The sequence below is a fragment of the Triplophysa rosa genome, linkage group LG15 (genome assembly GCF_024868665.1).
Source record: "Triplophysa rosa linkage group LG15, Trosa_1v2, whole genome shotgun sequence".
Taxonomy (NCBI): Eukaryota; Metazoa; Chordata; class Actinopteri; order Cypriniformes; family Nemacheilidae; genus Triplophysa; species Triplophysa rosa.
In genome coordinates, this window is record NC_079904.1 from 3,329,331 (window position 1) to 3,532,121 (window position 202,791).

Genomic DNA, 202,791 nt, shown 5'->3' on the forward strand with positions numbered 1-202,791 from the left:
TTATGTGATTTTAATGAGGTGTTAATGATCAGTCTAAATGCTGTGAACATATAAATGCCAAATTATATTTGGGTTACTATCAAATTGTAAGGTATAAGTTCAGTACATCCTTCCATGCATCCAACTTTACACTTCATATTGCTGCTGATTCAAGGTTTGCACAGAATATCTAGATGATCTGTTCGAGCTTGCTGAGTGAAAACTGTATCCCACAATGCAATGTGCTGAATGAGTGATCAATATTTTTAGTTTTTCTGCTTAAAAAGAATTTTGTCAATGATAAAAATTTCACTTGCATATGCAGGCTCCAAGTAGACATAAATGACAAAAAGCCTCAAAACTCTAATTTTGGTTTCATGAAGTCTTTAAGCATTTCAATTTTCACATATATAAAATATATTCAAATATAAACTGTATCTTTTTGCGGACGGGCATTATGCAATAATGACTCAATCATCAAGACATTTGTTCTTTGCTTTTTAATGACAACAATGTTCTCAAAAAAAAAACAAAGATTTTTATGTTATACGAAGAGAGAGGGAAAGTGAGACAGTCCGCTTGACTGGACCGAGGCTTGACCCGAAGTGCCATTCAGAGTGCAGTCTGGAGGATGTTCGGCTGTAGGTGTTTTCAGCATGATGTTGAGATGAAGTGAGACGCATTTCCTAAACAGAAAGAAAATAATAAATATCAATTGAAACTTATTTCTATTTTATGGCTACCAAAACTACAAGAATAATAAGTTAGTTGACCGTGACGTCATGTAACAAACCTTAAAACATTGATGTTTTTGTCCAAGATGCGTTGCAGAACCACTTTTGTCCAAGATGCATTTCAATATCACTCCTGCAAGGCTGCAACACACAAAACATCTCCAGACCAACACAGGACACCTGTGGATTATGAAATAACATCATTTATTTCACTCTACACAACTCATAGAAAAAAAATACATTTAAAGTATTTAAAACATCTGCGTATGGAGCTTTAACAAGATTTGTTAGAACTTACAAGATGTTGTTTTGGGTAAGGCACAAGATCTCTCTTCGGGACGCTGCCAGACGGAGCAATTTTACAAGTACAGACTTGCTGTGAGAACTGCAACATTGTCAAATAACATGGGTGTCAAACTCGGTTCCTGGAGGGCTGCGGTCCTGCAGAGTTTAGCCTCAACACTGCCTGGAAGTTTCTTTGTCCTGAAGACTTGCAGGCAAACTCTGCAGGACAGAAGCCATCCATCCGATTTAGACACTCCTGTTTTAGAGCCTTCAATGACAGTCAGATCACAAGATGGGGGTGTGGGGACTATGGCGGTGTAGGAAGTCTAATTAAAATTATTCAAAAATCAATAACTAATTATTTATATTTTCATTTATTTGTACTTTTTTGTATTTTTTTATTGATTTTTTATTTATTTAATATTTTTATTGCCATTTTTTCTTTTTAATTACAATTTAGAAAAGACTCATCAATTTTTACAACCCGGCCATATTCTTGTAATCCACATTTGGATGTGGAAACCCCTCTAAATAGCCCAATCAGTTTTCCACTTTTTGAAGAAAAAACAGGACCTCCACTGTCCCCTTTAATCCCTACTACAGAAATCAGTAATTCATTTTCGAGCATGTCTTTTACGCCGGGATGGTGCTTCATAATTTTGCCCTTCTTTTTTTCGAAGGTACCTTTAGTGTTCAGAGAAAAAAAATAAATGCTGTCGTTTATGTAAATTCGATTTGTTGTTGTTTTTATATTTTCAAATTGTAGAGGATCCACAGAACCTTGCAACTTAAGTATAGCCAAATCCTGGTTTTGATTTGTTTCTGCACAATGAACCAAATACATGAGACAATTTTCATATTGCGGAAACATTACAAGTATACTACAATCATCAAGATTCTCAATGACATGTTTTACGGTCACTACAAATCCAGATCTATAATAATAACCAAGCCCACTTTTTAGTATTTTTTGTTCCTTGTGAGACCAAATTATTATAACACACGTAAAATGCCATTTCAATCTAATATTGTCATGTAGTATAATTTGTTCGTCTTTAATGCATTTTGGACCGGGATTAGATTTTAACTCTTTTACAACATGCCCGAAAAACGTTTCATTTCCAAAATGCCAAATGAATTTATCAATAAACAATCCTGTAACGCCTATTCTGTGTTTAACTGAAATAGATGAATGATTGTCAATGGATTTATTAAATGGTCTGTGATTTCTCACACTTATGCAAGTCATACATGTAAAATAGTCCATTTTCTGAATCTGATGCAAATCATAGAAAACACAAAGGATTAACATCATTAGTAAATATTGCAGCACTACCAAATTTTGAAGCTTTGTTTTGAGAGGTTTTACTTTAGTGAATATTTGGTATGTAAATCATATTGTTAATAGTAATACTAATACAAATTAATTTAAAATACAATAAATAAATATAAAGCCATACCTTTTAATGTTTCAGTTTAGTCTGCGCGACAAAGCACACCTGGAAACCCAAGGCTTTTATAGGTGCTATAGAAGGTGTGGTGTGAGGGAGGAGGTACTGTTCTAGAGAAATGAAACCTTAAAATATACGCTTCCCAAAAATAAAATTGGCCTGCATGTAAGTTTCTGTACACATTCCTGCTTAAATACTGGAACAGTTTCATCACACATCTATGTCAATTTATTTGTACTGACTGGACAAATTTCATTACGGACTATGAAAGATGTGCAATTTTCATTTTATATTATTTTAGTTCTCATACATTTGAAAGATTCTGTTTGTGGTTTGTGGTATGACAACTATACAGTACAGTACACACTGATAATGTAACAAAGACCCCTCACATCAGAAACAGGTTTATGTTTCGGTTTAATGAATTTATGAAGCCACCTGTCTTTTTTGTTTTGTGTGGTATTGTTAGGTGATAACTGTCAGAAGGGATGGGGGTGGGTTTTTTGTGGTGTGAGGAGATGCTCTTATTGTAAAAAGAAACCTTGAATGCTTTCCAATTACAAGAAAAGATAAACAAAGTTCTCTGCCTTCAAAGTATGAAAACATGGTGGAGTGTCTGTTCGTGTCTGTCCACATCCCTGTAGTTTCATCAACTTATGTACTGACTGAAGAAGTTTCAACATAGAGCATTAAAGCCATGTTTAGGTTTTACATTCAAATAGATAGTATTGCCCCTACAAGATCACTACAAAGATGTAATGGGTGTAAAATATTTCAGACTTCACTTTCTGCCTGCCTTATTTATTTTGTTTTGTTCTCATGTAAACAAATTCTTCACAGTTTATCTGATAAAAGCAGGTTATAGCTATGAGGACAACAAATTCGTATGGAGTCTGCATATGATCTCAAGTACAAAACAAACAGCTATATTATTAAAAAACTTTTTTAATTGAAATCGTGATCATAGGAATCAACGTGTCCAGATGAAAATCACATTCCGCCACGTCTAATCTAACCAAGCCACTAATGCTGTGAAAGGCGTAGTCATCTGTCACAAGTCCCACAAACTGCACAACCGGTTATGCAGAGAAAATGCAGAAGTACTTTAAGAACAGGTTTGACAAGATAAAACAAAAGCATTTCAAATAAAACAGTCGAGAATTATTAATCTGTTTATCTGTTTTGTTCATCTCTATCAGTGGGTTTAGTACTAAAACAGATCATAAACAGACAAAATGCACATGTTTAAATGTTTAACTTTACGTTTATGAGTCAGTCCTTGTATTGTACAGGCAGGTTTAGACAAACATTAACCTGCTAATCTAAATACACACATCCAACATGTGGGATTTATTAATATTTGTCACATGCATGTGAAATTTTACATGTGGCTGATTCTATAATTCAACATACAATTTGCATTTTAAAAACTGTCAGACATTACCCCCTTCACTAAACAAGATTTTTTACAATGATTTTACAGCAGTGATCCACCAGATGGAGACAAAGTTTAGAGATTCTTTTAAAAAACAAAGGTAATTTGAAGCAGGAGTCTTTTGACATATTTTGTGCTTATAAAACAAAAACATCTTTAAAAAGCAAAGCTATTGTATGTTTTTATGCATGGATGATAATATTAATATACACTATTAGTTTTTGTTGAATCTAGAATCTTGCTGTCCTGTTTCTCCAGTACAAGTAAAACATGTTAAAACTTTAACAACCCTTCTTAAACTTTAAATTAGATCATAGCAGTGTCAGTTATATGAAAGACATCAGCAATTGTCATGCTTTCATTTTAACATAAAGAGCACACTGGAATTACCACACATTTTCCGTCAGATATAAATATATTAATAGTCTTGTCCTGATTCAGCTGTTAAGACATTTAGGTAACCATGTCAACCATGCAGTCTAAATCTTCAGTTGTAAATGCATCCCTGATCAAATAATGTTTTACATAAAGGCAATGATGTCCTATTCATTCAAGTGTCAAGGTGTTAAAGTCATTGAAGCCACAGATATAAGTGGATAAGAGAATCTTAAAGGCCTTCTGAAAACGAGGATAGAAAAACCCATAGATTAAAGGATTACAAGTTGAATTGAAATAGCCAAACCAAACCAAAGCATCAAAAACATCCACCGGGGTGGCAAAATTAAGGAAAGGATCGACAGCCGTGGCAGTAAAAAAAGGCAGCCAGCAGACATAAAACACCCCCATCACAATGGCAAGAGTTTTAGCTGCTTTTCTTTCTCTCTGTGCTGAGCTTTGACTCTTCAACACCCCTGCAGTCCCCACCGTGACACTTTCAGAAATAACTCGTGCGTGTTTTCTCGCCACGTGGAAGATTTTCATATACAGAGAGGTCATAATTGTGCCAGGAAGAAAGAAGGTGAGAAGTGAACAAATGAGACCCCACTGTTTGTTAAAAAACAGAACACAGCTTCCCACACAGTACACTTGCATGATAAACGTTTCCAAACCAACCTTGTTGATCCCTGAAAACACAATGCTGAAGCTGTACATAAATGAAAAGAGCCATGTGAAGATGGTAAATACAGTCACGGTGTTGTTTGTGATTCTCATTGTGTATCTTAGAGGGTCACAGATGGCCCAGTATCTGTCAATAGATATTAAACTGAGATGGATTAAGGAAGAGATACTGAAAGTCATGTCCAAACTAGAATGCACTTTACAAACAACATCTCCCAGAAACCAACAGCCCTGGACAGACCGCACCATGCTGTAGGGCATGACCAGAGAGCCCAGCAGACAGTCGCTGGCAGCCAGAGAACGAACGATCAGATGAGTCGGAGACTGAAGCTGTTTGAAGTGAGAGATGGAGATGATGATCAGCAGATTCCCCAAAACTGTGGTGAGGATCATGAGCAACATGAAAGCGTACATTGCCACTTTAACTGCAGTGAGACGATGAGCTCTAGGACACGAGTCTGGCAGGAGCGGATAACAGAGGAGAATATTCTCAGCGTAAATCTCACTCTCATTCGGAGACATCGTGTGCCGCTGCGCCGAATCAAAACGCTTTGTAAACGTAGAGAGAAAAGTCTTGACAGAACTTTGAAGAGAACCAAGCACAGTACATCAAGTATATATATAAAAACAATGTGAGCATTTATACCACATTCACACTATGAAAATACATGAATGGGTTTTGCGCGGCACATTTGGACATATATTTGCTCATGTTTGCAGAAAGGTAACGCCCTGACTCTCATAAACACATTTGAATATGTAAATTCTTGTAAAACGGATGCTATGTAACTGTGGGGTTCGTTTCTAAAATAAATGACATTGTTACTCTGTGGAATTGTAATTTAATGATGCAAAGTGCGCTTCTCGGGATTTCCGGATGCGTGCAATTCGTTTAGTCCGTGCGCCCTCTGTAAATAAGAGCGAGCTGAAAAACTGCTGAGAAAGATATTCTAAAAAAAACAACACTCTCTTTTACAATATTAAATATTATTCAGATATTCTATAATATTCGTTTGTGTGTGGATACATTTTAAGAGTGGCCTGCTTTTGAAATAGATAATGAATATGTGTTCAACGCTCAGTTTTACGCATTAAGAGTGATGTCCGATTTTGGAAAATTAATGCCGTTAATACCGTTTTTCGAATATATAATTAAAGATGTAGTACCTATTAAAAATATGCACGTGTCTAGCTGCGTTTGGAGTATAAACTAAAGCTCAGACATGAGAAAATAATTTAGGGAGGCTTGGCAAAAAATACGCACGACACATATGCGAAAGATTATTGAGTCAAGAGCCTGAAGAATGATTGCTGAACGAGTTGATCAACAAAATAACTACTTTGAGGCCAATATAGGCCTATTTCCCTTTAGTCTTTTGTATAGCCTATTGGTATATTGTACATTGTCAGTAAGTTTGGTCATTTTGCACGGTTTATTTGATCTGAGGTGAAAATGAATAAATGTTGTACAAATGTACCCACTCTTGTAAATAATGTTTGACCATTCTATTCCCAACACCTTATGTGGTGAAGGTGTTTTTGATACTGGCTCTTTCTGAAGAGGGACCTCGTTTCAAACTTGGCCTGCATGTGAACCGTCCTAAATAGGCTACCTGTGGAAAATGGCGTCTAAACCAGCCTGAGCAGCTTTGTCTCGTAAGAATTACGGTGGTCTCCCATAGGCCAAGCCCGTGATCAGCTGGTCCAGTGAATTAAACTGAATAAAGATTTTTATGAAAATTAGAACAATTATTCATAAGCAAAATTTTAGAAAAAAGGACACAAACATGAATGTGCATACAAAATAAAAGTTGACAAGTAATATAGAAATGTTTCACTTTTAAACACAAATTAAGTCTAGCATTTATATTTAATTATAAATTAATATTTTGTAATTGTTTGATCTGTCAGCACATTTACAAATGTCACTCATTCACACACATAGCTCATGATGCAATGTCTCTGTCGTTTATCACACACATACAGCAGCCCTCAGGAGCCTTATTATAATTTCACACTTTTAATGACTCAAGGGTGATCACTCTTGACTTATTCAGGCCTAGTTGTGAAGTCCCCACCGGGTCAGCTGTCACATCTCAGATAAAAAAAAAATGTAGTATGTAGTTTTGAGTCTTTCTAAAAAATCTTTAGTCACTCAAAATTCACATTTGACTATTTATTATAATAAAAAATCAGACACTTGTAATTCACTTGTAAACAAAAAATTGTCTTTTCTCCTGAAAACTTTTGTATTTTCCATATTTTGGGGTTTAAACGTCTTCTATATAACAGAAACAGTGCTAAGGTTAGGACTTTAACAGACAACACAACAAAACCATTTGCCATACATTTCGAAACTAAAACTGTCTGAAACTTCCAATTCAAAATGTTGTTTAACCTCTGCTGTTTATAATAATACAGTAGTTTATCTTACATATCTGATGTGCATATCAAGCCTCTTTGGTACATTATGACTGTTTAAAATATTTGACAAGTTTACAATATAGCCAATGAGCACAAATAAATCAATGAATAAAAACGATCATAAACTAGCATGTGTACTAGCATACTTAACTTGAAATCAAAGCAAATGATGAACTTAATTCTAAACAATTAAACATTAAAGAGTAAATATTTTGTTATTTTTAAGGTCCTACTTTGGTTTATGGAGTGTCCAACAACAAATTTACGTACATACAGTGAGGGAAATAAGTATTTGATCCCCTGCTGATTTTGTAAGTTTGCCTACTTACAAACAAATGAAGGGTCTATAATTTTTATGGTGGGTTTATTTTAACTGATAGACACAGAATATTTAAAAAAATCAGGGGAAAAAAATGTTATATAAAGGTTATAAATTGATTTGCATTTCAGTCAGTGAAATAAGTATTTGATCCCCTACCAACTAGCAAGAATTCTGGCTCCACAGATTGGTTATGTGCCTATATGGACCACAGATTAGTCCTGTCACTTTAAGAAAGTACTCCTAAATCAGTTTGTTATGTATATAAAAGATGCCTGCCAACAGAATCTGTATCTTCCAGTTCAACCTCTCCAACACCATGGTCCAGACCAAATAGGTTTTAAAGGATGTCAGCGACAAGATTGGAGACCTGCACAAACCTTGAATAGGCTACAGACAGAAGCTTGGTGAGAAGGAGACAACTGTTGGTGTGATTATTTGGAAATAGAAGATATACAAAATAACTATCAAATGCCCTTGTTCTGGAGCTCCCTGCAATATTTCCCCAATGGGGTAAAGATGATCATGAGAAATGTTAAAGATCAGCCCAGAACTACACGGAAGAAGCCTGTTAATGATTTCAAGACAGTTGGGAACACAGTTAGCAAGCAAAACATTGGTAACACATTGGTAACACGCTATGCCACAGTAGACTGAAATCCTGAAGCACCCGCAAGGTCCTCCTGCCCAAGAAGGCCCGCCTGGCTCGTCTTAAGTTTGACAATGAACATAAAAATGATTCAGAAAAGGCTTTGGCGAAAGTGCTGGCACTGCTGTGAGACCAAAATGGACTCCTGTGTTTGGAGGGAGAGAAATGCTGACTATGAGCCCAAGAACATCATGTCTACAGAGAAGCACAGTGTTGGAAACATTCTGCTTTAGGGCTTTTTCTCTGCTACAGGTATACAGGATGACTTCACCGCATTGAGGGGCTGAGGGACGGGCCCATGTACCGTAAAATCTTGGACGAGAACCTCCTCCCCTTAACTAGGTCACTGAAGATGGGTCATGGATGAGCCTTTAACATGACAAAGACGCAAAACATATTGCCAAGACAACCAAATAGTGGCTTAAGGAGAAGCACATTAAATGTCCTAGCCAGTCTCTAGACCCTAGTCCTATAGAACCTCTGTGAAGGAGGCTAAAACTCCAATTTGCTGAGCGACAGCCAAGAAACCTTAAAGATTGACAGAGGAGTGGACTAAATGTATCCGGACACATGTGCAAACCTGGTGACCAACTATCAGAAATGTCTGACCTCTGTGCTTGCCAACAAGGGTTTCTCCACAAAGTACAAAGTTATGTTTTGCTTGGGGATCAAATACTTATTTCACTGACTGAAATGCAAATCAATTTATAACCTTTATATAACATTTTTTGTCTCAACCTCTAAGAAGACATGTCAGTGAAAAAACTAGAAACAGTCGATTCGTGAGGAGAGCAATCGCATTTATTTTCTTAAATCAAATAAGACTGAACACCTCAAAATTGCAACAATCATGCCGACACCATAACCTACTGTACGTCTATTATAAACACCAAGTCTCATTTAAGCTCAACTGCTCATAAGTAAACCACCCCTCTAAAAAGGTCTCTTCAATAATACGGATAAATAAAGTATGTTAAGTAGAATTAAGTCAAAGCTTTTTGCAGACAATGCTGGTTTGGGCCTCATGGCCAGCTGCATATGTCCTCATTTCACATACACTGTTAGCCCTTACCTGCCATTTCTACAGTAATATATTGGCAACACTGTTGCCTGCTAGTTACTGTAGGTGTTTTACAGTAAACTACTGCAATGCTGTTTGAAGATACATTTAAAAAATCTATTAACGCACTTAAGTCACACAGTCTTAGATGAACACGTGTAAATAACAGATGAACCACAATAAATCTGTCAAGATTTCACCAGAGGAGATTAAACACAAACATCAATAACTCTTCACATATTACAGACACCACTTTCACTTTATTTCTTTCTGAATTTCTGTCATCTGTGTTTTAAGTCACCATTATGGCGATCAGTGTTTGCTTTGGTTGGACTCTTTGACTTTCTTGTAGCTTTAAAATGTACACTTATACAATAACACTGAAAGGGACTTTACAGGAACCGCAACTTTATGTTTGCTTAGTAACTGAAGATACATCTGAAAGAATTCAATCATTAAATAATAATAATATAGCATTTAAGATTTATTAAGATATGTTTGGTAAAGTGATTACATGTTATAATGGAAAGATCTCTGTCAGAAAATCTTTCTTTGCAATTGAGACACAGTTAGACACTTGACATACAAACCTCATCAATGGTGACAAACAATCATGAATGAGTTTTGTACTATGTACCCAGCATGCATTGCAGCATGAAGCTGTTCAGTTGATTGTCACCATTGTTGAGATTCATATGTGGATTGTTCATTTCTCTGTGTCCGACTCATTCTATAGGTTAATATTTTGTCTATATAGTGTGAGAGCACTTTTGAAAATTGAAATACTATACATTCTTTTTACTGGTGTACATCACTTCATGGCAATAGTCCCACCATATGGTCAAATTTTGAGAAAACATGTTTAGAGCACATTTAGGAAGAGTTAGTTTTTAAAATAAGAGCTATAGATGTGTGACCTACAGTAACTAGCTGGCAACAGTGTTGCCAATATATTACTGTAGAAATAGCGGGTAAGGGCTAACCGTGTGTAAACCGCCAGCGATTGACATCTACCTGATACTGCACTCATATTCACATAAAGAAGACATGTTGACAAGTTTTTGTAAGTTAGAGCAAAATCCACAAGATTGTAGTACCTTCAATGCCCTGTAAATGGCAATATTAATTATAAGATAGGTGACATGCAAAATGTAATGTGTAACTGCATTAGTCATTACAAATGTAGTGGAGTAAAGAGTACATATACTTGTTCAAAAATGTAGTTAAGTAGAGAGTAAAAGTTGCTAATATCTTTAATACTCAGTACAACTACAAAGTAGCCAAAAAGATACTTAAGTAAAGTAACTAAGTACATTTACTCCAATACTTTACACCACTGTATTTCACTGACTGAAATGCAAATCAATTTATAACCTTTATATAACATTTTTTTCCCCTGATTTTTTCAAATATTCTGTGTCTATCAGTTAAAATAAACCCACCATAAAAATTATAGACCCTTCATTTGTTTGTAAGTAGGCAAACTTACAAAATCAGCAGGGGATCAAATACTTATTTCCCTCACTGTACATGGGGTAAAACACTTCCATTTCCTAATAATAGGCAGTTATTGTTACCTTACTTCTTGACTCTCAAATGATTCGTTGGGCGATTCATCTGTCTAAACCCCTCCTTTCTGTCAGCCTGCTCTGATCTGATTGGTCAGATGGTCTAGTCTGTTGTGATTGGTCTACCGCGTGCAGTGTCGCAAATGGAACGTAGGCAGGCATTACACGGAGTGACCCAAATCTGACCCGGAACTGAAATTAAAACGACAGACGACTCGTTCGCGTGATTCAGGGTCGACTCCTTTTTTCCCAAGCCAATAACTTTGTTATTCACTCACTTTATACTTTACAACCTGGCAGACTGCTTATTCACGCACAGCAACATTACACACGGCATGCAATATCATTTTAAGGACATTGTAATAGTTACTCCTTATAGATTATCAGCTACACAATGTTTATTTATGCATTGGTTATCACTTATTCTGGAGAAATTACATTCATTCTAATGTCAGACTGATTGAAGTCACAGTTAGGTATGAAATTTACAAAACTGTAAATAATTACGGTCTACTCAACAAGCAACACAAGTGGGTGTTAAGGGCCCTGCGGTCACCAGGAGGCCCATGCCATGGGTTAAGACCATTTTACACAGTCTATGGTTAAAACAGTAACATTTAATAAAATTCTGTCATCGTTTATTCACCCTCATGTCACTCAAAACCTGTATAAGACACTTTCATTTGTGGAACACGTAAGAAGATATTTTGAGAAATTACTCTTTTGTGTTCATGCATTAGAAGTCAATGGGGACCAGTGTTGTTTGGTTAACATTCTTCAAAATATCTTCTTTTGTGTTCTGCAGAAGAAAAAAACTCATACAGGTTTGGAATGGCATGCAGATGAATATATGATGATGGAATAGTAGTCATCAGAATAGTGGATACTGTAAATAACAATACTGTAATAGTGGTGAACATTAGACGTAAATCTGTAATGTTGATCCATGTTGTCACGAATAAAAGCTGTTGTCTTTGCTTTTCATTCTCTTCTATGTCACGTTTTGGAATCACTTTAGTAACCAGGTGTTGTGAAACATAATGTAAACTGATGCACACATGTGACTACTGTGTTTTTATATTTCTGGATTGAAATCAATGTGAACGTTTCATTTTACAGGCAATACAAGTCATGTTTTATTTGGTTTCAAACAGATTCATTTGAACACAGTACAAACACATCTCTCGCACAATGGTTTTAGCTTATGAAAACTAGTTAGCTAATTTTTTCTCTCCTTTATTAAAGAAACAGTTCACACAAAAATAAAAAAATCATAATTTGTCATTATTTTGTTTCAAACCTGTGTGATTTAAAACCTGCATTTATTTTTTTAAAGACATTCTGAACAATGCCGTTTTGGACCCCACTGGTTTTCATCATAGACAAAAATAAAGTTATTTTTTAAACATCTTTGCGTTCCACTGAAAAGCGAAAGCATACAGGTTTGAAACTACAAATGGGTGAGTTAATGATAACAGATTTTTTTTAAAGGGGTTAAGTAGGTTTGTCTAACATTAGTATTCTAAATGCAATGACATATACAGTACCACATCATTAATATATGAGCATATGAAAAGTGTTAATTTATTCAAATGTCAGGGTGTGTGCGTGACTAAAGCCAGAGATATAAGTGGATATGAGAATCTTAAAGGCCTTCTGAAAGCGAGGATAGAAAAATCCATAGATTATAGGATTACATGTTGAATTCAAATAGCCAAACCAAACCAAAGCATCAAAAACATCCGGTGGAGTTACAAAATTGATGAAAGGATCGACGGCAGTGGCAATAAAGAACGGCAGCCAGCAGAGAAAGAAAACGCCCATCACAAGAGCCAGAGTTTTAGCTGCTTTTCTTTCTCTCTGTGCGGAGCTTTGAGTCTGAACACCTGCCGTGCCCACACACACCTTCTCTGACAAAACCTTTGCGTGCTTTTTCACAACATTGAATATGCTGATGTACAGACAGCTCATTATAGTTCCCGGAATAAGAAACACCAAAATGACACAGGTTAAGCCCCATTCTTTGTTAAAAAGCAGAACACAGCCACCAGAACAAGATATCTGCAATATAAGAGCTTCCAAACCAACTGCATTCACCCCTGAAAACACAATGCTGAAGCTGTACGTAAATGAAAAGAGCCACGTTAGGGCGATGAATACAGCCACGGTGTTGTTTGTGACTCTCATTTTGTATCTCAAAGGGTCACAGATGGCCCAGTATCTGTCAATAGATATTAAGCTGAGATGCAGTAAAGAAGAGATGCTAAAAGTCATGTCTAAACTAGAATGCACCTTACAAAAAATATTTCCCAAAAACCAGCAGCCCTCGACAGACCGCACCATGCTGTAGGGCATGACCAGAGAGCCCAGCAGACAGTCGCAAGCGGCCAATGACTGAACGATCAGATGAGTCGGAGACTGAAGCTGTTTGAAGTGAGAGATGGAGATGATGATCAGCAGATTCCCCAAAACTGTGGTGAGGATCATGAGCAACATGAAAGCGTACATTGCCACTTTAACTGCAGTGAGACGATGAGCTCTAGGACACGAGTCTGGCAGGAGCGGATAACAGAGGACAATATTCTCATTAGTCTCATTTGATGTCATCACGTCTGCCCGAAGCTCTGACTGAAATGCAGACTTAAAAAACGTTGTGAACATAAAAGGGCACAGAAATGTGAACTGAATTATTTCATGAATTATAAAATGATGAAGACCAACATCAAAAGAGAGATGAATATACAAACAGTACATGACCATTCAATACAACATTTCAAATGGACTCGTCTCTGTAGCTACGTCTCTTTATATTCTCTCTGATTTAAGGTACCTCCCACTTAAATGGAACCCGTGGTTACAAAATATCTCTCTTGGTATTGTATTCATTTTCTTTCTGCTAATTTTACTTTTATTTTCAAATTTATCCAAAGATTTTTTTCCTTGCTAAGATCTTCCTTTTCTCTATATTCTCCACATTCACAAAATCTAAGATGACACACGAGTTGCCAGGCTGTGATGTTGTATGGGGCATCTTACTGTCCAACATGATGCCTGTTTTCAGTGGTAATAATGTTTTTGCAAAGTTATTATTCAAAGTTTTGTGTTATTCAATCATTTAAATGTGTAATGTATGGAACACGTGATAAAAAATAATTGTATACTGTATAACAACAAAAACGAATGAAAAATTAGGATTCCATGGACTTTTGTAATTGGCTTCTCCTTTTTAAATATATAAACTAATGTTGCATCAATGAATTACTCATAAAAGCCACAGAAAATTGTTACATAATCCATGATGTATTGTTGGGTTTACTCTACTTCCAGGTTTTACATAATAGCAAATACATGATGTGTTTTCCACGTGTGCCTGAAGGCAGCATAGAACCGGCTGAATGCACGCTGCCATGTCTTAGTTAAAGAGCACTGCGTGAAAGCACAGTCTTGCATATTTCTTAACGTGGACTGCTGCGCAAAACGCTGGTTAATAAAGTTTCAAAATTTAAATCTGTAAAGTGCCAACTCATCATGAAAATCACAACACACCATGTCTGGGAGACAGTTACTCGCACATAGTACAAAAACATCTCTATATATCAGCTTTCCATTGATGTATAGTTTGTTAGGACAGGACAATATTTGACCGAGAACTATTTGAAAACGTGGAATTTGAGGGTGCAAAAAATTTAAATCTTAAGAAAATTGCCTTTAAAGTTGTCTATCAGAGGCGCTGTAGCAGGCCGTTGTTAAGAAAAAGGTTTGTTTTAACGCTCTCTATTGGCTTACCGCTGTAATGATGTTGTGGAGAGCAGATGAACCCGAAAGCAGAAATTCTAAGCTTTACATAGATACCAAACTTGAGTGGGTAATTCTCAAAGAGCGTGCAGCAAAGTTTGTAGGCGTGTTTCTGGCCATTTTTTGTTCGCGATTTTGCTGCATCCACTCACAAAAATAAAGTTTTGATATATTTGATATATTGAATCAATTTGGATTGGACCAAATTGTCCATGTAACATTGGATTACGTCACTGTTGGATTACGTCACTTCCTGTTTGCTGAGAGTGCGTGGTTTGAGCCGGAGCTCTTTCAAACTTATTCTTAATACATCGTTTATTCTTGTTATATCTTAAGACATTTAAATGGGGAATCATCAAATCTAACGGATTACCTCAGGGATCGGTTTTAGGACCTTTGCTATTCTCCACATTCTGCCCTAGGAAACAGTATTAGAAAACATGGAATTAGCTTCCACTGTTATGCAGATGATACTCAGCTATATATCTCATCAAGACCAGATGATTCCTTACAGCTGTCCAAATTGGCAGAGTGCATCGAAGATATAAAACATTAGATGACTTGTAATTTCCTTCTAATAAATTCTAATAAAACAGAAATATTACTTATCGGACCAAAGACACGTGAGCAGAATATTTCGGATTATAACCTGCAAATTGAAGGCTGCACTGTTTCTCCAGCAAATACAGTTAAAGACCTCAGCGTTATATTAGACAGCAACCTGTCATTTAAAAATCACATCTCAAATGTCACAAAAACAGCCTTCTTCCACCTTAGAAATGTTGCCAAATTACGAAATATTTTATGTGTGGCTGACGCAGAGAAGCTTATTCATGCATTTGTGACCTCAAGACTTGACCACTGTAATGCACTGCTTAGTGGTTGTCCTGCAGCATCAATAAACAAACTACAGTTAGTTCAGAATGCAGCTGCCAGAGTTCTAACCAGGTCCAGAAAATACCATCACATAACCCCAATGTTATCAACCCTTCACTGGTTACCCATTAAGTATCGTATTGACTTTAAAGTTCTTTTAATCACTTATAAAGCCTTAAACGGTTTAGCCCCTACACTGTAAAAAATATTCCGTAAATTTTACGGTAAAAAACCGGCAGCTGTGGTTGCCAGAACTTTACCGTAAAAAGTACGGTTGCAACGTTATTGGTTTTACGGGATTGCACCCACTGTACCGTATATTTTACAGTTAATAATTTTCTTTTTTACGGTTCATAACTGTCTAATTTACTTGTTTATGCTGTTATAAAAACAGTTTATACCTGTCAAATTCCAGGATTTACATTGTATTAATTACGGTTCATAACCATCTTTTTTACAGTTCAGCACTTTCTAATTTAAAGGTTTACATTGTATTAATTACGGTTCATAACCATCTTTTTTACAGTTCAGCACTGTCTAATTTAAAGGTTTATGTTGTAATAATTACAGTTAAACTCTATAATTATTTGCTAAACATTCAGATTTAACCTTTAAGAAACTATTAAAATTACTGTTAAACTAATTGATAAATATCTTACATTTGCAAACCTAAATCAAATCATCAAAACCCATCAAAATCTATAAAAGACAAAGACATCAGTGAGGTCCCAAGTATCTTTAATAAAGACTGGCAGGCATTTAAGACAAAATATTAGTGCATTTTTCTGTTCTCGTGTTTCAACTGGTATACAGTGGTTTAATTAAAATCGTTCAGTCCAGTCTACATTTAAAGTGATGCTTCACCCAAAAATGAAAATTCTGTCATCATTTACTCACTCTCTTGTCATGTCAAACCTGTACTGTATATATTTCTTTGTTCTGCTAAACACAAAGGAATATATTTGTAAGAATGTCATTTACCAAACAGATCTCATCCCCCATTGACTCCCATAGTATTTTTTTTCCCTACTATGGCAGTAAATGAGGGATAAGATCTGTTTGGTTACTGACATTCTTATAAATAGCTTCCTTTTTGTTTAACCGAACAAAAAATGTATACAGGTTTGGAAGAACCTGAGAGTGAGGAAATGACAGAATTTTCACTTTGGGGAGAACTATCCCTTTAAAGTGATACTTCATGCTTAAAATCAAAATTTCCCCATGTTTTACTTACCCTCACGGCATCCTAAGTGAATGTGACTTTCTTCTTGAAGAATAATGCAATCAAAGTAATAATACCACGTATTCTTTGACTTCCAAGCGGCAGAATGTGAGTGAATGGGGGGGATTTTTTGAAGCTCCAAAAAGTGCATCCATCGATGAAAGAAGAACGGCTCGACACGGCTCCGTGGTCTTAACAAAGGTCTTCTGAAGCGAATCAATGCGTTTGTTTAAGAGAAATATGCATATTGACAACGCTATTAAGGATAATGTCTAACAGCCGCTGCAGGCGAAAGAGAGGCTTGTTTTTCCGTTAAATGATGGCGACGAAAGCTCCCGCCCAGAAGAGGCGGTGTTTATATTGGCGAAAAATGCTGTTCGTCACAGGAACTTACTTAGGGTGAAGACTCTGCGTCATTTGCCGGAGAAACAAGCCTCTCGCTCGCCTGCAGCGGATGTTGGACATTATCCTTTATAGCGTTGTCAATATGTATATTTCTCTTAAACAAACGCATGGATTCGCTTCAGAAGACCTTTGTTAAGACCACGGAGCCGTGTCGAGCCGCTCTTTGATCAATGGATGCACTTTTTGGAGATTTAAAAAATTGCCCCCCATTCACTCCCATTCTACTGCTTGGAAGTAAAAGGATACGTGGTATTATTACTCTGACTCCATTATTCCTCAAGAAAAAAGTTACATTCACTTAGGATGCCTTGAGGGTAAGTAAAACATGGGGAAAATTTGATTCAAGCCTGAAATAACCCTTTAAGAGATTAAAACTTGGAAACAGTCTGTAGGCCACCTTTACAAAGTCTCTCACCCCGAGTATAAACTTGGAAACAGTCTGCAGACCACCTTTACAAAGTCTCTCGCCATTCATGATCAGAAAGGTCAGCGATTAGGGTGAAGACTGGGAGTAGCTTTTTGTTTTTCTTTTCCACCTCCTTTATTCCCTTTCTCCGGATTGAGGATGAAAAAAACACCTTGAAAAGAAAAAAAAAACATTTATAAGTCTGTAAATGAAGCTACACCGTAATGAATCTCCCCTCCTAAGTCTCTTTACATACCTTTGCAGGAATTCAAGCACTGACGCCAGTTCAGTAGGGTAGTTAATTTTGGAGCAGTAATAACTGCAGAACATTAGGCAAACAGCAGAGATGAAAGAAGTGATGTCATCATTCACAATCTTGCGGTCCACAGCTAGCATGAATCGGACAGCAGCATAGCAGGAGGGTCCTGTAGATACATTTCAATGCAATATACATAAATTTATGAACGTAAGATTATTGTGTATTTACATATACAGTATGGCAAGAATATTATACAAATTGCAGTTTATTTAGTACTGCCCTGAAATAACCATTTCACAAAATAGATTTTAGAAATAATAGAAATAAACCAGTTCTAAAGTTTAGATTTGTGTAAACCGAGTTATTAATCTGTGTTGTGGAATATATGTAAAAACATATATTATGTGGAACAGTTTGTTCTGTGCAGAACTAATTAAAAATTGCAATTTGTATGATTTGTATCTTATTTCTTAAATTGATAGTTCACCAAAAATTAAAATTGTCTCAGCATTTACCCTGTATGACTTTCTTCTGCAGAACACAATTTTGAAGAATGTTGTTAACTGGCCCCCATTGACTTGTGTTGGTTTCGTGTCCATACAATAGAAATGAATGGGTGCCACTGCTGTTCGGTTACCAGCAATTTTTTTAAATATCTTCTTTTGTGTTCTAGTTTAAAATGATAAGAGGGTGAGTAAATGATGACAGAATTTTCATTTGTGGGTGAACTATCACTTTAATCCCTATCATTTTGCATACTCTGCAAGGGGCATGTAAACTTATAAACTCAACTTTATAGTTAAACATTTAATCATTAAAGCTTTAGGGTTCTACTGTATATTAACAAAACTTTCACTTACCACACACAATAATGCAAGGCGTCACAGGCAGGTTTTCTAACTCCACATCCTTTGCCAGGCTTGTCTCTTCTACATAATGGAGGAGCTCCTCTTTCTCATCAAAACAGGAGAGAGGTAGAAGAATCATGCCTTTCACATCCTCTGAGCAACCATTTCTGTACTCTCAAAACTTCTAGTTTTGTGACAGCAAGGGCATGTGGAGTAGCAACACGTGAATCTATTTTGTTTACGGTAAAAATGCACACTTGAACACGCACCGTGGTTTAAGGTGAAGTTTGTTATGTAAAACATGCTACCTAAGGATTTGCACTGATATCACACAGAACTGACAGCTAAACATTTAAACTACGTGAACAAATACACACTCTACTACGGTTTCAAACACATAAATTATATTTCACAAACTGGGCAGGACATCTAGAGCTTGCGAGTTTTACTACATCCGCTGCCAGGCATGTTTAAACAGTGTAGCCTACATGCTAACTTACTCGTATTTAAAACGATGCACTGCTTGATTCTATTTAGCAAAAGTACTTAACAAACATATATTTTACAGAATATTTCCACGGATCAAGAGCTCTCACGCTTTAGGACTTGCAAGTCTGCCTACATGCGCTGGCTAGTTAAATATGTTTATGCCCCATGAAAACAGTGTACATTCTACTCGTGTTTAAAATCACACACTGCTAAAACCGTTAAATCCAACTTACCAATATGCCCAATGCAATATATATATATATATATATATTCCACTGATTTGTAGTTCAGCTCCGACAGTGCTTCATCAGAATCGTCACTGTTGAAACGCGGGAACGCAAACTTTACGTTACTGTGTGCTCCGCGCCAATGAGTATTCAACCAATCACATCCTTTGTTCACGAAGCCACGACGCAACGTATATCTTGATTGGATGATGCTTAACGGTTATGTTTTAAATGCTTGTTGAGTTGATTGCTTTACCATAAAATACATTCTTGAGTTCAGAGACAAAAAATTTGTTTCACACAATCTAAAAATGTAAAAGCACTGCTAATTACATAAAAACAATATTTAAATTATCAAAAGTGACAAATGTCAAGGTGAAATTTTTTGGGGGGTTTAGGCAGACAATTTAAGCTAAACAATGTATAGAAGTCATTATATTACAACTTTACACAGAAAAAGATGATTTTATAACACATATTAAAACTGGTTTAAGTGCACACTGCACAGGGGAGTCAGATATGTTTATGTAGCCTATTTGTAATAAGAATATTTTTAAGACGTTCTTTTTTTACGGCAAATAATACAGTGTACTGTAATGTTTTACTCCAATAAACCGTATTTTCATATGTTTTTACCTGTTAAATGTACGGTCTTACTCCGTAAAACTAATTACAGATTTCCACTGTAAATTCTACGGGTTTCGCATGTTTTATGAAATACGGTTTTATACTGTAGCATTTATACGGTATTTTACTGTTAAATCTACTGACATTTTTTACAGTGTACCTACATAACAGAGCTTCTACCACACTACAACCCATCACGCTCTATAAGATCTCAAAACTCCAGACTTTTGATGACACCTAGATGACACTAAATCCACCAAAGGGGGCGGAGCTTTCTCATAGCACCTAAACTCTGGAATAGCCTTCCCGGTACTATTCGAGGGTCAGACACACTCTCCCAATTTAAATCTAGATTAAAGACACATCTTTTCAGCCAAGCATTCACTTAATGCAAAATGTGCTAAATAAACCACCGGGAGACTGCATTTATTAGATATTATTTACTAGAATAATCTTGCTTGTTCTATAAACACCATGCACTGTGCTGTGTTTTACCTTTTTTGTGTTTTTCAGTTTTTCTAATTTTCTCCTGTAAAGCTGCTTTGGAACAATGCACATTGTGAAAAGCGCTATATAAATAAAATTGAATTGAATATTTACAGTAGGAACTTTACAAAATATCTTCATGGAACATGATCTTTATTTAATATCAATTATTTTGACCCATGTTGGCTATTGCTACAAATATACCCGTGCTAAGAATTTTGTGGTCCGGGGTCACATTTAGAATCTGCAACTCTAGAGATCCGTGTAGGTATACAATTATATTTGGCTTCCACATATTTAAATTATGACGCTAATAAATGACAGTTTTCCATTTTTTGGGGTGGGATCAGTGAAAGGGTAAGGGGCAGGGTAAGTAACAATCCAAACAAAAAATCTGTATCTTATCCTATAATAATTCCTGTGTTTTTATAGAATGAGTATTAATCTAATAAAACTGGACCTACACATAAAAAAAGTAACGAAAAAAAGTCATATTTATATAAAAAATGACAGGTTTAAATAGTGATAACTGAATTGATGAGATATCAAAAATCCGTATACTGAAAATGATTTAAAGTCAAATCTGCTTGCCTTATTCTTCTGGACATATACAAACACATCTCAGCAATTTTTTATTAAACAGTCAACTTGTATTAAAAACAGTCAAACTTTCTTTCCCCCATGAAAGGGACATGAAAAAAAAAACTCTTCAACCCCCCCAAAAATGTCACAATTTGTTACTTAAATTACACTAAATGCAAAGTTGCCCAGATAAATGCTTAGCCCAACATAAAATGTTGTAATGGTGTTAAAATAACACATTTTAACAGTGACATGCTAAATTATTTATACAAGAACTAGCAGATAAAACATTTTCATTTAGAGCATACAAACTAAAAACAAATATAAAGCTGATCATATTTATTCTAAGACTGAGCCTGAATCTTCGAAGCCCCAAATAAAAGTGATAATCAAACTCTTAAAAGCTTTCTGAAAACAGGGATAGAACAAACCATAGATCAAAGGGTTACAGGTGGCATTAAAATATGCAAACCAAATCAAAGCTTCAAAAACATCAGCTGGAGTTATAAAATTGAGAAACGGGTCGACAACAGTGCCGGTAAAAAAAGGCAACCAACAGAGATAAAACACTCCCATCACAATAGCAAGAGTTTTAGCAGCTTTTCTTTCTCTATGTACAGAGTTTTGACTCTTCAAACCCCCTGTCACTCTTTCTGACATAACTCTTGCGTGTTTTCTCGCCACGTGGAAGATTTTCATATACAGAGAGCTCATGATTGTGCCGGGAAGAAAGAACGTGAGAAGTGAACAAATGAGACCCCAATCTTTATTAAAAAACAGAACACAGCTTCCCACACAGTACACTTGCATGATAAATGTTTCCAAACCAACGGCATTTACCCCTGAAAACACAATGCTGAAGCTGTACATAAATGAAAAGAACCAAGTGAAGATGATAAATAAAGTCACAGTGATGTTTGTGATACTCATTATGTATCTTAGAGGGTCACAGATGGCCCAGTATCTGTCAATAGATATTAAACTGAGATGAATTAAGGAAGATATACAGAAAGTCATGTCCAAACTAGAATGCACTTTACAAACAACATCTCCCAGAAACCAGCAGCCCTGGACAGATCGCACCATGCTGTAGGGCATGACCAGAGAGCCCAGCAGACAGTCGCTGGCAGCCAGAGAACGAACGATCAGATGAGTCGGAGACTGAAGCTGTTTGAAGTGAGAGATGGAGATGATGATCATCAGATTCCCCAAAACTGTGGTGAGGATCATGAGCAACATGAAAGCATACATTGCCACTTTAACTACAGTGAGACGATGAGCTCTAGGACACGAGTCTGGCAGGAGCGGATAACAGAGGAGAATATTCTCATTAGTCTCATTTGATGTCATCACGTCGCTGGTAAATGTAAAAGACCACACAAATATTGACCAAATTGTGAACAGAATTATTTTAAAAATGGTCAAATTATGAAAATTAATATCAAAATAAAAGCAAATATACAAACCGTACATGCCCATACAATATTACATCATAAATGGACTCGTCTCTGTAGCCACGCCTCTATATGTACCCTCAGATTTGAGGTGCCTCCCATTTGTAACCAATGGTTACAAAAATATCTGATCGCTGATCTGTCATATTTAATATATTCAAATTTTTCTCTTTTCATATTTTTATAATTTAGTATTTTCAGAATCGGAAAGAGCTTTATTGCCAAGTATGTTTGCACGTACTATAAAAATATTAATATTTTCATCACACATATATTTATACACGAATAAACTAGCATTTATTAAATATTTCGTTTATTTAAAGCATATCATCTTTATAGAATTTAAATATATGAATAATATTTATTCAAAGATCAAGCTGTCTGAATACTTGAAGCCACAGATAAAAGTGGATATAAGAATCTTAAAGGCCTTCTGGAAACAAGGATAGAAAAACCCATAAATCAAGGGATTACAGGTGGCATTAAAATATGCAAACCAAAACAAAGCATCATAAACATCAGCTGGAGTTATAAAATTGAGAAAAGGGTCGAGAACGGCAACAGTAAAATAAGGCAGCCAGCTTGAGCTCTAGGATACGAGTTTGACAGGAGCAGATATCAGAGGAGAAAATTCTCATCATAAGTGATGAGAATTTTTTCTCATTCCCTTGTGATTGTAAAAAGGCAGACAATTATATCAAAAGCATAAAAATTAACATTTTAGAAATATAGTTAAGGCCAACAGCCAAAGAAACATGTACAGTACATGCCCATTCAATCTAATGATTTGTACATACAGTATATAGTGTCAAATCTCCCCCACTCCCCCCTCTCCTATGCATAACTAATGGTTGCACAAACAAGAGAAAAGAATAAAAAATGCATACTTCATCTGTCTCCTGAATTAAAGGTAAATGGTTGAATAAGGCCTGGTGGATAGTGCATACATCATAAATATTTAGTCTCCATGACAACAGTACTTAAGAAAAAACAAAGTAACAAGAAGGTTGTTGATTAAAGTCAAAACTTATTGGACGGTTTCCCGGACAAGGCTTGAGACTAGTCCTAGACTAAAATAAATGTTAGAGCTGTCTAAACTGAAAACAGTTAGCAGTGACATATCTTAAAATACATCATTGCCTGTGTATTGTCTCAAAATGCACAAAAGTCATGTTTGTAAAAACGACTTAAATGTCCTAATTTAACTAAGGCCTAGTCCTGGTTTACGCTAATCCCTGTCCGGGAAACCACCCCAATATATATTAACAAGTTGCGCCACTGCCATTACACTGACTGGAGATGAATGCTCAATATGGCCGATCTAGCAAAGAAAAACCCGCCTATCAATAAAAATATCCAATTGTCAATCGATAAAGACTGACGATTCTTTGGGGCGGGGCTGTTGTGAGGCGCTTGCCAGTCTGTGCACATGTGCAGTAGCTAAAGCGACCTCGAAAAGGTGATTTTTAGCGCAATTTAAAGTCCACGTGAACTGGAAGTTGTGATTATTTTTACTTCCGTATTTTGACGCATTTCCGAGTGAAATAGAATTTCTAATGTAATGTATGATCAAATAGTGGGCATTAACGGATGCTCCGCCCAAGCCATCTAACATACGTCATTTAAGATGGATAGTCATAACAGGAAGGAAGTGCATTTTTAGACTTTAACTAAAGATTATGAGGGCACACAAATTTTACAAAGAGAATGACCCACATTGATAAACTATTTACAACAAACGCTGCAATATTTCATGAAAAAAATAGGCATTGTCATTTTTTGTTTCACTGGGACTTAAACTTAGCAAACCAAAGTTATAGTACTGTCAATTTCAGGTTTAATCATTGATCGGAAATATGCTGTTTTGATTGTGCTAATGTGCCAGACTGATCAACATACACGGACCGGAAGTTAACTTCGGGCAAGGCGCATGTGTCCGATGCCGTCTACAGTATATATATATAATCCAATCAAATCTTCCCTGGAAGTGTTGGGCATGCATGTGTCATATGTGTAGGCGGTGTTTTATTGGTGCATTTACACGACACAGGTTTCAACTAAAGATAAACAAGTTATTTATGCATTTTCCCCGTTCAATACATGAGAAAAGCATTTTGGGGGCCAAAAATGCAAATATTTGTTTTCATAAACAATAAAAATATCGTCTCCTTAAACTACAAAAGGGTACATTTGTAACAACATAATGCGTATGTGTTACATGTACAACCAAAACATCAATGCTGTATTACACAAAAAAAGGTTTTCAAAGATCTGCGGAACAGGGGATTAATTAACACTGTTGTTGCAATCTGCCGTATAGATGGATTTTGTCTGGAATGGTCTAAAACGTCTTGTTTTTTTATACAATATTTTGCCTGTTCTGTTCACTGTATTATGTGTGTACGGACAAGCAGAAAAATAGGATTATAAAAACCTTTATTGTCAGGTACAAAATAAAACCTTTATTGTTGTATTCATTCAAATGTCACAGTGTTTGAGTCACTGATGCCGCAGGTATAAGAGAAAACAAGAATCTTGAAGGCCTTCTGAAAGCGAGAGTAGAAGTAACCATAAATCAGAGGATTACATGTAGAATTAAAATAGGCAAACCAAATCAGAGCCTCAAAAACATCTGCTGGCGTGACAAAATTGAGAACAGTCAACAACAGTGGCCATAAAAATAGGCAGCCAGCAGAGCAAAAACACCCCCATCACAATGGCAAGAGTTTTAGCAGCTTTTCTTTCTCTCTGTGCTGAGCTTTGACTCTTCAACACCCCTGTAGTCCCCACCGTGACTCCTTCAGCAATAACTCTCGCATGTTTTTCTGCGACATAAAAAATCCTGATATACAAAGAGCTCATGATAGTACCGGGAAGAACTCTACAAGTGTTCTACAACACAACTGTACTCAATTGTACAACACAACACAAAATTGTATAACATTGATATTCTACCGATCAATAGCTGTAAGTCAAACACAAATGAGTAATGGTGAAATATTTGTGTCTTACACCCGTGAGACTTGTTATTAGTTCTCAATTTTACAGCAGTGACTCTCACAGGAATCTGACCAATCAAAGGTGTTAATATCAGCGCTCACTCTCGTAGTACTTTTGGGCCCCAAGTGCATTATTTCATGACACTCATTGGCTGTTTCTTCTCAAATTAGTATCACAATCAACTTGTTTACTCAATGTGCCAAACAGAGATTAACTTTACATCATTTGGGAGATTTGACAGCCCTAACAAACTTTGTGCCAAACTTCAACCAACAATGCAGAGAACAATATAGAAAGAATTTCTAGTGCATTATAAAAATAAATAAATGAAAGTAACAAAAACTAAAACAAGATTTACCATAGGCACTTCAAGACAACTTTGCTTAGTCAGTGAGCACAGCAGTGAAAGTCTGGGTTTGGTGAAACCTCTGTATCAAAATGTATGACAATTTAATTGGGTGTAAAGATTCAGGTAAATATCTCATAATAATATGACTACGGTATACAATGCAAAGCATCCAGCATCTGGTAAGCATCACCGACAAGGTTGTGAAGATGCAAAGAGTAATAATAAAGCTATATAGTTTACTCTAAAATAAAATGTATTTCATTATTTATTCACCCTCATGTCATTCAAATCCTGTGTGACTTTATTTTTCTTGAGAAATGTGAAGAGTTTAGTGTCCATAAAAGGGAAGTCAATGGGGGCCAATGTGGTTTGGTTACCAACATCCTCCAGAATATCTTTTATTTGTGTTCTGCAGAAGAAAGAAAGTCATAAATTATGAAAAATGATATATAAATTTAGTAGCCACTGTACTATGTACAGTATGTTTCCGATGTCCCCAAACTAATTAAACAGCGTATATTATTGAATTTGACCAATTTAGAAATGACTGCAAACTGCAAATGTTCATGACAACAGAATACCTGTGCAGAACTTTGTAAACACGAGAACTTGTGAAAACATCATTATAAAGCAGGAGTTGATCTTAAATCTGAAATGAAGACTAACACATACTAAATTAACAGAAAACTGAAGTGTGAATGCACAAATTGGGCCTGAAATGAAAATAAAGGCCTGAGGCTGATGGGGTTCTTATTATGTCTGCCACTGGATAGAAAGAAGCTCAAAAGCCATTCATTTACTGTGTCAGGTCATCTTGAATTCGAACATCCAAATGGAGCTCGTATCAATTCCAATTCTAATTCCACTGTCTTCAACACAAACATTTACATTATGCTACGAAGACCCAACAAAACATTTAAAACACCACAAAACATATCAACATCAACATACAGTAACATGCATACTCCATTCCAAACTAAAGCCATATTTAAATAAAGTTTAGTCAGTTCAGACTCACTTTAGAAATGTTTATTTTATTTAACATTTACATTACATAATAGTGCCCTCATACACACAACCTACAGTACAAACACACTCCTCTGTAATGATGTAATGTGTTTTTGTCACGACCCTTGAGACCTCTTACAGTACCTCATGAAGTGCATCTTAGACTTGTGAAAATCACAATTCCCTGTTTTAACACCATCAGTCATTAAAACAAACACAACAAAGGCTCCTTCAGAATAAATAATCCATCAGGTGCAGCGTGACATCAGACTGTTTACCTATAATTCCCTCCTGACATTTAAGACTGGTGTATGATGAGATGCCATTCATCCAGACCTTTGACCCTTGTAGATAAAAAACAATATATCCTGCATGCCAAGTTAGTATAAACTCATTTAAGTGATTTTTAAATGTCTTCAGATTTCTTGCAAAGTAGGAAATCATTTTTTTTTTAGCCAATCTCCATCATAACTGACCTACTTATATATACAGCTGTTCTCTACTACTGTTCTTCTGGAATATCTTTCCAGTTACTACGATTCTCACAGCCTTCCTGAACCAAGAATACAGAAATGCATAAATAAATGGATTAAACGTGGAATTGGCATAGCCAAACCAAACAAGAGCATCAATCAGCATCGGAGGGATGGTGTACCCGATAAAAGGATTCATGATGTTAAAAAGAAAAAACGGGGTCCAGCAAATAAGAAAAACCCCAACCACGATAGCGATGGTTATCGTAGCCTTATACGTTTTGTGTTGTACGTCTCCCAACGGATAATCTCTCCTCAACTGATTTAACAGACGACTAATGGATCTCGCTTGGTTCAAAGCAACCGCGTAGATTCTTGAATATATTCCAGTTATGATCAGGCCGGGAACGAAGAAAGAAACCATTGAGGAGACCACCGCCGAACCACGTCCGAAGAAAACGTGACACCCTCCCACGCATTTCACGTGTGCATCATAGAAGCCCCTGCTGCCCTTGAGATTGAGTTCGCCAAAGATCATCGTGGAGGCAAATACGACAGGGACCAGCCAGCTGAAGGCTATCATGAAAAGCACCGTCGAAAATCCGATGCGGGTGCGGTACGTCAACGGCCGGCACACGGCGAAGTAACGCTCGGTCGACACGCACACGAGGTGGAAAATGGAAGCCGTGCTGAGCGTGATGTCACAGCATGTGTGTATCTTACAGACGATGTCACCGAAGTACCAACAACCCTGCATGGAACGGACGGCACTCAACGGCATGACAAACAGTCCGAGAAGAAAGTCGCAAACTGCGAGAGATAGAATGAGCTGGTTTGTTGGCGTGTGGAGTTGCTTGAAATGTCCGATGGAGATAATGACCAGTAGATTCCCAACAACAGTTATGAAAGTGGTCAACATCATGGTGATAAACATCGGAACGTAGACGTCAGAGGGTCGGTCGTATCTCTCACAGGATCCATTCAAAGTGTCATAACAGAGATCCATTTTAGTGTGGTTGGAGAGGTCTCGATAATCCATTTAGTTCCACGCTGATGAACGCCCACCATCAGATAAATCGGGTATTTGAATCAGACACGAAGTTTCAGAGAATGTTGTATGGGCTGGTTTTAGTCAATAAAAGGTTTGTTTTTAAAAACATTAATATCATCTCTACAGTATAAACAGAAGCATTCCATAAAGGCACTACGTCCAAAAGTAGAATTTTTCTCCCTAGGGTGTTTCCTCTGTCCTTTCCTGAATTGTCCTTTTAAGGAATTCGGATAGGAGGAGAAACTATAAATATAAGTCCCAAAGCAACAATAACAATGTTTCTCATTTAACAGTAAGGCTAATTCAGCAGACCACACCACAGAGTCTCAGGTAAAAATGAATAAATCCGACCAACTGCTATCAGTGAATGAAAGGATATCGATTTATTCCGCCTGCTTTAAACAAACCCAAAGAGCAAAGTTCCATCTATAGAATATCTATCCGTTTATCCAAATGAGACACGTAAAACAGGGAACAATGCAACTCATTTGTGTGCTTCTGAATTGCTCATCATGTGGCAAACCACAGAAAACAAACCAATAATATCACGGATGTCCTCCACCGCCTCGACGAAAACATGCAATTATGAACACATGCCCAATATTGACAAATATAGAGCAGATAAGAAATTCAAAAGCACAGGAACAATTGACTGGAAGCGTATGCTGTGTAGAGAACAGCATCAATTATTTGATTTTGATTTGCAGGATGAAAAAGAAGAGGAAATTATTTTATAGATAGCACGGTTTGAAAATGCGTCATAAGCCCTTTTTATCAGCCAACTGTAGAAGTTTAAAGCTGAATGAAGAGAATCATACTGTGACTAAACTGTGTAAACATTCTGATGATTATAGTCATTATGAGAAGTTCTGTTTAACTCGGAAATTTTGAATTTTCATCCACTTACTTGGAAAAGTGCAAAATGCTACTCAAAGTCGAATGTCCACCTTAAAAACAAGCACAGAAAAACAACTCAGATTTTACAAAGATGTGGAAGCTGAAAAGATGTACACAGTAAAGCAATGATGTTTAATAAGATTCTACATTAAGCGGAAACCCAACATCGTATAGTAAAATAGGAAGCAAAATGTCATAAAATCAATAATGCAATCCATAACTTTTGCCTCTCTAGCGCCATCTCTGTTTGAAACATAAAATTGCGCTTTACTTTCAGTACCGATCATTATGCGCATTGATATTTACACATTTCCTGCATAATTCAACCTGGCAGCTCAAGTTATAAATCATCATTACACACTTACCATTGTGAATCGTGGTAAGGAGCCCATTTTTAAACAAAGATTTATTATTTTTAACCCCCAAAAAGTTGAAGGTGGCAAAAAATCATACAAATAAAAATTGTTGTGCACATCCAAACCTCTAATTGGGCCAGATTTACCACAGAACACAGAACAAACACTGGACCAAATGTTATAGAGAGACGACGTATTTTTGTATGCAAAAACGAGTAAGCATTTTAGTACTTTCGGTTCCATTGGGTTTTTTGAACGTGTTTTTGTAAATCGGTTGAAATAAGATTTGTGGTTGACAAAACCTCTACGTTTTATGGCGGCGGTAAGGCGGTTTGTAACAAGTTGCTAAAAGAGACTCCATCCTTTGGTGGGGACGTTAGACATTATAATGCATATAAATCTCACAAATAATGCAACATGGGCACAAATCTCTAAAAACGTGGATGGGGATTCATTCACGGAGAAATTACTTACCAGGGAACACGATTTTTAATAAAGTTTGAAAAAGTTGGTGGAGGCTTGATGGTGGTGACATTGATATCGAGCGACCATAGTGTAGTCAAAGCCTAATGTTACCTTTTTCCCTCCAACGATTGTATTTAGGTTTCAAGAGTAACAAGTGTTTAATTTGTAAAGATTATTTTGAAAGACAATACATACATGCACAAACACTGATACCTCAATGATTATCTGTTAAGACTCAAATCATTTCAATGGCATTTGCACTGCTGATGTAATATACCTGACGGGTCACGCAAACTGTAAATACCATGTGACTAACCACAGGAAAAAAAGTGACGACATAGCTGATTGGCTGATGTCACCTACATACATAGATACAGCAATAAGGGGGAAGAGAGAGAAAAGATACTGTAAGTCCATTTTATGCTTTTAAGAACCCTCCAAAAAAAAGCCACTGACATCCAATTTCAAAAAAGTGATTTATATGTGAATTTACCTGCATGGGTTAACAGGGTCAGGAAAACCAGTGGTTTATTCTTGAACATCTCTAGAGGCAAATGGCAACCAAGAATGCCTTGTGGTCACATGACAACAAGAGGTCCTGTTTGATTGGTTCACAGACACGTACATTCCCAGTGAAAGCATTCAAATGGATAGAAAATGCAGATGTTTCAACACATGGCACAGGACATAGGAAGTTTGTCTGTGGTAAGATGTGAAACATAGCATACAATATAATATGATATAATGTTAATAAAATGTACTGTGCAATGTTAAAATTTAGCAAAGACTAACAGTTTTACAAGATATTCTGTATGTTAAATATGTGATGACATTTAGTTAATTCTCCCTGATAAAATGTTTTGTTAAACTGCAAAAACAATACATACATTTATATATATTTGACAAGAATCAGACTTGTTTTTTGTTGTTCAAGTCTCAATCTTACAATACTATGTTAGATTTATGCGCAAAACAAGACAAGACTTTTTATCTTAGGTTTTGCAGTGTTGGCCATATGCAATAGGAAAGGTGGGAACGAAAATGTTGTAATTCATATTGTTTTCTCATGCTAGGTTTTTACCGGCCTGCACAATGAACCTGAGTCACCCGTGGACACCAGTGGAGTCTGTCAGCCTCTGTTATGAATCTGTGAACGGCTCCTGTGTAAAGACTGTTTACCCCCCTGTCTTGAGAGCCCCACTCTACCTCATCTTCGCCATAACCATCATTCTGATCGTGTTCGGCAACCTGCTGGTCATCTGCACCATCGTCAGTTTCCAGCAGCTACACACCCCTACCAACTACCTGATCGTCTCCATGGCCGTAGCAGACCTTCTCCTGGGCAGCTTTGTCATGCCCCCCAGCATGGTGAGGTCTTTAGAAACATGCTGGTACTTTGGAGACTTCTTCTGCAAATTTCACTCCAGCACCGATTTTACTCTGTGTAACGCCGCTGTAATGCATCTCACGTTCATCTCGATCGATCGATACTACGCCGTGTGTCAGCCGCTCCAGTACCACAGCAAAATGACCACGCGTGTGAGCGTCGCCATGATCCTGGTGAGCTGGGGCTTCTCTGCTCTTTTTGGCTTTGGCATCACGTTCTCAGAGCTGAAAATCGAACAAACAACAACCGAGGAGGTGCACGCTAGTTGCAAGGGAGGGTGTTTAGCGTTGCACGGAAGAGAAATCGGAGTGACATATTCACTTGTTTTCTACTTCTTCCCTATGTTTGTAATTGTCAGCATTTATGGCAAGATTTTCGTTATAGCCCTGAAACATGCTCGTGCCATAAATAACTACCCCACAGGCTCATCGGTTAATACAAAGGATCTGAAGGCCACTAAGACGCTTGCCATTGTCATTGGAGTTTATATGTGCTGTTGGACACCTTATTTCATGTGTAACATCATAGATCCTGCGGTTGGCCATTCCATACCAGCACTGTTATATGAGGTGCTAATGTGGGTGGCTTATTTAAACGCTGTGTTTAACCCCATGATTTATGCTTTATTTTACAGTTGGTTCAGAGAAAAATCAAAACTCCTATATAAAAAACTATACAAGTTGTGCAAATAGGCCTATTAATGTAATCTAGATGTTGTGCTAGATGATATACTTAAGGGTATATTGTCATTTCCTCCTTCACTGTAAATATTTTTTGATGACTTTTGATTATTTGTTCTTAGAAAATTGTATTATCATAAAAACATAGGTAAAGCAGTTTTATGGTTACATTGAATGTTTCAGTTAGCAAAAACTGAAAAAAAAGGCACATCAGTGTTTCATATATTATACTGTTTTTTTCTGTTTGCAGTACATTCTGTGTTATGCATATTTAACATGCAGTTCAGTTATTCGGCCCCTGTTATTAAACTGGTCAAATGTGTCACTTATCTGTTTTATTTATAATTTACTTTGTAATGTCCATGTTGCAATTTCCATTTTTCCTCATTTTAAAACATCTTGAGCATTAACATTCTGTATGTCCTTGTATCAACGATACAAGACAGATATTTATAACCTTAACGTTTCCTAAAAAAATCATACCAAGTACTTATTTAAAAGATTCCTTATTGCTCAAAATGAAGGCAAAAAAGTAAGCTAGCAGCATTGTTTATACATACAGTACATACATATATATAATGATATCATGCTGGTATTAAAATCAATATAATAGAAATGCTTGGTGGCCTCTCTAGCTACTGTCTGTCTTAAGAACAGCATTTCCCAGAATGCACTCTTATCAGAGCTGCTGCCTCAGGAGCAGTGCATGACTTCAAAACATCTAATAAAAACATCTGAGACCAGCTGTAAAGGTATCCAAACATTTTCCTTTATATCAAAGAGACTATTAACACCCTAGTAAATTTTCTGGACCAGGATATAAAGTCACAACATGCAAAATCAATAACATCATAAGTCACATAATTCTAATAAAAGCCAATATCAAACGTTTCAAAATCGACTCACAATTATATCCATATATAAATCCTGATAAAAACTGATACACAATAACGTTTGGGTGTTTTAGATCCAAGTGTGCTAGTTTAGAGAAATACTGATTTAGGCCTGATTTATGTTTACGCCTAAACTTGCGCGCTCTCGACTTGGATTGACTGCTGTTTGTGGAGCTCAGGGCGTCGAACGTAAGCTTTTTTTAGTGAAGGTGAGCGAGCCTTTTAAATTAATTTCTATCAAAGACAGAAAGCGTACTCACCATAGGTGTGCTCGACTTCATGCGTAGTTGCGAGACTTATCGGCGCTCACGGAAAGATTTTAAACGGAGCTGACAAGTCGGCACACTGTGCTTCCCGTAGTGACTTTTGCGCGGTATTTGTTTGCTTTATCGCGGATGAAGTGGATTCATATAATGTTTGTCAGGTAAACGCGCGTTTGATTTGAAATGTAGCCACCCGCGAAACTGATTTTATTCAATTAACCGTGTTTGTATGTGCAGGAAGAACGTTCAAGATACACTCATCGTACTTACAGCAATGGCGCCGCCATATTGGACCAGGCACGACAAGTAAAATGGAGCTGCGGGTTTTCTGGATAAAAAGCGCTATAACGTTTCATCGATTTCGATGGTTTACAATCTATGTTTAGTACAAAAACGGTTTGTTTAATTTCGTTAGACGTTATTGGCATAGGTAATTGTGAAAACTCAGACTTGTCAATCGTGGGTTTATTTTTATGATTAATAATTGTGGTTATTAAATGAACACATACACTATTGTATGTATATATTTTTTGTTTATAGGACCATTTTTCCATTTTGCAAGGCCAGCCAGGGTATTTATGATAAGGATTAGCCTACAACACTATGACTTATCATATATTTATATTAATATTATTAAAAATATGATAGCATATTGCACACTGACTTTCAAACGTAACACTTTCAAACAGTGTCTGTAGCTTAACAAACATACTTATAAATGTATACCTTAAATGCACCGTGTTTTGCTAAGTAAGTTAGAAATTATTCGAAACATAAACATGGCAGGTGGACTTTTTATTTCTGTGTTGTGAAGACAAAAAGTAGAAAAGTAAACAAAGTTGCCTGGAAATTTTTACATCAGTATTGTTTTTGAGGAATTAGTCTGAAATATTCTTCCAGATAGAATGACTCTTAAAGCATGTCTGAACCAGCTGTAAAAGAAAGCATATACTATAGGGTTACATGTGGAATTGTAGTACCCGACCCAAAGGAACAAATCAAACAACAGTGGTGGGACAGAGTATCCAATGAAGGGATCAATAATATTACAAAGGAAAAAGGGAATCCAGAAGGTCAGAAACACACCCATGATGATCGCTAAAGTCTTAGTGGCCTTTCCTTCTTTTTTAAATTGACTGTTAGTGCTCTGGATGGCCTGCACTTGCCTTTGAGCTACGTGTAATATTTTCATGTACATGCTGAGCATGACAAATGCGGGAATGTAAAAGCAAATCAATGACATTATTGTAGCTACTTCTTTACTTTGAAACAGCATGCATCTTCCATCACAGTCAATATTCTCATAGTACAACTCTTCAATGCCAAGAATATTAAGCTCCAGAAATATCATGCCGAAGCCCAAAGCAGCCGAAACAGTCCAGCATATTATAATCATGACCAGAGTAGCAAGTGAAGTCATTTTACTGTGATATTGTAGAGGATGACATATGGCATAATATCTGTCTAAAGCAATAATACAGAGATTGAGAATTGAAGCAGTGCACAGTGTCACATCGAGACTGCTGTGTATTTTACAGATCAGATCTCCCAGATACCAGCAGGTCTCGATCGAGCGCAGCATGCTGGGCGGCATCACCACTCCTCCTACAAGCAGATCGGCTACAGCCAGAGACAGGATGAGGTAGTTGGTTGGTGTGTGAAGCTGTTTAAAGTGAATGACCGTAATGATCACCAACAGGTTTCCTATGATGGTGACAATTGAGCACAAACTGAAAAGAACGTAGAGCAATATTCGGGTTTCCGGGAGGTAGACAAGCTTCTGGCAAGAGCTGTTACTGAACTCAAAACAAAGAAAAGGCTTTTCCGAGAGTCCATTGTGGCTGATGTTGATTTTGATGTCCATTTACAGAATTCAGAGGAGATGTCCTGTTTGGAACAAGGTTTTGCATGAAGTTAATTGTAGAGTTTAACAAACACAATCCAGTTTCGTCATCTCTGAGTTTACTTGTTAAAGGTTTGGTGGGTTTGAATACAGCATGTATTCTGGAGTACATGAAGTATCAATAAGTAAAATAGAATGTACCATAAAACATGTTATGCTTTTTTAAATCACATTGTTGTCCATGTATTGTGAGGCAAATATGATATTAAATCTACATTTAATATATATATAATAACCTATTCAAAATATTTTCATTTACATGGACATTTTCCAGCAGTTTATGTATATCCCTGTCTCTCATACGCTCTTACCTTTCCCTCCACAAAGCAGTGAAGTTTATGGAGTAAAGAGCCCACATTTATAGCCCAATAGTTTCACAGCAACCATGGTAACCTCCTTAATCGTATTAATAATATTTGTTTTAATGCCATCACAGATTAGAATAAACCATCCAAGTTTAAGGTGTATATTACCAAAAACACACAACTTTAGACTTATTAGACTTTAGACTTATATTTTAGACGTATTTTTTGGATTAAAAATATTTGGCAAAAAGGCAAACTACAAGCTTTCAGGGAATATTGCTTTTATCGGAACATACTAAAATACATATCAAAGAACAAGCTTACAGCGCAGGTACTACAGTTTCACCCGTTATTGATATTTTGTTAATCCTCTATTGTAGTAATATTTCATAGTCATTCTCCATGGTCTTGATTTAATAAGCTTTCTATGCATGTCGTATATAATTTTTTGCCAAGCCTCCTTAAATTCTTAAAGCTTTTAAAAGCTTAAATTAATGTAATTAAATAATGTTTTTTAATGTGTATGTGTAGTCTGTGGGTGCAACAGTACTTTGGGTTGTGGATATGTGTAATTCATTTTGTATTGGCATATCATTGAGTTTAAAAAAATCTTAGTTCAGCAAATATGATAAAAAGAGGCAATTTGTGCCAATGGCAAAGTTATTTTTTTCTTATTTAGTTTTTTAAAGTGTATACTTGAGAGATTATATGCAAAAACAGATAACTCTGTGTTTACATTTTTTTTAATCATGTTTTTTATTGTGCATTTCAAGTAATAACAACTAAAAAAAAAAGCTAACAAAGCTAACGAAGACTATAAAACCTAATAAAAACACGATAACACAATAAAAACCATGTGATGTATGGAGTTATCTGCCTTTGCAAATGAACTCTTCACTTCTTTTCGAAAGAAATAGATATTTAGCACCGAAAATAAACATCATTAAAATTTAATTAATAAGGATCCTTATGCGGGAAAAAAAGAACCCAGACACAACACTGGTTTATTCAGAGGGGCTTTGAATAAAATACACAGCACTTATTTATACAGGCATAAAACAGTTTCTTAAAACAAAGTTTACTTTTGCTCTTTATACAAAGAAGACTTAGCTGGGAAAGCAGCAGAAATAAAATACACGATTGGTAAAATAGTTTAAAAGTATGTCAAATGAAGCCAACGATGCACCCAAGACAGTCATAAGTCAAAACCAAATATCCGTGTCATCATTACAACAGTATTGTTCTTGTCGAATCATTCTGAAATACTTGTTTGGATAGAATGATTCTGAATGCTTGTCTGAACCAGCTGTAAAAGAAAGCATATACTATAGGGTTACATGTGGAATTGTAGTACCCGACCCAAAGGAACAAATCAAACAACAGTGGTGGGACAGAGTATCCAATGAAGGGATCAATAATATTACAAAGGAAAAAGGGAATCCAGAAGGTCAGAAACACACCCATGATGATCGCTAAAGTCTTAGTGGCCTTTCCTTCTTTTTTTAGTTGACTGTTAGTGCTCTGGATGGCCTGCACTTGCCTTTGAGCTACGTGTAATATTTTCAGGTACACGCAAAGCATAAGAAACGCAGGAATGTAAAAACAGATCAATGAGAATACAGACGCACCAGCTTTACTCTGAAATACTATACAGGCTCCATCACAGTCAATATTCTCATAGTAAAAATGTTCGATGCCGCGAATATTAAGCTCCAGAAATATCATGCCGAATCCCAAAGCAGCCGAAACAGTCCAGCAAATTATAATCATGACCAGAGTAGCAAGTGAAGTCATTTTACTGTGATATTGTAGAGGATGACATATGGCATAATATCTGTCTAAAGCAATAATACAGAGATTGAGAATTGAAGCAGTGCACAGTGTCACATCGAGACTGCTGTGTATTTTACAGATCAGATCTCCCAGATACCAGCAGGTCTCGATCGAGCGCAGCATGCTGGGCGGCATCACCACTCCTCCTACAAGCAGATCGGCTACAGCCAGAGACAGGATGAGGTAGTTGGTTGGTGTGTGAAGCTGTTTAAAGTGAATGACCGTAATGATCACCAACAGGTTTCCTATGATGGTGACAATTGAGCACAAACTAAAAAGAACGTAGAGCAATATTCGGGTTTCCAGGGGGTAGACAAGTTTCTGGCAAGAGCTGTTACTGAACTCAAAACAAAGAAAAGGCTTTTCCGAAAGTCCATGACTGATGTTGATTTTGATGTCCATTTAAAATGTGTTGCTCTGTAATACAAGAGAGAAAGCGTGTTTTGATAATGCCTACAAATAAAGTTCTTTGACATTAATGAAACAGAGCATTGTCTCTAAAAAATCAACAACAGAGTCACTAGTTAAGTTTTTACAAATATCTTATAAAATAAAAAGATACATTTCAGTTAATGCCTGCTTATTTTACCGTTACCGTCTCACCTCTTCTCTTCTTAAAATGGTAAAGACGCACTCTAGAGCTGAGAGCTCAATTTTATAGATGGTAAACCCCCAGTAGAACCTCCCTTTCTTTAACCTGTCAGGTGGCCTTTTCTATCTGATGGACAAAGGCTGTCAAAAAAACGAAATGTTTTTGACATATTGTTGATTCTTTAGATCTGATAAACATTCTCTGATAAAAATCATTTCATTCTTTGAAACGACAATGTAAATTTAGATTTTGTTTGTTAAATACTTTTGTAAAAATACATTTGCCAAATTGGTTGAAATAAATTATTTATTTATTAAATACTTGTGAATAATGTCTAGAATGTATTGTCAAAATGGATTAATGGAATTTGAATACATTTATTTGACTGCTGCATTGCTCAACTGTGCCACAAAAACCCCTCTTGATGACTGTTTTTCTAGTCCTCATGTTCACACTGGCAGTGATTTTATTGGCGCCCTTTGTTTAGTCATGAGTCGGCGATAAGCGAGCGTGATTATGGGTCCGGTGTGGATAAGCCTTTAGGCTGCACAACTACACATTTTTTCATTGTCAAACATACAGGCAAAACGGAACCAAATTAAGGCCGCAATATTTTTGGTACTATAAGTGGGGTGTGAGCTTCACTTTCGTCTCTGTCTTTGCTGATTATTTCATAACATTGCGTAACTCTTCTTTGTTGAGTTTCAGGTCATTCACACAGCATGTCTTTAGTGATCTGTTGTCAATGTCATGCAAGATCAGTGAGTGCGTTTATATGCACAAAATAAACGGATATCTATCAAAAATCAGCTTATAAAAGAAAACCTGTTTTCACGTGTTTACATCAATAAACCAGCTACGCGGAAAAACGCATTTACATGGAAGCTTGAGACTTGCCAGGTTTCTCGCGTGTAGTTGCGTCACCATCGATCCGTCTAGTAATTAAATGCTAATTAATTATTAATTGCTAATTATTAATAAAAATGCTTTGGGAAATCGGTCAGAAGCTGTATTTTTATATCCCTTCTCATGTCCGCAGTACCCTGCAGGCTACAACAATAGTTTTTCATTTAGCCGTTTCTACATCAACTGCATGATTCGAGAGCAGACTTTTTTGCATTATTTTATACTGTTACTTCCGTTTGAGACTTTTACTAATACGCTGTCAGACATTCACACATAAACAAAACTGGGGCGTTTACATGCAGTGCGAAATCGGGGTAATGGGCAAAAAACTACCTGGGGACTGTCTGCAGATACATCCATGCTGCGCAGTAAAACATATGACGCTACAGCCTGTGTGCGTTTGGTTACTTTCTTGCCTTTAAGTCACGGCAATGTGAAGCAAAGCACAAAGACTTTTTAAAATGGATGGAATGAGGCAGTGATGCTGCTGCGGGTAACGCAAAACTATAACATTTCCAAAGCGGAAGTGAAACTATCCTCGCGCTCCGCTGTCAAACAATAACTGCGAGTAAGTAAATATTCCGTCTCCTAAAATGCAATCTAAAGTATGCACGAACTAACATTCCGCTATCATACTGGAAAGCAGTCAAAACATTAAGAGCACTTCTTGTTATTAAACTGTTTACTTTTGTAAGAAACTACGAAAAATAAGTAGTACAGTACAGTATGTCTAGCAGTTGTGAAGTTGGCACATGTCTTACAGTTTTTTTCAACTGCTTACACACAAAATGTTTACTTGTCACACAATTTCTGAAACCTGACACTCAAACACCAGAACCACACACCAAATCGGCAAAACCATACACTAATTCTCGACCTTTGACTCAGTTTTCAGTTTAACAAAACACTTTTTGCAGAACACAACACACAATTCTCTATGTAACACACAAAGATCTTACAGGAAGTATATTGATTTCCTTTTTCAAACACAACCAATCAAAATGCCACACTAATTCCTCAGTGCCTCACACTAACTCCTCACATGTGCAAACACTCTTTGCTTTATTTAACACCAACCAATCATGACTTTAGAAGAGGCCCATAAATAGGCCAAGGGTCAAGTTATAGGTTTTGAACAATGGATGCAAAAAATGTAGACAGAGTAAGGGGAGTTGGAGGGAGAGCCAGACGACGAGGCAGAGGTGGAATTAGAGGACGAGTCGGAAGAAGAGGAGGAAGACGAGGAACAAGAAGTGTGGTCTGGAATGAGATCAGGGCTACAGTCATTGATCATGTGATAAACCACGGTTTACTGTAACAACAAGAGAGGCTGTACAGAGAGTCCAGCCCAATTTGAGTCGATTTACAATGGCAGGTATAATTTGAACCTTTAGAAATGAGAACAGGTATGTAACAATCTACTGTTATGTACACATGATCTAATGTACACAAACAGTAGGCTATAATACATATACAGTATTTTACAGTAGTACCCTTGCATTCATTTACTACGGTGCACTGCATTGGTCACAGTCTGGTGAGGTATCACACTGTATACAGCAGTACAGCCAACTGTAAGAAGACATTCTGACCTTTTTGTATAAAATAGTATATTATGTTACAGTTTATGGCACACACTCACACTGTTCCTGAATCTTCTACAGAGTGGAAAGGCGAAGGTTTCATGATGGGCGAGGTCACTGAAGAGCAAGAGACGGCTATCGTGAATTTGGTTTTGGCCAATAATGCTTTTAGAATTCGTGAAATATACGCAACCATATGCTTACTGTAATGATGCCACAATTTTTGCGAACATAAATGCTGTGAGTCCCTCAACAATACATTGTGTCCTCCAGAATTTTTTTTTCCGTACCGTGTACAGTAATACTGTATTCACAACCAGCAAAAACATAAATAAACACAAGAAATAAAAAGTTTGGCTTTTGTTTTTACAGTGAATTTTAAACATCTCTCTGCCAATTTCTTTCAATCTTGTACAGAAATGTATAGAGGAGCTCATGAACTAAGAGCTTTAGGTTTTGAATAACTGTGTGTACATGATATATCCCAAAATATAACATTACGGTAAAAGTGTTTGCAACAGAAGACAAATGTTTGCTTTTGAAATGTGTTTGTGATATTTTTAATGTAGTGCTTCATTTTGAAAGAGATGTGAGGCATTTTGCATTTTGTGTGTGCAATTCTTGGATTTGTGTGTAAAGTTTTGAAAAAAAGAGGCAGCTTTTTGAAAATGTGTGTAAGCAGTTGAAAAAAACTGTAAGAAGCATAATTTATTTTTAGACTTATTTATTGACCAGTTGTGGTCTGTGCAATAAATAGTAAAAGTTCTGAACTATTCTATTGTGTTTTATTGTTCCAGTATAGTAATGATAATATTTACAATATTTACAATAATAATATATTGATATATAAAATATTGAATTTAATAGGTGTTTCTTACATTGACCCACAGCAACAATAAAACAGTGTAGATTAGTGATCAAAGTTTTATACAAATAATTTATTCTATTTAGTTTCCATTTCATTCATTTAACATATTTAATATTGGGGGCATCCAAGTTATTTGACATATTTGAACAATTTTTAAAAGGTAATGCAATAGTTACATTCCCTCGTAACTAGTTACAGTGTTAAAAGTGTTACAGAACATTAGAGCGTCTCAGTATACACTAAAATAGCTTGAGAAAATGATGTCCGTTCATATCAGTTTCTGTGACAAAAACAGGCTGAACCAAATTCTGTTAGCATTGAACATGTTTTCATTTCAGTCAGAAACATACAAACATAACATCGATAACCATAACATTTATTCCGTTTGGGCATCCAGTTATTCTGATATTATACATGTATACAGATGTACAAGGAATTCTGTCATTCCTAGGTATCTTTTACCATCAAGTCTAACCGTGAAGAATTAGCTTGGAATATTTTGGCCAAAAGAATGATTCTTAGAGCTTTTCTAAACCACCTATAGAAGAAGGCGTAGACAAAAGGATTACACAGAGAATTCAGATATCCAATCCACAAAAAAACATCAAATAAGGCCAGCGGTATTGTGTGGTTAAGCAACGGATTTATTAGGTTGCAGAAAAAAAAGGGCGAAATACTCACAAAAAATACCCCCATGATGATAGCCAGCGTTTTTGTGGCCTTCACCTCAGATTTGTTTACAGATGTGTTGGTTTTCTGGCTAACGTGTGTTGAATGCTGTATAGATTTGAATTGCTTACGTGCAATAGTGAGAATTTTTGCATATGTGCTAACAGCAATTATGGTGGGAAGGCCAAAAGCGATAAAGGAGGAGACCGTGCTGGCGGCGGCCGTTTGAAAGATAACACACGCTCCCTTACAAGCTACGTTATCAGAATAATACTCCTTGGCGCCCAGAATGTTAAGTTCTAGAAATATCATAGCGAACCCGACAAAGGCTGCCAAACCCCAGCTTAAAACAATCATAAGCGTGATAACAGGAGGTGTGATTTTGTTAAGGTACTGAAGGGGGTGACATACAGCATAATATCGATCTATAGAGATGAAGGATATGTGTAACAGAGATGTGATGCATAACATAAAGTCAGCACTGCTGTGTATTTTACAAAACAGATCCCCCAGGTACCAGCAGGTCTCGACAGATCGTATCATGCTGGGGGGCATCACGAACCCCCCGATTAGCAGATCGGCCACGGCAAGAGACAGGATTAAATAGTTGGTTGGAGTGTGTAGCTGTTTGAAATGAATGATGGCGATGATGACCAGGAGGTTACCACATACTGTTGTGAGCGCTATGGCGCTGAAGAACAAATAGAGCAAAATCTGAATCTCGGAGGGGTAGACAAACTTCTCACACGAGTTGTTGAATGATTCAAAGCAGAGGGCAGGCCCAGGTTCAGTTCTGTTCGTTCGGTATAGGGCTGTCTGGAAATGGAAAATGGTCTGTTCCAGAAAAATAATATGAGTAGATTACATATGAGCACAGAACATTATTTCATAGCTGTTTTACCATAAAAACCTTATTCACCTTTTACTAGAACTCTTAATTGTACCGTCACTCCACACTGAGGTCAGAGGAGCAGGAAGCACTCGTTTATATGTGCTACCCCTTCAGCATTGCGTCAGTACTACAACCATATCCCTACTTTGTCAACACTGGTTCTAACTTTTCTCTTGAGACCCTCTTGAGAACTTTCTTTCTTCTGCAAAACACAAAAGAAGATATTTTGAAATATATCAATTGGGCACTTTGTTGTTTGTGAAAAGACATTTTTGAAAATATCTTTTTTGTGTTCTGCAGAAGAAAGTCATACAGGTTTGGAATGACATGTGGGTAAGTAAATGATGAAAGAACCATCCCTTTAATAGACAGTTTCAGAGGCAACATAAACAAACGTTGCCCAAACATAACATCCGGAAGACCTCCGCAAAGAATCTATAACTTGGGCCGTGTTCACACTTGACTTCTTTTTTGACAAGAAAAAGTTGCAATGGTGCTTTTTTAGTTCAGAAAAATGCTTGCAGCGTTGTGGTTACAAATAGCGGCCGGCAATGTTCAAAGATAGCATTTGTGCAGGAAGGCAGGCTTCATAGGCAGTGTAACGGAAGTCTATTTGAATTATAAACAGAGAGCGTCTTTGCAATAACCAATCACATATTTAAAAACTACAATACTAATTTCTCGCTAGAAATGCAATCAGAAGTTATTGAAAGTGAAAATGAAACTTACATTTATACAGTGGTGTAAAGTATTGGAGTAAATGTACTTAGTTACTTTACTTAAGTATCTTTTTGGCTACTTTGTAGTTGTACTGAGTATTAAAGATATTAGCAACTTTTACTCTCTACTTAACTACATTTTTGAACAAGTATATGTACTCTTTACTCCACTACATTTGTAATGACTAATGCAATTACACATTACATTTTGCATGACACCTATCTTATAATTAATATTGCCATTCACAGGGCAATGAAGGTACTACAATCTTGTGGATTTTGCTCTAACTTACAAAAACTTGTCAACATGGCTTCTTTATATGAATATGAGTGCAGTATCAGGTAGATGTCAATCGCTGGCGGTTTACACACGGTTAGCCCTTACCCGCTATTTCTACAGTAATATATTGGCAACACTGTTGCCAGCTAGTTACTGTAGGTCACACATCTACAAAAGCTCTTATTTTTAAAACTAACTCTTCCTAAATGTGCTCTAAACATGTTTGCTCAAAATTTGACCATGTGGTGGGACTATTGCCATGAAGTGATGTAAACCAGTAAAAAGAATGTATAGTATTTCAATTTTCAAAAGTGCTCTCACACTATATAGACAAAATATTAACCTATAGAATGAGTCGGACACAGAGAAATGAACAATCCACATATGAATCTCAACAATGGTGACAATCAACTGAACAGCTTCATGCTGCAATGCATGCTGGGTACATAGTACAAAACTCATTCATGATTGTTTGTCACCATTGATGAGGTTTGTATGTCAAGTGTCTAACTGTGTCTCAATTGCAAAGAAAGATTTTCTGACAGAGATCTTTCCATTATAACATGTAATCACTTTACCAAACATATCTTAATAAATCTTAAATGCTATATTATTATTATTTAATGATTGAATTCTTTCAGATGTATCTTCAGTTACTAAGCAAACATAAAGTTGCGGTTCCTGTAAAGTCCCTTTCAGTGTTATTGTATAAGTGTACATTTTAAAGCTACAAGAAAGTCAAAGAGTCCAACCAAAGCAAACACTGATCGCCATAATGGTGACTTAAAACATAATTGAACCACTATGAACTAGAGTTAAATCTCAATAAGATCTTACACAGATGACAGAAATAAAGTGAAAGTGGTGTCTGTAATATGTGAAGATGTTATTGATGTTTGTGTTTAATTCTCCTCTGGTGAAATCTTGACAGATTTATTGTGTTCATCTGTTATTTACACTTGTTCATCTAAGACTGTGTGACTTAAGTGCGTTAATAGATTCTTTAATAATGTATCTTCAAACAGCCATTGCAGTAGTTTACTGTAAAACACCTACAGTAACTAGCAGGCAACAGTGTTGCCAATATATTACTGTAGAAATGGCAGGTAAGGGCTAACAGTGTATGTGAAATGAGGACATGACTGCAGCTGGCGATGAGGCCCAAACCAGCATGTCCAGTGCAAAAAGGCTTTGACTTTTTAATTCTACTTAACATTACTTTATTTATCTGTTATATTGAAGAGACCTTTTTGAAGGACTTTGGCTTACTTATGAGCACTTGAGCTTAAATGAGACTTAGGGTGTTTGTAATGACGTAGGTTATGGTGTCGACCATGATTTGTTGCAATTTTGAGGTGTTCAGTCTTATTATGATTTAAGAAAATAAATGCGATTGCTCACCTCACAAATCAACTGTTTCTAGTTTTTCACTGAAGTGTCTCTTAAGTGTTGAGGACTAGTGCTGCTTTGAGCCTACATTCAGTATGAGTAAAATACTCAAGTACTGTTAAAATCAGATACTCAAAGACTTTTACTCAAGTCGTTTTGGAATTGGTGACTTGTAACTTGTAATGGAGTAATTTTCACTGCAAGGTATCTGTACTTTTACTTAAGTATGGTTTTCAGGTACTCTTTACACCTCTGCATTTATACAAAACTATGCTGCAACGGGCGTTTCGGCCGCCATTTTTTTTCTGAGCTTGAGCCTTCTCGACCAATCACGTTCCTCGCATGTTGTAATGGAAACGACAGGTCATTGGTTAGCTGTGAAAAAAGTGCTTGACGTAGGGTGTTTTTTTTCAGAAAAGTTCAACTTTTTTCAAGACGCTCTGAGCTGCAGAAAAAGACGCTGGTGCTGGCGTTTAAAAAAGCGCTCAGGACTTTTTTGAAAACACGGTTTACTCCATAGGATTATAATGTAAAACAGACTCTAGTAGCTTCAAAAAAGAAGTCAAGTGTGAACATGGCCTTAAGTAGTTTTAATTTAATTTAATATCATTAACATATAATATAATATTATTATAAATTAAATATCAGTATAAGTTTTAGATAAAATAAATTGTTATATTATAACCAAACACGGGCTGGAATTAACTTCGGGCTAGGCCCATGCTTCTTATGAAACCGTCTAAAGAATGCATTTTTGTATTTATATTATATTAAGTAATTTTATTCTTATGAATGGTTTTATGTTTAACTGTGAAACAAGACAAATCGAGGTCGGACTATAGGGGAACAAGTATTGAATGATACAAGAAACGTGCATCTGTCTAGCATTGAAATTCATTAAGTTCTTATGGTTTTATTTCTTGACACAAAACTGTTTTACAGTAGATCATTGTTAAAGGCCTTTTCCTTTGAATGGTCTGTCTTTTGTATTAATTCATATTATTAATGATAAATTGCAATATGAAATCGTGGAAATATTCTTTGGGCCTTTCCAGAGCAACTATGACATAATACCTTTTTTTGCAAAATGTATGGAAATTATATCAAGTGTTTGGTGTTATTGTCTCTTTGCAAGCAAAGGGACTAATTAAACGTGTTTTGCAAGACGTTCTGACATTTATAGATGCATTCACACCTGTCCTCATTAAACTGTGAAGGACTCACACTTCACACTTTTGATTGATCCCTGCAGGAGAACAAACAGAGAGCATCTGGAGTTGCATCACTGCGATTGTGCTAATAAGATGCATTAAACAAACAAATGTGTTGTTAACTGACAGCAGTATGTCAACATGTCACCTGCAGTGTTTAAACAATCACTTTTACCATTACTTCATACAAAATTGAGAAAACTATAATACAGTGTATATTTTTTACATAAAAGGGTAAGGGGTTAGTGATATGCAAACATTACATGCGTTCCTCACACAATGCCTCAGTACGGTTTCCAGTAAGGTTTCCAAACGGTTCTGTCAGGCTGCACGGTTTCATAAAGAACCTTTTAACATCCACAGAAGGTTTCTATTGCACAAAAGGTTCTTTGTTGTGAAAAAATTTGACTTTGGTCTTCCAGTACAATCTAATTGGCTTTTTAAGTCATTTTAACTTACTTTATAGTGTACAGTGGTTTCCTGGAGTCTTCTCTTAAAAATAAAAGTTCATAGCAATGCCATAGAACAGTGGTTCTCAAACTTTTCAGATCAAGTACAAACTTTAATAAAAATGAGTTGTTCCAAGTACCACCTAATGACCACCATAGAAAATCACATGAATAAACATATAATAGGAGAGCTGTGAATCTTTATCTTTACACCTCGTCCTCCAATTCTAACGTATTATAATAAAAACACCTTTTTATTTACCAGCTGTTTTCAAACTAAAGGACATGTTTTTTCATGTTTTTCAAGTTAGTCAGCAATAGTGGACACAAAACACTTTTCTGTAGTGCACAGTAAACAGGGCTCTGTAAATGACTTTTATGAGGGATTTATTTACTTTGTGGGGACTTGCAGAAAGACTACAAATTTATATTAAAGACAAACAATGTGGAAAGAATATTTAACACATTAGATAAATAAATATAAGTATACTTAAACATCAAGAGAACACCTGTATATAACAAACAGAGACTTACACTTTACTGCATCGCAACTCGCGCTTCATTGATTTAACCTCGAGTAGATGCAGACGCGTGTTGATTAGCACTTTACAGCAATAACAACAGCTTTAAACAGCAGTTCAAGTGCAGAAATACAAAAGAAACTTCATTTACACGCAGCTCGTCGGAAGAGAGAGAGTGAGGGACTCGCAAGCGCCTGTCTGCTCGCGCTCTGTATTTGAGCTGCCAGTCACGCGCCTGAGTTACATAGACCAATGATAAATAAACAATAATTCAACTATTTTAAAATTGCACATAGGCTGATATGTATTCCATATTTATCAATCATGTATTAAACATTTGAAATTGTATTTAAAACACGAAATGTAAATTAATATATAGAGTTTTCTGTCGTGTCATGTACCACCGGGGTCTCTTCAAGTACCACTAGTGGTATGCGTACCACAGTTTGAGAACCACTGCCATAGAACAACCATTTTTGGTTCTCTGAAGAACCCTTTAGTTCTTCAAAGAACCATTTCTTACCTTCTTTATCTGAAGAACCCTTTATCACTACAAAAAACCTTATGTGCACATTCTGCAAAAGAAAGTTCTTCTTCAAGAGTTCAGTATACGTTACTCAAATAATTTTGCTTCAAAACTCGCTAAATTCCACACTGGTCTGAAAAATCTGATATCGCTTAAAGTAAATGATGAGAAATGCTCATTTAAGCGTCGTCTGGACTTAGAGGGTTTTGCATCTGAACTCTTCAATTGTTTTTTTGTGGCATCGTGAAGTGCCTCCATTTTTAAGAGTGCGTGTGAAAAGGGCCGACTCACTTCCTTGATATATATTCTGTAGAAGTAGAAGAACCTTTTTGTCTAAATGGTTCCAGAAAGAACCTTTAACATCCAAATAACCTTTTTGTTTTACAAACGGTTCTTTGTTGCGAAAAAAAAGGTTCTTCAGATAATAAAAAGTTTAGAAAGTGATGGTTCTGAATGGACTGAATGGTTTGTGGAACCAAACATGGTTCTTCTATGGCATCGCTGTGAAGAACCTTTCAGCACCTTTATATTTATGGTTGGCTGTGACATTGCTAGGGTGCTTTAGTGTCAAAAGCAAAACATTTTTATTACAAAAATCTTTTTTTCTAATAGTAACAAAGAATTCATTGTTCAGTTTTGGTCTAAGATAACACGGTTTAACATTTGCAATGCTAAAAACATTTATCAAGATTTTTGAGCAATTGCTCAGCTGGAAAGTTGCGATATTCCAGTTTGCATCATTTTAATGTGTAATTAATAAGGGCTTGGTTGTTATTGGCTACTTTGCCATGTGGGTGGGGTCGGACAAGACGATGAAGAGAATTTAAGGGCCTGTTGATGTTAGTGTCACATAGTTGATGTCACTTGTCACCGCATTTATTTATTTAATTATTTTGAGAATAAGAAACAACATTCAGAATGGATTTAACACTGCAAGAATATGATTCCACACAGTTTTGTTTTCCTGCACTGAACAATTCTTGCATGAAAGGCACACACAGCGTAGTCACACAGACAGTGTTGTATCTCATTTTGTTGTCAGCGATGATTGTGACCATTCTAGGAAACTCAGTGGTCATCATCTCAATAGCGCACTTCAGACAGCTCCAAACACCCACCAACATACTGGTGATGTCTCTGGCTCTGGCGGATCTGCTGCTGGGAGTGATGGTCATGCCGTTGAGTATCGTTCGCTCTGTGACTGGCTGCTGGTATTATGGAGATGCCGTCTGTCTGCTCCACTCCAGTTTTGACTTGTTTCTCACATCTGTGTCTATTCTTCATCTTGTTTGTATTGCTATTGATAGATATCAGGCCGTGTGTCATCCGCTTCAGTACCCCACACGAGTCACTATACCTGTTGCTTGGGTCATGGTGCTGTTGAGCTGGTGTATGATTGCTTTGTATTCTTACGGTCTACTCTACTCAAAAGCTAATGTGGAAGGAATGGATGAATTTCTCAAATCCAGATACTGTGTGGGAAGTTGTAGTTTGTATTTCAATGAATTGTGGTCAGCTTTAGACACATTAATAACTTTCTTCTTGCCCTGTTCCGTCATGATTGGACTGTATGTGAGGATTTTTGTAGTTGCCCAAAAGCATTTAAAAGAAATTGGTGATTCAAACCTGCAGGAACATGAGAGTAGGTTAAAGGGTTCTCGACGATCTGAGCGCAAAGCAGCAAAAACTCTCGGTGTTGTCGTGGGAGCTTTTATCCTTTGCTGGTTGCCATTTTTTGTTAACTCTTTGATTGACCCCTACATTAACTTTTCCACCCCACCTGTGCTCTTTGAAACATTTCTCTGGCTTGGTTACTTGAATTCAACCCTAAATCCCTTGATATATGGGCTTTTTTATCCTTGGTTCAGAAAAACCCTTTATCTTATTGTAACACTGCGGATATTTGAACCCAACTCTTCTGATATCACTGTTTTCTCTGTTTGATTAAGATGATTTCACTACTGGATGTGTGCAGCATTTTTGTTTTGAACACACTGAACAACATGGTTTATTTATTGTTGACATATTTTTTTAATAAAGTGCACAAATCACATAACCACAGAAAACTGTGAAAACCTTGTTATCCTACATATATTTTCCACATGCACATAAATGAAAATACTGCATATAAAGTAGCAAAACATTTTCTTTCCCATAGATTTAGATTTATGTGTTTCTTTATCAATCTTTTTCTTTATCGATCAAAGGGGAAACAAAAATGTTAAATCTGCAAAAAAAGTCCAGCCAGCCACAGCAAAGTAAATAAAAAGAAATGTCCTCTCACATTCAACTGGTTTTATTTTCAGAAAATGTCTTAACTTTATTGTTTTTATCATGTACTTTTCTATGAGGTCTATGTCATGTTTATGCAGATGAGCATTATATTCTGATGTTTTTGATGTTACCAACCATAAATTATAAATCAGAATCATTACTGTGAAACAACAGTAACATATTTTTTGTGTGTGAGAGCATTCAGGACTATAATTAAGTTCTTAAATGAAGAAACTGACATAAAAATGTTAACCACAAATTCATAACAGCATTTAAGATTAGGTCTTTAAATAAACAAATTGACAAATGTACATTCCGCCTAGCGCTAATGCTAAGGAAGCACTCTGTGAGCTGTACGGGAATATCAGTGAACTGTAGAACACACACCCAGATGGACTATTCATTGTCGCTGGAGATTTCAATCATGCATATCTCAAGTCAGTGCTCCCTAAATTTCATCAGTATGTGGACTTTGCAACAAGAGGGGAAAGCACACTGGATCTCATTTAGACAAACATTCCCGGCGCGTACCGTGCAGAGCCCCGCCCCCACCTCGGCTACTTGGACCACATATCTGTTATGCTAATTCCGGCATACAGACCACTCATCAGACGATCGAAACCAGTTCTGAAGCAGATGAAAACCTGGCCAGCAGAAGCAATCTCTGCTCTTCAGGACTGTTGTGAGACAACTGACTGGGACATGTTTAGGGAGGATGCAACTGACGGCAACTAAACCAACTTGGAGGAGTACACGGCATCAGTGACCAGCTACATCAGCAAGTGCATCGATGATGTCACTGCCTCCAAGACCATCACCACATGCCCCAACCAGAAACCGTGGATGACTGCAGAGGTGCGCACGCTTCTAAAGACTCATGACTCTGCCATCAGAGCAGGGGACAAGGTGGTCCTAAAAGCAGCAAGGGCCAAACTGTCATGGGCCATCAAAGAGGCAAAGTGCGCACACGCCCAGAAAATCCATAATCACTTCATGGACAGCGGAGACACACGCCGCATGTGGCAGGGCATCCAAGCCATCTCCAACTACAGGACATCATCACCTGTGTCAGTGATGGCTCCCTTCCCGATGCACTGAACAGCTTTTATGCTCTGTTTGATACGCAGAACGAAGTGACACCAAGAAAAACCATCCCCCTTCCAAGCGACCAGGTGCTGTGCCTTACCACGGCTGATGTGAGGATAGCTCTACTCAAAGTTAACCCACGGAAAGCTGCTGGACCAGACAACATTCCTGGCAGGGTGCTCAGAGGATGTGCTGACCAACTGGCAGATGTTCTTACTGACATCTTCAAAATGTCTCTGAGCAGTGCCGTCGTTCCCATCTGCTGTAAGGCCACCACCATCGTCCCAATGCTGAAGAAGTTTGCTGTGTCCTGCCTCAATGATTACCGCCCCATTGAACTCACACCCATCATCATGAAGTGCTTCGAGAGGCTCATCATGAGGCACATCAAGACCATGCTGACCCCCTCACTGGACCCGCTGCAGTTCACGTATCGCCCAAAAGACTCCACCGACAATGCCATATCCACCACACTCCATCTGGCCCTCACTCATCTGGACAATAAAAGCACTTACATCTGAATGCTGTTCATAGATTTCAGTTCAGCATTCAACACCATCATCCCTCAGCACCTGAATGAGAAGCTGAACCTGTTGGGCCTGAACACCTCCCTTCTGTAACTTTATCCTGGACTTCCTGACTGAGAGACCTCAGTCAGTCCGGATCAGAAACAACACCTCCAGCACCACCACAATGAGCACTGGAGCCCCACAGGGCTGTGTAATGGACTGGTGTAGTGTGAACAACCTGTCTCTGAACATTGACAAAACTAAAGAGATGGTTGTTGACTTCAGGAAGACAAAGAGTGATCACTCTCCGCTGTACATGAACGGCTCCTCAGTGGAGATCGTAAAGAGCACCAAATTCCTTGGTGGCCTCCTGGCGGAGAACCTCACCTGGTCCCTCAACACTAGCTCCATCACCAAGAAAGCCCAGCAGCGTCTCTTCTTCCTTTGAGAAGGTTGAGAAAAGCCCACTTCCCTCACTCCCTCCCCCCCATCCTGACCACGTTCTACAGTGGGACTATTGATAGCATCCTGAGCATCTGCATCACTGTCTGGTTTGGGAACTATGCCGGATCAGACCACAAGACCCTACAACGGACAGTGAGGACAGCTGAGAAGATCATCGGGGTCTCTCTACCCTCTATCGTGGACATATACACCACACGCTGCATCCGTAAAGCTACTAGCATCTTAGCTGACCCCACTCACCCCTCTCACGCACTTTTCACCCTTCTGCCTTCTGGAAAAAGGTACCCGAGCATTTGTGCCCTCAGCTCCAGACTGTGCAACAGCTTCTTTCCACAAGCCATTCAACTCCTAAATTAAAAGACTCAGGACTAACATATACACTTTAACACCCTGTTTGCACATTTGCACCAATAACTGCCCTACTTGCATATTTTTGCACCAACACTGCTGCTAGTTCTTCATTGAACGTTGTGTACAGTATGATTACATGGACAATGTTTAACTACTTGTTTGCACTCTGATGTTGAACGCTGTGTACTGTGGTTTATTCGTGTCACGTTTTTGCACTAAATGTCTGTTTATGTAGTCTGTGTGTTTATGTCTTAAGTATGTATAGCACCTTGGTCCTGGGGGAACGTTGTTTCATTTCACTGTGTACTGCACTGTATATTGTTGAAATGACAATAAAAGCCACTTGAACTATGAACCATTCATATTAACTTCATCCACTCTGATGCTGACTCTTCACAACAGGGGGACTTGAAGTGATACAAAGAATTATTCCTGTTGTTAGCTTTGCTGAATCCTGTAAGCTGGAAAAATATGTAACATCCACTGGGTAATTGAGAATACAATAAGCCTCATTGATATAGTTTACCAGTCAAAACTCTGTGATTCAGTCAACCCCATTTTATCCCAAACCTGTATGACACAAGACACCAAAAGATGTCTCAGTCATTTTTCACTTTCATTTCATCCTTCTTTCCATACAATTGAAGGAAATGTTGACTGTGGTTATCAATCTACTTATCGTAGAAGAATGAGGATCATAGAATGAGGAACGAAGTCATACAGTTTGGAACAACTGGTCAAATAAGACATGAAATAAGACAAGACATGAATTATTGCCCATATATTCCACTTGTTTGTTTATGCCTTTCAGTTACAATTGGATTGAAATGTGCCCTTATGTTTGTTACATGCTAAATTATTTCTTAAAATAATAATAATAAAAAAGTAATAATAATGCATTATCCTGAATGCAAACATTATTTTGCATTATGTTAAAGGTTCTTTATGGAACCGTTTAGACAAAAAAGGTTCTTCTATGGCATCGTAAAGCACCTTTATTTTTAAGAATGTAGATCTGGATTATTTTAGATATCCATGGAGATAGATATCCGAAGATATCTGGATATCAAAAGATAAGCGGCGTTTGCACGAGACGTCGTGTCAGCTCCATTTTGTTTTGGAGCATCTCGATACTTTCTGATCCATTTAGTTCACGGTGCGTTGCGCTGCCTGTGCTTGGTTGTTTGGCAAGTTGCGATGCATTGCCTCAATACGGTCTTGAATTGTTTAGACAGTAGGAAAGTATAGCTGCTCCCTGCTTTAGTGCACTGTAGTGGGTGTTGAATTTTAGAGATATCGGTCTACCTTATTCAAGTAGATAGGAAGATAGCTAGAAACAGTTGTTTATAATAATTCTACTGGTGCTGTGAGATAAAAATTGCATAACTTTCATTATCACTGTCATCATTACAGTTTAATCAAATAGGCACTTTAGATGCTTTATATCTAAATCATTAAGAATTATTGAGCCAAACTAGACAATAATGTCATATTAATCCGTATGTTTTCAACTCTTAATTTGGAATGAGGGCTTGACTGTTATTGGCTGCTTCTCTATGTGGGAGGGTCACAGAAGACAATGAAGAATATTTAAGTTCAGCTTGGTCACTGTTAACATCCTCACCAGGAAGACAAACTACGACAGCTTTTTATAGATTCTTGTTTTTGAAACCGAGAAAAAGAAAACGCAATAGGCAGAATGGATTTATCACAAGAATATGATTTTTGTTTTACTGCAATGAACAATTCTTGCATTAAAGGCACATACAGCATATTCACACAGACAGTGTTGAATCTCCTATTGCTGTCAGCGATGATTGTGACCATTCTAGGAAACTCAGTGGTCATCATCTCAATAGCGCACTTCAGACAGCTCCAAACACCCACCAACATACTGGTGATGTCTCTGGCTCTGGCGGATCTGCTGCTGGGAGTGATGGTCATGCCGTTTAGTATCATTCGCTCTGTGACTGGCTGCTGGTATTATGGAGATGCCGTCTGTCTGCTCCACTCAAGTTTTGACTTGTTTCTCACATCTGTGTCTATTTTTCATCTCATTTTTATAGCTATTGATAGATATCAGGCCGTGTGTCATCCGCTTCAGTACCCCACACGAGTCACTATACCTGTTGCTTGGGTCATGGTGCTGTTGAGCTGGAGTTTGGCTGCATTGTATTCTTACGGCCTTGTGTACTCAAAGGCTAATGTGGAAGGAATGGAAGTTGAATCTATAGACTGTATAGGAAGTTGCAGTCTCCATTTCAATGCATTGTGGTCAGTTTTAGACACAATATTTACTTTCTTTGTGCCTTGTTCTGTCATGATCGGACTGTATGCAAGGATTTTTGTTGTGGCTAAAAGGCATGTAAGAAACATTGGTGACCAGCATGAACATGAGAACAAGTTTAAGAGTTCTCGAAGATCTGAGCGCAAAGCAGCAAAAACTCTCGGTATTGTCGTGGGTGCTTTTATCCTTTGCTGGTTGCCATTTTTTCTAAACTCAATGTTGGACCCCTACATTAACTTTTCCACTCCATTTGAGCTCTTTGATGCATTTGGCTGGTTAGGCTACTTTAATTCTACAATAAACCCCATCATATATGGACTTTTCTATCCATGGTTTAGAAAAACACTTTATCTTATTGTAACACTGCGAATATTTGAACCTAACTCTTCTGATACAATTGTTTTCACTGTTTGACTTCGTATGGTTTTGATCCTTATTTATCTTTTTTATTTAAAAAAAAATAAGTCTAACCTCTATCACATGCTGTACCTATTCTGCTTTTATAACTGTACAGACTCTCTTATGTTGTGATCTTTGTTGTGAAGCATCTATTTCACATCACACATTAATTTAGTAAATACTTTGCGTATCTTCACATACATAAAATTAAAATCTGCATAGAGCAAAGTATTTTTTCTAAATTTAGGTTCTACCACATGCAAACTGAAACTGTTCTGCTTTTTTAACTGTACAGACTCTTTTATGTTGCGAAATGAATAAGGGAAATTGTTGATTTCAAAAGAAAAAGAAAGCAGGGAGTATAAATGTACTGTTACGTAGAGTTTTATTTTACATACAGTTATATAATGGTTTTTTTTTTATATTTAGCAAATGTTTCCCTATCGAAGTATTTTCTAAATAAAGTGCACAAATCACATAACCACAGTGAAAATCTTGGTAATTTATATAGCACTTTTCACAATTTTTTGTTTTGTTTTACACAAAATAAGGCAGTGGTCATGAAATAAATTCTACGTTGGATTGTCAACCCACTGATGTTTACCTATTTACAAAATTATGATGTTTGAAGTACGAACACGATATCGTTAAAAAAATGTTAATAAAATGCATATATTGTCAGTACTAGAAAAAAGTTTCAATAAACCTGAAAAATAGAATATATGTGTTAATTTAATTTAAATGCAGAATTAAAGTTAAATGTAGGATTTTTATGAGGTATAAAACCCAAGAAGCAATGTCAGCAATCTCCCAGTGAGCAAGCCAGAGGCAACAGTCACAAGGAACCAAAACTCCGCTGGTGTATAAGGCCACATTTACACGATAAAAGTTTATTTTTAGCGTTTTTAAAAAGTTCAACCTGATCTCACAGGAATTCGTAACTATTTTAAGAGGTGGCTAATTCGTATGAATATATACGTTGTAAATCGTACAAAGCGTACGATTACTAGAAAAAAGCTAAACTGACGCCCCACCCCTACCCCTAAACCTAAATTCACTGGCGCAAAAGCAAATCGTACAAAAAAATGTACAAATGAGATTGAATTCATGCGAAATCTCGTAAAATAGTTACGTACGTTTTTGCCGTGAGATGTTGGAAAAGTTTCATGTACATACGACTGCATTGTCAGAACGATCTGCATTTACATGGATTTGGGAAAATGAATAAAAATGCTGCAGCATGCCAGGCCAGTGGATGGCGATGTTACTTTGAAAGTGTCCGTGTCCACCGAAGCTTTTTTTTCTTGCCGATCTGCTGGTGGTAGCTCCGCGTTTAAAAAAAAATTACAGCAGATGCCGTTTTTTTCCCACGCTCAGTGCCGGCACCTGACATTTTTCACACTCGCTGTATTATAGTAACAAAAGCGTATTGGTTAAAAGCTGGAGCCGGGGTTTCAGCCGCTTAAAATTGCTTTTGTGTATCTGGAGCCTAAACAAACAAGACTTCTCTGCACGCACACACAATTTTAAGCCAAAGGTGCTTTTTAAAACCTCTTGTTAAAGTATATGTGTGTTTAAAGTCTGGCGGATGTAAATAATGTGTCTCCACTGGTCTTAGTGCTGCAGTAAATATTCAGATTAGGGTTAAATATAAGTATTACGAGTTTTGCTCTTGTAACAGAGACTCAAATGGGATAATGTGACTTTTTATACCTCCCTGCAGCAGGCTTATACTGTAGCAGGTTCGGATCCCGGCCTGTGGCCTTCTCATGTCTCCTGTTGCACCCCTTTCATCCCATAACTTCCTCTAGCTCTCAATAAAAAAAAGCTATAAAAAGTCCAAAAGAATTACTGAGCTGAACCAGACAATAATGTAATATTAATCTGTATTCTTTTAATTTTTAATGAGGGCTTGACTGTTATTTGTTGCTTCACCATGTGGGAGTGTCAAAGGAGACCATGAAGAGTATTTAAGTGCTTGTTCAGTCACTGTTAACGTTTGTTTTACATTTTACTCACCAAGTAGTCAAACTAAGATAGCGTTTAATAGATTCTCATTTCTGAAACTGAGAAATGAAAACATTCAGAATGGATTTATCACTGCAAGAATATGATTCCACACAATTTTGTTTTCCTGCACTGAACAATTCTTGCATAAAAAACACAAACAGCATAATCACACAGACAATGTTGTATCTCATTTTGTTGTCAGCGATGATTGTGACCATTCTAGGAAACTCAGTGGTCATCATCTCAATAGCGCACTTCAGACAGCTCCAAACACCCACCAACATACTGGTGATGTCTCTGGCTCTGGCGGATCTGCTGCTGGGAGTGATGGTCATACCGTTCAGTATGGTTCGCTCTGTCGATGGCTGCTGGTATTATGGAGAAGCCATCTGTTTGTTTCACTCCAGTTTTGACTTGTTTCTCACATCTGTGTCTATTTTTCATCTCATTTTTATTGCTATTGATAGATATCAGGCCGTGTGTCATCCGCTTCAGTACCCTACACGAGTCACTATACCTGTTGCTTGGGTCATGGTGCTGTTAAGCTGGAGTTTGGCTGCTTTGTATTCTTTCGGCCTTGTGTACTCAAAAGCCAATGTGGAAGGAATGGATGAATATTTTGCATCGATAGACTGTATAGGAACTTGCAATCTCTATTTCAATGCATTGTGGTCAGTTTTAGACACATTATTTACTTTCTTTGTGCCTTGTTCTGTCATGATCGGACTGTACGCCAGGATTTTTTTTGTGGCTAGAAAGCATGCAAGAAACATTGGTGACCAGCATGAACATGAGAACACGTTTAAGACTTCTCGAAAGTCTGAGCGCAAAGCAGCAAAAACCCTCGGTATTGTCGTGGGTGCTTTTATTCTTTGCTGGTTGCCATATTTTATCAACTCTATGATGGACCCTTACCTGAACTTTTCCACTCCATTTGAGCTCTTTGATACATTTAGCTGGTTAGGCTACTTTAATTCTACCATAAACCCCATTATATATGGACTTTTCTATCCATGGTTTAGAAAAACACTTTATCTTATTGTAACACTGCGAATATTTGAACCTAACTCCTCTGATATTAGTGTTTTCACTATTTGACTTTATATGATGATCTTGATCTGTTTTTTTAGTTTAACCTTAATCACATGTGACTCTGTGACTCTCTTATCTTGTGATCTTTCTTGAGAAGCACCTATTTGACTATTGACTATTTGATCTCAATGTGCAGCATTTTACTGTGTGTTTTTTATTTTTGCATTTAGCAGATTGTGTCATATACATAAAGATCTTTCACATGCGTAAGATGTAAAAACGGCATACAGCAATGTATTTTTTTCTAAATATCACATGCTGTAGCTATTCTGTTCTTTTTACTGTACATACTCTCCTAAGTTATGATCTGAATAAGGTACAAATTGTTGGTTTACAAAAAGGCGATGTTCAACACCATATCAGCAAACATACTTAAAGAATGCAATTATTGTCATGACTGGAAATGACAAGAAACCTGAAAATTTTGCAATGATAACATAACATGCAAATAGAATGTATGTGTTGAAGTTTAATGCAGAATGAAAGTGAAATGTATGTTTCTGAAGTGTAAAACCAGAGAAGCATTGTCAGCAGTCTCCCAGTGAGCAACCAGAGGCAAGGAACCAAAACTCCATTAGTGTATAAAATGTGGTGGAAAAAATATAGTAAGAAACCAGATTCAATGGGGAGGGCCAGCTCTCCTTTGGCACATTAACATAACACTGCTGCGACAAGAGAGATTATCAATACTGCTTATAAGCTTTAAGATTCTACAGAAGCAGCCGGGCAGATCAGAAGAAAAGAGGGGGGAAAAGATCATCAAGTCTGTCCCATATTATTCTTAGAGGTTTTGGTTGACCAAGATCGTGGCTGCAGTCATCATCAGGTGGCGAACATCTGGCTGAACTGGAGCTGCACATGTGTATTTCCACATACACTATTAAAATACTACATACACACATTTTTTTCTTGTAGATTAGGCTCAAATAAGTATTAAGAGTGTTTTTCTCAAATGGTATAATGTGATTTCTCATGCCTCCCTGTAGAAGGCCTATGGCATGTTAATGCAGATGAGCATTTTTATTCTGATATTTTTTAGAGTCAGTAGAATATTTTTATTATCACTGTCATCTTTACAGTTCAGTCAAATTCAGATGCTTTAAATAAATGATTAAGGCCTGGTTTCACAGACACGGTTTAGCTTAAGCCAGGACTATGCCTTAGTTGAATTAAGGTATTTATGTTGCTTTTATAAAAATGCCTTAGAAGAATACATTACTGTATCTTGAGACAAAACAATGGCGCTGATACAGTATATTTTCAGTTATATTCAGTTAAGACAGGTAGTACTGCCATTGCAATGGTTTAGCTAAATGATATTTCCTGAATTCCTCTGCAGTTAGTTTCATCTTAAACGTCTCAAATCATTCGTCCGGAGACAAAAAATCAGTCACAGCAAACAGCGCATCCTAATGCGCTTACGTTGTGCGTGTATGCTTACCTAAACTCCACGGAATCCACTGCAGATCTCAGCAGAATTACATGGATTTTAGCGCTTGTCATTGACAAGTTATAACATTACACACACAACGTGAGAGCATAACTAGTTTGCTGTGACAGATTTTCAGCCTTAGGACGAATGATTTGAGACGTTTAAAATGAAACTAACCCCAGTGTTCGCCCCTGTTCATTAGCAAAACAAACAGCTTGCCACAGGCTAAACATATTAACGCACATAATGTATTAACATTCATACAGCTAAACTCCAAGTGTCCATCTGCACTTACATACAGTAAGTTTAACACTGGCTTTGAATGTTCTATTTAGCCTGTGACTGACTTAGCTCCCTTCGCTATCGTATGCTAACGTTATCCTCCTATATATACGGCACATGTACGTCAATTCAGACTGTTGATAAATATCTCTTACATCGGCAGTTTTGTCTCGTTCAGTCGGTCTCGATCCCTCTTGAGGAACAACTTTGAAGCTAATCATGCTTGTACTGTCCCAGGTTGAAAAAGCAGTCCGGTTTGAAGTGATTCGCGCAAACAAGCAGGTTTTTACTTATGGTTTCTGATGGATTTCCACTAAAAATAAAATAAATCCACTCCTGTCTCTTCCTAGGTTTGGACTCTGTGCAGCGACTACATTGCATGTTGTCCACAAACTTTAGCCATGGCGTCATGTACACCGCTGTCGCTTGTGAAAACAACAATGGCGGAGCGCGGTGGGTGGAACTGTGTAGATTAAGGGGCGGTAACATCATAATAAAATCCGCTTTGGACGTCACAATCAGAGCGAAATCTGAACGGCTCGGTTTCTCACATGCTTGCAGGGAAAGGCACACCAAAACAAACTTACTGGGTTCTTATTTTTCACATTTTCTGGGTTGCAAGATGCACCAGGGACCCGATTATAGCACTCAAACACAGAAAAAGTGGGGTTTTCATCTGATGTCTCCTTTAAGCCTTGTCTGTGAAACCAGGCCTAAGAGTTATTGAGCTGTTGGGGCCGGTGGTCCAGTGGACTGTGTGCCGACATATTGTAGCATCGGGCGACCCAGGTTCGGATCCCGGCCTGTGGCCTTTTCATGTCTCCTGTTCCCCACCTTTCATCCCATAACTTCCTCTAGCTCTCAATCTCCGCCATCCAATAAAAAAAAGCTATAAAAAGTCCAAAAGAATTACTGAGCTGAACCAGACAATAATGTAATATTAATCTGTATTCTTTTAATTTTTAATGAGGGCTTGACTGTTATTTGTTGCTTCACCATGTGGGAGTGTCAAAGGAGACCATGAAGAGTATGTAAGTGCTTGTTCAGTCACTGTTAACGTTTGTTTTACATTTTACTCACCAAGTAGTCAAACTAAGATAGCTTTTAATAGATTCTCATTTCTGAAACTGAGAAAAAGAAAACACAACAAGCAGGATGGATTTATCACAGCAAGAATATGATTCCACACAGTTTTGTTTTCCTGCACTGAACAATTCTTGCATTAAATACACATACAGCATATTCTCACAGACAGTGATTTATATCATATTGCTGTCAGCGATGATTTTGACCATTCTAGGAAACTCAGTGGTCATCATCTCAATAGCGCACTTCAGACAGCTCCAAACACCCACCAATATACTGGTGATGTCTCTGGCTCTGGCGGATCTTTTGGTGGGAGTGATGTTTATGCCGTTGAGTATCGTTCGCTCTGTGACTGGCTGCTGGTATTATGGTGAAGCCATCTGTTTGTTTCACTCCAGTTTTGACTTGTTTCTCACGTCTGTGTCTATTTTTCATCTCATTTTTATTGCTATTGATAGATATCAGGCCGTGTGTCATCCGCTTCAGTACCCCACACGAGTCACTATACCTGTTGCTTGGGTCATGGTGCTGTTAAGCTGGAGCTTGGCTGCTTTTTATTCTTTCGGCCTCGTGTACTCAAAAGCCAACGAGGAAGGAATGGATGAATATTTTGCATCAATAGAATGTATAGGAAGTTGCAGTCTCTATTTCAATGCATTGTGGTCAGCTTTAGACACATTATTTACTTTCTTTGTGCCTTGTTCTGTCATGATCGGACTGTACTCGAGGATTTTTGTAGTTGCTAAAAAGCATGCAAGAAACATTGGGGATGGAAACCAGCCTGAACATGAGAACACGTTTAAGACTTCTCGGCGATCTGAGCGCAAAGCAGCAAAAACCCTCGGTGTGGTTGTGGGTGCTTTTATCCTTTGCTGGTTGCCATATTTTACATGCGCCTTGATTGACCCCTACCTGAACTTTTCCACTCCATTGGAACTCTTTGATGTATTTGACTCGATAGGATACATGAATTCTACCATAAACCCCATCATATATGGACTTTTCTATCCGTGGTTCAGAAAAACTCTTTATATTATTTTAACACTGCGAATATTTGAACCTAACTCCTCTGATATCAGTGTTTTCACTATTTGACCTAATTTCATTCTGATGTGATCTCAGTGTGCAGCATTTTATTGAGTGTTTGTTGTTTTTGCACTTAGCAAATTGTGTCACATGCATAAAGATCTTTCACTATGTAAAATGAAAAAACTGCATACATGTATTTTTTCTAAATGTAGATTTTGTCACATGCTGAAACTATTCTGCTTTTATAACTGTACACATACACTCTGATGTTGTGACCTTTGTTGTGCCGCATCTGTTTTTACTGTATGTATGTGTGTCATGGAACTGTAACCAAATTCACTCATTTTACTTTACATAATTCATAAGGCATAAGTCAACATAAATGAATAAGCACCCATTACTGTCTTACATCACCCCCTGGGCACTTATTATAGTAAATTACATCTATTTCTAAGATGTAAGAGCGTGTGACAGGGGCGGACTGACCAGTTGAACATTCTGTCAAAGTCCAGAGCGGCTGTCCCACCGACCGGCCGGCCATCTGGAGTATCAGAAATTTTCCCGGTGGGCCGCTAATGTATGGGGCCGTAATGGACGCACGGGACAGGTATACATACGCGAAGACATATATGTATACATGTAACGCAATGACACATCAATCGTTTCATCAACAGAAATGGTGGAGGGCTGATGCAATTGAACTCGCATCCCCCCCGTCGACAAAAGAGGTGAAGGTCCGATGTGGACCGAAAACTCCAGGGCCATTTTTGCTTCCCATCCGCCCCTGGCATGTGAAAATGGGTTAATTTGTACATAAAATATACATTGCTTTCCAAATTATGAAATCCAATTCTGTCTGAGCCGATGGCCTTGCGGGCTGGGCTTTGACATATGTGCCACGGTTGCTCGTCAGGCAACCTGAGTTAGAGTCCCAGTTTGTGTTCCTTTTCTGTCCCCTACTGTACCTTACTGTATAATTAAAGGCAAAAAGCCCAAAAGTAAATCTTCAAAAAATCTACTGATCTGACAGCTCAGTTTAAAACACATTAATAATAAAGGACTAGGAGAAACTGGTCTTAGCCAGGAGGGCTGTGTCCAACCATTTGATTCACCTCCCATCAGAAGAACAACAAAGATCAAGGTTTTTCCTGGCTCAAAATGAGGCGGAGGTGGTGCCATCCTGATCTTGTAGACACACACACACACACGTAGACCTACCGTACCTTTAAGTGGCTTAACCAAAGTGACTTTGAGTTTGACATATTAAAAGTTCTAATAAAGATAAAAAATTACAATTATTAAGTTATATAAAACACTACTTTTATTCAACCAAACAGAATTTTTTTTAATCAAATAAAGCTTTTTTTATCATTTTCAACTAACTTTTCAGCCCACAATAGCCAACTGAATTAACCAGTCTTACTAAATGAGCAAAGCTCATTCACATCGTGCATTCTCTGTGGTTCACTTTAAATGATTCAAGGATCTCTTATATTCGCTAGTGACTGAAAAGTTCAATAGTTTAAATGAATCGGTTCAAATGAGTCATTCGTGTGCGAGTCGTTCTGAACGCAATGTGTGTTCATACTGGCGAACACGCTGTGTAAAGTATACGCTGATTCAACGATCCAGCTGCACAGCTAAAGACATTACAATGGTGTACGTCATGTTAATTCAATAGATTTCAAGAAATTAAACGTAGTTGGATGCAACACAAACAGCCGTGAAACACAGGCTGGCTCTTGTTCTGCAACTCTTTTTAGCGCCTCAGTGTGCCGATAACGAAACAGTGCCTACACTGTGGTGTAATGTCGCAACTGCAGTTACAAATGACAGTCTGTCAAATGCACGCAGCATTTCTTGTGAAGACTCACAACATATTTTGGCGAGAGCCTGAGGCGGCGCGACATTTGACGGAGGCGGCCACCTCGAATTTCTCCATGGTGGAAAAACCCTGAAGATATGAACAAACTACAAGTTTCGGGCACTTGCGACCCATATACAGCAACCACCGCTATAGTTTAATCACTAAAAACCACCAGATTGCTGTCAGAGCGACGTTACTATTTTCTGATTATACTGTATTTTGTGCAGAATCTCTTGCCTTATACCACCAGTTAGGTTATATTAATATTAATATCGTATTGAATTGCACATAAAATTAATGAAAAACAATAAAGTTTAATACTGTTAGTACTACATGATTAGGATTTGCTCATCATTGCATTTTCAATTAATTTTATGTACGTCTAACACCGTGTCTACACCGGATGCGACTGGTGCAACGTGACACAACACGACAGACGGCTTGTTCTTAATGGGTTTGTCTTGTCGTGCCGCATCCAGTGTGGACAAAATTTACTGTACAATTATAATGGGTTTTAAAGCATTCTATTGTCGTGTCGGGTTGGGTGTAGACATGGTGTAACCCTGCATCACAAAACTGTATGACGTTATGATTAACGGCTAAAAATACAATAACTAATATACCCAGTGTTAACATAAGGTTACTTTTGAACAAGTGTTCACTGAAAATACAAGTGTACATTGACGGCCACCATTGTTTCCCCTCACAGAGGACAGAGGCACGTTTATGGCACAAAATTCACAAATTGCATCTTTTTTTCTCAGATGGTAGGTGTAATAAAGCTTAATAAAATGGAAGGAAGGAGGCGGGAACCGGCGAACATTTAAACATTTTAATCAAAAATAAATAAACAATAAACAGCAGTAAAACAGGCCGGCAGCCCCTCACGGACGACTGCCGGCCACACGAACATAAACAAAACTTAACTGTCCATGCCCGGTCCTCTCTCACCATATTCTCCTGTTGCTCGGCCTTTTATGCTTCCGATCTCCTCCGTGGGAGATACGAGGCCGGTGTGGCGCCCAGCTGACGCTCATTATCAAACACTACACCGGCCTCGCTTCCTCCTCCCACGGCTCTCGTCACGCCTCCCTCATCACATACCCCCATTGCCCCTCACAGGCCGGGGGTACCCACAGGACTGTGCCTACTCCCCCCCGGGGGGCCAGTCCCAATGGCCCCAGCGCCTGGGGGTATGTACCGACAAGACGAGAGAACGGAGACGGAAGCACCCGGGGCGACAGGGGCGGGAGAGGGGAGAGAGGATAAATAAAATTTGTCCGGTTCCCTGACACGCTGTCGCTCGGTCCTCAACCAGCCGAGAGGCTCTTCCTCGCGGTGCCATGCGGTGGTACTGGACGCTCCCTCGCTCCTCCTCCGCCCCCTGGCGGCCGGCGATGGCTCCTTCCGGATGAGGGCAGCCGGCAGGAAGTCCCCCGCTTCCTGCTCCTCCCCTACCCGGCGGATGGCAGCAGGCTCCGGCCCTCCCGGAAGGCAGCCACCCCACCTCAGACACAGGGGCACGGCAGCGAGGTCCTCGTGTCCTGGCGGCCGGCGGTGGCTCCTCCGACCGAGGGCAGCCGGCAGCAGGTCCCCCGCTTCCTTCTCCTCCCAGATCCGGTGGACGGTAGCAGGCTCCGGCCCAAGGCAAGCGGGGCTGACCTCTCTGCTCCGACTCCTTTAAGATACATCATTTATGCGACAGGACGTGCGATCAGGACGTTTGGCGGAAGCTGTAGCATACCGCTTAAATTTTTATAAATGATGTTTATTGCAACGAATGATCGATTCGCTTCACAAGATGTCAATATGTCACCAGGAGCCACGGGATCGCGCTTGTGTTGGATATATGTGCTTTTAGAACTCTTGACCCCACGGACCCCTTTTACATCCATTATATGAAGCACAAAGGGCTGCGGATTTACCTAAAAAATCTTCTTTATTGTTCTACTCTACTCGGATGGCCTGAGGGTGAGTAAATAAACAAACCAATTTGAATTCTAGGGTGAACTATTGCTTTAATTTTTAATGGGGGCTGTTATTGGTTGCTTCTCTATGTGGGAGGGTCAGAGAAGACAATGAAGAATATTTAAATGCTTGTTCAGTCAGTGTTAGCGTAACATAGTCACCAAGTAGTTGACAGCTTTTAATAGAGTCTTGTTTCTGAAGCTGAGTGAAAGTAAACGCAATAGGCTGAATGGATTTAACACTGCGAGAATATGATTCCACACAGTTTTGTTTTCCTGCACTGAACAATTCTTGCATGCAAGGCACACACAGCGAAGTCACACAGACAGTGTTGTATCTCATTTTGTTGTCAGCGACGATTGTGACCATTCTAGGAAACTCAGTGGTCATCATCTCCATAGCGCACTTCAGGCAGCTCCAAACACCCACCAACATACTGGTGATGTCTCTGGCTCTGGCGGATCTGCTGCTGGGAGTGATGGTCATGCCGTTGGGTGTTGTTCGCTTTGTGACTGGCTGCTGGTATTATGGAGATGCCGTCTGTTTGCTCCATTCAAGTTTTGACTTGTTTCTAACGTCTGTGTCTATTTTTCATCTCATTTTTATAGCTATTGATAGATATCAGGCCGTGTGTCATCCGCTTCAGTACCCTACACGAGTTACTATACCTGTTGCTTGGGTCATGGTGCTGTTAAGCTGGAGCTTGGCTGCTTTGTATTCTTACGGCCTTCTGTACTCAAAAGCTAACATTGAGGGACTGGATGAATTTCTTGCATCTATAGACTGTATAGGAGGTTGCACTCTCTATTTCAATGCATTGTGGTCAGTTTTAGACACAATATTTACTTTCTTTGTGCCTTGTTCTGTCATGATTGGACTGTATGCAAGGATTTTTGTTGTGGCTAAAAAGCATGTAAGAAACATTGGTGACCAACATGAACATGAGAACAAGTTTAAGAGTTCTCGACGTTCTGAGCGCAAAGCAGCAAAAACCCTCGGTATCGTCGTGGGTGCTTTCATCCTTTGCTGGTTGCCTTTTTTTATAAACTCCTTGATAGACCCCTACATTAACTTTTCCACTCCATTTGAGCTCTTTGAGGCATTTGTCTGGTTAGGCTACATCAATTCTACCATAAACCCCATCATATATGGGCTTTTTTATCCTTGGTTCAGAAAAACACTTTATCTTATGGTAACACTCCGGATATTTGAACCTAACTCTTCTGATATCAGAGTTTTCAATATTTGACTTAATTTCATTTTGATGTGATCTCAATGTGCAGCACTTTTCGTATGTTGTTTACTTAGCATACTTTTTCACATACTGTACATAAAGATCTATCACATATATAAAATGTGCATACAGCAAAAGTATTTTTCGACATTTAGGCTCTGTCACATGCTGAAACTTGCTCTTATTACTGTAAACAGACTCTCTTAAGTTGTGATCTGTGTTGTGAAGCACTTATATTTTTACTGTATGACTGTGTGTCATGGAATAAGTGTATGTCAGTGTCCTTATTCACTCATTTTTACTTTCTCTTCTTTTAATGAATTTAGTGAATTATGTAGTGTTCACTGTATAGTGAATGAGTGGCTGGTTTGAGACACACATACTGTAAGAATAGATATGTAAATTATAGTAATCTTTATTCTTGTGTGTATACACTGTATTACTCTGAACACATCACATGCAGCAAAGAGTAAATAGTAAAAGTGGCTGATTAAGAAATAGCAGACAGAATGTTCCAGAATTGCTTTAATAGTCAATAGTGTGGCTGCTATTGAGAAGCAGAAGTCAACATAAATGAATGAACACCCATTATTGTCTAACATCACTCACTGGGTTCACTCATTAACTATATAGTACATGCCATGTAGTCCATTATAAAGGTAAGAGCAGGTGATAATCAGTGAATTCGTACACAGGCGAACACTGCACGTTGTGAACAAAGATAAATACACATTGCTTTCCAAATGATAAAAAATCAACCTCTGATCTGACCGTTCAGATTAAAACACATTGACAATAAAGGCCTACGTGTGTGAAGCTTAAGAGTGTGTTTGTTCTGTAGGTTTGTTTATGTCCAGTTTGCTAAATGTCACATATGATATCACGTATGATTTTTTCCCATAAGCCACCATGACATTAGGAAAATGCAAATACTAGAGAACAATGGTTTCCAAACCAAACCTAAAATGTTTAAATCATAAATATTCAAAATGTAAAAATGATCAATTTGTGCACTTATAAATTAAAAGAGGCCACATCCACAGAAACAAGACGAGGGTCGCACAACCACAAAACAGCATTTGTGTTTAAGCTCCATTTTAAGTGCATCTGCACATACCTGATATGACCAATATGGAAAAACAATGAAGTGAATATACATTTTCGGTTGCATATACTTTTTTTATTTGTGATCTCAGTTGCTCATTACAGTAATCAACAGTGTTGGGTGTAACTAGTTACTAAGTAATAGTTACTGTAATTTGATTACTTTTCCCTTTAAAAAGTAAAGTAAGGGATTACTCTTATTTTTTCTGTAATTTAATTACAGACACTTCTGATGTGATTAAACTAAATACTCTGTGTAATATACTGTATATGTGTGTGCAATAGTGGAATTGACATCAAAATTCAAAGTCTAACTTTAAAATCCGTGCTTTAATATATAATTCTCACATTTGTAATACTTTGGTATACTACTTTATGTAGTTTTACATTAGTTATTTGAATGAGTTAAGAGAGCCGTTTCATGTCTATCCTTGAATCACTTAATTATTCAAGGTCGATATAGGATATAGAAAGTAATTTGTCATGCCCTCAGTCTGATCGCCAGGCTTTTCACTCCTCTTTGTGTGTTTTGACAGCTCCCCATGTGCGCGTCTCCGCCCGCCCCCCTTGTTATCTCATTCATTATCTCGTTTGTGTTCACACTGGCTGCACGTTAGTTTAATTCCCATTCCCCTTTATAGTTCCCCTTGTTCTCTCGTCCATTGTCAGATCGTTGTGGTTATTCCTCTTACGTTTGGCCGGGCCCCTAGTGATTTCTCTAGTCTTGTCATAGTTTTGCTACTGCCTTGTCTAGTCATAGTTTGTAGTACCTTTCTCCACTGCGATCTCGTCTAATGGCGCATTTCCACCGTGGGAACTTTCCCTCGGAACTCGGGATTTTGGGGCAGTACTCGGTGTTTCCACCGCAGGAACCGGGATCAAAACAAAGCTCCGTGTAAAATTCCGCTTTATGTGACGTCATCGTTGTTCGACATTCCCGCCCCCTCCTGGACTGGGAGAAGCCGTCACATGCAGTCCTACGTCACGGGACTGATTTGCCTAATCTTCAAGGTACTTTAGACCGCTATGGAAACGCAGACATCAGCAGGTCTGGGGAGAAAAAAGTTCCTGGGACAAATTGTTCCAGGTAATTTCGGTGGAAATGCGCCATTAGACTCCTATGCCATAGTTCCTACGGCTCCCCGCTGCGGGTCTCTGCCTCACCGCTTATCACCTCAGCACTGGGTCTCCTCCGGGTATGGTCTGCCCATTGGAGAGTCTGCTTATTGACTTTTGCTCATTGTGTGTTGTCTGGCTGAAAAGCTTATTTCATTTACCTCCGCAGTTGAGTCAGATCTCGTTCATGACAGTAATTAGTAATAAGTAATTAAATACTTTTTGGAGAGAGTAATTTGATTAGTAATTAATTACTTTTTCAGAGTAACTTGCCCAACACTGGTAATCAACTCTTCTAGCAACCGTTGATAAGTTGAAGGGATAGTTTAGCCAAAAATGATGAATCATTAAATAATTAAATAATTTACTCGCACTCATATCATTCCAAACCTGTATGACTTTCTTTGTTCTGCAGAACACAAATGATGAATAACATTGACCCCCATTAACTTCCATTGTATGAACACAAAACCCCTGAGACATTCCTCAAAATAGCTGCTTTTGTGTTCCACAGCAGAAAACGTCATATCGTTGATATATATGGTCCCTCTGAAACCTCATATGTCCAAATTCGCTGTTTTTCAGGAAATGAAAAAAGCACTGAACTTTTTCAATGATTGCATAATGTGTTGTGTACGAGCACTTTTTAATACTTTTTATTGATTAGATGTTTGCAAAACCAAGTGACGCACATAAAGGGTGACTAATAATAATGATTTTTTTATACGAAATATGGAGATAGGAGGTTTCAGTAGGACAGCAGGAATATGTTTTAAATAACGTGCCTAAATGATGAAATTTTTGAGTGATATCCCTTTAAGCCGTTTTGCAATGAAATAGACAAAAATATCTGTAATTACTCAATTTACTATAATATATGTATTGCAAATATGAAAAATGATTGAACCACAGTTAAGCCAGAAAGGAATGGGATTTCAGTATGTATTTTTTTTCTGTGTGTATTTGGACTGTTATTGGCTGCGTCGCCATGTGGGAGTGTCAGATAAGTCAATATTTAAGGACCTGTTCCCTCACAGTAAGACAGGATTTTATAGTCTTGCTTTTAAGAGAAGGATGAGCACAACAAGCAGGATGGATTTATCGCTGCAAGAATATGATTCCACACAGTTTTGTTTTCCTGCACTGAACAATTCTTGCATGAAAGGCACACACAGCGTAGTCACACAGACAGTGTTGTATCTCATTTTGTTGTCAGCGATGATTGTGACCATTCTAGGAAACTCAGTGGTCATCATCTCAATAGCGCACTTCAGACAGCTCCAAACACCCACCAACATACTGGTGATGTCTCTGGCTCTGGCGGATCTGCTGCTGGGAGTGATGGTTATGCCGTTGAGTATCATTCGCTCTGTGACTGGCTGCTGGTATTATGGAGATGCCGTCTGTCTGCTCCACTCCAGTTTTGACATGTTTCTTACGTCAGTGTCTATTTTTCATCTCATTTTTATAGCTATTGATAGATATCAGGCCGTGTGTCATCCGCTTCAGTACCCCACACGAGTTACTATACCTGTTGCTTGGGTCATGGTGCTGTTAAGCTGGAGCATAGCTGCAGGGTATTCTTACGGTCTACTCTACTCAAAAGCTAACGTCGAAGGACTGGATGAATTTCTTGCATCTATATACTGTATGGGAAGTTGTAATCTCTTTTTCAATGCATTGTGGGGAGCTATAGACACATTAATAGCTTTCTTCTTGCCCTGTTCGGTCATGATCGGACTGTACGCCAGGATTTTCGTAATCGCGAGACAGCATGTAAGGAAAATTGGAGAATCAAACCAGCATGAAAAGCAGAGTGTTATAAAGAGTTCTCGGCGATCTGAGCGCAAAGCTGCAAAAACTCTCGGTGTGGTCGTGGGTGCTTTTATTATTTGCTGGCTGCCGTATTTTGTTAACTCCTTGATAGACCCCTACATTAACTTTTCCACCCCACCTGCGCTCTTTGAAGTGTTTGTCTGGTTTGGTTACCTAAATTCAACCTTAAATCCCATCATATATGGGCTTTTCTATCCATGGTTTAGAAAAACTCTTTTTCTTATTGTAACAATGAAAATATTTGAGCCTAACTCCTCTTATGTCAATATTTTTACGGACTGACTATTTTATTTTTATTTTACTATATTTATTTAATTTAGACTTTATCTCATTGTGCACATTAGTAGTGAAAATTTGTTTTCTTTTTATACTGAAAAATATATATATATTTTGCCCAGCAAAGACTTGCGTGTTGTGTTAATCAACAAATCTGGCAACCAAGATTACAAAATTACACAAACCAAACAACAGCAAAGATGCTTTCAAAGAACCACACCAAAAACCGACATTTAAAGTAACATTTCTAACTTATATTAAGGAAAGGTGTGCTTGAACAGAGTGTCTTCTTTGTTGACCTTTTTTATTCTTTCAAAATAATAAATTGTGTCACCAATGACACAAAATCAAAGAACAGATATATTTTTTTAATTATTTTTATTAATAAATAATTATTTTGGTTTGCATGTTTATGCATTATTAGGCCCTATTGGTTAACTTGATTTAAAAAATAAATTAAAAGGAAATGTTTATACACCAATCAAAAGAGTTAATACATGCCTGTAAAGTGTATGGACAGGTTTGTGACCATATTTTTAAAAATGACCCACATCCACCCAATCTAATTAGCAAATAGGCCATTTTTTAGAACATGTCAAATCATAATATTTGAAAGTAAAGGGTGTATATAAAGTTACTCACATGAGTCATCATAACTAAGAAAAGAAGTAATGTCTCTACAGCGTGATCTGCTAAGGCAGGGCAATCTACACACAAGTCAAGTTTCAATGAGCCACTTGTAGAAATGTCAATAAGACTCACTCCAGAAATGGCAGGTGCGGTCACAGGTGTGACGCAAATCAGATTCTTTGTAAATAGGTGTGTTTGACTGCATGTGGTGCTCTGCAAACCGATCAGCGTATATGTTCAAGTACCGTGAGAGAAATAAAAGAGGGCCTATATAGAAACTTAAATAAAGTGCCTTTGCAGGATATTGTATTTTAAATAAAATTTTGCCAAATACAAATAAACTTTACCGATTCTTACAAATAATAAATGTGCATGCATCTGTGAAAAGGTGTGAGAGTGGTATAAGGGTGAGTACATTATAAGAGAATTTTCATATTTGGTTGAACTGTTCTTTTGAATACATCATATATGATATGCGCTAACATGCCAAAGGCCTGCCTCAGTGAGGTATGAGGAAGGCAGAACCTCATTTATGGCCAGAGCAATAAAATGCACTAAGACCAAGCTATAGAAAGGATCCTAGCAGTGGCGTCGTCCTACCTGTGACTTTTAGGACCATTCCACCAGAAATGTCCAGGAGCTTCCACATGCATTGGTGGAGAAATGGGTTAACATCTCAGCACAAAAAACTGCGAATAACACACATGGTGGCCATGTTCTCCAAATAGGCCCATTTAATATATATTATGAAACCAAATATTGCATGTTTATATAACAATTTGTGTTTAAACAAAACTGATGTAACTCATAATCAAGTGCTGAGGTCATTCCTGGCCACTCCCACCAATAACACGTTTTTTTTATTTATAAGTAAAGAGAACACTTCACTTCTGCTCATTAGATCTGCTAGATCAGGATTTTGGTCCAGCACTGCTTTTCTGAACATTATGGGCATTGTGAACAGTGAAGACTTTCTCCATGGAATTCATTGAGAATCCCTGCCTACCCGCCTGGAATACAAGCTGCTCTCCTATCTCTCATTTGAATTACATCAACATATTGTTGTTTTTGTATATGTCTGTAATGTCTGTGTTGACAGTGTGTGGAAATCTACTTGTAATTGTGTGTATTGTCCTTTTTAAACAGCTGCACACGCCGGCCAACCTCATCACCCTCTCTCTGGCCGTGTCTGACTTCTTGGTGGGAATGTGCGTGATGCCCGTGGAAAGCTTTAGGAGCATTAATCCTTGTTTTCAAATGAAAAAGATCCAATGTCATATTTTTCATACCGTCATGTCTTTTCTTGGATCTGCGTCCCTCATCAACATCCTGCTTGTGGCTATTGATCGTTATTTAGCTGTGTGTAATCCACTTCAGTATGTGTCTAAAATGACCAATAGAAAGACACTGGTCTGTATAACCTTCACATGGATTGTGTCCATTTGCTATAATGTTGTGATTTTGGATTTCAATTCAGTCCAGCCAGGAGCAACTGTGATCTGTCTACGGGAGTGTGCGGTAGCTGTGAGCGAGTCCCGGGGGTTCTCTGATGTGATGATTACCTTTATTTCTCCATGTATAGTGATAGTAATTATGTATGTAAAAATTCTCTCAGTGGCTTTAAGGCATGCAAAATCAGTTTCCAACACAGAAAAACACAGGGTTTCTCAGATGAATTGTAAGCCATCTAGGAAATCAGAGATGAAGGCAACTAAAACACTTGCCTCAGTTGTGTTTCTGTATTTAATTTGCTGGGTTCCCTGGTGCATAATCTTACTTAATTTGAAACATTTCCAAAACTCATCCGTGAGCCTTTCTGCTTTACTTTGTTTATTTTACACTAATTCATGCCTCAACCCCTTTATATATGCAATATCTTACCCCTGGTTCAAAAGGTCAGTAAAACTTATGGTCACATTCAAAATATTGCAGACAGCAAGTAAGCACTTTAACTTGTTTTCTGAAGACTATTGATAGGATATACAATAGGACAGGTGTATTGTTAAAATGATGTACCTTTACTTGAAAGAGAAATTTTTGGTATGGGCTTTTAGTTTCTTAAACATCCTGTGTGTAAATTATATTTAACATGCAAATCTGTTTGTGATTTAGGCTATGTCCTGGTTTTAGGCCTGTCCTATACTATATAGATTATTTTAATTTGATATGTTATTTATGAATCAGCTTTATATTTATAATTAACATTTTGACCCTGCTTTAATGTCTAGCCTTGTGGTTTTATTGTGCCAGGTATCATGACCCATCAGCTATTACAAGAATTATGCTGATTTATTAACGGTTTAATGTCTAAATGTTTAAAACCAACATTAAAACCTTTTCTCCTTTTGATGTAATTCCATGAATTTTCATTTGAAATGATCATATATCTATATAAAAATATATATACCAGTTCCTGGAGGAAAATGAATGTGTGTTCCGCGCGAAGAGCGAACGGGGTGTGACATCAACGTATCGCGAGAGAGCAAAGCTCGCGAACCGATCTCGCGGTACTTTAGTGTCATAAGCCAACCGGTCTGCGCAGCTGAAGATTGACGAGCGAAACCACGTGACAAATGCTTGGGGAAATCAGCTGAGAGCTCGCACTTTCACTAGGGGACATCCAGGTAAACATACAAAAAAGTCTATATCCGAGTAAAAACTGTTTGTCGTTAGATACACAGCAGTTCTATACATTTAAAATAACTCTGCGAAAAGTGTTAGTGACGTCGTTAACGCAAGCGTTACTTTATTCACCGTCAAACATTTAACGGGAGGCATAAAGTTTGCTTGACACAAACTTGCAGATTCAAAATCACGTTTTATAATTATTACCGCTTCACTTTCGGGGTTGTATTTGCTGTGCTGTAAAAAAGATATTATAAACGGTTTTATTTTATAAATTAATATATTTGTAAGGTTTTGTCGGTCTGGTTTCCGCATTCTTTCTGCAGGTGCATTGGTGCTGAAGTTTGGTCACGTTGTTGAAAGACTACTGACTAGTTTCGCTAAGTATTTAAGTAGTTTATGAAAGCTAGTTATTTTGACGAATATTTTGGTTATTTACTGATCATTGGTGAACTGTTGGGTTTAAAGTTTAGCTCGAACGTAACGTATAAATCGCCGGGGCAAGTTGTCTTACGGGGAAGCTGTCACAAGAACTGTTTCAGCAACTTAGGGGTTTGAGTCAAAACCAAAATTGCACAAATGTGTTTCCTCTTGCAGTTTATGTTCGTTTTAGTTTCAAACATCTGGTTAAATTAAATTAAAATTGAATCTTTTTTTTCTTATATATTTTTCTTAAATGTCATGTTAGACTCACGAGTTGTAAATGCATACTTCTGTTTTTACTTTTGTGGTCTAGAAAGTCTGTGGTTTAACACCTGTAATCTTTCTAGGTTCGGTGGGCTCTCCTGCGAAGATTTTCATCATGTCTGAATCAAGTAAAGTTGATGCAAATATGCTGGCACAAAACATAAGTTCAAACATCCAGAGAATAACACTGCTAAGTAAGTGAAGACATTGTATCATTCCTTATTTGTGTTATGATTTCCCGGCCTTAAACTGTTTGCAGTAAATGTTGTCAAATCACTGAATCGCTGCATGTGACTGACAAGCACACACATAAATGAATTTCACCTCAAAAGAATATTTTTAACAGAATAAATCCCCATTGACGATGATGAAACGCATGAACTGCAAAATATATTTTTTAGCAATGTTTATAAAAAATGTTTTAATAATATTTTTTTAATGAATTTCATGTGTGCAACGTGTGCATCTGCCACGCTGTAAACACCAGACACCTACCCCTAACCTTACCCTAAACCGAGCCCGTGAAATATGTATATGAAAATGTAACATGTTTTATCATTTATTTTACATACCCACAGTATGTATCTATGGATCATAGAAGGCCTGGTAACTGAGAACATGTGCTGTAGGCTCTGGTGCTGAAGCACCAAGAAGTCTATGTGGTCTATTTTAATATTTTGTAATAAAAACTACTGACAACATACAAACAATACAGTGCATAATGTAACAACTGAAATGAATTTTATCATGAGCAGAAGTACTAACAAAGTTACTAAGTACCTTTCCATGCCATTCATTCATACCCGAACTAATTCTAAATAATCTTCCCAATTAAAACATTCATAATTCATCATGAAATGCTCTTAACATGCTGATTATTAATTTTGTTAATGTTATTAATATCATTAATGCTAAATGTGCTAATGCTAGCGTGTTTGGCGCTAAATAAAAATATTAGAGGAGATAGCGGCAAAAGATCATCAACAAAAATGTCCCTGAGCACGTGTGATGTGTACAGCTCGATTATGTAGATGCACTACTCAATTTAAACTATAGAAATAGTCAGAGGTTTTGAATGGTTCATGTCTCGCGGTCTGCTCACCGGTGGCCTGCGGTCCGCCAATTGCGGATCACTGCCCTAAACTTTATGATTAAGCACTTGTTAGCCAATTTTCAAATATTTTCTTCATTTTATTGAAAATAAATGCCTTTACGGTCTGATATGTGATGGAAAGAAGTAAACGAACGAATCGACTAAAGATGGGCCATTTCTCAATTCCAAGAATGCAAAGAACGGACTTGTGTCCTTGCTAGATCAGACTTGGCAAGTTCAGAGTCGGGAGTTTGAACTTGTGAGGACGGGAGGACGCAGACCGGTTATATTAGAAATGGAACGAGTACTTGACGCATCACTCAGTCAAATACATGCAATCCTATTTCACTTATTGGCCTTTTTTTAAATGTAGCTTTAGGTTTAAACTAGTTAAATGAAATAATATGACAAAACGCAACAGTGCTTCCTGTAGTTTTTGTTTTTTTAAATATTAATATGTGATTCTGGCGACATGACTGCTCTGATATTGTTCAGAATAAAATGAAATATGATGCAAAACACAACGCTTTATTATAAAGTGTAAGAAGTTTGTACAATAGGGAATAAAACAAGCAAATAATTTAGTAAAAAGTAACGTTACTCCAGTAGGAAGCGCGCCGGTACAACATTAAATCAAAAATAGAAAAGTGAAACTTAACTGTGCCATCAGTTAAACGATTTGCCCAGGAACAAATAAGAGATTTATAAGAACAAAGATTGCCTGTTAGATATACCCAAAATTAATTCAATCTTATGTTGAACCTCTACAAAGACATCAGGGCCAGCCGTGAGATTCAGGGCGTTTTCACACCGGTGTATCGATTGCTTTGTTCCGAAACCGGGGGTTAAATCGCTTTTTTTGTTGTTCTATCCATTCAGTCGTGTCCGACTCTTGGTGATCCGATGGATAAACTTCCTCCAATTGTCGCGGTCATTGATGGCCTCATTTAGGTCTTGGAAACTCATGTTCGTATCATTCTTGACAGCATCCAACCACCTTGATCTTGATCTTGGTCTTTCTCTTTTTCGTTTTCCTTCTATCATTCCAAGCATGATAGTTTTTTCCAAGGAATCTTCTCTCCTCATTATGTGGCCGAAATATGTGAGCTTCAGTTTAATCATAAATGCTTCCAGCGAAAGTTCTGGCTTGATCTGGTTTAGAATTGATTGATTTGTTCTTCTGACAATCCAAGCCTCTGCCAACACCAAAGTTCGAAGGAATCAATTTTTCGGTGATCATTTTTCTTGATTGTCCAACTTTCACATCCATACATCGTTACAGGAAAGACCATTGCCTTGATGATTCGTATCTTTGTTGTCACCGAGATGTCCTTGCCCTTCATCACTTTGTCCAGGCTCATCATTGCTTTCCTTCCCAGGAGTAGCCGTCTTCGTATTTCATGGCTGCAATTGCCATCTTGACTTACCTGTGATCCCAGGAAAATAAAATCTTTCACAGTTTCGAGTTCTTCATTGCCTATCCTGAGATTTTGCAAGATTCCTGTTGACATGATTTTCGTTTTTTTCNAAATATGTGAGCTTCAGTTTAATCATAAATGCTTCCAGCGAAAGTTCTGGCTTGATCTGGTTTAGAATTGATTGATTTGTTCTTCTGACAATCCAGGGAACGCGCAAAAGCCTTCGCCAACACCAAAGTTCGAAGGAATCAATTTTTTGATGATCATTTTTCTTGATTGTCCAACTTTCACATCCATACATCGCTACAGGAAAGACCATTGCCTTGATGATTCGTATCTTTGTTGTCAACGAGATGTCCTTGCCCTTCATCACTTTGTCCAGGCTCATCATTGCTTTCCTTCCCAGGAGTAGCCGTCTTCGTATTTCAGGGCTGCAATTGCCATCTTGACTTACCTGAGATCCCAGGAAAATAAAATCTTTCACAGTTTCGAGTTCTTCATTGCCTATCCTGAGATTTTGCAAGATTCCTGTTGACATGATTTTCGTCTTTTTCACATTCAGCTTTAGGCCGGCTGCTGCACTTTCTTCTTTGATCTTGGCAATCATTGCTTTGAGATCTTCTGCACTTCCTGCAATTAGGGTTGTGTCATCAGCATATCGCAGATTATTAATGCTTCTTCCTCCAATTTTGATTCCACATTGAGTATCATTGAGTCCGGATTTTCGTACAATATGTTCAGCATAAAGGTTGAACAAATATGGCGACAGGATACAGCCTTGTCGGACACCCTTTGCAACCCTGAACCACTCTGTTTCTCCATAGGCAGTCCTCACTGTCGCTTCTTGATCAGTGTACAAGTTCTTCATGAGATTGATCAGGTGGGTCGGCACCCCCATGTCTTTGAGTATATTCCACAACTTTCCCTGGTCGATACAGTCAAAGGCCTTGGCGTAGTCTATAAAACAGAAATAGACAGCATTCTGGAATTCTCTGGCTGAGTTAAATCGCTACAATATTTAAATTTATTTTAGTTCGGTTCGCATTCACGAGGCAATAGTTCCAAACGGACCAAACTTTGTTAATAAGAGTCGCGTGCGAGTAAACTCTCATTCGATTGGTCAGAGTGCATCTGTTTATTTTCCGGCCAGTACGCGAGTGATAATGAGCGTCAGCTGCGCGTTGTCTCGCGTCTCTCACGGCGGAGCTCGGGAAGCATAAAAGGAGGAGAAGGACGAGAGAGAACCAGGCCTGGATTTTATGTTATGTTTTATTGTGTTTGTGTGGCCGGCAGTCGACTGTGAGGGAGCTGTCAGCACTTTACTTTCGTTTTGTTGTTTGTTTGTTTTATTAAAAGTTTGGTTTAACGTTCGCCGGTTTCCGCCTCCTTCCTTCCTTACTTTGAACATTGTTACAGGGAGCCATTAGCAAAACAATCCCTTTTGCGTCACGCAACTTTACATAATTACCCATCATACATTGTGATACAGTCTGGTCCGTTGGGTCGGATGGCTTTCACACGTCTAGCGAACCGCTCCAGAGTTCGTTTGCAATCGGGTCGAGACCACCTTGTTCTGGCGGTCTCGGAGCGATTGTTTTGGGGCGGATTCTAGCGCGATTGCCGTGTTCACATATGCCTAAACGAATCGAACCAAGAGAGAAAACGCACCAGGTTTCGAAACAAACCCTTATGTGTGAAAACGCCCTCAGAAGCACTTGCCGAGGTGAGGCTGCGTTGGGCGGGTACATGAGCGCTGAGCGCCCGGTGATTGGCTGGAGCTCACATCTCCCAAATGCTCCAAGCTCATTTTAAAATAGACGCTATCTTTATTAACCGACTACAGATTTGAACTTTAAACGCATACAATCTCGCCTAAACAACTCTTAAAACTGACAAAATTACCGTAATATTACGAACATTTAGCTGTTTTCTGCTCCACTGCAGTTGCTGCGCAATGCCTGTCGGGAAATATAGCGTCATAAGTCCACACAAGTCACCTCCCAATGCATCCTCGATAAAAGGGGCGGATCAAGGAAGGACGCATCTGGGGATTTTCACCGTTCTTGTCTAGATGTGAACTTTGAATTGGAACAGTACTTGGCCTGCTACTGATGACGTTTCACAAGTCCACAAGAACACAAGTACAGACAAGAACGCGTATTCAGAAACGGCCATGGTCTTGAACACGGGTCTACCGCACGCCTCACGACACTGAAGTTTCTGTGTGCGAAGCTTAACTTAGTGGTTCCTAGACTTTCACCATTCCAATTTCAGATACTAGTGGGCGGAGCTAGCGTAAAGAGCTTTTGCAGGCTATTTGCGCTGTGTAATTAGACACGTTAATATTAAGTATTAAATTGAAGCGGAAAGTATCAAAAAGTTAACGTGCCCCTGGGAACAACAATATGCAAACCACAACATTCAAAAACGTGTACTGTAAGTGATGTATGTAAGTATGTAAATCCGTGATGCTTGATTTTACATAAACAATTAAAAATATTCTTATCCGTTTCTTTTGTTTTCTTCAGCCAATGAAATCCAGCAAATGATATATCATCTCGGAACAGAACGAGATACAAATGAACTGCGGCAGAGATTGTAAGTCTGTTACAAAGTACCGGTTCAATTCCAATAACTCCATTTGTCACAAATTGTCCATTTACGTTCACTCAGTGCTGACAAAATGAAAACCAAACAGTTGTCACTGACACTTTGCAGTAAATACAGCAAATATTTTTGTTTGTCTTTGTTTAAACATACAGACTGCAGAAACAGCAGAATGTCAATCATCTTGCAAAAGCAACAGATAAATGCATGAAGGAGTTTAGCTCTTTACCTGTGACCACAGAACAGGTACAGCATAATTTTACTGTCTCACAATGTAACATCATATTACCAGACATGTAGTAATATATTGGCCGAAACAAACAGGTTAACTGTTGCCTTTTATCGAGAAATTTAAAAAATCGAGAAGCCGTGCTCTATTAAATATACATAATAAGCTGTGATTAGATGTGAGAGGTAGCAATCTCTATATTCGTGTTTTGTGCGTTTAACTGTTTGATGTTCTTCTGTTCTTGAACAGCGTCAGAGGAAAATCCAGCGAGAACGTCTCATCACAGAGTTCTCAAACGCTCTGGGTGTCTTCCAGAAGACTCAGCGAGCAGCAGCAAAGACAGAGAAAGAGTTTGTGGCGCGCGTCCGTGCGAGCTCAAGAGTTTCAGTAAGTCTCATGTGTCGTTCCTCATTGAGAAATGTAAGTGTTTTGTGTTACTACAGAAGTTTAAAACACTTTCTATTCACAGGCTGGCGGCACGGAGGATCCATGTGGAGGAACCGCTTCCCCCTTTGGCAGGTCAGACGCAAAAAAGAAAAGTTCACCCAGAAATGAAAATGAATGTAATAAAAGTAACGAAGCCTCATATGCTTGAGGGTTTACTCACCCTCATACCGTCCTCTCATGCCAGCTTAACACAAATGGGGTTATTTTCTAAGGAATGTGCTGCATTTGTGCATTTAAACTCCGGCCTGTTCTTAAATGACAAAGGTTTATAGCCGTTTCTGCCTCATTGTGTGTGTGTTTCCAGTGAGATTCAAACTCAGGGCTTAGTGGAGATCACAGAAGAAGATCTTCAGCTCATTCAGGAAAGAGAATCATCCATCAAACAACTGGAGGTATGACATATTCAAACCTGAGACACCAAAGAACCAGAAGTACATTAGAAATCGCAAGCATTGGATAGAAAACATAAGGGGCAAATGGTACAGTTGCTTCCCTTTCGCATGCTGTGTTACATTGCAAGAAAATCGTAAACTAAAAAAACTATTTGCTGTGATGTTTTGGGATGTGTGTTTTGAAAGGACTTTCTTGTGTTTCAGTCGGACATTACAGACATTAATACAATATTTAAAGACTTGGCCGTGCTGGTGCATGAACAAGGAGACATGATTGGTAAGAGCTTTCATTCACCATGTTTTACTCTGTTTCTTTTTCGAAAAAGAATTAAAGTGATAAACACAACACACGTCTCGCATATAAACACACACAAGGCATTGCAACACATTTTATAACATAATGGTTTAATATTTTTTTCTTGTACGAGCCTGTGAGACACACTATGACGAATGTAATCCAGGCCTGAGTTTAACCAGTAAAGAACGGCCCATGAGGTTTTGTTAAATTTGTAGATGTACTATGTGGGATTGTTTGTTTAGTGATGAAACCTCAGACAGAAAAGTGCAATTAAAGGTGTTAAGCAGACTCATGAGACATGCGCACACTCAGTGCAATTGTTTGATCAGCCTGTAAACTTTTAATGAGACAAACTTGTGTTGTGTATGTGTTGATATTTCATAAAAATTTCAACAGTTTGCATCATTATCATCATTATCTGCCGATCAAATGAGTGTCATCCATAAAAAAAATCATACCTGAATGAATGATACAGTAATGCTCACTAAGGAAACCTTTAGAAGTAAAAATACATTCTGTCTTTAATTTTTCTATTTTATCTCAATCTCATGGACAGACAGTATAGAGGCCAATGTAGAAAACGCAGATGTCAACGTGCAGTCAGCCACACAGCAGCTGTCCAGAGCAGCGGACTACCAGGTACATCCCTTATTCTTTTATTAATAACTAAACAGCTAAACAGGAATGTCCATCCATCGTCTATATACTTATCACTGTTGGTGTTATAAGGAGTGCTGAGGCCGACCTGGTGTTTTCAGGCATAGACAGTGAAGCATCCTGAACAGGTGGTCAGTCCATCACGGATAAAATGAATAATTTGCACAATCATTCAAAAGAGTTTATAAATCACTACCCAGTTTTATTATATCAAAAAGAACATTTCAGACACACTGCAAAACATTTCCTTACGTTTCATTTTTAAAAAAATAACGTGAGTTTGGAAAGACATTAAAGTAAACAATGACACAGTTTTTTTATTTGTATAAACTGTTCCTTTAAAATGTACAGAACAATAATGAAATGAAATTATTTTAAGCTAATTTAATTTTTGGCCAGGAAGACATGCAACTTTATCTTTCACACCATAATAAACCCATTTAAAACATTGAGACAACACTAAATTGATTCTGTACTGTAGATGGCAGAAGAGTAGCTATTATTTTTAGCATTTGTAGAAACATGCACCCACTCTGAAATCAGATATTATTATTATATTTCCAGGAGCCAATGACTTTGTTTCTTTTAATCATTGCAGAAATCATCCCGCAAGAAGATTTGCGTCTTGATCGGTGTTGCAATCGTGGTTGCCATCATTATTGGTTTGATTATCTGGGCTTCCATCAAATCTTGAGAACTCCAACTAACATCTCACTGAATCTCCACTTGAAAGAGTACTGGAGGTTTTCTACCAAGTAAAGCCAAGATTTGTTTTCTAACTGTTGTTACAAGAATGTTCCGGGTACAATACAAGATAATCTGTAGCATGCCATCCGGTATTTTAGAAAATGACTTTTTGTAAAGTTATGGCACCGAATGAGCGCCCCCATTTCCAGATATCTAAGAAGTGTCTGATATTAAGAATTTTTTTTAAATGCCAAGAGAACATTTGTCCAAATTCTGAGGATGATAAAATGTAACAAATTTAGTTTATTAAGTTTTGGTTAATCTATGTTTTAATGAGTTCCACTATAAAATGTGGGGGAAAAAAGTGAGCCTAAACTTTTAAACAGTACTGTATCATTTGAGTATTCTGTCAGCATAACAACTATATTCTTGTAATGTCTGTCGGTAAAGAATGATTCTTATAAAACTATATTACAAAAAAATATGGTTACAAAGTGCCACAGATGCTGTTGAGATCTATCTTGTATTTGACCTGGAACATTCGTTTGAATTTGTCATATTTCAGTTACTGTAAACATATTACTCGCATATTATTCCTGACAGTAAAATGGATTAAATCAGATAGTAGGTTGAAAATGATTTTTAACAGTATAATGTTGCTGCTATAACGGTGTGTAAGAACGCACACGTTTCAAACTGCTTGAATAAGAGCAGCTCTCAGACACAGATGATAAAGTTTTGATGATGTATTATTTTAAAACAGAAAATAGTAACATTAAAAAACGAGAAGTAATGCCTGGGTTGTGTAGTTTTAGCTAGATTTAGGTACAATATGTAAATATTTATATATATTGCACTATATTTCTACAAATTTAACACTTTAACTAATGAAAATAAACAAAGCAACAGGCAATGTCTTGAATGTATTTTTTAATATCTCTAATTTAATTTTAAAATGTGATCGTGCTACATGAAACTATCCTATAAAGCAAAGCAAACTTTCACATGGCCGTGAGAATATAAAGCTACAGCTGAGAATGTTTAGATGAAATCATAATTCTGTAAGGGTCAGTCTTTGTGCTGGTATTTTAAAATGTTGTGTGCTTAATTTAATACTGTAATTATAGGTTATCTATTAAATTGTACCTATATTAGACATTTTAGTGCCATTAACTGAGTCTGTTCATATTTTTGATAATACTCAGTTTGTCATCCTTCATATGTCATGTGTATATCATACTTGATATGCTGTTGCCAAAGAACATGGTTAATAACTTTTTATTAGAGATGTTAACCGCTAGATGGAGACATACTCATATATACTGGAGCAATGAACGTGCGTTATTTTATTTGTGATGTTCCTTAAAATCTGTAACTTCATTGAACCAAAGTTTTGTGAATAATCCATAAAAATCTTTTCCACATTAAATTTAGAACTACTGTGAGGAGGAATAAAGACAAATGTGTTGTTTATTTGGTTCATGTGTGCTTTTTATGTAATGTGTTCAGGGTGAGAATGCCTTTCTTGGAAGACCATTTATTTGATCTTTTAAGTTATAGGAAAGGCTAATATCTGTTAGTTTGATGACGTATTATTTTGAAACATAACAATAAAGAATGTGGAGGTGTGTCTGAAGTTTCGAATGGCAGTGTAGTTTCAGTCGTATACTCCTATCAGACTCAGAAGCACATTATTAAAATCTCATTTATGAGCGTCTCTTGTAAAGGGGAGGGGCCGGCAACATCTATGCATATACAAATCAATAAAACCTTGATTTTATCTTTCACACGCAATCTGACGGACGCAATGCAGCCTGGGGGTCGAATCAAACTGCATTCACTCTGTTGGAAACACCAAAACTACAAGAACAACCATTGGCTTTGTTTATACATCTACTGTGTAATCAAGAAGATTTGTTTGGATGCCTCTCCAAAATATGTCTCTTACAACAGCGAATCAAACTGCTGACTGTCTCGAATATTCCTGTCCAGAAAAATATTTTTCTTTTCCTGTCTATGTGTTTCTCTATGTGGCAGCAGCAGCTGTGGTTCTTCTGACCGTGTGTGGAAATCTTCTGGTCATCATCTCCGTCGGTCACTTTAAACAGCTCCACACGCCTGCTAACATCCTGATCCTCTCTCTGGCCGTGTCCGATGTCCTGGTTGGAATTTTTGTAATGCCATTTCATTTGATCTGGCTGATCGAGGCGTGCTGGATTCCAGGGCCGCTTTTCTGCTCTATTTTCAATTTCGTGACTTTTCAAGCGACGAGTGTGTCTGTTCACACTGTGGCTCTGATAGCAGTTGATCGGTTTTTGGCCTTAAATTATCCTTTTATCTACTCTGAAAAGATCACACCTACTGTTATCTACATAGCGACTTTATTTAACTGGTTGTTTTCAGTCCTTTATAACTTCACTATTCTTTTTATAAATGGGAACTTCACTGATTTCGTGTGTCCGGGGGAATGTCTTTATATTGTGGATGAGGTATCGAGCCTCATTGATCTCCTGGTTGTGTTTCTTTTGCCCTGTACTCTCATTATAATCTTATACTCGCGTGTCTTTGTGATTGCTAAGAAACATGCCACTGCTATAAGAGCTCTTCAGAAACACAGAATCAGCGATTCTATGAAATCAGAGCGGAAAGCTGCGTTAGTGCTGGGAATTCTGGTCTTTGTCTTTTTACTGTGTTTATTGCCATATTATATTTTTTCTTTGACTAATTTCTTAAGGGATGACTCCTTTTATAATGTTATCAACAGTGTTTTGATTCTGTTTTATCTTAATTCCTCAATCAATCCAGTTATTTATGCCTTGTTCTACCCTTGGTTTAAAAAATGTTTAAAACTGATTGTAACCTTTAAAGTGTTTAACACAGATTCCTCACTCATAAATGTGCTCTCTGTGAGTTCTTGATAAGAAACAATGTCTGTTCACTTTGTTTCATTTTTTACCTGTTATATATTCCCCTTAATTATAAATAGTAATAAAGCATACAGATTTATTTTAAAATTTGTATGCTTTGTTACTAATAAAAATATTATAATCGGCTTCACCAAACTTTTTAGCATTTATCAAAAGTCATTTTTTAGTTTTGAGGTAGGCCTAATTTTTTTCTACAATGGAGAAATTTTCAAAGAACAATATATACCATGATGAGATAGGAGAGCTTTGTTTTATTTTGTTGTGAAATATTTAAAAAATGTGTAGGTCACTTTGGGTAAAAAAGCATCTGCCACATACATAAATGTTCATTAAATATTACCTTGATAAATAAATAGGTTTAGAGTATTCTGTATTTAATTGCCGTGTCTCTAGAAACCTTGTAATACACAGTGTGCCGAATTACAGGTTGTATTGTCAAGACCATCTCTCCACTGTGTGTTCTGTTCAGTCAGTCATATCAGGAGTCCATCTGGCTAATCTAGGGCTCCCTCTGGTGGATATAGGAAAGAGAGGCACTTGTCAAATGTCCACTAGACTCGAAGCTAGTAATACAAATGCAAAATCAGTATTTAAATAATACTTTTAGCAAATAATACTGTTTTAAATACTACTTTGAGCAAAATGGCAAGAACAACTAAGATGTGTGCACAAAACTTCACCATTAACTGACGTTGACATACCAGCAGCCATATATTATGAATAGAAGCACAAGAGGAACTACAGCATCGCAGTGGCCGCTGAATTGTAAATCAGCAGTGCCGCCATATTGGGGAGGGCAACTATCAACATTTACATGTGAAAGGAGAAGCTGCAGTTTTTCAGCATAAATCACATTATTTTTTCTTAACCGATGTAAATAGTTTATGGTCTACGTGGAGTACAAACTATTTTCAAAATACTTTTAGTGATAATAAATTGTGAAAACTCACGTTTGTCGCGCATTGAAATCGGTTTAGAAATGTAAACGTATTATTATTCTGTTTTTCCCGACATAACGCAGCTCCGCAGTTTAGTTTTATGTGTTTTAGAGCAGTCTGTCCCTGTCCAATATGGCGGCGCCGTTCACAAGCGGCAGCAAAGGGGCAACGCGCTCAATGGGTTTTTTGACTAGAAGGGATACAGCATCCTCCACTGGGCATGCGCACTTCAATACTGCATAATTTTTGTCACGCTGAAAGCAGTTGATTGATATTTTTTATTATTATAAGGTTGGGTTTAGGGTTGGGGTAGGTGTAGGTGTAGGCGTTAGCTAATGTAATTTATTGTAATTATATGGCGAGATTTTGCACCACTTCCGGCCGTAGCTGTATCCCTAATCATGGAGGACAGCGAGCTGGTTTTGCAAAAAGCACACGATGAGTTCAACAATAAAAAATATAAGAGAGCGGAGGAATTATACACACAGTTCATTGAGTCCTGCACTAAAACGAGGTATTCGTGTGTGTTAGCTGGTAACATTAGCAGCGACTGTATGTCTATGTAATCAAATGACGGTAACTTGTAACAGTGTTGATATAGCCTACAGCTCGCATAATGTGCTTTGTGTGTTTCCAGAGAGTGCAATGCTCATAATTTGGCCATCGCTTATAATAACCGAGGACAGGTGAAGTATCTAAGGGTGGATTTCTGTGAAGCTATGGACGATTACACCTCTGCCATTCAAATCAACAGTCAGTTTGAAGTCCCACTTTATAACAGGGGATTAATACGTTACAGATTGGGTAGGTACAACGTTTAATAGCCGTATTCGTGGATATATTTCTGGATTGTATTCTGGATTTTTTTAATAGTATTTCTTTACATTTTCCTAATATTTCTTCAGATTTTGAACGTTTTAGAATAGTTATATACGTCATGTGTTGTATATTTATACACGTTGGAACTACAATAAAAGAATAATCAACAAGAACTCGGCGAGAAAAGCAGAAAAAGTACTACTAAGATTAAGAAATAAAGTAAGATGTCAACCTGTTGTGTTCCACTGGGTGGCGCTGTTTAACACGAAAAAAATCTGTTTCGTTTACTTGTCCTTTTGGTTGTGTAATTACTTGATCGTATACGTGTATTTTTGTTGTGTTTACCTTCAAAGGCTTTTTCAAGGAGGCCGAGAGTGACTTTCGGAAAACTCTGGAGGTAAATTCTGATTTTAAAGACGCTAGAGAAAGTTTAAGACGGACGCTACTGGACAGTGAAGAAAAATCAAACAGAGGCTACTGATGCACCTCTTATTTGGACGTCTTTACTAACCTTGCAGTTAATGTGTACATACTAAGTTATTTTGTGATTTGCACTGTATGGTTGTGTAGTTTGAAGTTGAACATTAAAATGACCGTTAAATGTGTTATTCTATCTGTAAAACATGAATACTATGAATGTTACAAAACACTGTCATGATGTGCTGAGCAGTCATTTGTCATTTCGTGTAATAATTATATTTCTTAATGATTTTTTATTTATTTATTTGTTTTAGCCTAATTGTAAATCACATGCTTGCTTGCAGACCTCTCAAAAACTTTTTACTTAAAACCACATTTTATATTACAGTATAGAAATTATATTTTGTTTTAACGAAGAGCCATTATGATTATTTTGCATTGTGAAACTATTTGCATAAATTTGCTAAATTCTCTTAATCAACTCTGTTCTTTTAAGATAAAGAAATAAACTCTCTATTCCACAAGTGTATATGGTGAATTTCTCTCTATAAATAATGCATCTTGTTAGTTAACTCCCTAACGCTTGCTATTCAAGTTAATAGGCCTAACTGTCATCAGCTGTGCACACCAGCGCTTTCTCTATATTACCTCTCAGGGAACCGGCAGCTTTCATATCTATCATTACATTGAGCTCTTGGGCTTGAAGGCTGAGCTTTTAGAGTCTGGTAGTTCCTCTTGATCGGCACCATCTGGCCTGTTTTTTTGTTTTTTTTTGAGGAAGGATGACATGGCTGCTTGGAATTTGGTAAATTGGGGTTGGTTTATGTTAGTAGTGTGCACTTCTTTGGGGGTCCTTTACATAAAGACTTTAACAAGTAATTGATGTCATTTCTGTATACATCTTATATATTTACACCTGTATGTAATTGACAATGGAAACATATCTTTGGTAATATCAAGGGTTTCGGTAGTAACGGTGTTACGTAATCAGAATACAAAAACTAGTTATTTGCTACAACATAGGCCTGATCGTAACATTTTGTAAAAAAGTAGAGTGCTATGAGGATTACAATGGTTTCAATTAAAAGCGAACTAAATCTGTACTTGATTTGCAACAAAAATGCGACTTATTCTTGAGCGCTGCTTGATTTTATAGTATTTTGTGCAAAGATGATTCTATACTCTATGGTTGCTGGTCTGATGTCAGTAGCGACTCACTTGAGCCACCTGCTGGCGCATGCTGAAATAACACGTCTACATGCGCAGATTGAATCGCAGCTAGTTGAGACGATTGTGCCAGTGGGAAAAACGCTATCAATTCAAGGAACTTTTGCAGCTCTTTAACAAATGCAAGTTGTTTGTTTCTTAAGTGACCCTATTTATATCAGTGTGTGACCTTAAAGAACTCAAAAGTAATCAAATTGCATTACTATGGTTTAAATCAAAACAAACCAACTGCAGTTTGATATTAATGGCATTGTATTGCGCAATAAAAATCATGATTTTACAACCGAGTATCTCACTTTGGAACCGAACTCTTCATATTTTGGTGCTTGGATTGGGTTACCGAACACCCAATTTGGGTGATTGGGTTTTTTTTATGAAGTAATTTGTAACTAACTAAATACATTTTAATCGAAACCCTACCGAGTTGGGATCAACATCAAATTTGTTTTTAGTAGAAACAATTTTGTGAAACCCAAGATTGTGAAATCCTATCGAACCGATAACCCTGATACCTTTCTAAATTTAATCCCAGCTCTTGTTGTTTCTTATAGGATTTCATGGCTGTTAATGCTTGTGGGTTCAGCACAGAAGCAGTTTGATGTGGTGCCAGCATCACAGATGTTAAATGTGGTACCGTCACAAAATTTCAACCAAAGTGTGTGCTCTTGCCGTGTTGGGTCACATTTGACGGGTCATTGCTTTGCTTTCACATCTCTTCCCTCAATCTGCACTTTTTACAGGATCAGGCCTGAAGACCGAGTGTCTGGGAAGTTTTTTCAAGCTGACCGTGGACAAATCTTTAGCTTTTGGAAGTCGGTTGGAGTTTGATGCCATCAGTACGTTTCCTGCGTTGTTCTATCGCGTTTTGATGATGGTGATTTGTCCCGTCTTGATCTTTATCATTACTTTTCAGATGGCTCACAGATCGAGGCTTTGACTCCACGCTTTGCAGACAAATGTGGCTTTAGCGTGGCCTCCGATCCCTGGGGTAACACCAACGTTTATGCGTCTCTCCTCAACTGTTTCGCAGGGAATGAGGTATTGAATCTCTTGATTGAAATCAATTGGTGTGTTCTGTACAAAAACTAGATTTCTAGCAAAGCATTTTTGTCTGGTGGTCTAGTATACACTCTAAAAATCTTTAAATCAAGATACATTTACTTGACAAGGAAAGTGACCGAAGATATTTCTGTTTTGTAAAAAGTTTGTTTAAAAGCAAACAAATCTGCCAATGGAGTAAGAGTTTTTTTGCTTTTAAGCACACTTTCCTAATTTTCTTTCATCAAACAAGTCTCCCGATTTAAGAGTTTAGATGTTTGAACTCGAAAGCACGATTTGCTTTGTATGAAATGTGTTTTTCAGTGATTTAACAGATGGTTTTGCTTTTAGGACGATGCCGTATTCGATATTGACATGCGAGTCCGGGTGCTTGGTGTCAAAGGAGAGCAAGATGTCTTTGAGGTGGAAAAGACCTGCAACTATGACAAATGGGCTCCTCGTGAAATTCTTTGCAATCGGAACTATATGGAGGTCATTTTCTTTCAGATTTCAGGGCTCTGCAGTCTTGTCAATTTGCTGACTGAATTTATGAACTCGCGGTTTTTCTACCTAGGTTTCTGTTAACCGATTGCCTGGGGATATTACGGCCATGCAAAGACCGCCTAAGCTTGCACGGATGTTTGATGACCAGTGGACCGATACGGTTTCAGAGGTATAGTGTCATCGTTCTTGGGGGTAGTTCACCCTAAAAAGGATTTACCCCCTCGTCATTTCAAACCTTCGTAATTGGTCTTGTTCTGCAGAAGCAAAATATTTTGAAGGATGTTGGTAACCGAACAATGGTGGTACCCATACACTTCTATTGCATGGACTCGGAAATAATGCAAGTCAACACTGGCATTGTTTGGTTGCCAACAAAATATAATTTGTGTTTTGCAGAGTAAAATCATACAGGTTTAAAATGACAAGAGGGTGAGTAAATGATGACCGTATTTTCATATTTGGATGAACTATCCCTTAAGTCTACACCCAGATAGCACAATCCATCTGGTTTACGTCTATTTGACGTCTGCATTTACATCTGCAAGACATCTTAAATACATAGTTTGCTCATCTGCAATACGTCTCGGAGACGTCTGTAATGCGTCTGCTAAAGATCTGGAGATCTGCTGCTTAAAAACATCTGCTAAACATCTTAGAAAGAGCTGTTGTACATCAATTCTAAATCATAAACATCTTACAGACATCTTCTAGATGTCTATATGACGTCTGACAGCAGACATCTCCGAGACGTATTGCAGATGAGCAAACGATGTATTGTAGATGTCTTGCAGATGTCAAATAGATGTAAACCAGATGTATGTGTGCTATCAGGGCAAGCTGTGTTGACAGTTTCTGCTCTGTCATTGACAACAGTAATGCTCTGTCCTTTGTATGCCAATTAAAATGGTCTGCTATGAATAAATGTGACCTAAAATTTGCACTTTACAGGCCATTACCTCCAAATACAACATCTGGAGGATTATGTTCTATACTCCTCAACAAAAAGCAATGCTGTTGGTGGATGCACTAAATTCGGGATATGTCATAACGACAACAAAGTCTCGGTTGGTGTTGCGAAGTGGTTATGACATGCCGGAGACTTATGTGGAAAATGTGAGTTCACCAAACTGTGTTTGGTAAAATACCAACCCATTCGTTGGGTTTAAATGAACCAATGCTTGTCCATATTTGAGCCAATTATTGGTTCAAGAACCATTTGCGAGGTTAATTTATGCCATGTGAAGTTCCACAATTGTTTGTCTACCATCTTGTATTTGCCGTAACAGGTGAACGGTGTGCCAATGAAAATTATCAGGGTTACCACCTATTTCAAGAAACAGTGGTCTGTAACAATGTTGGACACCGTCGCTGCATGTCCAACTGGTATGTATGACTTCCATGAATTACACTCCATACAACATGTACTGTACAACTCCTTTCTTAAAGGGGTAGTTCACCCAAAAGTAAATTCATTTATGCACTCCAAACCTGCATGACTGACTTCGGCAGAAAGCTGATAACCAAACAACATCAGCCTTCATCGACTTTCATTGTATGAACAAAACCAAGGAGACAAAAATGATCCAAAATGTTCCACAGCAGAGTCGCATACAAGTTTTGAACCACATGAGGGTTAATGAGCTTTAATCCTCCTAGTAGCATGGCCTTGTAAACTAACGGTACGGTTTAGCGTGTTGACAAGGTTTATGCTGTCCTACTTGTAAGTCGCTTTGGAAAAACGTCTGAATAAATGAATAAATGTAATGCTACCCTTTTTGTCTTGGGGTTAACTGTACCTTTAACTTTCAGGTGGGCTTGTTTATACCGATGAAATGATCACCTGGAACTTCCCTCGGCTCAACCCGCTAATGGATTCTACCGAAACCAAGATCCTTGGGGTGTTTATGGGAATAGATGGGAAACAAATCGACTCCGCATACATGGCTGCCAGAGGCTACTCCTTGACAATAGAAGACGCTCAAATCGTAATGAAACTACCTATGGGAGGACCAGATGGATACTACAAGGTTTGTTCTTGGTTTTTTACTTTTCCATTCTTGGCCTAAAACTAATGATGATTCTGTGTCGCAGAGTCACGCTGTGAATAACCAGTACCATATCAGATACAACATTGAGCCGATGCTGGAGTTATTGTGGAGCGAGGGTGGCACGGATACTACGAGATACAAGGTTCTCTTCCCGATCAAGACCCCGCTTATGCCTAGACTGCCCCAGCTTGTTGACAGTGAGTTGTGTTTTTTTTAAACTAGTCAAATTCGTAGACTTGTTACTCTTCTGCTGTTGGTTGGCCATGCATCTTAACCCGCCCCCAAAGTTACACTACTTAAAGGACCAGTGTATGAAGTTTAGGTTGCGGCTCACTCCACCACTCCCCCCGCCCTTTCAAAGCATTACGGTGGATGACACCGAACTAATGTGTCGTCATGTTTTGGCTACTTTGCTGATGGAGATGACGCAGTTACGAAACGAGTGAACTGTAGAAACATGGCAGCTTCCATGTAAGGGGACCTGTGGTATATGTATTATGTAGATCGAAATGGCTCATTCTAAGGTAATAAGAAAACGCTTTATGTAAGGTCTTTATACACCTCTGAAGACATGGTTATGTATATTATATTGCATTTCTGTTAGGGCTGTGCAATTAATCTTAATCCTCAATTTTGTCCTTCAACATTTACAAAAACAAAATGATCGAGGTAAAACAATTATTGTGCTGTGCTGCGCTCCATTTTGCTGGAATTCTTTTGTGGTATAAATCCACAGTGCACCCCTTTCCTTTACATCGATTCAGCTGTGCTATTACTTTCATTTGTTTTTCAGTTTATAAGACAAGTTTCTTATTTTTCCTGTTGATTCAAAAGTCAGTGAGTAGTGGTAAGTGATCGTGATCTCAATATTGACCAACGTGATTTATGAATTTTGTCAACCAAGCAGCCCTAATTTGTGTCACAGATCCTCCAAAAAATTGCATGAAGAACCTTTTAAAAAAATAGTTCCTTGTCTTGCTGCTTTTCTTCCTCAGACACTGATTCACAGCTGAAGGTGTTTGATGTGCTCCTGGGTTCCTTTCTTTACGACGTCGAGTTTGTGAACATCACCTTTTCCACCGGCGTTCTCACCGTGGCCGAAGCCACCGCAAGAGGCGTTATCATACAGGAGCATCGCTTACAAAATGGCTCCAAGACTATCAGGCTTCAAGTGCCCTTTTCAGATCTGTTCGTGATCAAATCGGTAAGTGTCTAAAATCATTTAGTGCAGTTCTGTATATCGCCGCTTCTGATCCGAGGCCATCTCGTTGCAGCAAGTGGATTTGATCATGACCGTCTATACACTCCCACTCATCTTCGGTTTTATGATCTTGCCCGAAAACACTCCTTTCTCCTACTCTGCCTCTGTTAAAGTGACTCTTCATGATGTCGGTAAGTGTTGATGTCACTCATTAGTCTATCTTTCTTGGCGAACTGCTTTAACGGCACAGTCTTGTTCCTCGTTCAGTTCTCCCGACTATAAGCGGGAAATGCGATAAGGAAAAGTTCTACGTCCAGATTTTGTTTGGGAGTGGGGGCAAGGGCTTTACCGTTCTGCTGGGTAAACATGACTTGACTCCCGAGAGGAAGGCCGAGTATGAAGTGAAGGAGAATGGCACACACATGAGCTTAGCAGTACCTTTCCTGGCATCTGATGTTGCGTTTGAGGTCAGAATTAATACATTTCTGCCAAAGATTTTTTGTCTTGTTTTCTAGTACGAATGTCTAAATTCTCAAACCTTTGTCTAGCAAAATCATTTTATGCTTATAAAATGACATTCATTCATTTAGCTAACGCTTTTATCCAAAGCAGCTTGGTGATCATTTTATTTCTTACCCATAGGCAGATTTATTTTTGCTTTGGGGGCATCTGTTGCGTGCGAAAGTTCGTTATTTTAAATTTAGTGTAAATTAAGTTGCTTCAAATAAATGTAACTTTGGAATTTTACCGAACATTTGTACAGTGAAACGAGACAAAAAATAAAGACGTTTTATTTGCCGTGACATTTTTGCTTGTATGTGGATTTTATCTCTTGGTACTTTGCAGCTGATGTACCCATCATCATTGAAGGCACGGCTTGACGTGTTGGTACAGGAGCCTGTCAACAAATGGAATCTTGGTGACTTTTCGCTGTCTTGCAACTTTCCCATGACAATGACTGGTATGTTTTGGGCTGTAAAATTCTCACCCGTTTGCCTCCATTCTTGTAGCTGTATTGGCACTTAAGAATAAAAACATAAAAACAACATGACTAATTCAACCTAGACACATGGCTCATACTGTAAATGTATACTTTAACCAGAATAAAACTGATACAACACGCGTACATATAGACTATTATAGGGTGTCAAAGGCCAAGGAAAAAGGTAAGTTTTAAGTTGGGATTTGAACATGGATGGCTAAGAGGCCTGCCTAATATAAGGAGGCAAGGCATTCCATAATTTGGGCGCTGCCACCGCAAAAGCACGGTCCCCTCTGCGCTTATGCTTAGCACTCTAAGAAGCCGCTGATCTGATGATCTCCGACAGCGTGAGGGTGTATACGGGTGTAACCGATCAGTTATGTAGAATGGGGCAGAACCATTTTTTCTTCATCTGTCCATGTTTGCCATCTGCACCCCAAACTTGTGCCATTGGTATTTAAGTAGCAAGCCGTTCGGGAAGAGCATTTAACCAATGATTCCAGTTTTTCCAGGGAATCATTGTTTAAATGTCTTAGTTTGCTTGATATTAAAAGCTTTAAAAGATTAAACGCCGCTTAAACCACTTCATCTTTTCCCCCCATCTAAACTAACAATTTTGTCTAACCAACTTTTCCAGAGTGTTTCAACAATGGTTCCATGTCAGCGCTGGCTGTAAAGGTTGAATCCGTGACCCAGCTCTCGCCCCGTCAGCTTACCCTCAGAGATCCCTCGTGCAAACCCAAATTCAGCAACGACCGCTTTGCCTACTTCACATTTAATGCAAACAGTTGCGGAACTTCTAGAACGGTACGTTGGTGACCCTTTTGGCTTGTATGCACACGTGGATGTGACTCTTACGGATTTGTGTTTCCATTAGTTTTATGATGGGGTAATGATGTATCGGAATGAAATCACGTTGAGTGACGCACCAGTGTACCAGCAGCCTAAAAAAGGGGTGCCTATTACTCTTCCTGATGCAGAATACCGGTGCGTTCGTTTAAAATCCATCTCATGCCCACAGGTTGACTTGTACGCTAATAGGCACCTTTTTTCTCTTTTGTTAGTGTGACCGTATCCTGCTTTTACACACTAAATGACACCCAGACGATTGCGTTCTTCACAAAGCCGCGAGAAAGCGAACCTTTTCCAGAAACTGGTTTTGGGGTGCTTGATGTTATACTGAGACTTGCTTTGGGTATGTCAGCTGTTAATGATATTTGAAGAAAAAAATATATATTTGGCTAATAACTGTGCGTCATCTATACCTCACTGTTTTGGAACGGAACTGCTGTTATCCTCAAATTTCATGTCTCCTGTCACGTGACTTGTTTCTCTTTTCAGATGGCTCTTATAATGAATTCTATTTGGAGGAGAATTACCCAGTTGTCCAGTACTTAAGGAGTCCTCTGTTCTTTGAGGTGGCGCTGCTTCAGTCCACTGACCCGCAGATAGAGCTCGTCTTGGAGAACTGTTGGGCTACTTTAAGAGACGAACGGAACTCTACTCCAAGATGGGACTTGATCGTAGATGGGTAATTCTAATAGTTTGGTCGTGTGACTAATGACCCTTTGATCAGCTCCACAAAAATGCATGGGCTTTTGGTTGAGCGAATTAGTGCAGCGTACTGATGGTAAAGGATGCTTTGCAGCATCACACTTCAACACAGGCAATGTGACATGCATCACTGGCCGTAAAAATGAATAAAATGAAACCGTATATGCAAGTCACTGTTGGGGTTGCCGTTTGTGTAACGGCCAATGACCAGCTTCAAGTACTTCTGCATCCTGTTGACCAGTTTGTCTTTGCTCTTGACAGCTGCGTGAATCTGGCTGACCGTTATGAAACCGTTCTCCATCCCGTGGCTTCTGACCGGGTTCAGTTCCCAACTCACGTGAAGCGCTTTGAAATGCAGATGTTTGCTTTCGTGCAGCAGAATGTCATTCTCAAAGATCAGGTAATGAGCTCGTTCTGAAAATACATTTAAGACTTATCCTTTCACGCTTTTCTTTTAGCATGTTTCTCTCCATGAATATACATGGCTTCATTGCTATGCCAAAATGTGATCTTTCTCCAGATATATGTCCACTGTGATGCTGTGCTTTGTGATATCAATCAGATTGATGGTATCTGCAAGAGACTGTGCCCCTCTTCCGTTCCTTTAAAGACCAGTAAAGGTATTCGCACCATTACGAGGAAACGCTGCATTTAAAATCGCTCCTTTACAGCACTTCATACCAAACACTAACTCGTCGGTTGATGTCACATTTTGCAACATTGTTACCTGTGTACAACAATTTCAATACAGAAACTATGTATTTTTAAATTCCGGCCTGTTGCTCTCTCATTCTCCCACAAGTACGACGAGACATCGCAAGTGATCGATTGCAGAGAATGCAGCTGTCATCAGGAAAAATAATGCTCTCAAGCTCTTAGTCCATTTTGGTTTTGTCTAAATAAAGTCTTAAAAGCCTTTCATCTCTGTGTGATCCTTTCCAATTTTGAGCTCCGCATTTGGCAATATAGCAATCAATGACCGTTTAGTGTGCTTCTGAAACCTGTTCAGTTTAGGTATTTCAGATGTGTGCAGTATTAAACTGTTTATTTGCTGTAATGACCTAATGTACACTGCAAGTAAATGATTTCAGACTTTGGGGGACTGTATAGTTCAGAGAGGAATAAAAAAGATCAGAAGTCTGGTAGCTCAAAGCGTTGCTTCAATACATGTCATGGTTATGGCTTTAACGCTTGCACTGAAAAAAAGTGCAGTCAAATTTACTTGAACTAGTAAAAGCTCAACTTTTTTTACTCAGAAAAGGAGTAAATTTTAAAGGAGCTTTCATGTACAAGCTAAACGCATGTCTGTAGCTTTTATTAGAAATTCTCAGGTAAAGTTAAAATTTAAAGTGAACTTTACTTGCTCTTCATTTGTAAACCCAGATATTAAGCAAACTCCAAAAAACGCCATTGTGATTAGGGTTTCATTTAGTTGGTCTTGATTCATGAGTTTCTTTAAGATCATTCTCCTTTCGGTGCTTAAGTTAATCAATCATTTGTGTAAAACAAGATGCTTAAGTTAAGGTGAAGGTTTTTTTATTCGAAGGCCCGAATAAAAAATCACTGTGGGTGTCTATAAATAAGCCTTCAATGAGAAGTTAAAAGTAATTCAGAAAATACCTTTTTTCTGACACTGAAATATCACAAACCTCAACAATGGTGACCAACTAATTCAGATCAACTGCAATGCATGCTGGAGTCATGAATGAGTTTTGTACTGTTACGTAGGAGTTTTCTTTTGTTGATTGTCACCATTGTTGGGATTCACACTGATTCTTTGTGTGTCTAGTTTACTCGAAAGTTTTTCAATTTTAGCCTATTTTGTTTAAAAAAAGGATACTCCAATGATTTCATCATATACTGTAATATCAACACACTCATTGAGGCTTGGGTAATTCAGAATGATGTCACCTTGTAAACGCACCAAAAATATCTCGTTGCCTTTTTTTGTTTTCTTTGACATGGCAAGTGCACTTATGTTTTCCTGTAATGGTAAAAAAACTTGACATTAAAACTCATGAGTCAACAGCCCAACTAAATGAAACGCTGATCACAATAATGGTGGTTTTTGATGGTGGTTTCTTACTATCTGGGTTACAAAAGAAGAGTAAAGTTTACATGAAACTTCAATGTAAACTACCTGAGAATTTCTAATAAAAGCTACAGATTGTGTTTAGCTGAAAGCTCCTTTAAAATTTACTCATTTTCTAAGTGAAAGTTTCAAAACTTCAAGTAAATGTTGACTACACTTTTTTCAGTGTGGTACTTTGATTCAAATGGAAACCATTAGTTTTTTTTTATTTTTAACTAAATGCTTTACTTTGGAGTTTGGGAAGTTTGGCTAACGTTACTGAACATTTACGTTTTCATCGTTTCTAGCTCATTTGGAAGGGCATGTTGTTTTCAATGTAAAGGTTGTGAGTTTGATCTCAGATAGCCTGTATGTAGCCTACATTGTAATGAACTGTTTATTGCATTTTTTTTGTGTGTGTATTGTTTGTAATCTTGTGTGTTTGCACTTCTACACCATATTTATGATGAGAAACGAGCATAAGATTATCACTTTCTAGTGCAGGTAACAAACAACATCTTGAAACTTGACATTATCTTTAGCTCTGTATATTTGAAGAGTTTACTTCCAAAATGACAACTCCGTTTTTTAAACCTTTTCAAAAATCATGTTTATTTTGTGCATTCCAACTAATATCAATCAAACTGCGGTTGGTTTGTTTTTGTTTAAGCCGTAACTCAAAAAGACACAGCTAAGTACAATAAAAAAAACAACAACATAGTTTTTGAAAAAAAATTAAAACCGACTTATCTCTTCATTTGTACTTTTTTATTCTTGAACTGATGTCCTTGAAAAATTATATCCACTCTTCTAACTGTCAGGGGAAGTGATTTTCACATAAAAACAAAAACCAGAGATGTAGAGGAGATATTGGTCACTGAAAAGGTGAAGCATCTTGTTGTGTCTGTGTGTTGAGGGAGGAGTCCTTCACACCTGTCTTATCTTCAGTGAAGTGTGGTCTGGGTGTCTCGTCACTTCTACTTCCTAGTGCAACTCGCTTAACTTATATCTTTGGAAGCTTTATGAACCTGAAAGTGTATAAAATGACGTGCTTGGTTTAAGTCTGTTCTGGAACATGCTCTAATGTTAAAATACTAGAAAAAGCTACAAATGGAATGCAGTGACTAATATTTTATGTAAAATGTTTTTTTTGCCACAAGTTATCAAATACCTGAAAGATTGTTTGTTGTTGGTTTGTCAGATTATATTTTGAATGGGTAAAAGTGAAGTTATCATGCATATAATAATAACCTATTGGAAATTTCATGTAGGTTTTCTTATAGGGTCAAGTAGGATAAGATTGGGGGGGCGGGGGGGGGTGTACAAAGGAAGTCATTAGTGAAAGCTGAATAAAACCCTTCATGTAGCCTCCCTTACAGACACACGTCAGACAACATTTACCTCTAATCACTGCATGATCATTGCTAAAAGTCTCAGAGATCCATACACTGATAATAAACATATGTTGATTTGTTTTAAAAAATGTGTTTAAAAGTTTGCTAAATTTCACCTATACGTTTATTTTCGCCTTTTTTGGAAAATAATTTGGAATATTTATCCTGAATGATCCAAACAATATTCTGATGAAACGGAAAACTCAGTTTTGCATTAGTTTATCGAAGACTTATTAGGGTTAAAATGTTTTTCATACTGTTGAAAGGTGCTCAAAACTAAATATACTGTTAATGTATAGATATTTCTATCATCTTTTCATATGTTTATAATATAACAACATACCGAATCTACCCGCCATACACTTCAAAAGTTTGGATCAAATCCTCTGATGCAGTTTTTTTTGGCAAAGTATGCCTGTGGAATTTTATTAGGTATTATTGTTGAAATATTATTAAATAACTGTGTTTATTTTATGGAGAAATAGTAACATTTATGTTTGTGTCTTTGCATTAGCATTGCATTGGTCGTAAAAAATGTAAACGAAAAACAAAAAGATTGTGTAACATTGATGTAGATGATTAACTACTAGTTTCATCCTTGTGAAAAATATATAGATTTATTATCTATATAAATAGATTTAAAATCTGTATTTATTAGTAGTATTTTTGATCAACTTTTGCAATATAATGATTTCAGATGTAAAACCTTTTTTAATAACAAGGGAGGAAAACCTGTAGACATATGTCTAGACAAATGACGTCAACTATTCTATACCATTAAGGGGAAAATGCCCTTGACTAATCCCTCTGTCTATGGAGGTATATCAAGGTGAGAAAGCTTTGTCTATCAAAGATGGCATTTCATGTGTTAATGGCTGATCATTATAGCTACGGCAGTTGTCTACATCAAAAGCCAAGACCTTATGTTTGATGTTTCCAGAAGGCTATATTTGTGAATAGGTGAGTTAATCATTGGGGCCATCGATCTGATCAAAGTCAAAAATGTTCATCTAGTGGATGCACTTAAGACAAAAAGAATTTATCCACAGGGATTAAGAGTACTGAATACATCACTGCAAAAGCACCTTCGGTTTGGTTTGGTTGCTGTCTTATTATCACCAATGTGGAGTGAAACAAAATATCATTTCAAAAGATCTGTAAAGTGAATTAGAAGGAACATTGTAAATATCTGGGGAAAAAAACATTGCATCTCTGCATTTTTCTACGAGCTGGACTATAGAATACTTAATGAAAAGTCCAGGTCAACAGAACTTCTCTGTTCAATTTAGGATCCAATAACTTGAGCCTTAAACAATGTCATTAAACAATGTCTAACTATCATCACAGATTGTCCTCCGTGTTAAAGAATCGGAATTGGCCAAATTTGTGCAAAAAGTACATACAACCAATCTGATGTCTTTTAAAACATTCAATGCTGAAAATAAATATTGTCTCTAAACAAAAATAGATTTACAAAGAAAAGACTATAAAGAGAGTCTAAAGGAAATGGTGTTCTTTTACAAAGCTACAAACCGAGAGCGTTTTTCAGGATGCAAGGAAAACATCCCATCCAACAATACACGTAGATGTTTTTTCAAGTTGTGTATTCGGGTGGAGATCCCATTAAACTCGCACACGAACCCTTAACAAATGCAAATGCTGCGCGAATGCCAAATATTCACACCTGCGCCCTACCTGACAGATCTGGGCTCGACGTCCTGCGTAAAGGCGCAGTGCCAGCCGGTGCGCATTGACACCTTTCAGCTTTGATCACCTCCACGCGAGGGCCGGGGAGGCTGGGTATAAAATGCCACTGGAAGACAGGTCAAATCAGTCGTTGCTGAACACCAGAAGGAATAAGACATTATGGCAGTCGTGCACGGGAACCTCGGAGCATCGCATTTAAAACCATTTCAACTGTTTCCCACCACAGATTTGGACAGAAGGATGCCCATGCAAACACCAGGTTAGTGTTTCTTGCGCAGTGGCATCTATTGATATACATTTGTATTGAAGTTACTTATTAACACGAGTGAATAAAACTATTTTCTTTGTTTTTCATCAGATTACGCAGCACAGGTAAAATATCTCGGCGGCGCGCATTCAGTCGGCACGAGAGTGGAAAGCATGGCCCTTTTTACGCACCGCAGAAAACGCACCAACTTTACGCAGCAGCAGATCGACGTTTTGGAGAAAGTTTACTTAGACACCAAATACCCTGATATTTATCTAAGAGAGAAACTTGAGGCACTGACCGGCTTGCCAGAGTCAAGAATTCAGGCGAGAAATTTGTTTGCAATGCTCTACTCAAATGTTCAAAACACTATTTTGAACCATCAGCTGTTTACCATTAATACCTTATCAAAATGTCTTTGTGTATGAGAGACCATTATGACTGTTTTCTTAATGCATACATACGTTCATCCTCTCTGCAGGTTTGGTTCCAGAATCGAAGAGCCAAGTCACGACGCCAGGTGGGCATCCCAGTGCCATCTAAAACCAGTGGAAACGTCCTGGCCTCCAACACTCACCTTATGAACCAGTTAACCACACATCAGAATCACACAGCCCTGGAGATGCAGAGAACTTCTAAGTTTGCCATGATGGACAATTTTAATCACCAAGTGATGAGTTCTGCAGATGAGAAGGGGTGTACCTTGAAAGGTGACATGTATGACCCAACCACTCCTTGCATGTTTGGCAGAACCGAGGAGAATCAGAATCATCTGAGCGTCGTGGTTCCACGCAGTTACGCACAACAGTATCCAAAAGGACACGGACAGTTCACAGCTACAAGCCATGCCAAATCTACAATGAAACAATTCTTGGTGGACTATGACAACTTTCCCCCGAACAAGACCATCGGGCCAGAGATGAAGGTTGTTATTCCTCCTCTCCCAACCCAGAATAACTTCATGATGTCTTCACCCGAACACGTCCCCTGCTCGATCCAGAACGTGCCAGTCAGAGTCCAGCCAGGAAATTTTGGTACCTTCTCTCCCATCAGAGCAAGCGAAGCCATAGAGTTTTCAGACTCCGATTCGGATTGGGAGAAAGAAGCCATGTGTGGTTTTAATGGGTTCATGTAGAGCTGTTTTTAAAATCTGCTCATGACTTTATCTGCAAGCCGAAACATTGACGGTTTGAAATTCAGATATTTATTGTATATTCCAGATATTATTGTATATAATGTACGTGTGATTTATCGCAATGTCTTTACAAGCATAATAAAGATGTCTATTAAACATCAAAATGCAGACAGACTCTGAGCATTTATGAAGATAATAGAAACCAATTTATTTACAAACACTTTGTATCATGCATACACTTACAGGTTAAAAAAGCTCCCACAAAACTCATTTAAAAACATACACCAGTGGGGCAGAATTAGTTTATTCTAAGGACAAGACAGACTGTTTCAATCCTTACAGTTGTCTATTTTAAGACTTGTATAAACAGAGCAGTGTCTTTGCAAAAATACCCAAATCTGGCAAGTCCACGTTACCCTATATATAATCATTTATTGATGTATTTTGAGTGAACTGTACAGTTATCTACAATGTACATATTTAAAACTTACAGGACATTTTGAATACAAACAGAACAGCACCTCCGCTCTTAGTACACTGAAAGTTAAACAATCTTTTGGGAAAGTTCAGAGCGAGAGAATGAAACGTAATGCAAAAGTTTTAACGAACAGAAACGGTGACGAATGAGGAGTGTCGTTTGGTGTGCATCCTAGTTGAAAACGACTAAATTAAAACAAGGGAACTTTAAATAAATCATAAGTGTGAGCAACATTTGAAATGACAGTCAGAACAATTCTGTCTTCACAAAACAAACTTCACACTCGGTTTGCTAGCTAATTAAACTTCACCCATGACACTTTCATGCCAGTGGGCATGGGATTGAAACACTACCGGTGCCGGAACGATTACAGAACACATTTTGACCTCTTTTAACACGAATACACATCAAGAACGATTGTTGGGAGAGATGAGCTGCTGATTGGATTCCCGGGTGATGAGTTTTATTTCCGTCACGTTCCGTTAGTGTTGTTGGCAGAGAAAGCATGGAGGTTACCCAGCTGGCTCAGACCGCTCTGTATATGTGCTACATGGATCTCTACGTTATCCTGGAAACAGCTGTGGAAGACAAGGAACGTTTTATTTTAGTAAAAAAATAATACTTTCGTAAACCTGCATGTTCAATAGAAACCAGTGCAGGAAATGCATCAGAAATAGAAGAAAATATGCATCACCTGAGGTTGGAGTCATCTATTGAACTCTTTATGTCATTCAGAGAGTCTGTCAACGACTTGAATTCAAATGAATTCAGGTCACCCTCCTCAGCCAAACACTGTAAACCAAAGAAACAAGCATGAACAACATTTTTTCCATGTTATTGACATGTACCCGCAAATAGGTTAGTATGATGTGTTTTTCTGGAAGTATCTCGCACCCTGATCTGCAAGAGCAGAGCTGTGAGACGGGAGACCAGCTGGGTGAGGCCCGGGCTCTGCACACGCTGTTCTCCATCGGGCAACGTGTTAATCTGCCGCACGACGTCTTGAGACTCTTCCTCACATCGTCTTCTGAGCTCACTGGGCTGGTCTGCAGGCTGCATGCCCTGATCTGGAGCCAGCTGTACAAAAATCAGAGAAGAGTAAAGAAACATCAAGTCCCTTTCAAACTTTTTCTTTTGAGTGAATGTCTAGATTAATGGGCTGAGAATATTGTCAAATAGGTCTATAAACGAATTCCTCATGAATGTGGGTCACGCATGATGGTGGGACACACAAACCTCGTAACAAAACTGCTGGACTTCGTGTAACACCTTGTTGAGGTCCTTATTAAGCTGTTCCAGGTCCAGCACTGTCATGGCATATCTCTTCTGTAAGTCCAACCCGATGGGCACTGAATAAGACTTCTGTACAGGAAAAACAAAACCACTTTCAGTTCTGAATGGTTCTAGTTTAAACCTATTTGTCTTTTGAGGACAACTAGTCAAAATCTCACCAGTTTTTCCGCTTCTGCGTTCATCTCCTTCAAATGCTTTATGTGTTCTTTTTTAATCATGAGGATTTTGGACAAGCGAGTCTAGAGGGAAGGATACAACGACGTGTGAACCAAGATTCAGTCTGAGTTTAACGCCTTAAATCAGCAGACAAAATTCTCACCACTTGCACAAGAAATTTGACAGGAAATCCACCCAGCGTTTCTCCATCTGTTCCTGTTAGTTTACCTCTCCAGGGGGACTGACTGAACAGCGGGTCATTATCCTGGTGACAGAGCAAGAAGATCCTCTGAATACTAATTATGTATCAAACATCTATCTTTGCTTAATGGCTCGTTACTGGTTTTGTTTTAGGACTGCAATTTTACATCAAACACAAGTGCCAACCCAACACAGTTTCAATCAATAATTTACAGAGCAAATCCTACCATTAAGATGGACTGGGTCGAGCCGGCATAGGACCCACGTGGTGGGGTCAGAAAATTCTGGAAACGAGGCGGCCGCTGTTTCTGAGCAAAGGCAGATATGGGCATCGTCTCATGAGGTTCATTACTCTAGAGACAAAACGAATCGGATTTAAAGGGCTTGACCGCTGAAACAAAAAGATGTAGTAATGACTAGATTTTGACCGAAAAGCATCATCAATTTCTTACAAGCACTTCATAGTCAGGAACCGTGTGTGTGCCGAGTCCGTTCCTGTCAAAGGTCACGCGATACGTCGCTGCGCTTGTATCTACTGCATCAATCTGACCGGTAAAAAGGCCATCATGAACACCCCTCAGACGAGCTGCAGGCAAAACAAACAAAATGTTATTTAAGCTAAAACCTGGCAATTGAATTTGAAACCTTGTACACAATAAATGAGTATACGTTATGGTTCTACAGTGAAATTCAAAACCTGATCTTATCTAATCTTGTTAGATGAAGGCAGATATCAAACGTGTACGATCTTCACCTGTAACTTTAGTGCCGATGACCAAGGGCAAAGGAATCTCATCTGGCAGGTCTTTGCATAAAGACATATCTGTGATTTTTCTCTGCTGCAGGAGACGCATCTTCTGTCTCTTCTGTTTAAGAGCCGTTCGCTCTTCGGCAAAGAACGCAGAGGAACATCTGCAAACCAGAATGATTGTTAACACATTAAGATTACAAATCAAAATTCAAGACATGGTAATCTAGCAATGCCGATTTAAATCTAGACGCTGCACTTTACATTTTTAAACACTAAACAATGCCAGTAATTGTATGAGGGCGAAAAGAGGCTTCAGTGAACCTTCGAGGTTTGCCCATAAGTCTTCTGATTGTTCCCCATTCCACTCTGGTCAACTTCCTGGTCTTTAGATTGGGGAAAGACTCCTTCAAACACAGGCAGAAGTCATTGTCACCTTCAAATAAAGGCCTAAACACAAAAATAAGACGATATTATTAGAAAAAAAATTACAAAATAATTTGTAAACCATGACTGCACTTGGGTATAGGTACTCATACCTGTCGATATTTGAATAGAACCATTCGTAGATGCACCACTTGTGTGCTTTGGGTAATTTAAGCAGATTTCGTAATCTCAGCCCAATTTTCTGTGAAGCCTTTTTGTCTGGTGTTGCAACATTTGCGAGTTTCTGTACAGGCAGAACATTTATATTTTGTAGTTCTTGTAACACAATTAGATTTCTGTATGCAAATAGTTTTATTGACAGGAATTGTATAAAATAAAATGGGAAGATGTTTAGAAGTCATTCCCACTCGCACCTGAGGCACAGTGGTGACCCTCTGACTCCTCCTAGGAGATCTGGAGGCGAGCGGCCGCTCCTCATCTTCGCAGGACATCCGACTCCTCTTTGAACTCCTTGTGGGCTGACGAAAAAAGCAAACAGGAGACATTTAGGAAGAGTAAATGCATTAGGAAGCGAAACTGCAAACACTTTTGTTCCTGTTTTCCTTAACCTTAAATGAGTAAAGCTAAACTGGACATGCCGTGAATAATATAACATACATAGTTATGAATACAAAACACCAGGACAAGATCTGAAATGTTGGCCAAGAACTAAAAAGTACTGGAGTACAACGCATTATAAATAACATGTACTTACTGTTTCCATAGAAGCGTAACTGCTCCTTCCCCTGGTGGTCTGAGATTTTGGTAAATTGTTCTTCTCATTTAGAGTATTAGACAAACTTCCTTCTTTGGAAAACAAATAATATAGCTTGTGTGAGAGGGATGTATTGAGAAACTGAAAAGTACAATCAGCACATCTCGAAACTACATTTCAGATCTCATATTTTAAATTTAGCAACATATTTGACAGTGATTTATGTTTGCAGTGAAGATGCACAGTGCAACAAAAATGACCTACCTCTTAAACTTACGAGGGCTTTAGCTGATGAGCCTAAACACAAAAAACAACAACAACGATGAAGATATTTCTAAAAATAACATTTACAAAGGTTACATATGGTTAAAACAGATTTAAAGAGGAAAAAAAGCATGTAACAACCCAATGGAAGTCACCAGTCACAAGAGCTATTTAGATTTAAAAAGTCAAGCATTAATCTTTTAAAATCAAAGTCTTCCCACAGCCTCATTATTTGCTGTTTATATATGCAACATGCACAGACCTTTCAAAAGGTCTTAATGGGATACTTCACTCAAAAATGAAAATTCTGTCCATGGTAGTCAATGGGTGTTGAGATCTGTTTGGTTATAAGGATTATTCCAAAAATCTTTCTCTGTTCATCAGAACAAAGAAATGTATACACATTTGGAACAACTCAAAGGTGAGTAAATGATGATGACAGAATTTTCATTAGTGCGTGAAGTATCACTTTAAGGCCACTTAAAAGGGTGATCCACACAGACACTACAAATAACCTGTTTTTAACCGTAAACTGCATGTACTACAGACACAATTACAATACATCAAATTATGTTTTAGTTTAATATAGTTAATATAGTACTACCTTTTATAACAGAATAATAGCAAGAAAACACACATACACAGTATACGTGAAGAATTACTCGACTGCAATGAAAACAAAGCAGACGTATATATGACAATGAAACAATAATCCAGTAATAATTACTATAAAGAACCAGACCAAACGTATACACCAATTCTGTATCAAATGGACAGCGTTTATTGTATCATTTATACTGCGATTCCAGACATAAAAGGTGTTTTAATAATATTAAGAGTGTTTCTACCACACAAACAAACTGACACAGACAAAAACAACAAAACCCAGCAGCTGTCATCGGGTTGCGACCCTGTAAACGACTGTATATCGTTCCACCATATCGTTATTATTACCACTACACCACAGCATCGAACTAGAAGAGCAGCTTTGGTTCAACTTTAGCCCTTAGAAATATCTTTTACCACGAAAATCTCCTCAGATGTGATATTTATTTATAGTAGTAGCCTTTCAAAGCTAACTATTAGCTCGTTAGCCTCACAGCTAATAACTTTACGTTTGTTTTAACTAACTTACAACTATTAAAAACAATCGAAATGTAGTGCGAATGACGTGCATTGCAAAGCACTTTTAACGGCGCACGTCATCAAAGGGGGAATGTTATAACGATTTATTACGGAGTTAGTTTTATTACTCACTCTCGTCTAACAGCTGCTCGAGCTCCGCCATCTTGAATTAGCCGCGCCGGTTTTTCAAAGGCCGAGTGCCGCGCTGCATTGTGGGACGGAGAGGGCAGTTCAAACACTCCACACATCACAGACAATCAAATATTTCGTTTTTTATACACACGCTGCTTTACAAAAACGAAAATCCCACGACCAGTTTAGCGATCAGAGTATTCTTCTGATTCAGGTTTATTATTGCCATCTTTTATTAAACCGGTCTGAATTACAGTTGATATTAGGGGATGTAGGTTTTGGGTTTGTTGTGACCATCGTAACCACAAGTGAACCATAAATAAATGGCTTTTCATGCCAGAAACGTGTAGTTCATTCAAAATGGACAATTATCGAGTTATTTTATACTCACCCTCATGAGTTTCTATACTATGGAAAACAAAATAAGATGTCTTGGTGAGCTTCTCTCCATCCAATTGAAGTCAATGGAGACCAATGCTGTTACCAAAAGAATACAAACATACTGGTTTGGAATGACACGAGGGTGAGTAAATAATGATTTTTTCATTTTTAGGTAAACTATCCCTTTAAGATGCCATTATAGCTTCAATAGAGATTCCTCTAATAAATATAATATATAGCAGGTGAGTGCTCTGTGCCTTTTTTGACACAAGGAAAATTGGTCAAAACAATTTTAACCAGTTTTTTTTTCATACGTTGGTAAAAAAATGGCTATGAAAATGGCCCATTTCATAAATCATTAAATTTGATCTCAAAATTCTTATAAAATCCTTTTGGGTAAGTAGTTTAACTAATAAAAAAATATAGAAATGTTGGTCTGGAACATCTCAAGTCAATATCTGTCAAGTATCTTTCTCAATCTGTCTATTGTCAATCAACAGAGGACCTATGAACAAAAGAACTACAACATGACACAGGAACTAAGGAATACAAACTAAAAGTCCACAACAACAAGGGGAAACAGAGACATACCTGTATACATGACAATATCAACTGACCTCTTATATCCCAAATTAATTTATTCTTTAGTCATCTGCTTCTCTCATAACCACATTTATGACATAATTATCTAATAAACGAGCTCTACACACATTAACAAGCCAAAAACGGTTTTATTTATGATGCAAAGATGTTCCTTAGGACATAGTCAGCATCTTGCTAATGTAACATTTGGAGCGCAACGGTTACAAAAAAAAATAACATAACAGGTGCATGAGAACAGCAGCAGCCATTGCACATATCATTGCCATTTTAGTCGGCCCAAATAATTTTTTTCATAGCAATAACGAGAGACAGATAACTAAATGGTAAACTTGGACAGTAGTTAACATACAAAACATTTGTCTATGTCAAAACATTGGTCAATGTAGTAAAAGGTAACTCGTTTACGGTAGGTCTACGCTCTAGCTTACAATTCTGAAACTGTACATTTTCTTATTTCAATACTGAAAGACAAACTATAGCACTTAAAGTCAACCTGACGCCAGGTTTAACAAAACCTATTAAAACAAAGGAAGTCTATAAATCCAAATGGAAGACGGTCTACCTAACATTGTTGGTAGCTTGCAAGATCTCCACAGGTCAATTGAATCATTTCTGTGAATGCGTCAAATAAACAAACATTTTTCCTCAGAAAGGGAAATGGCAATGATACGTTTTGTGCCTGCAAATAAACATTTGGCCACTTACTCCAAACTGACAGACAAGAGCAGCTGGGACAATGCTGCGGAAATGCTAAATAACTGATTTGTTTGTCAACCCATATGCTGCTTGATCTTGAGCTCCAGTGGCGTTCAGCAGCCTGTCCAGAAGGACAGAGATCATCCGTGGTCTCACCAGAGTGAGGTCTGGTAGTTAAAGCGAATCTTCAGCAGGTATTTCAGGTTAACCTGATCAATATCGTACACAATGTACCTGGGGAAAACTGAGTTAAGGACGACACAGTGGAAGTTTGAAAGTGAAGAAAGACTGTAGAAAACCGATATACCCGATACAAATGATTATGTAAAACAAATAGTCTTTTATAAAGACAGCAAGGAGACAAATATTAAAGTTATGGAAATGTGAAGGATACTCGTTGTAGAGCAGACTTGTGTCATCAATGTTCGTATTGATGCCTTGGCCTAAGGGAACGTCCACGCCGTTGAGAGACGTAGTGGCTCTTGGATCTGGAGCAGTTCTTCCCAAACCTTTAAATAGACACAAATATACATTTAGACCACTTTTATAAATTCTCATATCAGAGCATGGAATGTATTTCAAAGGGTTCATTTTATTTAAAAAAAAAACATTCCTTTCCGTTTGCTTACCTTTCACACTGTGTTTACCCTTTGGAAGCTTTGTAATGTGTGAGGCCTTCTTCAGTTCATGCCTGTAGACAAAAGTTGATGTCAGAAAATATAAAAGAAGAAGCGCAAAGCAGAAAAATGACCTGTAAGAACCTCTTACATGTTTCCAAGCGCAACCTCTCCTAGCAGAATAAAACCAACCGGATCAGCCTGGGAGGTGTGGCAGTAGTTTGCGCTCTTCGACACCATGTCGGCAAAATAAACACCTTTGCCAAACATGTAACCTGTCTGTAACATAACACGGCAAGCTTCAATAAAACGTTCTAAAGAAACATTTCTGCACACTTATTTTTCGTCAAGGAGCAGCTCAAATCGGCAGAGGTTACGGGAACTTACCACAGGAGCCTCAGGTGGAGCGATTCGTAGACCCTGAGACATGATACCTGCGTAGTTGGTGGTGCGAGAGCCGTGCCACAACAGCTGATTGTTAGGTAGCTCTTTAAACGGACGGTAACGCTGGTACTCGCCCTCCCTATCGATTTTAAAGATCTGGTGGGGCAAAAACACAACGATGAGAGATGAACATCATTTCACAGCAACGCTATACACATATAAATTACAATCTACACTAGTTAATCTGGTGAAAGAGTGGTGGCAAGAGATCTTACCTCTTCCACATCGAGGGTGTAGTTGTTATGGGTAGCTGCGTGTGTGTTCGTCACATACTGCAGGATAAGCTGAGCCTCATCTGTAGACTTATCGACCACCTAGAAACACAAGCAATTTGATAATAATAAAAACAGTGACACCAGTTCACATCACCTCAAATTCACTCCAAACAAAAAGCAGCCTTTACCTCAATTTTAGTTTTGAGTTTCTCATAATTAATGTCAATGGGATCTTTCTTATTGTCCTCGACTCCGCCCCGCAGCAGGCTGTAAGCCACTTCAATGTCCAACAGGTTGTCCAGCATCTGCACCTTTTGCTACAATGTACAGTACATTTAATAATTAGCAAGATGTTATGGTGAAACGGTTGCTATGGCAACCCCAGCCCTGGTTATGTTTGAAACGTGCCTGTATGTAGTCCAGGTTACTCAACAGCGGCGGTTTCTTCATGCCGAAGTCGTGGGGTATCAGTGTGTAGAAACGATTGGACAGGTCTAAGATGATGGATTCGGAAGCGCTATCTGCCACAGCCTACAAAAAAAATTGACATTAGTGTAAAAGAGGCCATTTAGAGCATAAATGCGGGTAAGATTGTGAACCAGAGACAACACCAACCTGCTGGACCTCATTCAGGAGGGAATAGGCACTCTGGATCTGTCGCTTACTCAGTTTCCCCAAAGGCATCTTCTGCAGGTCAATCTGTGGAAGGAAATAACATCATAGTTACGATCAAAACCACAGTGATTTCACTCTATCTCTAGTGTTGCTTAAAGTTGAACCCACCTCAAACTCAACCATGGCTTTCTTCATGCTCTCCACATCAAAGATCATTCGGATGAGGTCCTGGACGGGCTTGGCCAGATGGGACTTTGCACCTGCACTTGCAGTCAACTTCTTCACAGCCTCCTCGTCCTGTGTTAATAAATATTCATAGGACCCACTGTTTTTAAACATCTTAACGTTGTTATGCTCTATAGACTATTTCAGCGGTAACAACAAACAAACGTTCCCAAAATTAACTTCCGGTAGACCTTCACCAAGAATCAATAACTGTTGAGTAGTTTTTATTTAATACAGTTAATATACGACAAAATATTAATCTTATGAAATTAAATATAAAATAAATAGTTATATTATTAGCCACTAGCCAGACCGTTAACCAAACAGTTAACTTCAGGCCAGGCGTGTGCGTCCAATGAAACCCGCCTATATTAAGGGACATTTTTACATTGAAACATTTATAGACAGAGATGTACTATGCTATAGAGTTATTTAATATAGTTACTATAAGTTATTTTAACAATGCTTTTTGATTTTTTTTTCCAAATAATTCTTCCAGTTTTTACCTGTCCGTAGTCAATCTCCAGAGGGTAAAATTTATTGGGATATTTAGTGAAGCTGGTGGAGGCCCAGGCATTCCCCGTCTTCTCTTCATATACACTACAGAAGTTGTCCATAGCAGAGTTCTTGTCGTAAAATTTGTCCAGTTTGTTTCCCCCAATTGTTGTGCCGACTCGACCCCATGACCTGAACACCCAGTACCTAGACGACAAAACAATAACATTGTAAACAACATTTAAAAAAACAAGTAGCCCTTAACTCTTAAAAATAAAGGTTCTATACAGCAATGCCATAGAAGAACCATTTTTGGTTCCACAAAGAACCATTAAGTCAAAGGTTCTTTAAAGAACCATCTCTTTCTTACTGTTTTATAATCTGAAGAACCCTTTTTCGCCACAAAGAACCTTATGTAAAACAGAAAGGTTCTTTATGAAACCAAAAGGTTCTTCTATTGCATCGAAGAACCTTTTGAAGCACCTTTTTTTAAAAGTGTTGCATGAAATCACGGAACCATGTTTCTACAGTAGCCCTAAGGGTAGATACATTATCTCCTTCGTCAAAGTGAAAACATGAAGACATCTTCGTCCTGTCTCAGTCACAGTAGTGCTTAGAAAGGGAGGGGTGAGCGGCGGACTGAGCCATTGGTTGCAATTCGCAACCTCACCGCTAGATGCCGCTAAATCTCACACACAGGACCTTTTAAAAATTTATATTGAGGGTGATTGGTAAGAAGTGAGGTCAGATCTTACCGTTTCTGAACATCATCTTCCAGCAGCTGTAGTTTGTAGTATGAGTTTGTGCCTCTGACGATGTCCACGAGTCCCAGTGTGGCGCTATAAATCTTCCCGTTCTGATCCATAACGTGAGCGCAGTTCTCCAGACCCGACTCTGGATCTACCGCTGCTCCGCCTTTCACTGTCAGCTTCATTTTCTTTGATTTGCTTCCACCTGCAGGTGCAGAGAAACAAAAATACCAGTGTTATTTATTCACAAAAAGTGTATGAATGTCATTAAGGTATGAAGTGTCATTTAAGATTTAAATATCACGCAGGCATATTTTTTGAATATTAAAGCTTATTTGAGCTTGTATACCCTAAAGAGGTTGAAGTATCTTTGTACGGAAATAAGAATATGAACACACAAAATTGATCCCATTTAATTATATAATAAATCTCTCTAGCATTATTGTGCACATATTGGGTCTCATTTTATGAAACACGAGCAGAACAAATTTTTGAGTAAATCGTTCGTAATCGTGATCAATGTCTCATAAGAAATGTAAAAAAAAATATTACCTTCTTCCTCTTTGACTTTACCAGTGCTCTTTGAGGAATGACCTCCGGTGGATTTGGAGGCCGCGGTTGCAGCCTGGGCCTCGACTTTAACTTCAGCCCCCCAGGGAGAGATGGCGTGCAGGGAGATGAGCTCCTGAAGGGCCTTGCCAGACTCCTTGATGTCAGTGAGGAAGTCCTCGGCCACCACACGCACACCTGCGTCCCTCACCTCCTCCATCTTCTTAGTCATTTTTTCAATTTCCTCTGAGACGCAACAGGAACAGAGCGGGTTATTAATGATTTTCTCAGTTACACACGCCAACAGATAAACAGGCGAAGATTTAAAAGGGACATTAATTTTGACTAACAAGTCCAAGCAGAACTTTCATTCCTGTGAGAACATATTGATCCATACAGGACACCTGGTTAACATACAGTTACATAATTTTGTATCATAAGATTACCAGAGTCAGTAAGCCAAAATAAACTTGTAAAAAAAACCACAATGCAAATAAGACAAGACTTTTCAACCCTTAGGGAACATTTTTAGACAACTAATGTGCGAAATCTTGTTTAGCCCAACATCTAAGGCAGATAATATTTTTGAGCGTAAGGCATCCAAAATGGAGGACAGTACCAATAGAAAACTCAGATTATCACTTACTTTTGGAGCTCAGGCAGAGAGTAGCTTTGTTGGCACTGCTTGTCATTTTTCCTCCAAGATCCTCAACGACAGCCTTCAGGTCATCTTTGTTCTTACGGAGTTTTCCCACGGTCAACAGCTTCAGTCCTGTCAGAGGCTTATCTGCAGATATACGTAGACAGACAACATCCTTCAGACCACTGTATACTGTAGCATCGTTTCACAGATTATTCAAACATCAAACTAAACTAAAAACTAGGGATGCACTGATATGTACATTTTGGCCGATAACGATAACCGATAATTCTTTAACATTGATAACCGATATATTGGCCGATATACAGTATCTAAATATTAATATAAAATTCTCTAAGACTGACTAGTGGACAACTGCTTTTATTTGATAACATTCACTGCAGAAAAGAAAGTAACCATTAGTTCTCTTTTCCCCCCTGAAAATCATGTACCAACTTTACACTAGTTAACGATTCTTTAACCTTCAAACTTTTCTGGTATATTCTTTATTGGTAACACTTAACAATAAGGTGCTATTTGTTAGCAATTAGTTTATGCATTAGCTAACATAAACTAACAAGGAACAATACTTCTAAAGCATTTAATAATATTAATTCATGTTAATTTCAGCATTTACTAATACATTATTAAAATCAAACGTTGTCACAGTTAACATTAGTTAACGCACCATGAACTCACATGAATAACTGTATTTACATGAACTAACATTGACAAGGATTAATAAATGATAACAAATTAAATTGTTCATTGTTAGCTAATGTTGGTTAACGCATTAACTAATGTTAACTAATAGCACCTTATTGTAAAGTGTTAAACAAATATTAGATGTTCTTCAAGAGCAACCTAGAAAAATGTTCTTAATAGCCACATATCTAACAGATCTCAAGACAGAAAGCATTCAGACAGCAGTCTGATTCAAACAATATGCTTTTGTTCCTATTATTTACACATTCATAAATACTGTATCTACATACTGTACCTACATCAACAATGTTTTGCTAATAGCAGTAAGTGACTGATCACGACAGAAAGACAGTACTGGACTGTATTTTAACTGTAAGCAGCGTGCAGATGAAGTAGTTTAACCAGAGGAAATTATTTATGATTTATTGGCTATATCGGCCTAAATTCTATTATCGGCAGATACCGATAACATTAAAAATGACCATTTATCGGCCGATGCAGATATGGCCGATAATTTATCGTGCATCCCTACTAAAAACTCTAAATCTAAAAAGATTCTTTAAGAACTCTAAAACTTCTCGAGTCTCTGTTGCCTTTAAAAAGGTCTCTCAAAAACACGCATGAGGCTGAATAAACGAACTCAATTGTCATTTTTGGGTAGGGGTGTAACGATACGCTCAGCTCACGATTCAATACGATACATGATACTGGGTTTACAGTAACGACTGCATCACGATATTAGTAAAAAATAAAGAAATATGTAAGTGACACTCAAATTAAACTTTTTAACAATTTTTAGTAACATTTATTATTTTGTTAAAGAATTGACAACATTGTATGTTTAATTTAACCATTTTTATGTTCAGAAAACTAATAAAACTGAATAGATCTGTCACTGAAAATAATAATAATAAATAACACTTTTAACAAAAAAAATAATTATTTAAAAATATATTGCCATAGCTCTATGATACGTTTCTTAATGTTTTTGTATTGCGACACACGATACTTTGTTATATTGTTACACCCCTATTTTTGGGTGAATAATGTTTAGGAGCTTTTCTGAATCACTGACCTGCATGCACCTCGGTCAGGTTATTGGTGGAAGCAGAGGACAAATTGGGGGCAGCTGAGTTCGTAGCACCTTTAGAAGCGGTGGACGGCGTCGGGGTCGCAGGAGGAGCATCTTTGGGAAAGACACGGTCTTGGCGTTTAAACTTAAACTTCTTTAAAAAGGGGATCTCACAGAACTCCTGAGACAGATAATAATACAAGACATTGTGTTTAGAGTAATTAACTAAATACACACTGAAAGGGCTGGCTTCATTTATGAACTAACCTTAGGAGTGACCCAGTCTTTACGATCAGGTGTCTGGGTTTTGAAAACACACTTGGTCCATGCAGAAATGTCTCCGGTGCAGTAGTACGCGTCGCTCTTGAACACAAGCTGACCTCCTTTGCACATCTCGCAAGGTTTCAGCGACCCAAAAGCCATGCAGTCTGATAGACGATCCACTACCTGTTGACAAAAATTTTCAATGAACTCTTATAGAACGTCTTCCACAACAAAATGGGTGATTGGGAAACGTGGACAAAGTAGCCATGGCGGTGCAATTTTTGCATGCCGCACACTTACATTCGACTCCCCGGAGGGAACTTCTTGATGGTTAGCAATGAGCAGCTCTTTCATGTCATTGACGGAGCAGTGTTTCTTCAGCTTGTCCTTAATGCCCCAGACCAGCTGGCTTTGCTCCTAGAAAACAACAGAAAAAAAGCGTTTTTACAAAAGACAATTTCATGACAGTGAATCGCTAGAATGTTTGCGATCCCACCTTCAGCTTCATCTCCAGCTTCTCATGTTCTTTCTTCTGCTTCTTAGAAACAGATTCACCATCTACATCATCTGCCTTCCTCTTCCTGAGAAAAGAAAACAAACATTATCAACAAATACAACATTAACCAGTCTAAATCAACTCATCTATAAACTGGACAAAGCCAACTTACACAATATATATATTTTTTTCCAGTAAATGTACAAGCAAACAGATTACATTTTATGAAGCAACATTGCATAAGATATTTAGATAAAATATATTTATTACTTTTGAAGGTAATATTTCTCTGGTAAATTTTTATTTAATAAATACAGTGATGAAATCACTGATGTACCATGGTATTTACTGTAAGTACTTTACAAAACACCATAGTATTAAAAACTTTTCCACCCTGTGTATAAGAGCTAATCCTAAAGAGAATGTGGTGACTCTATGGACATGTTTTAAACCCATAGGTTCACCGATAGCAGACCTCATTAGAAGACCATCGGTCCATCGAGTCCCCAACATGTCTGGACACGTTCCTCCATCCAGCAGTTGCCACAATACACACATTAATGCATTACATTCATGACGGATGAGACACATAAACTAATAACATCATCCTTCCCTCTGGCACCCATTTTTCCCACTAGAATGTAATTAAAGGCCATTCGGGTGCCGTAATGGACACCTGAGATCAAATCAATGACCTATAGTGAGGAAAACACACAAACAAGAACATTCCTCCCATTAGAATCAAAGGCTTATAAAAGCTCACATCACAGCCACTAGTGAAAAAAAAATATGTCCGTCACTAATGGAATACACAACTTTAAGTAGATGCATTGGCAGAAAATAAGCAGAAGACATCAAGCGGCAAGTGATCTCACATAGCAATATTTCAGAAAGCACACGTGAGAGAATTGGTGAGTGCTTTGACAACTAATTCTAGCAAATAACATAAATATTATAATGACATATATCATACTTTTTCCATTTATGAGCTCATTTTTACATTAGATCTATTGGTTGCATGTATTTTAAGCATTTTAAAGAATAATCATGATCCAGAATAAACGTTCGTTTTTGTCTGTGCATTTTTATGTTGTATTTATAGACGTATACGTTCACGTACATGTAAATATTTAGGAAATAATTGCATGTATATTTATATGTCATTTAAATTCTATATAAATATTCATTCATTTTTATACTTTTATTCTGGATACGATTAATCGTGATTCATCGTTGAACGGCCCAAATCACAGATGTGCTTTTGTCGTGACAAAGCAGTAATACATTCATTTACTTTTTATTATTGATTCACTTTTCCTTGGTCTCTTATCCACAGCTCAAAATGAACGATTCCATCGCCAACTTCACTTTTCCGCCATCTTTGTTCTACGCCAACGCAACAACCTTCACAAACGTGACCTCTTATGAAAACAGTACCTTCGTGCACTTCACCTTCGGTCGAACAACCACCCCGACCACAACACAGACGCAAGCGCAGATTAAACTAACCCAAGCCACCACTTCAACATCAGCTCCCGTGAGCATCCTGGCATCCATAAACCTTCCTTACATGATAGCCGAGTTGGTTATAGCCCTCTTGTCCACAGTGGGCAACCTGCTGGTGTGTGTCGCTGTGGGACTAAACAGAAAGCTCCAAACAGTTACAAACTACTTCTTGGTGTCACTGGCGATCGCAGACATCTGCGTCGGTTCTCTGGCGATCCCCTGCGCCATAATGACGGACCTCGGCATCCCACGACACAACCTCTACCTCTGTTTGCTCATGCTGTCTGTGCTCATCATGTTAACTCAAAGCTCCATCTTCAGTCTGCTGGCCATCGCCGTGGAGCGCTACGTGGCCATCTTCATGCCCTTCCAGTACCACAGGCTCATGACGCCTCGCAACGCAGTGCTGGTTTTGTGCGTCACCTGGACGCTGGCGTTCCTGATCGGTCTGGTGCCGCTGATGGGCTGGCACAAGACTCCGCCCGAGTCGGGCTACTGCTTCTTCGTGCTGATTGTGGACATGACCTACATGGTGTACTTTAACTTCTTCGCGTGCGTGCTGACCCCACTGGTGGTGATGTTCCTCATCTACGCGCAGATATTCGTCACGGTCAAGCGGCAGATGAGAAGGATCGCGGCAGAACGGGGAGGCGCGGCCAACAACGAGGGAGCGGCGAAGATGAAGAAAGAGATGAAGATGGCCACGTCTCTCTTTCTGGTTCTATTTCTATTCACGGCCTGCTGGATTCCGCTACATATTATAAACTGCTTTCTGCTGCTGTGTCCGTCATGTCCCGTGCCCCTCCCACTGCTGCTGACGGCCATCATTCTTTCTCATGCAAATTCGGCTGTGAACCCTGTTCTCTATGCCTACAAGATGAAAACTTTCAGGAAGGCTTTTAAAGCCATATTTATGTGTGGTAGAGGCATTACTGATGTGGACGACCAACATGATACTCATGCATAAAGACTGGACAAACGTTCGATTGAAAATATGTTATTAAAATGCACCTGGGGGGTGGGTGTAAAACCTTCCCTCTATTTTGTATATGATATTTTTGTCTATATTTCTAGTAAACATTCTTTTGAACTAAGACTCCACCAGGTCATATAATATGTGATGAATCCATAAGCAAAATCTGCTGGTAGGTAAAGCTTCATACAGAGGCATTTACGATAACGTGCGACCCGAAAGTGAATGTATAAATACATTCTGGTAATCGGTAAAACATAAAAATGCACCCCTCACCCTTCGTTCTTCACTGCAGGAAGTCTTTTCTTCAGCTCTTCTTTGTCTTCATCTCTTAGAGCTGCGAAACCTTTAAGTTGGGTGGCGCTGTACTCCGGTTTAAACAGCAGCTCCTCACGGCGACTCACGAAGCAGCTGGTGTGGTACCAGCGATCTATCAGACCCAGCTGAGGTTTCTCTGGGTCCACGGTCTTCTTTGACACACGGATGTGGTCCTGTAAGAAAGATTTGAACAAAGGGGTTATTTTTAAGGTTGCAGATATGGAAAATCTATTCTAATTGAAATCTAAATTTGTGATTTGGTAACTGATCTGTGCTCAGTACACATAATAAAAAAGCCTGTTTCTCACATCATGCAGCAGGGCACATTTACTAAAAATATTGAGAAAATTATCATTTTTTACATAGCCTCTTATAAGATCACTACATCATGTTTGAGAATGATTTACCTACTGTTTGGGTAAAAACACATGCCGTGACAGAAGATTTCTATCCACACAAGGCATCTTATAGCTATAGGGTTTGTGTAAATATTAACTATTTAAAATACCCTCTTATTATTTCTTAATGCACATTGCTGATAACCATTTAATAATTTAGGACCATTTTAACAATGTAACAACAAAGAAACCATTTTACTTTAGGTAAACAGCCCCAGTTGTTACATGGCTGTGACTCATGCCGAATGCATGTACCTTTTCGATTTTCTGCTCGCACCCTTTACAGGTGCTTCTGTTTGATTTGGCATACTCCACCGCAAATTCATTGAGCGTCTTCTCGCCTTTAGCTGCTCCTTTCTGCTCACCTTTCCCTGTAAAGCAACACGCATTAATGAATTAGGACTTAATGACTTAAGACTAAACCCACGTGACACAGACTGCAAAGCAAATGCCTGCAATAAGGAAAACCAGTTACCTCCAGTAGCGCCTCCAGTTTCAATGGCCTTCTTGACCTTCTCCTGGTCATCCCAGCGGAGGTCCGTAAATCCTGATATGTCAGAGGTTGATTGTACTGCTGCACGGAGCCAAAAGCAGGAGAAATGGTGCCAGTGTGGAACTTTTCCATCAAACATGGGTGACTGTGGTAAAAAGTAAAGACTGATATTTTCTTGTAGTGTGCAATATCAACAAAGTAAACAAAAAGAACAATTAATCATTGTGATCAAAACACTATCGAATGAAAAGTATGGAATGTGAAACTGAAAGTACAGCCGAACATTTCCGTTGAGTACTTGCATTAAAACATGAATCTGTTGGCTGTTACAGCAATATACCTTCCACAATGACATGTAAATATTTTTCTGGAAAACCTATGCAATTTAAATGGCATTTAAAGCGCAAATTAAAAACAGAAGTGATTTAGACATTTAAACACAAACTTCGTGTGCGAATCACTTCACTACATTGAATACAATGTATTTATAGTCGTTTAATAATAAAACATTGCTTCTATGGTTTGTAAATCGCTAGATTATATAAACATATTTTGCACTTATGCCTTGGCATTTTTGTTTTTGTATATTTTACCATGAACAGCTCAAAGTGAATGAAGGCTGATGCCCGTTTTTCTATCTTTGGGAGGGCATTTAAACTCCTCCTGGGCCTTGGACGCATTTATATATATTAAGAAATAAACAACTGCATTGGTTGCATTGTGCATCTAAGAGCACACGTACAACAAGAAGTAAATGCTTTCCTTTTGCACAAAACGTAGGTCTGATCAAGCTAACATGGGGACAAAGTTGCACAGAATTCCTCACCTGCACCATAATGGCCATCCTCATCGAGTCCTTAGCAATGTTTTCTTTGCATTTCTTGCAAGAGGCGCGCCCACTTTTTGCATATTCGGCCTTGTAGAGCTTGTCGTCCTGTGAATCAGCCATTTCTGCGCAATTAATAGTGAAAACCGTAAGCTTAGAGAAAATTTCACGTCAGACAGGCCAAGAACTACAATGCAATGAGTGTAGCGCACAGTCCGCGTGCAGAAAGCACCCGCGCAGAATACCAGACCGAACTAATCGAGTTTGCATAGTGTGAGGAGACCGGTGGGGCAATCTATGCAGGCAGTTAATCGAGCTCAGAGTCATCCACCCTCTGTACTGGACTAGATCAGTACAGTAGTTTTGACGGAATTTTTTACGGCATTTATATGTGCACAGTTGTGGGATAAAATTGTGGTAAGTAAATCTAGGTATTTTACTGTTAAATAAATGGGTTAGTTTCAAACACATTTTTCATTTTCCTTAATTGTTGTTGTTTTATTTATTTATTTGGCATGAACAAAGTAAAACTGGATCAGACAGATGCACGAAAATGTGTTTATTAAATACGCCTATGTATACAGTAGGCCTGTGTATAAGTTACAACCTCTAAACAAATGGTTGGTAAATTGAATGCAGTAATTTAAGGAAGACCTTTACAAAACTACTCTGGATGTACCATGGTCCTGATCAGATGGTATACCATGACATTGATATCTCTTATATTTATGTACCATTTATAGGGCACTCCAAGATACCTTAGACAAAAAATACCACGGTAATACTGTCACACATGATTTGACACAAGGCTACACTGGTTTATAAAGAGTGTCAAGTATGACATCCTTTTTCAATGAAATCACTACACATGAATCATATGAAAATATAATCTGGTAAATAATGGTGGTTTTATGTAAATATTTACTTTAGCACACACTAGAAATTACAGTTCTGTCCCAAGGCAACATTAAATGGCTGTAATACATGAATTATGTTTATGGCATTTAAGTTTAAGCTAAACAAACCACGGATTTGAAAGCGGAACATTTAACAAGAAAATATAGAACGTTATTTTATCTATTTCTATTTTAACCTTAAAAAAGCATATACTGTCCAAAATATTTACCATTTTTAAATCTCAACTATTAGTCATATGAGGTAAAAAAACATGCAATGGAACTTACCAAGAAGTCATGTACACAATCTATTGTACATGTGACGATGTGAGGTATTTTTATACTGCCACGGTGTGAATGAGTAAGAATTCGCTAAAAGTAAAATGTAAACTGTGTTTATCTGAATATGTTTACATTGGCTGTAGTGAGGGAAAATATTTGTTTACTCACAAGATGTATCAATGTATTATTAAAGAACCATTCTTGAAGTTACCTCTTTAGAAGAACAAATAAGTTCCTAAGTTAAAGGGAAAAAAATGATCATTTCAAACCTGTATGACTTTCTTCTGCAGAATACAAAAGAAGATATTTTGATGAATGTTGTTAAGCAAACAACATTGGACCCTATTGACAGCCATTGTATGGACACAAAACAACTGAGACATGTCTCAAAATATCTTCTATATATATATTATTTTATTTGTATTCTGTAGTCCATATGACAAGTCTATAAAGACATCTGAGGTATCCTTTCGAATATGAAGGCAGATTTGATGACTCATCATCATGAATCCGAACTTGATATTTCATATCATCATGCGGTGAAGTTATTGCTTGGCAAAGTAAAACCTCCATTGGTGCCCCTTTGTTTCTCTCTATGAATGGCTTGCACCAGGCCGAAGACCACAGCGGCCAGAGTGGTTCTTCCACTGTGCCCATTCTTGTCCTGGACATTGCCATTATTTGTCATCTCACGCCTTTTGGTGCTTATGAAGTACGTCCGGACACCTCCCTGTCGCTCACTGACGCCCTTTATGAATATCTCACCACGCAGCTCAAACACAAAGCCCCAGTCGGCCAGAATATTGCGCGTGGCCTCGGGAACCTGAATCCTTCCATTGACCCCATTGCTGTCCATCCGACTCGCTAGGTTTACTGTCATGCCCCAGATATCATACTGGGGTTTGGTGGCCCCTATGACACCCGCAACAACAGGACCGTGGGCAATTCCTGCGGAGTAAAATAAAAAAAGTTCAAAAAGTTACTTATTCACACTGTTTGGAATGACATTACGGTGAATAAAGGACATTAAAAATGTGTCTGCTGTCCTTGAGGCATACCGACACGGAGCTGAAAATTGTTTGATGAGTGTTTGTTGATCTCTCTCAGGGTCTCCTGCATGGCCAGAGCGAACAAAACCAACTCGCTGAGATGATGCCAGCCATTTCCAACATGAGACTAAAAGGTCAGAACACAGAAAATGACATGATACATGGACTAAACATTTGAAATCTGATTGAAATATTTACATTTACGCAAAATTTAATTTATTATTAGCTTACCTGTTTGGGCGATAGACCGGATGCAGCCATGTAGCAACTGCCAATAGTTTTTATTTTCTCAATGTCTATAAAATATGTCTCCTCTAAAAGCTTTATCAAAGACAACCAAAAACAATGAAGGCTTTTATGAGACAGACTGAGAGAGAGAGAAACGTTGACAAAAATTTCATAACGAACGAGACCATGTTTCTACCTCATCAAAGTCGGCAATGATATTATTGAGCAGTCTGAGACACTCAACGCCCTCATGTTTGATCTCTTTCTGCTCATAGTAGTCATTGAAGCCAGCGATAGAGGCAAACATCACTCCCACCTCATCGTATGACTGAGAGTACAGCTCCTGAAAAAATATATTTTTTGTTAGTGATACTTTCTAAGGCTTTAATGTTGGTATAAATGTTGCGTCAATATTAAAATTCAGTCTTAAGTATAAAGGGATAGTTCACCCAAAAATGGAAATTATTTTGCCATTTATGTACACACTTATCATTCCAAACCTGTATGACTTACTGTCTTCTGAAGAACACAAAAGAAGATATTTTAAAGAACGTTGGTTACCAAACAACAATGGACTTCACTAACTTCAATTATATGCACACCAAACCACTCAGACATTTCTCAAAATATCTTCCTTTTGTGTTCCACAGAAGAAAGAGTCATGTACAGGTTTTGAACAACATATATGTGAATGAATGATGACAGAAATTTTATCTTTGGGTGAGCAATCCATTTAAGGAGCTTATAGCTCACATGTGATCTTCATTTAATAACATCAGTGATATCATCCTTATGTACCTCATCATTTCTGTTCCTCTCCAGGAAGTGACGTGCGACGTGTGCGGGCAGGATGTTATGCAGCAGACACTCATTGTGTTCCCTCAGCTCTCTCATCTCCTGAACTTCCTGCTGAGCCTGCAGACGCCACAGGAAGTCCAGCCGTGCTGTAGCTTCCCACTGAGCCAGATTGAAACGGTACAGAATAAGGAGTTAGCCCAAATGTGCATTCCATTTTCTTAAGTATTCCCAGTCCTTGCTAGATACACGTCGACATGCAATACCCTTATGAAAAAGAAGTTTATTCATGTTTATTCATTATTACTGCAATTCAACTAAAAATACAGAATGTAGTTTCAGTCTAATGTTCGTGTATTTCTCAGAAATAGATTTAAAATCACACTTAAAAGTATGCTAAAAGTTTTTAACACAAAAGTATGTAATGTATTTGGCCTATACTTGGACTTAATATCTTGATCGAGATATGCGTACAAATACAATCGTATTCTAAGTATTCTTGGCTTGTTGTGTTTACTCTTCACTGAAGTAACCTATAAAATACTGTTTACTGAGAGTAAACTTAAAAGTGTATATTCGTAAACTCAAAAATGTGCTACAAGTATTGAACTAGTTAACTATCAGTATATCTACAAGTTCACATATAGATGCAGTACAAATGAAAACAGTTCTAGTTGTGTACTCAAAGTTTACAACGGTTACACTAAGTTTATAAAGTATATCTTTATAAACAAAAAAAGTGGGCCAATTTATCAAAATAGTACATGTATACTACATAGTGTATACCTAAACATACACTTGATCTTTATGAAAAATACTTAAGCATACTTAAAAAAAAAAAAACAATAAACTTGAAGTATTTATACTTTTGTGAGGGACATGTTGCTTCAGAGCAATGTTTAGGTATGTTCAGTATAAAAAACATACCCGTCGACCATTGTAGAACACAGCAATGACGAACATTCCCATCAACAGAATTGAGACTCCTTTCCTTCTGAGGTAGTGAGACCTTTGCGTATAAATGCAAATAACACTATATGAAAGTAGTACTTAAAAGGCATTTCCAAACAGAGCTTGAAAAAGTTTTGGTAGACGCACTTACCTACTTAACTGTTCCTGCTGATTTAAATACAGCATGTGAAATGACAATTCAATGAAGTATGCATAGACGGCCACCACCAGCAACAGAATAGTCAACTTTAACAGAGAGCTCATCCTCAGGAACACAGCACAGGTCACCATAGATACCACGCCACTCAGGACGAAGAACTGTATACATATATATTATAAACGTGAAACATACCGACAGGTGTATGGGGAGTACATTTCAGTCTATACATTTGTTGTGCATACCTCTGGATAGGTGCACACAGTTAGTGGTATTTGGCTGGTCTGATGTTCCTCTGTGTCATTGGTGCCGATGTCCCCTGTCTCAGAAGAACTGCACCATATCTGTGTGTAAGAACAAGATAAATGATTGCAATAGACAGAAAATGTTCAAATGGTTATTACGGTTTACCTGTGTTGTAGTTGAAGTAAACTTTTTACCCTTTACCAACTAAAACATGGGGTGGAACATGTGGTACAACCGTTTGAATAAGTTGACTTTGTAATTAAAGGGATAGTTCACCCCAACATGAAAATTCTGTCATCATTTATCATCATCACCTTCTTGTCATTTTAAACCTGTTTGACTTTCTTTCTTCTCCATAACAAAAAAGAAGATATTTTGAAGAATGTTAGTAACCGAAAACCGTTGGTCCCCATTGACTTCTACCGTATGGGCATAAAACCAATGCAAGCCAATGGGGACCAACGGTTTTCTTTTACCAACATTTTTTTTTGTGTTCTGCAAAAGAAAGAAAGTCACACAGGTTTGAAATGTTAAGAGGGCGAGTAAATGATGACAGAATGATGACAGAAATATTTTGGGCGGAACTATCCCTTCAAGTTAGAAACATGGATTAATTGTCTTCATCTCTCATGTGTGTGCATTTTGATCATTTTGACTGCTTGGATGGGATGCAGGTTATAAAGCCATTTATATCATTCTTAATATATATAATTTAATACATAATACATATTATACAACTGTATATTAATATATATCATTTAAGATATATAATTTGTATCATTTATACTACACCCAAAAATGAACATTCTGTCATTAATTACTCACCTTAAGAAGTTCTAAACGTGTATACATTTCTTTGTTCTGTTGAACACAAATAAAGATATTTAGAGGAATATCAGCAACTGAGATTTCTGGGGTAGTCAAAAACGGTAGTCAAAGGTGCCACAGAACTGTTTGTTTTCCTAAAGTCTCCAAAATCTCTTACTTTGTATTTAACAGAACAAAAAAATACAGTAATTGTTTTCTACTATGCTAGTCAATGGTGCCCCAGAAATCTCAGTTGCTAACATTCATCCAAACATCTTTCTTTGTGTTCAACAGCAGAAAGAAATGTATACAGGTTCGAAACAACTTGAGGATGGGTAATTTATGACAGAATTTTCATTTTTGGGTGGACTATCCCTTTAACTACATGATTCTCACCATATCACAGGGGGCGATGCCAAAGTTGATAGCCATAGCCGTGACCGTGAGCAGGTTGCGCATTTTATCGTTTTCATGGATCCAGCAGCAGAGCTGCTGAATGACACCGGGGCAATGTTTGAACTCCTCAGCCAGGGCCATTACCAGCAAAACCGTATAGCCCAAGAGGAACAGACAAAACTGCACTGCTGACCACTGATACAACCTGAAGACAGAGAACGAAAACAGTGAGGAATGTAAAATGTAAAATAGACATTCAAGTGCTAAACATTGATTGGACAGAACGTGTTACCTGGGTGCAGGGATGAGGGCTTGGACAGCCAAGAGGAGGACAAACATGATGAAAGAGCAGACCAGATTGGTCTTAAACATCTCATCCCTCACCTGTGAGAACTGAACCACAGAATGAAACACAATGAGCTGTTTTTAACCGACATACTCAGTTTCACTGTGATTTGTTACAGTACTTCTGGTGATTGTGTTAATCCTCTCTCAAATGCTTAGTTTTCATGTATAAAAACCAATCCCTAATCACCCCCTCTGTCATCTCCTTGCCACTGTACCTTCTCCTCAATGTGCGTATCTTTAAACACCAATGTGGCCGGAGTGATGTGTTCCTGACGCATACGCTCACTGCTGCGGAGATCAATGGCGTGCTCGATTCGTTTGTTGATCTCCTTGGATGTTGACCTAAGCGCTGAGGAATTAGGGAGCTGTGTGTAAGAGGCATTGCTGAAGGATGCCAAGATCTGTAGGGTGAAAGTTCACCAGACAGTCAGATACAGACGAAAACATTTCTCTCTGTTTTTTTTAGAAGGAAGTGATTGCCAAATGGAACCTTTTGTCTGGGTTTTGGAGGTTCGGCTTCCACTCGATCCAGGTCCTCTTCCTTGTGGCAGATGAGGAACGTGTCAATGTTGTGTTTTCGAAGAAACTCATTGCGTTCATATCCACGCCCGTCTTCTGTCTGGTAGCTTCCATCCAGGCAGTCCAGGGTAGCACGTGAAATGTGGATGCGTCTGTTGACAAAGCCGGAGGAGAGGACACAAGAAGGGTGCAAATGTAAAACCCAATGTAAAACTGTATATGTGACCCTGGACCACAAAACCAGTCATAAGGGTCATTTTTTTAAGTATTGAGAATAAATAAGCTTTCCATTGATGTATGGTTTATTAGGATAGGACAACATTTGGCCGAGATACAACTATTTGAAAATCTGGAATCTGAGGGTGCAAAAAAATCTAAATATTGAGAAAATCGCCATCAGAGGCACTGTAGCAGGCCTTTGCTAAGAACAAACAGGTTTGTTTAACACGCTCTAATGGCTTACCACTGTAATGATGCGAGTAGATGAACCCCAAAGCGGAAATTTTAAGCTTTACATAGATACCAAACTTGAGTGGGTAATTCCCAAAGAACTGGCAGAAGCGAGCGAAGTTTGTAGGCGTTTCCGGCCATTTTTGTCCGGCCTGACTGGTTTTGTGGCTCAGTTGTCTGATGATGCCTTTGTAGGTTTCGTCACTCACCCAGGGATCCCTCCTGCTTCAAGCATGTTGGCAATGCCCACATCCCATGACCAAACATCAAACTGCCATTTCTGCAGGCCCAGAACACCACAGAGAACCGAACCAGAGTGGATCCCAATCCGCATGTCCATGTCAAAGTTCAGTTGTTTCCTTAAAAATCTAAGAACACACCACTAGAAATCCTTACTGACTGTCACTTACTATATAATTAAAGGGATAGCTCACCCAAAAATAAAATGTTGTCATTTTTATTTTCCCCTTATTCTTTTATAAAGCAAACAAGGCAAGAAAAACTAGGTAAACTATCCTATGCAAACTAATGGTAGCTTAAACAATAATTATGTGTGGAACCAATAATTTAGCTTTTCCAAAACTAGAAAACACAAATGTTGAACATGGAAATGCGATGCCACCGTGTTGTACCTGATGGTGCTGATCATGGCCAATCCCATCTCCACACAGCAGTTGGCATGTGCCCGCTGAGGCTCTGGTACCCCAGACACACAGTAGTAACAGTCCCCCAAGATCTTTATTCTCAAGCAGTGATACTCCTACAAAATAATACACGTTCTAAATAAAATACAAAACCCAACATTGAACTCAAACTGCTTTAATATTTAAATCTGTGCGCTTACCTCGGCCAGCCGATCAAAACGTCCGAAGAGCTCATTGAGTAAGCGCACTAACTCTTGAGCAGACATGTTCATGGATAACAGCGTGAAGCCTTTTAAATCAGCAAAGAGTATGCTGAGAAGAAGAATACAGTAAGAACAAAAAATTAGCCAAATGTTTTCACGTGGGCCTAAATGCACTTTATTTTCCAATCGCTTTAGGTGTTGAGGACACCTGACAAAAGATCCCACCATGAAAACTGTCAAAAAAAAAAAAGATCAGGACCAGAATGGCCAGAAAGATGTTTACCTGACATCTTTATACTGATGGATGTATATTTTGTGAAATTCCTGTGGATCGAGCTCATCATCCATAGAGGTCATATCAGCGATCATTTCCAAGGCAACAAAGCGAGGCAGGATCGACAGCACCAAACGCTCCTGAGGAGAGAACACAAGATGACCTCAGACATTCTCATTGCATATAAACAGATTCCTTCTGATTGTCCAAATCAGCATCTGTGACTACTTTTAGCTTGACATACAGACTTCAGATCTTCTTGCCTGTCTCTGGTTTTCAGTTTCCAGCTTCATGCGGCCTTCGATGCAGCGCCGCGTCTCGAGGAAAGCTTGTCTCTGGGATCGATCCGTCAGGTAATGGATAAACAAACCCGCCACGTTCATGCTGATGTACAGTAAAGCCTTGGCCAGAATCTGAAGATCAATCAACAGGGTAATTGAGGACCAACTGTGGAATTCATCTACCAATTTACTCATTCATTCATCCGCATGTATTATTATTTTTGGGTGAACTGTTCCTTTAATATAGTATCAATATAATATGTAATACCAATAGTATATTAATAGTAAACCGTAAGTATAATGTTCAGTTAATTTAAAGAAAACTTACAAGTATACTCACAGGATAAAACTATTAAACAATAGTTTACTTAGAGTATACTTCAAAGTGTACTTACATAAACTAAAAATGTGCTTCAAATATTAAACTGCTATTATCAGTATACTGTACCTATAAGTTTACTTGTAGTTGCAATACAAACAAAACACATAGTTGTAAACTAGGTGCACACAGTTTCCAATTAATGTATACTAAGAAGTACACGTTTATAACCCAGTTTAGTCCCAAGTATTGAAATAGTACACGTATGCTACAAGTACATTGATATTAGTATACTTACTACATAAAGTATACTTTAAGTCCCAGTGAAATAAAAAATTACAATGCCTATTTTTTCATGAAATATTGCAGCGTTTATTGTAAATAGTTTATCGATGTGGGTTATTCTCCTGTAGTGACTATCCATCTTAAATGACGTATGTTAGATGGCTTGGGCGGAGCGTCTGTTAACTCCTCCCCTTCAACTGTCAGTCTGCTGCCAGTTCCATTTCAAAATGCAACGGCTGTTTTTATACATTTATTCAAATCGCAGTGAAAGACGAAAGCCACCCCCACTATTTTTCTCATTCGAAATTTCACTCGGAAATGCGTCAAAATACAGAAGTAAAAATGATTGCAACTTCCAGTTCACGGGGACTTTAAAAATATACTTGAACTTTACTTTAGTATACTTGAAGTATGCTTATTTTTTGTTAGGGGTTTGTATGATAAACATGTTAGTAATGTGTTGGGTCGCTTTAACATTCTGCCAACTGAATGTAGTTGGGGAACCACTGATCTAACCATCCGTCACCACATACTTTCACTGATCCATCCATCTATCCGAACCTTCTACCTTTCTCAGCAGTCCTACTTCACTGAAGTGGCGTACGGCCTCTGCAATGAGGTGCAGTGTTGAGGTGAGTGTTCCAGCCCCAATAGCCCAAAGCAATGGTAGTGGTAGCAGAGTGTATGTGGCAAACAGGGTAAACAGAACATACCAGGACTGGTCTCTCTCCAACCCGTATGCCAGTCCACCCAATACCTGAGTTGTCTGTGACAGCCAGCTAGCCATGCCAGCATAATGCAACCATCTCGGTGAATGCGAACGTTTGCAGGCGAGTACCAAAACACACAGTGCAACCGCGCAGACCACAAAGAACCCCGTGCACCATCCCAGCAGTGTGTCCAAGCCCCCCGGTGCCATGGCCAGGTAGAGCAAATACAGATGCAGTTTGGCAGCTACATCAATGATGTTGGTGACAACCAATGAAGTTCTTCTAGTGTGCGAGGAATGGCGCTGGTAAAGTTTCTCAAGGTCTCGGGATTTGAAGGTGTGTCTCAATGTAGGCACATACACCCCGTGGATGATGTGGCCCCAGTGCACAAAAAAGTCAGCGTCGCTGATGTAGTCTGCAGACGTTCGAGACTGCGTGCCAGAAGAGCCGCTACGCTCTCCGAAAAAAGATGGATGAACCCTGGCGACAGAGTAACGTCGTTTGGCAATACCCCGTGATGCTTTGCTGCGTATCTGTTGGTTGATTTCATCAATGTAGGCATCAGTGACGTGAATCTTCCGGGCCGGCTCCAAGCCAAACTGCTCCCTCAGGCCCCGTTGGCTGATGATGTGTTTGACGGCATTCTGCCACATCAGCTGTTTGCGTCGCAGGCCTGGCGACTGATGAGTGAGTATGCAGGACGGCGGCTGCATCTTGTGGATGTCAGTTGAGTCGTTGAACGTAACCATGGCGGCCACAGTCTTAACACCAGTACCCATGAGATAAGGACCTACCAAATCTCCGTTCTGGAGAGAGTTTAAATGAGCCATAGGGGTTATCTAAAAACAAAAACAACACATTATGTATTATGTATGTATTAAAACATAAACCACTGAACCCATCACAAAAACTAGAGTTGCTGAATGCTTGAGCATATAGATAAACTTGGCTAATGCATCTTTGAATCACTTTCTATAACGGTTAAATGTGTATTGTAATACTCATAAAAATGCAGGTGTTTGAAAATGAAAACCGATGTTTTCAGAAGGAATACTTCATGCAAAGTATTCCTTCTGTGTGTTTACCAAGATGAAATTACCATGAAATACTTGGTTAATGTGCAGCTTTATTCATTTTTTGAGCTGCACTGAAATTGTTCACTGTCATTGTCTTTTCTGTACTTTTTCTATACATTTTGAGATGCACATAATAAATGCAATGTAAAAAAAATGTTGGGTTATTTTCAACATATAGCGTTGGGTCACAAAGGGACAATCCGTTGGGTTAAATTAACACAGAAAATGTTTATATTTGACCCAAAAATGGGTTTAAACAACCCCAGCATCGGTTAATTTATAACCCAACGTGCTTTATTTATCGTCCCTTCATGACCCAACGCTGGGCTGAAAATAACCTAACTTTTTTTAGAGTGTGCTTTGTTGATACCATCAGAACTGGACCTGTGATGTCACCACACGCCCTTAAAGAAGCTGCCAGATTTAGCACTGAGCTCCATAATACTGTTAGCTGATAACAATCCTTGCTGTGTGTCGCGTTGTACACAACCCAACAACCCACACCTGTGATCCCAACTTACAGCACCTCACCCTTAGAAAGCACAGATCAGTTTACAGGTCGCAACTGTACACAGACGACAGTAATGCCAGTCAGCAATCTCCAGCATCTTCACTTCCATTTTTCTTATGAACTTGAAATGTTAAGTTTAAGATCATAAATCTTTATTTGGAGGGGGGGGCACAAAGCGATGCACCCTACACAAAGGGGGCCTTACAGCGGAAAAGTTTGAGAACCACTGACTTATGCACATATTGTTATTTGCACTTCTGGTTAGATGCTAACTGCATTTCGTTGTCTGTGTACTTGTACTCTGCACAATGACAATAAAGTAAAATCTAATCTTATCTAAATCACTATGTAGTGTGTACAGTACTATAAATATCTTATTGGTGACTAACTTGTAATCTCTATAAAACTCGATAATGAATTTAGACAGATTAGCTGGTATTAAAATGTGTAGTTATTTTGTAATGTTTACATTCTTATAATAAATAAACCAGCTGAGAAATATAGTAACCTATTGTTTAGGAATTATTTTGCTGTAAATACAGTAGTTGCCAGAAGTAAGTCTGGAGGGAATGTTCGCCGTTTAATGGCCCTACAGCTTCAAGTAAAGGATCAAAATATTAGAAGTATGGTGCAAAATAGAAAAAACACAGTTAATGTATTCTACAACATACAGTATTAGGGAAAATAGGTTTTATTCTAATACAAAAAAAGCAAGAAAGGAAATAAAGCATATATTGACTACAATTGAAGTTAGCTACAAGTTTGTAGCCTTGTTTTTGATGACAGCAGTCATTCTCTTGGGCCTTGACTCAGTAAAGTTTGTGCATGTGCTATGCTATGCGTAATTTTTTCCAAACCTTTTTAGATTTTTCATAAAGCTGAGCTTTATATAACATTGAATAAAGGGCATCAATTGTCACTTGTGGCCACTATGGCATGTATGGATTTACAGTATATCTCAAACATTTCTGATTTACATATTCAAATAATAAAATGGAAACACAAAACAAATCTGCCTACCTGTACAATAATACACTTCTCAGGACTTTGGTCTACATTCTGTTGGAGAAATCCACCTTTTCAGTTTCATCAAAAAGTCTTTTCTTTGATTCTCTGCATCTTACATATTATCATCCACAGCAATCTTCATCAAAGTAAAAAGAAATAAGTGGAAAAGCAATCAATATTCTGCTTTGGCGATGAAAACAGACTAAATTTATAAGCGAGAAAAAGATGTTCTATGATTCATGAAGCTGAGGAGCAATCAACAGATTGCCAGGCTCAAAGAGAGACAGAAGCTCAGATGTCTCAAATAGGATTACTTACTCAGCACTGATGCCCAGAGCATCCATCAGTGACGTCACATGCTGCAGAATAGAGAACACCTGAACTGAGGGGCTCCATGGGTCATTGGTCTCTATGGCACCTTAACAACATTCCTGGGAAATTCTGTCAGGAGGTCTCTTATGAAATATATTAATATTATAAGAAGTGAATATATCAAATTATGCGTGCATTACATGTACACTTTATACATTATTATTCAAAAATAAAAAGAGATGACAAAGAGGGTGGAAGTAAATGATAACTAAAGAAAGTAACAGACTGGCTGAACTGAGCAGGTCATTAGCATAAAATAATGATGGCAATAATCTGGATAAAGTGTTTGAGACTGAATTTACTAAATGTGCATAATGCACAAGACCTCAAACAGTGACCGGATCAGACCCAACTAAGGTCGGCGACCTAACTGAGGATTTGACTAAACAGAGAATACCAAAAAAGGTGATCAAATATACATTAATATAACTAAAAGCCAACTAATATACACCTTAAAAAAAGAAAAGTGATGATATATATTACATTGAAATATAATATGCTACGAATAATCATTCATGTTTCGTGTTATTTAAATTATACTTTAGCATTACTTCAGCACCACATCAATAGAAGAAATATTAGTTTTGAGAAGCACTATTAATGCAACATGGCCAAGCAGCTTCATTACTCGGAGAGGATGAGACTCTGGTCGGATAGACTGCTGCGGTGGGCTCTACAGGGATTTAATCAGCATTAGCATTGGTAGCTTGGCTCTAATGGGATTCCCAGCACTCACTAATCAGTTAATACACACAATTCAATCCAGTCCTCCTTAAACAGATCTAAGTTCTATACGTGTAACCAGGCACCTGGATTTAATTGTGCTATTTTTGATACTGGCCAAACTCCATCTGTGATAAACATAGCAGGCAAAAAAATCTGGATAAGGAATTTTCTAAAATGCATGCATTAAACGAACTTAGATTTAATGGACTTTCCAACAACATGTTTTGAGGTGAGATACATAAAATTATAGGATCGATCAAAATGTGCCTATCATACAGTACAGTTGCATGTATTTATTTAGCAGACATTTTATTCAAAGCAATTTAAAAATAAAGGAGCATTTAACATTTTGAAACAATAATAGCAATAAACAGCATAAACCAGAAATAGTTTTTTAGGTAATGGATCAAAGATGATGTCGATGAGAGGACTGGGATACTGAGAACATTTTTCTTCTTTGCTGAAACATGCATGCCACTCAGTAAATATATCTCAGCTTTTATAGTAATGGATCTGACTTAATGTACATCTGACTATATACATTAACTGAGTGCATGAATCTTGGACACAGATGACTTGTCCGGACGGAAATATAAAACAAAAAGAAGATAATGAACTAAAGAAGTCGAAGGGTTAAACAAGGTGATTGAGATTGATGGTAAACGAGAGTATTACCTCCATGTATAACATGCACCAATCCAGTATTAAGACAAATTCATTTAGAAACAGAAAGTCAGTTAAGGTTATAACTTCACACATTGTACATTGTCCTTTCATACAACGCAAAAACAGTAGAGTAAAATGTACAAAGTAATATTAATTCTATTTAATTCCAATTTGATTTACTGTTTAAGAAATAGGATACATAAACATATGCATCACGACATGTGACAACAATTTATAAAAACTGGTTTAGTCTCATGGTCCCTGTTGAGAAAAAACAACATAAAAACACAAATTCTAATGGTTTCCATTACAAACACTATAACAATCAGATGTCCCCCAATAGAACTCAAGGAGAAACAGTAGTAGAAACCCACAGAGACATTACCATTATGATGCTGTCTGATGTTTTTAATAATAAACAAATAAATCGTTAAGAAACAGAAATAAATAGCCTAAATGTTTTTTAAGTTATCAGCCATGCGTTAGCTAAAATTAAGGGTCTTACAAAACAGCATAGTCCAATCAAAATTCAGCAATAATAAAGACAAAACCCATATTCCAACGCAACAGAATTCAGCACGCGCGCATGTGTGTGAATCAGCGCGTGACGCGTGTACGAACACTCATTCGTGTGCGCTGCAGTCAGTCAGTCAGTCATCATGTTTATATTTCAGATCTCTAACATAAGATGAGAAAAGCTTTATTTTCTGTCAGACTATGCGGCTAAACGAGGTGAGAGAGTGCCGTTACATATTATTATGGTTTATATCGTGTGTATAATATGTCAGACGAGCATGTTTAAACAATGTTGTTTTTGAGATGCGTGTAAATATTACACACCCTGCCCCTGTAACTTACCACTGTTTTCTTAAGATGGTCATTAGTTTACTTAATGCTTTTTAAGGCAGTCAGTTTACAAAAGGATAACTTTATCCCAAATGAAAACGCTATAAAAGCAGAATTCTTTAGGTAAAGTTACATATTTCCATAAATATCTTTGGTTGGTTATCTCTAATAGTCTATCTGACTAATAAACGACAAGAAAAAATGCATTCCTTTATGAATACCTAAGTAATATAGTAAAATTCACACAACTAGAAACGTTTTTTTTTTATTTATAAATGTAAACTGTGATGTAGTGCTGCAGGATCTGTTTTGAATCTCACATATGCGGTCTGCTCGTAGGCCTCACGTCAGCCTGGGGTTTTCCTACTTTGAGTGACCCAAAAGGAGCGTCCTCGTGTGGGGTTGCAGTCCAGTTTTCCACGCTGGACGCCGGTGTTTCCTCAGCGGTTGGTTGGTTAAGTGCAAGGTTGACATCTGGCGGTGGAATCGATCATGTCAGGTACACTCTACAGTAATCCAAGTGTTTAAAGATCGGGTAACACACGCAGTTTCTGCCAATCTCATATTAATCTTGAGTACCTATACAGTAGTATTGCATACGTCGTATCTTCGAAGAATATTTCGTTTGATCAAATTTGTAAAAGAGAAAGAAAGACGAGCTGCTGGAGGCATGAATAGTATGTCCGAAAGCTCAGTATGCAAAAAACAGTAGGCGAGAAATACCCGGATGGTCTACTACTTCCGCCGAGATTCGCGAGTGTGGATCGGATGGACACTTATCTATCCCATGATGCCACGGGAGCTGAGCAACGGTCAAATTGCAAAAGCAAATCAAATAAATATAGCAGAAAACTTTAAGGCGGATGTCCGTTTTTAATGTAAGTGCCAATAAATGAATTTCTCGTGACTAAATTATGTTTTATCAACGCTCACGTGTAGGTTATTGTTAATACGTTATAGGTCAAAGAGCATACGGGTCACATGACCATAAAACATGGCGGACGCAGCATGTCCGAAATGTATTCATACTACTCCCACTTATACTATATAGAACGTACTGTTTTAACGGCCGATAGGTAGGTACTTACTCAAATTCAGTACGTATTGTCACAGTATGCGTGCAGTTCATGTTCATGCTATTTCTTTCGCCTTGCCGTGGGCGTGCTTTTCCTGGAGAACTGGCCAATAAAAGGATTAGCATCCCTGTTACGAAACAGGGATCCAGACATATAAAAAACTTTCCGAAACAAGTTGGAGTGCTGGGGGAGTGTATAAAGCACAGAAATACTACGTCATACATCCAACTCGTTTTTTTAACAAGTTAACAATGTTAAGCAGGAGAAGCCAGCATGTTTAACAGTGTAAAGAAGTCAGAATGCATGAAATAGAATGTTACCCAATCTTTAAATGCAATCTCAAGTATACTTTATAAAATATCGTAGGTAAATATTAAAAACAATATTTTACAGTCATGGCTAAGACCAAGTAACTAGAGTGTTTTTAATAGTGTCTATAGTTTTTGTAGGAAACTGTGCTTGTCATTACTGCGGTTCATTCGGTTTGAAAACTGGGCATGGTGTGGTTGTGCTGTTGGAGCTGTTTTTGTTTAAGGATAACTGGTGAAAATTATTTGTAAGGTGTTGATTTTGTAGGTGTTTAGGTGTTCTTTTAGATGGCTGGAGCCTGGCAGGCAGAAAAAGTTTTGAGCTGAATTTTGAATGAACAAGCCTTTATTTATTGGGGATTGTCTAAATGGTGAAAACTGTGCATTCGATTACAGAATCCTAAATAGTTATTTGTCTATTGGTGAACGATACATGGTTTTTAATAAACACCACATGGGCTGATCTGTGTCAAACAAACTGTCCTTGAAAGTTTTAGATTGTTGAGGTCCCATTACTTACAGTGCAATTCGCAGAATGGCCCCCTTAACATGTGCTTCTCTCTTTCTCATTAATAAACATCTCACTAACACAATGAGTTCCACTATTCCTCCCTCATTGTGTCAGTAAACTCCAGAGAGAAAGAGAGAGTGTGGGAGTTTGGCCGCAGGAGGTGCTGTCAGTGTCTTTAGAAGCAGGGCACAGGAATCTACCCAGAGCTGAAGGGATGCCATGCGCTAACATGAACATTCACAACTTGTAATTAACTTCAAAAGTGGAAACTTAAAAGGCAGAGAGAAATCAAGCTTTAGGAAACTTTACTGTAGACTTTTGGACAATTTTTTTTATATAGGCCTATTATCTATTTTTTAAGTTTATCAGTCGCTTCTATCAGTTCATTAATTTGTTTCTGTGGGTTTAGTTATTAGGTGATATTATTGTAACTTTAAGAATTGTTTGTGAGTTTGGGAGCTGATATTTTCAAGCCAATGGCTGTTTCTGAACCGGTTACCACCCGGAGGATGGCACTGAACTGCCGTACCCTGCTGGATCATCGCCCAAGCCATGGTAAGAAATCACCATCTGTGCCAGGATACTGATGGATTCTTCTCACAGAAAAAGATGCACTCAATAGAATGCTGTTGTGCTCACGGGGCACTGCAGGGCTGTAAATAAGCAGGTTTTAAGTGCACTTGCGATTGATTGAGAATAATGTGAATAATAAAGTGAATATTGTGTCTTTAAGTAAGAGGATGTGTACATGGTGTTAGATTTTCTGGGCTTGTAAGTGCAAAATTCGCCACCACAATTCTAGTTTGTTATTGGGCAATTGTCGGGCAATTGCTGTGCATTTGCAAATATGTTTTTTTTTTAGTACACTTGTATACAGTTCCTAATGTTTTGGATGCTGAAGTCACTTTTTTAGCTATTTAGCTCAGCCAAATTGTCTAAATGATCAGGAGTAGACCAATATTTGTTCTGTAATATTTTCAGATGGCTGCTTTCATATATTTTATCTGCTGAAATGTCAGTCCAGTTCCACCTGGCATCATCCTTATTAGCCGATCATTTTCTTTCACTGTTTGTTTGACATTTGCCAAAATGTCACATTTGTATTGACATTCGAAATCATTGCAGACTGTTTTTACAGGCTAAAGACATGTTCCGTTTCTGTTTCTGACATGTGCAGTTATTCTCTTCATACAGAATCAGACCATGGAGAAAATGTTTCCGATGTGATTTGTGTGTAATTGCATAGCTTTTATTGCAATCTGGTGCCTGCAGAATTTTTGTCATGTGTGAAAGCCCACACAGTAGCAGCGCTGTTTGTTTGTGCTGTTTTACAGAGCACACACATGTGAGTGGAAGAGAGAAAGTGTAGGTGGGAGAATGTTGGATTGCAGGAGGAAAATCGTGCAGTCGAGAGGCAATATGTGGAATAGCATACTTCCATGCTTCTCACTATTGCTGTGATAAAACTCGAGGTCATCACATGAACAGATATGACTGTTGTATTGCTTAAAAGTGAATATGAAATCTTTGCAGTATTTGAGGTCTGAAAAAATACAGAGCATCTTTTCTGTAATTCTCCAGTTTTCATTTTCTGCAAATAAATGGAAACAGAAACAATGTTTTCATTTGAAATTTGATAGAAATGTTGTTAGTAGTTCACAAAATGAAACAAAAAGGATCATTTTATCTAAACACATACCTATAAATAGTAAATTCAGAAAAACTTAAAGGTGCAGTTTGTAAAAACCGCCACTAGAGGGTGCACAATCAAAACAACAACAATGCTGTAGCTTGATGACGCTGGCGATTTTCTCACGACTTATAAGTAGTTGGAAACATTTGAGATATTGTAAGTACTCAGCTGAACTAGCTTAGTGGTTTTTGGATATTTTACTGCAAAATTGTTACAAACTGCACCTTTAAAATAATTTTGCAATGGTCTCTTAATTTTTTTCGGTGGTTGTATGTTTGAAATCTGTTACCTAAAATTCTCACATGTAAACGAGTGTTAAGGTCATGTGACACCCATATTTTAAAATATAACGTAGCATACTATTTTGCATGATATTTTATACAGTGTATACTTCATAGTGTGAAGTAAGCAGTATGCTATGTTTCATTTTTTCCCCGGAGAGGGAGAGCTTGAGAATGTGGGAGGAGATTTTACCAACAATGAATGAGTACGTCCCACTCTCTCCCGTTCTGTCTTTCTCTGGCTCCTCCTCCTCAAACGGTGATTGGTGAGCAGAAGTTGTGCGCTTGTGCGTGCTAAATGAGCATTATTCTTCTGAGACCTGCATGCGCAGGCTGGCGCAATAGCCAAGGTCATTAGAGCAGACTCGCATCTTCACTATCGCCGCCTCTGAGCGTGTGTGATAGCGGCACTTTAATGCATCACTTTTAGACATCAGAGCGGCAGACCGCACGTGTGTGTCTCAGAAAATCTCAGAAATAGCTGCATCCAAGAAGCTGCAGGCAAGGATCAAGTAGAGCGAGAGGACCTCCACTGATGTCAAGAGAAATGTACGGTAAGCGCTGAGCTTTTGTGCGTGTCTTATCGGGGTTTGTGCATAATGTATCAGAATCTAGCCTGACTGCATTCTTTAGGTGTTCGTGCATGACTACTTTTAGTGCACTTAAAACAGAAAGTTAAACATCACCAAGCTGTGCATGCTTGATCTGTCAAACAGACGTCATGAGACAACGGCAGGTTTGACAATTGGTAGGTTTGTTTGATCCCTCTCACGGTCATGGGGTTCTTAAGGACAAAGTTGTTTTACTGACCCTGTTCTTTTAAGTGCATGTCTAACATTCTTTCTTTGCATTGATTGTCATCTGATCTCAGATCATCTGGATTGGCACTATGGTACATTGTGTATGTTGTTTGATGGCAGTACCGGGTGCAAGTTGTCAGTTGTTGTGTTAACACAGTTCACATTACTAGTGAATGTTATTGATCGGAAACAGCATTTAGTCTTTAATGTCAAGGTGCATTGCACTTCCTGCTGAGAAATGAATTCAGCTTGCCAGCCAATCATGTCACAGTAAAACCGAGTGACACAATCATAGATAATACTAGAGGTGCGTTCCATTTGGCCGTAAGTGGACTGCGAAGTGGACTTCACAGGGTGTTCCGCCATTTTAAGTGAGATTCCAATCCGAAGGGAGCGAACATGTTCAGTTCGAAGGGCACTGCGAACGGCGTAGGGCATCAGAGAACATCGACACATCACTTCTTCGGAAGTGGAAAATCACCCAACTGCCATTGTGCACCGCGTCACGAGTCAAAAAAACAACGGACGAGTTTACGTGTGCCTTTTGTACATTGTGAAAGTTTATTTAATTATTGTTAATTATATTAAATACTGTGGTTTGCTTCACGTAAATATGTTATTTTACTTTTTGTAGCATTGTTATTATGTAGGCTACACACTCAAGATGATGAATGTATTTATTTGTATTTATATTTTACTGTGCAATTAAAAAGTAGTTTTCATATGCGTGTAAGGATTCATCCATTTTGCTATTATTATACAAACTAATGTAAAAGTGGTGAGCAGCAGCAGTTCTTTTTAATTATGTTATGTTATATACCTCAGGAATGTTTACGGCTGCACCACATAGGGAAAAAAGCGAGATGAGACCAACGCGGCCATGGTTTAAGAACACATCTTCACATAGTTGACCAAATTAAAATGTATTTTTATATTGCATAACAGGAGAGTTTCAAATAATCAAAGCTGCATCAGTCAAATTCTAAATACAAGCATAAACAAAAGTTAAGATTATATTGATTAGATACATAATGCGTGTGACGTTTATGTATATTTCTTTTCAATTTTAAAGTGAAGTTACAATATTTATTTATAATATAATCTGTGCAACCGCCCCGTTGCCTTTCTTTGATGACATTGCAGGGCATTCCAATTAAGCGTTTTTTTGTCATCGAAGTCCACTTCAACAGATATCCCGTGCTCAGGGAGTAGGGAGCAGTGAACACTGCGTAGGAACCCTATCAAATGGAATGCAGCCCCTGGCTGTCAGGGGGTTTACTTACCCAATCTGCTTTACCAAAAGAAAAATTGCATGGAGCAGTAGTAACTCTGTTATGGCTCAAATAAAGGGGTCTTTTTATAATTGATGTTTTTGGAATGTTCTGCTTTAAATGATACAACATTTTTATTCAGAGATTACATTAATGGACATTTTTCAAAGAATTCTCCTGGCAAGATCTTGGGTTTTATCAAGTATTAAATAAAATAACTTTTATAAATATACTATTTACTTATTTTTTCTACTGTTTATATTTTGTATTTCTTACATTGTTTTAGGCATAGTTATGCTATTGTGTATAATGATCTTTTCTTGTGAAGTTCGCTTAAACATGAATTAGTTTGCCATAAATAGCCTTTAGTGCTGACATTGCGTTAAAAAACAAACAAATGAATATTTTTTTTGATGTTTTTATGGCCAGTACCCAGTTCTTAAACACCATGAAGTAGACTTCCAATTATAATACAAAAACTCAAATGTAAATGTATCATTTAATGCTCACTTGTGTAGCTTTGCTTTGAATCACAGGTCCTTATGTGCCAGCTGAGCACATCCCATTATATTGGAATGCTCAAAAATCTTTTTTCATATATTTCAGGTCTCCAAGGCCTTTAAGCTGGCCTAGATGGCCAATCTTTTTGCATTATTCTAATTGTGTGGGAAAATATGCATTATTCTAAAGAATGGTTTTATATATGGTATAATATGTTAATAGAGCTAAAGGTACTATACTGATATGCTTGATGGTAGCTTAATGCATTATAAAATGGACAAATAAAATCTAAGATGTGAGGGATAGAGTTCTTGTAGACCTTGGGAATGATGGATGTTTTGCAAGCACAAATCGCTTGCAGTGAGAATTGTACTGGGATTTGGATGAGTCTCAGAGTAAGTTTTATCTTCATGTCTGGTGAATCTTTTCCTGGATTCCACTGATGCCCATGGTCGGGAGGAGGTGATTAGCTTTGCTCATTTTAGGCGTTTCATGTTATGCTTTGCTGTCAAGACGTGGACTACTGTGAAACTGTGTTAGCCTAAAAAAACTAAGAGTATGATTCTGTATTACTTCAAAAGTTATTTCTTTGGAATGCTTTGCAAAAAAAAAAAACCCGTCAATCACAAACATGTACATCAGCATTTAGTGCCCTAGTCGATTATTTGTGTACACCCCAATACCTGAAGTGCACTGGGTAGGGCTCGCTCTTCTGTTTGGAACATGGTGTCTGAAGAATAAATACATCTAAACGGATGAATGAATATATTTGTCCTCTGTAATCAAGGAACGGTCTCATGATCACGGCTCTGACTGTGTCAGATGGGAATGCCATGCTGATTGTGAATTAGCGCAGGTGCTCCGGAGAGGAAGACCGTTTTTCCTCTTCTGAAATTTGTGGACTCGGATGTAGTGATCCTTAAAAAGCTCTGGTTAGCAGCACTGTTTTCTGATGAATTGAATTGAAATTGTGTGTATCTGTGTGCGCGCACATCAATTCTCATGTGGCCACAGTGTTTATGATCTCACAAGGTCATAATGGCATTTAGTCACTCTGCGTTATCGTGACTTCAACTCTGTCCTGTTTCTCTTTGGCTTGGCTTGCTCGGTTTGGCCAGATTGATTGAGAGAAATATTCAGCGTTATAATCGGTCCGAAATGAACACTCATATGCGTGTGATGTGCCGATTCACAAACATAATCATAACTGTGGAATATTGTCTTTGAGACTGAAGGATTGGATGGATTTAGATCAGTGAAGCCTGCAGGAAACCAAATCCACAGGGATTAACTATTTAAAAAATGATCTTTTTTTACTAGTTTTGATTACCTTAAAAAGATCAATTGTGTTTTGTTGTTTTAATTCATGTATCGTGTCATTCAAAGTCATGCAACATCGAAGAACAGATTTGACTCGATTGATGGAAGAAGCAGTTGGAGACGCTCCCTGCTGTTTGACTGACTGTCATTAACACCTTCCTTCCTTCCTTCCCTCTCTAATCTCCTTCCTTCTGTCACTTTTAACCAGGCGTTTTCCTCTCGCTCTATCAATCCATAGAGAATGTGTTTTGGAATGTATTGATTTCCCCCTGAGTTTTGCTCTCGTGACACAGTTTGGTTTGCCTCCTGAGTCCTGATTGATAAATCGATAGGGACAATTCTCACCAAATCACCAATTCTGGCAACTCGTGCCATCTGTGGCTGGACTCCAGGCTAAGCTGTGTTCTGATATGCTGTGTAGATATGACTAAACATGAGATGTTCTGATGTCTCGGAGTCAGAATATAAGTGGTGTTAGTAGTGTGTGAAATGCATCATTCATCGGTGTAAAAAAAGACGTGCGAGACAGTGACGGAGAAATTGAGGAAACCCCAGCTGCTCTGTCAAGATTTATTAAATATGTTGGCAAGTTTGACTGTGCTTTAGTGCTCTCATCTCAACATGTTTTACCATGTTTTTTGACCTTTATAGCATTATTGACAATAGTGAAAAGATGGCAACATAATTGAACAAACTTTCTCCCCAAGTCAGCAGACTCCATCTGAGCCTGGTGCTAAGCAATTATTCTTTTAAAACAACAAAATTATTACAATTATTTTAAGGTGATGGCTACTGGTGTATGTTGTCCACCTAGACCACAACTTGGGCAATTACAGGTGCAGTACAGAATGTGACGAGTGAGAAATTGGCGAGCACAGGTTTATTTCCCCTCTAATGGTGTTTATTGGAATGACACTTAGCATCAGTATTGCCAAACCAGTTAAATAACAAAGAGGAGCGAATGAGGACAAATGAAGTGCAGTGAAGTCTTTATGTGCTGTAATGAGTGGGAGAGAAACACAGCTGTTTGTTTGTGAGGGGGTGGCAGGACTGGCTGTCAGGATAGTGTCCTCTCTGTCTGTTCGTGTGGGAAAGTGCAGCCGGGACCAGCCTCCAAAGTCATTTATCATAAACATCCAAGAAACCTCAAGAAACAGTTTGGCCGAAAATGAACATTTTGTCGTGATTTATTCACCTTCGTTGTTTCAAGCCTGACTTTGTCTTCATCTCTGGGGAGATTATTTTTGCATTTGTGTTTAGGTTATTAATGGAAAGGTGCTGACCATGCTGCATGCCGAAATGTCTTAATTTGTTTGATTTATGTTTTGTGTGTGGAAATTTGATAAGAGAGTTATTCTTAAGACTTAAGATTTAGGCTAAATAATGCATTTTTGTTGTGTTCCTCACAAACTGTTGTACACACACAACACAAAATTTCAATCAATAAAACACAATAAGACACAAGCTGTAACATAGGCGAACAATAGTTCAAGGAATATTAAACGCCAAAGAAAATAAATAAGTCTTGAAAATAGACACGGTCGGGGCAGTTCTGATGTGAAACGGGAGGCTATTCCATAGTGTCATGTCTATGTTCGAGTTTGACAAAGCCAGTTTTGTTTATCGGATATTCTTTAAAGTGATTGTTCACCTAAAAAGGAAAATTCTGCTTTGTGTCCAATACAATAAAAGTGAAAGGGTGCCGGTGCTGTTCGTTTACCAACTTTTTTCAAAATATCCTCTTTTCTGTTATGCAGAAGAAAGAAAGTCAGAAAGGTTTGAATTGACAAGAAGTGAGTAAATGATGACAGAATTTTCATTTTTGGGTGACCTATCCTTTTAAGGATATTATATTTAATGTCATATGATACAAGTTTCAACAACATAATCATAATTTAAATTCTGGGATGAACTAGTCGTTATCATTTACATTTAGTCATTTAGCAGACGCTTTTATCCAAAGCGACTTACAAATGAGGTAAACAATGGAAGCAATACAAGGGAAATAGCTAAGGGAATGTTGTCAATGGTTTATCCATGCAGATAAAAGGCTGTACGATAAATGGGGATATACTGTAGAGAGGCCGAGATGAGTTGGGCGTCCGGGTGAAATCTTCTCTTTGAAGGTAAAATGGAGCGGAAGCTAAAAATAGAGATGCCTTGGCTCTTTGTCCTTCAACATTCTTCTTAGCGGCACAGATCAGAAAAGCAGCATCCGTCAACTACTGAAGATTTCTCCGTTTTGAGATTAAGGACATTCTCTTCTCGACACGATCCGGATGAGCGTGAGTCATTGCTGCTGAGATGCACGGACCATCGCAGGTTGTCTTACCGCACGTTGACAGCCAATTTCAGAGCATGTATTATATGTCACAGGATTTTCCTCAGGGTTGTCTGTGCATGATAAAAATGTAAATTTGCTTTCATCATCGGAGGTGCAATTGCTGGCCTGTTAAATGAAGCAACGTCTCCAGGCAAACGGTGTATTTGTGGATGCTAATAATGTCTTGTTCTCTGTGGTGTTGTTGATAATGGCCCATAAAACTTTTATGATGCCATTCGTGGCCAGTTATTGTCATCCCAAACCATGTGAAATCGATGGCCCTTTGCTGTCCAAAAACAATTTCTAACCACATGTCCTGTGGGTTTTTTCTCTCTCTTTCGCTCTGCAGGGGTATGCGGTTGCTGTGGGGCCTTGAGGCCGCGCTACAAGAGGCTGGTGGACAACATCTTCCCAGAAGACCCAGAGGTGAGAATGTTCCCTCTCCATCAAAACCATCTTTCTCCATCCATTCACTCACACCCAGGACCATTACGGAGTCTATTTACAACCCTCATTTTCCTCTCAAACAGCTTATTTACAGTTGCAGTTATCTTTTTGGCAAACGCTCCGAAACCACTTAAGAGAAAGTGCATGTAAAGCACCAATTACTCAGGCAGGTGGGCAAGGATTGGAAAGGAAAGTCTCGCTGTTTTTGCTCAGCCGGAGATAACATAATGTTATGTAATTTTCTCAGACGCTGTGCACCTGAAAGCCGAGATGTATGAAATGTGTCTTTAGTTTGTATTGGTGAGCCTCTGCACTGCAGTAGGTCAGTCATTTGACTGTGTTCAGTGTAAATTGAAGAAAACAGCGCTGAGCTTATCTATAATGATTGGTTAGAGTTGGTTGAGTGGTTGATGTCCTTGGGGCAACATCATGTTGACCCTGGGACAACATTTAAATCAACCAATCAGATTTCAGAAATAAGTTTACAGTATATTTTAAGTGTAATCTTCCAACCAGGATTAGGTAGTTCTAGACCATTGTTTTTCACTTATCATTTCCCTCTGATTTAAGGGGTTAGTTAGGGTTAAGGTTGGGGTTTGGTGTGGGTTTAGGTTTTTTTATAAGAATGTTGTCCTTAGGTCAACAAAATATGTTGCCCTGTGGACATCAACCACTTGGCAAAATCAGGTCGAGCGGGATCCTTCAGCCAAGAAACAAAATTTCCCCATGTTTTACTCACCCTAACTGAATATGACTTTCTTCTTGAAGAATAATGGAGTCAGAGTTATAATACCACGTATCCTTTTTCTTCCAAGCGGTAGAATTTCCCCCCATTTACTCCCATTCTACCGCTTGGTATTATAACTCCGACTGCATTATTTTTCAAGAAAGTCATATTCAGTTAGGATGCCTTGAGTGTGAGTAAAACATGGGGACATTTTGTTTCTTGGCTGAAGTAAAGCAAAATGGGTTGCAAATGCAGTTATGTGTTGACTACAAGCATCTAAGAATCTGGGCGACATCTATCTCTTATGATATACACTCACCTAAAGGATTATTAGGAACACCTGTTCAATTTCTCATTAATGCAATTATCTAATCAACCAATCACATGGCAGTTGCTTCAATGCATTTAGGGGTGTGGTCCTGGTCAAGACAATCTCCTGAACTCCAAACTGAATGTCAGAATGGGAAAGAAAGGTGATTTAAGCAATTTTGAGCGTGGCATGGTTGTTGGTGCCAGACGGGCCGGTCTGAGTATTTCACAATCTGCTCAGTTACTGGGATTTTCACGCACAACCATTTCTAGGGTTTACAAAGAATGGTGTGAAAAGGGAAAAACATCCAGTATGCGGCAGTCCTGTGGGCGAAAATGCCTTGTTGATGCTAGAGGTCAGAGGAGAATGGGCCGACTGATTCAAGCTGATAGAAGAGCAACTTTGACTGAAATAACCACTCGTTACAACCGAGGTATGCAGCAAAGCATTTGTGAAGCCACAACACGCACAACCTTGAGGCAGATGGGCTACAACAGCAGAAGACCCCACCGGGTACCACTCATCTCCACTACAAATAGGAAAAAGAGGCTACAATTTGCACGAGCTCACCAAAATTGGACAGTTGAAGACTGGAAAAATGTTGCCTGGTCTGATGAGTCTCGATTTCTGTTGAGACATTCAAATGGTAGAGTCAGAATTTGGCGTAAACAGAATGAGAACATGGATCCATCATGCCTTGTTACCACTGTGCAGGCTGGTGGTGGTGGTGTAATGGTGTGGGGGATGTTTTCTTGGCACACTTTAGGCCCCTTAGTGCCAATTGGGCATCGTTTAAATGCCACGGCCTACCTGAGCATTGTTTCTGACCATGTCCATCCCTTTATGACCACCATGTACCCATCCTCTAATGGCTACTTCCAGCAGGATAATGCACCATGTCACAAAGCTCGAATCATTTCAAATTGGTTTCTTGAACATGACAATGAGTTCACTGTACTAGAATGGCCCCCACAGTCACCAGATCTCAACCCGATAGAACATCTTTGGGATGTGGTGGAACGGGAGCTTCGTGCCCTGGATGTGCATCCCACAAATCTCCATCAACTGCAAGATGCTATCCTATCAATATGGGCCAACATTTCTAAAGAATGCTTTCAGCACCTTGTTGAATCAATGCCACGTAGAATTAAGGCAGTTCTGAAGGCGAAAGGGGGTCAAACACCGTATTAGTATGGTGTTCCTAATAATCCTTTAGGTGAGTGTAAATAGATCCCCCAATGCCACCAGTTTGACTTGGTCATCTCTGGCCACCTCAACTCTCTGGACCAGTTGAAATGATACACACTCAAACTGGGTCACAGAGAGTGTGAAATTGTTGGTTCATGTTGCTTAGATCTTTTCCAAACTATCAACGCAGAATGTTTGCACCAGGCCTGGGTTGCTTTCTGACAGTACCTTGCTTCTTTAAATCCTTTCTGTATAGCCTACTAATCATTCATCTTAAGACAAAGTAGATGTTCCCTATTCTGTTTCAGATTTCTTTGCTGATATTGATACTGACACTTTGGGGTGTGTTTGTAGGATGGGTTGGTAAAGGCCAACATGGAGAAGTTGACCTTCTACGCTCTGTCGGCTCCAGAGAAGTTAGACCGGATCGGGGCATATCTGTCTGAGAGACTTTCACGTGATGTGGCCAGACACAGATATGGGTATTTAGGAATTTATCTGTATCTATAATGTTTTGTCCTACATACATTTTTTGAGGATTATTAAAACCTTTCCATTTGTTTTGTTGACAACTGATCCAGAATCATTTGAGAGAATAGCAACGCATCTGTAATTCCCCCACCCCTAGATTTTTGTTTCTCCATCTGTCTGTATTCACATTGTGTTTGTCTCTTCAGGTACGTGTGTATTGCGATGGAGGCCCTCGACCAGCTGTTAATGGCCTGCCACTGTCAGAGTATCAACCTGTTTGTGGAGAGTTTTCTTAAGATGGTACGAAAACTCCTGGAAGCAGACAAGCCCAACCTGCAAATCCTGGGCACTAACTCGGTACGTGTATGGTAGAGCGCTACTGCCGAGGAGTTCTGCACTTAACTGATTTCAAAACAAAATAATCAAATGTACTGTATAGGCTACTGTATATAAATAGAGAGTTTATGTAACGTTATCACTGCAAAGCTCGTGGGTTAGGTTCCTAGGAGCACACATACTGATGAAAAAGTGTCTGCCAAATGCATAAATGTAAGTATGTTCACTACAGATGAACTATTAATAAGTGGTCACGCACTGCTGGTCCACCGTCTTAATGTATTTAGGACATGGAAATCAAATCAGATTCAATTATAGATAAAAACAAGTGATCTGGGACATCATGCACGCACCCACACGGATGGCATATAAATGCAGTGCTACAATTCCAAGAGGCTAACCCGCCTAACACTGCAGATTACCTTATTTACCTCAAAAAATTCTAGAACACAGATTTAACTATTTTGATCCGTCTTTTATGGAAGTTTTGAGGAAGATGTAGGTTTATTGTATGTAATGATTGAGTCAAAATTAGTCACGAAGTCAACTAGGGGGTCTCATTCATCAGATCTACAAAAGACTTGTTTTATTCATGGCCTCATCTAAAATAGCTTGAATCTATAAAAATAACCTAAAACCTGTCCAATGATGAATACTGCGGAAGATGAGGTTTCTTTTTTAGTCCGAAACAAATTATGATAAGACTTCTAATTTTAGTAAGTCATTACCAAACGATTACCAAATATGAATGAAAATAATCATATAAATCACCTTTATTCATATAAAATTGTACTTTGCATATACACATAATGTATAGTTAGTTTAACTCTTACTACATACTATACACTTTTAACAATGTTGTCATTTTAATATATTAATTAAATATAATTGTATATTGTTTGTTCCTGTCGATTTCTTTCGTGCTTTAAGTGCCACAAAAGGTCATTTTGTTGATAATGTTGTTTGTCATCAGTGCTGTCAGTTGGGGTTAAAGTAAAACTAAATGACATCATATTAAAATGTAATATTTGATGATACAGTCTCACCTATTCGATGTCTGGGGCAGAAAAGCATTTGTAACCAGTTTTTCTGGCGATGTGGTTTTAAGCTGATTGGATTCGGGTAGTTATGTCATTATTGTATTAATGTTTGTGCGTTTTCTTTGGTTTTTCAGTTTGTGAAGTTTGCTAACATCGAAGAAGACACCCCGTCATACCATCGCAGTTACGATTTCTTTGTGTCGCGATTTAGTGAGATGTGCCATTCCGGCTATGAGGACCCTGACATCCGCACAAAGTGAGACAACACTCTATGGCCTAAACTCATTCTGATTCTAATATATCACTGCTGTCCTTCTGAAACCACGTATCTACATATTTCGTGATTTATTTGCCATGAATCATTATTATTAGTCACCCTTCATGTGTGTCACTGGGTTTTGCAAATATCTAACCAATAAAAAGTATTAAAAAGTGCTTGTCAACTTTGACGACACGATAGCTGTGTCTGAATTCTCCTCCTATCTCCTATATAGTGCACTATATCAGGTGTCCGCCATTTGTAGTGTTGTCCGAACAACTCATTCCCTACATTCGTTCACTACTTTTTACCCACAATGCATTCTGATTTTGAGTGTACGTCCAATGTACACTCGTTCACTCATTATTTCCCATGATACATTGCGAATCAACCATCTGATTAGAATCAGCTGGTGGAGAGTGACCGTTAATGCCATAGATATCAGGTTAATGCCACGAATGCACGTTTATACTTTATACTTGGTTATTACTTTGTTCTTGTTGACAGTTATTTTCTACTTTTTGAGAATAAATGGATTAAATTAATGCATAGACAGTGGTGCTTTATTTTAAATATATTAAATCGTTTTATTAAACGTAATAAATGTTATAAAATAAAAGTTGTTTTGTTCTCTGTATTAAAAACTAACACAAAAACGTGACGAATAAAGTAAAAATGAACTTTTTTAACCGTTTGATTGAACAATCCATAAAGCCACACAGGTGCATTATAAGCGTTATGACGAAGGTCAGACGCAGGTTATATTACGTCAGTGACCGAAATCGTTCACTCATTTTCATTCACTTCTTCCCCATATAGTGGACTATTTAGCATTCGCTATATAGGGAATAGTGAACGAGTGAGCGAATTCAGAACAGCGAGGATATACGTATATACAGTTCACAGTATTACAGACCATTTGAACAACACTATACCCATCTGATTTCCTCGTCTTAGAATCCGAATGGCTGGCATCAAAGGTCTGCAGGGAGTCGTGAGGAAAACGGTAAACGATGAGTTACAAGCAAACATCTGGGACCCTCAGCACATGGATAAGATCGTCCCCTCTTTGCTCTTCAACCTGCAGTCTGGAGAAGGCACCGAGAGGTGAGAACCGCGAAGAATCGCATATTTTAAGAAACCCCAACTTGTGCTTATTGCAATTCTACAAGATGTATCTATTTCTGTGGGTGAGAACCAGCCTGTCCTATTGTCAAAACAGAGCGCTTCCAAACCAATGCAGTCAGGACATCTACAGCAGAAACAGTTTGTCGCATTATTCAGCCTGTGGCTCATGATTGTCCCTGGTGACTTAACTCAAAGTCGATTAGACGGGGGAAAAAGAGATTTGACTGCAGGCATGTGGCCACGCTCACGTTACTTTGTGGTCATGTGACTATACAGTGGCTCAGAAATGTTAATGTAGTCAGTTCAAGCTCTCTACTCTGTTCCTCTCCTCTCGCTGTGGCTTTTTATTGATCCGCCCCCAGCGCAGCCATAATTACCCCACAGGGGAGGACATTAATTACCCCTTTCTGCTGTTTGCTATGTGCTGATGGGCAGCTCATAATGAACTCTTCCTGTCAGCGGGGAACATTACAGACGGGCAGAACTCTGCAGTGGGCTTAACGCATGATGTGCTTTTGTTTACGACGCAGGACACACGCCAGAAGCTTCTGGAAGTGTGAGGCTTTTAGTTGAGGTGAAGAGAGCTCCTGGAGGGTACGGGCTGGCGTCATGCAGTTATGTAACAGGCCGGAGGTTCACTGACTCTAGGGTGCAGAGGATAGAATGCTGTGATTTATTGATGAGATGCGCCCTGTGAGAACCGTCATTCGCTAAATGACACAGTGGAAGTACATGAGATGTCTGACAAAAATAAATATTCTGGCATTTTTTCACCCGTACGTCATTCAAACCTGTGTGACTTTCTTTCTTCTGTGGAACACGAAAAGATATTTTGAGAAATGTCTCTGTTGTTTTGCGTCCATACAATGGAAGCCAATGGGGTCGATGTTGTTTTATCATCAGCATTGCTCAAAACATCTTCACACAGGAATGACAAGTCGTCTGATGTTCTGTGTAGTGAATGACGGCATGAATAATGACAGTGGACAATATGTTTCTAGTAAATATTTGAAAGTCGCTCTCTCTCCTGCAGTCGCTCGCCCTCCCCACTGCAGGCCAGTAAGAAGGAGAAGGAAAGCCCAGCCGAGCTGACAGAACGCTGCTTTCGGGAGCTGCTGGGCCGTGCCGCGTATGGCAACATCAAGAACGCCGTCACTCCTGTGCTCATGTAAGAGACTTGCCACATACATTACAGAATGTTGTGAATCTGTGCAGGTATTGCTTTAGTTTGATGATTTAAGTAAACTTACAGCATTTCTTTTGACTTCAGATTTGGTAACTGTGGAGATGTAATGTCTGCATATTTATTCGGAGTAATTCAGACCTTCAGTAATCATCTCCAGTTGGGGAGAATCACTGAGTTCCTAATTCATCTGGCTTTGGTTGGAATAAATTGTATTTTTCTGTCGCGTTTAGCTCGCGCTCTCTCTGTTCTCTCACCACAGGCATCTTGATAATCATTCACTGTGGGAAGGCAAAACATTTGCAGTGCGTTGCTTTAAGATCATCATGTACTCCATTCAGGTGAGTTCAGTAACAGTTCTATTTCAATCTTTTTAAACAAGCAGATGATTCTTGATCTTTTGAAAAAAGAATCTGAACTACCTTGTCACGACTAATAAAATGAACACATTTGTTTACACGACGTAATAGCAGTTCAGAACCCTGATGTGGTATTTATTCATCCTTGTCTTGTGCGTAAGTTTTAAAATGCGAAATGTTGATTTGCAGAGGATATTAACGCCATAGTTATCCTTGATGTCCTCTGCAGCAAATGTCTCCTTCCAAAACAATAGTTTGGTGACACATATCTGATTTAGCAGTCTTGTGCTATGTTTGGTCGCATCGGACTTGTGAACTTTTGTCTCTTTCTCTCTCAAAATCAGACTCTACTTTATTTTTTCCCTAACTTCTCTCGCAGTCCCAGCATTCTCATCTGGTCATCCAGCAGCTCTTGGGACATCTGGATGCCAACAGTAAGAGCTCAGCCACAGTGCGTGCTGGGATAGTGGAGGTCCTCTTGGAGGCGGCTGCCATCGCTGCCAGTGGATCCGTCGGTGAGTGTGGATTCACAACCCACTATCTTAATTATACAAAACGTTAAGCAATAGAAGTAATATACAGCTCATAGCACAGCGACCGGTGTGTGACTTTGTGCTCACGCCTGGTCTCGATATCTGGGTCGCTCTCCACCAGACGCTCAGCCCCCTCCTTGGGCATAAGAGAGCTGTGACACTGCATCTGACCCAATCTAGATTTCAGCCAAAAATATACCATATCTCATAGCCTGACTGTGACGTCAAGACAGAGCTCGCACCTGATGTCCTGCGTGAAAACCCTCTCGCACCTCTTCATGCAGCACCCCTGCAGACCCCTGGGGGGCGCCAGCTGCTTCTCTAAGCTTGCATTAAGGAGTAATTTCGCTGAATCTGATTCATGTTAGCACACTCAAAATAGTTCACAGGCAAATACCAAGCACTGGGTCAGTGCTGGTGTTAATGTATTTGATTTTACGCGGATTGTAATTATATGTTGATAATGCTACACTAGTTGTGCTTGCAATAGAATTTGAAAACGTGGTTATTAATAGGCCAGCGGTCCACTAAATGATACTAAGTTGAATGCAAAAAGGTGTGTGTGATGGTTAGGATTAGGATAGAAAATACCATTTGTTCAGTATAAAAACAACAGAAGTCTATGGCGATGATGATAAAAACAAACAAACCTCTTTTTGTGTTGTAGGCCCTACGGTGCTAGAAGTTTTTAACACACTGCTCAGACACCTAAAGCTCAGCGTGGACTACGAGTTGACAGGTTCTTACGACTGCACAAACATCGGCACCAAGATCATCAAAGAGCATGAGGAGAGACAACTTCAAGACGCTGTCATTAGGACTATCGGTATGTGTGTGTGTTAGCATCATTATCTTTGAATATGTTTCCTTTTTTTCTTAATCACAGCTTGGTTACATTGGTTTTTCTTTTGGAAACAGGCTCTTTTGCAGACACACTACCCACGTATCAACGCTCCGAGGTGATGCTGTTTATTATGGGGAAGATCCCAATTCCAGGAATGCATCCCACACTGCCCTCTACAGGCTCGGGGTGAGTACTGCACTCACTATTGGTTTCTAAATAGGAATACAGTTTATCTTAGCGGGTTTTTAAATGTAGTTCCAGCCACATAAATATATTCCTGCACAAGAGATATAAATTAGTTTTCTGTGCATGTACGTTCAGTGATGGTTATGCAGGGTTCTGAATTTTTTTAAACTTGATGTACCTGATAAAAATGAAAGACTGGAGTCAGTTGATTCAATGAAAGCCATCATTTTTTTCTGGCGCTCAAAAAAAGATTCTGTCTGTATTGCAGGCCTCAAGGCAACCGGATGATCCAAGTGATGCTGTTGAAGTCACTGAGACAGGTAAAGAATATTACATGGACACAAGACTAGATTTGGGACTTGAATAATGTTTCTGTTCCTTTGCTTTGCTGGCTAGGTCACATGTGGTTTCCAGACTACTAACATGTTGACAGCACTGCCCAACTCCTTTCTGGACCCACTGCTGTCTTTTGGCCTGCTAGAAGATGCAGAAATTCGCCTGCTGGTGCTGGAAATTCTCGTCAGCCTCATCGATCGTCATGACAACCTTCCCAAGTTCTCTACCATTAGGTTAGTGCTACTAAGTTGATTAAAGAGTGAGGAGCGACCACCTTCACCGCTGCTGCCCCCTGGTGGCAGGCAATTTATCCTACATTATATCATACTATCGGCCAAAAAATAGGAAATGCATTTTTTGTTTGCTATTACACAATAGTAGTAAACCAAGATGGGCTGGTGTTTAGCATGGTAAATGTATTACATCCTGAATACTGTGTTACGAGAGTTAATATCATGCCGTGTCACTTTGTGCCCATGCAGTATCATCTCTGATATCTCTGTGCTCAAACTCAAAATGGACAAGTGCTCACGTCAAGACAACCTCTTCATGAAGAAGGTACTCATCTGTCTGTCTTACACCCATCTCTTTTCTTCTATCCATCACTCACCTGCTTCTCGTCATTATCCGGGTCAAGTCCCTCTGTTGGGTCTCTAGGGCTGATCCTGTGTCAGTGTTTCACTGTGTTATCTTTGTTGCAGCATGCTCAGCACCTGTACAGACACATCTACCTGTGCTGCAAAGAAGAGAGCAGCACGCAGGATCACTTTGAGAAGCTCTACACTCTATTGGCTCTCATCAGTATGGAGCTGGCCAATGAAGAGGTGGTTGTGGACCTCATCCGTGTGGCTCTCGCTCTGCAGGTGCACATGCATTGTGTATACAGCCCTGAGGCCTGTTAAAACCTAGTCGGAAAAAAATGTGTGCGACAAGATTTAAAAAACGTAGAGTATAGAATATATCAAATGCATATGACCTTGTGTGTGTCCAGGACTTGGCTCTGAGCAACGAGGAGATGTTACCAGCGTGTAACCGCTGTGCTGTTCACGCCCTCTCCGCTGCGTACCTCAACCTCATCAGCCAGCTCACCACTGTGCCGGCCTTCTGCCAGCACGTTCATGAGGTCCGAAATAAAAACACACATGCTGGGCATGAGTCTGTGGTCACTGTTTTCTTTGTCATTGACGGAAAAATCACATTTTCTTTGCAGGTGATTGAAATGAGATTAAAAGAAGTTCCTTACCTGTTACCTGAAGACGTCTTCATTGAAATGCCAAAGTAAGACAAACCTAAAGTCAGATGACTTCTCCTGATGTCGTGATTGTTTGTGCGCTTCTCATTGGACTTATTATTTCCCAGGATTCCTAAGACGATGGTAAGGTTGGAAGGGGACGTGCTTTTCCAGCAGGCTAAAATCGCAGAGGTTCTTGGAGGAAGCGGCTATAACACAGACAGATTAGCCACACCGTATGTCGCACAATTCACAGGTACACCATGTGACATCATTATGAAATTATAATTCTGTTGGTAGAAATTGGTTTCATTTTTACCTTTAGAGACAACATAAAATGGATCTTATTTACATTCTTGATAAGTACTTTTATCCCTTGATATAATTCTTGATTTTTTAATCAAGAAAAAATATTTTCCTACCCTCAGTTGTACTGACATAAGTGTATTGGTGGTGGGAAAATATAATATAATATAATAAAAAGAAAACAATGTTTTTACAATGCACCTTTAAAATGAAGACCCCTCCAAAATGTTTCCCACTGAATAAATTCTTTGATTTTGAATAACGTGATGTAGGCTTTCATGTTGTCTTTCTCCATGTTGTCTAATTTTAATTGTGAATATGCCGCTGTAGCCATTGAAATCAAAGCATTTGCATTGCAGATGAACTGATTAGCTTTAATCTTTACTAAAGAAGTTTCTGCTTATTAGCCGACTGATGGAGATTGATTGAACAAACCGTAATTTCACTCTCTTTCGTCAGATGAGGACCGGCTGTCGAAGAGAAAGAGTGTTGGAGAAACAATATCTCTTCAGGTGGAGGTCGAGTCCAGAAACAGTCCAGAGAAAGAGGAGGTACATGAATGCACATTTAAACTGTGATTTGTACAGTATTCTTTTTTAATATATATCTTTTTCAATTTTATGAAAATATGCAGAATATTACTATAATACAATGACCTCTTTTATGTCAAAAGATCAAAGACAGTTTGATTTCTCATGTAACAAGCATGCGCAAGCATTCTTCACAATGTCATTTTCTTTCCTAACAGAGAACGCCAGCTGAAGAAATCACATTCGAAACGCTAAAAAATGCAATCGGTGGGTTGATTAAATAAGAATCGAACTTTCACAAATTTTCCCTGCAGATACCCATGAAGCCTTGGTGTAATTGTCTTCATCTTTATTGCTCGCTTAACTCAAATTGTCTGTAAGCTGATCAGTGTGCATGTTTATGTGTTTGTTTTTCAGTGGACAGTGTAGGTGTGGAGGAACAAGAAAAGGAACGCAGAAGGCAGGTGGTTGAGAAGTTTCAGAAGGCCCCCTTTGAAGAAATAGCTGCCCACTGCGGTGCCAGAGTGAGTCAATAACCTTTTCACGTATTGTGATATTTTTGAGTGTAATGCTACTTTTCCCACATCGATCAGCTCAGCATCGTGACGTAGGGCTAACGATGCTTCTTCTGTTTTCTCTCAGGCTACAATGCTGCAGAGCAAACTTAATCAAATCTTTGAAATCACAATCAGGTAAGTGGCAGCACGGCTCATTTCAAGTCTCCACAACATTAGCGGTTTGTTTACGCTGATAAATCCTCTTATCTTTTCACTGTTTGCTTGCAGGCCTCCTCCCAGTCCATCTGGAACCATCACATCAAGTTACGGCCAAACCCAGAGTCGCTCCGTCCCTGTTTATGAGATGAAGTTTCCAGACTTGTGCGTTTACTAGTGCAGCTTAACTCAGGATTCAGGAACTTTCAAGTTTGAAGTATTAAGCTATATTTTCATGTTTTGAATGCCGAAAAACTCTTTGACGAGCCCTGTTCTATCCCATAAGCATTAGTTGCTGTGTATCCTCAATTCTTCCTGTCACTATGACTGTTGTAGACAGACTATGACGTGTTCTCATCCCTGACGTGTTACAGTTACGGTGTGTTTTCCTATTTAGGAATGTTAAAAGTGTTGAATGACTTCATTTTTTTGTCTTTTTTACGTAGTGACATTGTTATGACAAATAAGCATGCCCCCCCAAATTCCCTTGCTCTCATTTACATTACAGTAATGCGAAAAGTGCGTTATTTCAATATTTTCAAGTATGGTGGTATTTGTTGTGCTGCCTTAAAAAAAGTATTTTAAACATGCATACTTTTAATAAGTACTTACATACACGTTTTTGGTGACTTTTATTGTTTATCACACCGTTTGTGCAGATATCTGGAGTTCATTGTGTTTTGTTCACCTCGAGCTGTGGTCAGATGATGCTGTTTGTTGTTACCGAGCGCATTAACAAGCTCTTCTGGTGGAGTTTGACTAGCACTTTTTGACTTTTATCTCATTTTATTTGCCATCTGTAAGGATATGTTGTTCTTGTTTTGAGTGCTTCCTCGCAGTATTGGCATCATACTTTACGTTTTATTTATAAAGTTACATAAAAGATATGTATGGAAATTTGCTTATTGGTTTTAGATCGCACTGATTTAGTCACGTCAGTTGGTTGGGTAGCAATCTGAAAAAGAATGAGTGAATTCGAGTGTCGGTATGCGTGTGTGTCCCCTAAAGAGCTTACCAGCATGGCACTTTTATTATTTAAAAGGTTACAACTAAACACCAAAACCTGCTAATGTGACTGATACTGTAGCTCGAAGCATCAATTAAAACACCCCAAAGCAACCCCAAGTACTCCAGATTTTAGCCTTGCAATCCATCAGAAATATCATCATATTTTTATAAAGCCTTAATGTCACGGTCTGTTAGAATCACTCATGATGAAAGAAAAAGTTTGGCTGTAAATGTATTTATTAATAAGAGGTGTAAAACAAGCCAAAGTATTGATTCAAATGAAATGGATCACAATTTTCTTTTTGTGGTTGTGCTTCCTCTCACTGTGTGTGATGGCTGTGGATGTTGTCTGTGCCATGGACTAAATTGTTGTTGTTGAGGGTTCTGTCAACATGTTCTTGTTTGTAGCATCACATGGTGGATATGTGTTTTAAGTGTGTCTTTAAGTGTGTGTTCTTTGTAATGAACAGATAAAACAAGGCCAAGTGTAAATAGCAGTTTCCAACCTTAATTTCTATTCAGAGATGAAGTAGCGTTTTGCAATGATTTCATTATTTAGATTTACACAGCGCAGTAGATATTTGAAATACCTGTCGTACCCCGCAGTATGAATTTGCTGTATGATTATGAATTCTGTCCAAGATCATACAAACTAAAGTACTGTAAATACTTTGTACATCGCATTTCTTCAGCAGTGTAGTTCCGATGTGTTTGTGTCCGTTTGTAAGAATGTGAATTTCTTTGACATGTTGAAGATGGTCATTCATTATGAAAACGGTGCAATTTAAGTGTAATTTCTAGTGGGAATAGTTTTGGAGAATGTGGATGAGAAAATAAAAGCACACTGTCTATTTAAAGTATCGGTCTGTCTGGGGGAAAATTCTCAAACATGCCGATGATTTGTTTATTGTTCATTTGTGTTCAAACTGCAAATAAAACGTTTTCAATATAGTATAGTGTGCAAATGCTTTGCCATAAAACAACAGACTAGTTTTTAGATGATGTGGTTAATGGCATTTATTTATCTGATGTTTGGATACTCAAAATATACCAATATATTTAGGTCAGTATATAGTATTAGGTCAATGATTTTTTTTGTTTATTGTGCAGGCTTTAAATGACATCAGAAACGCAATATGATAAAAGCTTTTTATGTTTTATTTACTTCCAATAGTTCAAACTAATGAAGCAATGAAAGATTCCAGAATAAAATGACCATGCAAACACAGAAATCCACAGTATGTATCATTGCAAATTCATTTTAATGTATTTCATGTACAGTATATTAAAGTAGATGAATCCCCAGCCTTTCTGATAATCCTTTCCTTTTAAAGGCCCAGAAAAATATTTGTTTACATAAATTGTGAATGTCATGTAGCACTTAATAATGTTAAATAACCCTGATGTTTTATAAATAAACGATTCAGCGCGTGATGAGTTGATCTTTTTTTTATGCTTTATTAGTGTTTCGTGGTATTGTTGTTCTAAGGAAGCTTTTGAAAACAACATGACATGTTAATGTATGAATATTCTGTCCATTCTCTTTCCTCGCTTAATTTTTCAACTGCTGTCCATCTCTAACAATGACGTTACGTATCAGCGTGAGCAGGGGCTTGTGGGATTGCTCTGACGATGGCCTCATAAACCCGCCGTAGCGTTTCTCAGGCGGGGTGTTCCACCTGAAATGGGTCATGCGGTACTTGCCGTTGCTCTTTGCGTTATTCCTCTGTTGACCGTCCATGGTGGTTCCCTGCCCTCGCTCGACTCGACCGGCCTCCGTGGACTCCTCTGGTTCCACCTCCACAGCCCCGTTGGTGAATAGTTTGATTGGACGACGTTTACGGCCCATGGGTTTCCCCCAGCGGAAGTGCTCCATGGAGTAAGACCTTCTGTCCTCGCTGTGGAGGGGTTCTTCATTGGGGTCTTGGGCGTTGTTTAAGACGGGAGACAGAGCGGATAGGAGCAGGCCCAAACTGAGGCTCTCTTCCTCAACCTCTTCCTCATCGCTTTGCTGTTCAGGTAAAGAAAGTCTTCCATAATTGGAGTATTCTTGTTCACTTGTGCATTGATTGATGCATTGCTGCAAATGAAAGCATGAAAGTGTGTGGGTCATATTTTACAATCAGAATTTAATATGCCAACTGGCCTATAATCTTTCTTTTTTGCATTTTGACATTTTTCCTTTACCCCAATGCAAGAATCTCATTCTCTATATTATTTAAATTGTGAAAATACTACAATCTCACGTAGCTTAGTTTTTATTTTGATATTGGGGTAAAACGAGACCAGTCCATGTTTTTTTGAGTCAACTTAAAATAATAAGGCAACCTATCACAAGCACGTTTTTGAACTCAACAAAGACTGAAGTCCACTCAACCTTTAAAAATTATGTTTACGTCATTAGTTGTCATAACATAGTCAAGTTTACCTAATGAACAACAGAACAAAATATATTTTGTTGGCTGAACATAAACAGAGAATATAGATTGGTTATTTAAAACTAAACAAATTGATTTGTCTTTTACTACAATTGTACATGTTTTCTGCCTCAGAAATACCAAAACTTTGATCAAATAACTGTTTGAACAGTTTGTGTTGGGTGTATTTATACAGGTTGTGCCTTTGTGTCATGCACACAACATTGAACACACAAACCTCAACCATGGTAACAATCAAAAACCATCATTCATTTTAAAAAAACTCTAAACACAACAGATAACTAACAGTAACAACGATATTAAAGCATAAATTAAGCCAGCAATGACTAATACACTAATCTTTAAAAGAAAAACAAATAAGAAAGACAGAGTTGAACATGCTACAATGCATTCTAGGGAACTTTCAAACTCTAGCCATATTGCTTGTTCAGAAACTGTTTTTTAAGTTGGGCAAACTTTCTTACGCATTTTGGCCAAAAACTTGAGAATCTAAGTCCAGTCAACAAAATAATCTTTGTTAGAAACATGTGTAGACTAATTTTGTTTTGTATATGCAAAAAGTAAAAGTTCTATGTTCAAGTTACTTATTTATCTTTGTAGGGAGAACATTTTGCGAGTTGGATTTTTTTAGTGTATTCAGTTCTTGATTTACAAAAACGTGACTAATACCAATTAATGCATCTTACCAATCTTTGTTCATTAGAGTTAAGGTCCATGCAATCTGCCAAATCCAAGCAGTGCCCATCTACATAAAATCCATAAAAACACAGAATCACTGTAGCCAAAAACCAGGAGGGACTGTGCATCTTTACTGAGAACACAAGAGAAGAGACATATCATCAGTTTCTACATCCTCATAACATTCAAATGATTCAGAATGTAAAGCTGGAAGGAGAAAAAAGGGTGATGCTGCGTTTTTAGTCAAGGATGAATTGTTTCTATATGCAGCAATTTTCTTCAATCACCTTTGGCTTTATGTAGTTGAATGGATCACATTGCTCTACCCACCATTTTCTGCATTAAGTCCGCCGGTCCTCATTGGACGAATGAATGCGTGTGGGCAGTTTATATACAGTTATGAGAAGCAGATGTCTTTTCAACAAACTTGAGAATCATTTTCTTTTTATATGATGTGGGCAATCAAGAATGTTATGAGACTTACGTCTAACCTCATTCATTTATTTGTATCTGCTTAACTGACGTGTTTGTAAGGTGACATCACGCCACACAGATTTGTGCTGCAGTGGTCCGGTAATATCAAATCCTGACGTCAACTGCAGTATTGTGTCGGTGATGAAATAACAGTTTTGAGATTAAAAAACAGGCTCTTTTGAAAACCTTGCTGTTTTTATACACATTATCAAGATTGTTCATAAATGCTCCATACGAAAAAACTGTTTTGTTGTTGGTGATGACTCAAAGTCTCTCTATTTTGGGCTGAAAACACTCCAGATTTAATTCAAAAGCTGTTAGTCTCTCATTATTTTAATCTGTGATATTACACCATTTCACAGGACCAAATAAAACGACAAAAAATGTTGACTTGAATTCTGAATACTCTCATGTACTGGAACTAACACACTTAATATGATCAAGTCAGTATATATTAAATATACAAATTCATATATTTAGAATTTTACCTTATGACGTTTGTTTATACATAATATATATATATATAAACAAACAAACACTCATTAAGATGCGCCACAATTTAACAAAATAGAAAATGTATTTAAAATGATTCAAATGTATTGTATAATATTTAACATACATATAAATTATATAATATATACGAGGAAAGTCTGTAGGATAGTCCATAGCTCTGTTTCACCTATTTCCAGCCATGCTGTAAAAATCACATTTCATGTATCATTTACCTCTAAAATAAATGATATTGATGATAAATGATATTATTTTAAAAGTGCATTATGTATGATTCGTCTGTGTTTATTTAAAATAAAAAAATAAAAAAGAATAATGTTTTAATAACAGATAACACAAATAAAGCCTTAAAAACAAGGTAAAAAAAACTAAATCAAAGCAGTTCTTATATATTACATATTTTGTAATAAAACACTCAAATTTTCTTACCTCTGTCAATTCGCAGAAGTCTCTCTGGTCTCAAATCTTTTTGCGTATCTCCAGGTCTTATCTCAAGCTCGGCTCCTCACCCCTGTTCTCTTCTATCTCTCTCTGAGCACTTTTTTTTCTGCTGTGTGTGAATGAATCACTCTCTTGCTGTGTTTTTCTGAATGAGCTCTGCTCTCTTATATACTCACAGGTGCACGTCCAACCCTGAAGGCTGCCAGATGATCAGGTGGGTCTCTGCTGAGGTGGGGTTACACGGAGGGGGTGGGGCCAGGAGGAAAATGACTAATAAAGAAACGGTTTTTGACGTATGTCGGAAAAGACGAGAGGTGGCAGGTGGATTATCAATCAGATGTTGGGGTTTTGTTGCTGTACGTAACCCGAGACACCTGACAGCTGGTTTTACTGAAATCAGACAAAAAATATATTTTTGTTGCTTGTCCTATTTGATTAGTTAAATCAACATAATTTTTGTACAGTTTTGTCACAACATGATTTTTACACAACTTAATCCGTTCATGTTGGCACTACATAAATGATTTGTGTTGTGTTAACATATAATTGTTACAACTAGCCAGAGGATTTATATTACCCAGCATGCTTTGCGTAAGACTGCATTTTGAGAGTTATTTTCTTAATTAAGTGAAACACTTGTTAGGGTTTAATGTTCATTTATCTTTGAGATTTAGAAGAGTTTGTTATATTTTTAAGTTTTGTGGTTACCGTTGTTTAGAAAAGCGTTGCCTTTGCTTAGGTAGTGGGCGGTTACATATTTTAATTTGAATTTCTGTTAAGCTTGGTTGACTTCAAATCTTGTTAGAGATAAAAGAAAATGTTATGTCACATTAACTAAAAACACGTATGTTGAGAACATTAAATGAAAATATGAAACGTTAACATATAAAAATCATGTTTGTTCAACAAACATAAATTTGGCAATTTGAACAATGAAATTATGCTGAGTAAACATAACTTTATTATGTGCAACCGATGTACATCATTTTTTCATGTTAATCCAACAGATTTTTTTTCAGCGGACGGGAAATTGATGTGAAATGATGTAATCGCATCATGGTTTTCTCATCATACAGGGAAGCATATAAGCACCATGCAATCGATAAGCACGGCCAGGTGCTTTTTGTACACTTATGACAAAGATATCTAGACGTTGCTTTCCATTCAAGCTAAAACTGACTTTTTAAGAGATTGTTTTTTTTTTCTTTACAATGTGCCTCAAGGTTCATCATTGGTAGATGTAATTACACCTGGAGGAAGTCTGGTGTCGTGTTATCGTGGTAACTCCTGATAAATCAATTACTCTCTCTTTCACTCTGAACGAGTTTCATTGTCATTTTTATCATCATTCAGAAACAAAACAGACTCTAATGTAAACAAAAAACGGCGTCTCTGTGTAGTTTTTCTAGGTTTGGTGATGCTCTTGATGTTATAAATGCAGGACGATTGCAAAGAGATTGAAGAGAACTGTAGCAACAGGGTCTAATGTGGTACAGGTGGATTTATTTATGTAGTAGTGCTAGATAATAATTAAAAAATATATATTTTCATTATATGCCCATTTATGAGAGTTATGGACCGTTATGGATGTGACAACTCACAAAAATGCTTTAAAAACGAATTCACATGGATATTTAAACTATCACATTTGACCTAAAAGTATGATGAAAACCTAGATTTTAAAAACTAGATATTTTCAACTTAAAGGTGCTGTGTGTAATGATGGAATGAGCTATTTCTATCTACACACACCGCGCGTCCTCTTACATGAAATTCGTCATGTTGTTTCTACAGTAGCCCTAAACGGATAAACTGCTCTACCTAGCGTGTTTCGTAAATACATTATCTCCCTCGGCAAAGAAGCAAAAACGTGACGACATCTTAGTCCTGTGCAGCCACCGTAGTGCTCAGAAAGGGAGCGGTGGAATGAGCCGTTGGTTGCAATTTACATGCCACTAGATGCCGCTAAAAACTTCACATTGCTCCTTTAAGGTTGACAGAATTGCCCAAATGAGACAAGTTGTTAAAATCCCTTTGGAGGTGTAAAATGAATGTAGATTGTAAATGTAAAATAGTCTGGATTTGCGTAAACTCGATGAGAAATGTTTGAGTTCATATTGAGATCTTCAATAATATTGACCTTTGATTGCAGACTTGACAAATCTGAGCTCAGTTTGAGACATTGTTGAGAACCCTGATGGAGACGTTTGTGACATTTCTTCTTTTTCTCAGAAGAAAAATCTAAGACACAAGAGACTTAAAGGGAGACTTCACCCAAAAATGAAAATTCTGTCATCATTTACTCACCTTCGAGTTGTTCCAAATCTGTACGAATTTCTTTGTTCTGATGAACACAGAGAAAGATATTTGGAAGAATGCTTATAACCAGATGCCCCCCCATTGATAGTAGGAAAAAATACAATGGTAGTCAAAAGTGCCCCAAACTGTTTGCTGTCCTACATTCTTCAAAATATCTTCTTTTGTGTTCAACACAAAAAAATGTTTTTCCTACCATGGGAGTCAATGGGGGGCAAGATCTGTTTGCGTATAAGATCATATGTACAGTATATGATCATATTAGTTTGACTTTGCAAATGAAGACAAAAATGAAATAATGTATTTAAAATATTTTATATTAAAGATGGGCTTAAACACGAAGAATTGTAATTGTTTGCAAAAATAAGGGCTGTTCAATGATTAATCGCATTTAATCGCATCCAGAATAAACGTTTGTGTTTACATACATGTCTGTGCACTGCGCATATTAATTTTGTATTCAGAAACATACTCATACATGCATATCTTTAAGAAAAATAATATTTAAAAATATCTAAATATATACATGTATGTATGTGTAGGTGTTTATAAATACAAAATAAATATGCAGTGCACAGACACATATTATGTAAACACAAACTTTTATTCTGGATGCGATTAATCGCGATTAAAAATGTTTTTGCAAGTACAAACCGTCTCTGACACATTTTGTGATTCCTGACCAAACATAATTTGGTGTATCGATTATTTTCCAATCGGATTTGATTGATCAGGCCTCAGGATAAAGAGGAAAGTCTTTGTGGCTGTAATCTGTCGACTGGATCTGTCTCTCTTCTATTTCTCCTGATCAGGAATCCAATTATACGGGATTACAAGGATAAGATGTCCACTGTCTCCTGCAACACACGGGGAGAAAAGAGAGAGAATGTAAACACACATCTTTATTTTTTCACCGTCAAACAGGAATTCTGTCATCATCACAGGTAAAGATGAATCCTTTCTAAGATTTGTGGTGAAAATGTTGACGATTTCCGTTGTGGTTTGAATATATAATGCTTCAAAAATGCGTCAACGGCTTTAAAACGGTTTGGGAAATCCCTCAGGTGAGACTGTGTGATGCATGCGGTGTGGTGTCATGGGTAAACGAAACAGAGCTCCAAACTAACAGACAGACGCTCTTCTCATCAAAATGTCACCGTAAGGCATTAAATGTTGAGCTTTATTATGATGCAGCATAGTTTTCATTCAGACGGCAGGAGATGAATGTAGAGGTTTGGCATTCTCAGCAACTCTCCAGTGGATCTAGTGCACTAACTTTGGGACAGAGACACACTTTTTGTTGTTGTTAGACGTGATGGTGTGATTTTGCAATCGCTTTCCAGTGCGACAAATTCCTGACACACGACCACCATGCGGTTTCTTTTTCATTGGAATTCATTTACTAATTCACCTAGGCCCGGTTTCACAGACAAGGCTTAAGGCTAGTCCCAGACTAAAATGAATGTGTGACCTGTCTCTTAACTCAATATAACTTATAATATAACAGAAATATCTTCAAATATATCAGTGCCATTGTTTTGTCTCAAGATGCACACCAGTAATGTATTCTTCTAAGGCATTTTTTATAAAAGCGACATAAATATCTTAATTCCACAAAGGCATAGTGCTGGTTTAAGCTAAGCTGTGTTTGTGAACCCGGGCCTTCATTTAATCATTTCATTTTAATTTGAAGTCTGTGTGTGCAAAAAAATGTTTAGTACACCGAAATATCTAAAGCTTTAAACCAAGTGCTGTCTGCAAGCAAATTAATTTTCTCAAAACCTTTAAGATACGCAATCATTCTGAGTTATTATCACTTTTAAATGGTCCAAATTTATGGTGGCCCACTGGTGCACAACACAACGAAATTTAAAAAGCAAATATAAGTTCACAACGCAACGCAATCAAGCTACAACACAACGGAATCGAGTCACAACACAACGGAAATGCTCCCGACCACTAGGGGGCACTTTCGGCATGAAAAAAGCTACGTCATGCTGTGTAGGAGTTGCGAGTTTTGCTGGGTGTTGTTTTAGTAGTTTTGTTAGCCTGTTTTGTTTGTGTAAAGCATTTAAAAGGAAAGTGTGCTCTACTGTGGGAAAACTGAATGTCAATGGCAAACAATGAACAAATTAGAGATACGACACAGCGCTTTTGAATGCTTGATTTTGATTGGCTAGTCATGACATTCTAATGTATGCCCTTTCACCAGACTTGGCGAGCTGTGGAGTTGCTGTGCTGCTGCATTTCTCTCGTAGTGAAAACGTTTTGTCTCTGGGCGGACGTTCAAGGTCACTAACCTGCCTGAAGTTTATGTATATTTTAAATATGCAGTCAATTTTTGTGGTAATGATTAATACCAATGACGCTCATGTTAGGCACAGTTTACTATGACATTTTGCACGTCTCACGTATTTTAACTCGCAAATCAACCCACTCTGTATTCTTTATTTAAATCTCTGTATTTGTCTTCTTTTTGGCGAACCAGTGGGCAGGGCTAGAGAAATAGTCGTTGATATTCTTCTGTGGAGGCAGTGTTATTATGGTGTTGTGGCTTTATTCCGTTATGTGGTATCTTGATTGCGTTGAGATGTGAACTTATATTTGCTTTTTAAATTTCGTTGTGTTGTGCACCAGTGGGCCACCGTACAAATTAGAGCTGTCAAATTAGACAAATTAGAGCTAATCACAATTAATCGATTTGACACCCCTAGTCCAAATACTTTTCCCTGATGTTCAACAGCATATCTATTGTTTTATCATTTAAAACCTAACAAACCTTTTGTTTGCTTGAAAACTCTGTTCCTAGTGTCAATGCACCAGTGTTTACAATAAAAGCGTTGTGGTTTGAATTTTTGTTGTGCCACAAAATTAAACTTCTGCCTTTGCATGAACATGTGTACTACACTAGTAAGGACCCTAAACTTGTGACATCTATCGCCAAAAAATGTATTGTCTTTAGTCAGCTACTGGAATTCCACCTTAACCTGAGTAAATGTCAAACTCATATTCTTATTCTTAGTTGGCCCATCCGTGTTCTCGAACCCACATAAGCACATAAAAGTCACCAAAGCTTCTTAATGTGTGTTATACACTTGTGTGGGATTTATATACAATTTCAAATGAAGATTATTTTTATGCATTTCGTAGACACTTTTTATGCAAAGCCATTAACAGTGCATTAAAGATATAACATTGTGAGTATGCATAATCCTTGGGAATTATTTTCTGATGCAATATTTCTTCCCTTATAATATTAAACCCAAGAGTCCCTCTTCCATACAATGTAACATCTCACATCTGACCTACAATATAGTTCCCTGACTATAGTAATAATAGCGAGGATGTGTTTCATTTCAGGTGAATTTCTAATGAAAGCAGTGACGACTGTGTCTTAAAGATCCTTCCTCGCTTTCGAGTCGTCCCAACACTTGAGACTGGAGGTCAGAGAGTTTGTACCCTCTCCCCCAGGGTCCCTCCAACAAGGTGGAAAGGGGGGTCTGCCAAGTCAAACACATGGAGGGAAGGCCTGTCTTGGCACTCATGCTGGCCGTGCTGTTTTTGGTAACAGGTGCGAGCGACGATGACCACTCGCACCGCATCAGCACCTCTCAATGCGGAGAATACAGCAACCAGGTACTGGAGGATGGCATGTGCCGACTAATGGCCACGCTGCCCCAGCTGGATGACCAGCGCTGTCCGGACATGTTTCGATGTACGGATGAGGTTTCTTACTGGCTTCATGAGAACGAGGAACGCAAGCAGCAGATCCTGGCCCTGCGGGAGACGGTGTCTGAACTTCAGGAGGAGCTTCGCAACCATCGTCATCGAGTTAAATTGTTGGAGCTGCAGGTGCGTAAAAAAGAATTTAGTTGGGTTTTGGTGATTTTATTTAGTTTGTATGATGGATGGCTATATTTTCTTTTCTTTTAGCAAAGATGCCATATATATACAGTATATATGAGAATAATCCCAGGGACTTTCAAGCTTCGGATACACATTGCACACAAAAATAGATGGATCTTTCCAATGTGCACTTTTGTTTAGCAGTGTATTCAAGAGGTTTCTGGCACCCTTTGATGGTATTGTCTGTTTTTGTACAGAATAATTCTCAGTAATAATTAATTTGGGACGAACATTTTCGATGTATTTCTTAGGGATTGTTTGCGCAAGTCCTGTGCCACTATTTAAATGATTTATCACTTAGTTGCACGCCAGCCTATTATTGTTTTTTATTTTAGATTTATCCACCCCAAACTTAGGAGGAAATAGTCAACGTTGGTGGGCTGCACTAAAATGAAACTGCAAGAATCAAAGAAACGGCAGTATCAAAAGTGTGGATATTTGAAAGTAGGTCAGGCCAGATGTGACGAATGCTTTTAAATGCTAAAAGTGACATTTAATCAGACAAACAGGAAACTGGAATCACAGGTCAGTAAAGGAAAAATGAGTCTGATGTAGCAGGAAGAGACCCAGACATCAGTCACGGAATCTGTGTCAGGGGTCTACATGCGACAGTTTAGTGCCAAACAAATCCTTACAAACAAGTCATAGCAGATGAGTTCTGAAATAATTTCCTGAAAGTGTTTCCTTGTTGTTTTATTAAGAGCAAAAAGCGACGGCAAGTGATGTTCTTATTGACAGAGAAAATAATACATTGAGGAATTCAATATTTTTCCAACATTTCCAAATTGATTTTGACTGTGGCAAGTTACAGTTAAAAAAGTTAAAAAGTTTTTTTTTTACCATTTTCCTAAATACATGTACAATTATTTCTGTTGTATTGCTTAAAAGTAAATACAGTGAGAACTTGTTTTCTTTGTGGAATTTGAGGTCTGAAAAAATATTTTCTGTTATTTTGACCTGTTTCTCCAGTTTTCATTTTCTGCAAATAAATGTAAATAAAAGGAATATTTTTAATTGAACTTTGGTAGAAATATTGTTAGTACTTGACACAATGTAACAAAAAAAATATTATTTTACCTAAACACATACTTCTAAATAACATTTTAAAATCGGAAAAACTACATAATATAGATCACTTCGGAAAACGTAAGTTTCTGTTTTTTAACACTACACAAACATTTTAACATAATGCAACCAGCAGAACATTTAAATCCGAATCAAAATGTTAAAAGAATATGTTATTTAATTATATATAAATGAACGATTTAAAAACTATAACTAAAATTAAAACTGGAAGTGCTTCTAATCTGGACCAGTGTTTACATCTTGCGAAGTGTATATATATATATATATAATGTTAAACACTTTGGTGAGCATTGATTGTTTTAAATGTGCCAGAAATACATGTGACTTGCCTTGAGTATGCATCAGATTTAATAGGTCGACACATTGTGAGACCAGATGAGTTGTATGAAAATAACGTCTATACCTAAAATAAAAATACATTTTTATTCGATGAATCCACTCATTGCACGGTGTAACTTTGATGTAAACACCACAGTGCACGCATATCGTAATAATTACTTTTCATGGTATTTACCAAAGTACCATCAGATGCCATCAATGTACCATGGTACAAATACAGTACTTTTCAGTAAGTGTCCCTCCTGTAAATTCATGACACTGTAGCTCCGGCCAACTCGGCCCAGTTTTCAGACTAAAGTCTCCTTGACCTGAGGCCTAATGAGATTAACACAGGAGTGCTTACCTCTCGCACGTGCACTCGTTAGTATGCACCCTTAAGCTCCTCATGCAGTGTTAAACGAGGGAATGATTCACAGCTGGTTTCTCTCCTGCCCTTTCATGCCAGCACCAACAATAACCTCAAGCTTTTGTGTCAGCCTCTTGAGAATATTGCGTAATGTTCTTTTAACCATTGTTAATGGTGTTTGGCTGTCTTTTACAGAGCGAAGAAAAGAACCGTAATAACTCATCCGTGGAACAGCGTTTGCATGAACTGGAGGATCATTATGCGGAGGCCACAGCTCTGTCGCACATTCAGGGTTCATTGATCTATGACCTTCAGGCCCAGATTCATAACCTTTCACTGCTGGTGGAAAAAGTGAGACGTAACCCAGGTTGCATGATCAACATCGTCCGCACCAGCCCACTGCTTAGTGGACAAGAAGCCCTGCATCCTGGTAACATATTCATAAGCGTCCAATATACGTGATTTTTCAAACCTTTTTCACCCTGAACTGTCCCTGTTAATACCCACGAATACACATAAACATACACTTCATCACATACATTTGGCCATCTCCAATTTAAAGGGACAGCACACCGAGAAACTCAGGGAAGGTCACGACCCCCGAAACACCAGCTTTGCTATGTATATTGTAGAGCTATTATAGTTTGGTTTTCAGTTTTGTTGCAGTTTTATGTTTACTTTTCATGTTACATAAATGTTTAACAATTGTGTTATGTACTGTACATTTCTATAATTTTATTGGTTAAAAAGGAAACCACTATATAAGTAAAATGTATTTTTCTTTCAGTTTTAGTTTTAATTTAGTTTTTATTAAATGATTTAGTTTAGTTCATAATCTTAGTGTCTCCTTTCTTATTTCAGTTTATTGCTAAGGCAATTTCTCATTTGTCATTTTTGTTTAGTCTAAGCTTTTCATTTGGTTTCAATTAACAGACATGTTTTAATAGTTTTAGTTGTAGTGAACCAGTGCTTCCCAAACTGGTGTTCGCGAACCCCTGGTGGTTCACGAGGGAATTGCAGGGGGCTCGTGAGGCGCAAATAAGTTGTTTCCGTTACTTACAAGAAAATGCAAATTTCAAAGAAATGTTTAGAAACAACAATAGTTGTGAAAAAAAAACTACTAGTTTAAACCTCAAAACTGATAAAAACTAAATGCAAATGTGCTATTAAATTATTGAAATATTTCCCCTCACGAGATCAAAGGGGTTCAGCTGACAAAAAAGTTTGAAAACCCCTGTACACTTTAATAATAACCAAACCTTGGTACATTGACTCCCAACCTTTAGTCCATATATAGAACCATGATCAGTACTTGGTGTTGACCAACAGGGGGTGACAAATCATTCTATCAAATATCCAAAGGTATTTTAGTTCATAGTTTGAGAGAACTTTAATGTTTTTGTTTATCGTTCCAGAAGTCCAGCATGTCAGGAATTGTCCTATTGACTGTGCCTCCCTCTACTACAATGGAGTACGTCGATCTGGAATCTACACTGTGGTGCCCTCGCTAGGGGCCATGCCTGTGGAAGTCTACTGTGATATGGACAAAGACGGTAAAAAACCCCACAGAATGCATACAGCAGATAGTGCTCAGGGATCAACGGATGGATGCTTTCTAGTCGGGTGAAACAGGCTGATTTAGTGAAAACTGTTAAAGACTTGTGGTAGTGCAGAAAGCCTGCTACGGTTCAACCCCTGGGCCACACGCCGGATGAAGTCAAACAAGCAGGACAGGAATGCTTGGGGTGTAGTGTAGGGAATGGCATCGGCAAAGGATTTTGATTGGCTTTTGCGCCAGTGACGTTAGGTTTAGAGGTGGGGTTAGAGGAGGGGCTTTCGAATGGCTTTTATCTAATCGTACGAATACGATTCGAATTAGCCACCTTGTAAAAGATACAAATTCCGTACATTCAAGCTGTACATTTCATGAGTATGTGTATTTTCAGGTAATCTCCCTGCTGAAAAAACCCCCAATAGAACCCTGACCAAAACACAAAAGAAAATGTAACGGATTTAATGGTTATAATGGGAATAGTACTGGCTTAAATGGAAACTAAGTGTCTACTGGTATGTGATGGATTCTATTGTTGGGGGTTGCTGAAAAAATCAATAGAAACCATTAAAGAAGTTATAATGGTTTTATTGGTTTTAAAGGGATTTGTATTGGTTTAAATGGAAACTGTAATGGTTCTACTGGTATGTGATGGATTCTATTGGTGGGATGTTAAATCCTACTGGAATAATGTCCAAAACACTACAAAAAGGAATTTTGTCATGGTTTTAATGGAAAAAGCTAACGGTTCATAGTAATATTTGAATGGAAACCATTAACATTTCTGGGACGGTTTCTCTTGGGTTTCTATTGTTTTTCGACCACCCATGACTTTGGCATTTCTCGCATCTTTATTCCATCTGCAAATTAAAAGACAGTTACATTGAATAAATTGGTTACATTTGACATTAAGGTTATATTTGTTAGCAATAGTAAATGCATTAGCTAACATAATGTAACAATGAGCAATGTAGTTTTTAGCATCTAATCCGTTATTGTGAAGTAATGCCAATACAATTGTTCATGTTAGTTCATTGTGCATTGTTAACAGGGTTTGATTTTTAAAATGTAGGCTATTAGTAAATGCTGAAATTAACACGAACAAAGATTAATGCTGTATTGTTCATTATAATGCATGTAAGCTAATGCATCAACATATTAAAAAAAGAAATAAAACCTTTAATGAAAAATAACTTATAAAAACTATGCTGATAAAAAATAAAATGTATTTTTATAGTGGGGCCATTTGCTGGTAAAGACCACAGAATATCTATTGTTGATAAATCAATGTTTTATTTTATATGGTTTATGAGGAACTTTAGAAAAACGCAGCAAAACAAACTCTCATAATGAACCTCTAAATGACTTCTCCAATATGTCTAACGCGACTACAATTTTGTGCTCAAATTGCACCGGCGGGACACATGAGGTTCCTGTTTTGAGGCTGAAAATAGGTTATGCAAATATCTTTTTGATGACCTGCAAAACGCTCTCTGATCATAAGTATAATTGTGATGGTCATAATCTGAACACTAAATGACTCGCATGTCCATTAAACTCATAAAAACCGATTTGAATGTTGAATGTTAGGATGTGTCTCAGACATCTCGTGTGTTTTGATGACGTAATGTGTTTTTTGGCAGGTGGTGGTTGGACTGTGATCCAGCGTAGGCAAGACGGTTCTGTGAACTTTGACCGAAGGTGGAAAGAGTATAAAGAGGGTTTTGGGGACCTCCATACGGAATACTGACTGGGTAATGAACACATCCATGATCTGACCCGTCAGGGTGACTGTACGCTCCGTATCGACATGGAGGACTGGAGCGGGAAGCACAAGCACGCGGTTTATCAGAGCTTCAGGTCAGGACATCATCATCTCAATGACTTGCAGTAGTTCTTCAGATGAGAGGGAGGTGATGCAGGACGTAGCATCGTGGTTTAAGTTGTGGGTTTAAGGGCTGAGTGGCGGAGCCACGTCGATCAAGAACATCTACTCATCTGACGTAGTTAACAGTCACCTTTGGTTTGCTTAACGTTTTGCATTATTCACCTAATTTTATTTCTTTGTGGAGGAATAAAAGATGTTCTTTCATTCGTGTTTTTCAGTGTTGAGGATGAGAACACGCAGTATCGTCTGCATGTGTCTGGGTTCAGTGGAACGGTGGAAGATTCCTTCAGCTGGTACCATGACAAACAAGGCTTCAGCACACCAGACACGGGCAACATCTGTGCAGAGATCTCCCACGCAGGCTGGTGGTATAACCAGTGTTTTTACGCAAACCTCAATGGCATCTACTACAAGGTACAGTGTGGTCGATGGAATGTTGACTTAAAGGGACAGTTCTCCCCAAAAATAAAAATTCTGTCATTTTACTCAGCCAGACACCTTCACAGAGAAAGATATTTGGAAGAATGCTTGCAACCAAACAGTTCTTGGCCACCACTGACTACCATAGTAGGAAAAATTGCTTTGTCAATTTCTTTGTTGAACACAAAGAAGACATTTTAAAGAATGTAGGAAAGCAAACAGTTTCCGGGGCACTATTGACTACCATTGTCATTTTTCCTACTATGGTACTGTAGTCAATTGTGGCCAAGAACTGTTTGGTTACAAGCATTCTTACACATATCCTCCTCTGTGTTCATCAAAGACATTTATACAGATTTGGAACAACTCGAGGGTGAGTAAATGAATACTTTTCATTTTTCAGTGAACTGTTCCGTTAAGGTCTTGATGTCCGAATGTAATTCTGCCTGATGCTGGTTAGTTTTTTAACCTGTCCAAGTACAATTAAAATGACAATATTAATACAATATTAAAACGTATACTTGTGTTTTTATTCATTTAGTCAAACCTATGTAATAGGGTACATTCATAAGATCTTTTCATTATCAAATGTAGTTATGTAACCGTCCAAATAATGAATAAACTATTCATGCACCATATATTGCAGGTTTTTTACATTTTAAGTGCTTCTTATGTGTCAGAAATGACTCGTACCTTCCAAAGAAACCAAACATTGCAAAGTTATGCGTCACCCAATTATAAACATTTTGAGGTCTGTCTGTATTTTTTTATGGTTGCAAGACACTTTTTCAAAGGCATCCCCCTAAATAACAACGTCTATACAGTGCAATACTCTGAAAACTTTTATTTATTTGAAAATGGAAAGAATTGTGTTGCACAATGTGCACTTTTTTTGTGACTGAGAAATGTATGAACTTATTTCAAAGTTTGTGCCCTTCCATCGTCACCTCATACGTGCCTTTGCAACACATGGAAACGCAGCTATATTGAACCACAGTTTTGCTTGGACTGATAAACATAAAAACAATTTTTTAACACTGACTTGCATTTTTCATGAATCTGTGTTTTTGAGTCCCATGGAGTTTACAACCAAGATTATATTCAAAAGCCTTTATTACATCTTGGCTCATGAAACATGAAAAATGTGCATTGATAACGGTTATGTTTTTGATCCAGCTAACCACGAGCTTTGGTATCAACTCGACATAAAAATAATGAGATCTTGTTCAAATTTGTGGCTACACCTTTGTGTCAAAGTGATGCTCTTACTATCATAAACAGGGTGGCCGCTATTCTCTGAAGGGGACGAACCCGCTTGGGCCCGACGGTATCGTGTGGTACACCTGGAAAGATTCAGACTACTATTCTCTGAGGAAGGTGAGCATGATGATCCAACCCAGAACCTTCCGACCGCATCTATCGCCCTGAATCAGGGTGAACCATGAGCCCAAACTTCAACCAGCCAATCACAGTTCTCAGAGCCACAGAGACGATGATGAGACGGCAGAAGAGAGGAGACGAGAGGACCATTTTTGGTTCATTCCAAGGAATAAAGTTTGAGAGTCAAAATGATTGCAAGTCAATCTTTGTCATTCATTAAACCATATTTGAAAGTGTAACATACATGCTTATATTTTCTACACCCAAGATTGTAAGATTTAAATACTTGACTTATTTTGTAAATGTGCATTATAATTAGATTTAATTCCTGTATGTTTTTTCTGTTATATGTTTCTGTTACACTGTGAATGATCTAATGGGAAAATGAGACTAATAAACACATGCAGAGTTACTTACTGGGTGTATCGAACATTTTCACATATAAAACAACACGTCTTTTGAGATCGACTCATTCATATGCGCTGTAAGCCATCGCTGCTAGCAGGTCTTCAAACAGAAAGACGACCGACTGCGTTCAGAGCAAGCAAGTATACAAACATGTGCCATGCTGAACCAAAGTCCAATGCAACATAAGCAAAATGAATAAAACAACAACACAATATTGTTATATCGTGACCAGTCACTAGTGATGCACACCCTCAACCTGAACCAAGAAATAGACACATTTGAGTACAAATCGAGATTTATTAATTCACAATCTTATATTTTTATCATCCTGTGTGCAAAAGGTTTGCAAACACTGCTATACATAAAAAATATACGAACAACGAACATGCATGAGAGTATAAATTCATTCTTACAGAATTTGTGATAATTGAGGTGAACGTATACATTTTATAACAAGCTACGCAAGATCTGCGTTTGTAATTTGGCTTTGGGACGTGAAAGAAATGTGTTAAATGTAGTCTGTAATGAGAAAAAGGACCAGCCCTCCTGCATCTCCAAAAACGTTCAATAAAAACCATCTTCATGTTGTTTTGTCCCTTGCAAACTGATGCGCCATAGTAAAGTGCAGTGAATAAAAAGCGTTTTTTCTTGCATACGATATAGAAAACAAGGCACGGTGAATGTAGGCCCTCACAGTTCAAACGCTGCGATACAGGCAGATAATTAGGCCACTTGCTTAAAAGTAACTTACCATATGGTTTTATACTGCTATGTCTCGGCGAGAGATAACTCATCTCTTGTATTTATCCTACACCAAAACAACACGGCACAGACACGAAACCCACAAATGGAAAAGCACGAAAAACATCCAAACAAAGTGATAAGAACGAGAAACATTCAAACAAAGTGATGAGTTCATAAATCAACACCAGATTATTAAGAATTATAAGCCATTACCAACATCTGATTCTTTACAGAAAATCTATAGCTGCTTATTTTAGAAACACTTGAGCTTCGGCCACTGCTCACGTTGTACGTACAGTAGCGCTTTTACTAAACTATCTTTGGCCTAAGATTGAAGGATCTTTTTATGGCACTGACATCATGATACAAAGTAACACGAACAGAACAGAAAACGACAAATATTTTAAGAGGAACAGAGAAACATCAGAGACGTGAGGCAGTTTCCAAAAGCTGAATCCATCCTCACATAGTAGTGAACTGACTGTGAGCATGTCGCAGTTTCTCAGCGATCTGCAAAGATGGACGACCATCATTATAGTTGAACTTCAAACAGTTTTTTGTTTTCACATATTTTATTTACTTTATGCACAACTGCACAAATGAATGGCAGGAGTTGGGGTCAGGATAAAAAATTCTCAACGAAGTTACTAGTCGAATCTTGGCTGTTTTACTCACCGTCTCGTAAAATTTCACTTGTTGCTCCAAGTACTGCTGCATCACATGATTGTAGTCATAGATACGGTTGCTATGGAAGTGGTTCATCTCAGCTGTAAAGAGTAAAAATGTCAAATTCATCCTGTAAAGTATGAGATGATATATTTGGTTCAGTGACCCCCAAAAATGTCATTTGCACATAACATACAACATTATGTCAAGAATGCTTTAAGAGCCATTTTAGGATGCAATGACATCTAATGTGATGATGTTCACGTATAACTGTCAAAATACTCTTTAGGGTCACTTTAAGTGTGTTCCAGTACCTTGCAAAGCGTAAGACATAACGCTGACACGTTTCGTCATGGCGGTTTTATCCGTTGGGTTGATTTTACTAGTGGCCACTAGTTTATCTGCTTCTTTTACTTTCTCAATAGCAGCCTGTTAAAATAGAAAATAGAACTAAACCTACAACCCACATGTTTTCCCATCAGGCCTGTGTGTAATTTCGGTCTATAAGGACTGTCGGAGTGAATATGGACTTGGGTTCACCTTGTGAACTCCTATAGTGTCAGGGAAGCATCCCAGCAGACCTTTGTACTCGTTGTTGGTTTCCATGAGGAAATGAAGGTCTTTCTTGGGCTACAGAAACAGAAAGAGACAAAACCGCATGATTAAAGCAGGCAGACATGCAGGGTCATTTCATTCAAACAGTCACAATTCAAACAATGTTTACGTCATTCTCAAACATTTGTAAATCAATGTGTGCACGCAAAATCACACGCACGCAGAAGCAAGCGCAAACGCACACACACAAATTAACTAGTGAAAACATTTCTTCTCAAAACCAAAATTTTATTTTTAATTTATTTGCAGAAAATTGAAATGGGTCAAATAACAAGGATGCTGATTTTTAAGGCTGCTGATATTTTGTATAGAACACAAACAATTGTTTTGTCTGAAGCAAAATTCAACTAAAATGCTAATTAATATTTGTAATGTTTTATATACAGTAATAAATAAAACATCTTAATTTGTGTTTTGTAACCAGAATGCTCTATACAATAATTAGGAAACAAAGAACCTTGAAATTTCACAGTATAGCTACATTTTAAAAATAATATAAAAAATCTGCAAAGTTATTACAGCTTTGATTTTAGTTTTATTAATATTTAAAATTAGCTTTTGTTTTTAGATGTTTAGTTTATATGTTAATTTTAGTTAAAGTTTTAGCAATTTTGTTATATTGTTTTGTCATTTTATAATTTATTTATTTTTTATGTAGCTATATAATATAAATACTTTTTTATTTGAGTTATTATAATTTTACTGCCTTAAACTTATTTCAGTTAATTTTTATTTTTCCTTCAGTTAAGTTTTTCCCAATCATTTTTAGGTCAATATTTTATTTGATTTCAATGAACAGAAACATTTTAGGAAACTAAAATAACCTTGCGACACACACAAAGGGTTAATAGCTCTAAAAATGTTTACGGTTACACAAGCGCCAGAAGAATTTTTTAAGTGCTTGGAGGCCAAACAACCAGATTTTCCTTTATTGCAAGTTTCATTGATAAGAACGCAGCTAAATAATGCACACGACCAAACGAATGCGTAGGCACATAAAAGAGAGGCTGAAAATAGCTTCCCAAACACACAAGGTTTAGGTCTAGAGATGACAGCAAAGAAGGTTATATAGAGTCAGAGATGAATACATCACAAGCAGGTTTAAAAACATAATGATCGTGAGTGACTATGTTTCTATTTATCGGGTGAAAAAGTCTCTTTAACAGTTCACAGGGTTATCTGTACCTGTTCTGCTACCATCTGAGCGATCTCCTCGTAGGTCTTTCCCGCAGCCGTCAGCGCATCAGTGAGTGTGGCCTCACCTGAGATTCACAACAACCAGAATACAATACAATCTATTGATTTTAAAATATGAATAAACTCAAAATGTAAATCGTTTTCTCTTACAAACGTATCGTTTTATTTCAGAAAACATTTAATAACAATGATTGATGAATGTGCTTTTTAGAGCATCAACATTTCGGATCCCATATATCATATACTGCACATCCGGGATGTGATTTCATTTTTCAAACTATTCCTTTAATCAATCGGAGGGCAGTATCTGCATATAATAAACTGCGAGATGCTTTGGATAAAAAAATAAGCTAAATAGTAGTATAAGGAACAAGATGAAGTCTTTCACAGTTTTTCAGTACCATCCCGGATGTTAAAAAGAGAAGAAACCATATCAACCCTCATCGAATGTATTTAGTAAGAGGAAGTATATAGTTTCTGATACCTTCAAATCCACTGCTGGTAAACACTGAGGACAGATTCTGAAAAGCTTTGCCAATGCGCTGATACTCCTTCGGCAGGGCTGAAAGAGACAAACCCAGAAAATAAAACTAACCAGTCAGAGAATCTAAAAACTCGAGATATAAAATGATTTTGATGAAATGTTTTGATGAATTTTAATGTGAAGTATATCAAATAAATAAAGTTAATAAGCTAAACCCTCAGAGAAAACTTCTTAAAAGTGTAAAGAAATGAAAAAGGAAAACATGACATTGTTGACAGTGACACAGGTTACGTGTTGGCAGCTCAACCAATGGGGTTAAACAGACGTCATAAAAAACGCCATGGCCCTACAATACTTATATTACATTTTTGATGTCATGTCTTTACATCCCTAGTATCCCAACACCTGCAATCTTCTTGTCTAAATTAGTTTTAAAACGGTTTTAAACTCTGATATTTAAAATTTCGTCTTTCTCTAACAGAAAACCTACATCAAAAAACAAAGATTCTACAATGACTTAAATATCAATGCAACAAAGATCTTTAAAGTGATAGTTCACCCAAAAATCAACATTCTGTCAATGATGTCAAAGAGTGATGACAGAATTTGTATTTTTGGGTGTCTGTCACTTTAAACTGTGTAAAGGGAGATTTCCTTCACTAAAGAACTGGGGACTGTCCCTTTCACAATGTACACTAGCACCCTTTGCAAAAAGACTCCATGACAAACAAACACCATACGGGCTGATACTCACGACCAGTACAGCGTTTCCAGTGTTCATTCCCCACATTCAGCAAATCTTTTACCCCGTCATCCATCGCTTTGGTGAACCGGTTAAACTGCTCACACTTCTGCTCTCTGAAGATAACAGAAAACACAAGTGAGTTTTCCTCTTCAGGGTAACAGAGATCCTGAGGTGATCTGCAGGACTTACACCTCAACGAGGTCCAGGTCCGGCACTCCCTGAGGCTCAATCGTTGAGAAGATCATCACACCAACCGTCTCGTCTTTTTCTGCTCGCCTCTTGCCCGTCTTCCAGTCCTGAAACCAACCGTTTTGATTAGAAACTGCTGGGTTTCAACAACAAAGACGGTTGTGTTATGAAACGTAGTGAGGTGTTTATCAAAAAAGCCATTACAGAAAGCAGTACTATGGTAGTTTCATATATACTATGGTACTGGATATTTATCATCTTTGGGTTATTCTCACGAAACCACTGAAACATCATGGCAGAAAAGATTTGGTAACATAAAAAATGATTATATCACACAAAGCATAATTTTAACATAGGAATGAAAGAATTATGTATTTTATTGCTTTTTTCTGCTAAAATTGTCATTACCGTAACGCGCCCTCATTTGTGTGTATTATATTTGCATGATGTGCATTAAAACCTGTTCACCGTCACTGCCCTTTTTGAGCACACACATGAAAATGCACCATCCAAACTAAAATGGTTATAAATCATGAATGCTTTGGAGTGCTTTGGACTTAAGCTTGGTCTTGTTTGAAAGAAGACATTTTGCAGATTATTGCTGAAGTGGAATCACTTAAATAAATAAAAAAATTGTAAGATTTTTTTTTTAAGTTTAATTTGATGGATATGAAAATTTAAAAAATAGATGTGTATTTATAAATATATATTTATGTATATACATTTTTGTTTCAGCGAAAAAATGCTTGAAATTCAAAGCCACACGTTACCAAGTTGTGTTCTGAATTTGAGCTTGAAATGAAAAAAAATGAGATCTGTTTAACACTTTTAGCTGCTGTACCGCAAATGTCCACTTGGGGGACACGAACGCTTCAATGGTAATTCCTAAACACCACAACACATACTGAGAATGTTTTTCCCTTTTTTACTTTTTTCTCATGCACAAACTCAAATGATGTATAATAAAAGGAACATATAAATAGGAAAAAAAACAAAAATAATATCAGAAAATTGAAACATATTAGAAATGTATAACTACTTACTCTGACTTTTGACTTTCTACTGTCAAACATTGGTCAGATTCTTATTCTAGAGGCTTAGACCTTTCCAAAGACATACAGTATAGTTTGTCATAATTAGGATCGAATTTTATTGCAACATATTGAAATAAACCTCAGTGTTTCATTCATGTCTTATTATGTATGATTAATAAAAACTTGCTTATGCTTAATGGCTTTGCTTTTTTTTAGCAAAACATGCCATGTGATTGACAGTTTTAAATAGAGAATTTTTAAGCCCTTTTTTTGTAAAAATATTTCTTCAAAATTGTGCAAAACTGTCAGGAAAAGGTATGTCATACCTTGTTTTAAATTAATCAAAAGGAAGAAAATCACGTTTGACATCTTAAAACCAAGATTTCGTGAGAATCACCCATTTATGAACCATGCTATTTATTAAAGTAGGGTCGATTTCTTATTTGAGCAAAACGTTAAATGTAACAAGAATAACAAAACACAGAACAAAGAAGAAAATAAGGTCCAGCATTTGAACTGACAAATAAGTGTTTACCTTTTCATCTTTGTATGAGACAAACAGTTGAAAGACGTCACTGGATGAGACGATCGGATGCCGGCACATTCGCGACATCCATCCCTGAAGCCTTTCCATGCGCATTTTAATAAACTCCTCCTCAAATCTCCCTGAACGGCAAACAGGGCACAATGTTAACCAACCACAAACCATTTCATTTCCTCAGCAGCGGTCACGTGTAATTGAAAGTGCTCACCTGTCACCTGCTTGTCAGGCAGGCAGGGAATCGGTACAGCCGAGCCGAATTTATCCACAAGTCTTTCATATAACCAATCGAAATGCTTGTATCTGTGATTGACAGGCTTGTTTGTGGTCTGTGGAAACATGTTATACCATGAACGCCGCTTGGAGAGACTAATAACAGCTTTGCAGTATTCAAACACGTTCCCGTACTCACGGTGGGTGTGACTTGGTACTCTATGTAGCTCTTCAGGCCGTACATTTTGGAGCCCTTTTTGGGGTCGGCTACAACACAGTCCAACTGAGCCTCTGGATATGACCACACCGGACCCACTTCTCCCGTCTGAACATATTGTATATCATTTATGGATTACAAACCATTCCCAAGAAAACGTAAAGACTGATCAAATGTACAGCCTGATGTACAGTAAAGGAACGGCTTACATAAATGGCCAACTTGGTTCCTTTGGCGGGCTGTTTGGACAGAAGGTACAACTCGGGACCTGATTTGGAGAAGCCAGGAAATCTACGAAGAACGAACACTTAAAAAATTTAAAACGTACATGATTCAATTGCATTTTTGTTTTTGTTTTTTTCTGAGCCAAAAATAAATGTCATACTTGTTCTCTGATTTACAGAAGAAGCCCACTAAAACGTCATTCAGTGTAACAATCTTGTCAGGCATATTTACAACAAAAATCTGTTTATGACAGATTAAAAGACCCCAAATGCCCAATTAGTTGTAATTTTTTTTTGCCACTATCCTAGGTTTTGTCAATAAGAGTTTTTCACTCATTTAAAGAACAACAAAATGTAATATGCTCCCTTATTCTTTTATATATTTTAAAATGTACAAGTCAGAATAAGCATGTTGTTTGAATTTGTACATAAATATTTGTAAATTTTTTCAACCAAATGTGACAAAAACCTTTTTACTTACATTTAATGTGCTTTCTATGGACATAAAATCCCTTTTGTAAATGTATTTTGATGGGGACATCTAAACATCTTTCACCCACATACATCATACTCGGGTAGGTTTTTATACAGAACAGCACCGAAATGTTAAATCCAAAACTCGTTTGAGCTATTCAACTTACTTATTAAGAGCAATTTTCATGGATGTGCCATGAGCTCCGCCCCTATTGATGGCCCCGCCCTCTCCAGCCTCCGACTCAGCGTAGCCCCCCGATGACTTCACGTCATCCCATTCCTCATCCCAATCGTCGTCTTCTGCACCTGTAAACGAATAGATCACGCATTACTTTTAAATACAGAACCGCAAGTGCCAGAATTGTGTTAGTCAACCAAACACGATGCAATCTCACATGCCAAACTCAGATTGTCAGGAAATATCGTCGTCTGAAAATGCAGTCGAAACTATTTCACGTTGACACCCAAGCACATAAATGACATTTAAATCAGTTAAATGAACATTAAAATACACAACTAAAAAACAAAACGCTATCACGCATTCTTGTGAGTTTCTGGCTTTGTTCTCATGCATCTTGTTATTAAAACCACATCAACGTTCTCACATCTAGTCTGTACCTGAGAGATCGATAAGACATGGGTAGGGATAAATATCTTAAAGAAAAAGGAGAAGATTTGTCATGTTATTTTTTTAATGATGGAATTTCTGATTTTTAATTAAGCATCACCAAATAGAAATGACTATTTGGTCAATGCGTTTGGCTTACTTAGAGAAGTCTTTTTTCCAAACAACTCTTCTCTACACATTCTCATGTACGATGAGTGAATCAGTTTTGAACACTTAAACTGAAGCAGTGACGGTGACATTAAACAAAAAAAAATGACTCATCCACACAGTGACTAAATCAGTGTAAAAGTCGCCCTGCTTTTGGGAATAAATCAGCAGACTTCCTGAAAAACCATGAAATAAACCCACTGCTTTCCTCCTAAATTTGTTTTAACAGAACTCAGAAGGTGAATTCCAGCCTCCAACCTTCACCCAAAACTTAAACTTCTGTCATCACTTACAGATCAGGTTGTTCCAAACCTGTATAAATCTCTTTGTTCTACTAAACAGAATGGAAGATATTTGGAAAAATGTCAGTAGCCAAACAGATCTCATCCCCCATTGACTCGCATAGTATTTATTTTCCCTACTATGGCAGTAAATGGGGATAAGATCTGTTTGGTTACTGACATTCTTCCAAATATCTTCTTTTGTGTTCAGCAGAACAAAGACATTTCTACAAGTTAGCAACACTCTGATGGTGAGTAAATGATTGCAGAATTATTTTTTTTTGGTGAACTATCCCTTTAAGACGCAGCAGACATAAATCGCTTCAAGAGGTTTAAGAGATGCCATCATCTTCTTTGGCAAACTTTAACCCATCACATGACTCACACCCACATTTTTATGACGTGTCATGAAATCACTTTCACAGCAACATTTAACCCTTACTATTAGAACTCTTCTGAGGTGCTACGGAGATCTTTGATCAGACTGAAAAAAGCGAGCATGTTTTATTTGCAGAAAAATGTAATGAAATGCAAACTACCTTTTGCTGCAAGAAAACTGGACTGTCTGAATAAAAAACGTCACATTAATTGCACCGTACTGCCACATACCATATAAAGTTTCACATACTAAAGTACATTTAAATATACTATATAGGCAGTAAACAACTGCAGAAAAAGAGACCATTTCAAAATCAGTTTTTCTTGAGAAAGTTGTTTAAGTAAAATGATCATTTTTGTTTCATTCAGTGAACTACTAACAATAATTATCTTAAATTTCAAATAAAAATATTGCTTCTAAATACCAGAAGAATGCTCTGTATTTTTTCAGACTTCAAATACTCCAAAGAAAACAAGTTCATATTTACTTTTAAGCAATACAACAGTAATATTTGTACGAGAAAACTGTGATAAAAACCAAGGTTATCACATTATATATATTTTTTTTACTTTAACTAAATACATGTGTATTTAGTTAAAGTAAAAAAATATATATATAATGTGATAACCTTGGTTTTTATCACAGTTTTCTCGTGTCTTGTCATGCTGTCAGTCTTTCACATTGCTGTTGGATGACTTTATGTCACTCCTGAGGTTTGGTTTTGTTGAAATTCAACAGACTCTGGACTTAAATGACCACAATACATCTAGAAATGCCGATTCAATTTATAAATAGATATCATTTTTTTCTGCTGCTGTACACTGTGACGTATGCCGTAAGCTAGTATTACATTTTGAACCCTTGCTTCTATTATTATTTCTTGCTTTCTGAATATGCTGGACTGACATCTCTCAAACAAATATATCATCTCCGCTAGTAAGATATAAACATTACAAAATGTTAATGACTTGAATACTCAGTTCAGTTCCCTTCACACAACAGTTTTCTATTTGAGACATAAGGGTCAGGTTTCATCTTACGGTCTTTATTTTCAATTCTTTCAAGAAAAAACAGTCGAAACGTAAAAACACATTTATGAATATGTAGCAATAAGAAACCCTAAAAGAAAACACTCGGGCCAATGAATTTCTATTCTTTTTCAGGTCAATTGCAAGTGCATTACACCATTATATTTTGGACATAGACCGATTGACCATTGAATTCACTGTCTCTAATAAAAATCATGATATTCTGCTTATCGTCATTGGATCAGATTTAAGATTCCAACAAGGCTTTAATAGAGTTGTTACCTGGGCCCTGGTAGGCCTGTGGGTGGCCGTGTCCCCCAGAATGCCAGGCGTTGCTGCTGTTTGTGCCCGTCTCTGTGCCCTCTGGCTGAGCCGCCCAGTCATTGGTAAATCCCCCAGAGGCGTTATTGTCAAACGCTGCCCATGGGTCATTTCCATTACTCGTCTGAAAGACATAATAACACTGCGTTACAAAACAACATATTGGATGACATGATGGTCAAACATCTGAAAAAACATTACAAATATGGTGTGCAAAATCTCATTTACACCACAAAAACTTCTGTTTCAAAATGTAGAGTAAGAAACTCGGAACATGCAACTCGTGTTAAGCAGATTGAGGTTCTTTCAGCCTTTAGCATAAGCCTTATTTCCATCCTGTACGCCTTCATACGACTCTTTCTATCTTTCAAAGAAAACAACAGCCGTGGACAGGCGCCCGATAACCTTTATTTTGATTTTGATCCGAAAGGCGTTTGGAGAGGTTATTTTAGACTGTCATTTAATTCAAGGACTAACGAAATCCCATGAACCGTCAACAGATGGACACGTTGAATGGACGGGGACACTTACCTGTCTCCACTTCTCAATGTCTGTCTAACAGGGTTTAATAACACAAACCGAACAAATGACTCCATCGACGGATCTCTGGCCCTGATGACACAAAAAGCTCAGAGCCACAATGCCAGAACACAAGCCGCCATCTGGCCACCCACACACACGCGTCATTCAAGCACCATTCCAACCATCACCGCAGCTGATGAACTCTGACCTTTCGCTCTGACAACCCATTTCTGCTCGATGCACATCGAGTGATAAAAGCAAATATTGTTTTGTTATTTCACACGCATCAGAAAGTCCAAAAGTCTCCTCATTTCGACTCGTGCACAAACTGCATGTCATGCATTAAATGCGGCACCATGCGGCACGGAAGGGTTTTAGATGTGTTTGGTCCTAGAGATGCACTTGTTTGGAAACACAAGTGCTGGCCGATACAAACTATTAATGGAATAATTGACGGCATTTTAAAAATGCAACATTAATGTTGGGAGGCACTAAAAAGAATGCAACTTTCTTTCAAATACACATAAATCAAGAGAAGCTATCCAATAGAAAGCAATGTGCTCATTCAGTTTCAAAGTGACTGAATCAATGCAAATGTGTCGTGAACATTTCTGATGTGACCATCCGGTAAAAACAGCGCTGATAAGTATGATTGATGTGTGATTGATCTCTTGTTTTACATCAATGGGGACTGATTGAATGATTTTGCTGGTGTTAGTGACGGAATTTGTAAGGGGCCCCATGCGTGGCCTCTGAATCCATCATGCTGTTTGGCATTCCGGGTACCTCATCGGGGGAGGTGGAAGAAAAGCCCGGGGTAACTGGGGTGACTGGGGTTACCGCCTGAGCTAATTCCACCTTGGAAGAAACAGGGCACATCATAAAGCATCTGAAAGAAAGGGTTACCCTGACATCCTACAGAAAAGACCTTTTACAGTTAGACCCGCCTCAAACCACTGAATTTCTCATATAAGCAGCGGTGCTGTTGCTATTATTAACTATACCTCACCGTAGAAGACATTACAGAATCCGCACGTACTAAAATGATGCATCAGATTAATCTGCCATTAGAGGATGATACTGCTTTATCAGTTCTGACCATTATGACAAATGGAAAGGTAAAAACAACATGAGAACAAAATGAAAGGGATACAAAAAATGGAAATTCTGCCATGAATTACTCACCCTTTAGTTGTTCCAAACCTGTATGAATGTATTTGTTGGTTGAACACAAAGAAAATGATACGGAAGAATGTTAGCAACTGACATTTTTAGGGCATCATTGACTACCATAGTAAAAAAAATTTAAAGGTGCCCCGGAACGGTTTGCTTTCCTGAATTCCTCAAAATATCTTCTTTTGTGTATAACAGAACAAAAAAAAAAAAAAAATTTTTAAAAAAAAAAAAGAAACCCCAAAAAAACAGTTTCTAACATTATTCCAAATATCTTTCTCTGTGTTCAACCGGACAAAGAAATGTATACAGGTTTGGAACAACTAGAGGGCGAGTAATTCATGACAAAAATTTAAAACTATCCCTTTAACCCTCTTCGTTTTTTGTAAGAAATGTTTCTGGCCTTATTTTGCATGACGTAACCTGTGATTTTAAAGAAAAAAGTGCTTGCTGTCAATCTTTTACCAAAGGGAGGGTTAGGGATGCAACGATTATAGATTTTGTTGGTACGATTATAGTCTGAGGAATAATCACGGTTACACGATTACGGCAATTATTATTCATTTCTACATTTTTACTGGCCCTGACAAAAATTTAACTTCCCCGCCACAAAAAGTAATAAAAAATAATAGTGTCTAGATATTAGTTGGATTTTTTTACCTACGCAATCTTAATAAATAAGCTCATAATACCATAAAACTAGCCTAACTCTAATAATAATAGTCAATCAGTTAGTAATAAAATGAATTAAAACCACAATTTTAACCCGAGCTTTTGTTATATAAGAGGGAATCGTATTCACCAAACATCAAGTGTCAGACCTGAAAACGACCTTGTTATTGAGATTACAACTGATATTGACACCAGGCTCAGCGAACGTCAGGTTCTGGAATGCACCTGTCTATGACGTCATTGATAGGTTGAACACCACCTCCACATAAAGAATATCAACAACTACTTCTCTAGCCCCGCCCACTGGTTCGCGCATGACAATTCTGAAGTAACACAAGTGGCGCGGAACCAGATAGAGCGAGCAAGCAATAAACAAACATGCCGTTAAAGATCGCTAAATATTGTGCCATCCATAGTTGTGGAAGAATACAGTCGCTGCATAACCTTCCTTCGGATTCCGATATTAGGAATTTATTAGGAAAATATTTGTTTATTTATCATGGAAACTCTCATAACATTTGAGACCCGCGATAGCGGTGATCTTTTGTCAGGTTCGAGATCGCGGGTCTCAAATGCTGACAGGTAAGGTCATATATCATTCAACGCAATACAACTATAGGCTATCCAAACTATACGCGAAGCCTTGCCATCACATCCGGGAAATAAGTCAGTAAATTTGAGTAAAATCATCCCGTGCGAATACGTCACATGAAATACTGATGTGGGGAGGTCATTTATAAATCACACGAGGTCACCAGATAATGCTAATCTCGTGCAAATGGTGCTAATGTGTAACCTAACGTTACATCTCTAACCAAATTCACAGAAGGCTCCAATTAAGTTTAGTACGCAAACTGCTATCCAATCATAGCAGTGGGCTTTACTTCCAAGTCTTCAATGAGGCACACCCATTTAAACAGAGCGTTTGACGAGACGGCCTCAAAACCCAGGTAGAAAATAGACTATTACTTATTGATTTTGATGTTTTCAAATGTAAAAACCACACGAACGTCATAAGTAGACCTCATACAACAATATAAAACAATAAACAAGCCCAGTTCATCACACCTTTAAGAGCTAGCGCGCACGGATCACATGCTTCCCCCACAGTTTTCATTTAAAGCAAACTATAGTGGATTTATCAAGGTGATATAGAGCCTATTCGCTAAATAATAACATAAATTAAGTTAAATTGGTTAAACTTGGTTAAATCAGGAGTAGACTTTGAATTTGAGCTTGCGCATACAGAATGTACGCATCCTGTGAGCTGTCCTCGACGTGGCGCTTCTTGTCCGGTGTGCGACTCCGTTAACATACATTCCGCTTTGTTTGTTTAGGTTGCAACGAAATCCCAACTGTCACCGCTACGGCCTTGATTGTGAATGTACATGTAAGATTCGCTGTTTGGTCTCTCTGCCATAGTTAATCTAGTGCGTGTCGTGGCCTCCGTGTCTCTGATAAGCACGGCTCTTTAAGATGGACTAAATTTGTTTTCATTTTGTGCAAGTTATAACATTTCCATTCCGTGCAACAGAAACACGCGGTGTAACGGAGCCTTTACGATTAATTAACCGTGACGTTTTTAAGCGCGGTTAATAGTGAACCTCAGCAATCGCTGCATCCCTAGGGAGGGTTGGAGTTTTTTATGCATCTTTAACTACGCAGTAAGTCATGTGGAGGGCCCATTGAAAACAAACGTTCCGAAATTGAAATCAAGTGTCAACCACAGCTTCCTCCTCTTCAAAATATGCCGACCGCATCACAGCTTATCTACAAAAAAGAATTGAAATGAAAAGAATTCTTTCCCTTAAAGAAAGCTTCTGTTTCTGTACTGAAGCACACACCCACAGTTATCACAAACACATACAGTACAGGACAATGTGAACATTTTAATCCTGTTATAATTATGATATTAACACTGCCGTGCACCATCTGGACCCTCGCTGACTCATCTAAATAAGCAACACAGGATGTTTCATGTACAGTTTCAGAGTCTGCACATTTTTAAAGTAAGAGTAAGACGTTTTATGATTTAAAACTAGAGTCTCTCTTCCTGTGCACTTCCTCGGAGGAAGAACATGGAGAACGACACTACCTGCGGCAGTTTAGGATGGATTAGTCAACAAAATCGTCCTTTTTCTCGATGGCTCACCTGTGCTGTGCTGGCTGGGGTCGGCACGTGACTGTCGAAAAACGAGAGATCGAGAGGGGCTGCATTTCCTCCAGAGGTCACAGGTTGAGCCTCCTTGACCTACGTAAATACAGAGAGACAAATTAATGCAATTTAATAACTTAATCACTTAATTTTAAAACTACAGTAATGATAACCAATTATGAAATTAAAATCAAAATGAAACGTCACCAATGTGTTCGCAACAAATCATATTAAATAAAATAATTAAACAATTAAAATTAATAAAACAATAAGAAATGTATTTATTTTTTGCATCAAAAGTTAAAAGTAAAAAAATATATTTAATATGCAGCTACTTAAGAAAGCAAACAACATTATATCAGACTCACGTCATCATCTTTATAATGCATTCCAGACGTTTTTCCTCCGCAAAGAAAAATAAATTTACATTGCCATTTGCACCGTGTGCTTGCTATAACTTTGCATAACTTAGATAGGAAAATGTAGTTTTATTCTGATGCATGTTAGTTGTTTGTATGTCTTGCATATGATGCTTTAGAAAAAATGCCCCTAAAGACAATAAAAGGGTTAAGAAAAATAAAGCAATATTCACAATGTTGCTTAAAGGAGCAAGGTGGGTTTTTAGCGGCATCTGGTGGTAAGGTTGAGAATTGCAACCAACGGCTCACCCCTCCCTCCCTTTAAAAGTCCTACGGCGGCACTCACAGAACAAAGATGTCGTCTAGTTTTTGCTTCTTCGCCAAAGAAGATAACACATTTATGAAACGCCCTCTGTATAGCAGTTTGTCCGTAATGTAGAAACAACATGGTGAATTCCATGTAAGGGGACCCGCGGTGTACGTAGATAGAAATAGCTCATTCCAAGATAATAAAAACATATCACTTTATTACGTAAGGTCTTTATACTCCTCTGAAAGATAGTTATGTATATTATATTGCATTTCTGTCAGTAGATCCTCCAAAAATGTACACACTGGACCTTTAATTGTATATTGCCAGCAAAAAGATTTCACTTCTGTATATCGCTCTCAAAACAGCTCTCAAAACACGACACCAAAAACAGCTGCGTTTACACACAGAAAGTAAATTCAGGAAAGTGTGATCAACCATCTGATCAGTGTTTGGTTCTTTGACCAGAGAAATGAAGGAAACGTGTGTGCAGCTGCGAGTTATAATAGGCCAGAGGGGACAGTGAGAAACAGTCTGACTCAGTCCACAGCCTATTTATACAGAGACTGAACTGTTTATGAAGACTGTGTGCACTGCTGAAGCAAGATGTCTAGTGTCTTTATAATACCATTACGTCTGGCTTAAACACAGACTAATGCACTTAAACACAAACACATGTTGAATCATTCTTCATCAACATCTGAAATAAAAAAAAATTGATTTCTTATTTTAGTAACGTGCAACGAAATGCTACAAACGTACACATTCCAGTGATAAAGTGGCACATTCATTCAGGATTACACCCTCAGACCTCCACCCGTCCACCCCCCCAAACACTAACACACTGTGACTGGACACAGGAAAAGAAGAAGCTTCCTGTTCAACAAACAGGTCACATTCCAGCAGCACCAGTTTCTGTCTCTTTATGGTGACTCTAAATGGATCAAACACACTCTTAATCTGTGTGTGTGTGTGTGTGTGTGTGTGTGTGTGAAAGCATTATACCGTATATATAATGTACAACAACGCAAAGATATCTCATATGCTATCATAAATACTGCACTAATGATACATGGCACAAAGATCAAATTATAAACAGCGTTTAAGAAATTATCAGAATTGGCCAATAGCTAAGACCCATTCTAAACATAAACCTCCAATTTTCACCTCAGATATTGAACCTTTTCAATCATAGATATATACGTAGATGCAACATTCAACCGCACCAGATACAGACACGTCCGCCATTTTGGAACAGTCAACTTTTTTGTTGCTTTCATCACCCACTGTAAAAAAAGCAATGGATGCGTCCGAAATCGCCTACTTCCATACTATGTAGTAGGCGAAAATGAGTACGAGGCATGAATAGTATGTCCGAAACCTCAGTATGCAAAAAACAGTAGGTGATAAATACCCGGATGGTCTACTACTTCCGCAGAGATTCGCGAGTGTGAATCGGATGGACACTTATCTATCCCATGATGCCACGGCAGCTGAGCAACGGTCAAATTTCAAAGTAAATCAAATAAATATAGCGGAAAACTTCAAGGCAGACTTCCCATTCTAATGTAAGTGCCAATAAATGAATTTCTTGTGATTAAATTATATTTTTATAAATGCTCACGTGTAGGATGTTGTGAAGAGCATACGGGTCACATGACCATAAAACATGGCGGACGCAGCATGTCCGAAATATATTCATACTACTTCCACTCATACTATATAGAACGTACTGTTTTAACGGCCGATAGGTAGGCATACTGTCACAGTATGCGCAATTTCAGACGCAGCCAATGAGTATTCCTAGATGCCACAACATTATCCAAGATTTAAATTCCAGAAGAAATGGGAAAATGTTTCACAGGTAATATTTTTAACATGCATTAACACAATATTACAGATTTTAAAATAAACTTTGGTAACATTTATAAATTGTGTTCGCTAACGTCTTTGTCTTGTTGACAACAGCACAAATCAGCACAAATCATTTGTGCATATATTGACGTTTGCAGACGCACAGACAACTTGCTCTTGTTACAAACAGATTTGGCTGTACCAATATGGCGGACAACCTGCAAATGAGGCATCTATGTATTTATATCTACATTTGGCAGACGCTTTGATCCGAAGCGACTCACATTGCATTATACTATACATGATCTATGTGATCAAAGCAATTAAGTTTTCACATTTTGCGTACAGTAAGTTTGTACAAACGTCATTGTGTATACTGTATATTGGTCACACTACGCGTCAACAGCTATTTACCTCAATATAGTCCTCTGGTACCAATCCGACCTCTCCTCTGGAATTTCGAGCCTCGATCCATCCTCCACCTATGTTCTGGGAACAGAAAGGAATATCATCTTTACATGAAAGCTTCTAATTCAAACACACGCAATAACACAGACACGGGGAGACAGATGTCATGAAATGTTATGTAAGTGTTTAACTCACCTGATTGGTAATGATGATTGTCTCACCCTCTCGCACCGACAGCTCATTATTTCCAAGCTCAGCCGAGAAATCATATAACACATTTGCCTGCGTGTAGAGGTGAAATCCACATCAACACAGCACGTGTATACACACAACAGATTTGCTAGGACGTGTTGGTAATTTGTAATTATTTATGGGATTGAACCTGCTCGACTAGTTCACCCAGACACCGCTGAAAGCACACGATCGCAGCATAAAGGTCTTTGCACATACAGTCCGAAATTTTCGTATGCATTTTTCGTATTTGGTGCTCGTTTGTACGGTGTCTCAGGATTGTGTCAAAACGCCTCTCAAAATGCTTGCTACGGATGCGAAAAACACAGAAAACCGAACCCAGTCCGATTCTTTTTAAGACGGACGAAAATATCGGAGGCAGCATGTACATGTGATTGACACAACGTGAGGTCGTATTTATTTTTTAACGTGCGGAAATTTCGGACGCAAATTTCAGACTCAATGTGCAATGGCTTTTACTCTGCTTAATATTTAATTCGCACTGTTTCTGAGAGATTTTTGTGCGTATTGTAATACCAGTTGTGGAGGCCGTTTTATGTTGACTGTTGCCTTTGCAAATTATTATGGAGTGTCTTGCGTAAACGGAATAGTTCAGAAACTACCCCAACAAAACAAACAAATATAATTCACAGTTATGTCGTAGTTAAATTTGGTAAAGGAAAAATTACATTTTTGTAATGTAATGTCATTTTTTTAGAAAAAGAAATCACTATACTTTGGAATAAAACTACTATTTAAACTGTTAAGTAGATAGATAGATGTATATATCAAGTCACTATCTGTGGTATTATCATTTATGCTGTCAACAATCTTTCTGTCTAGACAGTATGATAGCCATTATTTTACTACACATTATTTCTCTTAGCAAATCTGCTTAGTTATCATAAGAATAATTTGTCCCAAAAAGCTTATTTTCCTAATTGTAAAATATGTGAATATTTTTCTTTCGATTGACATATGACCCAGACATTTCCTCATAACATTCACACAAAAGCTTCAATTATGGAATTTCAATTTAGGTGATTACAAATGATAAAGGAAGATAAATGTCACCATTTCATGATAAATGCATACACACGAAAACATAAGGAATTCCACATGAAAAAAAATCTCTTTTCACAAAGCCTCTCTTATTCGAACACATATAATGCCAACACAGAAACACAAAGCAGACAGAGAGGTCTGTGTGAACTGTGTGATAGGGTCTCTCTGTGGAGCTTTTAGGCTCCACAACTCCTTGTTTCTCAGACAGAGACAAATAATATATACGCTTCAGAGAACTATATTTATCAACACCATAAACCACTGTTATCATGCATGTGTAAGTCTCTAACACAAAGATAACCCTGATAAAAACCATCACATAACTTCAAATGGATACTTATAACGGAAGTTGCATTTGTTATAATGGAAACTATTATGGTTTCTGTGGGTCTCTACTGGTTATCTGTTGAGTTCTATTGGTGAGATGTTGTCTGGCAAAAGGGAACTAATAAAAAACCATTAAATCCTACTAGAATAAGACCCAAAAACAGGACTTCTAAAGGACTTCAGTCATGATTCTGATGGTAAAAACCTGATGCTAAATAATGGTATTTGTAATGGACAACATTCCTTTTACCAGGGAATGGTGGTCAAATGAATGATTTACTCCGTTGTGATGACCCACAATAAAAAACGAGAAAACAAGCTAACAGGAGGAACTGACATTAAACTGCAGGATAGATATAGCACTGCTGTCTGTCCGCATGTTTAAAAATCTCCTCATATAGACATTGAAGAGAGCATGCAATTAAAACTGAAACTACGTAAAAAATACTTCATTAAAATAAAAGTTTAACACTGGGTCTTTTGGTTGAACATAGTCTTCAAGGAAGGGTTAACATTCTTACAACTGTACTAGGATAATACGTTATTTGGTTAGCAAGCGTAACTAACGTTTGGCGGACTACAATTCCCAGGAAGCATCGCGGGTGACGTCATGGCCCCACTAAAATGTCACAAGACTCTTAATGATCCACATTTTCCTATGCTTACAAGGAAGCCTTAAAACACCCTTTAAATAACAAAATGCGACATTTGGCAACATTTCAGAAACATTGTTGAGAGTTTAACAATTCGGTTATGAGACCAGTGAAGCTCGTAAGCATAAAAATCTGCGTGTGTCTGGAAACGTTTTCGTAGCTCGAGCGGACTTTGATTTTAAAGTAAATAAAAACACGCGGATCATGAGCTTAAGCCAAAATAACTGAAAACAAGTCCTTACCTTCGTTTCCATTATTCACACAAGAACCAATCATTACAGAAACGTGTAGTTTAACGGCGATAAACTCCCCTTCTCTCTCCCTGTTCTTCATCCACGCATTTCTTTGCTGCGAAAACGATCCTTCTCGACGTAGTTAATTTCAGTCCATTACTTAATAGTCAAGTCGTTTACACTTTATCCTCTAAACCCAACAGTTTCAAATGAAGAGGGCCAGTAACGTGTGGAAATCTAAACTCGTCGTTTCTACCACTCATGGACTGATCAAGTGTTTCACATACGAGTTACGAGACCGGAAACAAACTCAAGTCTGCCTGCTCTGCACAAAAACTCAACCTAGCTGCTGTTCGTCTACGAAGGGCCAAAGCACATTTATTAATATAAATGACAATAACAGGACAAGTAATAGTTATACAATGCATACATCAAATATCATACCAACATTATTAAAATATATTTATATTATGTTTTATATGTGCAATATTTTTGTTATTCTGCATAGAACGTGCTCAAGAATAGGTTTGAATAAAGCTGTTTAAGAACCTCTGAGTCCAAAATAAACAACGAAGGGAGAATACAACACAATCACGAAACAAAATACAAAAATAAAGTTTCATATAGATAGCACGTGCCATTTAGTTATGTCAGCTTTTTGAACTTTCTCAAGTTCAAACTGAGAGGGGCTGATGTGACAGAGTGCATGTACACAGAGCGCCATCTAGCGAGAAAAAACATGAAAGTACTCGTAGCAGCCTCCACTTAAAAAAATAATCATTTCTGAAACAAGTTGCACCCGCCTCTGATGTGGCAGGTCATCAGCAGTTCTAGGTGGAAGGGTGTCTGTCCATCACTACGCCTTGCCAGGCCGTTAGATCTTCCATCTGAGACATTGGGGCACACTTGTTCTGAGAGTTAGGGCAAGAAACTAATGCAAGATCATACAAGAGATTTAAAAGTAAAGCTAGGTGTATATTGTGCAGTTAGGTTTTACCATGTGTGGTTAACTGCTCTATGTAGCTGTGAAGTGTGTACAATATTATTATCTTAGCTGCTTATGGCAAGAAGCCAAGATTTGTATGCCAGCAGCAGTGTTGGGTAAGTTACTCTGAAAAAGTAATTAATTACTAGTTACTAATTACATATTCAATAGTGTAATTAGATTACTGTACAAATTACTCTCTCCAAAAAGTATTTAGTTACTTATTACAAATTAATTTCTATATCCTACATCAACCTAGATTAGTTAAGTGATTGAAGGATAGACATGAAAGGGCTTATTTAATTCATTCAAATAAAAAATATAAAACTACATAAAGTAAAATTATTAACTGACCAAAGTATTACAAATGTGAGAATTATACATTAAAGCAAGGATTTTATAGTTAGAATTTGAATTTTGATGTCAATTCCACTATTGCACACACATATTACACAAAGTATTTAGTTTAATTACATCAGAAGTAACTGTAATTAAATTACAGAAAAAATAAGAGTAATCCCTTACTTTACTTTTCAAGGGAAAAGTAATTAAATTACAGTAACTAATTACTTAGTAACTAGTTACACCCAACACTGGCCAGCAGAGATTTAACTATGATGTAAGACTGGTTTTATCATTAAATCAAAACTCAAAACATACTGATGGTTCTTAACAGGCTTGAATAGTGAAGAACAGGAAGTAGAGAGAGAGGGAGAGGAGAGCTTTCCCTGTTCCGATTATGTTTATTAAAGGTGCTCAGAATTATAGTTATGCCCTATTAATCATCTGGTTTAAAATTAAACCAGGAAAACAGGTCAAACGGATCAAACATAGCATTAAAGAGAGTTAGAAAATATGACTAATATGTCCAGAAACCACTTAGAAGCGACAATCAAGAAATTAACCAATGACTTTAAGCCTCAAAAAACACATTTTGTGCAAAAAGTGCACACTATAATGAATCGGATTTGGAAAGATGAGTAGGCATTTTCCACTCATTCATGAACTTCATTCACGCACCTCGGCAGCCAAAAATGTGCAATTCATTGACACATACCCTGCTGAAAAAACCAGCTAAAACCAGCCATAAGCTGGTTGGCTGGTTTTAGCTGGTCTCCCAGACTGGTCATAGCTGGTTAAGCAGGCTGGTTTTAGCTGGTTTTTTCAGCAGGGTTTACATATAAAATATACTTAAGTCTTCGAGTCGTCCGTCACCACATGTGTAATCCACGTTGTGAGATTTGAGTTACTCTCCCTACCATGCAACATATATTTGGGCCACTTTAGCATTGCCATCGCTTCAATATACAAAATCTGGTCCTTATCACGCCAAAACCCTGTCACTCACAAACCATCACATGATCTCAACTGTAGATTAATTGACAGGTGAGGTCTCACTATCCCAGACATGATCGGTTAAACTGAACCAATAAGGGCTGTGTTAAGGAATAACGTGTTTATGACTGCACTACACATTATTTTCCAACGTTTTGAAATAACTAGACTAATCAAAAGCAAAGAAAAGGCAAGCTGCTAGGGCGGGTTTTTAATTTCATAAGCAGCCCAAATTTTGTCCACCCGCCCAATGCATTTTTCTCCAGTCTAACCCGTTCAAAAGAAGCCGAATTACGCGAGAACCAGCCCAATCTGGCAACACTGTTGACAGTAGTTTAAGCTCATAATTTTTGTTTAATCACGCCCGCATTCCAACACCAATTATGTAGGGGATTCAATGAGGAACAGTATTATTTAAACGCTATTCTCCACAAAATTTGTAAGGGAAACAAATATCAGCCCAAATTGGGATGAATTTAATTGATTATGATCAATTATGAAATTCATGATTTGGGGAAATCACTTAGCATTACGAGCAGGTAGCAAGAATCTGCATGTTTAGGGACTCCGGATTTTGAGCATGAACTACAAACAACGTCATGTGTGACATAAAACAGGACTTTATAGCCTAGACTAGACACTAATCTAACATACACACACATACAGTTTAGCATTGGAAGAAGGTTGAAGTTGAAGCAGAGAGAAGAACAGAGCATGGATTTATGGCAGTATTTGATATTCAGAAGATCAACAACCTGCACAAAACATCAGTTTCTTACTTGTAAAGCACCTTTGTTAAAATGATTAATGATGCTCTATGCATCCATTAATAAGACTAAGTATGATACTTGCATGTCTTGCCCATCAAAAGAAAGAAAGTGTCCTGATGCAGTTTGTTGAGGCTCCAGTGGATCTTGGCTGGAAGTGATCAGAGAGAACCAGTTAAATGCAGAGGATCTGTATCTGGAAAGACAAGGCCGCAGCCTGGCACAAACTTAGGGGTCCAGGTGAAGAGAAAAGAGAGAAAAACACTGCACAACGGAAGAAACGGTGGTCTCTTTTAAGCTGTAAGGATGTCACATCCTACACACGTGACTGAACCAATCAGGAGATGGCACCTTTGGAGGGAAAGTTAATTGTATTTGTCTTCCAACATGGTGTTTCACTAAGAGTTTAATAAAACTAATATGAAAAGAGTTACCAAGACACAACAAACATTATTACCATTAAGGAAATCACAAATGCAGCTCATAGACACCAAACATGATGTACATATCATCTTGGTTAAATGAGTTACTACAAATCTAATAATTCTAGTAGTTATAC

General features: G+C 37.9%; 28 protein-coding genes and 1 long non-coding RNA gene across 37 annotated transcripts; 16 read left to right on the forward strand and 13 right to left on the reverse strand.

The window, feature by feature from the left end:
• Window positions 1-464: 464 nt before the first annotated feature.
• On the reverse strand, window positions 465-2,495 carry LOC130565870 (uncharacterized). The gene is made up of 4 exons (XR_008964414.1): window positions 2,459-2,495; window positions 1,012-2,274; window positions 773-893; window positions 465-665 (listed from the first exon to the last, which is right to left on the reverse strand). It is a non-coding gene; the product is annotated as an uncharacterized LOC130565870 (long non-coding RNA).
• Window positions 2,496-4,430: 1,935 nt separating this feature from the next.
• LOC130566286 (trace amine-associated receptor 4-like) lies at window positions 4,431-5,465 on the reverse strand. The gene has a single exon (XM_057353679.1). It carries the CDS (start codon window positions 5,463-5,465, stop codon window positions 4,431-4,433), a length of 1,035 nt encoding a protein of 344 aa, XP_057209662.1.
• A 7,082-nt stretch (window positions 5,466-12,547) lies between these two features.
• LOC130566187 (trace amine-associated receptor 4-like) lies at window positions 12,548-13,570 on the reverse strand. Its single transcript, XM_057353472.1, has one exon. The coding sequence runs from the start codon at window positions 13,568-13,570 to the stop codon at window positions 12,548-12,550; it is 1,023 nt and encodes a 340-aa protein (XP_057209455.1).
• A 7,954-nt stretch (window positions 13,571-21,524) lies between these two features.
• Window positions 21,525-22,535, reverse strand: LOC130566027 (trace amine-associated receptor 4-like). The gene has a single exon (XM_057353231.1). It carries the CDS (start codon window positions 22,533-22,535, stop codon window positions 21,525-21,527), a length of 1,011 nt encoding a protein of 336 aa, XP_057209214.1.
• A 4,576-nt stretch (window positions 22,536-27,111) lies between these two features.
• On the reverse strand, window positions 27,112-28,475 carry taar1b (trace amine associated receptor 1b). The gene has a single exon (XM_057353382.1). It carries the CDS (start codon window positions 28,473-28,475, stop codon window positions 27,477-27,479), a length of 999 nt encoding a protein of 332 aa, XP_057209365.1. The 3' UTR covers window positions 27,112-27,476.
• Window positions 28,476-31,330: 2,855 nt separating this feature from the next.
• Window positions 31,331-32,317, forward strand: taar11 (trace amine-associated receptor 11). The gene has a single exon (XM_057353233.1). The coding sequence runs from the start codon at window positions 31,331-31,333 to the stop codon at window positions 32,315-32,317; it is 987 nt and encodes a 328-aa protein (XP_057209216.1).
• A 1,997-nt stretch (window positions 32,318-34,314) lies between these two features.
• Window positions 34,315-35,325, reverse strand: LOC130566160 (trace amine-associated receptor 1-like). The gene is made up of 2 exons (XM_057353433.1): window positions 34,998-35,325; window positions 34,315-34,925 (listed from the first exon to the last, which is right to left on the reverse strand). Exons 1-2 carry the CDS (start codon window positions 35,323-35,325, stop codon window positions 34,315-34,317), a joined length of 939 nt encoding a protein of 312 aa, XP_057209416.1.
• A 1,571-nt stretch (window positions 35,326-36,896) lies between these two features.
• LOC130566162 (trace amine-associated receptor 1-like) lies at window positions 36,897-37,904 on the reverse strand. The gene is made up of 2 exons (XM_057353434.1): window positions 37,580-37,904; window positions 36,897-37,507 (listed from the first exon to the last, which is right to left on the reverse strand). Exons 1-2 carry the CDS (start codon window positions 37,902-37,904, stop codon window positions 36,897-36,899), a joined length of 936 nt encoding a protein of 311 aa, XP_057209417.1.
• Window positions 37,905-41,898: 3,994 nt separating this feature from the next.
• taar10 (trace amine-associated receptor 10) lies at window positions 41,899-43,149 on the reverse strand. The gene is made up of 3 exons (XM_057353234.1): window positions 43,141-43,149; window positions 42,618-42,954; window positions 41,899-42,545 (listed from the first exon to the last, which is right to left on the reverse strand). The coding sequence occupies exons 1-3, from the start codon at window positions 43,147-43,149 to the stop codon at window positions 41,899-41,901; spliced, it is 993 nt and encodes a 330-aa protein (XP_057209217.1).
• A 5,876-nt stretch (window positions 43,150-49,025) lies between these two features.
• On the forward strand, window positions 49,026-50,051 carry LOC130566194 (trace amine-associated receptor 13c-like). The gene has a single exon (XM_057353483.1). It carries the CDS (start codon window positions 49,026-49,028, stop codon window positions 50,049-50,051), a length of 1,026 nt encoding a protein of 341 aa, XP_057209466.1.
• Window positions 50,052-54,491: 4,440 nt separating this feature from the next.
• Window positions 54,492-55,493, forward strand: LOC130566190 (trace amine-associated receptor 13c-like). The gene has a single exon (XM_057353474.1). It carries the CDS (start codon window positions 54,492-54,494, stop codon window positions 55,491-55,493), a length of 1,002 nt encoding a protein of 333 aa, XP_057209457.1.
• Window positions 55,494-57,566: 2,073 nt separating this feature from the next.
• LOC130566231 (trace amine-associated receptor 13c-like) lies at window positions 57,567-58,586 on the forward strand. Its single transcript, XM_057353536.1, has one exon. The coding sequence runs from the start codon at window positions 57,567-57,569 to the stop codon at window positions 58,584-58,586; it is 1,020 nt and encodes a 339-aa protein (XP_057209519.1).
• A 2,863-nt stretch (window positions 58,587-61,449) lies between these two features.
• Window positions 61,450-62,475, forward strand: LOC130566264 (trace amine-associated receptor 13c-like). The gene has a single exon (XM_057353625.1). The coding sequence runs from the start codon at window positions 61,450-61,452 to the stop codon at window positions 62,473-62,475; it is 1,026 nt and encodes a 341-aa protein (XP_057209608.1).
• Window positions 62,476-66,473: 3,998 nt separating this feature from the next.
• On the forward strand, window positions 66,474-67,493 carry LOC130566265 (trace amine-associated receptor 13c-like). Its single transcript, XM_057353626.1, has one exon. The coding sequence runs from the start codon at window positions 66,474-66,476 to the stop codon at window positions 67,491-67,493; it is 1,020 nt and encodes a 339-aa protein (XP_057209609.1).
• Window positions 67,494-70,782: 3,289 nt separating this feature from the next.
• Window positions 70,783-72,099, forward strand: LOC130566117 (trace amine-associated receptor 13c-like). The gene has a single exon (XM_057353350.1). It carries the CDS (start codon window positions 70,791-70,793, stop codon window positions 71,814-71,816), a length of 1,026 nt encoding a protein of 341 aa, XP_057209333.1. The 5' UTR covers window positions 70,783-70,790; the 3' UTR covers window positions 71,817-72,099.
• Window positions 72,100-73,418: 1,319 nt separating this feature from the next.
• On the forward strand, window positions 73,419-74,414 carry LOC130566033 (trace amine-associated receptor 13c-like). The gene has a single exon (XM_057353243.1). The coding sequence runs from the start codon at window positions 73,419-73,421 to the stop codon at window positions 74,412-74,414; it is 996 nt and encodes a 331-aa protein (XP_057209226.1).
• A 597-nt stretch (window positions 74,415-75,011) lies between these two features.
• On the forward strand, window positions 75,012-85,063 carry stx7l (syntaxin 7-like). Its single transcript, XM_057353918.1, has 10 exons — window positions 75,012-75,064; window positions 75,836-75,946; window positions 80,792-80,861; window positions 81,026-81,116; window positions 81,349-81,486; window positions 81,569-81,618; window positions 81,851-81,938; window positions 82,143-82,215; window positions 82,793-82,875; window positions 83,492-85,063. Exons 2-10 carry the CDS (start codon window positions 75,868-75,870, stop codon window positions 83,585-83,587), a joined length of 768 nt encoding a protein of 255 aa, XP_057209901.1. The 5' UTR covers window positions 75,012-75,064; window positions 75,836-75,867; the 3' UTR covers window positions 83,588-85,063.
• A 343-nt stretch (window positions 85,064-85,406) lies between these two features.
• On the forward strand, window positions 85,407-86,498 carry taar14a (trace amine associated receptor 14a). The gene has a single exon (XM_057353347.1). The coding sequence runs from the start codon at window positions 85,503-85,505 to the stop codon at window positions 86,496-86,498; it is 996 nt and encodes a 331-aa protein (XP_057209330.1). The 5' UTR covers window positions 85,407-85,502.
• Window positions 86,499-87,620: 1,122 nt separating this feature from the next.
• On the forward strand, window positions 87,621-89,078 carry ttc32 (tetratricopeptide repeat domain 32). The gene is made up of 3 exons (XM_057353897.1): window positions 87,621-87,959; window positions 88,083-88,249; window positions 88,618-89,078. The coding sequence occupies exons 1-3, from the start codon at window positions 87,847-87,849 to the stop codon at window positions 88,743-88,745; spliced, it is 408 nt and encodes a 135-aa protein (XP_057209880.1). The 5' UTR covers window positions 87,621-87,846; the 3' UTR covers window positions 88,746-89,078.
• A 269-nt stretch (window positions 89,079-89,347) lies between these two features.
• Window positions 89,348-98,148, forward strand: zpax1 (zona pellucida protein AX 1). Its single transcript, XM_057353896.1, has 21 exons — window positions 89,348-89,489; window positions 90,463-90,566; window positions 90,652-90,747; window positions 90,825-90,949; window positions 91,301-91,441; window positions 91,524-91,622; window positions 92,402-92,566; window positions 92,740-92,836; window positions 93,263-93,480; window positions 93,545-93,698; window positions 94,497-94,705; window positions 94,776-94,893; window positions 94,970-95,169; window positions 95,549-95,663; window positions 96,322-96,491; window positions 96,562-96,671; window positions 96,749-96,879; window positions 97,026-97,215; window positions 97,500-97,638; window positions 97,759-97,858; window positions 98,041-98,148. The coding sequence occupies exons 1-21, from the start codon at window positions 89,467-89,469 to the stop codon at window positions 98,115-98,117; spliced, it is 2,781 nt and encodes a 926-aa protein (XP_057209879.1). The 5' UTR covers window positions 89,348-89,466; the 3' UTR covers window positions 98,118-98,148.
• A 4,387-nt stretch (window positions 98,149-102,535) lies between these two features.
• On the forward strand, window positions 102,536-103,829 carry mixl1 (Mix paired-like homeobox). Its single transcript, XM_057352933.1, has 3 exons — window positions 102,536-102,669; window positions 102,769-102,983; window positions 103,139-103,829. The coding sequence occupies exons 1-3, from the start codon at window positions 102,570-102,572 to the stop codon at window positions 103,790-103,792; spliced, it is 969 nt and encodes a 322-aa protein (XP_057208916.1). The 5' UTR covers window positions 102,536-102,569; the 3' UTR covers window positions 103,793-103,829.
• A 39-nt stretch (window positions 103,830-103,868) lies between these two features.
• Window positions 103,869-109,386, reverse strand: lin9 (lin-9 DREAM MuvB core complex component). Of its 2 annotated transcripts, none has more exons than XM_057352936.1 (15): window positions 109,331-109,378; window positions 108,074-108,106; window positions 107,810-107,898; window positions 107,469-107,573; window positions 107,208-107,338; window positions 106,993-107,118; window positions 106,675-106,832; window positions 106,373-106,506; window positions 106,148-106,273; window positions 105,883-105,984; window positions 105,722-105,802; window positions 105,507-105,632; window positions 105,165-105,347; window positions 104,965-105,062; window positions 103,869-104,848 (listed from the first exon to the last, which is right to left on the reverse strand). In XM_057352936.1, the coding sequence occupies exons 1-15, from the start codon at window positions 109,359-109,361 to the stop codon at window positions 104,743-104,745; spliced, it is 1,629 nt and encodes a 542-aa protein (XP_057208919.1). In that variant the 5' UTR covers window positions 109,362-109,378; the 3' UTR covers window positions 103,869-104,742. The 2 variants fall into 2 exon arrangements, with proteins under 2 accessions (XP_057208919.1, XP_057208918.1); XM_057352935.1 differs by having other exon boundaries at window positions 103,870-104,848; window positions 107,810-107,901; window positions 109,331-109,386.
• Window positions 109,387-110,422: 1,036 nt separating this feature from the next.
• On the reverse strand, window positions 110,423-122,858 carry parp1 (poly (ADP-ribose) polymerase 1). The gene is made up of 22 exons (XM_057353757.1): window positions 122,611-122,858; window positions 121,767-121,929; window positions 121,547-121,662; window positions 120,852-121,066; window positions 118,097-118,181; window positions 117,901-118,017; window positions 117,604-117,783; window positions 117,340-117,517; window positions 115,566-115,706; window positions 114,923-115,165; window positions 114,377-114,575; window positions 113,633-113,828; window positions 113,070-113,198; window positions 112,902-112,985; window positions 112,695-112,817; window positions 112,475-112,603; window positions 112,287-112,385; window positions 112,015-112,167; window positions 111,779-111,906; window positions 111,640-111,701; window positions 111,405-111,519; window positions 110,423-111,244 (listed from the first exon to the last, which is right to left on the reverse strand). Exons 1-22 carry the CDS (start codon window positions 122,731-122,733, stop codon window positions 111,163-111,165), a joined length of 3,060 nt encoding a protein of 1,019 aa, XP_057209740.1. The 5' UTR covers window positions 122,734-122,858; the 3' UTR covers window positions 110,423-111,162.
• LOC130566342 (adenosine receptor A1-like) lies at window positions 119,221-120,843 on the forward strand. The gene has a single exon (XM_057353758.1). The coding sequence runs from the start codon at window positions 119,439-119,441 to the stop codon at window positions 120,567-120,569; it is 1,131 nt and encodes a 376-aa protein (XP_057209741.1). The 5' UTR covers window positions 119,221-119,438; the 3' UTR covers window positions 120,570-120,843.
• A 278-nt stretch (window positions 122,859-123,136) lies between the features above and the next one.
• On the reverse strand, window positions 123,137-135,479 carry si:dkey-206f10.1 (adenylate cyclase type 8). 3 transcript variants are annotated; one of them, XM_057352207.1, is made up of 20 exons: window positions 135,364-135,479; window positions 135,058-135,181; window positions 132,309-133,289; window positions 131,119-131,268; window positions 130,865-130,995; window positions 130,579-130,690; window positions 130,367-130,494; window positions 129,944-130,102; window positions 129,256-129,436; window positions 128,981-129,166; window positions 128,710-128,810; window positions 128,418-128,622; window positions 127,214-127,312; window positions 126,963-127,129; window positions 126,788-126,869; window positions 125,864-126,022; window positions 125,262-125,408; window positions 125,069-125,158; window positions 124,847-124,964; window positions 123,137-124,736 (listed from the first exon to the last, which is right to left on the reverse strand). In XM_057352207.1, the coding sequence occupies exons 3-20, from the start codon at window positions 133,278-133,280 to the stop codon at window positions 124,321-124,323; spliced, it is 3,603 nt and encodes a 1,200-aa protein (XP_057208190.1). In that variant the 5' UTR covers window positions 133,281-133,289; window positions 135,058-135,181; window positions 135,364-135,479; the 3' UTR covers window positions 123,137-124,320. The 3 variants fall into 3 exon arrangements, with proteins under 3 accessions (XP_057208190.1, XP_057208192.1, XP_057208191.1); XM_057352209.1 differs by lacking the exons at window positions 135,058-135,181; window positions 135,364-135,479 and having other exon boundaries at window positions 132,302-132,417; XM_057352208.1 differs by lacking the exons at window positions 135,058-135,181; window positions 135,364-135,479 and having other exon boundaries at window positions 132,274-132,415.
• Window positions 135,480-138,037: 2,558 nt separating this feature from the next.
• efr3bb (EFR3 homolog Bb (S. cerevisiae)) lies at window positions 138,038-162,300 on the forward strand. Of its 3 annotated transcripts, none has more exons than XM_057352212.1 (23): window positions 138,038-138,154; window positions 148,089-148,165; window positions 150,766-150,893; window positions 151,089-151,239; window positions 152,393-152,514; window positions 153,475-153,624; window positions 154,679-154,813; window positions 155,091-155,169; window positions 155,567-155,702; window positions 156,388-156,546; window positions 156,639-156,750; window positions 157,019-157,070; window positions 157,147-157,319; window positions 157,569-157,644; window positions 157,788-157,949; window positions 158,078-158,209; window positions 158,297-158,364; window positions 158,446-158,573; window positions 159,083-159,174; window positions 159,372-159,420; window positions 159,571-159,677; window positions 159,796-159,845; window positions 159,939-162,298. In XM_057352212.1, exons 1-23 carry the CDS (start codon window positions 138,148-138,150, stop codon window positions 160,042-160,044), a joined length of 2,451 nt encoding a protein of 816 aa, XP_057208195.1. In that variant the 5' UTR covers window positions 138,038-138,147; the 3' UTR covers window positions 160,045-162,298. The 3 variants fall into 3 exon arrangements, with proteins under 3 accessions (XP_057208195.1, XP_057208193.1, XP_057208194.1); XM_057352210.1 differs by lacking the exon at window positions 138,038-138,154 and adding an exon at window positions 139,241-140,105 and having other exon boundaries at window positions 159,939-162,300; XM_057352211.1 differs by lacking the exon at window positions 138,038-138,154 and adding an exon at window positions 141,792-142,078 and having other exon boundaries at window positions 159,939-162,299.
• Window positions 162,301-162,426: 126 nt separating this feature from the next.
• pomcb (proopiomelanocortin b) lies at window positions 162,427-165,531 on the reverse strand. 3 transcript variants are annotated; one of them, XM_057352215.1, is made up of 3 exons: window positions 165,404-165,531; window positions 163,999-164,057; window positions 162,427-162,954 (listed from the first exon to the last, which is right to left on the reverse strand). In XM_057352215.1, the coding sequence occupies exons 2-3, from the start codon at window positions 164,026-164,028 to the stop codon at window positions 162,427-162,429; spliced, it is 558 nt and encodes a 185-aa protein (XP_057208198.1). In that variant the 5' UTR covers window positions 164,029-164,057; window positions 165,404-165,531. The 3 variants fall into 3 exon arrangements, with proteins under 3 accessions (XP_057208198.1, XP_057208197.1, XP_057208196.1); XM_057352214.1 differs by having other exon boundaries at window positions 162,427-162,885; window positions 163,999-164,123; XM_057352213.1 differs by having other exon boundaries at window positions 163,999-164,123.
• A 3,000-nt stretch (window positions 165,532-168,531) lies between these two features.
• Window positions 168,532-179,051, forward strand: si:ch211-203k16.3 (angiopoietin-4). Its single transcript, XM_057353518.1, has 7 exons — window positions 168,532-168,675; window positions 171,092-171,583; window positions 173,604-173,838; window positions 174,824-174,961; window positions 176,604-176,820; window positions 177,067-177,262; window positions 178,550-179,051. Exons 2-5 carry the CDS (start codon window positions 171,248-171,250, stop codon window positions 176,708-176,710), a joined length of 816 nt encoding a protein of 271 aa, XP_057209501.1. The 5' UTR covers window positions 168,532-168,675; window positions 171,092-171,247; the 3' UTR covers window positions 176,711-176,820; window positions 177,067-177,262; window positions 178,550-179,051.
• Window positions 179,052-179,339: 288 nt separating this feature from the next.
• snx9b (sorting nexin 9b) lies at window positions 179,340-199,466 on the reverse strand. 2 transcript variants are annotated; one of them, XM_057353532.1, is made up of 19 exons: window positions 199,155-199,466; window positions 196,832-196,918; window positions 196,643-196,717; window positions 193,703-193,801; window positions 190,492-190,563; window positions 189,145-189,307; window positions 186,567-186,705; window positions 185,911-185,992; window positions 185,684-185,809; window positions 185,483-185,600; window positions 185,266-185,396; window positions 183,697-183,803; window positions 183,517-183,620; window positions 182,763-182,840; window positions 182,267-182,343; window positions 181,007-181,096; window positions 180,781-180,895; window positions 180,476-180,567; window positions 179,340-180,310 (listed from the first exon to the last, which is right to left on the reverse strand). In XM_057353532.1, the coding sequence occupies exons 1-19, from the start codon at window positions 199,164-199,166 to the stop codon at window positions 180,263-180,265; spliced, it is 1,815 nt and encodes a 604-aa protein (XP_057209515.1). In that variant the 5' UTR covers window positions 199,167-199,466; the 3' UTR covers window positions 179,340-180,262. The 2 variants fall into 2 exon arrangements, with proteins under 2 accessions (XP_057209515.1, XP_057209516.1); XM_057353533.1 differs by lacking the exon at window positions 190,492-190,563 and having other exon boundaries at window positions 199,155-199,465.
• Window positions 199,467-202,791: the final 3,325 nt, after the last annotated feature.

Coding starts and splice junctions, on each gene's coding strand:
- LOC130566160 (XM_057353433.1), bottom strand. CDS start 35,325: ATGGACATCAAAATCAACATCAGCCACAATGGACTCTCGGAAAAGCCT. Junction 34,926..34,997: donor GTATCTGGGAGATCTGATCT/GTAAAATACACA, acceptor TTATTGCTTTAG/ACAGATATTATGCCATATGT.
- mixl1 (XM_057352933.1), top strand. CDS start 102,570: ATGGCAGTCGTGCACGGGAACCTCGGAGCATCGCATTTAAAACCATTT. Junction 102,670..102,768: donor GATGCCCATGCAAACACCAG/GTTAGTGTTTCT, acceptor GTTTTTCATCAG/ATTACGCAGCACAGGTAAAA. Junction 102,984..103,138: donor TGCCAGAGTCAAGAATTCAG/GCGAGAAATTTG, acceptor TCCTCTCTGCAG/GTTTGGTTCCAGAATCGAAG.
- stx7l (XM_057353918.1), top strand. CDS start 75,868: ATGTCTGAATCAAGTAAAGTTGATGCAAATATGCTGGCACAAAACATA. Junction 75,947..80,791: donor CCAGAGAATAACACTGCTAA/GTAAGTGAAGAC, acceptor TGTTTTCTTCAG/CCAATGAAATCCAGCAAATG. Junction 81,117..81,348: donor TACCTGTGACCACAGAACAG/GTACAGCATAAT, acceptor GTTCTTGAACAG/CGTCAGAGGAAAATCCAGCG.
- LOC130566342 (XM_057353758.1), top strand. CDS start 119,439: ATGAACGATTCCATCGCCAACTTCACTTTTCCGCCATCTTTGTTCTAC.
- LOC130566162 (XM_057353434.1), bottom strand. CDS start 37,904: ATGGACATCAAAATCAACATCAGTCATGGACTTTCGGAAAAGCCTTTT. Junction 37,508..37,579: donor GTATCTGGGAGATCTGATCT/GTAAAATACACA, acceptor TTATTGCTTTAG/ACAGATATTATGCCATATGT.
- LOC130566264 (XM_057353625.1), top strand. CDS start 61,450: ATGGATTTATCACAGCAAGAATATGATTCCACACAGTTTTGTTTTCCT.
- snx9b (XM_057353532.1), bottom strand. Junction 181,097..182,266: donor CTCAGATGGTAGCAGAACAG/GTACAGATAACC, acceptor CTGTTTCTGTAG/CCCAAGAAAGACCTTCATTT. Junction 180,896..181,006: donor ACACTATAGGAGTTCACAAG/GTGAACCCAAGT, acceptor CTATTTTAACAG/GCTGCTATTGAGAAAGTAAA.
- pomcb (XM_057352213.1), bottom strand. CDS start 164,118: ATGCACAGTCCCTCCTGGTTTTTGGCTACAGTGATTCTGTGTTTTTAT. Junction 162,955..163,998: donor ACTCTAATGAACAAAGATTG/GTAAGATGCATT, acceptor TTTCATTTGCAG/CAATGCATCAATCAATGCAC.
- LOC130566187 (XM_057353472.1), bottom strand. CDS start 13,570: ATGACATCAAATGAGACTAATGAGAATATTGTCCTCTGTTATCCGCTC.
- si:ch211-203k16.3 (XM_057353518.1), top strand. CDS start 171,248: ATGGAGGGAAGGCCTGTCTTGGCACTCATGCTGGCCGTGCTGTTTTTG. Junction 171,584..173,603: donor TTAAATTGTTGGAGCTGCAG/GTGCGTAAAAAA, acceptor TGTCTTTTACAG/AGCGAAGAAAAGAACCGTAA. Junction 173,839..174,823: donor ACAAGAAGCCCTGCATCCTG/GTAACATATTCA, acceptor TTATCGTTCCAG/AAGTCCAGCATGTCAGGAAT.
- zpax1 (XM_057353896.1), top strand. CDS start 89,467: ATGACATGGCTGCTTGGAATTTG. Junction 91,623..92,401: donor GGACCGATACGGTTTCAGAG/GTATAGTGTCAT, acceptor TGCACTTTACAG/GCCATTACCTCCAAATACAA. Junction 92,837..93,262: donor CGTCGCTGCATGTCCAACTG/GTATGTATGACT, acceptor TTTAACTTTCAG/GTGGGCTTGTTTATACCGAT.
- LOC130566190 (XM_057353474.1), top strand. CDS start 54,492: ATGGATTTATCACAAGAATATGATTTTTGTTTTACTGCAATGAACAAT.
- LOC130566033 (XM_057353243.1), top strand. CDS start 73,419: ATGGAATTCATTGAGAATCCCTGCCTACCCGCCTGGAATACAAGCTGC.
- taar14a (XM_057353347.1), top strand. CDS start 85,503: ATGCCTCTCCAAAATATGTCTCTTACAACAGCGAATCAAACTGCTGAC.
- taar11 (XM_057353233.1), top strand. CDS start 31,331: ATGAACCTGAGTCACCCGTGGACACCAGTGGAGTCTGTCAGCCTCTGT.
- LOC130566194 (XM_057353483.1), top strand. CDS start 49,026: ATGGATTTAACACTGCAAGAATATGATTCCACACAGTTTTGTTTTCCT.
- LOC130566231 (XM_057353536.1), top strand. CDS start 57,567: ATGGATTTATCACTGCAAGAATATGATTCCACACAATTTTGTTTTCCT.
- taar1b (XM_057353382.1), bottom strand. CDS start 28,475: ATGGATCTCTGTTATGACACTTTGAATGGATCCTGTGAGAGATACGAC.
- lin9 (XM_057352935.1), bottom strand. CDS start 109,361: ATGGCGGAGCTCGAGCAGCTGTTAGACGAGA. Junction 108,107..109,330: donor CGAGCAGCTGTTAGACGAGA/GTGAGTAATAAA, acceptor TTTTGTGTTTAG/GCTCATCAGCTAAAGCCCTC. Junction 105,803..105,882: donor TCAAATTTCTTGTGCAAGTG/GTGAGAATTTTG, acceptor CCTTCCCTCTAG/ACTCGCTTGTCCAAAATCCT.
- LOC130566286 (XM_057353679.1), bottom strand. CDS start 5,465: ATGTCTCCGAATGAGAGTGAGATTTACGCTGAGAATATTCTCCTCTGT.
- taar10 (XM_057353234.1), bottom strand. Junction 42,546..42,617: donor GTACCTGGGGGATCTGTTTT/GTAAAATACACA, acceptor TCATCTCTATAG/ATCGATATTATGCTGTATGT.
- LOC130566117 (XM_057353350.1), top strand. CDS start 70,791: ATGGATTTATCGCTGCAAGAATATGATTCCACACAGTTTTGTTTTCCT.
- LOC130566265 (XM_057353626.1), top strand. CDS start 66,474: ATGGATTTAACACTGCGAGAATATGATTCCACACAGTTTTGTTTTCCT.
- parp1 (XM_057353757.1), bottom strand. CDS start 122,733: ATGGCTGATTCACAGGACGACAAGCTCTACAAGGCCGAATATGCAAAA. Junction 121,067..121,546: donor GCGAGCAGAAAATCGAAAAG/GTACATGCATTC, acceptor TCTTTCTTACAG/GACCACATCCGTGTGTCAAA. Junction 111,245..111,404: donor ACAAGTCTGCTCTACAACGA/GTATCCTTCACA, acceptor AGTTTTCCCCAG/GTACATTGTGTACGATATTG.
- efr3bb (XM_057352210.1), top strand. CDS start 140,027: ATGGCTGTTTCTGAACCGGTTACCACCCGGAGGATGGCACTGAACTGC. Junction 140,106..148,088: donor GGATCATCGCCCAAGCCATG/GTAAGAAATCAC, acceptor TTCGCTCTGCAG/GGGTATGCGGTTGCTGTGGG. Junction 152,515..153,474: donor GACCCTGACATCCGCACAAA/GTGAGACAACAC, acceptor TCCTCGTCTTAG/AATCCGAATGGCTGGCATCA.
- ttc32 (XM_057353897.1), top strand. CDS start 87,847: ATGGAGGACAGCGAGCTGGTTTTGCAAAAAGCACACGATGAGTTCAAC. Junction 87,960..88,082: donor GAGTCCTGCACTAAAACGAG/GTATTCGTGTGT, acceptor GTGTGTTTCCAG/AGAGTGCAATGCTCATAATT. Junction 88,250..88,617: donor ATTAATACGTTACAGATTGG/GTAGGTACAACG, acceptor TTACCTTCAAAG/GCTTTTTCAAGGAGGCCGAG.
- LOC130566027 (XM_057353231.1), bottom strand. CDS start 22,535: ATGACATCAAATGAGACTAATGAGAATATTCTCCTCTGTTATCCGCTC.
- si:dkey-206f10.1 (XM_057352207.1), bottom strand. CDS start 133,280: ATGGCTCATTTAAACTCTCTCCAGAACGGAGATTTGGTAGGTCCTTAT. Junction 130,103..130,366: donor GCCATGATCAGCACCATCAG/GTACAACACGGT, acceptor GTGTGTTCTTAG/ATTTTTAAGGAAACAACTGA. Junction 126,023..126,787: donor TGTTCTACAATGGTCGACGG/GTATGTTTTTTA, acceptor AATCTGGCTCAG/TGGGAAGCTACAGCACGGCT.